This window comes from Myxine glutinosa, chromosome 9, assembly GCF_964187855.1.
Source record: "Myxine glutinosa chromosome 9, kmMyxGlut1.1, whole genome shotgun sequence".
Classification (NCBI taxonomy): Eukaryota; Metazoa; Chordata; class Myxini; order Myxiniformes; family Myxinidae; genus Myxine; species Myxine glutinosa.
The window spans coordinates 39,276,278-39,564,635 of record NC_136269.1 but is presented as its reverse complement, the minus strand read 5'-3'; the positions used below and the strand labels follow the sequence as shown (position 1 = coordinate 39,564,635).

Here is a 288,358-nt window from a genome sequence, read left to right as displayed (position 1 = left end):
ACACAAGTGCGAAAAGTGGTTTTTCAACACTATCACAAGTGCAAAAAGTGTTTTTTCCACACTAATACAAGTGCAAAAGTGGTTTCCTGTACCAACACAAGTGCGAAAAGTGGTTTTTCAACACTAACACAAGTGTGAAAAGTGGTTTTTCAACACTAACACAAGTGCAAAAGTGGTTTCCTTCACTAACACATGTGCGAAAAGTGGTTTTTCAACACTAACACAAGTGCGAAAAGTGGTTTTTCAACACTATCACAAGTGCAAAAAGTGTTTTTTCCACACTAGTACAAGTGCAAAAGTGGTTTCCTGCACCAACACAAGTGCGAAAAGTAGATTTTCTACACTAACACAAGTGCAAAAAGTGGGTTTTCAACACTAACACAAGTGCGAAACGTGGTTTTTCCACTCTAATACAAGTGCAAAAGTGGTTGCCTGCACCAACACAAGTGCGAAAAGTGGTTTTTCAACACTAACACAAGTGCAAAAAGTGGTTTTTCAACACTAATACAAGTGCGAAAAGTGGTTTTTCCACACTAATACAAGTGCAAAAGTGGTTTCCTGCACCAACACAAGTGCGAAAAGTCGTTTTTCAACACTAACACAAGTGCAAAAAGTGGTTTTTCAACACTAACACAAGTGCGAAGTGTTTTTTCCAGACTAATACAAGTGCAAAAGTGGTTTCCTGCACCAACACAAGTGCGAAAAGTGGTTTTTCAACACTAACACAAGTGCGAAAAGTGGTTTTTCAACACTAACACAAGTGCGAAAAGTGGTTTTTCAAAAACTAATACAAGTGCAAAAGTGGTTTCCTGCACCAACACAAGTGCGAAAAGTGGTTTTTCAACACTAACACAAGTGCGAAAAGTGTTTTTTCCAGACTAATACAAGTGCAAAAGTGGTTTCCTGCACCAACACAACTGCGAAAAGTGGTTTTTCAACACTAACACAAGTGTGAAAAGTGGTTTTTCAACACTAACACAAGTGCAAAAAGTGGTTTTTCAACACTAACACAAGTGCTAAAAGTGTTTTTTCCACACTAATACAAGTGCAAAAGTGGTTTCCTGCACCAACACAAGTGCGAAAAGTGGTTTTTCAACACTAACACGAGTGCAAAAAGTGTTTTTTCAACACTAACACAAGTGCGAAAAGTGGTTTTTCAACACTATCACAAGTGCAAAAAGTGTTTTTTCCACACTAATACAAGTGCAAAAGTGGTTTCCTGCACCAACGCAAGTGCGAAAAGTGGTTTTTCAACACTAACACAAGTCCGAAAAGTGGTTTTTCAACACTATCACAAGTGCAAAAAGTGTTTTTTCCACACTAATACAAGTGCAAAAGTGGTTTCCTGTACCAACACAAGTGCGAAAAGTGGTTTTTCAACACTAACACAAGTGCGAAAAGTGGTTTTTCAACACTAACACAAGTGCAAAAGTGGTTTCCTTCACTAACACATGTGCGAAAAGTGGTTTTTCAACACTAACACAAGTGCGAAAAGTGGTTTTTCAACACTGTCACAAGTGCAAAAAGTGTTTTTTCCACACTAGTACAAGTGCAAAAGTGGTTTCCTGCACCAACACAAGTGCGAAAAGTGGATTTTCTACACTAACACAAGTGCAAAAAGTGGGTTTTCAACACTAACACAAGTGCGAAAAGTGGTTTTTCCACTCTAATACAAGTGCAAAAGTGGTTTCCTGCACCAACACAAGTGCGAAAAGTGGTTTTTCAACACTAACACAAGTGCAAAAAGTGGTTTTTCAACACTAACACAAGTGCGAAAAGTGGTTTTTCCACACTAATACAAGTGCAAAAGTGGTTTTCCTGCACCAACACAAGTGCGAAAAGTGGTTTTTCAACACTAACACAAGTGCGAAAAGTGGTTTTTCCACACTAATACAAGTGACAAAAGTGGTTCTGCAACACAAGCTCTAGTCTGGAAAGTGGTTTTCAATGCCAGCACAAGTGCGGAAAGTAGTTCTGCAACACTAGCTCAAGTGTGGAAAGTGGTTTTAAACACCAGCACAAGTGCGATAAGAGGTTTTGCAACACTAACACAAGTGCGAAAAGTCGTTTTGCAACACTAACACAAGTGAGACAAATGGTTTTGCAACACTAACACAAGTGCAGAAAGTGGTTTTGAGCACTAACAGGAGCGCGAAAAGTGGTTTTCAACACTAGCAGGTGTGCAAAAAGTGGTTTTCAATGCCAGCACCAGTGCGAAAAGAGGTTCTGCAACACAAGCTCAAGTGTGGAAAGTGGTTTTAAACACCAGTACAAGTGCAGACAATGGTTTTGCAACACTAACACAAGTGCAAAAAGTGGTTTTGCAACACCAACACAAGTGGGACAAATGGTTTTGCAACACTATCACAAGTGCAAAACGTGGTTTTGCAACACTAACACAAGTGCGAAAAGTGGTTTTGCAACACAAACACAAGTGTGAAAAGTCGTTTTGCAACACTAACACAAGTGCAAAAAGTGGTTTTCAATGCCAGCACAAGTGACAAAGGTGGTTCTGCAACACAAGCTCAGGTGTGGAAAGTGGTTTTAAACAGCAGCACAAGTGTGGAAAATGGTTTTGCAACAGCAACTCAAGTGAGACAAATGGTTTTGCAACAATAAAACAAGTGCAAAAAGTGGTTTTCAACGCCAGCACAAGTGCAGAAAGTAGTTCTGCAACACTAGCTCAAGTGTGAAAAGTGGTTTTAAACACCAGCACAAGTGCGAAAAGTGTTTTTGCAACACAAACACAAGTGTAAAAGTGGTTTTGCAACACTAAAACAAGTAGGAAAAGTGGTTTTCAACGCCAGCACAAGTGCGAAAAGTGGTTCTGCAACACAAGCTCTAGTCTGGAAAGTGGTTTTCAATGCCAGCACAAGTGCGGAAAATGGTTTTGCAACACTAACACAAGTGCAAAAAGTGGTTTTGCAACATTAACACAAGTGCAAAAAGTGGTTTTCAATGCCAGCACAAGTGACGAAAGTGGTTCTGCAGCACAAGCTCGTCTGGAAAGTGGTTTTCAATGCCAGCACAAGTGTGGAAAGTGGTTTTGCAACATTAACACAAGTGCAAAAAGTGGTTATCAATGCCAGCACAAGCGACAAAAGTGGTTCTGCAACACAAGCTCTAGTCTGGAAAGTGGTTTTCAATGCCAGCACAAGTACGGAAAGTAGTTCTGCAACACTAGCTCAAGTGTGGAAAGTGGTTTTGCAACACTAACACAAGTACAAAAAGTGGTTTTCAACGCCAGCACAAGTGCGAAAACTGGTTCTGCAACACAAGCTCAAGTGTGGAAAGTGGTTTTAAACACCAGCACAAGTGCGGAAAATGGTTTTGCAACACTAACACAAGTGCGAAAAGTCATTTTGCAACACTAAGACAAATGCGAATTGTGGTTTTCAACAATAGCGCAAGTGTGAAAAGTGGATTTGCAACACTAACACAAGTGTGAAAAGTCGTTTTGCAACACTAACACAAGTGCAAAAAGTGGTTTTCAATGCCAGCACAAGTGACAAAAGTGGTTCTGCAACACAAGCTCTAGTCTGGAAAGTGGTTTTCAATGCCAGCACAAGTGCAGAAAGTAGTTCTGCAACACTAGCTCAAGTGTGGAAAGTGGTTTAAACACCAGCACAAGTGCGATAAGAGGTTTTGCAACACTAACACAAGTGCGAAAAGTCGTTTTGCAACACTAACACAAGTGCGAAAAGTCGTTTTGCAACAATAACACAAGTGAGACAAATGGTTTTGCAACAATAACACAAGTGCAAAAAGTGGTTTTCAACGCCAGCACAAGTGCGAAAAGTGGTTCTGCAACACAAGCTCAAGTGTGGAAAGTGGTTTTAAACACCAGCACAAGTGCAGAAAATGGTTTTGCAACACTAACACAAGTGCAAAAAGTGGTTTTTAACGCCAGCACAAGTGCGAAAACTGGTTCTGCAACACAAGCTCAAGTGTGGAAAGTGATTTTAAACACCAGCACAAGTGCGGAAAATGGTTTTGCAACACTAACACAAGTGCGAAAAGTCATTTTGCAACACTAAGACAAATGCGAATTGTGGTTTTCAACACTAGCGCAAGTGTGAAAAGTGGATTTGCAACACTAACACAAGTGTGAAAAGTCGTTTTGCAACACTAACACAAGTGCAAAAAGTGGTTTTCAATGCCAGCACAAGTGACAAAAGTGGTTCTGCAACACAAGCTCTAGTCTGGAAAGTGGTTTTCAATGCCAGCACAAGTGCGAAAATTTGTTTTGCAACAGCAACACAAGTGTGGAAAGTGGTTTTAAACACCAGCACAAGTGCGATAAGAGGTTTTGCAACACTAACACAAGTGCGAAAAGTCGTTTTGCAACACTAACACAAGTGAGACAAATGGTTTTGCAACACTAACACAAGTGCAGAAAGTGGTTTTGAGCACTAACAGGAGCGCGAAAAGTGGTTTTCAACACTAGCAGGTGTGCAAAAAGTGGTTTTCAATGCCAGCACCAGTGAGAAAAGTGGTTCTGCAACACAAGCTCTAGTCTTGAAAGTGGTTTTCAATGCCAGCACAAGTGCAAAAGGTTGTTTTGCAACAGCAACACAAGTGAGACAAATGGTTTTGCAACACTAACACAAGTGCAAAAAGTGGTTTTCAACGCCAGCACAAGTACGAAAGGTGGTTCTGCAACACAAGCTCAAGTGTAGAAAGTGGTTTTAAACACCAGCACAAGTGCGGAAAATGGTTTTTCGACACTAACACAAGTGCAAAAAGTGGTTTTGCAACACTAACAGAAGTGCAAAAAGTGGTTTTGCAACACAAACACAAGTGTAAAAGTGGTTTTGCAACCCCAACACAAGTGAGACAAATGGTTTTGCAACAATAACACAAGTGCAAAAAGTGGTTTTCGACGCCAGCACAAGTGCGAAAAGAGGTTCTGCAACACAAGCTCTAGTCTGGAAAGTGGTTTTCAATGCCAGCACAAGTGCGGAAAATGGTTTTGCAACACTAACACAAGTGCAAAAAGTTGTTTTGCAACAGCAACACAAGTGAGACAAATGGTTTTGCAACACTAACACAAGTGCAGAAAGTGGTTTTAAGCACTAACAGGAGCGCGAAAAGTGGTTTTCAACACTAGCAGATGTGTGAAGTGGTTTTCAATGCCAGCACAAGTGTGGAAAGTGGTTTTGCAACATTAACACAAGTGCAAAAAGTGGTTTTCAATGCCAGCACAAGTGACAAAAGTGGTTCTGCAACACAAGCTCTAGTCTGGAAAGTGGTTTTCAATGCCAGCACAAGTACGGAAAGTAGTTCTGCAACACTAGCTCAAGTGTGGAAAGTGGTTTTGCAACACTAACACAAGTGCAAAAAGTGGTTTTCAACGCCAGCACAAGTGCGAAAACTGGTTCTGCAACACAAGCTCAAGTGTGGAAAGTGGTTTTATACACCAGCACAAGTGCGGAAAATGGTTTTGCAACACTAACACAAGTGCGAAAAGTCATTTTGCAACACTAAGACAAATGCGAATTGTGGTTTTCAACACAAGCGCATGTGTGAAAAGTGGATTTGCAACACTAACACAAGTGTGAAAAGTCGTTTTGCAACACTAACACAAGTGCAAAAAGTGGTTTTCAATGCCAGCACAAGTGACAAAAGTGGTTCTGCAACACAAGCTCTAGTCTGGAAAGTGGTTTTCAATGCCAGCACAAGTGCAGAAAGTAGTTCTGCAACACTAGCTCAAGTGTGGAAAGTGGTTTTAAACACCAGTACAAGTGCGATAAGAGGTTTTGCAACACTAACACAAGTGCGAAAAGTCGTTTTGCAACACTAACACAAGTGCGAAAAGTCGTTTTGCAACACTAACACAAGTGAGACAAATGGTTTTGCAACACTAGCAGGTTTGCAAAAAGTGGTTTTCAATGCCAGCACCAGTGAGAAAAGTGGTTTTGCAACACAAGCTCTAGTCTTGAAAGTGGTTTTCAATGCCAGCACAAGTGCAAAAAGTTGTTTTGCAACAGCAACACAAGTGAGACAAATGGTTTTGCAACACTAACACAAGTGCAAAAAGTGGTTTTCAACGCCAGCACAAGTACAAAAAGTGGTTCTGCAACACAAGCTCAAGTGTGGAAAGTGGTTTTAAACACCAGCACAAGTGCGGAAAATGGTTTTTCAACACTAACACAAGTGCGAAAAGTCATTTTGCAACACTAAGACAAATGCGAATTGTGGTTTTCAACACTAGCGCAAGTGTGAAAAGTGGATTTGCAACACTAACACAAGTGCAAAAAGTGGTTTTGCAACACCAACACAAGTGGGACAAATGGTTTTGCAACACTATCACAAGTGCAAAAAGTGGTTTTGCAACACTAACACAAGTGCGAAAAGTGGTTTTGCAACACAAACACAAGTGTGAAAAGTCGTTTTGCAACACTAACACAAGTGCAAAAAGTGGTTTTCAATGCCAGCACAAGTGACAAAGGTGGTTCTGCAACACAAGCTCAGGTGTGGAAAGTGGTTTTAAACACCAGCACAAGTGCGGAAAATGGTTTTGCAACACTAACACAAGCGCGAAAAGTCATTTTGCAACACTAAGACAAATGCGAATTGTGGTTTTCAACAATAGCGCAAGTGTGAAAAGTGGATTTGCAACACTAACACAAGTGTGAAAAGTCGTTTTGCAACACTAACACAAGTGCAAAAAGTGGTTTTCAATGCCAGCACAAGTGACAAAAGTGGTTCTGCAACACAAGCTCTAGTCTGGAAAGTGGTTTTCAATGCCAGCACAAGTGCAGAAAGTAGTTCTTCAACACTAGCTCAAGTGTGGAAAGTGGTTTTAAACACCAGCACAAGAGCGATAAGAAGTTTTGCAACACTAACACAAGTGCGAAAAGTCGTTTTGCAACACTAACACAAGTGCGAAAAGTCGTTTTGCAACAATAACACAAGTGAGACAAATGGTTTTGCAACAATAACACAAGTGCAAAAAGTGGTTTTCAACACCAGCACAAGTGCGAAAAGTGGTTCTGCAACACAAGCTCAAGTGTGGAAAGTGGTTTTAAACACCAGCACAAGTGCAGAAAATGGTTTTGCAACACTAACACAAGTGCAAAAAGTGGTTTTTAACGCCAGCACAAGTGCGAAAACTGGTTCTGCAACACAAGCTCAAGTGTGGAAAGTGATTTTAAACACCAGCACAAGTGCGGAAAATGGTTTTGCAACACTAACACAAGTGCGAAAAGTCATTTTGCAACACTAAGACAAATGCGAATTGTGGTTTTCAACACTAGCGCAAGTGTGAAAAGTGGATTTGCAACACTAACACAAGTGTGAAAAGTCGTTTTGCAACACTAACACAAGTGCAAAAAGTGGTTTTCAATGCCAGCACAAGTGACAAAAGTGGTTCTGCAACACAAGCTCTAGTCTGGAAAGTGGTTTTCAATGCCAGCACAAGTGCGAAAATTTGTTTTGCAACAGCAACACAAGTGTGGAAAGTGGTTTTAAACACCAGCACAAGTGCGATAAGAGGTTTTGCAACACTAACACAAGTGCGAAAAGTCGTTTTGCAACACTAACACAAGTGAGACAAATGGTTTTGCAACACTAACACAAGTGCAGAAAGTGGTTTTGAGCACTAACAGGAGCGCGAAAAGTGGTTTTCAACACTAGCAGGTGTGCAAAAAGTGGTTTTCAATGCCAGCACCAGTGAGAAAAGTGGTTCTGCAACACAAGCTCTAGTCTTGAAAGTGGTTTTCAATGCCAGCACAAGTGCAAAAGGTTGTTTTGCAACAGCAACACAAGTGAGACAAATGGTTTTGCAACACTAACACAAGTGCAAAAAGTGGTTTTCAACGCCAGCACAAGTACGAAAGGTGGTTCTGCAACACAAGCTCAAGTGTAGAAAGTGGTTTTAAACACCAGCACAAGTGCGGAAAATGGTTTTTCAACACTAACACAAGTGCAAAAAGTGGTTTTGCAACACAAACACAAGTGTAAAAGTGGTTTTGCAACCCCAACACAAGTGAGACAAATGGTTTTGCAACAATAACACAAGTGCAAAAAGTGGTTTTCGACGCCAGCACAAGTGCGAAAAGAGGTTCTGCAACACAAGCTCAAGTGTGGAAAGTGGTTTTAAACACCAACACAAGTGCGAAAAATGGTTTTGCAACAGCAACTCAAGTGAGACAAATGGTTTTGCAACAATAAAACAAGTGCAAAAAGTGGTTTTCAACGCCAGCACAAGTGCAGAAAGTAGTTCTGCAACACTAGCTCAAGTGTGGAAAGTGGTTTGAAACACCAGCACAAGTGCGAAAAATGGTTTTGCAACACTAACACAAGTGCGAAAAGTGTTTTTGCAACACAAACACAAGTGCAAAAGTGGTTTTGCAACACTAAAACAAGTGAGAAAAGTGGTTTTCAACGCCAGCACAAGTGCGAAAAGTGGTTCTGCAACACAAGCTCTAGTCTGGAAAGTGGTTTTCAATGCCAGCACAAGTGCGGAAAATGGTTTTGCAACACTAACACAAGTGCAAAAAGTTGTTTTGCAACAGCAACACAAGTGAGACAAATGGTTTTGCAACACTAACACAAGTGCAGAAAGTGGTTTTAAGCACTAACAGGAGCGCGAAAAGTGGTTTTCAACACTAGCAGATGTGTGAAGTGGTTTTCAATGCCAGCACAAGTGTGGAAAGTGGTTTTGCAACATTAACACAAGTGCAAAAAGTGGTTTTCAATGCCAGCACAAGTGACGAAAGTGGTTCTGCAGCACAAGCTCGTCTGGAAAGTGGTTTTCAATGCCAGCACAAGTGTGTAAAGTGGTTTTGCAACATTAACACAAGTGCAAAAAGTGGTTTTCAATGCCAGCACAAGTGACAAAAGTGGTTCTGCAACACGAGCTCTAGTCTGGAAAGTGGTTTTCAATGCCAGCACAAGTACGGAAAGTAGTTCTGCAACACTAGCTCAAGTGTGGAAAGTGGTTTTGCAACACTAACACAAGTGCAAAAAGTGGTTTTCAACGCCAGCACAAGTGCGAAAACTGGTTCTGCAACACAAGCTCAAGTGTGGAAAGTGGTTTTATACACCAGCACAAGTGCGGAAAATGGTTTTGCAACACTAACACAAGTGCGAAAAGTCATTTTGCAACACTAAGACAAATGCGAATTGTGGTTTTCAACACAAGCGCATGTGTGAAAAGTGGATTTGCAACACTAACACAAGTGTGAAAAGTCGTTTTGCAACACTAACACAAGTGCAAAAAGTGGTTTTCAATGCCAGCACAAGTGACAAAAGTGGTTCTGCAACACAAGCTCTAGTCTGGAAAGTGGTTTTCAATGCCAGCACAAGTGCAGAAAGTAGTTCTGCAACACTAGCTCAAGTGTGGAAAGTGGTTTTAAACACCAGTACAAGTGCGATAAGAGGTTTTGCAACACTAACACAAGTGCGAAAAGTCGTTTTGCAACACTAACACAAGTGCGAAAAGTCGTTTTGCAACACTAACACAAGTGAGACAAATGGTTTTGCAACACTAGCAGGTTTGCAAAAAGTGGTTTTCAATGCCAGCACCAGTGAGAAAAGTGGTTTTGCAACACAAGCTCTAGTCTTGAAAGTGGTTTTCAATGCCAGCACAAGTGCAAAAAGTTGTTTTGCAACAGCAACACAAGTGAGACAAATGGTTTTGCAACACTAACACAAGTGCAAAAAGTGGTTTTCAACGCCAGCACAAGTACAAAAAGTGGTTCTGCAACACAAGCTCAAGTGTGGAAAGTGGTTTTAAACACCAGCACAAGTGCGGAAAATGGTTTTTCAACACTAACACAAGTGCGAAAAGTCATTTTGCAACACTAAGACAAATGCGAATTGTGGTTTTCAACACTAGCGCAAGTGTGAAAAGTGGATTTGCAACACTAACACAAGTGCAAAAAGTGGTTTTGCAACACCAACACAAGTGGGACAAATGGTTTTGCAACACTATCACAAGTGCAAAAAGTGGTTTTGCAACACTAACACAAGTGCGAAAAGTGGTTTTGCAACACAAACACAAGTGTGAAAAGTCGTTTTGCAACACTAACACAAGTGCAAAAAGTGGTTTTCAATGCCAGCACAAGTGACAAAGGTGGTTCTGCAACACAAGCTCAGGTGTGGAAAGTGGTTTTAAACACCAGCACAAGTGCGGAAAATGGTTTTGCAACACTAACACAAGCGCGAAAAGTCATTTTGCAACACTAAGACAAATGCGAATTGTGGTTTTCAACAATAGCGCAAGTGTGAAAAGTGGATTTGCAACACTAACACAAGTGTGAAAAGTCGTTTTGCAACACTAACACAAGTGCAAAAAGTGGTTTTCAATGCCAGCACAAGTGACAAAAGTGGTTCTGCAACACAAGCTCTAGTCTGGAAAGTGGTTTTCAATGCCAGCACAAGTGCAGAAAGTAGTTCTTCAACACTAGCTCAAGTGTGGAAAGTGGTTTTAAACACCAGCACAAGAGCGATAAGAAGTTTTGCAACACTAACACAAGTGCGAAAAGTCGTTTTGCAACACTAACACAAGTGCGAAAAGTCGTTTTGCAACAATAACACAAGTGAGACAAATGGTTTTGCAACAATAACACAAGTGCAAAAAGTGGTTTTCAACGCCAGCACAAGTGCGAAAAGTGGTTCTGCAACACAAGCTCAAGTGTGGAAAGTGGTTTTAAACACCAGCACAAGTGCAGAAAATGGTTTTGCAACACTAACACAAGTGCAAAAAGTGGTTTTTAACGCCAGCACAAGTGCGAAAACTGGTTCTGCAACACAAGCTCAAGTGTGGAAAGTGATTTTAAACACCAGCACAAGTGCGGAAAATGGTTTTGCAACACTAACACAAGTGCGAAAAGTCATTTTGCAACACTAAGACAAATGCGAATTGTGGTTTTCAACACTAGCGCAAGTGTGAAAAGTGGATTTGCAACACTAACACAAGTGTGAAAAGTCGTTTTGCAACACTAACACAAGTGCAAAAAGTGGTTTTCAATGCCAGCACAAGTGACAAAAGTGGTTCTGCAACACAAGCTCTAGTCTGGAAAGTGGTTTTCAATGCCAGCACAAGTGCGAAAATTTGTTTTGCAACAGCAACACAAGTGTGGAAAGTGGTTTTAAACACCAGCACAAGTGCGATAAGAGGTTTTGCAACACTAACACAAGTGCGAAAAGTCGTTTTGCAACACTAACACAAGTGAGACAAATGGTTTTGCAACACTAACACAAGTGCAGAAAGTGGTTTTGAGCACTAACAGGAGCGCGAAAAGTGGTTTTCAACACTAGCAGGTGTGCAAAAAGTGGTTTTCAATGCCAGCACCAGTGAGAAAAGTGGTTCTGCAACACAAGCTCTAGTCTTGAAAGTGGTTTTCAATGCCAGCACAAGTGCAAAAGGTTGTTTTGCAACAGCAACACAAGTGAGACAAATGGTTTTGCAACACTAACACAAGTGCAAAAAGTGGTTTTCAACGCCAGCACAAGTACGAAAGGTGGTTCTGCAACACAAGCTCAAGTGTAGAAAGTGGTTTTAAACACCAGCACAAGTGCGGAAAATGGTTTTTCGACACTAACACAAGTGCAAAAAGTGGTTTTGCAACACTAACAGAAGTGCAAAAAGTGGTTTTGCAACACAAACACAAGTGTAAAAGTGGTTTTGCAACCCCAACACAAGTGAGACAAATGGTTTTGCAACAATAACACAAGTGCAAAAAGTGGTTTTCGACGCCAGCACAAGTGCGAAAAGAGGTTCTGCAACACAAGCTCTAGTCTGGAAAGTGGTTTTCAATGCCAGCACAAGTGCGGAAAATGGTTTTGCAACACTAACACAAGTGCAAAAAGTTGTTTTGCAACAGCAACACAAGTGAGACAAATGGTTTTGCAACACTAACACAAGTGCAGAAAGTGGTTTTAAGCACTAACAGGAGCGCGAAAAGTGGTTTTCAACACTAGCAGATGTGTGAAGTGGTTTTCAATGCCAGCACAAGTGTGGAAAGTGGTTTTGCAACATTAACACAAGTGCAAAAAGTGGTTTTCAATGCCAGCACAAGTGACAAAAGTGGTTCTGCAACACAAGCTCTAGTCTGGAAAGTGGTTTTCAATGCCAGCACAAGTACGGAAAGTAGTTCTGCAACACTAGCTCAAGTGTGGAAAGTGGTTTTGCAACACTAACACAAGTGCAAAAAGTGGTTTTCAACGCCAGCACAAGTGCGAAAACTGGTTCTGCAACACAAGCTCAAGTGTGGAAAGTGGTTTTATACACCAGCACAAGTGCGGAAAATGGTTTTGCAACACTAACACAAGTGCGAAAAGTCATTTTGCAACACTAAGACAAATGCGAATTGTGGTTTTCAACACAAGCGCATGTGTGAAAAGTGGATTTGCAACACTAACACAAGTGTGAAAAGTCGTTTTGCAACACTAACACAAGTGCAAAAAGTGGTTTTCAATGCCAGCACAAGTGACAAAAGTGGTTCTGCAACACAAGCTCTAGTCTGGAAAGTGGTTTTCAATGCCAGCACAAGTGCAGAAAGTAGTTCTGCAACACTAGCTCAAGTGTGGAAAGTGGTTTTAAACACCAGTACAAGTGCGATAAGAGGTTTTGCAACACTAACACAAGTGCGAAAAGTCGTTTTGCAACACTAACACAAGTGCGAAAAGTCGTTTTGCAACACTAACACAAGTGAGACAAATGGTTTTGCAACACTAGCAGGTTTGCAAAAAGTGGTTTTCAATGCCAGCACCAGTGAGAAAAGTGGTTTTGCAACACAAGCTCTAGTCTTGAAAGTGGTTTTCAATGCCAGCACAAGTGCAAAAAGTTGTTTTGCAACAGCAACACAAGTGAGACAAATGGTTTTGCAACACTAACACAAGTGCAAAAAGTGGTTTTCAACGCCAGCACAAGTACAAAAAGTGGTTCTGCAACACAAGCTCAAGTGTGGAAAGTGGTTTTAAACACCAGCACAAGTGCGGAAAATGGTTTTTCAACACTAACACAAGTGCGAAAAGTCATTTTGCAACACTAAGACAAATGCGAATTGTGGTTTTCAACACTAGCGCAAGTGTGAAAAGTGGATTTGCAACACTAACACAAGTGCAAAAAGTGGTTTTGCAACACCAACACAAGTGGGACAAATGGTTTTGCAACACTATCACAAGTGCAAAAAGTGGTTTTGCAACACTAACACAAGTGCGAAAAGTGGTTTTGCAACACAAACACAAGTGTGAAAAGTCGTTTTGCAACACTAACACAAGTGCAAAAAGTGGTTTTCAATGCCAGCACAAGTGACAAAGGTGGTTCTGCAACACAAGCTCAGGTGTGGAAAGTGGTTTTAAACACCAGCACAAGTGCGGAAAATGGTTTTGCAACACTAACACAAGCGCGAAAAGTCATTTTGCAACACTAAGACAAATGCGAATTGTGGTTTTCAACAATAGCGCAAGTGTGAAAAGTGGATTTGCAACACTAACACAAGTGTGAAAAGTCGTTTTGCAACACTAACACAAGTGCAAAAAGTGGTTTTCAATGCCAGCACAAGTGACAAAAGTGGTTCTGCAACACAAGCTCTAGTCTGGAAAGTGGTTTTCAATGCCAGCACAAGTGCAGAAAGTAGTTCTTCAACACTAGCTCAAGTGTGGAAAGTGGTTTTAAACACCAGCACAAGAGCGATAAGAAGTTTTGCAACACTAACACAAGTGCGAAAAGTCGTTTTGCAACACTAACACAAGTGCGAAAAGTCGTTTTGCAACAATAACACAAGTGAGACAAATGGTTTTGCAACAATAACACAAGTGCAAAAAGTGGTTTTCAACACCAGCACAAGTGCGAAAAGTGGTTCTGCAACACAAGCTCAAGTGTGGAAAGTGGTTTTAAACACCAGCACAAGTGCAGAAAATGGTTTTGCAACACTAACACAAGTGCAAAAAGTGGTTTTTAACGCCAGCACAAGTGCGAAAACTGGTTCTGCAACACAAGCTCAAGTGTGGAAAGTGATTTTAAACACCAGCACAAGTGCGGAAAATGGTTTTGCAACACTAACACAAGTGCGAAAAGTCATTTTGCAACACTAAGACAAATGCGAATTGTGGTTTTCAACACTAGCGCAAGTGTGAAAAGTGGATTTGCAACACTAACACAAGTGTGAAAAGTCGTTTTGCAACACTAACACAAGTGCAAAAAGTGGTTTTCAATGCCAGCACAAGTGACAAAAGTGGTTCTGCAACACAAGCTCTAGTCTGGAAAGTGGTTTTCAATGCCAGCACAAGTGCGAAAATTTGTTTTGCAACAGCAACACAAGTGTGGAAAGTGGTTTTAAACACCAGCACAAGTGCGATAAGAGGTTTTGCAACACTAACACAAGTGCGAAAAGTCGTTTTGCAACACTAACACAAGTGAGACAAATGGTTTTGCAACACTAACACAAGTGCAGAAAGTGGTTTTGAGCACTAACAGGAGCGCGAAAAGTGGTTTTCAACACTAGCAGGTGTGCAAAAAGTGGTTTTCAATGCCAGCACCAGTGAGAAAAGTGGTTCTGCAACACAAGCTCTAGTCTTGAAAGTGGTTTTCAATGCCAGCACAAGTGCAAAAGGTTGTTTTGCAACAGCAACACAAGTGAGACAAATGGTTTTGCAACACTAACACAAGTGCAAAAAGTGGTTTTCAACGCCAGCACAAGTACGAAAGGTGGTTCTGCAACACAAGCTCAAGTGTAGAAAGTGGTTTTAAACACCAGCACAAGTGCGGAAAATGGTTTTTCAACACTAACACAAGTGCAAAAAGTGGTTTTGCAACACAAACACAAGTGTAAAAGTGGTTTTGCAACCCCAACACAAGTGAGACAAATGGTTTTGCAACAATAACACAAGTGCAAAAAGTGGTTTTCGACGCCAGCACAAGTGCGAAAAGAGGTTCTGCAACACAAGCTCAAGTGTGGAAAGTGGTTTTAAACACCAACACAAGTGCGAAAAATGGTTTTGCAACAGCAACTCAAGTGAGACAAATGGTTTTGCAACAATAAAACAAGTGCAAAAAGTGGTTTTCAACGCCAGCACAAGTGCAGAAAGTAGTTCTGCAACACTAGCTCAAGTGTGGAAAGTGGTTTGAAACACCAGCACAAGTGCGAAAAATGGTTTTGCAACACTAACACAAGTGCGAAAAGTGTTTTTGCAACACAAACACAAGTGCAAAAGTGGTTTTGCAACACTAAAACAAGTGAGAAAAGTGGTTTTCAACGCCAGCACAAGTGCGAAAAGTGGTTCTGCAACACAAGCTCTAGTCTGGAAAGTGGTTTTCAATGCCAGCACAAGTGCGGAAAATGGTTTTGCAACACTAACACAAGTGCAAAAAGTTGTTTTGCAACAGCAACACAAGTGAGACAAATGGTTTTGCAACACTAACACAAGTGCAGAAAGTGGTTTTAAGCACTAACAGGAGCGCGAAAAGTGGTTTTCAACACTAGCAGATGTGTGAAGTGGTTTTCAATGCCAGCACAAGTGTGGAAAGTGGTTTTGCAACATTAACACAAGTGCAAAAAGTGGTTTTCAATGCCAGCACAAGTGACGAAAGTGGTTCTGCAGCACAAGCTCGTCTGGAAAGTGGTTTTCAATGCCAGCACAAGTGTGTAAAGTGGTTTTGCAACATTAACACAAGTGCAAAAAGTGGTTTTCAATGCCAGCACAAGTGACAAAAGTGGTTCTGCAACACGAGCTCTAGTCTGGAAAGTGGTTTTCAATGCCAGCACAAGTACGGAAAGTAGTTCTGCAACACTAGCTCAAGTGTGGAAAGTGGTTTTGCAACACTAACACAAGTGCAAAAAGTGGTTTTCAACGCCAGCACAAGTGCGAAAACTGGTTCTGCAACACAAGCTCAAGTGTGGAAAGTGGTTTTATACACCAGCACAAGTGCGGAAAATGGTTTTGCAACACTAACACAAGTGCGAAAAGTCATTTTGCAACACTAAGACAAATGCGAATTGTGGTTTTCAACACAAGCGCATGTGTGAAAAGTGGATTTGCAACACTAACACAAGTGTGAAAAGTCGTTTTGCAACACTAACACAAGTGCAAAAAGTGGTTTTCAATGCCAGCACAAGTGACAAAAGTGGTTCTGCAACACAAGCTCTAGTCTGGAAAGTGGTTTTCAATGCCAGCACAAGTGCAGAAAGTAGTTCTGCAACACTAGCTCAAGTGTGGAAAGTGGTTTTAAACACCAGTACAAGTGCGATAAGAGGTTTTGCAACACTAACACAAGTGCGAAAAGTCGTTTTGCAACACTAACACAAGTGCGAAAAGTCGTTTTGCAACACTAACACAAGTGAGACAAATGGTTTTGCAACACTAGCAGGTTTGCAAAAAGTGGTTTTCCATGCCAGCACCAGTGAGAAAAGTGGTTTTGCAACACAAGCTCTAGTCTTGAAAGTGGTTTTCAATGCCAGCACAAGTGCAAAAAGTTGTTTTGCAACAGCAACACAAGTGAGACAAATGGTTTTGCAACACTAACACAAGTGCAAAAAGTGGTTTTCAACGCCAGCACAAGTACAAAAAGTGGTTCTGCAACACAAGCTCAAGTGTGGAAAGTGGTTTTAAACACCAGCACAAGTGCGGAAAATGGTTTTTCAACACTAACACAAGTGCGAAAAGTCATTTTGCAACACTAAGACAAATGCGAATTGTGGTTTTCAACACTAGCGCAAGTGTGAAAAGTGGATTTGCAACACTAACACAAGTGCAAAAAGTGGTTTTGCAACACCAACACAAGTGGGACAAATGGTTTTGCAACACTATCACAAGTGCAAAAAGTGGTTTTGCAACACTAACACAAGTGCGAAAAGTGGTTTTGCAACACAAACACAAGTGTGAAAAGTCGTTTTGCAACACTAACACAAGTGCAAAAAGTGGTTTTCAATGCCAGCACAAGTGACAAAGGTGGTTCTGCAACACAAGCTCAGGTGTGGAAAGTGGTTTTAAACACCAGCACAAGTGCGGAAAATGGTTTTGCAACACTAACACAAGCGCGAAAAGTCATTTTGCAACACTAAGACAAATGCGAATTGTGGTTTTCAACAATAGCGCAAGTGTGAAAAGTGGATTTGCAACACTAACACAAGTGTGAAAAGTCGTTTTGCAACACTAACACAAGTGCAAAAAGTGGTTTTCAATGCCAGCACAAGTGACAAAAGTGGTTCTGCAACACAAGCTCTAGTCTGGAAAGTGGTTTTCAATGCCAGCACAAGTGCAGAAAGTAGTTCTTCAACACTAGCTCAAGTGTGGAAAGTGGTTTTAAACACCAGCACAAGAGCGATAAGAAGTTTTGCAACACTAACACAAGTGCGAAAAGTCGTTTTGCAACACTAACACAAGTGCGAAAAGTCGTTTTGCAACAATAACACAAGTGAGACAAATGGTTTTGCAACAATAACACAAGTGCAAAAAGTGGTTTTCAACGCCAGCACAAGTGCGAAAAGTGGTTCTGCAACACAAGCTCAAGTGTGGAAAGTGGTTTTAAACACCAGCACAAGTGCAGAAAATGGTTTTGCAACACTAACACAAGTGCAAAAAGTGGTTTTTAACGCCAGCACAAGTGCGAAAACTGGTTCTGCAACACAAGCTCAAGTGTGGAAAGTGATTTTAAACACCAGCACAAGTGCGGAAAATGGTTTTGCAACACTAACACAAGTGCGAAAAGTCATTTTGCAACACTAAGACAAATGCGAATTGTGGTTTTCAACACTAGCGCAAGTGTGAAAAGTGGATTTGCAACACTAACACAAGTGTGAAAAGTCGTTTTGCAACACTAACACAAGTGCAAAAAGTGGTTTTCAATGCCAGCACAAGTGACAAAAGTGGTTCTGCAACACAAGCTCTAGTCTGGAAAGTGGTTTTCAATGCCAGCACAAGTGCGAAAATTGGTTTTGCAACAGCAACACAAGTGTGGAAAGTGGTTTTCAATGCCAGCACAAGTGCGGAAAGTAGTTCTGCAACACTAGCTCAAGTGTGGAAAGTGGTTTTAAACACCAGCACAAGTGCGATAAGAGGTTTTGCAACACTAACACAAGTGCGAAAAGTCGTTTTGCAACACTAACACAAGTGAGGCAAATGGTTTTGCAACACTAACACAAGCGCAGAAAGCGGTTTTGAGCACTAACAGGAGCGCGAAAAGTGGTTTTCAACACTAGCAGGTGTGCAAAAAGTGGTTTTCAATGCCAGCACCAGTGAGAAAAGTGGTTCTGCAACACAAGCTCTAGTCTTGAAAGTGGTTTTCAATGCCAGCACAAGTGCAAAAAGTTGTTTTGCAACAGCAACACAAGTGAGACAAATGGTTTTGCAACACTAACACAAGTGCAAAAAGTGGTTTTCAACGCCAGCACAAGTACGAAAGGTGGTTCTGCAACACAAGCTCAAGTGTAGAAAGTGGTTTTAAACACCAGCACAAGTGCGGAAAATGGTTTTTCAACACTAACACAAGTGCAAAAAGTGGTTTTGCAACACTAACAGAAGTGCAAAAAGTGGTTTTGCAACACAAACACAAGTGTAAAAGTGGTTTTGCAACACCAACACAAGTGAGACAAATGGTTTTGCAACAATAACACAAGTGCAAAAAGTGGTTTTCGACGCCAGCACAAGTGCGAAAAGAGGTTCTGCAGCACAAGCTCAAGTGTGGAAAGTGGTTTTAAACACCAGCACAAGTGCAGAAAATGGTTTTGCAACACTAACACAAGTGCAAAAAGTGGTTTTGCAACACCAACACAAGTGGGACAAATGGTTTTGCAATACTATCACAAGTGCAAAAAGTGGTTTTGCAACACTAACACAAGAGCGAAAAGTGGTTTTGCAACACAAACACAAGTGCGATAAGAGGTTTTGCAACACAAACCCAATTGCGATTTGTTGTTTTCAACACTGGCACAAGTGCGAAAAGTGGTATTGCAACACGAACACAAGTGTGAAAAGTGGTTTTGCAACACTAAGACAAATGCGAATTGTGGTTTTCAACACTAACACAAGTGTGAAAAGTGGATTTGCAACACTAACACAAATGTGAAAAGTCGTTTTGCAACACTAACACAAGTGCAAAAAGTGGTTTCCAACACCAGCACGAGTGCAGAAAGTGGTTTGCAACACTAACACAAGTGTCGAAAGTGGTTTTCAATGCCAGCACAAGTGTGGAAAGTGGTTTTGCAACACTAACACAAGTGCAAAAAGTGGTTTTCAATGCCAGCACAAGTGAGAAAAGTGGTTCTGCAACACAAGCTCTCGTCTGGAAAGTTGTTTTCAATGCCAGCACAAGTGCGAAAAGTGGTTTTGCAACAGCAACACAAGTGAGACAAATGGTTTTGCAACACTAACACAAGTGCGAAAAGTGTTTTTGCAACACAAACACAAGTGCAAAAGTGGTTTTGCAACACTAAAACAAGTGAGAAAAGTGGTTTTCAACGCCAGCACAAGTGCGAAAAGTGGTTCTGCAACACAAGCTCTAGTCTGGAAAGTGGTTTTCAATGCCAGCACAAGTGCGGAAAATGGTTTTGCAACACTAACACAAGTGCAAAAAGTTGTTTTGCAACAGCAACACAAGTGAGACAAATGGTTTTGCAACACTAACACAAGTGCAGAAAGTGGTTTTAAGCACTAACAGGAGCGCGAAAAGTGGTTTTCAACACTAGCAGATGTGTGAAGTGGTTTTCAATGCCAGCACAAGTGTGGAAAGTGGTTTTGCAACATTAACACAAGTGCAAAAAGTGGTTTTCAATGCCAGCACAAGTGACGAAAGTGGTTCTGCAGCACAAGCTCGTCTGGAAAGTGGTTTTCAATGCCAGCACAAGTGTGTAAAGTGGTTTTGCAACATTAACACAAGTGCAAAAAGTGGTTTTCAATGCCAGCACAAGTGACAAAAGTGGTTCTGCAACACAAGCTCTAGTCTGGAAAGTGGTTTTCAATGCCAGCACAAGTACGGAAAGTAGTTCTGCAACACTAGCTCAAGTGTGGAAAGTGGTTTTGCAACACTAACACAAGTGCAAAAAGTGGTTTTCAACGCCAGCACAAGTGCGAAAACTGGTTCTGCAACACAAGCTCAAGTGTGGAAAGTGGTTTTATACACCAGCACAAGTGCGGAAAATGGTTTTGCAACACTAACACAAGTGCGAAAAGTCATTTTGCAACACTAAGACAAATGCGAATTGTGGTTTTCAACACAAGCGCAAGTGTGAAAAGTGGATTTGCAACACTAACACAAGTGTGAAAAGTCGTTTTGCAACACTAACACAAGTGCAAAAAGTGGTTTTCAATGCCAGCACAAGTGACAAAAGTGGTTCTGCAACACAAGCTCTAGTCTGGAAAGTGGTTTTCAATGCCAGCACAAGTGCAGAAAGTAGTTCTGCAACACTAGCTCAAGTGTGGAAAGTGGTTTTAAACACCAGTACAAGTGCGATAAGAGGTTTTGCAACACTAACACAAGTGCGAAAAGTCGTTTTGCAACACTAACACAAGTGCGAAAAGTCGTTTTGCAACACTAACACAAGTGAGACAAATGGTTTTGCAACACTAACACAAGTGCAGAAAGTGGTTTTGAGCACTAACAGGAGCGCGAAAAGTGGTTTTCAACACTAGCAGGTGTGCAAAAAGTGGTTTTCAATGCCAGCACCAGTGAGAAAAGTGGTTTTGCAACACAAGCTCTAGTCTTGAAAGTGGTTTTCAATGCCAGCACAAGTGCAAAAAGTTGTTTTGCAACAGCAACACAAGTGAGACAAATGGTTTTGCAACACTAACACAAGTGCAAAAAGTGGTTTTCAACGCCAGCACAAGTACAAAAAGTGGTTCTGCAACACAAGCTCAAGTGTGGAAAGTGGTTTTAAACACCAGCACAAGTGCGGAAAATGGTTTTTCAACACTAACACAAGTGCGAAAAGTCATTTTGCAACACTAAGACAAATGCGAATTGTGGTTTTCAACACTAGCGCAAGTGTGAAAAGTGGATTTGCAACACTAACACAAGTGCAAAAAGTGGTTTTGCAACACCAACACAAGTGGGACAAATGGTTTTGCAACACTATCACAAGTGCAAAAAGTGGTTTTGCAACACTAACACAAGTGCGAAAAGTGGTTTTGCAACACAAACACAAGTGTGAAAAGTCGTTTTGCAACACTAACACAAGTGCAAAAAGTGGTTTTCAATGCCAGCACAAGTGACAAAGGTGGTTCTGCAACACAAGCTCAGGTGTGGAAAGTGGTTTTAAACACCAGCACAAGTGCGGAAAATGGTTTTGCAACACTAACACAAGTGCGAAAAGTCATTTTGCAACACTAAGACAAATGCGAATTGTGGTTTTCAACAATAGCGCAAGTGTGAAAAGTGGATTTGCAACACTAACACAAGTGTGAAAAGTCGTTTTGCAACACTAACACAAGTGCAAAAAGTGGTTTTCAATGCCAGCACAAGTGACAAAAGTGGTTCTGCAACACAAGCTCTCGTCTGGAAAGTGGTTTTCAATGCCAGCACAAGTGCAGAAAGTAGTTCTTCAACACTAGCTCAAGTGTGGAAAGTGGTTTTAAACACCAGCACAAGAGCGATAAGAGGTTTTGCAACACTAACACAAGTGCGAAAAGTCGTTTTGCAACACTAACACATGTGCGAAAAGTCGTTTTGCAACAATAACACAAGTGAGACAAATGGTTTTGCAACAATAACACAAGTGCAAAAAGTGGTTTTCAACGCCAGCACAAGTGCGAAAAGTGGTTCTGCAACACAAGCTCAAGTGTGGAAAGTGGTTTTAAACACCAGCACAAGTGCAGAAAATGGTTTTGCAACACTAACACAAGTGCAAAAAGTGGTTTTTAACGCCAGCACAAGTGCGAAAACTGGTTCTGCAACACAAGCTCAAGTGTGGAAAGTGATTTTAAACACCAGCACAAGTGCGGAAAATGGTTTTGCAACACTAACACAAGTGCGAAAAGTCATTTTGCAACACTAAGACAAATGCGAATTGTGGTTTTCAACACTAGCGCAAGTGTGAAAAGTGGATTTGCAACACTAACACAAGTGTGAAAAGTCGTTTTGCAACACTAACACAAGTGCAAAAAGTGGTTTTCAATGCCAGCACAAGTGACAAAAGTGGTTCTGCAACACAAGCTCTAGTCTGGAAAGTGGTTTTCAATGCCAGAACAAGTGCGAAAATTGGTTTTGCAACAGCAACACAAGTGTGGAAAGTGGTTTTCAATGCCAGCACAAGTGCGGAAAGTAGTTCTGCAACACTAGCTCAAGTGTGGAAAGTGGTTTTAAACACCAGCACAAGTGCGATAAGAGGTTTTGCAACACTAACACAAGTGCGAAAAGTCGTTTTGCAACACTAACACAAGTGAGACAAATGGTTTTGCAACACTAACACAAGTGCAGAAAGTGGTTTTGAGCACTAACAGGAGCGCGAAAAGTGGTTTTCAACACTAGCAGGTGTGCAAAAAGTGGTTTTCAATGCCAGCACCAGTGAGAAAAGTGGTTCTGCAACACAAGCTCTAGTCTTGAAAGTGGTTTTCAATGCCAGCACAAGTGCAAAAAGTTGTTTTGCAACAGCAACACAAGTGAGACAAATGGTTTTGCAACACTAACACAAGTGCAAAAAGTGGTTTTCAACGCCAGCACAAGTACGAAAGGTGGTTCTGCAACACAAGCTCAAGTGTAGAAAGTGGTTTTAAACACCAGCACAAGTGCGGAAAATGGTTTTTCAACACTAACACAAGTGCAAAAAGTGGTTTTGCAACACTAACAGAAGTGCAAAAAGTGGTTTTGCAACACAAACACAAGTGTAAAAGTGGTTTTGCAACACCAACACAAGTGAGACAAATGGTTTTGCAACAATAACACAAGTGCAAAAAGTGGTTTTCGACGCCAGCACAAGTGCGAAAAGAGGTTCTGCAACACAAGCTCAAGTGTGGAAAGTGGTTTTAAACACCAGCACAAGTGCAGAAAATGGTTTTGCAACACTAACACAAGTGCAAAAAGTGGTTTTGCAACACCAACACAAGTGGGACAAATGGTTTTGCAATACTATCACAAGTGCAAAAAGTGGTTTTGCAACACTAACACAAGTGCGAAAAGTGGTTTTGCAACACAAACACAAGTGCGATAAGAGGTTTTGCAACACAAACCCAATTGCGATTTGTTGTTTTCAACACTGGTACAAGTGCGAAAAGTGGTATTGCAACACGAACACAAGTGTGAAAAGTGGTTTTGCAACACTAAGACAAATGCGAATTGTGGTTTTCAACACTAACACAAGTGTGAAAAGTGGATTTGCAACACTAACACAAATGTGAAAAGTCGTTTTGCAACACTAACACAAGTGCAAAAAGTGGTTTCCAACACCAGCACGAGTGCAGAAAGTGGTTTGCAACACTAACACAAGTGTCGAAAGTGGTTTTCAATGCCAGCACAAGTGTGGAAAGTGGTTTTGCAACACTAACACAAGTGCAAAAAGTGGTTTTCAATGCCAGCACAAGTGAGAAAAGTGGTTCTGCAACACAAGCTCTCGTCTGGAAAGTTGTTTTCAATGCCAGCACAAGTGCGAAAAGTGGTTTTGCAACAGCAACACAAGTGAGACAAATGGTTTTGCAACACTAACACGAGTGCAAAAAGTGGTTTTGCAACACCAACGCAAGTGAGACAAATGGTTTTGCACCCAGCAGCTCTTCGGGAGCGTCGACTGTCAGCCGACCTGGGTTCTGGTCTCAATTCGACCTCCTTCTTGTGATCACCAGAGCGTGGATCGACTTTGGCCTGGTGCCGGGACAGTGACTTTGGGGGTGTTACATTTTGCTCACGTGGGAGTACCGTGAGTTATTGAGTTAAGAAACTGGTGTTACCATCATAGGAATTATATGGTATTTGTTGTGCAATTGAAGTTATATTGTACTCGCAATTTGTTATTATTGTGTGATCTTTATACAATACTTGGTTTTTAGTATCAACTGATTGGTGTGGTTTCACCATTGGTCATTGGCACACATAATAGCACATCTTTCTGCCGTGAATCCTTTCGGGGCTCGGAGGTACACCGTGACCGGGGTTTGGGGAGGAGCACGTTTCAGATATATCAAAATTAATTCTCTGACAGTCAGGGCTTACTTTCTTTTTCATTTATTGTTTTGGGGAGAGGGGATGTTAAACAAAACGTATTATTCCAACTAAACCCACGGCGGGAGTATGCGCTCTACTGAGTGGCGTTCTAGTTCAAATATGTTATTCCGCATGGAGAGTTCTTTGCAATGAGACCTGTCTGAATTATTTCTGTGCAGCGTTTTTTGAGATAGAGGTGCAAAGTTTTTTGGTTTTTCCAAGATGGCGCCTGTACCACGTGACCTGTGACGTCATAATATTCACTAAAATATTCTACAGGAGGAGTCCCTCCTATGGTGAAAATTTCATGTCAATCGAACCAACGGTTGCTGAGAAAATGATTTTTTAAAATGCAGACACGCACGTACGTACGTACGATGCACGGACGGACCCGAATGCATAACCCTGCCTTTCGCTTCGCGAGCGCAGGGTAAGAATGGCCTTTACACCCAAATCACTTGGTCATTGTCAAATCCAAATACCAGCTTCCTAACTCAAAAAGTGCCTGAGATAATTCCCAGAAGATAAAGGAAATAAATAAGTACTTAATTTATCGATAATAATTAAATAACTAATCAATTAATTGATTAATCAAAAAACAAAAAATTACTTTTTTGCCAAAGCACTTGCTCACTATTGTGCCGAAATGTCAGCTTCTGAGCTCAAAGGATTGCTGAGATATCACCCGGACAAAGAAACAAACAAGAAAGAAAGAAAACAAACAAGAAAACAAACAACCGGAGTGAAAACTGAGTACTCCCTTTCAGCGTGTGTCATTGCCAGGCCCCCTTTGGTGCCCTACAATGACGTTATGCAGCGCCTGGAGAGGACATAGGAAAGGAGCGGTGTACAACAACCTTTATAGCCACATCACTTGGTCACTGTCGTGTCCAAATATCAGCTTCCTCGCTCAAAAGGTACCTGAGATATTGCCCAGATCAGAAAGAAAATAAATAAATGATTAATTATGAAAATAAATAAATAAAAATCGTAAAATAATGAAATATTTCATCAATTGGCTAACAGAATACCTAAACCACCACCGTTTCATCCGAATATGTAACTTTAAAAAAATTGAGTCATTAATCGAATAATTAAATAATTAATCGATTAATTGATTTATCAATAATAAATCAAAAATAACTTTTACAGCCAAACCACTTGATCATTATCGTGTCAAATATCAGCGTCCGAGCTCAAAAGGTGCCTGAGATGTGGCCCAGATGACGACAACAACAACAACAACAACAACAACAACAACAACATGCATTTTAAAGGACATTTTCCCTGCTAGAGCGGGGGTTAGCCTTGTATTGCGGTCCCCATGACAATCTTCTACATTTGCCCTATTTTCTGCATCTCTCCTTGTTAACCCCCTTGCCCGCATTTCTTCTTCCACCATCTTTAGCCAAGTCTTTCTCGGTCTTCCCCGTCCTCTACTTCCTTCTACATTCATTTCCATCACTCTTCTCAACCAGTCACTTTCATCCTTCCTCAACACATGACCAAACCATCTCAACCTGTTCCTCTTCACAGCATCAATCACAGGCTCTATTCCCATCATCTTTCGCAATTCATCATTTGTCTTCCTCTCTCTCAACGATACTCCACACATCCATCGAAACATTCGCATTTCCACTCTTTCCAACCTTCGTTGCTGCTCTACGTTCATTACCCATGTCTCGTTCCCATAAATCATAACACTTCTCACACATGCAGCATACACCTTTCACTTCAGCTTCAACGACACTCCCCTCCTCAACAGCACGCCACTCAGTTCCCGAAACTTCTTCCATGCACATCTCACTCGAACAATCGTTGCCGAATCTGATCCACCTTCTCCATTCAGCATGTCTCCGAGGCAGCAAAATGTTTTCACACCTTCCAGCTTCATGCCGTCTCCACGATCCAACTCAACATTTCCTCCATCTGCAGCTCCCTCTGTGCACACCTTACATTTGAATGTAGCTGCCACACTGGTTAATGACCCTCTCAGACCATTACATTTTTGCTGAACCCACTCAGCGCACATTGTACATTGAATGGAGTTCACTCCGACACCCTTCCTACACACAGCACAGGGCCACTGTTTGCCATTTTGCCACTGCCACTGTTTGCCACTGTTTGCCACAAAACCATTTGCTTTACCACTTGCCATCACCCTCGTCTTTCCAATATTCACCTTCAGACCTTTTGTCTCCATACATTCCTTCCACTTGTTCATCTTTTCCTTCAGTCCATCCATACTTTCCGCAATCAACACCAGATCATCTGCATACAACAACTCCCACGGTAAACCCTCCTTTACGTTCTGAGCCAGCACCTCCATCACAGCTACAAATAGTAGTGGACTTAGTACCGACCACTGATGCACTCCCACCTTCACCTCAAACTCACCACTGTTCCCGTCCTTCGTCCTTAAAGCTGTGCGTGCTCTTTTGTACATTGCCATCACTACTCTGATGAACCATTCCTCCACTCCTAACTTCCTCAATGCCCATGTCAATACTTTGCGTGGAACCCTATCGAATGCTTTCTCCAGATCAACAAACCCAAGAAATAACTTCTTCCTCTTCTCCATGTACTTCTCCTGCAACTGCCTCACAATGAAAAGCGCGTCTGTCGTTCCTCTTCCTGGCATAAATCCAAACTGCATTTCGTCGATCTTCACTTTCTTCCTTATCCTCCTCTCCAACACCTTTTCCAATACCTTCATTCCATGCTCCAATAACTTTATCGCTCAGTACGAGCCACACTCCAGAGGGTCACCTTTCCCCTTGTATAGAGGGATGAGGGTACTCAATTCCCAATCCACTGGAATGCGGCCTTCTTTCACCACCAGATTACAGATCTCTGTCATTCTCTTCACACCCCAACTTCCTGCTGCCTTCAACATATCTCCCACAACTCCCGTCGGCCCTCACGCTTTTCTACTCTTCATTGCTTTTATCACTTCCTCAACTTCTTTCTAAGTTATTTTCTCTGCTGATCCTAAAACTGGGTTACTCTCTATGTTGTCATCCCATTCATTCTCTGTATTCAACAGCATTTCCATATATCTTTTCCATCTTCCTTTAATTCCATCTGGGTCGACAACGATTTGTCCCACTTCATCCTTCAAGCAACTCACCCCCATCACATCACACCTCTCTTTCGCTATCTGCTTTGCAATCCTGAATACTGCTCTCTGACCCTCTTCCGAATCCAAGCGTTCTCCGAACATTTTCCTACATGCCTCCTGCGTCTTTGCTACATCTTTCTTTGCAGCCTTCTTGGCTGCCTTATAACTTTCATGCTCTGCTGTTTCTGCTCCCGTACCCTTCGCCTTCGGCCACTCCTTGAACTTCTTCCTCTTCTCGTCAATCCTCTTTCCAACTTCATCATCCCACCACCATGTTTCCGAGTGCCTCGGTGGTCCTTTTGTCCATCCAAATACCTCACCAACGGCTCCCAACAGACTAGCTTTCATTGACATCCAACCACTTTCAAGCTCAACCACACCATCCTCTACCCTACTCAGCCTCTCTTTTAATGCCTCCCTTACTGTCACCTTTTTCAACCTCTACACCTTCATTCTCGGTTGGTACTTCACCCGCCGAGCTCTCTTCGCACCTTTCACCCTAATGTCGCAGACAACCAAGTGGTGCTGTGAAACAGCCTCCTCCCCCGGGATCACCTTTGTGTCCCGGAGGTGCCCCCTATCTCACCTACGCACCATCAGGTAGTCAACGGTGGTCGTCGACCCACCTGACGTGTATGTAACAAGCTTTTTATCCTCTTTCTGGAACTGAGTATTACAAATCAACAAATCAGCTCCATCAACAAACTCCAAAATCCTTTCACCTTCTCCATTTCTCACACCATATCCATAAACCCCATGAACTCCATCAAAACCATCCATACTCCTTCCCACATGTCCATTTAGGTCTCCTCCTACCACAACAACTTCATCTTTCACGTTTTCCATCAGCTTCTCTATCGCACACCAGAACTTGTCCTTCTCTTCATCGCTCCGATCAGCCTGCGGAACATATCCCGAGATGATGTTCACCAAGAGCTTTCCAATCATCATTTTCACCATCATCAACCTATCACTCACTCTCGTCACACTCACCACACTGTCTACAAACTCCTCAGAAAACAGGACACCAACACCACTCACACCCTCCAGGCACCCTTGCCACATAAACTTGTATATTTGTCCCTGCCTACCCTTCACCATTCTCACACCACTTCCCTTCCATCTCGTCTCTTGCACACAACATATGTCCACTCTTCTTCTGACCAATACTTCCACCACTTCTCCTGATCTCCCTGTCATTGTCCCTACATTCCATGTCCCAAACCTTAGAAACCGATCTCCACTTCTGGCTGTACCCTGCCCATATGTAGTTGTAATTGTCATGGTTCTCTTTTTTGAGGCAATGTTTTTTATGGCCGGATGCCCTTCCCGACGCCAACCCTCTTAGTCGTCTCTTACGACACGCAGGGATATGGTGTACCTATTCTAATCCAGGGTACACACTGGGAAACGTTTAAAATATGGAAATTCTGGGGGGGGGGGCGGGGAGTGGGTGGGGTGGAGGGGGGGAGGGCGGCGTCAGCATCACGGCTGCAGTTTAAACATATTTAAATAATATTTAAACAAAACCATGCAAAATAATCTGGGAAAAGTCTCTGAGGACGTGGATTTGAGAAAGAAGGAGCAGAGGTGGAAGAAAAACGAGATATAGGGGGCGGGGCACAAGTCGAGACGAGGAGGAGAGCGAACAAGCACGTGTCCGTGAGGAGAGAAAGAATTAATAAAGATTTTTTTGTTTGTTTATTTGTTCGTTTTGTTTTTAAAACGTTGGACAAAGGGTAACATGTTCGTGAGAGGTATGGGGGAGAAAAGAAAATCAAAGAAACAAGCAAATACTATGAAGGAAAGAACTTATATTCACAAAATACTGACGGGGAGGGCGGGGGGGGGGGGGGGCCTGGACAGACCAGGCCGCGCACGAGGTGCGAAAAAAAAACGACTTATTACACACAAATTTGCAATAATTACAAAACCAAAACTAAATAGAAACACACAATAACACATACACAACAAAATAACCAGTGGAAATTTGCCAAAGACACGAATGGGAAAATACTCAAACTTTGATGTCGTGGAGATATCGAAGTAAGCCTCCTCGCTCGAGGGAACGGAAGCGGAAGTCTCAATGGCCCAGATGCGAAAGAAAATAAATAATTACTAAATTAATCGATAATAATTAAATAACTAATCAATTAATTGATTAATAAAAAAACAAAAAATACCGTTTTTTCCAAAGCACTTGCTCAATATTGTGCCCAAATTATTCTTTCCTTCCTTCCTTCCTTCGGTGCCCGGCAATGACGTCATGCAGCGCCTGGAGATGGCATCAGAAAGGAGTGGGATACAATAATCTGCCTTTTTGTGCTGCGGCTTCGCAACTGAGACCTTTTACTTACCAATGTAGTGGCTTGGTCAGGTGTGGCGACTCCTAACTGAGAACCTGAGCGAGTCAGTGGTGACAAACTTTGTCCTCTGATCTATTTCGTGATTAAAAAATTGGAATGCCTCAAACTATCGTAAAAATATAACTCGTATTCATTTTGTGAAATTACTTTAAACTTGGAGAACAAAGGAAATTTCATTTTCCATCATCGTAAAAAAGTGTCTTCATCATCTGTGATGGACTAGTCACTAGTGAGTCAATTGTCCTTCGAAGGACAGAACGCGTGGACAAGCAACTCTGGGAAGGCAATGGCAAACCACCCAGTGTAAGTAACCCTTGCCAAGAAACTGTTTGGCAGCACCACTCTGTGAAGAGTATGGTTTCTTCTACAAGTATGTTGGACACAGGAAGAGGCCATTTTTCCCCATCCTGGCTGTACTTTATCAATACCACATCCACCATTCAGTCTACCAGTTTATTTACTCGATTTCATTGTGGAGAGAGATGGCATGAGGAGTGGGGTGAACAACACTGGACAAGATACAGAGACATCACTGGGTATTTTTTTGGTGGGGTATGTGGGTTTGGAGTGTGGGTGAGCAATGAACAGACAGTGACAGCACAATCACTTTTTGACGAGACCCTGTTACAGACCCAACAATGACGACACCTGTCTATTTGAGTAGGATAACCACCAAAAAGTCTTGCCATATCTGATAAGGGTTGCCATTTGCTTACGATCTTCACTTGATGAGGATCATCGCCTCATAGGGAACTTTGCTTTATCCAGGACACCAAGTGTTGCCAATAGGACTCATCCCAGCAGGTGGCAATCTGCCTTCCATGCGTCACACTTGCCAAAGCACCAGCACACCAGATTTTTATAAACGGTCATTTTCCATCCTGGTGACATTCAGCAATCGGTCTGGAAGGCAGGACACCAGGTTATGTATGATGGGTCCCTTCTTGGGATCATGTTCTCAGTCGAAATCCAATGCAGCGCTTCCATTTTGACGTCATGCTGGAGGTGATGTTGCACTTTAGTGATGAGAGCAGATTGCCAGGGGAAGAGTTTGTAGAGGAGAAATGACGTTTCGTGCTGTAATTATGCGGTATAATTAACTTACTTTGAGATCCATCATGGGTCGAATGACTGTTCTCCACCAGACTCATCCACCTGCACGTTCTTGAAAACACATGATCATTAGTATTCGTGGTTTGGTTAAGCTGAGGATGTGCAAGCGCAACTGGAGACGAACACAAAATAGACAAGGAAGTGTTCATCCATGATCAAATTGGAGCAAATCCGGCCTTGCTCCCCCAGCTCTCTCTGTGCTTTGTCCCCCCAATATTCCTTCAGGTCGCACAAGATCTGCCTGCAACCCTCTTATGGTTAAACTGCCAAAGTCTAGGCTCTCTGCTCACCTTCACTCTTTCATTCCCCTTTTCTCCCGCCTCTGGAACAAACTTCCCCACTCCCTTCAATCCCACTCCTCCCTCCAGGTCTTTAAAACAGCTGTTCACCACCATCTCTTATCTTCCCCCATCGAAAACCTTGATCTTTTCTACCCCCGGCAATTCACCCCAGAGTCCTTGCAGTGTTCATATGTTTTATTCCTCTCCCACCTCCCCCCAAGTCCTCCCGATGTCCCTGCTCTCAAATGTTGTGTTTGTGTCCTTCCCCCTCTTCCCCCTCTCTTTTGTGTCCTTCCCCCTCTCTCCCCATCTTGTCTGCCGCTCCCCTTGTTTTTTTGTGTTTTGTGTGTCGGTTTTGTGTGTCTGTTTGTCTTTTTGTGTGATTAATGTTAGCTCTTTCACGAGCCTCGATCTTGTATACAAAAAAAAAAAAAAAAAAAAAATATTCCCTCCCGCTTCTCACAAACACTTCAGAGATCTGACACTGTTTGACTGTTGTCATCCTCTAAATCCATTACAGGTGGAATTGCGTGGAAACCTAAGGTGTGCCCTTATGTCTGGCCGAAGTTGATAAAGCATAGTTAGCAGGATGCCAATGGATTTCTCAACTAAAATGGTCTCGTCCGTATTCGTAGGCTGTTCTGTGTCGAAACAGACATATCTCCCTTGTACTTTACGAAGTTATTGATCAGGTTCACAGCGACTTAAACTGGGTATTGAATTGTTTGTTTGGTCTGTTATCTCTCGGCAAAACGGTGATATGTTTATGTTTCAAGTATCCTGGGAGTGATGGGGGAGTCGGAGGGAGGTTCAATTCCCAGTATATCGATTTTTTGATATAACAGCAGTCCACAGAATGGATAAGTCCACTTTATCGATGCACGAAGTAGTAGATGATTAATGCATGAAGGAGTAGATGATTAATGCATGAAGTAGTAGAAGATGAACGCATGAAGTAGTAGATGATTAATGCATGAAGTGGTAGATGATTAATGCATGAAGTGGTAGATGATTAATGCATGAAGTGGTAGATGATTAATGCATGAAGTGGTAGATGATTAATGCATGAAGTAGTAGATGATTAATGCATGAAGTGGTAGATGATTAATGCATGAAGTAGTAGATGATTAATGCATGAAGTGGTAGATGATTAATGCATGAAGTAGTAGATGATTAATGCATGAAGTGGTAGATGATTAATGCATGAAGTAGTAGATGATTAATGCATGAAGTAGTAGATGATTAATGCATGAAGTGGTAGATGATTAATGCATGAAGTGGTAGATGATTAATGCATGAAGTGGTAGATGATTAATGCATGAAGTAGTAGATGATTAATGCATGAAGTGGTAGATGATTAATGCATGAAGTAGTAAATGATTAATGCATGAAGTGGTAGATGATGAATGCATGAAGTAGTAGATGATTAATGCATGAAGTGGTAGATGATTAATGCATGAAGTAGAAGATGATTAATGCATGAAGTGGTAGATGATTAATGCATGAAGTAGTAGATGATTAATGCATGAAGTAGTAGATGATTAATGCATGAAGTAGTAGATGATTAATGCATGAAGTGGTAGATGATTAACGCATGAAGTAGTAGATGATTAATGCATGAAGTGGTAGATGATTAATGCATGAAGTAGTAGATGATTAATGCATGAAGTGGTAGATGATTAATGCATGAAGTAGTAGAAGATGAACGCATGAAGTAGTAGATGATTAATGCATGAAGTGGTAGATGATTAATGCATGAAGTAGTAGATGATTAATGCATGAAGTAGTAGATGATTAATGCATGAAGTAGTAGAAGATGAACGCATGAAGTAGTAGATGATTAATGCATGAAGTAGTAGATGATTAATGCATGAAGTGGTAGATGATTAATGCATGAAGTAGTAGATGATTAATGTATGAAGTGGTAGATGATCAATGCATGAAGTAGTAGATGATTAATGTATGAAGTGGTAGATGATTAATGCATGAAGTAGTAGATGATGAATGTATGAAGTGGTAGATGATCAATGCATGAAGTAGTACATGATTAATGTATGAAGTGGTAGATGATCAATGCATGAAGTAGTAGATGATTAATGCATGAAATGGTAGATGATTAATGCATGAAGAAGGAGATGATTAATGCATGAAGTAGTAGATGATGAATGTATGAAGTGGTAGATGATCAATGCATGAAGTAGTACATGATTAATGTATGAAGTGGTAGATGATCAATGCATGAAGTAGTACATGATTAATGTATGAAGTGGTAGATGATGAATGCATGAAGTAGTAGATGATTAATGCATGAAGTGGTAGATGATTAATGCATGAAGTAGAAGATGATTAATGCATGAAGTAGTAGATGATTAATGCATGAAGTGGTAGATGATTAATGCATGAAGTAGTAGATGATTAATGCATGAAGAAGTAGATGATTAATGCATGAAGAAGTAGATGATTAATGCATGAGGTAGTAGATGATTAATGCAAGAAGTGGTAGATGATTAATGCATGAAATAGTAGTTGATTAATGCATGAAGAAGTAGATGATTAATGCATGAAGAAGTAGATGATTAATGCATGAAGAAGTAGATGATGAATGCATGAGGTAGTAGATGATTAATGCAAGAAGTGGTAGATGATTAATGCATGAAATAGTAGATGATTAATGCATGAAGAAGTAGATGATGAATGCATGAGGTAGTAGATGATTAATGCAAGAAGTGGTAGATGATTAATGCATGAAATAGTAGATGATTAATGCATGAAGAAGTAGATGATTAATGCATGAAGAAGTAGATGATTAATGCATGAAGTGGGAGATGATTAATGTATGAAGTGGTAGATTATTAATGCATGAAATAGTAGATGATTAATGCATGAAGTAGTAGATGATGAATGCATGAAGTAGTAGATGATGAATGCATGAAGTAGTAGATGATGAATGCATGAAGTAGTAGATGATGAATGCATGAAGTGGTAGATGATTAATGCATGAAGTAGTAGATGATGAATGTATGAAGTGGTAGATGATCAATGCATGAAGTAGTAGATGATGAATGCATGAAGTAGTAGATGATGAATGTATGAAGTGGTAGATGATCAATGCATGAAGTAGTACATGATTAATGTATGAAGTGGTAGATGATGAATGCATGAAGTAGTAGATGATTAATGCATGAAGTGGTAGATGATTAATGCATGAAGAAGTAGATGATTAATGCATGAAGTAGTAGATGATTAATGCATGAAGTGGTAGATGATTAATGCATGAAGTAGTAGATGATTAATGCATGAAGTGGTAGATGATTAATGCATGAAGTAGTAAATGATGAATGCATGAAGTAGTAGATGATTAATGCATGAAATGGTAGATGATTAATGCATGAAGTAGTAGATGATTCATGCATGAAGAAGTAGATGATTAATGCATGAAGAAGTAGATGATTAATGCATGAAGTGGGAGATGATTAATGTATGAAGTGGTAGATGATTAATGCATGAAATAGTAGATGATTAATGCATGAATAAGTAGATGATGAATGCATGAAGTGGTAGATGATTAATGCAAGAAGTGGTAGCTGATGAATGCATGAAATAGTAGATGATTAATGCATGAAGTAGTAGATGATGAATGCATGAAGTAGTAGATGATGAATGCATGAAGTAGTAGATGATGAATGCATGAAGTGGTAGATGATGAATGCATGAAGTAGTAGATGACTCAAAAAAAACTCCAAAAAAAATTCCACTTACATTATGTGGTACGAGCGAGATACCCGTGCTACGCACGGGTGGGGAGCCAAAAGCAAACAAACAATGCGGAAACGGTGAATTCTAAACCATGGAACCAATAAATTCCCCATTCATGTGACACCTTCAGTCGCACGTCAGACATGGACAGCAGGTTCATGAAAGACTTAGGTAAACAAGACCGAAAGTTTAACAGCGGGGTAGCCGGGCTTGTTTGACACTTTAGTGGAAGAGGACAGTATGACCTGGGTGGGGATTCTATGTTTACATAAACATATAGATATAGCATTTTACATAAAGGATCATATTACATATAGCATATACATATTACATATAGCATATACAGTGCATTCAGAAAGTATTCAGACCCCTTCACTTTTTTCACATTTTGTTATGTTGCAGCCTTGTGCTGAAATCGTTTAAATTCATTTTTTCCCTCATCAATCTACACTCAATACCCCATAATGACAAAGAGAAAACCGGATTTTAGAAAGTTTTGCAAATTTATTAAAAAGAAAAAACTGAAATATCACATTGACATAAGTATTCAGACCCTTTGCTCTGACACTTTAAATTTAGCTCAGGTGCCTCCCATTTCTCTTGATCATCTTTGAGATGTTTCTACACCTTGAATGGAGTCCACCTGTGGTAAATTCAATTGATTGGACATGATTTGGAAAGGCACACACCTGTCTATATAAGGTCTCACAGCTGACAATGCATATCAGAACAAAAACCAAGCCATGAGGTCGAAGGAACTGCCTGCAGAGCTCAGAGATGGGATTTTGTCGAGGCACAGATCTGGGGAAGCCTACAAAAAATTTCTGCTGCATTGAAGGTTCGCAAGAGCACAGTGGCCTCCATAATTCTTAAATGGAAGAAGGTTGGAACAACCAGGATTCTTCCCAGAGCTGGCCGCCCGGCCAAACTGTACAATCGGGGGAGAAGGGCCTTGGTAAGAGTGGTGACCAAGAACCCGATGGTCACTCTGGTCTCTGGCTGAGCTCCAGAAATCCTGTGTGGAGATGGGAGAAACTTCCAGAAGGACAACCATCACTGCAACACTCCACCGATCTGGGCTTTATCGCAGAGTGGCCAGACGGAAGCCTCTCCTCAGTGAAAGACACATGAAAGCCTTCTTGGAGTTTGCAAAAAAGCACCTAACGGACTCTCAGACTGTGAGAAACAAGATTCTGTGTTCTGATGAAACCAAAATGGAGCTGTTTGGCTTCCGTCTGGCCACTCTGCCATAAAGCCCAGATCGGTGGAGTGTTGCAGTGATGGTTGTCCTTCTGGAAGTTTCTCCCATCTCCACACAGGAACTCTGGAGCTCAGCCAGAGTGACCATCTGGTTCTTGGTCACCTCTCTTACCAAGGCACTTCTCCCCCGATTGCTCAGTTTGGCCGGGCGGCCAGCTCTGGGAAGCATCCTGGTTGTTCCAACCTTCTTCCATTTAAGAATTATGGAGGCCACTGTGCTCTTGCGAACCTTCAATACCGCAATTTTTTGTAGGCTTCCCCAGATCTGTGCCTCGACACAATCCTGTCTCTGAGCTCTGCAGGCAGTTCCTTCGACCTCATGGCTTGGTTTTTGCTCTGATATGCATTGTCAGCTGTGAGATCTTATATAGACAGGTGTGTGCCTTTCCAAATCATGTCCAATCAATTGAATTTACCACAGGTGGACTCCATTCAAGGTGTAGAAACATCTCAAAGATGATCAAGAGAAATGGGAGGCACCTGAGCTAAATTTAAAGTGTTTTGTTTTTGTTTTTTTTGTATACAGGATCGAGGCTCGTGAAATAGCTAACATTTATCACATGCACAAAAAAATCAAACAGATACACAAAGTATATAATAAGGGGAGTGAAAGACTAGATGGGGAGAGAAGGGGAAGCACACAAACACAACATTTGAGAGCAGGGACATCAGGAGATCTGTAGGAGGACTTGGGGGGAGGAGGCGTGGGAAGGGGAGGAGGGGTGGGAGAAGTATAAAACACAAGGACACTGTAAGGACTTCCAGGAAAGAAGTTGGTATTTCCAAAAAGTGAATCTGGGGTGAAATTAGTGGGGGTAGAAAAGATCAAAGTTTTGGATGGGGGAAAATAAGAGATGGTGGTAAACAGCTGTTTTAAAGACCTGGAGGGAGGACTGGGATTGAAGAGAGTGAGGGAGTTTGTTCCAGAGGTGGGAGAAAAGAGGAATGAAGGACTGAAGGTGAGCAGACAGTCTTGATTTTGGCAGTTTAACCATTAGAGGGTTGCAGGCAGATATTGTGTGACCTGCAGGAATATTTGGGGGACAGAGCCCAGAGAGAGCTGGGGGAGCAAGGCCGGAGAGGAGTCGGTAGAAGACAGAAAGACCACCAACCTGCCTGCGGTGAGTAAGAGAAAGGCCCTCGGAGTTAGCTTCATCGCGGGAGATTCCAATGATTCTGAAAGCTTTGGTTTCAACAGCGTGAAGCCGAGCTAGGTGTGAGGCAAGAGCACCGGCCCAGAGGGGAGAACAGTATTCCCTTGAGCTGCGGATGAAAGCCTTGTATGTGGTGAGGAGCTCAGGTGTGCCAAGGAAGGACTTCGCACGACGGAGGATGCCCAGTCGGCGACTGGCTTTGGAGGCCAGCTTGGAAATATGGTTTTCCCAGGAAAGATCATGGCAGATAGTGAGACCCAAAAGCTTGAGTGACAGAACTTCTTGGAGAGGATTGTACAGAAAGTAGATGGGAGGGATGCCCAATCGGTCTTTACGGAGAGACATAGTAAGAGTGTAAGATTTGTCAGGGTTGAAAGACATGTTCCACTTGTTTGACCAGTCTGTGATTTTGTCCAGGTCTGCCGAGAGTGAGGAAGCTGCAGACTGCCGATCTGAGGGATGAGGAATGGAGCGGCAGAGAGTGGAGTCATCAGCAAAGAGTTCGAGAGGATTTTCAAGAGAGTCAGAGAGATCATTGATGAAGACTAGAAAAAGCACAGGGCCCAGAACACTGCCTTTGGGACCTCCAGCCTGAACAGGAAGGGGAGATGAGAGAAACCCATTCAGGGCCACACGTTGACTACAACCAGAGAGGAAGTCCGCAAGCCATGCGTGGAGATTTCCATGGATACCATAGCAGGAGAATTTGGTGAGCAGAGCGGGGTGCCAGACCATATCGAAGGCACATGATATGTCAAGGGAGACTGCTCTAATTTCCTGTTTGGCATTGAGGACCTCCATCCATTGTTGAGACAGCAGAAGCAGCATGTCCAGAGTCGAGTGACCTGGTCTGAATCCAAATTGATGATCAGAGATCAAGCCATTGGAGAACAGGTAAGATTTGATATCCAAAGCAATGATGGATTCCATGACTTTGCTGTTAATTGGGAGAAGGCGAATTACTCTGTCGTTGCAAGGATCTGTTTTTGCACCTTTTTGTGTTAAGCGATAATGTTCGCTGATTTCCAAGCTGATGGCAGATGGCCTTGAACAAAAGACAGGGTGAAGAGCACAGAGTGAGGGAGTGAAAGAGCGGCAGAGCAGGATTTTAGGACCCGTGGGCTGATGCCGTCTGGTCCAGTTGCAGAATCATAGTCGAGGATTGACAGAAACTTCTCCACCTTGTCAGGAGAGAAGGACACAGAGTCAAGGAGCAGCTGGATATGACTGGGTATGGTGGGTACACAGAGGGATGGGTTTGGGATGCAAGATTTTGAGGCAAACACAGAGTTGAGGCATTCAGCTTTTTCATGTGCGGAGTCAGCTCTGTAGCAGTTTGAGGTAAGGGAGGGGATGGAAGGGGAACAAACACCAGAAACATATTTCACCAGATGCCACCAAGATTTGGAAGAGGGAGACAGGTTTGAGAGTTCAGTCTTGAGAGTGGAGAGATATTGCTTCCTGGCTCTTCTGAGGGTGGACCCACACTTGTTCTGGGCTTTGTGAAAGGAAATGAGATTGCCTTCCGTTGGATTTGCTTTCCAGGAGGCGAAGGCAAGTTGTTTCTAGGCAACAGCCTCACCACAAGATTCTGTGTACCACGGACAGGAGGAAGGGTTTGACAACTGAAGACGAGATGGGATAAATCTGTGCATGAGAGAGAGCAATTTACTTTGGAAGAATTCCAAGGATGAGTTGATGTCAGAGGCAGTAGAGACGGGAGACCAGTCCAGATGATTGATGGCTGCTTGAAGACTGTGCCAGTTGGCCTGAGTGAAATGCCAGACTCATCAACGCTGAGGAGGCTCCCTGAGAATGCCCAGAGAGATGTCCACTTTAACAAGCTGTATGGACAGATCAGTCAAGTTTGAGCAAAGGTCCCAGATGTTTGAGGTCCACACCGTTAATGAAGAGGAAGGGGGAGCATCGGATACAGACCAGGGGGGGGGGAGGGGAAGGGTAAGATGTGGAAGAGGAGGAGGTAGGGAGAGCTGTTGATAGTGTGGCAGGGATTTCAGAATTGCTAGGAGAAAGGGAAGGATGAGGCGGACAAAAGGTTTGATGGTGATTGGGTGAGGCACAGTGAGGTGTTGTTTGAGGGGGGGGGGCAGAGTGAGGAAGAAGGTTGGCGGAGATGGAGGTGAGAGTTGGAAGGGAGAAGAAGCAGGGAGGACGCTTTGAGGAGTGAGAGGGGAGAATTGGAGAAAACAAGCGTTACGCCTCGGTCCCCCGTCGGTGAAGTGATGTGAGTTGACAAAGTGGAAGACGCAGAAAACATGCTGTGATATTGTAGCGGTTACCGCTGGATGTACATAATCGCCTTGCACCGGCCAGAACACGGCCAGACGCGCCTCTCCCGGGCATGCCCGGACTCACTGTTCCCGGGCACGCCCGAACCTCCCGGGCACGCCCGGTCTCGTCTTTCCCGGGCATGCCCGCTCTCGCCTTTCCAGGGCTTGCCCAGAGCGTCCGGGCATGCCCGCTATCGCCTTTCCAGGGCTCGCCCAGAGCGTCCGGGCATGCCCGCTATCGCCTTTCCAGGGCACGCCCAGAGCGTCCGGGCATGCCCGCTATCGCCTTTCCAGGGCTCGCCCAGAGCGTCCGGGCATGCCCGCTATCACCTTTCCAGTGCTCGCCCAGAGCGCCCGGGCACGCCCAGCCTCGACTTGCCAGGCCGCAGCCAAACACGCCCGGGCAGGTCCAGACTCGCCTTTCCAAGGCTCGCCCTTGATACCCGGGCATGCCCGGTATAGCTTTTGCCGGGCAAACTTCCCGACATAAATGTGTATATATATTGCTGCCCGATAAACGGGCTTGTGAGAATACCTGAGCTGTTTGGTTTCAATAAAGCAACTCGGACGAATTCCGTCTTTGGTCGCGTCAATTCTTTCGACTCGCGTTGGAGCGCAGTTCCTTCAATATGATATTTCGCTCACAAGGTTCAGACATACATGGAGGCGGCCATCTTGGATTTTGACGTGGTGACCCAATTTTCAACAGCGTTCTTCCTTATGCCGAGATACACCCACACACCAGAATAGAAGTTGGTACTTCGCTTATTTTTCAAGATATTCCACTCACAAGGTTCAGACATACATGGCGGCGGCCATCTTGGATTTTGACGTGGCGACCCAATTTTCAATGGCGTTCTTCCTTGTGCCTAGATACACCCAAACACCAGATTAGAAGTTGGTACTTTGCGTATTTTTCAAGATATTTCGCTCACAAGGTTGACATATATATGGTGGCGGCCATCTTGGATTTTGACGTGGCGCCCCAATTTTAAACAGCGTTCTTCCTTGTGCCTAGATACACCTACACACCAGATTAGAAGTTGGTACTTCGCTTATTTTTCGAAATATTTCGTTCACAATTTTCAGACATATATATGGTGTTGGCCATCTTGGATTTTGACGTGGTGACCCAATTTTCAATAGCGTTCTTCCTTATGCCGAGATACACCCACACACCAAATTAGAAGTTGGTACTTCGCTTATTTTTCAAGATATTCATCTCACAAGGTTCAGACATACATGGCGGCGGCCATCTTGGATTTTGACGTGGCGACCCAATTTTCAATAGCGTTATTCCTTATGCCGAGATACACCCACACACTGGATTAGAAGTTGGTACTTCGCTTATTTTTCAAGATGTTCATCTCACAAAGTTCAGACATACATGGCATCAGACATACATGGCGGCGGCCATCTTGGATTTTGACGTGGGTTGCACCCACACACCAAATTCGAATGCGGTCCTTCGCTTATGCACGCACGCCTGCACGCAAACACGCACGCACGCACGGATGGACGGACGGACGGACGGACACACGGACGGACACACGGACGGAGGGGAAAACCATAGTCCCCCCTTTCGCTCCGCTGTGCAACGGGGGACAAAAAGGAGGGTGGGGAGATTTGAAGGGGAGGGGTGATCAGGGAGTTTGGGAGGGGAGGGTGGGGGGGGGGGGGAGTTTCGGAGTGGAGGGGCAAGGGGAGAGTTTAGGAGGGGAAGGGTGAGGGGGGAGATTAGGAGGGGAGTGTAGAGGGAGGAGTTTAGGAGGAGGGGGTGAGGAGGGAGTTTAGGTGGGGAGGGGTGAGGGGGGAGTTTAGGAGGGGAGGGGTGAGGTGGGAGTTTAGGAGGGGAGGGGCGAGGGGGGAGTTTAGGAAGGAAGGGGCAAGGGGGGAGATTTGAAAGGGATGGGTGATGGGGGAGTTTAGGAGGGAAGGGGCAAGTGGGGAGTTTAGGATGGGGGGGGAGGGTGAGGGGGGAGAGTAGGAGGGGAGGGGTGAGTTTGGATTTTAGAAAGTGTTGTCCGATTAATGGAAAACGAACATTTATTGCAAAATGAGTTTCTTGTGATTTTCGAGTCAGAGATCCGTTTGAAAACATTGGAGGAGGGGTGAATGCAGGTGAGTTTAGGGAATGTAGGAAGGAAGAACTGTAAGAGATGGAATTATTTTTGAAATGAGAAATTTCAGTCCATTTAAAGTTTGTTTAGTCCATTAACAAAACATTTTAAAGCAACATTTTCTTGGGAGCGATTAACCCTCCAAGTTTCACTCTCGATCTGCTCCTGAGTTTATATGATCTTACTATAAACTAGAACCGCACTCAGTAGAGACCATACCTCCGCCTGGTTGGCATATCACTCAATGGTGAAGAATCACTGTAAAAATTCTACTTGCTGGATCCAGATCCGGATCTTCACCAAAATTGAATCGATTCTTCCTTGTGACACACACAACCTGTCCAAAAAGTTTCGTCCAAATCCGTCCATAACTTTTTGAGATATCCTGCTATGTATCGTTTTTGGTCCTATCTCCCAATGGTGAAGAATCATTTATAGATTAAATAATTCTCATATCCGAATCCATATTCAGATATTCACCAAAATCGAAGCATCCTTGTCAGACACCCAACCTGTCTACCAAGTTTCGTCGAAATCCATCAATAACTTTTTGAGATATCCTGCTATGTATCGTTTTCGGTCATATGTCCCAATGGGGAAGAATCGCTAAAGAAAATTATAGTAGCCGGTTTTGGATCTTCACCAAAATCTAATAATTTCGTCCTTGTCACATACGCTACATCTCTGCCAAATTTCATCCGAATCCGTCCATAAGATTGACATATTTTGTTCACAAACGGACAGACAAACAGACAGACAGGGCTGAAAACATAACCTCCATCCAGCTTTGGTCGCGGAGGTAACAACGTTGCGGGTTAGTCAGCCTGCAGCATGTGCAGTTCTTCTCCTTATTTGGAATTCACTCTGGTTGGCAAAGATGTGCAGATCGAGTGGGTCTCTTACTCTACTCGCTGCAACGTACAGCTGTCCATATGTAAAAACACATACATGACAGGTTTGACCGCTTCGACGACAGGTTCGGCCTGTATGGCCTATAAATTAAAACGTCGGTTGGTGAAGTCAGCCGTCGTACGCCGTCGTACGGCATAATGACATCATAGACGTAATGATGTGGCGTGACAGACGGATGGACACAAAACTGCCGCTACTTTAATATATAGAAGATGATATATTTTAACCTCCAGTAACTTTGAACTCACTACGAAGGGATTAGTGTTAAAATTAGATTTACTATAATATTAACTTTACGTTGTCATTATTACGAAAATGATATTACTATTTTAAAAAACCGAGGCTACTTCCTTACTTCTGCGGTTGTTAGTACCGTACACCGCTTATCATCGATTCATGAACCATACACCGCTTCAATCCATTAACTTTGCATTCACGACATTGGGATTAAAGTGTTATGGTGATATTTACTATATTATTATTATTATTACAAAAACAATACTACTAAAACGATACACCACTGTATTAAGAAACCTGGGCTTAATTTGTCCGAAGCGGCCTGAAGGTGAGGCATGAAGCCTAAGGCATATATATGTACCATGTTGTTGGCAGACCCGTAACGTCTATGCTTTCGATATTTGATGATCATTTTAACAATCGGTTTGTTTGTCTTTCACACTGAATGAAAAACGTAAAGGTAGAGAATGGCAATTTTTATTTATTTATTTTTTTGTATACAAGATCGAGGCTCGTGAAAGAGCGAACATTAATCACACAGAAAGACAAACCGACACATAAAACATATAACATCGGGAGCGGTAGACAAGATGGGGAGAGAGGGGGAAGGATACAAACACAACATTTGAGAGCAGGGACCGAGAGACATGGAGACATCGAGAGATCTGAGAGAGGGCGAGGGCTTTGGGGGGGGGCATGGGAAGGGGGCGGTGGGAGAGGTATAAAACATATGGACACTGCCAGGACTTCCAGGAAAGAAGTTGGAATTTCAAACAAGGTGGATCTGGGGTGAATTAGCGGGGGTAGAAAAGATCAAGGTTTTGGATGGGGGAAGATAAGAGATGGTGGTGAACAGCTGTTTTAAAGACCTGGAGGGAGGAGTGGGATTGAAGGGAGTGTGGGAGTTTGTTCCAGAGGCGGGAGAAAAGAGGAATGAAGGAGTAAAGGTGAGCAGAGAGTCGAGATTTTGGCAGTTTAACCATCAGAGGCTTGCTGGCAGATCTTGTGCGACCTGTAGGAATATTTGGGGGACAGAGCACAGAGAGAGCTGGGGGAGCAAGGCCGGAGAGGAGTCGGTAGAAGACAGAAAGACCACCTACCTGCCTGCGGTGAGTGAGTGAAAGGCCCTCAGAGATAGATTGTGATACATGACAGGTTCAACGATATGTTCGGCCTGAACGGCATAGGAATAAAAATGCTGGTGTGTGCAGTCAGCCGCTGTACCGCCGTAGACATCACATCACCCCTGTCATGTGACCAGATCCTCAGCTTTGATTGGTGTACGTTTGAGGGGACATACATACATACATACATACATACATACATAGTACATACGGACAGACAAACAATGTTCTAGATAGACGGCTTTGCCTTATGGGCTACGCCGTAAAAAACGGCGAATGGGAAACCATGAACCAATAAATTCCACATTCCTGTACCTGTAGTCTAACATCAAGCACGGACAGCAGGTTCGTGAAGATATTTCACAAACGTACCCGTTTGAATGGTTCCATACCCTGTCAATGGCGAATCTGCATATGGCGATCTGCGAATGTCACTCTAGGAAAATGTATAAACCCTCACGGCATTTCGTCATTCACTTGAACTCAATATCTCTATTTTCATTCCAAACAGCATAACTCCAATCAGAAATTAAATAGCATTAATATAAACAAGACCAAAGTCTAACAGCGGCGTAGCCAGGCTTGTTTGATACTTTAGTTGAAGCGGATAGTATGACCTGGGTGGAGATACCAGTTAGAAAATAATGTAAGTATTAATTTTTTTTTTGCATTAAGACACTGGTTTATTCTATGTTACGAGTCAACAATGAACCAACCATACACCGCTTCAATCTCAAAACTTTACAATAACGACAAAGGGATTGCAGTGTTACGATTATATTTATTATATTATTAGTATTAACGCTATTATTATTATTATTATTATTATGACTAAAACAATACTGCTGTATTATAATAATAATAATAATAATAATAATAACAATAATAATAATAATAATATAATAATAATCGGTTTATTCCAAAAAGACTTTCGTAGCCATAGGCTGAATTAGTCAATTTACAAATATTGCATTTTGATTACAATAATAAGTTACAATAATAATATAAGATGCAGCAAGATGCAAGTTATAAAATGCATAAACCAATATCAAGTTATTTCAACACAAAAAATGCCCGAAGGAAAATATGAAAGGCAATGTAAAGTATTGCAATTTAAAATATCAAAATAATGAAGTATTTTTGATACTTGTATTTTTTCAATACATTGAAGTATGTATTTACAATACATTGTAGATCAAAACAATCCATTGTGGTAGAGTAGACCCAGAGTGGTGCAAAACAAAGGCACCGTGAAGTGTAGTGAGAAAAAATAAATAAATAAAGCGGTACCAAGCCTCCCCATGAAGTTTAAACAGACCGAAGAAGCCATGGAGGCTGCGACATTGACCGTCACCTCCAGCCCACAACTTCGGCGATATCCACAGCGTTTGTGCAGAAAAACTCGGAGAAGTCCCAAGAACACCAGCAGAGAATGAAAAACATTAAGGAGCATGGCGATTGTGATATACGACAGGTTCGACGATATGTTCGGCCTGTACAATTGGTAATGACATCAGACGTAATCACATCACCCAGTCATGTGATCTAGACGGCGTTTCCGTAAAAATATACTTTTGCCAACACTTGTGACATAAACAAATATTTAAATCCGTGCTGACGCTACATTCGGATATGGAGCAGTTCTGTGCGGTTGGAAATTCAAAATCATAATTGTATTCACTCAAATCCAAATGTCATTCCAATCATAAATTGATACGTTAACAAAATACTGTGTTAAACGACGATTATATTGAGATATTATCAAACCAGCTCATTGTCGTCATGTTTCCTTCCAGATTCGGGAGCAGGTTCATATAGAGTCAATTTGAAAATCATAATTTTATTGAGGAATTTATGAAACCTCCTCCCTACCTTACAACATCTGCTGGGACCCCAAAACATTCCACAGAAGGCTTGGCGGGGCTCGCCCCAAAACTGAAGGAGTTCTTTGGGGATGGACAGACACTCCTGTTATTATAATATAGATCACAGTGCCTTCAGAAAGTATTCACAACCCTCGACTTTTTAAAACATTTTGTTGGTTACAGCTTGAATTTAAAGTGGATTAAATTGAGATATTTTGTCACTTATCTACACATAATTCCCCAGCATGTCAAAGTGGAATTTTTTTTTTTGAATTTTTTTTTACAAAATAATTAAAAATGAAGAGCTATGACACTCCAAATTGAGCTCAGTTTAATCCAATTTCCTTTGGTAAACCTTGAGATGTCTCTACAACTTAAATGGCGTCCACCTGTGGTCAATTCAATTGATTGGACATGATTTGAAAAGAAATCTATACAAGGTCCCACAGTCGACACGGTGTCAGAGCAGAAACTCCAAGGAACTGTCCATATAGAACTGTTCGGGGGGTCTCAGGGTTAGGAATGACCTGAGTGGTGGTGGAGAACTGAGCAACTCCTCATCCATAAAATATTCCATATGGTCTACATCTCAGATGGCCTCTCCGAATCAAACTCCTATCGCATGGCTTCTCGTGCCGACCCCTGTTTTTAATTAAATGCGGAGGTGTGAAAGGCGGGTGTCTGGCACCTTAAAACCAGGCTTGCTCTCTGGGTAGTTGGAACTCGTTAGCCTTGGCCGGCAGTCTGCCTTGGAGAAGGACAACTCTGATCCAAAACCCGGGTGGGTGGTACTCGTTAGCCTTGGCCGGCAGTCTGCCTTGGAGAAGGACAACTCTGATCCCAAACCTGGGTGGGTGGAACTCGTTAGCCTTGGCCAGCAATCTGCCTTGGAGAAGGACAGCTCTGATCTCAAACCCGGGAAGGTGGAACTCGTTAGCCTTGGTCGGCAATCTGCCTTGGAGAAGGACAACTCTGATCCCAAACCCAGGTGGGTGGTACTCGTTTAGCCTTGGCCGGCAGTCTGCCTTGGAGAAGGACAACTCTGATCCCAAACCTGGGTGGGTGGAACTCGTTAGCCTTGGCCAGCAATCTGCCTTGGAGAAGGACAACTCTGATCCCAAACCCGGGTGGGTGGTACTCGTTAGCCTTGGCCAGCAATCTGCCTTGGAGAAGGAAAGCTCTGATCCCAAACCCGGGTGGGTGGTACTCGTTAGCCTTGGCCGGCAGTCTGCCTTGGAGGACAACTCTGATCCCAAACCCGGATGGGTGGTACTTGTTAGCCTTGGCCGGCAGTCTGCCTTGGAGAAGGACAGCTCTGATCTCAAACCCAGGTAGGTGGAACTCGTTAGCCTTGGCCGGCAATCTGCCTTGGAGATGGACAACTCTGATCTCAAACCTGGATGGTTTGAGCTCATTAGCCTTGGTCGGCAGTCTACCAAAAATGGGGGTAGAGACGCTGTTGTATCAAAGCAGACTAATTAACCCCTCCCATCCCTTTTTGTTCTGTGAAGAGACAACTTTTTACATTTGTCTTATTTCAATCCAAGGGGCAGGTTGTTCTGCTTTTGTTTTCTTTGTTTAGCCCCCACCTCGAGTGTCCTTCTGGCTTTGTGGCAGGCAATATCCCATCAAAAAAATACCCCCCCACCTCGAGTGGCCTTCTGGCTTTGTGGTAGGCAATATCCCATAAAAAAATACCCCCCACCTCGAGTGGCCTTCTGGTTTTGTGGCGGGTAATGCCCCATAATTTTTTTTAAAAATATATATTGTTACGGCCCAGGGTGCGGGTTTACTACAAGGGGGTTTAGCCTCCGTTCCCTCCCGAACTTACCAGACCTGCGGCAGCCACGCACGAATAACTTCGTACCTCGGCAGGTTGTGAACCAGCAACTATGAACGGCAATTGGTCCGTCGCACGATAGCTTACCTGTACCAGGTGATGGTCTCAAGCGGGGACGTACCGTACGTACCCTCCGGTGTACCAAATTTAGACGGCTGAGCAAAACCGTTGGTAACCGCCGGGATAATGCTAATTCTGTTACGGCCGATTGTTAACCTGGGTGAGAGCAATGGCGGATCAATGGAGGAAAAGACTTTCACGGACAGAGAGAAAGGAAATGTTTAACAATTTGATTTATTGCAGATATTTACCCTGCGCTCGCGAAGCAATCGGGTATGTACGTGTGCCGTCTGTGTGCCGTACCTTAGGTGTGCCGTGTCTGCATTTTAAAAATTCATTTTCTGGGCAACCGTTGGTCCAATTGACACGAAATTTTACCATAGGAGCGCCTCCGCCTGTATAATTTTTTTATTCATAATTATGTCATAGGTCACGTGGTATGGACGCCGTCTTGGAAAAACTTTGCACCTCTATATCTCTGAAACCACTCCATGGAAAAAATTGAGACCTGGCTCATTGTCAACTACTCCCCATGGGGAATAAGATATGTTAATGATGACGTCATAGTCCTTATGACATCATAATTCGACAAATACAACACAACCAATTATTATGAAAAAAAATTTCTCAGAAACTGTTGGTCTGATGAACACGAAATTTTCACCATATGATAATTTTTACCATATGATAATAATGATAATCATGACGTGATAGGTCATGTGGTACAGACACAATCTTGGAAAAACCGAAAAAAAAGTTGCACCTCTATATCTCCAAAACCGCTCTATGGAAAAAAAATTGAAACTTAGGTAATTGTAAAGAACTCCATATGGGGAATAAGTGTTGACGACAATGACGTCATTGGTGCCATAATTATGATGTCATAATTCGACAGGGACAACGTTTAGTCTGATCAGTTTGAAATTTATTGAGCGTGAGCTATGCAACAATTATATTAGAGAATACAGTGAAACCTTGACTTACGAGTTTAATTCGTTCTGTGACCGAGCTCGTAACTCAATTTGCTCGTTTCTCAAATTAAATTTCCCCATTAAAATGCATTGAAATGCTATTAATCCGTTCCAGCCCCCCAAAAACCACACCAATTTTTTTTTAAATATACAGTATATATAAAAATATCTCGCGCTTTATATTTCACCTGTATGCAGCATACAAGTTGGCAGGATGGCCTGGACTGGAGGTACGCACACTTGACTCTAAACTGTCCAGCCTGGGTTTGAATCCCGACCCAGCTATAACCTGTCATGGGTGAATCACAGGCAGGGTGATTCATCAATGTGTGTACCGCTAAACTGGGCGCCCCGTTTGCATCCCATTAGTTGTTGGATGTTAAGGATCTCACCGTGTTTTCCACAAAGAGAAGGCGAGCTATCGCCGGCACTCTGAACAAGTTGTGGCCTGGCATGCTCTTCTCCTCTGCCGTTATATACGTCCTCCTCGGCATCTTTTTCCAGAAGAGCCCTGTCTCGTCACAGTTGAAGATTTGCTGGGGGATGTATCGTTCGGCTTCTATCAGTTCGGCAAAAGTTATAATAAAATCTTCAGTCCCTGAAGATTTTCCTCATCCTCATCTCACACATGATGTTCTCGGTCACGGTATCTCCTGTGAGCTGCTTCTCCGTCAACCACACAAACAACAACTTCTCCATCTCTTCATGGATAGAGGTTCGGAGCTTTGAAATAATCGTAACGCCCTTGGCTGGCGTTATAGCCTTTATCGACTCCTTCTGCTTCAAAATCGTACATATCGTAGAAGTACTACGATCGTACTGCCTCGCCAAGTCGACAACACGCACACCTCGCTCATGTTTTTCGACGATTGCGTGTTTTATATCCAAGCACATCATCCTCTTCTTCTTCTCAGTACTGACCTTGGCACTCAATTTCTTAGGACCCATGGTTAAAACTAAGAAATTTTCCAAAATAACCAAAATGCGAAAACAAAGCAGCAGCTATATACGGCAGAGATGCTTGCACGGCAAGATAACCACGTGACCGGAACCCACCTAGTGGCGGGTGGCGTAAGCTCCAAAATAACCAAAATGCGAAAACAAAGCAGCAGCGATATACGGCAGAGATGCTTGCACGGCAAGATAACCACGTGACCGGAACCCACCTGGTGGCGGGTGGCGTAAGCTCCAAAATAACCAAAATGCGAAAACAAAGCAGCAGCGATATACGGCAGAGATGCTTGCACGGCAAGATAACCACGTGACCGGAACCCACCTGGTGGCGGGTGGCGTAGCTCCAAAATAACCAAAATGCGAAAACAAAGCAGCAGCGATATACGGCAGAGATGCTTGCACGGCAAGATAACCACGTGACCGGAACCCACCTGGTGGCGGGTGGCGTAAGCTCCAAAATAACCAAAATGCGAAAACAAAGCAGCAGCGATATACGGCAGAGATGCTTGCACGGCAAGATAACCACGTGACCGGAACCCACTTGGTGGCGGGTGGCGTAAGCTCGTAACTCAGATCTCGGCTCGCATTTCAAAGCAATAAACCGCCCGAGCGACGGCTCGTATCTCAGAAAACTCGTAAGTTGGTGCACTCGTAAGTCAAGGTTTCACTGTAATATGAAAATACGCATTGCGTAGAGTGAGAGCTTCGTAGACAACGGTCAGTCGATCGAGCAATAGCGATAATAACGATAATATCGAGCGATAGCCGTTGTGGAAAGTTGAAGTCGGTGTAGCTGGCGGAAAACTGAAGCCGGTGTAGCTGGTGGAAAAAAGAAGTTGGTGAAGCTGGCGTAAATGATGAGCAGTTTCGAATTCAAATCCGTTCTGTACAGTACTGTATTGTACTTTATTGATTTTAATCACCAGGTGAAAATAATTTATCGGTCGCGCCAGACCAAAGCAAGATCACGTCAGCAAGATGGCGGATCATGGAAGGGACAAGATGGCGGATCATGGAAGGGACATTTGAAATGACAACATGAAATTTTGTTCCCAAGGGAATGGGGAATGACAGTGAAATTTTGAATGGATTTACATATGCATGCAATTGCCATAGAGGTTCGCTTACGAAGCTCTCTATAAATTTATGATTTCATCGCTCACGTGATCTGGCAGCCATATTGGATCAAAGAAGAAAAAAAAAACGTTCAAAAACAGAAGAGTTGGCTCGCACCAAGTTGAGTGTGCAGGGTAAGTATTCTATGAATACCATCTAGTTCCCAAAGTAATTGGCTCTTATCCAAGGCCGGTGCGCAATGAGCTGTTGCTCGGGCCACCCCAATTAAGATCTAATTCAGACAAGTTTAGTACACATCGAGGGCACGAGGTTCGCCCTGGGTTATCGCTCTGCCTACATCCTTTCAGATGGATGAACCAGCTGTAGACGACAAAGCTCAGAGTTGTTGTATTTCGGAAACCAAAGTGAAGATCTGATTGGCTTTCCTGGCGGATGGCCTCTGAGGACCATACGTCGCTAAACACACACACACAAACACACACACACACACACACACACACACACACACAACACACACACACACACACACACACACACACACACACACACACACACACACACACACACATACACACACACACACACACTTCTGCAAAATAAATATTTAATTCAATGTTAAGCAGTCTGATTTCCAATACATTGTTCTTTTTGGATTACTTTGTGACAACTATGGAATCACCCTTTATTTATTTATTTATTGCTGTTCGTTAATCCTCTATTTAGTGTTCGCACCAAGAAATTAAAAATCCAATTCAACGCGATGATTTTTCTGTGAAACAACCACAATACTACTTGCAGTCTTTTTCGCTAATGGCAGCAAACGTTTAATTGCGACAATACAAATATTGATGGTCAGACGAGTCATAAAAAATAAAATCACCATAAATGTTTCCATGGTTCTTAACTCCTTGGCTCCTCGCTTCCAAAATTGCAGAGTTTCCTCCCTTTCAGGTGCTCCAGAGTCCTGTTGTAGTGGTTTGGACAAGAATTGTAATTTAAACAGGATTTTCTTTGGGGGGGGGGGGTGTAGGGGAGAGAGGAGGGGTCTCCACAGTCCTTGCAATACATCAACATCAAAACCTGCAGGGATAAAAGTGGCCTACTCACTCCCAGACGTACAACCAGACAGTATTCAAGTTGGCACTTATTTCAGGTTCACTCGTATCCATCATCCAAATGATACGGAAAATACGTGATTAAGTGCATCACGTGGGATATCCTCAAATCAATGCCAATCGTGTCCAATTGCAATTGCAAGCCAAGCACAGCAGCATGAGACTCCAACTTGCTGACAATTATTTCAGTGCAAAAATAAAGAAAATTATAAAATCTTCAGTTTAGGCAAACCCAGAAAATGTCAGTTCATCTACATTTCGCAATTTTTTATTTATTTAAAATAACCTTGCTCAATCAAACTGAGACTGAAAGCTGCACCTGCATCCAACATTTTTAAAAACCTGATTGTTTTGCTATCGATGCCCTTAAGACAAGGCACGACGAAATGTGGATGATTTACCTTGAAAACCCCAAATGGAGCGACAAAAGCTTTAAATAACGAAAAAAACAAAAAGCAAATATCCTTAAAATAAAATGGTTGCTTCTGATCTTGTAGAAAAATAACTTTTATACAGATTTAATTTCTGTATAAACAAAATAACTTAAGCACAGCTAATTATCCAGGCTGACTGCATGCCTCAATTCCTCTTTTCATCATTCGCCCCCCCGCCCCCCCCCCCCAATCTATGGAATCACTTTCCAGAGGCTATTCGCCCTCACTCTTCCCTCCAGAGCAAAAAAAAAAATCTTGCAGTGTTCCACCACCTCAAGACCCAACCTGACCCCATGATCTTCACTAGCCACATTGACCTTTCCGAACCCAACCGTCAACTTCCTGATTGCAGTTTCATCCCTGTTTGTTTATCCCCCTTGCCAGTGAGGCCCAATCACTGCCCCCTCTACCCTTCAATGCAACGACATTATTCGCCATGTACCATGTGCCCATTTCATAGAACAAATAAATTTCTTAAATTCAACAATCATAAAAATAAGTTGCTTTGCAATTTGCTTATTTGTGATCAAGTGTACAGAGTGCCAATTTATTCCACATTAGTGCCAGTAACAAGCTGAGATGTCATTATTCCAAAGTCTTCTGTTGTAGTGGTTTGGACAAGGATTGTAATTGAAACATTTTTTTTTTTTTTTGAGAGTGCAGAGGGGGTGGGGGGGGGGGGGGGAGGGGAGTAATCAAATGAAGTTGGCATTTTCACACTTTGGCCAGCATTTGAGACAATACAATTAAAGTAAAAACGAGGAGAACAAGACTGAGTCATAAGGCTGCACTTGTATATATATGTATATATATATATATATATATATATATATATATATATATGAATATATATATGAATATATATATATGAATATATATATATATATATATATATATGAAATATATATGAATATATATAATATATATATATGAAATATATATATATATGAATATATATAATATATATATATGAAATATATATATATATGAATATATATATGAAATATATATATGAAATATATATATGAAATATATATATGAAATATATATATGAAATATATATATGAAATATATATATGAAATATATATATATATATATATATATATATATATATATATATATATATATATATATATATATATATATATATATATATATATATATATATATATATATATATATATATATATATATCGGAAGAACAACTTGAACCACCTTGGCCAAAACTGGAACCCAAGAGTCACCAACGTTTGTAGCTCAACAAAAAGGTGACGAGACCTGAGTTTTGCTCATTTTGTCGGTCCTGCACAGATTGAGTGCAGCAACTGTGCTTCAGACCAGTAACTCAGTCAAAGACCAGCAAGCAGGTGCTCAGGTACAAGTCTACGTAGAAGTTTGTTGAGAGCAGACACCTTTTCCTCGAGCAGGACATTTTTGCGCTCTACTGTATGATGCCGATGTTCCGACTGTTGCAGGGCCCGGAGGAGGCGTGCATTCTCCAGGTACAGGTCCTTGATGTGTAGATCGGCCTGCCCGTTACACGTCAGGTGCGAAGAGTTCATTTTTTGAATAAGGAGAGAAAAAGGAGAGAAGGGATGTGAGATAAAGGAGAAGGTCCATGTCTGTTTAAAATATAAGATGAATAGAGCAGTACGTAAAGCAAACAGAACATGTGAAAGATAAATGTCAATAAAGGTGGCAAAGCATATTCGAGAGCTGGAAGCAGAGGCAAAAGAGGAATTATGTATTTGAGATACCAAATTGGCCAAAAACAAGGTCTTCATGAAAATACATCATTAATTTGGACCCATGGTCTTCACGTTGTAGTTATGCCAACATTTTCTGGAACCCTTTAAAAGCTTGTTAAAAGGAATATTAAAATTGAAATACGAAAAAATAAAAATAAATGAACTAACGTTTTGCCTCAATTCCCATTGCCTTCCACCATATTCCTTTGTGAAGATGTCCACCCTCGTCAATCCGACCGTCGTCTCTTCATCGATCGGTTTCCTTTCCTCCCCGTGCTCTCGTTCTCCTGTGTGCTGGTAAACAAACAATACAAGTCATGTGGCTACACCAAAAGTCTTCTATTTCCACTTTGTGCAAAGCCAAAATTGAATCTATAGCTGGATCTATCGATTATAAAAGCACAATCGTTTTGTTCACTTTCATCAAAGGCTCATGGGGGAGATTCTACACACAACTGATGCAGGAAAAAAGGCACCGATAGATATCCGTGTACTTTTGGATGAATTACAAGGACATTAATACACAATGCGCTTGTGGGCTACCAGTTTCACTCGGCAATTAATGGGGTTTCTGAAGCTAAAACAAGCAAGCAGGAAGATCTCTTGACATTCGGTGGAACAGACTCTCACCTGACGAGCTTTCTGAGTGTGGGAAAAGGTTCCACTTTTAGTTACGGTTGTGCGACATCCTCTAATCACGAATAGAGGATTTATATACACAATATAGCACAAGAACAAGGGTACAATCTATCACATTCCCTTATATCATGCCATTTGGTCATGGATCCAATCAATAAGGTTTTCACGCTTCTATGTCACATCCTCTTTACTGATATGTACGATAGTTCTAGGGAAGTGGTGGTCCGATGATTGGATTATCGACTCCACCAACAGGATGTGTAGTTACATCTGTGAACTCATTCATTGGCATGTCCCCAAAGCTATCTGAAGCAGATCCAGCGTCACAAAGTCTGCTTCATTTTGGCCCTTCCCTCCTCCATTTTATTTGAAAGGTTGTACTGTGGCACGAGATGGTGAGATGAGTGATTCCATCAAATCTTTGAAAGATGATGTTAATTTTTATATTGGTGGTTGTGGGACATGTTCGTACAGTGGATGTTCATGTTCAGAGAGTTGAAAATAATAATTAAAACTGCAGGCAGTGATGCTGGGGACCAAACGCTCCACTCTGATTGGACAAGTGAGCGATGACATAATTGGCAACGACATCCCAGACCTAATTATGCAAAGTTTGAACTCAATTGATCGAAAAATGAAGATGTTGGCATTGAAAGATGTGTTTCAAAGGTTGTTCTTGAAATCCAATATGGCCGCAATATCAAGTGGCATGTGACGTCATCTTTGGGATAAACATCAATTCAAGTGGCATACTACAGTGGCATACTATCGTCTTGAGATGGATTATATGTGTGCCAAGTTTCAACTCAAATCAATCAAAAAATGGAGGAGGAGATGCATTTTAAAGCAAGAAATCCAAAATGGCCACCACCGGGTCACGTGACCAATGACTACATCCTTAATGAATGAATGAATGAATGATCGTTTTACGGCCATTTTCCCCGCTAGAGCGGGGGTTAGCCTTGCGGGCCCCATGACAATCATGGTTCCCTGTTTGAGGCAATGCTTTTATGGCCGGATGCCCTTCCTGGCACCAACCCTTGGTCGCCTCTTACGATGCGCAGGGATACGGTGTACCTATTCTAACCGGGGTACACACCGTGATCATTCATCCCAGCAAGCTGGTACTCAATTTGACGACCTCGGAAGGATGACAGGCTGAGTCAAACCCCCCTGGCGTTAATTCAGTGATCGACCGGGATTCGAACCCAGGATCCTAGGATCCCAAGCCAGCACCCTAACCGCTAAGCCAACACCAGGCATCCTTAGGACACGCATAAATTCAAGTGGTATACTATAGGTGATCAAAGTTTCAAGTTCCTATGATGAACGGTTTGACATGGAGGTCACCAACAAATTTCATGGAATCAAAATAATAATAATAATGTGAATGATTTAGAAAGGGTACCATTAGTCCCTTAATAACGACCATTGCTTTCAGTTTGTCAGGTTCATAGGGCTGCCAAGGCCGTTTCCTTGACTAGAGTGGACAATCCTGGATGAGTCGGCACATATTCATTCGCATGCAGCACATGGTCATTGGCTGAAAGTGCAGCTGTGCCGCTGATGCAATGCCCTCTGCTGATTAAGGCAGGAATTTGTAACTTTTCATGGTGCTGGCACCGACTCTTTCCGAAGGACAGCATGGGATCTTTAACATCCACCAAAGAATACTGGCAAATGGGACACCCATTTAACATCCATTCGAGGGACAGCACACACGATGAATCACCCTAGGGTAGGCACTATGACACAGGGTACTCAAATGGCTCATTTTTTCCAGAGCTAATACTCCTTTTGCAGACCTCAGAAGGATGACAGGCTGAGTCAATGCACCTGGTGTTATTTATGGCATGACCAGGGCAAGAACTCAGGACCTCAATATCAATTAAGCCAACCACCTTAACTGTTAAGCCACAACCAGACTTGAGAGTCGATTGTGGCACTCTCAATTAAAGATAGGCTGGAGGTAATAGTTGCAGTTAGTGTATTTAGGTTGTAGCTGTTGGACAAAGACACTTCATGGATGACCATAACAACTAGTTGTTCACAAAAAGACTGCACCCGCAATGGTCCATCTGCTGATAGAAAATTCTGACATCAGAAGCTTTCATTCATGGCGAGATGTGTTTAAATGCCCGAAAGTTGTTTACAAAACGCAAATGGGAAAATAATAATAAAAACATTCCTGATGTGCATCTGCCTTTCCTTTTGTCATAATAACTCTCATTATTGAAAAAAAATCAAGAAAAAAAGAAAGAACATCACTCCCTTATATTCATCAACAATCTGAGGTTGATAGAAACATATACATGGAGATGATGACCTTATCTGGCTGGATACTTGTCGCAAATCGCATGCTCTTTGACTCAATATAATTTTTCACTGAATTCAGAAACTAGTGAAATTTGAAATATGTGGCAAAATTACATGCCCATACCAGGCATCGAACCCATGCCATCTGGTAAACCATACCAGTGCTCTGCCATCTGAGCTATCTGGGCGACCATGACCAAGCATGCAATTTTCCCATACATATGATCGCCACTATCTTTCTGTCAATCCGGGGCACTCGCTGCCAACCATAGGAACACCCGTGGCCTGAACACAAAGAAGGTCTTTTTTAAAATATAGAATCAAGGCTCGTGTAAGAGCTAACAAATTGAACATGAAACCATGCACAGATACATAAAACATACAATGAAGGGAGCGAGAGACAATAGGGGGAGGGAGAGGGAAGCACACAAGCACAACAACAGTAGAGAACAAGGACGTCGGTAGATCTTTGGAAGGGTGACGGCTGGTGAGGAGGAAAGGGAAGTGGTGGGGGGGGGGGGGGGTGGATAGTATTGTATAGCCCACTTGGAGTTTGCAAAAAAGCACCTAAAGGACTCTCAGACTGTGAGAAACAAGATTCTGTGGGCTTTCATGTCTTTCACTGAGGAGAGGCTTCCGTCTGGCCACTCTGCCATAAAGCCCAGATCGGTGGAGTGTTGCAGTGATGGTTGTCCTTCTGGAAGTTTCTCCCATCTCCACACAGGATCTCTGGAGCCCAGCCAGTGACCATCGGATTCTTGGCCACCTCTCCGACCAAGGCCCTTCTCCCCCGATTGCTCAGTTTGGCCGGGCGGCCAGCTCTAGGAAGAGTCCTGGTTCTTCCAAACTTCTTCCATTTAAGAATTATGGAGGCCACTGTGCTCTTGGGAACCTTCAATGCAGCAGATTTTTTTTTAGTAGGCTTCCCCAGATCTGTGCCTCGACACAATCCTGTGTCTGAGCTCTGCAGGCAGTTCCTTCGACCTCATGGCTTGGTTTTTGCTCTGATATGCATTGTCAGCTGTGAGACCTTGTATAGACAGGTGTGTGCATTTCCAAATGATGTTCAATCAAATGAATTTACCACAGGTGGACTCCAATCAAGGTGTAGAAACATCTCAAAGATGATCAAGAGAAATAGGAGGCACCTGAGCTAAATTTCAAAGGTCACAGCAAAGGGTATGAATACTTATGTAAATGTGATATTTCAGTTTTTTCTTTTTAATAAATTTGCAAAACATTCTAAAATCCTGTTTTCTCCTTGTCATTATGGGGTATTGAGTGTAGATTGATGAGGGAAAAAGTGAATATAAACGATTTCAGCATAAGGTTGCAACATAACAAAATGTGAAAAAAGTGAAGGGGTCTGAATACACTGTACATCTTACTATAATTCACCAAATGTCCGTCCATCTGTCTGTCTGTCCATTCAAATGTACGGCAAAATCGGCTGAACAGATCGCAACGATATTTTGGGTGGGTAATCCTGGGATCTCCAGGAGTAAAATACAGTCACGTGAAAAAGTAAGTACACCCCATGTAAAGTTTTGACTTTTTCAACATATTTCAACATACAGCTATTTGATCTTCATTTCAACAATATTGATAGATAAAGGTGATATAATATAACAAATATCATGAAACATTTACATTTTGTAGTCCATTGTATAATTTAAATAAACATAAATGCAAATTTCACATGTGGAAAAAGTAAGTACACCCCTACATTTATCACTACTTCAAATACCTAAAATTAGAATCAGGTGCACCAGCTCAGGTGCAAATGATTAGAACATCGTTAGATAGGATCTTGGAGGAACCTCTCTTATTTAAACCCCAGACATTTAGTTTGGTTGGCTCTGTTGTTGAAGTGTGCGGCGTCACTATGCCTAGATAAAAAGAGCTCTCTGAGGCCTTCAGAAAGAAGGTTATAGATGCCTACGAGTCTGGGAAGGGATTTAAAAAGATCTCCAAACAATTTGAAATCAATCAATCAATCGACTGTCTGGAAGATCATGTACAAGTGGAGAAGATTCCAAACAACTGCCAACTTGTTCAGGCCAGGCCGCCCCAGCAAGTTCAGCCCGAGAGCAGACCGCAAGATGCTGAAAGAAGTCTCGAAGAACCCCAGAATATCATCACGGTACCTACAGGTAGCTCTTGCCACTGTTGATGTCAAGGTGCACAAGTCTACCATTAGAAAGAGGCTGCACAAATTTGATCTACATGGGAGGTGTGCCAGGAGGAAACCTTTGCTGTCCAGAAAGAACATCAGGGCAAGACTAAAGTTTGCCAATGAACACATAGGCAAAGACCAGCAATTCTGGAACGATGTGCTCTGGACAGATGAGTCAAAGGTAGAGCTATTTGGCCAAAGTACCAGAAGACATGTTTGGCGAAAACCAAAGACAGCATTTGACCACAAGAACCTGATACCAACTGTAAAGCATGGTGGTGGAAATATTATGGTTTGGGGCAACATTGCTGCATCAGGGCCTGGGCAGCTCACCATCATAGAATCCACTATGAATTCTTCATTATACCAGAGCGTGCTTGAGGATAATGTGAGGCCATTTGTCGGAAAGTTGAAGCTCAACCGAAGGTGGACCTTGCAACATGACAATGACCCTAAACATACCAGTAAATCCAACAAGGAATGGATGAAAAGAAAGAAATAGAGGGTTCTGGAATGTCCAAGTCAAAGCCCGGATCTAAATCCCATCGAGAGGTTGTGGGGGGATTTGAAACGAGCTGTGCATGCAAGAAACCCCTCAAACATCGCACAGCTGAAAGCATTCTGCATGGAGGAGGGGGCAAAAATTTCTCCCAGTCGATGTCAGAGACTGGTAGACAGTTATAAGAAACGCCTACTTGAGGTGGTTTCTGCCAAAGGGGGCAATACCACCTATTAGAGCCAAGGGTGTACTTACTTTTTCCACATGCAAAATTTGCATTTATGTTTATTTAAATTATACAATGGACTACAAAATGTAAATGTTTCATGATGTTTGTTATATTATATCACCTTTATCTATCAATATTGTTGAAAGGAAGATCAAATAGCTGTATGTTGAAATATGTTGAAAAAGTCAAAACTTTACATGGGGTGTACTTACTTTTTCACGTGACTGTAGGCTATTTAATTTTTCCAATTTCAGCTTTGGTCTCCAGCATTCTCAAGTTTGGACTCCCACATAACATTCGCGTTCGCATGACGTTCATTGTGACGATGTTTCCATTGTGACGATGTTGTTTTCCCGGGTGCCGCACAAACGGCTGCACCGATCGAACTCGGTGACCTCGGACAAAGACCTTTTATAAGGACACGGGTTGAATCCCTGCTTGAGAGAATTCCAACCCCCTCCTCGCCATCACGGCCGTCTCTCCAACTCACAATCCCACGAGATATGCGGAAAGGACGACCCAAAACCAATATAAACATCATTAAACATCATTCGTATAATAAACATCATTAAAAGTAGATAATGACCTCAGCCAAAGTTCAAACGATGTTTAATCTCTACATGAGAGAATTCCACATAGCTATTTGGGCGGTGTATACGCTAACAGATCGCTGTCTCCATCGATCTTGCCAAGGCCGTAACACCTATCGGCTCAAAATCCTTTTAACTGTTGATTTGGAAGTTTTTACAATGAAGGAAACACGTATCGGGGGTACATACGACATCGGGAGTACTAACTGCATGGTGGATCTGAAGAGTGAAATGCTTGGAGAAGTGGTGAGCTACTTCGGCATGAAGGAGGATCAGAAACGTGGACTCCCACACTGCCACATCCTGCTGATACTTGCTCCCGCATGACGTTATTTTCCCGGGTGCCGCACAAACGGCTGCACCTATCGAGATTTAATGGATGTTTATATAAATCGTTTAAAAGAAAAAAAGCCTTCTGATGTTTAGCCTTTTCATTTGAGCCTCCCAATTGAAGCCCCGCCCGTAGGGCGGGTACCGTTGCTAGTCTGATTAATACAGCTTAACTGTTGTACTAATAACCAAACATTTTTTGGGGTATACAGTAAATAAATCCTGTAATAACATACAGTACAAACATTATAGCCTGTCTTACAGGACAGAATTTAAGATTTATCGATCGTTGCTTAATATTTACTTGCTGAATGCACCCGGCGTTGCCCGGGTTCTTTTTGAATGAATTTAATCTTCTGTACATAGGTCTGACGTGAGCCCAGTATCAGTTAGGGCTCAAGGATTCCTTGTTCTTTCTTCTGTCGGGCCCCACGAGAGAGAATTTTGAAAGCATGTGTTGCAGTCAGTCAGATATTCCGATTAAGTGCATAAGTTGTACTTCAAGAGCATTTTTAAAAAGAAGAAGAAGATTGATTGCGAAATGGGTCCAGCCCGGCCGAGGGGCCTCGACCGGCCTCGACCAGCCATTATCGTTGCATTTTTCCAAGGCCACTTCTCATAACAAAAGCATAATATCAATGTTATGACAAAACAAAATTAATACTAATAAAATCCCATCTCCTCAAGGGGTGTTTCCTCTTTGGATAAATGCCACGTTAATGTTTATAAATAGCATATCGCGCCTTTTTGGTGGGAGCACCCTCCCAGAAGTAAAAAAATATTTTAATCCACAAACACGTATGATTACTTTTTGAAACAGTCGCTAATGCTGTTTAACACGAAACTGAAAGGGAGAAAACCCGGGGTGTGCTCAGTTACCAAGCAGCTAGCTAGTGCTTGCCAAGCCAGCCGTTCCTTATCAATGGTTTTGAATTGAGAGTTTGCTCAAATGATTAAGCCACTTGGAAAGCTCTCTTGTAGAAACTTGGTAAAATGAACACCCTCCCCCTCCCCCTACCCCCACCCCCCAATGTTATTGAGGTCTGACAGTAAATCTACTGTAATCTATATATACCAGAGAAGAACCTTCTTGCCACCCCCATAGGGAACGGGTGCACCAGTATGAAAAATGGCAATTTCTATCAATTCACCCCCAAAATGCATATCTAAGGTTCTTTTGGTAAAGACGTTAATTTGCTCTGGATGGATTATATATCCAGCTGAAACATGTCAGCATTAACCAGCCCTTAAGAGCAATTCTTAATTTTAGCATTATATCATGTTCTAATATGGAATCACCCCTAAACAGTGTAGTGTATTGTGAACTTCCTACATTGTTGATTATTATCACAATTATCAGTATCATGTTGTGTTTGTATTCCTTTTCATTTCTTACTCCATCAGCTTGGATAGTTGCTGACTACATTTGCCTCTTTTCCTCAATATTGCAAGTCTGCACCACTGGATTCCATCCATTCTTGCACCACACCTCCCCTTACACCCCTCCTATGGCTCTGGCTCTTCACTATACACTATTTCAGATGGATACCCAACAATACATCTGACAAAGCTATGCAGATGGCACCATACCTGTTCATTCAGAAAAGCTGTCTTCTCCTGCAGGGCAGCACGCATACCTTTCAGATTGCCCTCTACCTCACCCATCCGCACCACAGTTCTCTTCCACAGGCTCTCGTGATAGGCCTGCATCACCATTTACATAGATGAACAATAATTAACAATCTCAATTTGAAAAGGTGAATTGAATACAAAACAAACTCGAAAGCATCTGAAAATGCAAAGCCCATCCACGCCTGCTTTGTATTCGGACTTCTTCTTCCATTTGCTAAACATGACAAAAACAGCTAAATTCAAAATAAAAAAACATTGACTTTGAAAATAAATTTAATTGAATGAATTTGTTGAAAAAAAAATCCATCGATGAAAAAAACATGGAAAATAAACTGACGATTTTAGGCGACCATGACGTTTTGACCTCAACAGCAAAAGGATTCAATGATCGAATATGCAAACCCTGCTCACTCAAATTTCAAGTCAATGAGATGGGAAATTGACTTTTGTGACCTTTGCATCTAAAAAAAAATCCTAAAAACCATCGACTTCTAGCTTTTGATTTGTTCAGTGATCAATTCAGTGATCCAATATGTAAAATTCTTAAATTTTCAGGTCAATCAGATAAAAATTGATGATTACGTCCACCACCAAGGTGGATGGAGGTTATGTTTTCCACCCCTGTTTGTTTGTTTGTCTGTCTGTCTGTGAACAAAATCTCTCAAAAAGTTGTCATGGATTTGGTCGAAATTTGGTGGGCAGGTTGGGTAAGTGACACAGATGAAATGATTACATTTTGGTGAAGATCGGGATCCAGATCTGGATTTGACAATTTTTAAAGTAATTTTTCACCATTGAGAGATAGGGTAAAAAACGATACGCAGCACGATAGTCGTGGACGAATTCGGACAAAACTTGGTGGACTGGTTGGGTGTGTGACAAGGACAAATCGATTCGATTTTGGTGAAGATCCGAATACGGATCCACATCCGAGAATTATATAATTTTCTAAAAGTGATTTTTCACCATTGAGTGATATAGTCCGTGGGCTGAGTAGGGTTTACATGCACCCCCCCCACAACTTAACTTCCCGGGTATGTCCATGTACCCCCCACCATAGGGGTTAGGAAAAACCATGTTAACAGAAAAAAAACTCATTCCCAAGGTACCTCCTACGCATATTTTGATGTTACCCCCCCTGTGTCAGTGATTTCCGAAAATTAGGGGTAGGCGAAATTCAAATGGCCGTAACGTTTTTACCTAGTCATCCTATGGTTGCATATGACCCCTCAAAATGTTTGTCCTGGGACACTCTTTACAATTATATGTGTTATATGTAAATGAGGTCACTAATGAGGTCACCAGAGGTCAAACTATGAGGGAATGAGTTTTTTTTCTGTTAACATGGTTTTTCCTAACCCCTAGGGTGGGGGGTACATGGACATACCCGGGAAGTTAAGTTGTGGGGGGGGGTGGATGTAAACCCTACTCAGCCCACGGACTAATAGGGCCAAGAACGATACACCACATTATATTTGAAAAAGTTGTGAATGGCTTTTGACAAAACTTGGTGGTTCAGTTGGGTGAGTGACAAGAACAAGCCGATTTAATTTTACTTCATGTCAGATCCAGATCTGACCTATCAGTGCGATACAAAACATAAACTGTTCAGCCTGGTGGAAGTATGCTCTACCGAGTGCCATTCTCGTTTTATCTGACGTTGACCTTTGACCTTTTGACCAGATTATTAATTTTTCTTCCCCATATTCTCATAATAAAGCTTTGTTGAAAATTTGATGCTAAAAGCTTAAATGGTAAAAAAAAAAAGTTAAGGTCTGGAAAGACACAGACAAACAGGCACACATAAGTGATTGCAAAACCCCACCTTTAAAATTATTTCTTTTTATTTAAAATCTGGCATAACAACATGTATTCATGGATGCATCATTCAATAGGCACATAGCTTTCTTACAAGGGGGACACAAAGCAAGGAACACAACTTGAAGAATGGGGAAGTGAATGAGAAAATGTGGTATGGATTCTGTGCAATATAAAGCTCTCAGCATCATCATCTTCTGTGATGAGGGTGAAGCACAAGATTTGTTGCTCTCAAATCACAGCCATGTTATGTTGGGCGCTCTTCTTTTTAAACATCGCCTGTCCACTATCCACCTCAACAGCCAGATCGTCCGCATTCAACATCCTCCCCCACAGTACCCTTCATATTCACCTTCCGCTGACCAGCTCCAACACCATGATAAACATGAATGGATTAAGAGAGCTTCCCTGCCTCAAACCAATGTTCCCACTAAACTCCTCAAACATCCCAGGACCAACCATTGAAACTCTTCCCTTTGTTCCCTTGTACATCCATTCCACCAACCTAACTTCTGCTTCCGGCACTCCCATCCGTCTCAGTGTCGCCATCACCATCTCTCTCGGGACAGTGTCATAAGCTTTCTCCAGGTCCACAAATCCCAATGCCATTTCACCCTGCACCTCCAAACCTCTTCTCCACCAGCTGTCTCAGCACAAACATCACATCTGTCATCCCCCTACCCTTTTTAAACCCCTGTTGCTCTTCTCCGATTTCCATATCCACACTCTTTATTATCCTCCCATCCAGAGTCCTACCTTCATGACATGACTAACGTAATGCCCTTATGCAAGTAAACTACCTCTGAGCTCTCCTACCACCACATATGGTGAACTACAATGGCACTAAGTAGAGCACATACCTCTGCCAAGCTGATCGGTTTATGTTTTGTTGCCCACCAACAGGCCGGATCTTCATCCACCAAGTTTTATCCAAATCCGTCCATAACTTTTTGAGACATCGTGCTATATCGTTTTTGGTCCCATCTTTCAATGGTGAAGAATCACTTTTAAAATTCTAGTATCTGGATCTGGATCTTCACCAAATTCAAATCAATTTGTCTTTTGTCCATACACCCGAATTTCATCCGAATCCGTCCATAACTGTTTAAGATATCCTGCTGACAGACAAACACACAGACAGAGGTGAAAACATTACCTCCGTCCACTTTCGGTGGCAGCGATAATTCAACAACAAAGAATAACTAAATTAAACAACAAATGAAGGCACAATAAAGAGAGGTGTGATGCCGCAAAATTTACTCCCCAGGGTTTTCATAAACGTGAGTTCATACGAAGAGGTTGCTCACATGATGCCCCTTTTTATTAGTGACACCAGAAACTCCACCAATACATAATTACTATATTGCCATATCAAGGCAGTTTATAAAATAATGGAATCTTTGCTCACCTTCAGCTGTACATTCTGATCGTCTCTGTTTTTTATCTCTTTCTCCAGTTGGCTGATAGTGTGCTGAGCCTTGGCCAGATCTGCCTCATACCCCTGCAACTGACGCGCCATAAGACATTGTATTCCAATTAGTACAGTCGTGTGACTGCTACAACTTGGTGTGTGTGTGTGTGTGTGTGTGTGTGTGTGTGTGTGTGTGTGTGTGTGTGTGTGTGTGTGTGTGTGCACGCGTTTAACTTACCTGCGTAACCAGGACTTAAACAACGATTGCCCCAAGTTTATCGATTTCATTTTTACGTCCTGTGATTCCATGCATTGGAATGCACCTTTATGTAATACCTTGTTTAATAATAGCCTTCAATAAATAAAAAGTTTGTTTTCCAAGGATTCAGATCAAGGAAATCAAATGCAGCTCTCACAGCAGTGGAGTAAGTGCGTATCACACATACCGGCTGTGAATGAAGTGTAAAGCGGAAAAAGACCAAATAATTCTTACAAAATGTGTACACGTAACCGAAAAATGATCTAAATAAAAATAATTCAAAAACAATTTAAACAAGTCAGGAGATGACGATGGTTCACGAGCGAGCGGTATTCAATGACAAAGGTCAAAACCGACATTGCAAATATATAAATAGGAATGTATTATCTGTGATGACTAGTTAGCTACACAATACCGAAAATTTGGTTCGATTCCGACAACTTTGAAAATTTGACCTTTGTGACCTTGAAATGTCAAAACGAAGGTTACTGGCCTTGACATGAGATAGAAAATAATGTATCATCAGTTATGAGGTTAGTTAGCTACACAATACCGAAAATTCGGTTCGATTCCGACAACTTTGAAACTTTGACCTTTGTGACCTTCAACGGTCAAAGGTCGAGAGTACTGAAATTTGTTGTAAAACTTGTATTTCATTATGTATGTGATAATATAAGATCATGTACGACATTTCACCCTATCAGGAAGCGAACAATGTAATAAAACCATCAAAAATCGACTTTTCTAAATTTCGTGACCTTGTGACCTTGACCTTGGGGCGAAAATGAAAAATCGAGCTCCGTGGGGCTAGACACATGACATTGGCTGAACCAAATATCGAAACCCCTGTCAGATTCCACCAAACCCCTCGGAGAAGATGTAGCTTGAAATCGATTACCCCCTAAAAAGACATCTTTTTCGGGCGTGGCTCCGCCCACAATGGGCGCAATACGCCCACTCCACGCAGGACACAACTAGATCATGATATCAACCTCCCACCCAAGTTTCACCAAGATCAGATGATATCATCGGGTAGTTATGCTGCGGACAGACACACACACACACAGACAGACGCACACACATGACGAATATAGTGGTCACTTGATAACTCGTGAACCAAAAATATCTTATTTGACAATTCATACAAAACAACTCACAAACAGCCCTGGTACAATCGTCATGGTTGTCAAGTAGGCAGTGATTTCCAAAAGCATAAATTGAATGAAAATATCAACAAATTTGGTGACAAATAAGGAGAAATCTATGGAATTGTGAACGTCCAACATGTTTTCAATAAGCAAAGAAATAAATAGCTCTGGAAACTACAGGAAAAAAGGGAAGATAAAGCAATCACGGGTCATGCACTTTAATGCACACAGAGAATCATGCACACAGAGCAAGTTTAACGAACTGATAAACAAGTTAAATGAAATTGAAAAAAAATTCTCAACTCCTTGACGATAATCATCAAATAAACTGTACTTGTCTGACTTTTGTAACTATGTTTCACGCCATCTTGTACAATTTAAAAGTTGTACATCACAATAATACTCTTTGAATTGCTTTTTCCTTTTTTAATTCCATTGCAACAAAAAGGCCGTTGTTTTTTTGTAAACATAGTAATCTACTACGTATGTGCCACGACTAAATCATTATGTTTACTGGAACCGTACCTGGGCCTGTTCTTGGGCCATTCTTGAGAGTTCTTCATGCAAGGACGCGTTTTCATTTCGTGCCTGCTCCAACTTGCTCTGGACATCCTCGAGACTGAATACCTGACGGCACCCCACGTATGTCAAACTAACAACACATGTTCACACTTGCATCAATTCACAGAATTATTTTGTGTTTATAAAGGAAACCATACCTCCTTTTTTTTAAAGTGGAATTTTGTCAAAAAATCCCAAATCAATATATAGTATGATGTAAAATATATAACACCATGTATTAAAAAAAAAAAAAAAAAAATTTGAATGACACTGACGTCACAACGTTAACCGATTTGCCTCTGCCCACATTATTGCATCATTATACATATTTGTACCAAGTTTGATTTAAATCCATTCAGCTGTCCTCAAGTTATCACATTTTTACCTGACATGACCTCTGACCTCACCAAAATCACAGTGTCACCTCATTCTTCACCTTTGATGCCAAAATATAATCAGTTCATCTTTACATCATCATATATACTTATACCAAGTTTGGTCAAAACCCATCATGAGTTCACAAGTTAGAATATTAACAGAATTTTTAGTTCACGGAACCTCTGACCTTTGCCCGAGTGACCCCATAATCTAATCAGTTCATCTTTGCATCATATATACTTATACCAAGTTTGTTCAAAATCCCATCACTGGTTCACCAGTTGGCATGGCAACATATTTTTTTTACTCAACATGACCTGACATTTGACCTCATGACCCCAAAATGGAATAAGATCATCTTTACATCATTATACATACCTGTACCAACCATGACTTGGATCTCTTCAGCTGTTCTTAAGTTATAGCGGTAACAAAAACCTAACGCGGCAGCACGGATGGACAGGTGGAATGACAACCCAAAAACATAATGCCTCCAGTGACTTTGCTTGTGGAAACATAAAAATATCTGGAAACATTAAAGAACAATATTTGAAAATAAACCAACAGGTACAAAACAATGATGGGGGGGGAGGGGGCAAAGAACACGAGGCAAGATGTATAGAGGAGGGACAAGAAAGTGAGATCGAGATGTTTGATCCAGTGGGGAGAGGAGTTTGAAAATAAACTTTTCCATTCCAATATAAATGGGGCTTAGAACAGTACATTATTGGGGAAAATGCCAGGGGCATACAAAAGGCCCCTTTATTTTGGGCCCCCAAAAGGCCCCAAAAGGCCCCCAAACAAAAGGACTCTCTTAATCTTTATCTTGGAGAAAGGAGTTGAGAAACACTGCTGTGGTATACTGTGGTATAGTGTGGTTGTGGTCCCCAATTTGAGGTTAAGATAAGTGGCCTAAAGCCGCCACCTCCACGTGACGAGAGTCGGGGTAGCTCCTTCGGGGGCTGTGCTAAGTAGCGGCTGGGCACTAAGGAGATCTGGGGAAGCACCCCCCTTTTCCCCGGAGTTACCCTCCAAATTTCGATAAAAAGAATTATGGCGGAAAGTTTGGGTGCTGCCTCTGAAGTTACCCCGGAGGGTATCGCGCCAGAGCCAGGTGGGGCTCGGGGGCATGCGGTGTTTGCGTGTGGGGACTGTGGAAGGGAATTTGGGACGAAGATTGGGCTTGGAGTGCACTATCGTGCTAAACACCCTCGGGAGTTCCACGAGCCGCATCTTCCCGTAAGGGGGAAGGCACGGTGGGACCCCGAGGAAGAACACATGATGGCTCTCAAGGAGGTCCAGTTAATTCAGCAGGGTTGTAGGTTTTTCAACCAAGGACTGGTTGATAAGGTCCCTGGCCGATCCCTCGAGGCCATCATGGGGAAGCGGAGGGCGAAGGCCTACAAGGAGCTGGTGCAGCGGCTCCTTGTAGAGTCTACACAACAATCACGCCCTCGGCCGAGACATGCACGTCCACCACGTGGCTGTATGTCAGTGGAGGAAAGGGCGGACTCCCCTCCGGAGGCCGGGCCTGGTGACTTGTCGCCTGGCCCGGCCCCTGGAGAGGGGTCGCCTGGCCCGGCCCCTGGAGAGGGGTCGCCTGCCCCGGCCCCTGGAGAGGGGTCGCCTGCCCCGGGGGTTGGGGTCGAAGCGTTGGATTGGGTGGAAGGAATGCGATGGAGGGAGGAGATGAGAGTCTTCCTCCAGAGACTGCCCCCAGGAGGTCGTGATTGGGACGAGCAGTGCTTGGACCAACTCATTGGCCACTTGGGGGGAGATATCTGGCGGGGACCTTGAAGCGGAGCTTGAGGCCTTCGCCGACCGTATGTTGTCGAGCGTACTCACTGGTGGCGTCGGACATCATGGTGGCATACCCGGTATGCAAAGCATACCGGATGTGCCAACGTGAAGCGTGGAGCTCACGGGGATGGCCGAGGAAGGGGGCTTGAAAGGCGTTCCGGTACAGCTCGGGCTGAGAGGTTGAGGCAGAAGGGTTCTCCCAAAGCAGCTCGACAAACACATTATGCCGCTGTGCAACGGCTTCACAGTTTGAATCCAGGTCGCTGTGTGAAACGGTGCATTGCAGGCACGTGGGCCAGAAGGGGTGACGGTGACCTTGATGGTGGTCAGATGCCTGCTTTCTGGAGTGCGGTCTTTGGGGGGGGATCGTACCCGGATCGCAGGCGAGTCAGCTCGTACGACCCACTGACACAGCAGTGGGATCTGGTTCGTCCAATCAGTCTGGAGGAGGTATGATGGGGGCAAGGACTCCCTTAGACACGGGGCCCCGGGGGTGGACGGGATCTCCAGCAGACTGGTGAAGGCGATTCCGGATGCCTGCTTGTGTAAGATGTTCAACCTTTGGGTGTTTTGTGGGTTTCTGCCTCGCTGTCTGAGAAGGCATAAGACGGTGCTGATCCCCAAGACATCCAGCCCCGAACATCCTTCCCAATTCCGGCCGATAACAATAAGCAGCTACCTCGTGTGCCTGGATCATAAGATACTCGCCAGGCGGTTGTCGGGGGCCTTTGACCTCCATCCGGCACAGCGTGCGTTCAGGCGGGGGATGGTTGCGTGGAAAATATCAACATTCTGGATGGCATCCTCTGGGATGCCACGCGCAACCTCTCTCCCCTGTGCCTCGCTGTGCTGGATGTGTCGAACGCTTTCGACTCCGTCAACCATGGAGCGATCCTACGGGCAGCAAGTGCAATGGGGGCTCCGCCCCCGTTGCTCTCGTATCTTAGTGGGTCGTACGAGGACTGCTCGACCATAATCGATTGTTACGGTGCTGAGCAAATTCAAATGACACGTGGTGTGAAGCAGGGTGACCCGCTCTCTCCGTTTTTTGTTCAACAGTGTCCTCGACGAGGTTCTGAGGAACTTACCGGAGGGAGAGGGTGTAAGGCTAGGAGATAAGAACATCCAGGCCTTGGCCTTTGCCGACGACATGATCCTGTGTGCCAGAACACCGGCCGGGATCCAGTCATCAATGACTGCTGCGCATGCACTGTTAGCGCAGGCAGGCCTGGAAATAAACTGTGAGAAGTCGCTCACCCTGAACATCGTAATCGACGGCACAAACAAGCGTTATCTTGTCGATGCGGTGCAAAAGTTTACCATGGGTGATAGAGAGATTCGGCCGTGCACAGCGACTGATGATTTAAAATACCTTGGGATCAAGTTCCTCCCCAGGGGAATCGCCCCGACATATGGGGCGTCTCTTGAGTAGGGGCTTGTGAACTTGAGACGAGCGCCTTTGAAGCCGCAGTAGCGGCTGGCAATGCTGAGGGAGAATCTGCTGCCCAAGCTCCAGCACGAGCTGGTGCTGGGTATAGCCCGGACACGTACGCTCCACAGGTTGGACCGGCAAGTGCGCCACCATGTGCGGCTCTGGCTAAGACTTCCGAAGGACACTTCGGTGCCCTTTTTTCATGCCAGGGCCGCGGATGGTGGGGTGGGTCTGACCCAGTTTCGCACGTCGATCCCAATTCTGCGTGAGCATAGGCTGCGAGGGCTGGAGCGCTCGGATAGTCCTTATCTAAAAGCGATCTTCCGGTCAAGCGTGGGGGACTGGATAAGACTCCGGAGCACATGCAGCCTGCATTACAGGGGGGGGGGGGGAGTATCCAAGGTCTGTCAAACAGGCGGATGCTCTCACAGCCCGGCTGTTGCATGCGACAGTCGATGGCCGTGGCCTGGCTGAGGCGAGTCGAGTTCCCCAGCCTCAGGGCTGGGTGCTCAGCCAGACTCGTCTCCAGTCAGGCAGAGCATATATCGAGTCGGTGAAGGTGCGGGGCAATTTGCTCCCCACTGGATCTAGCTCGACCGTGGCAGGCCTTTGGATGCTCCAAGTAGGTGGTGTGATGTGGGTTGCCATGCGAAGGAGACACTGGCTCATGTCTCCCAGGCGCGCATCCGTACTCAGGCTGTTAGAGTGCGGCGGCACGACGACGTATGTCGTTTCGTGTGCGGTCGGCTCCGGCAGCATGGGTACGAGGTTCTGGCTGAACCCGGCATTCCCACTGCAGCGGGTCTGAGGAAGCCAGACCTTGTAGCTGCGAAAGGTGGGCTTGCTGTGGTGCTGGACGCACAAATCATGAGCGGCACCCCGTGCGTTGACATCCAAGCACTTCCGGAAGAGACGCTACTATAATGTGGCCGATGTTCATCAGTGGGTTAGTGGCAAGCTCGGTACTCACAACCCGTCACGCGTTTCGACCATCACTCTCAACTGGCGGGGAGTTTGGGCGCTGGAATCGGCGTCCATTCTCCGTGACCTAGGCCTTACCTTTGGGGACCTCCGGCTGATCACGGTCAAGGTGGTGGAGAGCACCATGCAAGCGTTCCGTGCCTTTAAACAGTCTCCACTACGCTGCCCGCGGCGTCGGGTGGGCGGGTGCCCTTAGGGCGCTGCACTGACGGATTTGGATTTGGAAAGTGGTGGGACAGTTTATAATTTTGAGTTTGATTAAAGTTTCTTTTTCCATTTTCATTCTCTTTTTATTTTGTCCTGGATCCCTTAGATATTATCAGGGATGCGCTGCCCTCGAGGTACCAGGGGGCCCCATGAGCTGCCTACCCCTGATGATATTTCTCTTTTGGAGGGGCTTTATAATTAGGGTTATTGGTTAAGGTTATTTTCGTCATTCTCAGGATTATTTTATTGTGCCCCGGAACCCTTACAGATGATGGGCAGCCTGGACAGGGATCACCGACGTCGGATCACCGACGCCAGCTAGTGTGATCCGACGCATCGTTTCCAAAACAAAGGACTTGTTTTCGTCAATCGTCGACACAGCAGCTCCAGCTATGTTGGACTTCAAGCCATGGAAAGCGGCCTTAGCAGCGTGAGCCATGGGAAACTCTTTGCAATCTACAAGTGGACGCAGCTTCTCAGAGAAAGTTTGTACACACTTAGTGTAATGAGCAAAAAGCCTGAGAGCATGCTTCAAAGAAGCACGATCGAGGGGCGGCGCCATGTCGAGCAAGAGTCGCAGTCGCTCCTTGTCCGGAGTGATAACGCCGTGGGTCACAGTGTACCCCAGGAGATCTATCGTTCGAGCGGAATAGCGACACTTATCCTCTTCATAGTCAGTCGATACTCGTGCGCAACCTCGAGGAAGCGCTTCAGATTAGCATCATGATGTGCTTTGTCGTACCCGCAAACCGTGAGATTATCGAGATAAACGAAGACATCGGTTAAGTTCTCCTTAGCAATGAGGTCGTCCATGGCCTTTTGGAAGCAGGTACCCCATTTGTGACCCCGAAAGGCAGGCGAGTGAACTGGTACAACCTTTGTCCGGATTCAAACCCGGTGTAGATGCGATCGGCCTCGGAGATTGGAATCTGATGATACGCGCTACGAAGATCTAAAGTACTGTAGACCGAGTACTGTGCCACCTGTCGTACCAGAGAATCCATTCCCGGGAGTGGGTAAGCGTCCAATTGTGTAAACCCATTTATCGTCTGCGAGTAGTCGATTACCATGCGTTTACGATGGTCTGCACGACCAAAACTTGGGCCCTCCAAGGCGATCGACTAGGTTCGATTATACCCTCCTTTAGTAGTTGCGCCGTGTCCTTAGCAATGAATTGCGTGTCAGCCCGGGAATAGCGTCGCGATTTAATGGCAACCGGTGTACAGTCAGCAGTCATATTGGGGAACAGCGACAGCGGTTCAATTTCCATCCCTGCAAGAGCACACACAGCAAGAGTATCAGCACCACCAAATTCCATTTCCAATCGCCCATGACGTCGGAGAAAATCATGTCCCAGCAACACCTCCACACATAACGCTGGTAAGACCATTAAATGCACATCCGGAAACATACAACCATTAATCACAAGCTTTAGTCGGCATTTTCCTCGAGTGCGGAGCCATAGCCCTTGGGATGTCATGAAGATTCGACCTGTTGTCCCGAGAATCGGCCACCCATGCTTTTGAGCGAGTCGTAAATCAACATATCTATCCGTCGATCCCGTGTCGATTAAGGCATTTGCATGTTGCCCCGCAATCATGAGTGGAATAACGGCGCTGGACAAGCCAGTGGTCCTGCAGTCATCGAGTCGTCGAGCTAGCGTCTTTCGTGAAGTCAAAGCCGAACGTGTGTCAGTCGAGCCGTCGATAGGTGGTGCTCGAGCCACGCGTGTGGAGCCGACGCCAGTTAGCATCCTCCGTGAGGGCAAAGCCGAACGTGGGTCGGTCGAGCCGTCGGTAGGTGGCGCCGCTGTGTCGACGATTGACGAAAACAAGTCCTTTGTTTTGGAAAGCGATGTGTCGGATCACGCGATAGCTGCTACACTCTCTCAAGGGGAGCGACCTGTAGCCTTCTTTTCAAGGACTCTCCTCGACGGAACGCCGACACTCGTCTGTCGAAAAGGAGGCGTACGCCATCATCAAGTTGATCAGGCGCTGGCGGCCGTATTTGCTTGGCAAATGTTTTCAGATCATCACGGATCAACAGAGTGTTGCCTTTATGTATGACACGCGCCATGCTCAACGCATTAAGAATGAGAAAATCACTCGCTGGAGGATTGAGTTGGCCGATTTTTGTTACACTATCAAGTATCGCCCGGGGCGGGATAACCTCGTAGCGGATGCATTATCGTGGCCACCGGTGTGTGCGAGTCTCACCTCTTTTGAGGATCTGCGTGTCCTTCATGACACATTGTGTCATCCCGGCGTGACGCGTTTAGCTCATTATGTGCGCAGTCATAATTTACCCTATTTGATTGAGGATATTCGTAAGCTATGTCGCTCTTGTTCCTTTTGCGCTGAACTCAAACCTCGTTTCTACAAACCTCGGATGGGTACGCTGGTCCAGGCCACTCGGCCGTGGGAGCGTTTGGCTATGGACTTCAAAGGGCCCCTGCCGCCTTCGTGTCTACAGTCTTGTCCGGGCATACCGGCTTCGAGCAGTTCTCGTTATCTTCTCACGATAGTTGATGAGTTCTCCAGATTTCCCTTTGCTTTCCCGTGCGGTGATATGACCGCTGCCACAGTTATCTGGTGTCTGCGGGAGTTGTTTTCTATGTTTGGGAACCAGGCCTATGTCCATACTGATCGTGGAGCGGTGTTCTTGTCTCAGGATGTGAGAGCATTCTTGCTCCAGCGGCATATCGCTTCTAGCTATACTACTCCTTATAGGCCCCAGGCGAACGGACAGGTGGAACGCTTTAATGGCATTATTTGGAAAGCCATTGCTCTATCCCTTAGGTCTAACGGACTAGGGTTGGACCGATGGACCTGGGTGGTGGTACCCACCATGCTTAGCTCGATCAGGACATTATTGTGCACCGCTACTAACCAAACTCCCCACGACCGCATGTATCGTTTTTCGCGTCGTTCTGGAGGTGGCCGTCCTTTCCCGGGCTGGCTGGCTGAGCCCGGACCGGCTTTCCTCAAACGCGCGGTTCGCTCGAGTAAGTACGAACCCCTCGTCGACAAGGTTCGTATTCTCCAAGCCAACCCCGAGCACGCTCGAGTGCTGATGCCGAATGAACGTGTCTACCGTCTCGGTACGTCATCTTGCCCCATGCGGGGATACTGTTGAGCCGGACTACGGAACGGTTAATCCGACAATGGAGAATCTACCGGCTATCCCACCGCCACATGCGCCGGATCCGGATGGCTTTGTGGGGCCACCGCAGTCACCCGAGTTAGGTGATCACTCCGATGCGGAGGATTTCGATCTCGTGGATGTGGCACCTGGTGCCTATCGGACACGCGCCGGAAGAGAAATTCGCTTCCCCGACCGCTATGGCTGGACTGACTGACATGGACTGCTGCTACCTCATATTACTCTGCTGCTAACTAATGTTTCTATGCTGCTATGACTTGCTAGCTTGACTTCTGCCACTGGGGGTAGTGTATTTTTAACGGCAGGGAGAATGTAATGAAATTGTGTCTAAGTTGAACCCAGGTGTTATGCCGACTCTGTCCACTGAGAGGCTCCTATAAGAATTCGGACTGGACAGCGCTCCGATGATTCCTGTGACATTTATTCTGTGTGATGCAGTGCATACTCAGATGGTGCGTGTTACTCTTGGTTCTAAGCTTGCTTGTACTAATTGCAAATCCATTACTTACTTCTGTGATTACTGTATACTGATATATGGCTTGTTGGTTTCTTACAGGTATTGCTGGAGATCGATTCTGAATTAAACTCACTCTTGGGACAATGTTGTAAATCTGATTCTTACAACAATGGTATGTGACGTGTGTATTGGTATTTTCTACTTTCGAAAATGCCAAACAATACAAAATAAGGGACATTCAAAAAATCTCGTGCATATGCTAGGCTACCCTTGTGTTCTTAGGAGGAACCAAGTAATGCTCCAGAAAAGTTCATATAAAGGGGCACCAAACAGTTTTTAAAAAACTTTAAAAAACTACTTACTGATGGGTTTTAACCTATATATGTAAGGCACCCCTTGGCACACAGAAACACACACAGGCAAACAGAAACACACACAGGCACACAGAAACACACAGAAGTGATTGCAAAACACTATGTCCCGCTGCATGGGGGATGGGTTTACAAGAGTGAGAAATGCTTTGCAATACATGACCCCTACCGATATGCCCTTTTTGGAGAAAATGTCACAACTCTGACAACTTGATGAAATGTCCTGAACCTTGAACTTGTTCTGTAACTTATCATAATAAAGCCATGCACCAAGTTTCAGTTGAATATGTTTATGTTAAAAGGTATGGGGAAAAAAAAGCATGAAAAACCACAGGTGGGACGAATGGACGGACAGACAGACTCAGAGAAAACCCTCTCTTTTGAAACTGGGAGGGGGCTAACAAGAGAAAGATGCATATTGCAGCATTCAAGCATTTTGGATGCGTATCCATTACCAAGATATAGCAGTACTACGTCATCACCTGTAGGGAATGCAAAGAGACTCATACTTGAAAATTTGAACGAAAAAACCTTTCCATTCATCATTATGAACACACCTTGTCCTGCAATGCTTTTAGGATCTTGCGCAGGCTTGAAACCTCTTTCTGGAATGATTCTTTATCTTGCTCGATAAGCAGTATATCTGAACACAGCTTGTCCCTTTGTGAAGATACCTCTCCCAAGTTACCATTTAAGATACAGACCTAGAAAAGAAGAATACAAATTTTGATTTTGATGGTGGATAAGATCGTTTGTTTTTGTAATAACAAGAAATGGTACCCGCCCTATGGGCGGAGCTCCAATTGGGAAGCCCAAATGAAAAGGCAAAATATCAGAAATTGAAGGTTTTTTTAAATTTTAAACGATTCATATAAACATCCGTTGAATCATATCACACGCAAATCATCAAAATCTAAACAGTATCTTTAGAATTTTAATAAAAGCCACATCACTGTTCATATCGGTAAATATTATTCCATCGTGTTTCAAATCGTGATCGATACACTATGATCGTGATGATCGTGATCGTGAATCGTGATCGATAATAGTGTTCACAATCGCTATGTCGTATGTACTCCCGATACGTGTACCAAATTCCCGATACGTGTAACTGTACCAAATCAACAGTTAAAAGGATTTTGAGCCGATAGCTGTTACGGCCTTGGCAAGATCGATGGAGACAGCGATCTGTTAGCGTATTCACCGCCCAAATAGCTATGTGGAATTCTCTCATGTAGAGATTAAACATTACGGCTGTTACAGCCTTGGCAAGATCGATGGAGACAGCGTTTACTATACTTTTAATGAAGGACACTGTCTCAAGCCCCAGTCCCCATCACGGATGGGGCTCAGCGGTTTACCCGAGCCTGATGGCGAAGGGCAAGGTACACGCTGGCCCGTCCAGTGTAGCGCGCGTGCGGCCCCGGACATCGAAGGGCATTGAACGTTCATTAAACATTAAACATTCATTAAACATTCAACGTTCATTAAAGGATTACGAAACGAAAAGTATCTGAAAAATCTGTAATCTGGTGGTGAAAGAAGGCCGCATTCCAGTGGATTGGGAACTGAGTACCCTCGTCCCTCTATACAAGGGGAAAGGTGACCCTCTGGAGTGTGGCTCGTACCGAGCGATAAAGTTATTGGAGTATGGAATGAAGGTATTGGAAAGGGTGTTGGAGAGGAGGCTAAGGAAGAAGGTGAAGATCGACGAAATGCAGTTTGGATTTATGCCAGGAAGAGGAACGACAGACGCGCTCTTTATTGTGAGGCAGTTGCAGGAGAAGTACACGGAGAAGAGGAAGAAGTTGTTTCTTGGGTTTGTTGATCTGGAGAAAGCATTCGATAGGGTTCCACGCAAAGTATTGACATGGGCATTGAGGAAGTTAGAAGTGGAGGAATGGTTGATCAGAGTATTGATGGCAATGTACTAAAGAGCGCGCATAGCTGTAAGGACGAAGGACGGGAACAGTGGTGAGTTTGAGGTGAAGGTGGGAGTGCATCAGGGGTCGGTACTAAGTCCACTACTATTTGTAGCTGTGATGGAGGTGCTGGCTCAGAACATAAAGGAGGGTTTACCGTGGGAGTTGTTGTATGCAGATGATCTGGTGTTGATTGCGGAAAGTATGGATGGACTGAAGGAAAAGATGAACAAGTGGAAAGAATGTATGGAGACAAAAGGTCTGAAGGTGAATGTAGGAAAGACGAAGGTGAGGGCAAGTGGTAAAGCATGTGGTGAGGTGGAAAGAACTGGGAAGTGGCCATGTGCTGTGTGCAGGAAGGGTGTCGGAGTGAACTCCATTCAATGTACAATGTGCGCTGAGTGGGTTTATCAAAAATGTAGTGGTCTGAGAGGGTCATTAACCAGTGTGGCAGCTACATTCAAATGTAAGGTGTGCACAGAGGGAGCTGCAGATGGAGGAAATGTTGAGTTGGATCTTGGAGATGGCGTGAAGCTGGAAGGTGTGAAAACATTTTGCTACCTCGGAGACATGCTGAATGGAGAAGGTGGATCAGACTCGGCAACGGTTGCTAGAGTGAGATGTGCATGGAAGAAGTTTCGGGAACTGAGTGGCATGCTGATGAGGAGGGGAGTGTCGTTGAAGCTGAAGGGAAAGGTGTATGCTGCATGTGTGAGAAGTGTTATGATTTATGGGAGCGAGACAAGGGTCATGAACGTAGAGCAGCAACGAAGGCTGGAAAGGGTGGAAATGCGAATGGTTCGGTGGATGTGCGGAGTATCGTTGAGAGAGAGGAAGACAAATGATGAATTGCGAAAGATGATGGGAATAGAGCCTGTGATTGATGCTGTGAAGAGGAACAGGTTGAGATGGTTTGGTCATGTGTTGAGGAAGGATGAAAGCGATTGGTTGAGAAGAGTGATGGAAATGAATGTAGAAGGAAGTAGAGGATGGGGAAGACCGAGAAAGACTTGGCTAAAGATGGTGGAAGAAGAAATGCGGGCAAGGGGGGTTAACAAGGAGAGATGCAGAAAATAGGGCAAAATTGAGAAGATTGTCATGGGGACCGCAAGGCTAACCCCCACTCTAGTAGGGAAAATGGCCTTAAAATGCATGTTGTGTTGTTGTTGAAACGAAAAACATTACGAAATTACGTTCACACTTCACACCGTCACGTCAAACACTACCGTGAACACATACATCGTCACAATGAGAACATCGTCACAATGGACGTTATGCGAGCTTGAATGTTATGCGGGAGTCCAAACCTGAGAATACTGGAGACCAAAGCTGAAATTGGGAAAACTAAATAGCCTATATTACTCCTGGAGATCCCAGAATTACCCACACAAAATATTGTTTCGATCGGTTGAGCCGTTTTTGCGGTACCTTCGAACAGACGGACAGACATTTGGTGAATTATAGTAAGATGCAATATCGCAAAAACAAACACCGGGCCTAAATACTATTACCTCTTAAATTGATATATGTGGGAAAATTACATGCCCAGACCAGGATCGAACCCAGGTCCTCAAGAAAACTGTACCAGTGCCCTGCCATCTGAGGTATCTGGGCAACCCTGATTGAGCATGCAATTTTCCCACATATGATTGCCACTCTCTTTCCGTCAATGCTTCCAGGGCATTGAGGGGAAACACCTGAAAAATGAATTAAATAATTTCAAAGCAGAAAAAATACTTTGGATGAAATATTTAGTTTTGAAAAACTTACTTTTGGTTTCAAGTAGCAACGCCTTCTTTGTTACAAACACGATGCTCCAGTTTCAGTACCTGTGCTAGAATTCTTACTGTGCATTCAGAAAGTATTCAGACCCCTTAACTTTTTAAGTTTGACGGAAGCCAAACAGTTCAATCTTGGTTTCATCAGACCACAGAATCTTGTTTCTCACAGTCTGAGAGTCCTTTCGGTGCTTTTTTGCAAACTCCAAGCGGGCTTTCATGTGTCTTTCACTGAGGAGAGGCTTCCGTCTGGCCACTCTGCCATAAAGCACAGATTGGTGGGGTGTCGCAATGATGGTTGTCCTTCTGGAAGTTTCTCCCATCTCCACACAGGATCTCTGGAGCTCAACCAGAGTGACCATCGGGTTCTTGGTCACCTCTCTTACCAAGGCCCTTCTCCCCCGATTGCTCAGTTTGGCTGGGCGGTCAGCTCTAGGAAGAGTCCTGGTTGTTCCAAACTTCTTCCATTTAAGAATTATGGAGGCCCCTGTGCTCTTGGGAACCTTCAATGCAGCAGAACTTTTTTTGTAGGCTTCCCCAGATCTGTGCCTCGACACAATCCTGTCTCTGAGCTCTGCAGGCAGTTCCTTCGACCTCATGGCTTGGTTTTTGCTCCGATATGCATTTTCAGCTGTAAGACCTTATATAGACAGGTGTGTGCCTTTCCAAATCATGTCCAATCAATTGAATTTACCACAAGTGGACTCCAATCAAGGTGTAGAAACATCTCAAAGATGATCAATAGAAATGGGAGGCACCTGAGCTAAATTTCAAGCGTCATCGCAAAGGGTATGAATACTTATGTCGATGTGATATTTCAGGTTTTTCTTTTTAATAAATTTGCAAAACTTCTAAAACCCTGTTTTCTCTTTGTCATTATGGGGTATTGAGTGTAGATTGATGAGGGAAAAAATGAATTTAAACGATTTCAGCATAAGGCTGCAACATAACAAAATGTGAAAAAAGCGAAAGGGGTCTGAATACTTTCTGAATGCACTGTACAATGTAACTGCGTCAGCTCGCAGATTAATTATTCTTTGCAAATCATCGACTTTTAAACATCATGTAACATTTGGCACTTTGTTCAAGGTTGAACCCTTAATGGGTTAACAAACATTCGCATGCGTGAGCAAACCTCGTGCAACAATGTCTGCAATCTCTTTTCAATCTCATTCTTTTCCTCCCGACACAGGACATGCTCCCTCTCCAGCTCTAACAGTCCGTCATTCTGAAAAAAATAAAAATGGTTGCACATCCATTTTAAAGACATTATTGTCTTACACTGCAAACATGATTTAATGCTTCACATAAGGAGTCAAATACTGTATATAAAATTGCCGGTTTATATTTTCATTTTTTGGCCGAAATGCAATTAATCTTTGTGAACCCGAAAATTATTGCTTATATCCATAGCTTGTCATGTTCTCCATCTAATAAGATATTATTTTCAATATTTGTTTGAAATATTATTTTTAATACTTGTTTGAAATATTATTTTTAATACTTATTACTCTGCCACCAAAGGTGGATGGAGGTTATGTTTTGACCCCAGTCTGTCTGTTTGTCTGTCCGTTTGTGAACAAGATATCTCAAAAAGTTGTGGACGGATTTGGACGAAATTTGGCAGAGAGGTAAGTGACAAGGACGAAATGTTTAGATTTGGGTGAAGATCCGGATTCGGCAACTATAATTTTTTAAGTGATTCTTCACCATTGGGGGACAAGGCCAAAAACGATACATAGCAGGATATCTCAAAAAGTTGTGGACGGATTTGGACGAAACTTGGTGGTCAGGTTGTGTGTGTGTGACAAGGAAGAATCCATTCGATTTTGGTGAAGATCTGAATGTGCATTCGGATATGATTTTTTTTTTTTTTTTTAAGTGATTCTTCACCATTGAGTGATCAGGCTAAAGCCAATATATAACAGGATATCTCAAAAAGTTATGGACGGATTTGGAGAAACTTGGTGGACAGGCTGTGTGTGTGACAAGGAGGTATCGATTCAATTTTGGTGAAGATCCGGATCAGGCTAGTATTTATTTATTTATTTTTTCAATATGATTTTAATACTCGTATGAAATATTGTTATTTTTAATCCTTGTTTGACAAGATCTGCTTTCGTCACATAAGATGATACCCTTCCATTTGTACAATGATTTTGGTTTTATAAAAGTTTATGCATCATGGACAACTCCCTGATTGTATCTAAGACTACCACGTGGTCAGGCACCCATATATTTTCTGACATGTGATTGGTTCAATCATTTAGACAGGATTGTATCAACACTGTTTATTTCACAACTCAAAATTTAAAATCTGGATCATGGAAAGCCATGCTTCATTACTCTGATTTAATGAATTATAATTTTGAATTTGAGGCAGATTTGATTTATTACTCTTGGTATTGATGAAGAGAGCTTTGTGGTATCACACTTGTCTTTTTAAGCTGTTTAATCTGGGTTTGATTCCCAAACCAGCTATAAACTGTCACCCAGGTGTTTTGATGCAGAGTGGGCTATCCCTTAGATGGTCAAAAGCTGGGGACCAGTCCACTAGCACAAGTTGCTGGACATTACATCCCGTGGTGTCTTTGGTAAATGGAGATGATTGTCCTCATCACCCTGGCCAAACTTCAAGTTTCTACCCTACCTCATAGGGTTGCATCAGTGGCACAGACCACAGACACACCTACTTACCTCCCCCAGAATGATGCAACCAGCAGCCACATATGCTCGGATCAGGGATTCATGATCAGGGAATAAATCTCCAATTGCATCATGTACAAGAAAAGTACATTTGCTTTTTTTATTTGCAGTTACAAATGTGATGCTCATGAAAGAACAAGCCTCAGATTTGAAGATGTATCTATATAATAATAGTGTGCAAAAAGTGTGGGGTTAACTAAAATGAACTCCCTCCCGCTGCCTTTTCCTGCCGAAACCCGTCCCGATGGACTGAGGGCCCCACTCGCTACGGAGCTCGAAATTTCGATTTTCATGTTGCGGTCATCGTAGTCGGTGAATGACTGAAATCCGTTTGCGATCTACTCTGATACTGATACAGTGATACAGTGATCTACTCTGATACACATGGACTGAAATCTGCTGTGCTTATCTACTACAATCTACGAGAAACACCCGCTCCTTAAGGGAGCGACAAGGGTGTGTCTCCTGGACAAGTTGTAAAACTTCCGGGAATTTGATTTATGATTTAGGACCATTGATTTTTGAATGGGTGACTGCTAGTATGACATAATCATGGAAAACATGGATTAAACTTTAAATAGCAACACCAACAGCTGATGTGATCATTTGCTTGTTAAAGTGGACATCTCTGGCCATCCTCAAAGATCCTCCTCAACGCCTACGAGTCTGGCAATTCACTCAAGCCAACCGGCATGGTCTTCATGCAGCCATCAAACTTCTGGACTGGTCTCCCATCTCAACTGTCTCTGACATCATCCTGGGAATTCTTCCAAAGTAAACCTAGTTCTTTCTTTCTTTCTCTTTCTTTTTCTTTCCCCTCTCCCCCCCCCCCCCCCCCCCCCCACCCCTCTATCATGCACAGATTTATCCCATCTCGCCTTCAGTTGTCATACCCTTCCTCCCATCCATGGTACACTGAATCTTGTGGTGAGGCAGTTGCCCTGAAACAACTTGCCTTCGCCTAATGGAAGACCAGTCCAACTGAAGGCAATCTCAGTTCCTTCCACAAAGCTCAGAACAAATGTGTGTCTACCCTCAGGAGAGTCAGGAAACAATATTTCCCCACTTTCAAGACTGAACTTTCAAACCATTTTTCTTTAATACAAAGTCAAGGCTCATGTAAGAGCTAACACATGAAACAAACAAAACACACATTAAACATATAATAAAGGGAGTGGGAGACAAGAGAGGGAGAGAGAGGAAAGCACAACACCAGTGGGGAAGAGGGACATCGGGAATCTGTGTATGGGAAAGGGCTGGGGCGGGCTACACAGTATATAAAACAAATGGATACTACTAGCATTTTCAGGAAAGAAAACAGAATTTGAAAAAGGTGGATTTGGGTGTATTAACAGGAGTAGAAAAGATCAAGGTTTTGGATGGGGAAAGATAAGAGATTATGGTGAACACCTGTTTTGAAGACCTTTAGGGAGGAGTGGGATTGATAGTTAGGCAGCTTAGCAATTTTTGGGGGAACGACTTTACAAAAGTACCATTTTTATTTTAGTGGTTCATTGGACCATATGCAATAGAATTAGGACCGGAGGCGAGACATATACAGTGTTTGACTTTTGCCCAAATACGACTCGCACAGCATAATATCGAGCAATACATTTATGCAAATAAATCATCAGCTATTGGAGTTAGACTAAAATCGTAAATACATAAATTGCTGGACAAATTACCTTGAACAACATGTTGTCTGTTCTAAAGCTATATTGTCATTACATCCTTGTAGTTGCGTACATGTTAGATATATGAGAGGTGCGCGAGTCACAAGTATAACACATTTGTATAAACACTCGGTATTATATTACTAATTATTATTACATGGAAGCGTAAGATTTATTACACAGGCATGCATAAGTTTTACACCTACCTAAGTCCATCCTATGTGGATGGACAAAAGGACCACCGAGGCACTCGGAAACATGGTGGTGGGATGTTGAAGTTGGAAAGAGGATTGACGAGAAGAGGAAGAAGTTCAAAGAGTGGCAGAAGGCGAAGGGTACGGGAGCAGAAACAGCAGAGCATGAAAGTTATAAGGCAGCCAGGAAGGCTGCAAAGAAAGAGGTAGGAAAGGCGCAGGAGGCATGTAGGAAAATGTTCGGAGAACGCTTGGATTCGGAAGAGGGTCAGAAAGCAGTATTCAGGATTGCAAAGCACATAGCGAAAGAGAGGTGTGATGTGATGGGGGTGAGTTGCTTGAAGGATGAAGTGGGACAAATCGTTGTCGACCCAGATGGAATTAAAGGAAGATGGAAAAGATATATGGAAATGCTGTTGAATACAGAGAATAAATGGGATGGCAACATAGAGAGTAACCCAGTTTTAGGACCGGCATAGAAGATAACTGAGAAGGAAGTTGAGGAAGCGATAAAAGCAATGAAGAGTGGAAAAGCGGGAGGGCCGACGGGAGTTGTGGGAGATATGTTGAAGGCAGCAGGAAGTTGGGGTGTGAAGAGAATGACAGAGATCTGTAATCTGGTGGTGAAAGAAGGCCGCATTCCAGTGGTTTGGGAACCGAGTACCCTCGTCCCTCTATACAAGGGGAAAGGTGACCCTCTGGAGTGTGGCTCGTACCGAGCGATAAAGTTATTGGAGCATGGAATGAAGGTATTGGAAAGGGTGTTGGAAAGGAGGATAAGGAAGAAAGTGAAGATCGACGAAATGCAGTTTGGATTTATGCCAGGAAGAGGAACGACAGATGCGCTTTTCATTGTGAGGCAGTTGCAGGAGAAGTACATGGATAAGAGGAAGAAGTTGTTTTTTGGGTTTGTTGATCTGGAGAAAGCATTCGATAGGGTTCCACGCAAAGTATTGACATGGGCATTGAGGAAGTTAGGAGTGGAGGAATGGTTGATCAGAGTAGTGATGGCAATGTACAAAAGAGCACGCACAGCTGTAAGGACGAAGGACGGGAACAGTGGTGAGTTTAAGGTGAAGGTGGGAGTGCATCAGGGGTCGGTACTAAGTCCACTACTATTTGTAGCTGTGATGGAGGTGCTGGCTCAGAACGTAAAGGAGGGTTTACCGTGGGAGTTGTTGTATGCAGATGATCTGGTGTTGATTGCGGAAAGTATGGATGGACTGAAGGAAAAGATGAACAAGTGGAAGGAATGTATGGAGACAAAAGGTCTGAAGGTGACTATCGGAAAGACAAAGGTGATGGCAAGTGGTAAAGCATGTGGTGAGGTGGAAAGAACTGGGAAGTGGCCGTGTGCTGTGTGCAGGAAGGGTGTCGGAGTGAACTCCATTCAGTGTACAATGTGCGCTGAGTGGGTTCATCAAAAATGTAGTGGTCTGAGAGGGTCATTAACCAGTGTGGCAGCTACATTCAAATGTAAGGTGTGCGCAGAGGGAGCTGCAGATGGAGGAAATGTTGAGTTGGATCTTGGAGATGGCGTGAAGCTGGAAGGGGTGAAAACATTTTGCTACCTCGGAGACATGCTGAATGGAGAAGGTGGATCAGACTCGGCAACGGTTGCTCGAGTGAGATGTGCATGGAAGAAGTTTCGGGAACTGAGTGGCGTGCTGATGAGGAGAGTGTCGCTGAAGCTGAAGGGAAAGGTGTATGCTGCATGTGTGAGAAGTGTTATGATTTATGGGAGCGAGACATGGGTAATGAACGTAGAGCAGCAACGAAGGCTGGAAAGGGTGGAAATGCGAATGGTTCGATGGATGTGCGGAGTATCGTTGAGAGAGAGGAGGACAAATGATGAATTGCGAAAGATGATGGGAATATTGCCTGTGTTGATGCTGTGAAGAGGAACAGGTTGAGATGGTTTGGTCATGTATTGAGGAAGGATGAAAGTGACTGGTTGAGAAGAGTGATGGAAGTTAATGTAGAAGGAAGTAGAGGACGGGGAAGACCGAGAAAGACTTGGCTAAAGATGGTGGAAGAAGAAATGCGGGCAAGGGGGTTAACAAGGAGAGATGCAGAAAATAGGGCAAAATGGAGAAGATTGTCATGGGGACCGCAAGGCTAACCCCCGCTCTAGCAGGGAAAATTGCCGTAAAATGCATGTTGTTGTTGTTGTTGCATAAGTTTTACAAATAACACTGCATGTAATGAAATAAAAGTTAGCCTCCTTGTTGAAAATATATACATAATTAGTTTTTGTCCTTGGTTTTTGTCCAATAAAAAGGTGAAGAACACTGTATATTTCTTGCCTCCAGTCCTAAATCTATTGTATATGGTCTAATGGACCACCAAATAAAAAATGGCGCTTTTGTCAAGCCGTTCCCCATTTTCGATAAATATGCTGCTAAGCTTCCTGACTAAGGAGAATGTTGGAGTTTGTTCCAGGGGTGGAAAATAAAGGAATGAAAGCGTGAAGGTGAGCAGAGAGTCTTGATTTTGGCAGTATCACCAGAAAAGGGTTGCTGACAGATCTTGTGCATCCTGAAGGAATATTTGGGGGACAGAGTACAGACAGAGCAGGTGGAGCTAGACTGGAGAGGAGTCGGAAGAAGACAAAGTCCACCAACCTGCCTGCGGTGAAGGAGTGAAAGGCCCTCATATTCAGCTTCATCGTGGGAGATACCTATGATTCTGAATGTTTTGGTGTCCTGCAGTGTGAAGCCGTGCTAGGTGTGTGGCAGGAGCACCAGCCCATAGGGGAAAGCAGCACTCCATCAAGCTGCAGATGAAAGCTTTGTATGTGGTGAGACGCTCAGTAGTGCCAAAAAGGATTTTGCACAACAGAGGACGCCCAGTCGGCGATTGGCTTTGGAGGCCAGCTTGGAAATGTGCTTTTCCCAGGAAAGATCATGCCAAGTTTGAACAAAATCGTACCATGCATGTTTAAAAAATGGTTGGGGACACGTTTAAGTAACAAAATGGCCACCAGTCGGCCACCTATGATCGGATCGTGAATCAAAATGATGTGCATATGTATATCATCATGTATCGTCTTTGTGCCAAGTATGAATAAAATCAGTCAATACATCTAAGAGATATGGTTGTGGACGCATGGACGGACACATGGACGGACCGACGAGACCCAATCCATAAGCCCCCGTTTCGGACTAAGTACAAACAGGGGCTAATAAACATCCAACCTGTGATTGTAGATCCTTGAGCTCATTAAGAGAGGCAATTCTTTCAGCAGCCATTTCACGCACACTCTGTTCAGCCGCAGAAACATCCACTTCAAGTCGGATGATCCTGGCGGCAGCCTGGAGGAAACACCACAATGCACCACACATCACCAGAGGATTCGACTGCACATGTATCACTCTAATGGACCGTTTTAACAACTTTCACAAAATATCCCAATCTTGTCTATTCACCAAATGATGTGCAGTATATTTAAAGGAAATGAGAAACCAACCTCCTGATGGGCAGCGATTGTTTCCAAGCGAATATAATTCTTCGCTTTCTCATATTGCCTGGAAACAGAGGCCTGTACCTCAGCTAGCCTCTCATACAGTTCTTCTTCTTTGGCCTGTTGTCGAGCAGCCTCGTCCTGAAGGGTTTTCACTTTAACTTGCAAATGTTCATTCTGACGGAAAATAAAAGGAGAATAGCGTGCAAAGAAAAGGAAAAGACAATGAACAAATTAAGAGTGGAGAATATATGAGTAGGGCTGACAAGGTAGCCTGGAAGTAGGTGCTCTGAGCTGTATTTTCTGGGTTTGAATCTACACACAGCTATAAACTACCATCCTGGTGTTTTGTAGGCTGTGTGAGGAACCAATGCGCGAGTCGTCCCTATGGATGGACATTAAACCGGGTGTCCCGTCTGTCAGCATTAGTTGGTGGACGCTGATCAAATCAGCAGGTACAATCAGTTTAAACGAATCCAATATGTATTTGTTTGATAAACTATGTATTAACAGTGCACGCGTTGCACACCGCGAGTGCCAGATCAAAATGTTTAAAGAAGCACACAGCAGAAAACCAATGGCATCACAATGCTGAGTGTGGAGTACCAGTGGTGAGAGTAGAGCATCAGATCATGACGATGAAATCCCAGGTTGGAAGCCAATCATGTGTTTATTCGTCCATCGTCTACCAATATCCCTGTTATATACAACGGCGCTCGCACAACACATTGTCTAGCCTGGGAGTGGGAGGTTTTTGCCACATCACCCCGTTTTATTGTATCGTAGGCCTTGTCACTTGCATTTATCATCGCCACCAAAAGCACAATTGATGTGCTGAGAACACTTTTGGGAGGGAGACTCTTGTTGGCGTCGACGGTACAGTAAAAGTGGAGTCGTCAATATTTTCACCTCTAATTGTGGAAAATGGTTAAACCAATATTATTCGCTTGTATCGAATTTTCTATGTTCTGTACAAGACTGTCCTTTCTACATCCCAACGTTGTGTAGGATTACGTTCTACATTTAACAATTCACATTATTTATTGTAGAATTGGCACTTGAAGCAGTTATGCAAGTCACAACCCAGGGCTAGTGTACAAAACGTGGAAATCACCGCAGAGGTGATCTCCCACATTGATGTACACTACCGGTCAAAAGTTTTAGAACACCTCAATTTTTCAAGTTTTTATTTAAATTTACGCAGTTTAATGTCCAGTGAATAACCTGAAATGGTACAAAGGTAAGCAGTAAACTGCTCGAGGTTAAAAAAAAGTTTAGGGTAGCAAAGATGGGAAAATAACGTAAATTGCACAGTTATATTGTAAAAAAAAAGGCCTTCTTCAGGGAACAAGTAATGGGTTAACAACTTACAGCTGTTCTGTAGCAATGTAAGTAAATTAAGCCTTGAAAGTTGATGCAAACAATTCCTGCAGGTGTCCCAACCTCTGCTGATTACTTGATTACAAACCCCCTGTCTGTATAAAAGCAGTATTGGAACAGACTGTTATTACACCCTCTGAAGCATTATTTGGACAATATTGCACTGCAGGAAGTAGTATATTGGAAACTGGAGGAAACTCTGACAGGAAGAGGTCTGGCAGACCCAAAGCCACAACAGAATCAGAACACAAGTTTCTGAGAGTCAACAGCTTGCGTGATAGGCGGCTCACAGGACAACAGCTTCAAGCACAGCTTAACACTGGTCGAAGTAAGCAAGTCTCAGTTTCAACTGTGAAGAGAAGACTTTGAGCTGCGGGTTTGACAGGTCGAGTGGCAGTAAGAAAGCCATTGCTAAGATGGCAAAATAAGAAAAAGAGGCTTGCCATGAAGCGCCAACAGTGGACTACTGAAGACTGGAAAGAAGGTCTTATGGACCGATAAATCAAAATTTAAAATATTTGGTCCATCACGCAGGGTTTTTGTACACAGTCGAGGAGGCGAAAAAATGGTTCCTCAGTGTGTGACGCCAACTGTCAAACATGGAGGAGGAAGCGTGATGGTCTGGGGCTCTTTTGCTGGATCCAGAGTCGGCGACTTGCACAGAGTGACTGGCACCCTGAACCAAAAGGGTTACCACAGCATTTTGCAGCACCATGCAATACCCTCTGGTATATGCCTATTTGGTCAGGGGTTCATCCTACAGAAAGCTAATGACCCTAAACACACCTCCAGGCTTTGTCAACACTACCTTTGAGGAAAAGAACAAGACGGTAGGCTTCCAATCATGGAATGGCCAGCACAGTCTCCAGACTTAAACCATATCGAGCTGGTTTGGGATGAACTGCACAGAAGGGTGAAAGCAAAGCAACCTACAAGTGCAACACATTTGTGGGAACTTCTGCAACAGTGTTGGGAAAAACTTCCCGAACAATATTTGATTTCCATTGTAGAAAGAATGTCACGAGTGTGTTCGGCGGTTATATCTGCAAAAGGGGCGACTTTGCCGAGTCAAAAATTTAAATAAAATTTTGTTAAACAAAATGATTCTATGATTTCTTTTTTATCTCCAATTGTTTATTTGTTCTATGCTTAATTTCAGAGTACATTGAAACATGAAACTGTGTAAATTTCAATAAAAACTGGAAAAATTGAGGTGTTCTAAAACTTTTGACCGGTCGTGTAAATGTTGATTTCCCTACACCCACCCCAACCCCCACCCCCTTTAAAATGACGTTTATGATTGGAAAGGTAATTTAAGCAAAGGTTGTTGTTTGTTTGCGAGAAAAGAAGGCTACCTGCTTGTCCAACTCCGCAGCCCGTTTCTCTGCCAAATCCTTGTAAACTGCTGAATCTTCAAGTTTTTCCCTGAGAATAATGTTCCAATCAGGCATTGAAAATGCAAACAATTCAATTCCCCTCCCCCCCACCCCCCTCCCCCTTTTTTAACCTATACCCCTTTTCCCAAAAATGTCACATTACATGTCTGGTGAAACAAAAATAATGCTTCAGACAGAAAATGCATTCTTGCATATGTAGTATGTCAATAGAAGCTATGATTTTTACTTCTGTGTCAATGTAATTAAGTTTACAGAACAAAGGATTGTACATAAACACCCCCAAATGAACATCGGCACAAAAGGTAAGTGGTTACCTATTTTAGCTTTACTTACACAACAGATGTAGGATTTACATTAAACTTTTGGTTGGGAAAGACTTAGAAACATAAAAACACTTCTCAAAGTTTTGGCATTTAAAAATTAGTTCGGTCCGGGGAAATGGATGACGGTGAAATTACCAAGCAAGGCAATATTTCACCTTACACCTTACAAGGTGACGTCAACAAGATGGAGGACAGGTTCATCGCCAGCACGTGCAACAAGCAAGCTGACTCGAAAGAAAGCGTTCAACAAAATGAGCCGCGTTAGTTCTGTAAGCACGAGCAGCACTACGGTGTTATCTGTGAGGCGAGTAAGCTTGGTGGACTCCAGCACACGTCTGGATACTCGAGAGTGTTATTGCAAATGAGCGCAAGGATAGTGGAAGCAGGCAGCCAGGCAGATAGTGGTGGGGCCTTTTGTAGCCCACCCGTCCCAGACAAACCTGCATGAAACTCCATCTTTCTGTAACTCCACGGCCAGTTGGACAAGTCTGGAGGTATTTGCCCGTCGTTCCGATCTGTCCAGCAGGGACAATCTCTGCCCAGTCCTCGGAGGTACCGACACGACTTGTGAAAACAAACTGCGCTTAACACTCCCTTTCCCACGAGGACATAACCGTTTGGATCTTCTGTCATTTCTGTACAATGCAGGGCAATGAGACAAAGTTGCCCCCGCATCAATGACCTGACACTTTCGGGTGGCTCTGTTGGGCAACATTATCATCAGACATCATCTCGAAACTGAGTAGCTAACTGTATAGGTAATTACTGTGGAAGAGGGCAGGTCCACTGGTCCATTAAGATGTTCCAACAAAAAAATCTCATTATGTACACTTCATCTCCATAGCCCCAGTTATGACATCAACTGCAGATTCATTTCTGATGGTCTTGTATAAAATCAACACCTTCTGTAGCTGCCAAGCTTTCTGTCTGCAAAATCACCGAGTAAATTGGTATGGGAAGAAACAAAGATGGAGGCCGATTTGTATTGGGAGGGATGTTATAGTGGAAAAGACCAGCAATATATATATGAATAATTGTGGAGAAATAGTTCAAACCTCAGCAGGGTCAGGAAGGAATGATGAAAGGAAGGAAAGATGCATGGCATCTGAAGGAGCATGAAAATGGTGAATAACTAGAAATAAAACATAATTATTAGTTATCAAGTTATATAACAACTTAACGACGGCACATTACACCCCTCATCCATGGAAACAATACAGTCTAGCAGCACCACACCAACCCACTACGGAAACAATACATTCTCACAGCACCACCCCACTGCGGAAACAATGCAATCTCACAGCACCACCCCACTGCGGAAACAATGCAATCTCACAGCACCACCCCACTGCGGAAACAATGCAATCTCACAGCACCACCCCACTGCGGAAACAATGCAATCTCACAGCACCACCCCACTGCGGAAACAATGCAATCTCACAGCACCACACCACCCCACTACGGAAACAAAGCAATCTCACAGCACCACACCACCCCACTGCGGAAACAATGCAATCTCACAGCACCACCCCACTGCGGAAACAATGCAATCTCACAGCACCACACCACCCCACTACGGAAACAAAGCAATCTCACAGCACCACACCACCCCACTGCGGAAACAATGCAATCTCAAAGCACCACACCACCCCACTACGGAAACAAAGCAATCTCACAGCACCACACCACCCCACTGCGGAAACAATGCAATCTCACAGCACCACACCACCCCACTGCGGAAACAATGCAATCTCACAGCACCACACCACCCCACTACGGAAACGAAGCAATCTCACAGCACCACACCACCCCACTACGGAAACAAAGCAATCTCACAGCACCACACCACCCCACTACGGAAACAATGCAATCTCACAGCACCACACCACTCCCCTACGGAAACAATGCAATCTCACAGCACCACACCACCCCACTACCCCACTGCGGAAACAATGCAATCTCACAGCACCACACCACCCCACTACAGAAACAAAGCAATCTCACAGCACCACACCACCCCACTACGGAAACAAAGCAATCTCACAGCACCACCCCACCCCACTGCGGAAACAATGCAATCTCACAGCACCACACCACCCCACTACGGAAACAATGCAATCTCACAGCACCACACCACTCACCTACGGAAACATTACAGTCTCGCAGCACCACACCACTCCCCTACGGAAACAAAACAGTCTAGCAGCACCACACCACTCCCCTACGGAAACAATACAATCTCACAGCACCACACCACTCCCCTACGGAAACAATACAATCTCACAGCACCACACCACTCCCCTACGGAAACATTACAGTCTCACAGCACCACCCCACTCCCCTACGGAAACAATACAATCTCACAGCACCACACCACTCCCCTACGGAAACATTACAGTCTCGCAGCACCACACCACTCCCCTACAGAAACAAAACAGTCTAACAGCACCACACCACTCCCCTACGGAAACAATACAATCTCACAGCACCACACCACTCCCCTACGGAAACAATACAATCTCACAGCACCACACCACCCCACTACGGAAACAAAGCAATCTCACAGCACCACACCACTCCCCTACGGAAACAAAGCAATCTCACAGCAACACACCACTCCCCTACGGAAACAAAGCAATCTCACAGCACCACACCACTCCTCTATGGAAACAAAGCAATCTCACAGCACCACATCACTCCTCTATGGAAACAAAGCAATCTCACAGCACCACACCACTCCTCTATGGAAACAAAGCAATCTCACAGCACCACACCACTCCTCTATGGAAACAAAGCAATCTCACAGCACCACACCACTCCTCTATGGAAACAAAGCAATCTCACAGCACCACACCACTCCTCTATGGAAACAAAGCAATCTCACAGAACCACACCACTCCCCTACGGAAACAAAGCAATCTCACAGCACCACACCACTCCCCTAAGGAAACAAAGCAATCTCACAGCACCACACCACTCCCCTACGGAAACAAAGCAATCTCACAGCACCACACCACTCCCCTACGGAAAGAAAGCAATCTCACAGCACCACACCACTCCCCTACGGAAACAAAGCAATCTCACAGCACCACACCACTCCCCTACGGAAACAAAGCAATATCACAGCACCACACCACTCCCCTACGGAAACAAAGCAATCTCACAGCACCACACCACTCCCCTACGGAAACAAAGCAATCTCACAGCACCACACCACCCCACTACGGAAAACAAAGCAATCTCACAGCACCACACCACTCCCCTACGGAAACAAAGCAATCTCACAGAACCACACCACTCCCCTACGGAAACAAAGCAATCTCACAGCACCACACCACTCCCCTAAGGAAACAAAGCAATCTCACAGCACCACACCACTCCTCTATGGAAACAAAGCAATCTCACAGAACCACACCACTCCCCTACGGAAACAAAGCAATCTCACAGAACCACACCACTCCCCTACGGAAACAAAGCAATCTCACAGCACCACACCACTCCCCTAAGGAAACAAAGCAATCTCACAGCACCACACCACTCCTCTATGGAAACAAAGCAATCTCACAGAACCACACCACTCCCCTACGGAAACAAAGCAATCTCACAGCACCACACCACTCCCCTAAGGAAACAAAGCAATCTCACAGCACCACACCACTCCTCTATGGAAACAAAGCAATCTCACAGCACCACACCACTCCCCTACGGAAACAAAGCAATCTCACAGCACCACACCACTCCTCTATGGAAACAAAGCAATCTCACAGCACCACACCACCCCACTACGGAAACAAAGCAATCTCACAGCACCACACCACTCCCCTACGGAAACAAAGCAATCTCACAGCACCACACCACTCCCCTACGGAAACAAAGCAATCTCACAGCACCACACCACTCTTCTATGGAAACAAAGCAATCTCACAGCACCACACCACCCCACTACGGAAACAAAGCAATCTCACAGCACCACACCACTCCCCTACGGAAACAAAGCAATCTCACAGCACCACACCACTCCTCTATGGAAACAAAGCAATCTCACAGCACCACACCACTCCCCTACGGAAACAAAGCAATCTCACAGCACCACACCACTCCCCTACGGAAACAAAGCAATCTCACAGCACCACACCACTCCTCTATGGAAACAAAGCAATCTCACAGCACCACACCACTCCCCTACGGAAACAAAGCAATCTCACAGCACCACACCACTCCCCTACGGAAACAAAGCAATCTCACAGCACCACACCACTCCTCTATGGAAACAAAGCAATCTCACAGCACCACACCACTCCCCTACGGAAACAAAGCAATCTCACAGCACCACACCACTCCCCTACGGAAACAAAGCAATCTCACAGCACCACACCACTCCCCTACGGAAACAAAGCAATCTCACAGCACCACACCACCCCACTACGGAAACAAAGCAATCTCACAGCACCACACCACTCCCCTACGGAAACAAAGCAATCTCACAGCACCACACCACTCCCCTACGGAAACAAAGCAATCTCACAGCACCACACCACTCCTCTATGGAAACAAAGCAATCTCACAGCACCACACCACTCCCCTAAGGAAACAAAGCAATCTCACAGCACCACACCACTCCCCTACGGAAACAAAGCAATCTCACAGCACCACACCACTCCCCTAAGGAAACAAAGCAATCTCACAGCACCACACCACTCCCCTACGGAAACAAAGCAATCTCACAGCACCACACCACTCCTCTATGGAAACAAAGCAATCTCACAGCACCACACCACTCCCCTACGGAAACAAAGCAATCTCACAGCACCACACCACTCCCCTACGGAAACAAAGCAATCTCACAGCACCACACCACTCCCCTACGGAAACAAAGCAATCTCACAGCACCACACCACTCCCCTACGGAAACAAAGCAATCTCACAGCACCACACCACTCCTCTATGGAAACAAAGCAATCTCACAGCACCACACCACCCCAATACGGAAACAAAGCAATCTCACAGCACCACACCACTCCCCTACGGAAACAAAGCAATCTCACAGCACCACACCACTCCCCTACGGAAACAAAGCAATCTCACAGCACCACACCACTCCCCTACGGAAACAAAGCAATCTCACAGCACCACACCACTCCCCTACGGAAACAAAGCAATCTCACAGCACCACACCACTCCCCTAAGGAAACAAAACCGTACCAAACAATTCAAATTAAATACTGTGTAATCGAGTTCCACTTTCATGACACCTGTTTTTTCAACCACCTTGGAAATATTTTCTACGAAATATTTTTTACCCTTGGAATAAATATACCTGTACCTGAATTTAAGCCATTTTGTAGATTAGCTGCACCACATCCCTCCCACTACGGAAACAAAGCATAATTATTATATATATCAGATTTATTGGAAAGGGTACGAGGAGAGAGTTGGGTGATGTGGATTGAGAGAAGCTAACAAGAGGACAATTGGCATCAGATAAATGGAAACCTTCACGGAGTAAATGTGTGTAGAATGCAGAGTGAAATACATTCCAATGAGGTGTAAAACTAGAGACAGAACGTGGCCAGGGTGGCTGAGTAGTGAGATTTAAAAAATGCTATTAAGGAGAAGCAGAAAGTATTTATTAGGGAATAAAATAACAGGACAGAACTGAGACTTGCAACAGTAAAGGAGTAAACAATGGCTAACTAAGAAAATAAGTCGGCAAGCCAAAAGAGAATGTGAGAAGGATATCGCAAAGAACATTAAACATAACAACAAGGCATTGTTTAAGTAAAAGGGGTTTACAAGGGGTAAAGAAGAGGTTTTAAGACATGTGTGGGCCTATTGAGGAATAACATGGGGAGATTGGTTAGTGAGGAAAGGGAGATGGCAGGCATATTAAACAGGTATTTTGCTTCAACATTTACACAAGAACAGTGAGGGGATTTATCAGTACCTGAGAGAATATATCAGAGGTGAAGAAGAGACTTTAGAAGAGTTGTGAGGAAGGACATACCTGACATAGAAAGGGTTCAGCAGAGAGAGACCAGATTTATTGGAAAGGAAGCGATTACAATGGGATCAGATAGAGATGTTTGCGATAACGAGGGGTAAACAAACAAGACAGGTAGTCTAACAAAGGCGTAGCCGGGCTTGGATCCGCTGAGTGGAGGATCTGCCGTCCCCCTGTCACGTGACCAGATCCTCAGCTCTGATCGGTGGACGTTTGTGAGGGGAATACACTGGGTGGACAGCCAAACGCTGTTCAAGAACTTCAAACACTCCAAATATTACGACTGTACACCTTTTCTTAAACAATGCAGGCCCATGGAAGAGCAAGACAAAGGAGAAAAAGACAAAGGAGAAAAAGACAAAGCACCAATAGTGGGAGCAGCGAAGGCAACCAGCAGAGTAATGAACGAAAGGGAAAATAAAACACCACTCAGCAACAGACTCAAAAAGGCCTAAACATGAAGGCAGACCGGACTAGGGGAAATAACCCGGCACAAAAACAAACAAACACGTGAAGGCACTCAAGATGCGCAAATAAATTACATCAACAATTGTCGAAAAAAAAGACAATTTCGGAACAGGTATCCTCAACTTTTGCTGATTGCCTCCCAAAACAGAGAAGAAGATGGGTGTTTCTTTGCTGAATACAACACCAATGTATAAACCTTGACCCCTCACAAAAGTTGGAGGCCTGCTCACCTGCAATACCATTTCAGCTGTTGCACTCTTCCCTGCTCTTCTTCATGTTGAGGCACCATGTCTGAAACCTTTTGGGCACAGCGCTCCTCCAATTTCACAACTTGGACAAAGTTTTCTTCTCCCTCTGTATTCATGTCATCTGATGCATCCTGCAAATCATTTGTCGACTCTTCTTCCATTCTCACTCTCTCCACACTTCCCAACCGTTCCGTATCTCCCGGCACATGCACCACCGGCTTGTTTCCGATCATTCTCTGCATTTCCTTCAATGCGGCTTGGAGGTTTTGAGTCTCCTGCTGGCTCAACGAAAGTACACATTTGGTTTCATGAAGTTCTTCACAAGTAGCCTTATTGGAATCTTGCAGCAGCTGCAGCAACTCCTGCGTTCCCTTCAAATCATTCCGAGTCTCGCTCAGTTCCTCCTGGTGGGCCAAATGGCCCACTTCACTTGCTTCGTTCATCTTTTCTTCCATTTCATGTTTTACTTGCTGCAATTCTTCAGTGGTTTTGACCAGTTCCGTTTCCACCTCGACCTGAAGCCTCTTTGATAACTTCAACTCCTCCAGTTGAGTTTCCAGAGCCTTGTGAATTTTTGATTCCCTCGTGGCCATGAGCTGCTCAAACTCCTCTTTGGAAACTTGCAGCTGTAATGGAAAAAAAAAAAGCAACCAAGAGGATGAAGAAGACGTTGCAACAAAGAAACAATATGACAATGCAAAGGCGATTCATAATTGTGGGGAAATTAAAATAACTTCCGGCACAACACTCATTTTGCCAATTTGAGTCAACCAGCTTGGTGTTAATTCAACAGCTTGACAGGGGCTTGTACTCAAGACCCTAGGATGTTAAGCCAGCCACCTTAACCGTAAAGCCAATACCAGGCTATTTTGTTGGTTGTTGGTCTGAGGCCCCCCAAAAAATAGCAGTTGGAGGGGATCGGGAGGGAGAGATGACACAAATTCCCCATGTGAATATGTAGTGTGTAGCGCCACCCAGTGGCGTTGGTAGAGGTTATTTGAATTCATTTGAAGAAACGACTTGCAATTTCACACTGTAAACATGGCACGGTGCAAGTGCTTTACTGACACCTGCCAGAAGTAGGGGGACATAACTCTCCCATCGGGAGCGGGCATTCCTAGAATTATATGATGAATGATAGACCAATTACAAATTTGTTGGGCTATTAGGCACATCCTTGCTGAGGAGAGGCTTCCTCCTGATGGAGTGCACCAATACATGAGCACAGGAACTTTGTCAGGATGTCAGTACCCAAAAACAGGTTTGTATTCTTCGAAGAATACAAATCTCCCACGATGGAGCTGATTCTGAGGGCCTTTCACTCTCTCACCGCAGGCAGGTTGGCTGTCTTCCTGTCTTCTACCGACTCCTCCCCAGCCTAACACCCGCTGCTCTCTCTGTCTGTGCTCTGCCACCCCCCCCCCCCCCCCAAATATTCCTGCAGGACGCACACGATGTGCCAGCAACCCTCTTCTGGTGAAATTGGCCAAAATCAAGACTCTCTGCTCACCTTCACTCTTTCATTCCCCTTTTCTTCCGCCTCTGGAACAAACTCCCTCACTCTCTTCAATCCCTTTCCTCCCTCCAGGTCTTTAAAACAGCTGTTCACCACCATCTCTTATCTTCCCCCATCCAAAACCTTGATCTTTTCTACCCACGTTAATCCACCCCAAATCCACCTTCTTCAAATTCCGTTTTTCTTACCTGAAAGTCTTAGTAGTGTCCATTTATTTTATACTTTAACCCCTCCACCTTCCCCTCGCCCAACCCCCCCCCCCCCCCCCACCTCCCCACAACCCTCCCTCAAACCTTCTCCCGTCCACAGATCCTTGACCACTGTCCCTGTTCTCTACTGTTGATGTGCTTCCTTCTCTCTCCCCCTCTTGTCTCCCGCTCCCCTTGTTATACGTTTTATGTGTTTTCTGTTTGTGTCTGCGTTTACGTGTTGATCTTACACGAGCCTCGACTTTGTACATAAAAAAAGAGGACCATGGGATATTTAACATCTATATTTAGCCCTGGTGTTGGGCTAGCGGCTAGGGTGCCGGCTTAGGATCCTAGGATCCTGGGTTCGAATCCCGGTCGATCGCTGAATTAACGCCAGGGGGGTTGACTCAGCCTGTCATCCTTCAGAGGTCGGCTAATTGAGTACCAGTTCATTGGTAATTCCCCGTTTGTTGTTAAAGGCGGCAAAAAGGGTTGGCGTCAGGAAGGGCATCCGGCCGTAAAACATTGCTTCAAAAAGGGGACCAAAAAACAACAACAACCACAGTTCCCGAAAAAGGCCAACCCCCGCTTTGCGGGGAAAAATGGCCTCTAAAGGTGGGTTTTTTTTTTTTTGATAAACCACAGACTGGACAGTTGGTTTATAGATTTTGAGGAGATTAAATCCAGACTCGACAGCTCTAAAGCGAGAATGCTACTTCGGAGCTATCCTGCCAGTCAAATAAACTGGGGAAGTACAGTGCATGTATGGCATATCGCACTGCGATTAAAAGCACTAGCAACGGTACCCGCCCTATGGGCGGGGCTTCAATTGGGAGGCCCAAATGAAAAGACTAAATATCAGAAATTGAAGGCTATTTTTCTTTTAAACGATTTATATAAACATCCGTTAAATCTCGATCGGTGCAGCCGTTGGGGGCACCCGGGAAAATAACGTCATGCGGGAGCAAGTATCAGCAGGATGTGGCAGTGTGGAAGTCCACGTTTCTGATCCTCCTTCATGCCGAAGTAGCCCACCACTTCTCCAAGCATTCCGCTCTTCAGATCCGCCATGAGAGATTTAAGCTTGATACTGAAGACACGTACAGTTAGTCCTCCCGATGTCGTATGTACTCCCGATACGTGTTTCCTTCATTGTAAAAACTTCCAAATCAGCAGTTAAAAGGATTTTGAGCCGATAGGTGTTACGGCCTTGGCAAGATCGATGGAGACAGCGATCTGTTAGCATATACACCGCCCAAATAGCTATGTGGAATTCTCTCATGTAGAGATTAAACTCACGTCATTTGAACTTTGGCCAAGGTCATTATTTACTTTTAGTGATGTTTATATAGGAATGATGTTTATATTGGTTTTGGGTCGTCCTTTCCGCAAATCTCGTGGGATTGCAAGTTGGAGAGACGGCCGTGATGTCGGGGAGGGGCTTGGAATTCTCTCAAGCAGGGATTCAACCCGTGTCCTTATAAAAGGTCTTTGTCGAGGTCACCGAGTCCGATCGGTGCAGCCGATCGGTGCTGCTCTGCAATAATCGGTGCAGCCATTTGTGCGGCACCGGGAGAACATCGTCACATGAACGTTATGCGAACGTGAATGTTATGTGGGAGTCCAAACCTGAGAATGCTGAGGACCAAAGCTGAAATTGGAAAAACTAAATAGCCTATTTTACTCCTGGAGATCCCAGGATTACCCACCCAAAATATCGTTGCGATCGGTTCAGCAGTTTTTACGGTACCTTCGAATGGACAGACAGACAGACAGAGATGGACATTTGGTGAATTATAGCAAGATTACATGTTGCATGCATGCATACCTACAGTAATTTATTGGGAAATTCAGGTGAGGACATGATGGTAAAACATTTGCGTGTGGGAATCACAAGCCACTGAGATGTAAATCAGCCAGATATACAGAACGACCAGCTACAAGTATTCTGCAAATCGCTTTCAAAGTTCAAATTAAACAATAATCAGAATATGGTACATTAAAAAAAATTATATAACCAAAGAACCTTACCTCCCTCTCTCGCTTTTCCCACAGGCCCTGTAGCTCTAGCTTGTGGACCTCCTTCAACTGTTCCAGCTCCAGCTCCATGCCAAAGGAAGCAGATTGATGCCCTACTAAAAGAGGAAAAGGTAAGGTGAGCATCAAAATATTTCAAATCTTTAGAATCCTGTGACAACCCTTTAATATTGCAGCATAAATAGAATGCTGTGACCATTACAATCTCCCCACACGTGGCGACATCTCTTGGAACGTGCAATTTAAGCAGGAATTAAAAGGCCACATCTGGAGCAAAGCAGCACAAACAAAGCAAAGCATTTTCACTCCACAGCTGTGATGCGAAACCTGAACAAAAAATTCATTCATGAAACTAGGTCATGTCTTCACCAGGCAGCCTAGGGGTGTGGATGGGGGAGGGAGGGACCGTGGGGAAGGTGGGCAAATATATTTTGTGCCGTGGGTAATAATCCCCCACGTTTGCAGCAGGGGTGGGTAAACCACCGTCACTGTGGCACAAGTACAGGCGAAAATCGTAAATTGGGTCCCCACACAACCAATCGCAGAGGATGGGGTGCCCATGACCTGACCCTGGGTACTACCAACACATCTGCAAAATCTGGTGGAGATCGGCCCAGCCCTTTTTTTTTTTTTAATGATTTTCAGATACACACGACATAGACCCACGACATAGAATTGCCTCATTTAATGTAGTAGGTTAAAGTACAAACAACCAAATAAATATCTTTTAACGTTAATTGGAACCTTCTTTTGTCAAACATGGAAATTACCACGCTACATGTCAGGATCAAGCTTCTCATTCACAAGCTTCCTTTCTGGTTGTTTGAAAATCCACACAAATTTTACTCTCTAAACCAATTTCTCCTTCGTAAGGTCTCCTCAAGGTTTCAACCATAATTATATCATCCACAACAACATCAAACCATCTTCAAGAACCATCACCATACAAACAACGCCTCAACACTCTCCTCTTCAGAAATTATTCAAGTTCTTTCTTTACCATAGTGGCCTTCATACATCTCGAGTGTATAGAGAGGGTAAGGTACACGTATTTATGACGTTTGCCAAAACAACAGAAGTGTCACAATATTTTCACATCAGAGATGCACAAAGACAAGATGTGGCTGCCTCCATAGAAAATACAGGCCAACTCAGTTATTTCTTATTTTTGTTTTAACATATTCCGAGGTCTATGGAGGAGTACAAGACCGGACTTCACTTCAAACAGCCATTAACTTTCGGGGAAGTGAGACAACCTACCGCTGCACTCTGGGTGCCAGCGACTCCATCTTGTGACGTCACCATTTTCTTAAACTCCTGTTTCAGCATCGCCTAGCTCAAACGGACAAAGCATCAACTAGCTAAGCATTAAAACATTACTTTGGCTTGGGGTGGCAGCACCGGAAACGTACAAAACTAAGGTACACTCCAATTCTTCTTCTCATGAGTCTGCTTCCTTCAATCCTGAAGATTCTTGCAGAACAGCTGATGGGTGTTTGTCCATGCTCTACCTCTTTAAACGCTAAGTGACCAGTGAGGAAGCAGCACGTACCATCTTTAAAGTCTTTGGTATGACTCGGCTAAGGTTCAAACCACCGACCTCCCAGACTCGGGCGCTCTAACAATTACGCCACCAAGTCTGGTACAATGGCAGATTTAATTAAAGGACACAAATCCACAAGGAGCCCATAATGTGGTTAAAGAACACTGCTGTTTAAAAAATGGAACAGGAACGTTAAATGGAATCGCTACAACAATCATGATGAGCAACATGGAATTGGCAGGACTCGACAACTCAGCTTTAAACAACAAGCTGATATGTGAAGAATGAGTTTTAACTCGAGAGCATTATCAACTGCACACCTTCTCCAATTCCATTCGGCAGGTTGACGTCCACATTGGTTTCTGGAGAATATCCCTCTGGGATGCCACTCGCACATCCATGAACAATTCCAGAATTTTGTCCGTCTCCCTCTGGCCTCAGCCTTTTCTCATGCCACCTCACAGCTCGACTACCATCGTGCACCTGCAGCTCCTCATTCTCGGCTTGGAGTTCATCGTTCCTGTCCTGAAGTTCCTGCGTAAGGACGAGCACAGTACACGGTGAAGGCAATTTTACCGAATCTTTGGAAATAAACGTTCTGGACGTTCATTGTTGTTACAACAAACAAACAAGCAGAGAGAGTAGGAGCATTCATTGTTTGTAAAGGGGAACCCAAACGCTCAGATCACCTCAACGCTAATCTATCCCTTGATAACCTACAAAATAGATATGATGGTCTTTTTCCGATTTGCGATTTATAAAGTCGGTAATTTTGCAATTAAAAGTCGAAATCTTCTTCTTCACTATTAGCCATGACGTCACATCATGAAGTCGACCGCCACTTTTTAATTTTCTAATTTCTACAAATATGTCGGGTCGATGCGTCTTTGGTGGTTGTAGTAATACAAACAAAGATTGTTTCATGCTACACCAATGGTAAAAAGATCTGAGGGTTGTCAGAAATTTGGACAAGGTTTTTCCGAAATGCACGTGTGGATGATGCCTACAAAATGTTCGCCTTTGTGGTCAGACCATTATACAGAGCACTGTTGTGAAACAACAGACAAGGCTATACATCTTGTGGTTATCCGCCACGATTGAGAGAGAATGCCACCCCCACGATTAAGTGGAAGAAACAGCTGTTGCTCAAAACTAAGACAATCCAGCACCACACCCCCCTCAACCGTCACCCTAGCTAACAATACCATGACCACCCCCACACCTTGATGATGACCCCACACGTGCCCTCCACCATTCTTCCACAATCCCCCTCCACTTGGGCGGGACATCAACACGGCGAGAAACAGCACGGAGACGACACAGACAAGAGACAGCACGACACACACGGTATGACCACAGACACAAATGGCGTCCCAGGAAGGTACGAAACTGGATGATCCTGTAACATACAGGACACCGGTTCAGCCTGCGGAGGTGGGACAAAGCATTCATCACCCATTTGGTCGGCAGTGTCCAAGTGTGTCTTGCCGTGTCCGTGCTGTGTTGTTCTGTGCCGCATCTTTCCGTGTCTTGCTATGGCCATCTGTATTGTGCCATATTTCTTCTGGAGTAATATAACTGACTAGCAGAGCCTACCCGTCACTTCGCTGATGGACCAATTAGTCGTCATGTTTGTGAAAATAAATTTACCCGTGCAAAGAGTGCTTTAACCTCCCTCCGCGTTGCCCAGGTAAAAAGGAAATTGCAATAATACCCTCTGCCACCACCACAAGGTGGTACGAAACGGCACACGTTTACATAGAGAATTTATGCCCTCTCCTGCCATCCCCTTCCCTGCTACTCTCCCCCACCCTCCCCCCCCCCCCCCCCCCCCCCCCACTGTGTGTGAGGCCACAGTTGCATAACCTATGTTACACCCCCACTCCCCCAACCCCCCCTCCACAGCTCCACAAAGCTGTAAGCACTGCTAACTTAAAAAAAACCCTAGTTGGGAGTTTGTAACTTACAATATGTGGCCATGCATTGAACACATACAAAGAGAGAGGGAAAGAGAGTTATTTTTGCCTTTTATAGGTATAGATTTATCAATCAATACAAAATCCCTGATAAACCATCAAGTGAATGGAAAAAAACAAAACCTACCAATCTGTGGTGAACATGTGACCGGCCTTTTCATCCGTACTACTAACACAACCATCTTTATGAACACAATCTTCATCTGAATCACTCGCACACGGCTCGAAACGATAAGGCTCCACAATTCCCCCGAAAGTGATTCCATCATTAATTATGCGTCCAATAGTTTTTTCACAATCCCACTGATCAGTTTCAACATGCTGCGAACCTTTAGAATTGCCAATTGATGGTAGAATGAGTATCGGAATCCGAACTGGATATGCACGATTCTCTCTGTAAAACTGCCATTTGGATCAAGGGGAGTTAATAGTGTGACATCACAGACAAAATCGAAAATCGACACTCTCGGAGTCTAGGGCTTTTTTTGACACTTTGGAGAGTCAAAGCAATTGGGAGAAAAATTCTAAAAATTATTACATTCGAATTGAACTGTGATGAATGATTTTCAATGGTTTTCAGAAAAAAACGAAAAAAAAAAAACTCATGCACACAAAAAGTACATTTGCGTTTGGGTGCCCCTTTAAAGACGAAACTCGTGTATCTAACGTACAGGTTTTTGGGCCATGCTTACGAAGCATTTACACAAACATGTCCGCACTACTCGCTGCAAATAATTCATGGCCTTTTTACTTCGAGGAAGGCCGAAACAACGTTTGCAAGTCGGATGTTTCAGCATTTTTCATCAATCAGTGCTCAGACATTACATTGAAATGTGCAGAGGTATTGGCCACCATCTTTCCATCATCACCATGTCTAATGGTGTTCCATACCAGCAGGAGACATTTCCAACCAAATTAACAGAGGGGCGAGATGGATTGAAGATGATCATGTTGATATTATGGAGAGGTGTTGCTGAAATGTCACAAACCATCACGACAAACACATCGAATAATCATCATCAAAATCAATAATAATGACTCACCCTGATCTGTTGCTTGTAATTTTTTATAATCAAGGCAAAGTTCTCCTCCCCAGAGAAACTATCTCTGCAAAACGGATGCACTTCATCCAGTTCCTGCAATCCAAGAGAGATTAAACGAATGTTTGTTTTCTCCATTTCTCCCTTTTCAGGTGTGTGATTTGTCACCCTTGTGTGTGTGCCCCTCCCCTCACTACCTCCCCACACCTCTTCCCTGCTCCCTCCTCCCCCCATTTGTATGATGCAACTTTGGTTGTGTTCTGCCACTTTTCAAGTCATATTCTCACGACCACATCCCCTGCAACAAGTACACGTGTCCCTTACATTCTTCCTTCAGTTCCCCCTTTCCTTCTCCAGGTTTTCTTAATCTCCCTCCATCAAATTTAATTGATGAAATCTGAGAACCGTAAGCCATGTGTTCAGATGGGAACAGCAAAAACTTGAAAAAATTGGCATGAAAATGGGAATTAACTATATTTGTACAAAAGGAGTCACAATGTGCCGGTGCACCTCACCCGATGTTGCTTACGACATTCCTGCAGTTCATTCACATGCCTCTTGGCCTTCGCAAGGCTCCCCGCCATCTCGAGAAGTTCCCCCTCCAGTCGAGTGTTCTCCTGTTGGAATCACAAGCACCCATTCACTTTCATCAATGAATGACAAAGCTCGGGTAGAAAAAAACCACAACAAACATTTAAGATGCACGAGCCTACAAATTTTCAATCTTTACTTTTGGCTTATCATGTCAAGCTCTAAACTTAATGATGCCTGATACCTGCTAAACAGCAATAACACCTGTAGGCAAGAGAGAAGTTGCAGTTGGGAATATGATGTTAAAACTATCAGTGCTTCAGCTCCAACTCATTGCAGCCCTTCAGGGTAGTTTTCATTGACAAAATATAATTTGACACCAAGGCGTCGAAGAATATGACAATGCCCGTATGAGAGGTTAACCCGACGTTAGGTTTCATCTCAAAGCTCACATGACGAATAAAAAGTCACATGAGAGAGCGCGGGAGAGAAAAGAGATACGTATAGGAGAGAAATCATCAGATGCTTCTAACTTTGAGTGCGATGAGCAAAATTATTTCCAAAAGGACACATGACCTTTGACTTGTTGAACCCAAAATTGATTCAGTTCATCTTTGTATCAAGTCAAGTCACTTTATTGTCGTGTTTAAAAACCAGGGTTAAGAAACAACGAAATTCTTATTCACAAACAACCATCTCGCTTTATGCACACATCTATACAACAATAGTTAAAGCAAACAACAATATTGACAAATTTACCAAGAAAAATTCAATTCTACAATTTACATGACACAATTACATGCAACACAAAACATCAGCAACAAAAGCATAGTCCAATTCAGTGGCGGTTCAAAATGCGGGGAGCATCCATACTTGTGCCAAGTTTAGTTGAAATCCCTTCTGTGGTCACAAATTAATCGTGGTAACAAAGACTTTCAATTAAGGGTCACATGACCACAGATTTTTGACATTTTGACCCTAAAATCAAAACAGAACATATTTACACCATAATGCATACTTGCATACAATTTGGTAAAAATCACTTCAGTGGTTCACAAGTTATGGCGATTACGAAAATCTCGTACGCATTCACGCACAGCCGGACAGACACCTTAACTCTCTTACAAAGCCGAATGCCTCAACTCTGTTTGCCTCAAAATCTTGTGTCCCAAACCCGTACCTCTCTGTACCCACCGTACCCAGTCGTACGCAACTGCTATTGGACTCCGTGTCCTTCTCTCCTGACAAGGTGGAGAAGTTTCTGTCAACCCTCGACTCTGATTCCACAACTGGACCAGACGGCATCAGCCCACGGGTCCTAAAATCCTGATCTGCCGCTCTTTCACAACCTCTCTCTATTCTCTTCACCCTCTCTTTTGCTCAAGGCCATCTGCCATGAGTTTGGAAATCGGCCAACATTACCGCTTTACACAAAAAATGTGCAAAAACAGATCCTTGCAACTACAGACCAATCAGCCTGCTCCCAATTATCAGCAAAGTCATGGAATCCATCATTGCTTTGTCAAATCCATCATCAAATCCTTCCTCTTCTCCAATGGCTTGATCTGTGATCATCAATTTGGTTTCAGACCAGGTCATTCTACTCTGGACATGCTGCTTCTGCTGTCTCAACAATTGATGGAGATCCTCAATGCCAAACAGGAAATCAGAGCTGTGTCCCTTGACATATCTCCTGCATTCGATACGGTCTGGCACCCCGCTCTGCTCACCAAGCTCTCCTCCTATGGTATCCATGGAAATCTCCATGCATGACTTGCGGACTTCCTCTCTGGTCGTCGGCAACGTGTGGCCCTGAATGGATTTCTCTCATCTCCCCTTCCTGTTCTGGCTGGAGTTCCCCAAGGCAGTGTTCTGGGCCCTGTGCTTTTTCTGGTCTTCATCAATGATCTCTCCGACTCTCTGGAAAATCCTCCCTATCTCTTTGCTGATGACTCCAATCTCTGCTGCTCCATTCCTCATCTCTCAGATCAGCAGTCTGCAGCCTCCTAATTCTCTGCAGACCTGGACAAAATCACAGACTGGTCAAACAAGTGCAATATGTCTTTCAATCCTGACAAATCTCACACTCTTACTATGTCTCTCCGAAAAGACCGACTGGACAACCCTCCAATCTACATTCTCACATCTTTGCCGAGGAGAAGCTTCCTCCTGATGGAGTGCCCCAATACATGAGCACAGGAACTTTGCAAAGATATCAGTACCCATAAACAGGTTTGTATTCTTAGAAGAATACAACTTTCCCACTATGGAGCTGATTCTGAGGGCCTTTCACTCACTCACCGCAGGCAGGTAGGTAGGTAGGTAGGTGGTCTTTCTGTCTTCTACCTACTCCTATCCGGCATAGCTCCCACAGCTCTATCTGTGCTCTGTCCCCAAAATATTCCTGCAGGTCACACAAGATCTGCCAGCAACCCTCTTCTGGTGAAATTGCCAAAATCAAGACTCTCTGCTCAACTTCACCCTTTCATTCCTCTCTTCTCCCACCTCTGGAACAAACTCTCTCACTTTCTTCAATCCAACTCCTCCCTCCAGGTCTTTAAAACAGCAGTTCACCACCATCTCTTATCTTCCCCCATCCAAAACCTTGATCTTTTCTACCTCCGTTAATTCACCCCAGATCCACTTTCTTGAAATACCAACTTCCTTCCTGGAAGTCCTAGCAGTGTCCATGTGTTATATACCTCTCCCACCCCCACCCCCATTTCCCATGCCATTTCTGTGCTGCCTCTGTCACTGGGTGCCTTGAATGTGTGCATGGCATCATGAAATCAGGAGATTACCAAGGTGTTTTGGAGCACAATGTTCAACCTAGTGTCAGAAAGCTGGGTCTCCGTCGAAGGTCATGGGTCTTGCAGCAGGACAATAACTTCAAGCACACTTCAAAGAGCACCCAGGAATGGTTGAAGACAAAAGGCTGGACTGTTCTGAAGTGGCCAGCAATGAGTCCAGATCGAAATCCCATTGAACATATGTGGGGAGATCTGAAAACAGCAGTTGGGAGAAGGCACCCTTCAAATCTGGGAGAACTGGAGCAGTTTGCACAAGTAGAGGGTCAAACTGCCAGTAGAGGTATAGGAAGCTCATTCATGGCTATAGGAAGCACTTGACTGCAGTTATTTTGTCCAAAGGCTGTGCTACCAAATATTTAGTCTTGGGTGTCAATAATTTTGTCAATGCCATTTCTTTTTATTTTCTGATTTAAAAGGATATATTAAGTTCTGAATCAAAAACGAAGGTTCTGTAATATTAACAGTGAAATAAAGAATTGTTGAGACCAAATACTTTTGTCAATTTAAACTTATTTTTAGAGAAAATTGTGAGTTATTTGAAAAAAGTGCAAGGCTGCCAATATTTTTGGCCACGACTCTATGCCTAGATACTTTATGCATGTCTGGTGAAAGATGGGTGTTATAAATGTGTCAAGCCAGCAGCTCATGAATTTTTTTTTTTTTCGCTCCTGAAAAACCGCGAATTTGCAGAACACGGCCGCAAATAGGAAAAAAACGAACAGCAGGGTTCGACTGCACACACATATTATATATAAATAACATTTTATTTAAAAAAACAACAACACACACACACACACACACACACACACACACACACACACACACACACACACACACACACACACACACCCGTACCAGATCAATACCAGGTTCGTAAACCAACTGGACCAGGTTCGTAAACAAACCGGACCAGGTTCGTAAACCAACCGGACCAGGTTCGTAAACCAACCGGACCAGGTTCGTAAACCAACCGGACCAGGTTCGTAAACCAACCGGACCAGGTTCGTAAACCAACCGGACCAGGTTCGTAAACCAACCGGACGGACCAGGTTCGTAAACCAACCGGACGGACCAGGTTCGTAAACCAACCGGACCAGGTTCGTAAACCAACCGGACCAGGTTCGTAAACCAACCAGGTTCGTAAACCAACCGGACCAGGTTCGTAAACCAACCGGACCAGGTTCGTAAAACAGCCGGACCAGGTTCGTAAACCAGATCAATAAATCCCATTTAAGTACATGTAATAAGGGACTAATTGGTTCCCGAACAAAAAAATACACATAAAATTAGACGGACAGGCGAAAAGTAACATTCAAGAAGAAAAAAATAGCATGATTTTTGGTTTCTAAATCGGTCCGATTTTGAAATGGTACCCTATTAGCTTGCATAATTATTTTATATGCCCAAGACATGCACAATAATCAAATTGCAATTGGGTTTTGCTTCCCACAAAGTCTAAAAAAAGGAAAGGAACTGCCTTTTGAGGCCATTTTTCCCCGCAGAACAGGGGTTGGCCTTTTTCGGGCACCGTGGTCCCCTTTTCGAAAGAATGTTTTATGGCCATTGCCCTTCCTGCCGCCAACCCTGTTAGTCGCCTCTTGCGACACACAGGGAATTACCAGTGAACTGGCACTCTAAGAAGAAATAAAAACTTACCAGAAGACCAAGTATGAAATAATTATAGTATCAATTAAGGAGCAGTTTAGAATGACCCAAAGTTTGTGCTTGAGCGTGGCCACAAATTGGCCACTTCGACGAAAGTCACGTTTTGGTCAAATTATATGTGTTCACAGGCTCAAAATTCTCTACACCGTCCTAATTCATGTGTAGGAAGGATATATCCTGCAAATAAAACCAAGAAACTAAGGGGAGGCCGACTTGTAGGGTAAAACCTTATTTGGCCACTTAGACGAGTTTGGCTCCCAGACTAATGCGGGTGAATGCACCCCAAAGGTCTTAAATGTTTTCTTTTCCATTGGGTCAAGATGGCAGTTATCTTTATTGTGCTTTTATAACCTTTTACATCTTCAAAAAGCTCCTTCAACAGAGGTGATGGCCAAATGGTCTCCAAAAAGAAAACGCTTTATGGTATGACCATGCATTCTGGTCCTGTGCGCCTTCAATTCCGCCACCTTTTTCCTGGTTGTAATTTAGAGATCTTATTACCCATGTAATAGTTACCCAGGCAGCGTAGATGTGTGACAGGCATCTCTTGTTGGTGAAGACCCTTGCAGCAAGCGCTGGTGTGGCATCGGGATTCATGGTGACCATTTCATTAAAGAGTTGCAAGTTGTGTGTACACATACAGGGATGGACATTACCATCAACAAATCAGTCAATAGACAAAAAGAATCTTCAAATATCCCATTAATTTGATGTCCATTTCAATAAGATAACCATACGATGCAAGTCATTAATTGATTCAAAATTAAAATATCCCAGGTCAGTTTTGAGAAAATGTGAGGGGTTCTTTGCATTTATCAATATGTAGGTCAATTTCTTTTTTCATTACAGGAGCGAGGCTCATCAAAGAGCAAAGTAGAACTGACAGTGGGAGGTGACTGGCTTTCAGAGGATTACCAAGCCAGGTGTGCTGAAGCTGATTATCCATTTGAAGCTGATTAATTATCCATACATCTAGTAACATACACATCACACCCTGGATACCTGCTGTGCCTATGGAAGTTTGAGCATACATCTCATACCATAAACATCCTGTCATGAATACCTGCTGTGCCTATGGAAATTTGAGCATACATCTCGTACCATAAACATCACACCCTGGATACCTGCTGTGCCTATGGAAGTTTGAGCATACATCTAGTACCATACACATCACACCCTCGATACCTGCTGTGCCTATGAAAGTTTGAGCATGCATCTCGTACCATAAACATCCTGCCATGAATACCTGCTGTGCCTATGGAAGTTTCAGCATACATCTAGTACCATACACATCACACCCTGGATACCTGTTGTGCCTATGAAAGTTAACCTGTAGCTCAGAAAGTGGACATACTTTATGAATGGTTCTATCTCTCCTCAGACTATTCGATCATCTTAACCCACTGCTGTTGATTTATCTTTTTCCTTCATCCTTCATTATGTTGTTCTGCAAGTTGCAGTTTTCAAACTTACCTTTCCCAAATGGTTCAGGTTTTGCTTCATCTGGGAGCAGCTGTAGGTCCAGGAGATATTTGTGCACATCACTGCTGTCTTGTTTTGCTCATTAGTCGTTGCAATTATGCCTTTGTACGATTACATGCGTGATCTTTCTCTAAAGACGAAATGTGTTGCAACTGCTGTAGCCTTATTATCACTACTGCACAAAGTGGTCAAACTCCTCTTGCAAAATATCGTCTCACCCGGAGCAAGACAGACACGTGCTGCTGAAGAAGGGCCTGCTCCACACGTAGAGAGCTAGCCTCCTCCTCCTGCCGATCGTGCTCTACACTCATCTGATGCGTCGCCTGCTCCCGCTCACGTGCAAAATCCGCTCGTAATGAGCTAATTTGATCCTGGTGCTCATTCGCAAGTTCACTAGAGAGTTCACAAGAAAATGAGAGAAAGGAAAAATAGGAATAATAAAAAAGATTTGCATACACATCGACGAATGTACTTCATTTTCGTCGTCATCGTCATGTTTATGAAGGTTTTAATGAGTAAACAACAACAACAACAACAATCATGACCAATGGAAGCAAATTGCAAGCTACCCAAGGCGACTTGAATTGAGGTTTTCAATCAGCTCCTGTTGTTCATCCATCTCGAAAGCCAGCTGAGAGCAGCGCCGTTCAGCTTTGTCCAAGTCGTCTTTCAGCTTGTCCCTCTCCTGACCCAGCTGTATCAGGTCACATCTGAGGACGTTCCAAAACAAAAGCAGCCAGATTGCATCTCAAGCACTTACATGGCTGCGAAATGGTGTCATTGCATACGTGAGAATTGCCACAGGATTCGCAAGAAGTTTCGAAGATTAGGTGTGCAGGTGTGCCAAATAGTACATCCTCAATAATATATTGAGGATGTACTATTTTAAGATGCCAATTACATTTTTGCTCACAAAGACTTTTCCACTGAGATTGCTAAATAACCGTGTGGTCTCTTCAGCTAAACCGCTTCACAAAATAAAGCACACCAGGCTATTCGGACGGCCATGGCAAGCCATCCGTCAGAGTGGGACGACAATTGGCAAAATAAATCCTTACAAGTGGCACAACCCAAACGGGACAGCAGAAGCAATAGGTGGAACAGGAAGAGCAGCTGCGGGCGGGTAAGGAATGCAATTATCCAGGCACGTGCGGTTTGCAATGCACGGCCATTTAATGCTAGGTGCAGCGAGCGTCTCTGTTGCACGTGCATTTATTCATGGCCTCTTGTCCGACGCATTCAACGGATCAGGTGTTTTAATCGAGTGCTTGCCAAGGTCATTTTGAATTGCTCAGGATGATATACAATTGTGGGAAGAGATTGAAATTGGCTTTTTTAAACACGTAAACATAATACTGAAGTAAAATGCTGAAATTTTTTTGCAATCATTGTCCACCCTCAAAAAGTTGTACAGAAAGCGATATCTACACTAGTCAGAGAATTATAGTTAAAATCAAAATGGAGATGGACATTGCCATATTGTGTTCCTCAGAACAGAGGTGTAAAGTACTTTGTGAACGAGAACATCAAACAAACAAATTCACCTGACAAGACAAAAAATTTGGAATGATCTCAGTCTCGCCCATTCTTCCTCAACTATCAGGAAGGTCAGGGTGGGAGGTGCAACCACCCTGACAGAACTGAGGGACATCAAGGTAATTTAAATAAATAAATCAGTAATTAGCTCGTTCTTGCACAGTGGGAGACAGAGTTTTGCAATCATTTCCGTGTGCGTTTGTGTGTCTGTCCGGGCCATAACTTTTTTTTTAATCATTTGAGCTTTTTCATCAAACTTAGCAGTCCTAGCAGTGTCCTGGAAGTCCTAGCAGTGTCCATGTGTTTTATACACCTCTCCCACCCGCCCCTCCCCACTTCCCATGCCTCCTCCCCCCAATCTCCCGATGTCCCTGTTCTCTGCTGTTGTACTTGTGTGCTTCCCTCTCACTCCCCATCTTGTCTCCCACTCCCTTTATTGTATGTTTTGTGTCCGTTTTTTTTGGGGGGGGGGGGAGGAGGGGGGGGGGATTAATATTAGCTCTTACACGAGCCTAAATCTTGTATGCAAAAAAAAAGACCAAAAAAAAAACCTTTACTTTGCGAATATGGAGAAGATAACTTAATAATTTGGTTAAAAGGGCAAAGTCACACAGAATCATTACTTTTCATCCAATTAACCTGACTTTTTAAAAAAGATTTTGCAGATTGGATCACTGAATTCACTTTTGATCACTGAATCAAAAGTTAGAAGGCGATTGGTGTTTTAGATCAAATGGTCCAAGGTTGCACAAAAGTCAATTTTCATTTGATCGACTTGAAATTTTAACAAAAATTACATATTGCATTAATGAATTGGTTAACCAAAAATCAGAACGATCAATTTTTGCCATTTTGCCAGGTCAACAGTTTCCATGACAACAGCCCCGTTCGGGTTTGCACGTAGCACAAGATGCGCAGCTGCTGGTTTATTAACACTTCCACGTTTTTTTTTTGTTTTTTTTTTCAGACCATCAAACCAAGAAAGGGAGAGTTTAAACAAGATAATGCCCTTCTAGATCTGACGACGCAAACACTTTGACAGCCCCTGCAAGCTCACCTCATGCCTTGAAGCTCTGCCCTATGGGAGGCGATGGCTGCAAATGGAACAGAATTTCTCTGCGCCTGCAGCTCACATTCCAACGCAAGTTCAAGATCACTCCGGCTCAGCATAACCTCTCCCGCTAAACCCAAAGCCTACAGGAGGAATAGGAAATGAGTATGGTGAATATAGTGGAACTAAATGTGTGCACGAACTAGTTGTTTACCGCAAGCAAACACACCTTCAAAACCTCCTCTCCATTCAAGACTCCATGTTTGGCCCAGAGGTCCAGCACATCCTGGGCCCGAACACAATCAGAACCGTCATCCAGCGCCGAAAAAAGAGGTTCGGGTGAGGTGGAGAAGAGTTGGTACGGAGTGGCATTCCTCCGGGCTGGATCTTCCTATATCAAAAATAAGGTGCCATGTGACGTCGTCCATACATCTGCCCGTTTGATCCTCCCATCTGAGCACTTAGCTGATGATGGCAACCCAGATTCAAATCCAAAGTACTGCATGGATTTATCCATAATCTATGAATGTCCATGTCTGAGAAAATTCATGTGCAGCTCATCAATGAGCCAAGTAGCTCACAGTTTTAAAAAAGCAAAGTTTAAATGCAGCTGAAGAGGCAAAGGGGAAGCGGGCAAAGGGTTGGTACCATGTTTGGATATGTAAATGGGGAATACTAAAGGAATGTCATCATTGAAAATGTGTACATTCAACTGAAAAATACAACTGGTACAATAAACATGAACATCTGACTTTGCATCAAACACAACATTACTTTGTTACTATGGTTGTCCTTCATCCAGCTCCATTGGCTTTACTCACAGAGGAAGTTTCAATTCAAAAATGTTCATATTAATAGCCAGGAAGGTGGCTCTTAGAGGTTTCTTTTGGACATGGAGAAACGATCGAAGAATCCTGAGACTTTTGGTTTTTTTTGTATACATAGTCGAGGCTCGTGGAAGAGCTAGCAGAGTGAACGGACCAGAACATGAGACAAAAACAGGATGCAAATCACAAATGCATGGGGTAGACAAAATTGCTGCAGAAGGAAACTCCAAAATAATTAATCGATTACTTGATTAATCAATAAATAAAATACCCTTTACAGCCAAATCACTTGGACATCATGTCAAAATATCAGCTTCCAAGCTCAAAAGGTGCCTCAAATATTTCCCAAATGAGAAAGGAAATAAATAAGTACTTAATAATGAAAATAAATAAATAATAATGGTAAAATAATTAAATAATGAATCGATTACTTGATTAATCAATCATACTAAAATATGCAATTTGGTGTCTGTCTGATGATTTTTTGACCACGATATATTCCGTCGTTACTTATCCAATCTCAACCAAACTTTACAGGAGGACTGAGCGTCACGCAATGAAGGTTGTAGCGCATTGATTTGACCCCTCCCCATGGTGGTTTTCTCCCCCGAGCAGGTTTTCCCCGCCATTGCCGACAATGGGGTTGCGTGTTGAGGTGCATATCCATGTTAAGTTAGCTTTATCATGGCGTTTTTCCAGGAACGCTTCCAATACCAAAACGAATCATAATAGCATAATATTAATGTTATTACAAAACAATATTAATACCAATAATAACCCACCTCCCCAAGGGGTTTTTCCTCCTTGAGCAAATGTCATGTCAACGTCTATAAATAGCTTATCATGGCGTTTTCGTGTGAGCAACGGCCCAACAATTTCGACCAGAAGTAAAAATATTATAAACCACAAATACGTGTGATTACACATTTTAAACAGTCGCTAATGCTGTTTATAATAATAAACAAAGAAAGTTGGAGGAATCTGGACATCACTCAATGCTTATCATGTCGCTGAACGCACCTCATTGTAGATCTACTGTAGTCTATATACACCACAAGGATTAATAACACGATCCTTCCTGCCGCTAACGTGGAGTTCTTCCAATGTGTTTTTTTGTGGTGTTTTTCCAAAGCCGCTTCTCATTGCAAAGGTAACAAGAAAGAGCAATCAGAGATTGCAGACCCTCGCCAGTTTGTGTCTTCAGTAGTTTTTAAGGCTTTTGTGTTTAAACAAATATGGCAGCCGAAGCACATGATGGATGATGTCATCATTTTTTTCTCTCTACCAATTTATCCCGAGATTATGCTCAATAAATTTCATCTTGATCGGATGAAGTTTTGTACTTGTCGAATGACGTCATAATGGAGGCACCTATGACATCATCATTAACAGATGTTATTCTCTAAACAGAATTCTGCTGAATTCTAAACAGATGTTGGCCTCTAAACGGTGGTATTCCACATGGAGTTCATTACAATGAGCCATGTCTCAATTTTTTCTATTCAGCACTTTTGGAGATTAGAGGTGCAAAGTTTTTCGGTTTTTCCAAGATGGCGGCCGAACCACGTGACCTATGACGTCATAATTATCATTTAAAAATTCTACAGGTGGAGTTGCACCTATGGTGAAAATTTCCTGTCAATCATACTAATGGTTGCAGAGAAAAATCATATTTATTCTGTGCTGACAAACAGACAGACAGACAGACAAACAGACTAGAAATCGGTCAGAGACCGAGGACTTGCCGGAATATACTTTTTTTTTCAGGGGTGTTGGTTAAAAGGGAATCGGTAATATTTGACAGTTATTAGTAAAAAAAACAACTATTTTTGACCTTGTTTGACCTTAAAAGGTCACTCAAGGTCAAAGGTCATGGTGCCAAATGAAATGTCGTATGTGACTTCCTATATGTCAGTAACAGTAAGTGTATGCATATCTCTTGTACTTTTACAGTTATAGTGGTTTGAAATATATTTTAAATGAAAACCCGACCCCCCTGATTTCACGTTTTGGGTGACCTTGAGCTTGACCTTGGACCTAGAGAGTAAAAAATTGGGCACAGTCTATTCCAGGGCAAGGCAAATATGTGTGTAAAGTATGACGATGCTATGTGCAACGATGTAGACGTAGTACTGCGCACAAATAGACAGACAAACAGATGAAAAATCACTCAGAATTACACTTGGCAAAACAGAACAAAGTAGCATGGCACTCAGTGGAGCATCCTTTTGACCTCAAAAATAATTTGTGGTTGAATTCAGTGACCTGATATGCAAATTGTCTTCAAAGTTTAAGTTAATCAAATCAAAATTGACAATTTTAGAAATTCGGCCTATGTTGACCTTTTGGCTATGTTGACCTTTTGGTCAACCCCTCCCCATGGTGGTTTTTGTTGTTGTTGACCCTATGTTGATCTTTTGGCCCATGTTGACCTCAAAAATAGTTGGTGGTTGGTTTCAGTAAGCTGATATGAAAATCCTTTACAAATTTCAAGCCAATTCGATTAAAGTTGAGGATTTTAGGAATTCGAAAAAGTGGTTGAACTTTGGCCTATGTTGACCGTATGACCGATTATCTTAAAAACAGTTGGTGGTTGAATTCAGTTCGCTGACATGAAAATCCTATTCAAATTTCAAGTCAATAGGATGAAAATTGAGGATTTTAGAAATTTGAAAAAAAGTGGTTGAACTTTGGCCTATGTTGACCTTGTGACCTATGTTGACCTCGAAAATAGTTGTTGGTTGAATTTAGTTCACATACACTACCGGTCAAGAGTTTTAGAACACCTAAATCTTTCCGGTTTTTATTGAAATTTACGCCGTTTAATGTCTCAATGTACTCTGAAATTAAGCAGAGAACAAATAAACAACAACAACAACATGCATTTTAAGGCCATTTTCCCTGCTAGAGCAGGGGTTAGCCTTGCGGTTCCCATGACAATCTTCTCCATTTTGCCCTATTTTCTGCATCTCTCCTTGTTAACCCCCTTGCCCGCATCTAGCCAAGTCTTTCTCGGTCTTCCCTGTCCTCCACTTCCTCCTATATTCATTTCCATCATAAACAATTGGAGATTAATAAAGAAATCATAGAATCATTTTGTTCAACAAAATTTAATTTAAACGTTTGACTCAGCAAAGTAGCCATCTTTTGCAGATATAACCGCCGAAGACACTCGTGGCATTCTTCATACAATGGAAATCTAATATTGTTCATGAAGTTCTACCCAACACTGTTGCAGAAATTCCGACAAATGTGTTGCAGTTGTAGGTTGCTTTGCTTTCACCCTTCTGTCCAGTTCATCCCAAACCAGCTCGATACGGTTTAAGTCTGGAGACTGTGCTGGCCATTCCATGATTTGAAGCCTACCATCTTGTTCTTTTCCTCGAAGGTAGTTTTGACATAGCCTGGAGGTGTGTTTTGGGTCATTATCTTGCTGTAGGATGAACCCCTGACCAACCAGGCATATACCAGAGGGTATTGCATGGCGCTGCAAAATGCTGTGGTAGCCCTCTTGATTCAGGGTGCCAGTCACTCTGTGCAAGTCGCCGACTCTGGGTCCAGCAAAAGAGCCCCAGACCATCACGCTTCCTCCTCCATGTTTGACAGTGGGTGTCACACACTGAGGAACCATCCTTTCGCCTACTCGACGGTGTACAAAAACCCTGTGTGATGAACCAAAGATTTAAAATTTTGATTAATCGGTCCATAAGACCTTCTTCATAAGGTCCATAAGACCGACCTTCATCGGTCCATAAGACCTGCATCCGGCCGTAAAACATTGCTTCAAAAAGGGGACCAAAAAAACAACAACAACCACGGTCCCCGAAAAAGGCCAACCCCCACTTGCGGGGAAAAATGGCCTCTAAAGGTCCATAAGACCTTCTTCCAGTCTTCAGTAGTCCACTGGCGGTGCTTCATGACCCAGGCAAGCCTCTTTTTCTTATTTTGCCATCTTAGCAATGGCTTTCTTACTGCCACGACCTGTCAAACCTGCAGCTCGAAGTCTTCTCTTCACAGTTGAAACTGAGACTTGCTTACTTCGACCAGTGTTAAGCTGTGCTTGAAGCAGTTGTCCTGTGAACCGCCTACCACGCAAGCTGTTGACTCTCAGAAACTTGTGTTCTGATTCTGTTGTGGCTTTGGGTCTGCCAGACCTCTTCATGTCAGAGTTTCCTCCAGTTTTAAATGTACTACTTCCTGCAGTGCAATATTGTCCAAATAATGCTTCAGAGGGTGTAATAACAGTCTGTTCCAATACTGCTTTTATACAGACAGGGGGTTTGTAATCAAGTAATCAGCAGAGGTTGGGACACCTGTAGGAATTGTTTGCATCAACTTTCAAGGCTTAATTTACTTACATTGCTGCAGAACAGCTGTAAGTTGTTACCCCATTACTTGTTTCCTGAAGGCCTTTTTTTACAATACAACTGTGCAATTTACATTATTTTCCCGTTTTTGCGAACCTTTTTTTTTTTTTTTACCTCGGGCAGTTTACTGTACTATTTCATGTTATTCACTGAACATTAAACTGCGTAAATTTCAATAAAAACTGGAAAAATTGGTGTTCTAAAACTTTTGACTGGTAGTGTGTGTAAATCCCATTCAAATTTCAAGTGAATGGGATGAAAATTGAGGATTTTGGAAATTTGAAATTGTTGTTGACCTTTCACCTATGTTGACCTTTTGGCCTATGCTGATCTCAAAAATAGTTGGTGGTTAAATTCAGTTAGCTGCTATGAAAGTCCTATTCAAATTTCAAGTCAATTGGATGAAAATTGAGGATTTTATAGATTTGAAAAAAGTGGTTGACCTTTCGAATATGTTGACCTTTTGGCCTAAGCTGATTTTAAAAATAGTTGTTGGTTGAATTCAGTTGGCCGATATGTAAATCCTATTCAAATTTCAAGTCAATCGGATGAAAATTGAGGATTTTAGAAATTTTAAATGTTTGTTGACCTTTGGCCTATGTTGACCTTTTGGCCTATGCTGATCTCAAAAATAGTGGGTGGTTGAACTCAGTTTGCCGATATGTATATCCTATTCAAATTTCAAGTCAATCGGATGAAAATCGAGGATTTTAGAAATATGAAGTAAGTGGTTGACCTTAGGCCTATGTTGACCATCTGACCTTTTAACCTCAAAAATATATGGGATTTTGTCGGACCACGAACTCTACCATTTGGTGAAGTTTTGTAAAGATCGGTTTAAAATTCTGACCTGTAGGTAAGTATAAGTGAGCTGGCAGACACACAAACAGACACACAAACACACAAACAAACACACAAACAAACAAATACACAAACAAACAAATACACAAACAAACACACAAACAAACACACAAACAAACAAACAAACACACACACACACACACACACACACACACACACACACACACACACACACGATCAACATACTTGCAAGTAACAACATACAGATCAGCAAGTAACAAACAAACGGACTCAAATGCAATACCCTCTCCTCAGGCGAGGGCAATAAAGCTGAATTGAATTGAATTGAATATGCTTTTCAGTTTCAGATCAGTAACAATGTGCAGTCTTCAGAAGCATTCGTGTCAAATTTCGAGGGCAAGTATGGATATAGAGTGGGTGTGGGGGGTGCATTTTGTTCATAACCCCATTTATAATATACCACATGAATACTGCAATATTACTTCAATGATTATCCTCACAGATGACGTGCACATGGCAAACAAGAAAAGTGCTGTGGAATCGAACCTGGCATGAGCGGGAACTGTGCTGAATATAGGGGGTACTGGAAGCCAGAAATGGCGGCCGGGGAAATGCAAGGGTCTTCACCAGCAACGAAAGGTCCAAGGTTCCATCATCCGCAGAGCTTGGCAAAATATCTTCAATTGGCTTAAAACGCAATAAAAATTTTAAAACGTTAGTTAATTACCACATCCAATGAAATGTGCTCAACACCTTCAGAAAAGATAACAAGTAATGCACTAAAACTTTGTGCAAGTGTGACAGACACCTGATGTACACTTCCCAACTCTCTATGATGACATTAGGCAGTGGTGGAAATGGCAATCAAAACAGAACTCACTTGCTGCACTCCCAGGGTGATACAAAGGTCGGCAGCATCATCTCGGCCCAACCGTGCGGGATCCAGCCCAAGTCCCCGACACACGAGTCTTACTCGCTCCTCTGTGAGCACTGGCAGTTCGTGATCATGATCATCATGAAACGTGTGGTAAGAAAGGCCAGGGGAACTCCAGCTCTGCCCTAAATGGTAATAGCAAAATGAATGCCAGCAAGTGGGGAAAAGTACAATTACGGCTTGAGTGGAAAACTGCAAACTTGAGGATAAATCTTGCAAACACAGCAAACTAATGAGCTCGTTTCAATTTTCTGACCACAAGTACGGCATTATACGTACACCTTTCCTTGATGCAAACTCATCACTAGTCACTGAGGCAAGCTCACGACTGGTGACCCGAATCAAAATCATACCATTCCGAGTATTAATTGCCTGGAAAGCACAGATTTAAAAGATGCTGAGATCATAACACTTACCACATGCTTCAAATGTGCCTCCATTTGTCCTAACAAACACTGCCTCCTCCTACAGAGTGAGAGGGGGGAGGGGGGAGGGGGGAAGAGGGGGGGGGGGAAATAAAAATCAGATACAGACAGAAAACTAGAACGACACTGGGTGGAGCGCATCCCTACCCCAGGCTGAACGATTTCCATTTTGTATGCCACTGATAGGCTGAATCTGAATCCGCACCTGAACCAAAACCTAATTGGTTTGTTCTCGTCACCTAACCAACTCGTCAACTAAATTTTGCCATGGGGGGAGAGAGAGGGGGAGAGAGAGGGGGAGAGAGAGGGGGAGAGAGAGGGGGAGAGAGAGGGGGAGAGAGTAGGGGAGAGAGTAGGGGAGAGAGGCTATGGACGGGTGAGGGAGGAGTATGATTAGGGGGTGGAGAAGGGGGAGGAGGAGTGGGAGAAGGAGGATAAGGGGGAGTCAGAGGAAGAAAGGGAAGAGGAGAAGGAGGAGGAGGAGGAGGAAGACAGTAAGCTGGAAGTAAGAAGGGTGAGTTAGGTAGGATTAATGGTGCAATAAAAGATCACAGATATGTGGAATGATACAGCATGGTGGTGCACTGCCTAGCTGAAGCCATGGAAGTGAAAAGTGCAACTGAAGTCTCCCGAAGGAAGTTCCACAAATGGCAGAAAAGAGAAACAAAGAACAATCACAGTAAATATGTGGAACATCTAGATTTAGGGATTTTAACATGAATGGAGAATGTGTGCATCGTGGAGGGGATGGGGAGGTTCAGAAGGCTTAGAGCACAGAGGGAGCAAGACCAGAGTGGAGGCGTTAAAAAAAAGGGCGGTAGAGGAGAGGCGGTAAAAAAACAAACAAACAGGGTAGAGGCCGATGGCTCGGTCATCAACGTGATTTCAATAAGGATCATGGAAGGGAAAAGCGTCTTCCGCTCCCTCTTTTTGTATATTTGATTTGTTTGTGAAATAAATGTTAGCTCTTTCACGAGCCTCGATTGAGAATACAAAAAAAAAAGAAAAAAAAAGAAGCATTGAATGTCAGAAAAACGAACACACCAAGTGGCCAATAAACAACTGGTACATAATGACTGAAGATTGTGCAAGTGCTCGCTTGCCTGACGGCTTCTCATATCCATCTGCATCGAGTCAATTGTCAGTCCACTTCGACAAATTGTTGTGCATTCTTAACCATCTGTGCCTGCTCTCCCTCCCCCTCGCACATGGCCTTGCTGACACCCTGCAATTCCCTGTGTATGCATTTCCCCACCTTCGCAACCCACCAACCACACTGCCTTAAAACATAAACAAAGCAATAAATACGTAAATATATTAATTAACCTTTTGAAACCCCCTTACTCTCCCCATTCCACTGCTCCACTCTTTAAAAACAATGATGGAACAAATATTACAAGTCGACTTGTAACTCTGATGACTTTCAGGACATTGACCAGGCAAGACCCAGGCTTCACTCTCAAATAAAGTTTTAAAGGAGGCACTGAGCCGACACTGCCCGATAGGTTCAACGTCCAATCATGCTCTGCCTTTTATGATGTGCTGAAATTATTTTATTGCAGAACTGTTTCTGATGGGCTGGGAATGTGGAATTGCTGCGGAAATGGTAGTTCTCCAAAATCAAGACCACTTATAATTCAGAATAAGGAAGTCATAAAAACTATGTTGTATTTTTGCCAGACAACCATCACCAACAACACATTTTCATGCAGTGGGTCCCCGCTATCCTTCGTTTGACAAATAAGTCCATAAGTTTAACAAATAAATCCATAAGGAACATTTTCATTACACATCCAGCAATTCCCCGCACTAACGTCCATTGGACGGAAGACCAGTCACGAGGTGTCCTACCCCACAATGCACCGCTTCCTCTATCTAAAGCTGTGCATTATTGGACTTAACACCGCCACATACTGTACAGTACTGTATTTTTTATCTTTGTGTTCCTTACCGTGGTAATCATTGAACAATGAGTGGCAAACAAAGTGGTAACGAACAGAGTTAACTTGCAAGTAAACAGCAACGCAGTTGTGTAATTCTGGATGTCAAATTAGACAGAGTGAAACGAAATAAGAATGGTGAATGAACCAAAAAAAAAATCGCTCACTGTCTTGGTTCGCTGCCACAGACTCCTCAAACTATCTTAAAGAATGCTGACGAGGGCCATGCAGACAACAAGGTGTGACACGCAGCACACAATATGTGCTGTTTGGGCAAAGCGGCCCTTGCTGCCATCACAGCCAAAGTGGGCATGACGGCCATAGTGGGCATGGCGACCGCAGGAGCTCTTCATGAGGTCCCATGTGGACAACGCATCATGAGTGTCGGGGTTCCCGGCACGAGTGTGTGTGCTGGCACAAAGGCTTGAGCCTGGGTCTGTGTGGGAAACCTCATGGCTTAGATGGAAGGATAATTTAGAGGGCGACAGGCAGCTTGACAGATGATAGGGGATTTTCAAGGTGTAAGACCGCTACATCATCATTATAAAATAGCTTTTAAAATATGGTAGAATAAAAAGGTGTTTATGTTTTTAATTTGTTTAATGTTTTGTATTTTTTTGAACATTTTGCGTGTTTCATATGTATTTTTTGATTGCTAGGCTTGTTAAGTGGTGTTGTATTTTTTTTATGTTGAAGGCTCCAGTCACAGACTATATAGTCCTCATCGAGGCCAGGATTGAAAAAAAAAAAAATCTGCATTGATAGTAAAGAGAGAATAGTCTAAGACTTTTTGAGGAAGTAAAAAAAAAAAATCTGCTTTTTGAAAAGGGGATCATCATAAGTGTTTGGAAAGACATGAGAAGGTAAAGAGTTCCCGAGTTTGGCAGTGGAGGTGAAGTAACAAACATCATACGACCCACCCTTGAGTTGCCAATGGCCACACAATAATCACGAGATGTAATGGCTTGTCGAGTATTCTGTGGTCTCGCTAATGGAGGAGGTACACAAGCCGCAAGTTCTTGGGAGCAGAAACCAAAGTAATATCTGTAGAAAGGAGAAAAAGAGCCAACTTTGCGGCGTAATTTGAGGGGGTCGAGTTTTGAGGTCAGATTGGGAGAGTTGACGAGTCAGATTACTTTGGGTTCAATTCTGTCCAGCAAGTATGTGGAGCTAGAACCGCCCCAGATATGAGAGCAGTATTTCATACAAGGACGAATCAATCCTTTATATCGTTGAAGCATCTGTTGAGAGGAGAAGAATCTTTAACATCTGAACAGGACTCCTAGTTTATTCTCAACAGACTTAGTTGTTTGTGTAATGTGCGGATGCCAAGATAAATTTGATGTTAGGGTAATACCTAGTAGGTTTATTGTATCACACTAGCGCCATGGTTCTTAACCTGGGTTCGACCGAACCCCAGGGGTTCAGTGAGCCAGTCTCAGGGGTTCGGCGGAGGTCCTCCAAAACGCATTGCAATTTGTTTTTTTTGTTTTGTATCAATTTTGAATATGTATGTTATGAACGAATGGAAATGTTATTTGTAATTGTATTCCCATCCCATTTATGGTTTTTCTGGTCTGTGTTTAAGATAAGTTGTTTCACACTGACTGTAGTAAGTTGAATCAATGAGCAACTTGCTAATTATTCTGTTGATGGTGCTTACTTGCTTACTTACTTACTGGATTTTGGACTTTGCAGGTGTTCGGAAATTCCAGTGAATAGCCTCGATTAGCTTGCCGTGTGCCGTGCGTCAGTGGTCGCGCCTTACTTTGGAGTTACTGATTAATTGAAAAGTAAGTTGGAAATCCGGTCTTGCTGGCGAGGGTTCGTTTATTCGCAGCTCTACACGCTCTCCATCGAAATCGAAGTTAAGTAATTGTTCCCATTTGTATTTTCGTTATAACTGTATTTATTTTATGGTGTATGTACGTATATTGTCCCGACGAAGATTTTCGGTGCAAATCTTTCATACCTGTATTGAAAATCGTGTTAATTCGTGTCGTGTCTTGAGGCCTTGTACAGTGAACACTGTACAACCTTGAGGCTTTGTTTTTCTCTCAGCGGTCCGTCGTTTGTGAAACCAATAACTTTCGTTCTCTGTTTTCGCAGTCTTTTCACCCCATAGCCTACTTCCTTATGTAAATCTCAACTCAAAAAAACAAAAAAAATAAGACATTACCTTCTCTGTGCTCATTCGTTTATTCATTCTTATTCGTTCGTTCGTTCTTCGACCACGTGTTTCTCCCCCATTTCCCCAGATAGATTGTCAAATTTCAACTCGTTATTTTATCGTCCATGCGATATTGTTTGATTATAGTTAGTTTTGGTTTGAATTTCCTGTAACTCGTAATTAATTAATCGTGTTCTGCTCCTCGTGTGTGGCCTTGTAGTTGTACCCCCGTCGGTGTTTTGTTAGGCTCTTAGTTTTTTCCCTTCTACCCCGAACATAATACTCTGTCTAACGTTCTAAATCCCCAACCCCCCCAAAAAACAAACAAACAAAAAAAAAAAAAAAAAAAAAAAAAAAAACATTTATTTTCCTTTCTCCACGTGTACTGTTGTCTCATCCTGTATTTTCTGTCCAGGTGTGCTGTTCGCCCCGCCCCCATTATCTCCTTGCCATCCACCGTTTGCCCTGTTCACGTGACTCGTGGTGGTCCCTCTCGGCTCTCCCCCCCTTGGTATTTTGTGCATAGAAGATTGTTCACAGTTCTGTTTAAATATTATTTAAATATGTTTAACCTTTCCCCTTCTGTGTTTATTTCAGTGGTATATTACAACACGCTGTTTTTCTTCCTATTTAAAAGGCTTTTCTCAATTTCCTCTCCAACGCATTCCACTTCAAAAAAAAGAAATTCAATATCTTATACGTCTCCCTCACTACATGGTCTAAATTCACATTCATTCCATCCCTCCTCCATCGTTCTGAATCGGATTGCTAACTTGAAAATCACAACAAACCCAATTTGTTATCAATGTTCGTCTTTCATTAATCATCCACTTTCTAAACTCCCCTCTTGCCCCTCCCATCCAAATCCCCCCCCTTGCACCTCCCATCCAAATCCCCCCCCTTGCACCTACACTCCTAAACTACCCCCTTGCCCCTCCACTCCTGAACTCCCCCCTTGCCCTTCCCCTCCTAAACTCCCCCCTTGCCCCTCCCCTCCAAATCCCCCCCTTGCCCCTCCACTCCTGAACTCCCCCCTTGCCCTTCCCCTCCTAAACTCCCCCCTTGCCCCTCCCCTCCAAATCCCCCCCCCCCTTGCCCCTACACTCCTAAACTCCCCCCTTGTCCCTCCACTTCTAAACTTCCCCCTTGCCCCTTCCCTCCAAAACTCCCCCCTTGCACCTCCCCTCCTAAACTCCCCCCTCACTCCTCCCCTTCAAAACTCCCCCCTAACCCCTCCCATTCAATTCTCCCCCCATACCATTCCTCTCCAATTCTCCCTCCTCCCCCCTCCCCCTCCAAGCTGCCTCCTCCCCACTTCGTCTCCCTTCTATCTCATACCTCCACCCCCCCAAACCTTCTACTTTCCTCTGCCCCCCCTCAAACAACCCCTCACTGTGCCTCATCCCTTCACCATCAAACCTTTCATCCTCCTCATCCTTCCCTTTCTTGGAACTCTTCTGCAATATCTGACACACTATCAACTGCTCTCCCTACCTCCCCCTCTCATCCTTCATCTTACCCTACTCCTCCCCTCCCCTCCCCTGTACCTGATGCTCCCCCTCTCTCTTCATTAACGGTATGGACCTCAAACATCCGGGGCCTTCGCTCAAACCTGACTGATCTCTCCATACAGGTTGCTTCTGACAATCCAGACTTGATCTGCTTAACAGAGACTTTCCTCCCTCAAGATGTCTCTGATTCATATCTCTTCCTGGTTACTCCCTCCTCCGGTATGATAGACCTGAGCCTCGGCCTGGTGGTGGGGAGGCTATCTTTATCAAAAACTCTCTTCCTCACTCTCCTTGCACTGCCCTCTTTCCTCCTCACCCCCAGGAGTACCTCTGGCTACGGCTCCCTCTCCGCTCCCACCTTTTGTTCATATGTGTTCTGTACCGTCCCCCAAACAGTGATGACTCCATCTACATTTCACTGTCTGACAACATGGACCAACTTCTATCCACTCATCCCAACTCTCTCTTCCTCATATGTGGTGACTTCAACTGTCATCATGCCACCTGGTTGGGTGTGGGTTCCTCTCTCACCAGTCATGGCACCTCAGCAAAGGACTTCTGTGACTCACTGGGATTGACACAATCTGTCAATTTCCCGACCCGGATCTCAGCCAATGGAGTATCTTCTCTTCTAGACTTGGTTATGACAAACTTCCCTGCTAATGTCTGCTGCTCTTCGTCTGCTCCAATCGGTTCTTCTGATCATGTGCTTGTCAAAGTGGACATCTCTCTGGCCATTCTCAGAGAGCCTCCTCAGCGTCGACGAGTCTGGCATTTCACTCAGGCCGACTGGGACGGTCTTCAAGCAGCCATCAATCGTCTGGATTGGTCTCCCATCTCCACTGCCTCTGACATCAATTCTTCCTGGGAATTCTTCCAAAGCAAACTGATCTCTCTCATGCACAGATTTATCCCATCTAGCCTTCAGTTGTCTTACCCTTCCTCCCGTCCATGGTACACTGAATCTTGTGGGGAGGCAGTTGCCCTGAAACAACTTGCCTTTGCCTCTTGGAAGGCTAATCCAACTGAAGGCAATCTCAGTTCCTTCCACCAAGCTCGGAACAAGTGTGTGTCTACCCTCAGGAGTGCCAGGAAGCACTATCTCTCCTCACTCAAGAATGAACTCTCAAACCTGTCTCCTTCCTCCAAATCCTGGTGGCGTCTGGTCAAATCCGTTTCTGGTGTTTGTTCCCCCTCCATCCCCTCCCTTACCTCAAATGGCCACACAGTTGACATCGCACGTGACAAAGCCGAATGCCTCAACTCTGTGTTTGCCTCAAAATCCTTAGTCCCAAACCCATCTCTCTCTGTTCCCACCTTTCCCAGTCGAACCCAACTGCTCCTGAACTCTGTGTCCTTCTCTCCTGACAAGGTGGAGGAGTTTTTGTCAAACCTCGACTCTGATTCTGCAACTGGACCAGACGGCATCAGCCCACGGGTCCTAAAATCCTGCTCTGCCGCTCTATCTCACCCTCTCTCTGTTCTTTTCACCCTATCGTTTGCTCAAGGTCATCTGCCAGCATCCTGGAAATCAGCTAACATTACCGCTTTACACAAAAAAGGTGCAAAAACAGATCCTTGCAACTACAGACCAATCAGCCTGCTCCCAATTATCAGCAAAGTCATGGAATCCATCATTGCTTTGGATATGAAATCTTTCCTCTTCTCCAATGGCTTGATCTCTGATCATCAATTTGGTTTCAGACCAGGTCACTCTACTCTGGACATGCTGCTTCTGCTGTCTCAACAATGGATGGAGGTCCTCAATGCCAAACAGGAAATCAGAGCTGTCTCCCTTGACATATCACGTGCCTTTGATACGGTCTGGCACCCAGCTCTGCTCACCAAACTCTCCTCCTATGGTATCCATGGAAATCTCCATGCATGGCTTGCGGACTTCCTCTCTGGTCGTAGTCAACGTGTGGCCCTAAATGGATTTCTCTCATCTCCCCTTCCTGTTCAGGTTGGAGTTCCCCAAGGCAGTGTGCTGGGCCCTGTGCTTTTTCTGGTCTTTATCAATGATCTCTCCGACTCTCTGGAAAATCCTCTCTATCTCTTTGCTGATGACTCCACTCTCTGCCGCTCCATTCCTCTTCCCTCAGATCGGCAGTCTGCAGCCTCCTCACTCTCTGAAGACCTGGACAAAATCACAGACTGGTCAAACAAGTGGAACATGTCTTTCAATCCTGACAAATCTCACTCTCTTACTATGTCTCTCCGAAAAGATCGACTGGACAACCCTCCCATCTACTTTCTCAACAATCCTCTCCAAGAAGTTCTGTCGCTCAAGCTTTTGGGTCTCACTATCTGCCATGATCTTTCTTGGGAAAACCACATTTCCAAGCTGGCCTCCAAAGCCAGTCGCCGACTGGGCATCCTCCGTCGTGCGAAGTCCTTCCTCGGCACGCCTGAGCTCCTCACCACATACAAGGCTTTCATCCGCAGCTCAATGGAATACTGTTCTCCCCTATGGGCTGGTGCTCCTGCCTCTCACCTGGCCCGGCTTCACGCTGTTGAATCCAAAGCTTTCAAAATCATTGGAATCTCCCGCGATGAAGCTACCTCTGAGGGCCTTTCACTCACTCACCGCAGGCAGGTAGGTGGTCTTTCTGTCTTCTACCGACTCCTCTCCGGCCTTGCTCCCCCAGCTCTCTCTGTGCTCTGTCCCCCAAATATTCCTACAGGTCGCACAAGATCTGCCAGCAACCCTCTGATGGTTAAACTGCCGAAATCTCGGCTTTCTGCTCACCTTCACTCTTTCATTCCTCTTTTCTCCCGCCTCTGGAACAAACTCCCACACTCCCTTCAATCCCACTCCTCCCTCCAGGTCTTTAAAACAGCTGTTCACCACCATCTCTTATCTTCCCCCATCCAAAACCTTGATCTTTTCTACCCCCACTAATTCACCCCAGATCCACCTTGTTTGAAATTCCAACTTCTTTCCTGGAAGTCCTGGCAGTGTCCATATGTTTATACCTCTCCCACCCCCCCACCCCCCCCCCCCCCCTTCACATGCCTCCCCCCCAAAGCCCTCTCCCTCCCACAGATCTCTCGATGTCTCCATGTCTCTCGGTCCCTGCTCTCAAATGTTGTGTTTGTGTCCTGCCCCCTCTCTCCCCATCTTGTCTACCGCTCCCGATGTTATTTGTTTTATGTGTCTGTTTGTCTTTCTGTGCGATTAATGTTCGCTCTTTCACGAGCCTCGATCTTGTATACAAAAAAAAAAAAAAAAAAAATAAAAATAATGTTTGTGGATATGCAGGGTGGGTTCAGTTATATTAAAGTCAAAAGTGGATGGTGATTATAAAATATGATTGAATTATTCAGAAAATTAGGTGGAGGAGATATAACTCCTTTGGTCGCAATTCAAAACGAACAATTCACAGTTTTCTATGTAATATTATAATGGGATTTGAGGTGACATAGAGTTGAGTCGATAATAAATCCCATCATCGTAACTATAAGTTATGTTTTCTTTGTTAAAATTTCTCAGTTTTCAGAGGGGTACTGATAATATTTAAGCATGTTCCTTTTTTAATTTTTGTCATATAATTATTTGCCCGAACTCAATTAAGATCAGTTTGTTTCTTTTTTTCTTTTTTTGCAGTATGTCGAGCAAAAAATGGAAGTGGTCGGAGGATTACGTGCAGTACGGGTTCACATGTTTGACGGAACAGGATGGAAGTCAGCGTCCTCAATGCATGCTTTGCAATGTCAAGTTGAGCAACTCCAGCCCAGCACCAGCAAAACTACGGGAACACTTCAAAAAACTGCACGGCGAGGGGCAGTACAAAGACGCAACGCTGGATGAATTCAAATTGAAGAGTCTGATTCGACGCAAGTGCTACCTTGCCCACTCTCGGCTTCATTCCAATTGACAAACTGATCCTCACCGCGTCGTATGAAGTTGCGTACCTGATCGCAGAGCAGGGCAAACCGCACACCGTTGGCGAGACACTCATCAAACCGGCCACGTTGAAGATGGCCAACATCATGCTGGGAAAAGCTGCTGAAAACAAGTTGTCTCTCGTTCCACTCTCAAATGACACCATCAGATGCAGAATCGACGACATGAGCGACGACATCCTCGCCCAGGTAGTTGCAGATTTAGTCGCGAGCCCGACGAAATTAAGCCTTCAAGTCGACGAGACCACCGACGTTTCAAATTTGAGCCAGCTCATCTTATTTGTGCGTTATGTCAAAGGAGACGAGATCAAGGAAGTCTTTCTGTTCTGCAAGCCTCTCACAACAACGATGAAGGCAACCGACGTGAAGAAGCTTGTGGATGACTTCCTCAGAAGCAACGGCCTCTCGTGGAACATGGTGTCTGCAGTTTGCTCGGACGGAGCTCCAGCCATGCTGGGATGCAACTCCGGTTTTGGAGCGCTGGTGAAGGCCGGCACACCACACATCATCGTCACACACTGCGTCCTGCACAGACACGAGCTGGCATAAAAAACCCTGCCTCCAAAACTGGCCAATGTTCTGCAAATCGTCGTTGAAACTGTGAATTACGTGAGAAGCCATGCTCTGAATCTTCGCATCTTCAAAGAGCTGTGCAATGAAATCGGCTCTGAATTCAAAGTCCTTCTCTACCACTCTAACGTTCGATGGTTATCACGAGGGAAGGTAGTGAGTTTTTGCCTTGCGAGTAGAATTAGCCCTGTTTTTGGGAGAACACCAGCATTGCCATGCAACGCACTTCCAAGAGTCAGAGTTCATCCTCGCCTTGGCGTACATGGCTGACATCTTCGACGCACTCAATCATCTCAATTGCCAGATGCAGGGCGGTGGAGTGAATGTCATCGAATCTGAAGAAAAGCTGAGTGCTTACCGAAAGAAGTTACCGTTGTGGAGGCGGCGAACAGAGAACGACAACTTCGCGAACTTTTCGCTACTGGACGAGTGCGTGAGCGGGATCGAAGATGAGTCTGAAGTTGGAGGCACTGCTGTACCGGGGGAGCTGAAGCAAGCAATTGCCACGCACTTGGATGAGCTGGGAAAGTCATTCGACGGTTACTTCCCCAACCAAGAGCAATACCCAGCATGGGTGCGGCAACCGTTTACTTTCGACGTTGCAACGGCAGATGTCAACAACCAATACCTCGACTACCTCATTGAACTTCAGCAGAGCCAGACTCAACAACAACTCTTCGGCACAACAACGCTCTCAACATTTTGGTGCCGCCAAATGGAAGGGTATCCTCACATCGCTAAAATTGCCCTTGAGATCCTCACGCCGTTCGTTACAACGTATCTCTGCGAGCATGTGTTTTTGAAACTGGTGGACATTAAAACAAAGAAAAAGAGCATGCTTGCATGCGAAAATGATTTGAGGGTGGCCCTTGCCAAAACAAAACCACGCATTTCCCAGATCACCTCCTGAAAAGTAGAACAGAAAACGCATTAAGATGCAATTCTTCTTAATTTTTTTGGAAAATTTGAGGGGTTCCGTGAGTGTTCGGTGGGTTTTGTTAGGGTTCGGCAACTTTAAAAAGGTTAAGAACCACTGCACTAGCGTGACTCAGCATGCTCCGCACGCCTCACCACACGTCGTTTCAGAGGGGTAGGCATCTTTGACCATTTCGGTGTCTTTTGGGTCTTCATGGTGTTTTGGGTCTTCAGGGCCATTTGGGTCTTCAGGGCCTTTTGGATCCTCTGGGCCTTTAAGGGTATTTTGGGTCTTTCGTGTCTTCAGAGGCTTTTGGGTCTTCGGTGTCTTTTGGGTCTTCAAGGTCTTCAGGATCTTTTGGTTCTTCTTGGTCTTCGGGGTGTTTTGGGTCTTCGGGGTGTGTTGGGTCTTCGGGGTGTTTTGGGTATTCAGGGGTCTTGGTGGTCTGAAGGGTCTTGGGGGAATTAAAGGGTCGTCAAAGGTCTGAGGGGTCTCAGCAGTCTTAATGCAATTAAGAGGGTTAATTAAGCAAACGGGTGGTAATTAAGAGGGTGGTAATTTTATTTGAAGAAGAAGAAGAAGAAGAGGTTTTCGTCGCATATAAACATAGCGACATACATAGCGATATAGCGGCATAACCATATACGTTTGCTCTATTATAATAAGATGTTGTAATTGTGGAGCTTTCAACGGAGATTGGAGATTTGACAGGAGTTTTATAAAGAGAGATGGGAAGAAATTGAGTTTTAGAAGCATTAAACGTAACTTGATTATATTTGCCCCACTGGGAAATCTTGTCCAAATCCGAATTTAAAGAGGTGGCTGTGATGAAACGAGATGTATATCGAGTGAAGGAAGATGGGGAAAATGCGGAAACCATGGAGGAATGTAATGTCGAGTCATCAGCATACGAGTGCATTTGGTTATTTGTGGAAGAAGGTCATTAATAAAAGAAGGAAGAGTGTTGGAGACAGGACAGAACCCTGAGGAACACCGCTGTTGATCGGGAAGTAGGGAGATGTTGAGCCATGGACAATTACAGAGATAGAGCGGTTGGAGAGAAAGCCCGATATGAGAGAGCAGAGTGAAGGAGGAAAGCTGAAAGAGGGAAGCTTGGATATCAGACCCCGATGCCAAACTCTGTCAAAGGCTTTTGAGAAATCAAGGCCTACACCAAAGGATTCCCCAAAATCTCTCGGAGAAGAGGCCCAGACATTCGTAATGTAAGAAAGGATATAACCGGTAGATCTTGCCTTGCGAAAGCCATATTGATGGTCAGATAGAAGACTGAGATTCAAGATGCTTGAGGAAATAGTTATTGAGAAGACATTCAAAGACTTTGGAAATAGTAGAAGTCAGAGCAATAGGACGGTAGTTGGAAGGGTTGAACAATCACCCTTTTTTAAATAGGCTGTGCTAAGGCATGTTTCCAGGAAAGAGGAAAAGTTTCCATTTTTAAACAAAAAATGGAACAAAAGTGCAAACACGGATGCGAGTTTGGAAACCCACTCCTGCAAGACACTAGGAGGAATGCCATCTTGTCCGTATGCCTTTGTGTCCAGAGAGAGGAGTACTTTTTTGACTGCATGAAAAGAGATAATAGGGAGGAGCACGGGATTGGAAAGGGGTGCATCAGAGGGAGATGAAATGTTAGTCATCCAGTGTGGAATTAGAGGAGAAAAGAGAACCAAAAAGAGTTGCTTCATCAGTCGGGGAGACAGCGATGGTATCATTGGAACAGAAAAACCAAGGAAAAGTAGAGCGACAGAAGTTGTTGGTGACACTTTAGCCAAGGACCAGAAAGATATATTAGTGGAAGAAGATGAGAGGTTGTTTCATTTGTTTTGGATAAAGGAATGCTTCACCTCACAAATAACATGTTTGCAATGATTTCTGGCAGTTATGAAAGCTGAATGTGAGTCGGAGGAAGAAGAGTTTTTCCATGTCTGATATGCCGCATACCTTGCACGAATGGCCGCAGAGCAGGAATTATTGAACCAAGAGTTGGTAGGATAGATAGACGGAGAGAAAGGGATGTAAGCCTCCTTTACTGCAACAATAACTGCAGCTATACGTTCAGCAGAGATAAAGACATCCCCTGAGGAGAGGCAGTAGTCTTTCCAGGGAAAGTCAAAAAAGAAGTTTCGTAAACCAGTCCATTCAGCACTTTTGAAATGCCAATACTGGCGTTTAATCGGAGCAGTCAGAGGAGAAGGAGTGGTAGTAAGTAAAGTGATGTTCACAAGATTGTGGTCAGAATAACCAATTGGAGGTGACTGTGTAGCTGTAACGCAACGGATTAGAGGTGAAGAACAAATCCAACGTATTGGAAGAGTCTATAGGATGTAAACCAAGTGTTGGAATGCAACCCCCCTTAATTACACCAATTCTTACAGGGAAAATTCCCCACTATCCATCATTTCGTTACAAGTCTAACTTTTTGGAACACATTTTGTTCATTAGTGAGAACCCATTGAATGTGGTTTTCGGAGAATAAAGAGTTTGTGTTGAAGAGGAGGAATAAAGGCAGAAGGAGAAGATTTTAACTAGAGAGTTCGTAGAACACCTTACCCTGCCCAATCTTGAGGAAAAGGTCATGGAAAGGGTTTTTAAACCCTTGCTTTGCGTTTCAGAGCACAATCTATATTAGCTTTGTTCGTGAACTTTGAATTAAAGGTGTGATAGCAACCATACAAAGCCATTCAGACAAATGGAAGCGTCCAGAGATGAAGCTTCTGTCAACTCCACCCAGAGAGCGGGGCATTGAGAAGGCCAAGACAGCATAACATTATGGCCAAGGCCTTGATTGGCCAAGACAGCATAACATTATGGCCAAGGCTGCTAACCTGGAGGTTTTTGTCAGTGCACACAAAGCGATTTATGTTCTAGTGTTCACGTATCCTTACTATAATTCACGGACCGGCGTGTGTGTGTTTGTCGCCCTACTCCTCCGACAGTTCTGGGCCGATTACACCCAGACTTGCTACATAGGATCAGCATGACCCCAATTAATGGGTAGGGGTGATTTTAACTTTGCCAGTGGTCTCAGGGAGGGATTGGGGCGAGGAGAGCAGGGACACCAATTCTCTACGTAAATGTGCGCCGTGTAACGCAGCTCCATTTTTAGGTGACGCTGACCTTTTGACAAAATCGTTAATTTGTCTTCAGCATATTCTCAAAATAAAGCTTTGTTGAAAATTTGATGACAATATCTCAAATGGTAAAAAAGTTACGTGCCGGAGAGACAGACACACACAGACAGAAGACGGACACACAGAAGTCGGAAGTCATTGCAAAACCCCATCTTCCCCTTCACAGGGGGGCGGGCTAAACAAAAAAAAGTATGCAGTCACGTGAAAAAGGAAGTACACCCCATGTAAAGTTTCGACTTTTTCAACATATTTCAACATACAGCTATTTGATCTTCATTTCAACAATATTGATAGATAAAGGTGATATAATACAACAAATATCATGAAACATTTACATTTTGTAGTCCATTGTATAATTTAAATAAACATAAATGCAAATTATGCATGTGGAAAAACTAAGTACACCCCTACATTTATCACTACTTCAAATACCTAAAATTAGAATCAGGTGCACCAGCTCAGGTGCAAATGATTAGAACATCGTTAGAGAGGATCTTGGAGGAACCTGTCTTATTTAAACCTCAGACATTTAGTTTGGTTTGCTCTTTGTTGTTGAAGTGTGCGGCGTCACCATGCCGAGATCAAAAGAGCTCTCTGAGGCCTTCAGAAAGAAGGTTATAGATGCCTACGAGTCTGGGAAGGGATTTAAAAAGATCTCCAAACAATTTGAAATCAATCATTCGACTGTCCGGAAGATCATCGACAAGTGGAGAAGATTCCAAACAACTGCCAACTTGTTCAGGCCAGGCCGCCCCAGCAAGTTCAGCCCGAGAGCAGACCGCAAGATGCTGAAAGAAGTATCTAAGAACCCCAGAATGTCATCACGGGGCCTACAGGGAGCTCTTGCCACTGTTGATGTCAAAGTGCACGAGTCTACCATTAGAAAGAGGCTGCAGAAATTTGATCTACATGGGAGGTGTGCCAGGAGACAACCTTTGCTGTCCAGAAAGAACATCAGGGCAAGACTAAAGTTTGCCAATGGACACCGAGGCAAAGACCAGCACTTCTGGAACACTGTGCTCTGGACAGATGAGTCAAAGGTAGAGCTATTTGGCCACAGTACCAGAAGACATGTTTGGCGAAAACCAAAGACAGCAATTGACCACAATAACCTGATACAAACTGTAAAGCATGGTGGTGGAAATATTATAGTTTGGGGCAGCTTTGCTGCATCAGGGCCTGGGCAGCTCACCATCATATAATCCACTATGAATTCTTCATTGTATCAGAGTGCTTGAGGATAATGTGAGGCCATCTGTCGGCAAGTTGAAGCTCAACCGAAGGTGGACCTTGCAACATGACAATGACCCTAAACATACCAGTAAATCCACCAAGGAATGACTGAAAAGAAAGAAATGGAGGGTTCTGGAATGGCCAAGTCAAAGCCCGGATCTAAATCCCATCGAGATGTTGTAGGGGGATTTGAAACGAGCTGTGCATGCAATTGTGCATGCTGTGCAACAATTTTTTGTTGAGTAAATTATAGCAAAGTCAATTTCTCATTGTTTTTTGTTAAATTAGATCACCTTTATCTATAGATACTGTTTAAATGAAGATCAAATATTGATACGTCCACATATGTTAAAAAGATTTTAAACGCCACATATGTTAAAAAGATTTTAAAAACATTTCATGGGGTGTACTTACTTTTTCCACATGCGAAATTTGCATTTATGTTTATTTAAATTATACAATGGACTACAAAATGTAAATGTTTCATGATATTTGTTATATTATATCACCTTTATCTATCAATATTGTTGAAATGAAGATCAAATAGCTGTATGTTGAAATATGTTGAAAAAGTCAAAACTTTACATGGGGTGTACTTACTTTTTCACGTGACTGTAAGTGCCTTATCTCATCTTCTATCTTCTATGCTAGGCCCAAAATATGCATCACTTCACTTGGCCAATCAAAAATAAATAGCTGCCACTCCATGACCGGCACTTTCCCCAAACACATCATTCAATACCTAAAGTTACTTGTTCTTGCAATTTTTGCAAAATAATTTTTTGGCTGCCCAGCCGCAAGAACCATCCATGACAGAACGTCAGGAAAAATGGTGGATCCTGCTTCAACAGCACAATTTGAAGTTTTAAAGTTCACAACAGAAAAATGTCAGATTTGTACTTAAATATTTGCAAAACCAGCTTGTATCTGGCAAAACCAGATACCTTGTTTTGCAAAAAAAAACCTTGTTTTGCAAAACCCAAAAAAAAAATTTTTTACATTTAATATTCTGCATGCCTTTTGGCTGGCGGGATGGCCCAGAGGTACGCACACTCGCCTCTAAGCTGTCTAGCCTGGGTTCAAATCCCGACCCAGCGATAAACTGTCAGTTCGGTGTTTCACAGGCAGGGTGATTCACGAATGTGTGTGCCGTCCCTCGGATGGACGTTAACATGGGGGTCCGATCTAACTGCATGGGTTGGTGGACGTTAAAGATCCCACGGTGTCCTTCGCAAAGAGTAGGTGAGTATCGCTGGCATCCTGGCCAAATTCCATATTCCTGCCCTAATCAGGTTCGTGAAAAGCTTCCCCCGGCCGACCCCACAAGGTGGGATAATAGTGGCCGTTAAAGAGCAACAGCATGCCTGTTATAATAACCGTGAAGGGAAAATTGCATTTCTCCAGACAATTTCTCCTGATCAATATCCTGCATGCCTTTAATACTTGGTGTAGTTGACAAACTATAGGTAAAAGATAAAACTGGCATAAATTCGAGTCTTCCACCTCCACCTAATCTCATTTCACCTCTTTTAAGACCAAGTTTGTTATTCACCATCTTCCCTCATTCAGCAGTAGATTTAATAGCAAAACAAGCCCAGGCCTCAACCACGGTAAGTGCATCTTGATGACAGACACAGACAGAGAGAGACAGAGACAGACAGAATTATATCCATGTTACCTGAAATTCACCACAAGGTGTGAAAGCAACGTTTGTTGCTTCCTCGTGGCTCTCATGGTCAACGACAAATGATTCGGGGCGCGAGCGCCGTCCATATCGCTTCCCCCCCTTAATGTATTTGGGCTCTACCTCCACCTCGTCGTCCTTCGCCTCCACTCCAGACTCGTGTACGTTTGCTGTGGAAGAAAATCTCAATAAGAATTTTCCACCTTTGGAACAACAAACACACAACAACGTCCAAAGGCAATGCATTTACAAGTACCAGCAAACCTTCCAGAGCACGTGATGGGAAAATTGGGAAGCACATTACACGTCATGAAAGAAAAAAAATTCATCACCCACTGGTTATTTCGTAGACTTCACATGAGGAGCATGCTTTGGTGCATCAATAGTAACGGCATGTATATACTCAGCTAAATTCCTGCTCTACAACTTGTCGGTTCCAAAAGCCGTTCGAAGAGAGGCAAAACAGTCAGCACTGATCCGATCTGCATTTGGAGACTCAGCATCCATGTGACATACATCCATGTGTGGAGTTACTGGAACAGTTGGAGATTTAAAGAGTCCAAATTAAGTGATACACCCTACACGTGGCCCAGACAGAAAATGTAGAATTTTACCTGTGGTTCTGAACCGAAGTACGACTCCTTGATAAATATATCATGGGATAATTTGACAAAGCAAAGGGAGGGACAACTGGGTAGAAAATATGCGAGGAAGGGGAGAGGAACTCGAGTGGAGATGGGAGTACAGAGTACAAAGGGAAGGGGAAGGGTGGGGAGGTATAAATAGTACATTCAGGGAAGGGGAGGGGGCAGACGTCCACCATTTGGTTCATGTCCTGCTTTGACCAAATGTTTTACCACATTGCACGGCACACTGACCCTGAGTTCCGGATTGAAGTACAAATCAAAAGCCCACCTTGATCAGCAGGTTCATCCTCATCACAGGCGTCAGCTCGACTGGATGTCAGAAACATCACCAAAGTTTCCTTGAACTGTTCAAACGTTGTCTGAAGGAATAACACAAAACAAGCTGAGGCAGGATTTGGTCCTTAGAGTGACATTTCCACTCAATCTTCATATCCCATGAATGTGGCCAAAAATAGCTCAGGAAAGAGGGCACTTTACCAGTTGCCATAGGCAATGTTCAGGAGAGCACACAACAATGCTGCAGACACGCGAGTAAGACACAGGGAAACAGCAGCTGTCATGGGGCACTGCGCAGAACTGCTCGTGGCCATCCATCTCACAAAAGAAGTGTGGACAGACTGCACAAAAAAAAGCTCAAAGGCTTGCGTCAAGCTCTACCCTGCACCCCCTATAATTACAACCTTCTGCTGCAACATGAGCAATAAAAAGACGATTTAAAAAACACTAACCACACTTATGGATTAAGGAGGAGCACAACTTCAAATACGTGTAAATTCAGAAACAACGCACTCCTCTTTCAGCAGTGTCGTCTCAGGTTTGATTTTCATTGCAATTACAAACAGTCGCATGGTGTTTCACAAGCAGGGAATTGGCATCAAATGAATTCGCTGTTCAGCAGATGGACCTTAAGGCAAGGATCAATCTACTAGCATTAGATGGGGGATGTTCAAGATCCCTGATCTTTTGGTGAAGAATTGGCAAATTATCATGGACATCCTGAACACAAGTTCGGTCGTGAGTTAAGAGCTAGGAAAAAGAAAAAAGGGGTTAAGAGTTAAAAACCACGACTGACCGAGATGAAAAATGACCTCGGAAGGACTTGTTTTGACATTGCCTTGTGATGTTGGGGTCCCAGGTTCAAATATATATATAATATATACTAGCTTGGCTCGGCTCGCGTCGTTACTGAGGAACGGGCTTGTTTTAGCTGAGGATAATGACTGCACCTGAGTTGCTGTGTTGTCATGATTTACACCAATCATAATAGAAACAACTGAAAACACCTCACAGCCATAAAACACGTAATAAAAACACCTCACAGCCACGAAATTAAAAACACCTCACCACCACGTCATTTAAAAACACCTCACCACCAAGTAATTCAAAACAGCACGTAATTCAAAACATCTCATCACCAACTAATTCAAAACACCTCACCACCACATAATTAAAAACACCTCATCACCACGTAATTATAAATACCTCACCACCACGTAATTATAAATACCTCACCACCACGTAATTCAAAACACCTCACCACCACGTAATTCAAAACACCTCACCACCACGTGATTATAAATACCTCACCACCACGTAATTATAAATACCTCACCACCACGTAATTCAAAACACCTCACCACCACGTAATTCAAAACACCTCACCACCACGTAATTCAAAACACCTCACCACCACGTGATTCAAAACCACCACAACGTTATTAAAAACACTTCACAACCACGGAAACAAAAGTTTGAGGGAGTCGTTACGTGACAACACAGACACTGCCCAGATGTGTAGATCTGTAGATAAATGACTGTACCCGAGTTGCCGTTTTGTCATGGTTTACACCAATCATAATTCAAACAATTATTTTGCACAAATGTATTTGTATACGTGATATCACATTTTATGAACAATTGAAGTAGAAAAAAAAAAATTCCAAAAAAAATTCCAAACAAAATTTGGAAATTTTTTTAAAGAAAATACCCTGAGGATATACCGACGGGAGAGATATGTGCATACCAGAAGTTTGGTACGATTTCACAAAAGTTTGAGAAAGTAGTTCAGTGACGACAAGACAACACAACACAAGACAAGACAGACACTGCACAGATATATACTATACAGACTTGGCATTTAATAATAAAATTTAAAAACCACCTTCAGAGGCCATTTTTCCCCGCAAAGCAGGGGTTGGCCTTTTTCGGGGACCGTGGTTGTTGGTGTTTTTTGGTCCCCTTTTTGAAGCAATGTTTTACGGCCGGATGCCCTTCCTGCCGCCAACCCTTTTTGTCGCCTTTTTACGACAAGCAGGGAATTACCAGTGAACTGGTACTCAAATTAGCCGACCTCGGAAGGATGACAGGCTGAGTCAACCCCCCTGGCGTTAATTCAGCAATCGACCGGGATTCGAACCCAGGATCCTTGGATCCAAAGCTGGCACCCAAGCCGCTAGCCCAACACGCATTTAATATGGAATATTTTTTTTGTGGGGGTGAACTTACTTTTTAAGATGACTTAGAACCAAAAGTTCATTGGAATTATGTTGAAATTATTCTAGATTTTGTTAATGTGACCTTTAAAAGAAACAAAAACCACATTTGACATTTCGAAACAAATAAATTGATCCTTGAAAGTGATGTAAACTGATATCGAACTCAATTCATGGACAGTACTGTGTTAAACTTCTGTGCGTTTTCCAGAAGTATCTCTTTATTTTGCACATTAGCCAAAAAATTTTAACTAAAACAAAAGTTAAATTACGACTGGGATTACGGACAGTAAAATTACAGTTCAGTACTTCGTGTAACCCCCAGGAGCATTCAGGAGAGCACGTACACGTTGAGGTATGCTGTTCACGAGATTTGCCAAGGTTTGGACAAGAATCGCTTGCCATGCAGTGACAATAGCCTGCTGCAATTCACGCACAGAGGTTGGCTGCTGGTCCAAGTGGTCGATTTGACGTGTTAATTCTGCCCACAAGTTCTCTATCGGATTCATATCCGGGGACATGGCAGGCCACTCCATATGCTCTACACCACGGTCAGCAAGAAAGTGTTGGATCATGCGAGCACGATGAGGCCGTGCATTGTCATCTTGGAAGACAAAGTTTCCTCGAAAGGCTGCACGAGCAAATGGAAGCAATGTTTCTTCTAGAATGGCCCTGTACTTGAACTGGTTCAGGTTTCCATTCAGAACAACCAGGTCAGTTTTGCCCCCTGCATGAAAAGCAGCCCAAATGGTCACCCCACCACCTCCAGCTTGGACTCTTGGCACTATACAATCTTTGTTGTAGGCTTCATGCACTTGTCTGCGCACTCGGATGTGGCCATCTTGACGATAGACCAGAAATATAGACTCGTCACTGAAGATCACGTGATTCCAGTGTCCTGGCTGCAATTGACGGTGCTCTCTGGCCCACTGCAATCGGCACTGGCGGTGTTGTCTGGTCAGGCGTGGCTTTCTCAGGGGACGCCTGGCACGATAGCCTGCTTGAACCAGTCGTTGGTTCACTAGCCTTCTGGATACAGGCACATTTGTCAGTTGCTGCCACTCAGCCGTAAGCCGATTAGCTGACTTGGTACGGCCATTGCGGACTAACCGGTGCAGCTGGCGATCATCCCTCCTTGTGGTTCTGCGGGGACGTCCTGGCCTCCATATTGGAGTAGGGACACCCCTCTGAGCATTTCGTTTCAGGATCTTTGACACCTGACCTTGAGTGATGCCATACTGCCGAGCAATAGCACGCTGTTTCATGCCGTAATTTCGTAAAGCCACCACTCCATGATAAACAGCATTGTCGAGTTGACGGACCATCTCCAGAGGAAGCGGCAATAACTTTTGGAAACGTGCAGCAGTTGTTTTCCACTAATACAGAACGCAACAACCCTTGTATACCCGACTGTGAAGCCAATCATCAAATGCACCTGTCCATACATTTTGCCACGCCACCTGTGATATAATCCTGTTGTTGACTTCTTGCTGCGACAGACAATCAGTGACATGGTTCTTTCAACAAATAAATCACCAAAGTGTAAAAGAAACTCACCAGATTGATATGCTGAGTTAAGAAAGTAAACCCAAGTCAAGAAGAAAAAAAATATTCCATATTAAATGCCAAGTCTGTGTGTGTGTGTGTGTGTGTGTATATATATATATATATATATATATATATATATATATATATATATTGACACACACACACACACACACACACACACACACACACACACACACACACACACACACACACACACACACACACACACACACACACACACACACACACACACACACACACACACACACACACACACACACACACACACGGCAATGGATCAACAGACAAAATGAGGCAAAGGGAAGATAGCAGGATGCCAACAGACAGATGCACCACAGCACAGCAAGTGGAAATTTGCAGGAGGAGATGATAATAGGGTCTCAATAGTAAAGCCCACTAGTGGAAATGGCAGAGAACATGAGATTTATGGGGACAGCATATTTGAAATCTTGTAAGGAAGAGCTTACAGCAACGGACTCAGGAAGACAGTTCCACAGGGGATGAAAGAGGGGTATGAACGAATAGCTACATGAGTGTTGAGTTTCGACTTGGGGAGAGTAACAAGGGCCTCTGCCAAAAAGATTGGAATGTCCGGGGTTGAAGGGGAAGGGAGATGGTAGGAAAAGCAAGACCAGAATGGAGCCAGTAAAAAAAAAAAAAAAAAAAAAAAAAAAGGAACTGCAAACCCACCAACTTGACGATGGCGAGCAAGAAACAGACCCTGAGACTCCATTTCCTGATATTGTCTTGCAATTTAAAATTAATTTAAAGTGATTGTCCTGCATGAGAAATGCAAGATCGTCTTTCAGCATCAGACACTGCACACTATTAATCAAAGAAATAAAATAAAATAAATTAAAATCAGTATAATTAAAAACAAAAATGAATACAACAGTAATTGAAATAAACCATATACTGTATAAACAAAACATATAACAAGTACAGATACATTCAAAGTACACCGCCCCCATGCCAAATAATTAAATATCCTACAGCGCGGCATTGCCGGGGCGCCTGGCAATACCGCAGTGCAACTCATAGAGACTGCATTGGGAGGGAGAGGTGTACAATAATCGCTTGATTAATTGTATAATTAAAATCAACAAAAGATTATCACAAAATATTTTCTTGATCAATTGGCTAATAGCATAACTAAACCACAAGTGCTTCATCCGAAGATGTACCTTTTAGAAAGTTAATTAAATAAGTCATTAATAAAAAATTAAATAATTAATTGCTTAATAAATAAATAATTAATCGATTAAATGATTAATCAATAAATCAAAAATATCCTTGATAGCCACATCACTTGGTCACTGTCATGTCCAAATATTAGCTTCCTAGCTCAAAAGGTGCCTGAGATATTGGCCAAATGAGAAAGAAAATAAATAAATGATTAATAATGAAAATAAATAAATAATAATCATTAAAAAATTTAACTATTAATCAATTCGGTCATAGAACACATAAACCACCACCATTTCATCAGAATCTGTAACTTAAAAAAAAAAAAATTAGTCATTAATTGAATAATTAAATAATTAATCGATTAATTGATTAATTAATAAATCAAAAACAGCCTTTGCAGCCAAATCACCTGGTCATTGGCATGTCCAAATATCAGCTTCCTAACTCAAAAGGTGCCTGAGTTAATGGTCAGAAGAGAAAGGAAATTTAATTAATGAAATAAGTTCTTAATTTAAAAAAAATAATAATAACCACCTTTAGAGGCCATTTTTCCCCGCAAAGTGGGGGTTGGCCTTTTTCGGGAACCGTGGTTGTTGTTGTTTTTCGGTCCCCTTTTTGAAGCAATGTTTCTTAATTAATGGCTAATAATTAAATAACTCCTCAATTAATTGATTAATAAAAAAACAAAAAATACAGTTTTTGGCAAAGGTCTTGCTCACTATTGTGCCGAAATTTCAGTTTCCTAGCTCAAAGGATGGCTGAGATATCGCCCGGACAAACAAGAAAGCAAGAAAACAAACAAACAAACAAACAACCAGAGTGAAAACCGAGTACTCCCTTTCAGCGTGCGTCATTGCCGAGCCCCCTTCGGTGCCCGGCAATGACGATATGCAGCGCCTGGAGATGGCATAGGAAAGGTGCGGTGTACAACAAACAAACAACCAGAGTGAAAACTGAGTACTCCCTTTGAGCGTGCGTCATTGCCGAGCCCCCTTCGGTGCCCGGCAATGATGATATGCAGCGCCTGGAGATGGCATAAGACAGGTGCGGTGTACAACAACAATAACGGCACTGGGTAGAGCACCTACCTGTGCCAGGCTGAACAGTTTACGTTTGGACCTGGATCCACATCTGAACCAAAATTTAATCAGCTTGTTCTTATAATGTAACCAACTTATCCACCAAGTTTTATAACAACTCGTGCATACTGTTTTGAAATATTGTGCTATATATCGTTTTTGGCCCCATCTCTCAATGCTGAAGAATCGCCTGAACTAGAACGGCACTCTTTGATGTTGCGATGTTGAACAATACGATATGCCTCTGCCCACATTATTACATTGTTAAACATACTTGTGCCAAGTCTGATTTAAATCCCTTCAGCTGTTCTCAAGTACCACATATATACCTGATATCACCTCTGACCTTTGATGACAAAATCTAATCAGTTAATCATAATACATAATTATACCAAGTTTGGTCAAAATCCCATCACTGGTTCACAAGTTAGCTCAGTAACAGAATTTTTACCTAACGGGAGCTCTGACCTTTGACCTCTGGACCCCATAATCGAATCCGTTAATCTGTGTTATTATACATACTTGTACCAAGGTTGACTTTGTTCTCTTGATAAGTTCCTTAAGTTATCGCGGTAACAATAATCTATTACCGACTTTGACCTTTTACCTGTGAAGTAGTCACCAAAAAAATCATATCAGTTCATCTTTGCATCATAATACATACGTCATACATGTACCAACTTTGGTCAACATCCCATCACTGGTTCACAAGTTATCGCAATAACAAGATTTTTACCAAACATAAGCTGTGATCTTTGACCTTTGACAGCGTGGTCCCAAAATATAACCAGTTCTCTCTACACCATTATACATACTTGTACCAAGTTTCATTCAGATCCCTTCAGCCGCTCTCAAGTTATCACGATAACAAAAAAAAACTATCACGGACGGACGCACGGACAAATGGACAGCCGGAGAACAACCCGAAAAAATAATGCCTCCGGTGACTTCATTCGCGGAGGCATAAAAATTCTAGTACCCAGATCCATATATTCACCAAAGTCTAATCATTTCGTCCTTGTCCCACACCCAACCTTTCCACCAAAATTTCGTCTGAACCATCCACAACTTTTTCAGATATCTCGCTCACAGACAAACAAACAAAGACCGACAGACAGACAGGACAAACAGACCGACAGGGGTGAAAACAATCTCCATCCACTTTCATTGGCGGACGTAAAAAGAAATAAATCAAATAAACAAACAAACATTGGAATAATAATTCAAATGCTATGGGTTTTATTTAAACGAGCATCTTGGGGGTTCAGTGTCATGTTCGGTTATGTGGCACAAAGGATTAATTTCATGTTGTACTCCTTATTGAAAAAAGCATGTTACCCAGGAAAAAAAGAAAAAAGGAAAAAAGGTAATATGATAATAATACTGATTAATATAATGACATGTGTGAGCAGTATAGAATTTTCATTTAACACCGAAATAACTGAATAATAATTTACAAACATAATCAAAAGGAATAGTTCATGCAACATGCCACTCAAGCTGTTATCAAAATCTCTCAATAATGACGTTAAAACTTGTATCGTGTCCTGGCACCATGACAGGTGCCTCCTATCAAAGGCTCAAAGACAGAAGCAGGCATGCACCAGGCTATTAGAATTTTAAATGTCCCTTTAATAAATGCAAATAGGACACGCTCTGCCTCCATGGACAAAGGTCCGCACCGGAGCGGAGACTACGAGGAGGGAATCCGTGCCAGCTGGAAGCTCTGCAAGCTAAGCAGCTTATTGAGTGGCAGGCCCGGAACAACGGCCCTCCACGCCCTGCCTTCACGGGCAGCAGGCGACGGACACAGCTGCCAAGTCAGGTAGCAGCTGTGCTGAGCTTTTGTACAAGAAAGAATGAGTGCAGTAGTGAAAGATCATAAAAAGTAGGTAATGCTTCTGAAAAAAGGAGATAATGTGTTTGGATGAGAAAGCAATTTATGCACTTACCCGAAGAAGGAAAGCACAATTACCAAGGTAAAATATGTAAGATTTAGAGCTGATCTGTGACAGAGTGACGCACAATACTTTAACAGTGGGAAATAGAGAGGACAAATATATTAAGAGTTCAATTAGATGTGCACGTACAACAAAAAACATTTCTGCATTAAAACCATCATGGAATAACAACAAGGTGCTTAGAAACAGGTACAGAGACAGACCTAAATAATTCCTTCACCTGATACTACACTGAAATGAAGAAAAATAGAAAATAGAATTTGACGTGCATATGTCGATGACTATGCCACCAAACCAAAAGTCTGTACCCAACCTGCCCCCCCCCCCCCCCACGTCAGATTTTTAAAACCTAATGTTACGTTTCATATATCACACACACACACACACACACACACACACACACACACACACACACACACACACACACACACACACACACACACACACACACACACACACACACACACACACACACACACACACACACACACACACACACACACACACACACCGTGGTGCATGCCCGAGCGTTCGTCTGTCTGTATCCCGCTTACGGCGGCCACTTCCTGCACTGCGTTTGAAAAGCTCAACATTCGCTTTTGAAATGACGTGAGAACAGGCATGAATAATGTAGACGCCAAATTTTATTCAGCAAGCACGATATTTTGCCTTCTTTTTAGACAAAATGAACCTCTGCCACCTGATGTTGCACCACCATTTTGCGATGGACGATACAAGTAGCTCAGAGCATTGCCTCTGAATGAAACCAAGAGTGCAACAAAATTAACCTTTCTCAAGTAATTAATAATTATTAATAAATAATACTTAAACAAATAATGAAATAATTTAAATTGATAAATTAACTTAAACTTCTCTCGTCATGGGCCAGGTAAATGACAAAGGTCAAAAAATAAAAAAGTCAGATGAGCAAAAACGAGAAAGAAAAGCGAGAAAAATGGAAGAGCGGCAACACCACATGCTTCTAACTTGAGTTATGGTCTGCAAAATGATTTTCAACTTAAAGATGCATGTCTTTTGACCTTTTGTAAACCACAACTGAATCAGTTCCACCTTTGTATTAAAATATATAATTGTGCCAAGTTTGCATGAAATCCTTTGAGTGGTTCACAAGTTATCGTGGTAACAAAAATAACGATCACCGACAACGAGAAAACATGAATCCACCTGCCTTCAGCTGTAGAGGCCGAATAATTGCGTGTGTGTATGTGTGTGTGTGTGTGTATGTACAATGCAAGATAAGTACAAGTATAAAAGAGGCAACATGAGCTTTTCTTCGAACCTAAGTTAGGGTCCACGAAAATACTTTCAATTAAAGGTGATGATCTTTGACCTTTTGAACCCAAAATCGAACCAGATCACCTTTGTTCTACAGTCCAAACAAAATCCCATAAGTGGTACTCAAGTTGTCACAGTAACCATTTTTTCCACTAAAGGCCATGACCTTGGACCTTTTGAACCCAAAATAGAAGCAGTTCATCTTTGTATGAAAGTGCACACTTGCGCCAAGCTTGGTTTAGGTCTCTTCAGTGATTCTCAAGTTCTCGTGATAACAAAAAACAGACTGATGGGCAACCCAAAAAAATAATGCCTCCGGCCTACAACTGCGGAGGCGGAGGCACAATAATGTCCGGATAACCCTATATACTCTCATAGCACACTTGAATATAAACCGATAATCCAATCTCATGACATTGAAACTGGTTAACTGTCTGACTGACTGACTGACTGACTTAATCACCATACAGATAGCAGTCTGGCTCCATTTGCTGGAGGCTTCACCCTTTAAAGCCATGACCTCCCCAAACTGTGGGTACACACAAGTGGAAGTTTCCAAATGTAACTCATTCAGGAAGTGCAGTGAAACTTTACAACTGTTCTTTCGCTGTTGGTTGGTAATTAATCTATCTTTTGAGGTTATCCCAGATTACAAGACATTCATTACCATGATGAAGCATAAATCGGACATGACGTTCAAAACGAGGCAATAAAAATCTGGACAATGAATCACTCGAGATACAGGGGAGCATGGGCAGATGGATAGAGATTAAAAACGAGTAAACCAACACCCAAGTACTACCTGCACCCAAATAAATGAGAAAAGACCTCTTGGGAGTGAATATTCCTGCCCCCATCAAACTCAAAAATGGATTCCAATCCAACAGCCCATGAAAAGCATATATGTAAGTATGGACTTAGCAGAATAAAGTAGAGTGACACTCGGTAGAGCGCACACCTCAGACAGGCTGAACAGTTTACATTTTGTATCCCACTGATAGGCCGGATGTGGATCCGGAGCTCCAAGATATAATGAGCTTGTTCTTGGAGCTTACCCAACTCATCCACCAAGTTACGTCCTAATCCGTCCACAACTTTCTGAAATATCATGCTATGTATAGTTTTTGGCCCCATCACTCAATGGTGAAGAATCACTTGAAAAAAAAAAAAAATTTATCGTATCCGGATCCACATTTGCATCTTCAACAAAATCGAAATGATTCGTCCTTGTCACACACCCAATCTGTCCACCAAGTTGCATCCGAATCCGTCCACAACTTTTTGAGACATCGTACTCTCAGACAAACAAGCAGACAGACATGGGTGAAAATATAACCTCTGTCCATCTTTGGTGGCGGCGTTAACAAAGGTAAACAGGAAGCCGAATGAAGGAAGGAGGAATGGACAAATGGTCAGGCTGGAATGACTTTTATGTCGTTAGTTTTTACGGTGTAGCCCATAGGGCAAAGCCATCTAGAACAGCGTTTGTCCGTCTGTATGTATGTATGTATGTATGTATGTATGTATGTATGTATGTATGTATCTATGTATGTATACTGAAACGCAAAAGAAACTTACCACCTTTGAAACCTTTAAATATCAACAATAACACTGCGTGTAGTAAATGTGTGAACTTATTTGTGGACAATAGTGTCCTCGCTGTCAGACAAAACGGTCACGGATGGTCACTTGAACCTTCAATGGTCACTTCATAGCACAGCTGTTGAACAGCCGTTTTGACTGTCAGTGATTAGCCAAGGGGTACGGGATGATTTTAATGAGCTGCACGTGATGTCTTGATATTGGCTTTAAAAAGGCCAGTGCAAAATGGGCATTTTGACCGAAAAATTTGACCATTTGGACCAACTTCAAAAAGACCGAAAACACAAAAGAAACTTACCACCTTTGAAACCTTTAAATATCAACAATAACACTGCGGATAGTAAATGTGTGAACTTATTTGTGGACAATAGTGTCCTCACTGTCAGACAAAACGGTCACGGATGGTCACTTGAACCTTCAATGGTCACTTCATAGCACAGCTGTTGAACAGCCGTTTTGACTGTCAGTGATTAGCCAAGGGGTATGGGATGATTTTAATGAGCTGCACGTGATGTCTTGATATTGGCTTTAAAAAGGCCAGTGCAAAATGGGCATTTTGACCGAAAAATTTGACCATTTTGACCATTTTGACAAACTTCAAAAAGACCGAAAACGCAAAAGAAATTTACCACTTGTTTGAAATGTAATAAAATTGTAACAGTTCAAAATAAAACAAACCAACAATTGCTAATTGAAACATTGGCATTTTATTGATGACATGTCAAGTTTTTGACCAAGATACACCATCTCATCAGTTTGTTCTACAGTACAGAACAGCACAGTGTGCAATGTCAGTCCCCTTTCAATAGCGTGTATGGCCACCATTGTTTTGGATACAGGCAGTGCATCGTCGGCGTATACTGCCTACCAGTCTTTGGATGAATTGCTGCTGGATTCTGTCCCACTCAGTCCTCAATGTCTGAAGCAGCTCTGCCCGTGTCCTGGCCCTGCCAACTACGCGTCTCCCAAGCTCATCCCACAGGTGCTCTATGGGATTCAGGTCAGGGGAGAGCGCAGGCCACTGCATGGTGTTGATGTTCTCGCCTTGGAGAAATGCAGTGGTAAAGCGAGCAGCATGGGGACGAGCGTTGTCATGCTGAAAGGTTCTCAGTTCTGGGTGGTCTAGCAGGAATGGCAGCAGATGAGGTCGCAGGATGTTATCCACATACCGCTGGGCGTTAAGATTCCCATCCACAACCACCAGTGGCGTCCTGTACTGGCCTGATATGGCTGCCCACACCATCACACTTGGGCCACCCCACCTGTTGGCTTGACGCACGCAACAATCGGCATATCGCTCACCAGTTCTTCTCCAGACACACTCACGGCTCACGCCTATCAGGACTGTCCACACAGAACCTGGACTCATCGCTGAAAGCGACCTCGTTCCACTGCGCCAAGGTCCACCGCTGATGCTGCTGGCACCATCTCCGACGGTTGCGGCGATGGGCAACCGTCATCACGGGGCCTCTGTATGGTCTTCTGGCAGTCAGACCATAGTCATGCAGTCGTCTTCGTGCAGTATCATTGGAGATCCGTGGGTTTGCACGCCCCGGAGTTTCTGCCGCAGTGCGGGATGCTGGACAGAATCGATCCCGCAGGTGACTTCAGACCATCTGCTTGTCCTGCCTTGCAGTGGTGACTCTTGGCCTCCCTGATCGAGGTCTGTCATCTGCAGAGTTGTGGAGGGTGTCTCTGTCCACCAGGGCCGATATCGTCTGGTGTGAACAGCCAAGGCGACGTGCCACCTCACGGTAGCTCAGTCCACCTTGCAGCATGCCCAGGGCACGCTGCCGTTGATCCCTTGACAATCGTGGCATGTTGATTGAAATGCCCATTTTGCACTGGCCTTTTTAAAGCCAATATCAAGACATCACGTGCAGCTCATTAAAATCATCCCGTACCCCTTGGCTAATCACTGACAGTCAAAACGGCTGTTCAACTGCTGTGCTATGAAGTGACCATTGAAGGTTCAAGTGACCATCCGTGACCGTTTTGTCTGACAGTGAGGACACTATTGTCCACAAATAAGTTCACACATTTACTACACGCAGTGTTATTGTTGATATTTAAAGGTTTCAAAGGTGGTAAGTTTCTTTTGCGTTTCAGTATATGTATGTATGTATATATATATATATATATATATATATGTGTGTGTCCCCTCAAACGTATACCAATCAGAGCTGAGGATCTGGTCACATGACAGGGTAATGTGATTATGTCTGATGTCATTACGGCGGTATGGCAGCTGACTCTCCACACTCCGCCATTTTGATTAATATGCCGTTAATGCCGAACAAATCGTTTAACCCGTCATATCTCAGAATCACCATGCTCTACCTTTACGTTTTTCATTCAGTGTGAAACACAAACAAACCGATTGTTAAAATGACCATCAAATATCGAAAGATCAGCGTTACGTCTCTTCCAACAAAACGGTACGTACCCAACCCTTTTGGGGTATAATCTAGATTACACTAGATCTTCCCTCAGTTCTGTAAGTAAAACTTACCTCACGGATGTTTGGATTCCTCCAAATTTCTTTCTTTAATGTTATAAGCAGCATTAGCGACTGTTTAACAAGCTAATCAAGTGTTTGTGGTTTATGAAATTTTACAAGCCGGGCTAAGCCGCTGTTAGATTTTCCGTCTTGTTTCTTGACAAAGGTGGTTGGATTAGGCAAATAAAAATTATCGATTGAAGTAAAGTTAAATGGAGAAATTATTTGTTTCTTATTGATATCGACTTGACAATGGTCCTTATATTCCTGAATAATAATTTAATTAATAAGTGGCTTTCAGTACAGTACTCACTTCACCCTCAATAGACATGGAGGCAAATGCAAACAATTTCAAAAGCTCAATACCTCTCCTCTCACTCCCACCCTTCCGAACAAAAATGACGGCACTGTGGTCACAGCCTGTGACACAAAAGACATACATTTTTGCCTCTGTCCACTCAACTCCCTCATCCTTGCTGTTGAAGGTATTATCCAATTAATCTCTGAGGGTATTCACGGTTTGATGATCTGGTGTTGATTACGGAAAGTATGGATGGACTGAAGGAGAAGATGAACAAGTAGAAGGAATGTATGGAGACAAAAGGTCTGAAGGTGAATATCGGGAAAAACGAAGGTGATGGCAGATGGTAAAGCATGTGTTGAGGTGGAAAGAACTGGGAAGTGGCCGTGTGCTGTGTGCAGGAAGGGTGTTGGAGTGAAGTCCATTCAATGTACAATGTGCGCTGAGTGGGATCATCAAAAATGTAGTGGTCCGAGAGCGTCATTAACCAGTGTGGCAGCTACATTCAAGTGTAAGGTGTGCACAGAGGGAGCTTCAGATGGAGGAAATGTTGAGTTGGATCTTGGAGACGGCGTGAAGCTGGAAGGTGTGAAAACATTTTGCTACCTAGGATAAATGCTGAATGGAGAAGGTGGATCAGACTCGGCAATGGTTGCTAGAGTGAGATGTGCATGGAAGAAGTTTCGGGAACTTCGTGGCGTGCTGACGAGGAGGGGAGTGTCGTTGAAGCTGAAGGGAAATGTGTATGCATTGCCGGGCGGGGAGGGGAGGGGAGGGGGGAGGCGAGGGAAGGGGAGGAGAGGGGGGGAGGGGAGAAGAGGGGGAGGGGGAGGGGGAGAGGTGGAGAAGAGGGGGAGGGAGAGAGGGGAGAAGACCAGAAGAGGGAATGGAGAAGGTGGATCAGACTCGGCAACGGTTGCTAGAGTGAGATGTGCATGGAAGAAGTTTCGGGAACCTTGTGGCGTGCTGACGAGGAGGGGAGTGTCGTTGAAGCTGAAGGGAAAGGTGTATGCTGCATGTGTGAGAAGTGTTATGATTTATGGGAGCGAGACATGGGTAATGAACGGAGAGCAGCAAAGAAGGCTGGAAAGGCGAATGGTTCGGTGGATGTGTGGAGTATCGTTGAGAGAGACTAAGACAAATGATGAATTGTGAAAGATGATGGGAATACAGCCTGTGATGGATGCTGTGAAGAGAAACAGGTTGAGATGGTTTGGTCATGTGTTGAGGAAGGATGAAAGTGACTGGTTGAGAAGAATGATGGAAATGAAGGTTGAAGGAAGTAGACGGGGAAGACCGAGAAAGACTTGGCTAAAGGTGGTGGAAGAAGAAATGCGGGCAAGGGGGTTAACAAGGGGAGTTGCAGAAAATAGGGCAAAATGGAGAAGATCGTCATGGGGGCTGCAAAGCTAACCCCCGCTATAGCAGGGAAAATGGCCTTAAAATGCATGTTGTTGTGTTGTTGGTCTTCATAGTTTGATTCAATATAAATTATGAATCTGATTTCAGGCTGGTGCACTCACTCCGTACAGGAGCAGCAAGAAGGGTTATGTTATTATTCCCTGTGTGGTAAATAGATTACAGTAGATCTAGGCTCGGGCCTAAAGAACGTCAGGGAGGGGACGTATACAGTTACCAAGTTTATGCCTTTCCGCTCTCTCTGTGGACCTTTTGTTCAAAAAAAACCTGCACGTGGTCATTCGAGGTACAGGACTTTGCCACCAAGTGTGGCCGAATTGACTAAAAATTTGATAACGAGCCGATTGGGAAACATGCAGTTAACACAAACAACAACAACAACATGCATTTTAAAGGCCATTTTCCCTGCTAGAGCGGGGGTTAGCCTTGCGGTCCCCATGACAATCTTCTCCATTTTGCCCTATTTTCTGCATCTCTCCTTGTTAACCCCCTTTCCCGCATTTCTTCTTCCACCATCTTTAGCCAAGTCTTTCTCGGTCTTCCCCGTCCTCTGCTTCCTTCTACATTCATTTCCACCACTCTTCTCAACCAGTCACTTTCATCCTTCCTCAACACATGACCAAACCATCTCAACCTGTTCCTCTTCACAGCATCAATCACAGGCTCTATTCCCATCATCTTTCGCAATTCATCATTTGTCTTCCTCTCTCTCAACGATACTCCGCACATCCGTCGAACCATTCGCATTTCTAACCTTTCCAACCTTCGTTGCTGCTCTACGTTCATTACCCATGTCTCGCTCCCATAAATCACAACACTTCACACATGCAGCATACACCTTTCCCTTCAGCTTCAACGACACTCCCCTCATCATCAGCACGCCACTCAGTTCCCGAAACTTCTTCCATGCACATCTCACTCGAGCAACCGTTGCCGAGTCTGATCCACCTTCTCCATTCAGCATGTCTCCGAGGTAGCAAAATGTTTTCACACCTTCCAGCTTCACGCCGTCTCCAAGATCCAACTCAACATTTCCTCCATCTGCAGCTCCCTCTGTGCACACCTTACATTTGAATGTAGCTGCCACACTGGTTAATGACCCTCTCAGACCACTACATTTTTGATGAACCCACTTAGCGCACATTGTACATTGAATGGAGTTCACTCCGACACCCTTCCTGCACACAGCACATGGCCACTTCCCAGTTCTTTCCACCTCACCACATGCTTTACCACTTGCCATCACCTCCGTCTTTCCGATATTCACCTTCAGACCTTTTGTCTCCATACATTCCTTCCACGTGTTCATCTTTTCCTTCACTCCATCCATACTTTCCGCAATCAACACCAGATCATCTGCATACAACAACTCCCACGGCAAACCCTCCTTTACGTTCTGAGCCAGCACCTCCATCACAGCTACAAATAGTAGCGGACTTAGTACCGACCCCTGATGCACTCCCACCTTCACCTCAAACTCACCACTGTTCCCGTCCTTCTTCCTTACAGCTGTGCGCGCTCTTTTGTACATTGCCATCACTACTCTGATCAACCATTCCTCCACTCCTAACTTCCTCAATGCCCATGTCAATACTTTGCGTGGTACCCTATCGAATGCTTTCTCCAGATCAACAAACCCAAGAAACAACTTCTTCTTCTTCTCCATGTACTTCTCCTGCAACTGCCTCACAATGAAAAGCGTGTCTGTCGTTCCTCTTCCTGGCATGAATCCAAACTGCATTTCGTCGATCTTCACTTTCTTCCTTATCCTCCTCTCCAACACCCTTTCCAATACCTTCATTCCATGCTCCAATAACTTTATCGCTCGGTACGAGCCACACTCCAGAGGGTCACCTTTCCCCTTGTATAGAGGGACGAGGGTACTCAGTTCACAATCCACTGGAATGCGGCCTTCTTTCACCACCAGATTACAGATCTCTGTCATTCTCTTCACACCCCAACTTCCTGCTGCCTTCAACATATCTCCCACAACTCCCGTCGGCCCTCCCGCCTTTCTACCCTTCATTGCTTTTATCGCTTCCTCAACTTCCTTCTCAGTAATCTTCTCTGCCGGTCCTAAAACTGGGTTACTCTCTATGTTGCCATCCCATTCATTCTCTGTATTCAACAGCATTTCCATATATCTTTTCCATCTTCCTTTAATTCCATCTGGGTCGACAACGATTTGTCCCACTTCATCCTTCAAGCAACTCACCCCCATCACATCACACCTCTCTTTCGCTATCTGCTTTGCATTCCTGAATACTGCTTTCTGACCCTCTTCCGAATCCAAGCGTTCTCCGAACATTTTCCTACATGTCTCCTGCGCCTTTGCTACCTCTTTCTTTGCAGCCTTCTCGGCTGCCTTATAACTTTCATGCTCTGCTGTTTCTGCTCCCGTACCCTTCGCCTTCTGCCACTCCTTGAACTTCTTCCTCTTCTCGTCAATCCTCTTTCCAACTTCATCATCCCACTACCATGTTTCCGAGTGCCTCGGTGGTCCTTTTGTCCATCCACATACCTCACCAACGGCTCCCAACAGACTAGCTTTCATCGACATCCAACCACTTTCAAGCTCAACCACATCATCCTCGACCCTACTCAGCCTCTCTTTTAATGCCTCCCTTACTGTCACCTCTTTCAACCTCCACACCTTCATTCTCGGTTGGTACTTCACCCGCCGAGCTCTCCTCGCACCTTTCACCCTTACGTCGCAGACAACCAAGTGGTGCTGTGAGACAGCCTCCTCCCCCGGGATCACCTTTGTGTCCCGGAGGTGCCCCCTATCTCGCCTATGCACCTTCAGGTAGTCAACGGTTGTCGTCGACCCACCTGACGTGTATGTAACAAGCTTATTATCCTCTTTCTGGAACAGAGTATTATAAATCAACAAATCAGCTCCATCAGCAAACTCCAAAATCCTTTCACCTTCTCCATTTCTCACACCATATCCGTAACCCCCATGAACTCAGTCAAAACCATCCATACTCCTTCCCACGTGTCCATTTAGGTCTCCTCCTACCACAACAACTTCCTCATCTTTCACGTTTTCCATCAGCTTCTCTATCGCACACCAGAACTTGTCCTTTTCTTCATCGCTTCGACCAACCTGCGGAGCATATCCCGAGATGACGTTCACCAAGAGCTTTCCAATCATCATTTTCACCATCATCAACGTATCACTCACTCTCGTCACACTCACCACACTGTCTACAAACTCCTCAGAAAACAGGACACCAACACCATTCACGCCCTCCAGGCACCCTTGCCACACAAACTTGTATTTCTGTCCCTGCCTACCCTTCACCATTCTCACACCACTTCCCTTCCATCTCGTCTCTTGCACACAACATCTGTCCACTCTTCTTCTGACCAATACTTCCACCACTTCTCCTGATCTCCCTGTCATTGTCCCTACATTCCATGTCCCAAACCTCAGAAACCGATCTACACTTCGGGCTGTACCCTGCCCATATGTAGTTGTAATTGTCATGGTTCCTTTTTTGAGGCAATGTTTTTATGGCCGGATGCCCTTCCTGATGCCAACCCTCTTAGTCGTCTTTTACGACACGCAGGGATACAGTGTACCTATTCTTATCCAGGGTACACACCGGGAAACGTTTAAAACATGGAAATTCTGGGAGGGTGGGGGGGGGGGGGTGGTGTCAAGGGAAAGATAAAATGAAAATAAACCCCTTCAGCCGGCACTTAGCTTGGCGTCCCAAAGAGTACTTTCAGGAGCTTGGCGGCTGTTGAAACTGGGGTAGCCACTCATGCGGGAAGTGGTCCAAAATGGCGGTGTCGAACACCGCGCGTCGAAGACACAACAAGCGTGAGGCGAGCAGATTAGACGGCCTCCATTCGATTCTCTACCGTCAAGTCCAATGCGGCCTTCAGCTTCCAAGAGCCCAGCAGTTGTCCAAAACCTCGTGTGGGGAAATGTGGTATCTGTCCGTCGTCTTGTCCACCGTCCACACGCGGCTCCAAGCTCCGGCGCGAGGAAGCCCTCCGTCCGCCTGTTCGCTTCAGAGCTGAGTTGGTGAAAAAGTCTCCGAAATCCGTGTTGATGATCAAAGCTGCCCAAACACGGTGATCGTCCAGATCCCTTCTGACGTCCATGCAGTTAACACAGATGGCGCTATTCAAAAATTATATAATGCTATTTTGATGGGCACGTATGGGCTTGATTAAACCTGACAATCAACCCAAACAAAGCCAATGGAAATCTGACGCAACAAAGCTGGACAGTGTATGATCAGTAGAGACCTATACAGCAGAATGCGTTCGGCCCACCAGGAAACAAGATCAGATGGCGGCCATATCATTTCGGCTCGGCACAAAGGTGGGTGGAGTCAAGCGACAGATGAGGGTCCAGAGGCAGGTAAAGTTGGTCCGGCAGTTGGCCGACTAATGGGTGCACATTTCAAAAGTCGACACACAAAAAGAACGCCAAAACAGCAACGCAAAGCTCTTGTGTAGACTTGCAACAGGTCGCAGGTAAAAATACGTTTACAATTTCAAACATTAAAATTTTCACATTGTTAGTTTGCTGCTAGCCCTGTTTGGACATTCTTCTGTGAGCATGCAACTCAAGATGTTGGAATCCTAGGTTCAAATCCCATATACTGTGTTGATTTGTTGATACCCTCCGAACTTCCTTGTAATTTGTGTAAAGGTATGACATGCCATAATGATTTTGGCCTGCACGTGAGACTATTTAACTGACTGACCAATTTAATGACCATCCAGATATCGATGGGGCTGCATTTGTCACCGAGGTTTCGACCCTTTAAGTCCAGCATCTCTCCAAACAGCGGCTATACATAATCAGTAAACTGAGCTATCTAACATTATACTAGCTCTGAGAAAAAGGGATTCAAAGTTCAGGTGCCAATTAAAGAATATGATTCAAGGAAACCTGGTGTTGGCTTAGCGGTTAGTGTGCCGGCTTGGGATCCTAGGATCCTGGGTTCGAATCCCGGTCGATCGCTGAATTAACGCCAGGGGGGTTGACTCAGCCTGTCATCCTTCCGAGGTCGGCAAATTGAGTACCAGCTTGCTGGGATGAATGATCCCGGTGTGTACCCCGGTTTAGAATAGGTACTCCGTATCCCTGCGCATCGTAAGAGGCGACCAAGGGTTGGCGTCAGGAAGGGCATCCGGCCATAAAAACATTGCCTCAAACAGGGAACCATGATTGTCATGGGGCTCGCAAAGCTAACCCCCGCTCTAGCGGGGAAAATGGCCTTAAAACGATCATTCATATTCATATTCAAGGAACCCAGGGTCAATATAACCTTTAACAATGTGGGAAACTGCCATCAACACCAAAGGTCTACCAGACCTTGAAAGATTACTGTCATGAATTCAAATCAATTTGGATCCGGACATAGGATAGCCCGGTTTAATTCCCAGTGATTCATTATATACGTACAGACCTCTCAACAAAACATAAATTACCGTTTTTTTTTTTTTAATGTAGACTTGCACTTTAATGTAGACTATTTGTCCATTTCACACTTCTGGAATAGGCCAAACTCATCAAAATAAGGATCTGGTAATTTATTGGAAGCAAATTGCTCAACACCTTCTCTTTATATATTTACATTCTAAATTCCCAGTGGTCTGTTGCCCCGGATACATTGTTAACACTCGTAAAAAAAAAAAATTCCAAGAGCACCTGAAATTCTCCAAGATTTTCCAAACTTATGTAGATCATTACACAACATGACCAAAAGTATGTAGACACCCAAACATCACACATCTCATTCCAAATTCATGGGCATTAATATGGAGTTGTTCCTCCCCCCTTGACTGCTATAACAGCCTCCACTCTTCTGGGAAGGCTTTCCACTAGATATTAGAACATTGCTGCGGGGATTTGCTTCCATTCAGCCACAAGAACATTAGTGAGGTCGGGCACTGATGTTGGGCAATTAGGCATGTCGGCGTTCCAATTAAACCCAAAGGTGTTCGATGGGGTTGAGGTCAGGGCTCTGTGCAAGCCAGTCAATTTCTTCCACACCGATCTCGACAAACCATTTCTGTATGGACCTCGCTTTGTGCACGGGGGCACTGTCATGCTGAAATAGGAAAGGGCCTTCCCCAAACTGTTGCCACAAAGTTGGAAGCACACAATTGTCTAGAATGTCATTGTATGTTGTAGCGTTAAGATTTCCCTTCCCTGGAACCAAGTGGTCTAGCTTAAACAAATTTCTAGCAGGGCAGAAATTTGACGAACTGACTTGTTGGAAAGGTGGAATCCTATGACGGTGCCACGTTGAAAGTCACTGAGCTCTTCAGTACGTCCCATTCTACTGCCAATGTTTGTCTGTGTAGATTGCATGGCTGTGTGCTTGATTATATATACACCTGTCAGCAATGGGTGTGGCTGAAACAGCCAAATGCATCAATTAGAAGGGGTGTCCACATACTTTTGGTCATTTAGTGTACGTCCCTTCTTTACTCGATGACTTGCATCAAGTTATCAAGAAATCCAGTTATCTTGGTAAAGGGGGCCCAATTTTCCAAGATTTTGGTTAATTTCCCAACAAGTGATCCCATGGCCAGGATCTAGCAAGTATTCCATTGGTCCTGTAACTTTGGTTTTGTAGTACTGTACCCCATCACTTAGTGATTTTATTAAAGCAACTACGATTACTATTATTATCTACGAGCTGATTGGCTGTGCTACAATACACAACTACACACCAATTGCGTCTACTTTGTACTTATGCTTGCTGGAATGATGCTTTTCATCCCCACGACGTCATGTTAAGCATGACACTTGATCGCAACTTAGACAATTCTTTTAACGGACCAGTAAGAGGTATGCCGGCCCAGTAAAACTATTGGGTCACAAGGCCTCCGGTTTACGACATTATCTTACTATAATTCACCAAATGTCCGTCCGTCTGTCTGTCTGTTCGTTCGTTCGTTCGAAGGTACCGCAAAAACGGCTGAACCGATCGCAACGATATTTTGGGTGGGTAATCCTAGGACCCCCTGGAGTAAAATAGGCTATATTGTTTTACCAAGTTTTCCAATTTCCCAGTTTTTCCAAACACGATGGAATAATATTTACCGATATGAACAGTGATGTGGCTTTTGTTGAAATTCTACGTACCAGGAGAGAGTAGATCGACTCCTGACGAACTCTTCCGATATAAACGTGCGGCTCCGAAGTAACACGGCAGCGTGTGCAAAGCGACTGAGAAACAGGTGTAGCACCCGCTTCCGTGTTACAGATTCGGCGAGTACTCTTCACACAAACGTGCGACTGAGAAAGACGTGTAGCGGCCGCTTCCGTTTTGCAGAATTCAATCTTTTTTCAAAATGGGCGCCATGTACTGTTTAGATTTTGATGATTTGCATGTGATATGATTCAACGGATGTTTATATGAATCGTTCAAAAAAAAAAGCCTTCGATTTCTGATATTTTTCCTTTTCATTTGGGCTTCCCAATTGAAGCCCCGCCCATAGGGCGGGTACCATTGCTAGTATGACAAATTTACCAAATCCAATCTGTGCTGTGCATTGAGCCAGTACATCAGTCATAAAGAAAGAAAATTGGGGTTGAGAAGTGGACGAAGTGATGACGTGTGGGCATGCCCTCAATGTTGCTTAATATTATCACCGAGGAAATATAGAAATCACATCGAATAGGTCAGAAAAAACAAACCACTTTTCCAGTTTGAATAAAGAGGCCAAAACTTACTGTGGCTGTGACGTCATCACCCAGAAGCAAATGGAGGAGTTGAGGAAGACGAGAACCAAGCTGCAGCTGCTTGCCAAGTTCTGCCAAGCCACTGTGTCCTAGTCGACCTTGCCGAGAATCGTCACAATTCTCAAACAAGACCTTCAGCTGTGCCTCATAGCAACCGCTGTCCAAAACATCCTCAAAGCCTTCCACCCGATTCTCCTCCATGTTACAACAGTGTCCTTCCTCCCGATCTCCAACACCATCCCGATTCTCGTAATCCCACTGCACGACTCCTCCATGACCCGTTCCGTCGTAATGGGGATGCACACCGAAGGCGTCTTCCACGCCAATCATATCGCTAGAATGTCCACAGTGTACGAGGACATCTGACATCCCATAATTCTGGAGAAATGCAAACAATTAACAGACAGTCAAACTTTGTACACAGGTATGCGTGTGCTGTCCCCAAATGCACGAACCTGGCGTCAGGTGACCCCTATGTACATGAACCAGGTGTCAAGTGACCCCCCACGAATGCACGTCTCTAGGCCAGGTATCATTGTATATTCAAGTATCAAGGTGGTATAATGGTTAGAAAATCCGCTGAGTCCGAGAGTGGGTGGTGCATACCAGATACCGACCGCGTCATACCAAAGACGTGCAAAATGGTACTTGTTGCTTCTTTGCTTGCCGTTCAGCATTTTAAAAGGGTAGTGGAACACTACAAGATGACAACTGGGCTGGTAGGATGACCTTGAGGTACGCACACTCACCTCTTAGTTGTCTAGCCTGGGTTTGAATCCCGACTCATTTATAACCTGTCATCCCGGGGTTTCATCTCGGTGTCCGTCCCTCGGATGGACGTTAAACAGGCGTCCAATCTGCGGGCGTTCGTTGGTGGATGTTAAAGACCCTATGGTGTCCTTGGTGAAGAGTAGGCGAGCTATCGCCGGCACCTTGAACAAATTGCAAATTCCTGCCCAAAGTACTGCTGCTTATAACCACCCAGTATAACCCTTACTTTGCCCAAGCACCCAGTTTGGCACCCAGTATAACCCTTGTTCAGGAAGCTGCTTCCACACTCTGCGGAGAGTATCAGAAAGAGAGAGAGAGAGAGTGAGAGTGCGAGAGAGATTGCGAGATTGCGAGAGAGAGAGTGAGTGCGAGAGAGAGAGTGAGTGCGAGAGAGAGAGTGAGTGCGAGAGAGAGAGAGAGTGAGTGCGAGAGAGAGAGAGAGTGCGAGAGAGAGAGAGAGTGCGAGAGAGAGAGAGTGCGAGAGAGAGAGTGCGAGAGAGAGTGCGAGAGAGTGTGCGAGAGAGTGTGAGAGAGAGTGTGAGAGAGTGCGAGAGAGAGTGAGAGAGAGTGTGAGAGAGTGTGAGAGAGTGTGAGAGAGAGTGTGAGAGAGAGTGTGAGAGAGTGTGAGAGAGAGAGTGCGAGAGAGAGAGTGCGAGAGAGAGAGTGCGAGAGAGGGAGAGTGTGAGAGAGGGAGTGTGAGAGAGAGAGTGTGAGAGTGAGAGTGTGAGAGAGAGAGTGCGAGAGAGTGTGAGAGAGAGTGCGAAAGAGTGTGAGAGAGAGAGTGCGAGAGAGGGAGAGTGTGAGAGAGAGAGTGCGAGAGAGAGAGTGCGAGAGAGAGAGTGCGAGAGAGAGAGTGCGAGAGAGAGAGTGCGAGAGAGAGAGAGCGAGAGAGAGAGTGCGAGAGAGAGAGAGCGAGAGAGAGAGTGCGAGAGAGAGAGTGCGAGAGAGAGAGTGCGAGAGAGAGAGTGCGAGAGAGAGAGTGCGAGAGAGAGAGTGCGAGAGAGAGAGTGCGAGAGAGAGTGCGAGAGAGAGAGAGAGTGCGAGAGAGTGCGAGAGAGAGAGAGTGCGAGAGAGAGAGTGCGAGAGAGTGCGAGAGAGAGAGAGTGCGAGAGAGAGAGTGCGAGAGAGAGAGTGCGAGAGAGTGTGAGAGTGAGAGAGAGAGTGCGAGAGAGAGAGAGTGCGAGAGAGAGAGTGCGAGAGAGAGAGTGCGAGAGAGAGAGTGCGAGAGAGAGAGTGCGAGAGAGAGAGTGCGAGAGAGAGTGCGAGAGAGAGAGTGCGAGAGAGAGAGTGCGAGAGAGAGAGTGCGAGAGAGTGCGAGAGAGAGAGAGTGCGAGAGAGAGAGTGCGAGAGAGAGAGTGCGAGAGAGTGTGAGAGTGAGAGAGAGAGTGCGAGAGAGAGAGAGTGCGAGAGAGAGAGTGCGAGAGAGTGCGAGAGAGAGAGAGTGCGAGAGAGAGAGTGCGAGAGAGAGAGTGCGAGAGAGTGTGAGAGAGACAACCAACCATCGTTCAGGCTTTATGGGTCTAATGAGTAATGGCGTTCTCCTGCGTTGAAGTTCATTTTAACTTAAAGGGACTCGTATTATATATTTATATTACATGGTATGAAGAACTTTGAACCGATCAGGCCGCACATGGCCTCTCCCTCCTATAAATCAACAAGGGCGACACAAGACACCAATAATAACATTTCCAGCTAATAATCATAATGCCTTTCAATGGGCATGGAAAAGTAAATAAATACCAAGGCCTTTATTTATTTATAAAATCAAAATCCTGGCACAATGAGAATGAAAAGCGAAACTTCGTCGCCACACCGATCCCGCATTCCCAACATCCCTCCGAGAGCTTGTCCCACAATGACTCCGGAACTTCCCGACTTGCCTGTCCCACAATGACTCCGGAACTTCCCGACTTGCCTGTCCGCTTCAATGACATCGACCCGTGAACACCCCCATGGCCAGGCCTTGACGCTCCTTGGAGTTGTAGACCACGCATCCGCCCGCTAAAACCGCATAGAGTTCGCTGGCTGTCTGTGCACACTGCACAGCCTTTTCAAACGAACCAACCCGGAAAGGCCGCCCCATCCACGACGCTGACGTTTCATGAGGGCTGATAGTAAGGCCAGCCAGCCTGGAAAAACTTAACTCCGCCCCCTGGAAATCCAACACCGCCCACTGGAATCAAAACACCGCCCACTGGAATCAAAACACCGCCCACTGGAATCAAAACACCGCCCACTGGAATCAAAACACAGCCCACTGGAATCAAAACACCGCCCACTGGAATCAAAACACCGCCCACTGGAATCAAAACACCGCCCACTGGAATCAAAACACCGCCCACTGGAATCAAAACACCGCCCACTGGAATCAAAACACCGTCCACTGGAATCAAAACACCGCCCACTGGAACAAAACACCGCCCACTGGAATCAAAACACCGCCTACTGGAATCAAATCACCGCCCACTGGTATCAAAACACCGCCCACTGGAATCAAAACACCAACCACTGGAAATCCAACACCGCCCACTGGAATAAAAACACCAACCACTGGAATCAAAACACCAACCACTGGAATCAAAACACCACCCACTGGAATCAAAACATCGTCCACTGGAATCAAAACACCGCCCACTGGAATCAAAACACCGCCCACTGGAATCAAAACACCGCCCACTGGAATCAAAACACCGCCCACTGGAATCAAAACACCGCCCACTGGAATCAAAACGCCTCCCACTGGAATCAAAACACCACCCACTGGAATCAAAACACCGCCCACTGGAATCAAAACACCGCCCACTGGAATCAAAACACCGCCCACTGGAATAAAAACACCGCCCACTGGAATAAAAACACCGCCCACTGGAATCAAAACACCGCCCACTGGAATAAAAACACCGCCCACTGGAATCAAAACACCCCCCACTGGAATCAAAACACCACCCACTGGAATCAAAACACCGCCCACTGGAATCAAAACACCAACCACTGGAATCAAAACACCAACCACTGGAATCAAAACACCAACCACTGGAATCAAAACACCAACCACTGGAATCAAAACACCAACCACTGGAATCAAAACACCGCCCACTGGAATCAAAACACCGCCCACTGGAATCAAAACACCGCCCACTGGAATCAAAACACCGCCCACTGGAATCAAAACACCGCCCACTGGAATCAAAACACCGCCCACTGGAATCAAAACACCGCCCACTGGAATCAAAACACCGCCCACTGGAATCAAAACACCGCCCACTGGAATCAAAACACCGCCCACTGGAATCAAAACACCGCCCACTGGAATGAAAACACCGCCCACTGGTATCAAAACACCGCCCACTGGAATCAAAACACGAACCACTGGAAATCCAACACCGCCCACTGGAATTAAAACACCGCCCACTGGAATCAAAACACCGCCCACTGGATTCAAAACACCAACCACTGGAATCAAAACACCACCCCCTGGAATCAAAACACCACCCCCTGGAAATCCAACACCACCCACTGGAATCAAAACACCGCCCACTGGAATCAAAACACCGCCCACTGGAATCAAAACACCGCCCACTGGAATCAAAACACCGCCCACTGGAATCAAAACACCGCCCACTGGAATCAAAACACCGCCCAATGGAAATCCAACACCGCCCACTGGAATCAAAACACCAACCACTGGAATCAAAACACCACCCACTGGAATCAAAACACCAACCTCTGGAATCAAAACATCACCCACTGGAATCAAAACACCAACCACTGGAATCAAAACACCAACCACTGGAATCAAAACACCGCCCACTGTAATCAAAACACCGCCGACTGGATTCAAAACACCGCCCCCTGGAAATACAACACCGTCCACTGGAATCAAAACACCGCCCACTGGAATCAAAACACCACCCACTGGAATCAAAACACCGCCCACTGGAATCAAAACACCACCCACTGGAATCAAAACACCGCCCACTGGCATCAAAACACCGCCCACTGGCATCAAAACACCGCCCACTGGAATCAAAACACCGCCCACTGGAATCAAAACACCACCCACTGGAATCAAAACACCGCCGACTGGAATCAAAACACCGCCCACTGGAATCAAAACACTGCCAACAGGAATCAAAACACCGCCCACTGTAATCAAAACACCGCCCACTGGAATCAAAACACCACCCACTCGAATCAAAACACCGCCCACTAGAATCAAAACACCGCCCACTGCAATCAAAACACCGCCCACTGCAAACAAAACACCGCCCACTGGAATCAAAACACCGCCCACTGGAATCAAAACACCGCCCACTGGAATCAAAACACCGCCCACTGGAATCAAAACACCGCCCACTGGAATCAAAACACCGCCCACTGGAATCAAAACACCGCCCACTGGAATCAAAACACCGCCCACTGGAATCAAAACACCGCCCACTGGAATCAAAACACCGCCCACTGGAATCAAAACACCGCCCACTGGAATCAAAACACCGCCCACTGGAATCAAAACACCGCCCACTGGAATCAAAACACCAACCACTGGAATCAAAACACCGCCCACTGGAATCAAAACACCACCCACTGGAATCAAAACACCGCCCACTGGAATCAAAACACCGCCCACTGGAATCAAAACACCGCCGACTGGAATCAAAACACCGCTGACTGGAATCAAAACATCGCCCACTGGAATCAAAACACCGCCCACTGGAATCAAAACACCGCCCACTGGAATCAAAACACCACCCACTGGTATCAAAACCCCGCCCACTGGAATCAAAACACCAACCACTAGAAATCCAACACTGCCCACTGGAATCAAAACACCGCCCACTGGAATCAAAACACCGCCCACTGGAATCAAAACACCGCCCACTGGAATCAAAACACCGCCCCCTGGAAATCCAACACCGCCCACTGGAATCAAAACACCGCCCACTGGAATCAAAACACCACCCACTGGAATCAAAACACCGCCCACTGGAATCAAAACATCGCCCACTGGAATCAAAACACCGCCCACTGGAAATCCAACACCGCCCACTGGAAATCCAACACCGCCCACTGGAAATCCAACACCGCCCACTGGAATCAAAACACCAACCACTGGAATCAAAACACTGCCCACTGGAATCAAAACACCAACCTCTGGAATTAAAACTTCGCCCACTGGAATCAAAACACCAACCACTGGAATCAAAACACCAACCACTGGAATCAAAACTACCATCTTCTACCGACTCCTCTCTGGCCTTGCCCCCCCAGCTCTCTCTGGGCTCTGTCCAGCAAATATTCCTTCAGGTCGCACAAGATCTGCCTGCAACCCTCTTATGGTTAAACTGCCAAAATCAAGACTCTCTGCTCACCTTCACTCCTTCATTCCTCTTTTCTCCCGCCTCTGGAACAAACTCCCTCACTCCCTTCAATCCCACTCCACCCTCCAGGTCTTTAAAACAGCTGTTCACCACCATCTCTTATCTTTCCCCATCCAAAACATTGATCTTTTCTATCCCCGCTAATTTCACCCAAATTCCACTTTTTTGAAATACCAACTTCTGTCCTGGAAGTCCTTGGTGTCCTTGTGTTTGATACTTCTGCCACCCCCCTCCCCCCAAGCCCTCTCCCTCCCACACATCTCCCTGCTCTTAAATGTTGTGTGCCCTCAAGTGTTTGTGTGCTTCCCCTTCTCTTGTCTTCCGCTCCCTCTTTTTATATATTTTGTTTGTCTGGTTGATTTGTTTGTGAAATAAATGTCAGCTCTTTCACGAGCCTCGATTCAGTATGCAAAAAAAACAAACAAAAAAAAAAAACCGCCCACTGGAATCAAAACACCAACCCCTGGAATCAAAACACCGCCCACTGGAATCAAAACACCGCCCACTGGAATCAAAACACCGCCCACTGGAATCAAAACACCAACCCCTGGAATCAAAACACCGCCCACTGGAATCAAAACACCGCCTATTGGAATCAAAACACTCCCCCCTGCAATGCAAGAACAAGTTAATAAAGAGTAAATAAAACATTATATTCTTCTTTTTTCCGCGCAACATTATTCAAACATTCTTGTGGCTTGTTGGGTTGGTCTTAGGAAGCTTTTGGCCCAAGTCTTTCACGGACCGGCTGGCCAGGTCAGGTTCGTTTCATTAAGTAGCTAGGCCAGCCAGTTGTAATTCGGCCAGGGTGCCGAGGATATAGTTAGTCTATTGGCGAAATCGCAAAAAGTGGCCTAGAAATGATTTTCGGGAATACCGCATGTTTGAAGCTGCCAACAGGTATTTTTGGAAAGCTTACATCCTGAGTTTTATGAAAATGCTTGTTGGCAGTTTTGAAAATGTCCTATGGAGGAGATATCTGGTTGCCAGGATAACCACCTCAAAAATTATTTTCATGAATTATTCATAACAATTATTTGGAGCACCTAATGACCAATTCAAATGCTCAAATATGTTTTCTGATAGCATGTACCAGCTGGTTTCAGGGGGAAAAAAATGTGGTCAAGGTCAAAGGTTAAGGTCAAAGGTCATGACATTTAGTTTAAAAAATGAACAAAAATAATGTCAAAAATTGCTTTATCTGGAGAAGTTTGTATAGCTTTGCCAAATTTTATTCTATGGATTCACTTTTACTTTCAGAATGAACCTTAAGGTCTAATGATCAAATACTGATCAGCAAAAACAATTGAATGTTTCCATGGCAACGATTAGAACAAAGCAGTCCTCAAATATGCACATAGGACGATGTAAAATGTATACATGAATATGTACAGTTTGGACAATGCCCTTCATTAAAAAAAATGAGCGTTGAACTTCGCATTGCATATGATGCATCTAATGATTGGAAACTTCACTCGGTATCATTATTCACACTGCATTGTGTAAATGGTTGCTATGGAAATCGCGTTGACAATGTACATTAATTAATCTTACTATAATTCACCAAATATCCGTCTGTCTGTTCGAAGGTACCGTAAAAACTGCTGAACCGATCGCAAAGATATTTTGGGTGGGTAATCCTGGGATCTCCAGGAGTAAAATAGGCTATTTAGTTTTCCCAATTTCAGCTTTGGTCTCCAGAATTCTCAGGTTTGGACTCCCGCATAACATTCGCGTTCGCATAACGCTCATTGTGACAATGTTCTCATTGTGACGATCTTACTATAATTCACCAAATGTCCGTCTGTCTGTCTGTTCGAAGGTACCATAAAAACTGCTGAACCGATCGCAAAGATATTTTGGGTGGGTCATCCTGGGATCTCCAGAAGTAAAATAGGCTATTTAGTTTTCCCAATTTCAGCTTTGGTCTCCAGAATTCTCAGGTTTGGACTCCCACATAACATTCGCGTTCGCATAACGTTCATTGTGACGATGTTCTCATTGTGACGATGTTGTGACGATGTATGTGTTCACGGTAGTGTTTGATGTGACGGTGTGAACGTAATTTCGTTATGTTTTTCGTTTCGTAATCCTTTAATGAACGTTTAATGTTCAATCAACGTTTAATGCCCTTCGATGTCCGGGGCCGCATGCGCGCTACACTGGATGGGCCAGTGTGTACCTTGCCCTTCGCTGTCAGGCTCGGGTAAACCGCTGAGCCCCATCCGTGATGGGGACTTTGGCTTGAGACAGTGTCCCACGAACGAGGAATTCCCGCGAGTCATCAGCTCGCGTTGATTAAGTCCCTGCCCTTTGTACACACCACCCGTCTCATGGCGGATCTAAAGAGCGGAATGCTTGGAGAAGTGGTGGGCTACTTCGGCATGAAGGGGGATCAGAAACGTAGACTCCCACACTGCCACATCCTGCTGATACTTGCTGATGAAGACAAACCACGTGAGCCCAAGGACACTGATCGCATCGTGTCAGCCGAGATTCCTGATCCTCATATCAACCCAAAACTACATGATATAATCACATGCAACAACATCCATGGGCCGTGCAGTGCTCTAAACCAAAGTTCACCATGCATGTCTCCACAACGGGAATGCAAGAAAAACTTCCCAAAACGCTCTGTAGAGCATACCATGGTGACGGACTCTACGTACCCAATCTATCGGCGCCCTTCACCAGCCCAAGGTGGTCAGACACACAAGAAGAAGGTGCGAGGACAGGATGTCGAGATCAACAACCAATGGATTGTGCCCTTCAACCCGCTGCTGTCTTTGAAATACAACGCCCACATAAACGTCGAGGTTGTGAACTCAGTATCCAGTGTCAAATACATATATAAATATGTGACCAAGGGCAGCGACCGTGTTACCATAAAGCTGGCCAATGGAGAAGAAAGAGATATCACCAATGACGAAATACAGTGCTTTGTGGATGCGAGATACTTCAGTGCCTCTGCAGCTTACTGGCGCCTGTACGAGTTCCCTATCCAGCAGATGAAGCCTCCCGTGCAGAAGCTTCCAATCCACTTGGAAGATCAGCAACTCATGCTGTTCCAACCAGAAGATCTGCATGACATCGTCAACAATGGTCCACCGAAAACAAAGCTCACAGAATTCTTCAAGCTGAACCAGAATACTGAAGTGAAGATCACCTACCCTGATGTATCTAAGCACTTCAGGTGGGTGCAGAATACCTGGAAGAAGCGGGCTCATGTGACGAAACTGAATCGCAGTGATGAGGATGCCAACCAAGCCTGCTCAGACATGATTGGAAGGATTCCAGTCATAAACCTGACTGCAAGGCAGAGCGAGCTTTTCTACATGCGGATGTTGCTTCACACGGTGGCCGGACCAAAGTCCTACAGAGACCTGAGAGCCTACAATGGAGTGGAGCATCCCACCTACCAAGCTGCCTGCCTTGCCATGGGCCTCCTCGATGATGACTCCGAAATCGACCGAGCGATGGAAGAAGCTGCCTCCATCAGATGTGGATCCACACTGCGTGAGGTCTTCACTCACATCCTGATCTTCGTGCGACCTGCGAATCCGTTAGATTTCTGGAACCGCCACAAGGGGATACTGATGGAAGATCTCCTTCACAAGCTAGAGCTGCTGGAACCAACAGAAGCTGCAGTGCATACCACCCTGCTGCAGATTCAAATGATTGTTCAGCGACATGGTCTTGATCTGGAGAAAGACTTCCAGCTTCCTAAGCCGAACAGGGCTCTTGCGGAGCTACTTGAGCAGGCGAGAATCATCGAAGAAGAGACCAACTACAATGTGCAAGAACTGGAAGGGTACGTCACTGAGAATCAGCCAAAGCTGAATGAGGAGCAGCAACTGTTCTATGAAGCAGTCATCAACTCGGTGAGGAATGAGAAGGGTCAGTTGTTCAGCTTGGATGCTCCTGGACGTACTGGAAAAACCTTTCTCATCTGTATACTGCTGGCTCAAGATCGCTCTGAGAAGAAATTTGCATTCGCCACAGCTATGAGTGCAATTGCAGCAACCCTTCTTCCAAATGGTCGTATGCTTCACTCTCGCTGCAAAGTACCACTATCAATCAAGGAGGACTCTGTGTGCAACATCACCAAGAGAGACAGTACAGGGCAATTGATCAAGCAATGTCATCTCTTGGTCATTGACGAAATCTCCATGTATGACAGGCGTATCATCGAAGCGTTGGACCGGACATTCCGTGATATCCGTGAGACAGATCGGTCTTTTGGAGGTATCACCATCATCTTCTCTGGAGACAGATCCTGCCTGTCATCCGAAGAGGAGGCCGTGCTGACACGGTTGCTGCAACCCTGAAGCAGTCCCCCCCTCTGGAGTCAAGTCCAGGTGCATCGGCTGACAAAGAACATGCGGGTGCATAACATGGGAAGTGGAGATGAAGAGTTTGCCAATGAAATTTGCGATTTGGAGAGGGAAGGCTACCCATCGATGCAGAAATCGGCGAGTTTAAAGTTCAAGTCAAGGACGACTACCTGACCCAAGGAGAAAACGTCAAGAGCCTCACTGACATCATATTCAGCAACCTGAGCACCTTGCATGCTGACAGGAACTGGCTTTGCAGCCGAACCATCCTCTGTCCTACGAATGAGGCGGTTGATGAACTGAATGCGATCGTACTGCGGCAATACCCTGGGAAGGAATCTGTCTACTTGAGCAGCGACAACATAATGGAAGTAGAGAACAGACACCAATATCCAGTAGAATTCCTTAACTCGATATGCGCATCAGGAATGCCTCCTCACAAACTCTACCTCAAGAAGGCAGCTCCGATCATGCTGCTGCGAAACTTTGACCCGAGAAATGGCCACTGCAATGCGAGTCGTTACATCGTAGACAACCTGATGCCGAATCTCATCGATGCGACACTAGCTACTGGGCCTCATGCTGGAAACAAGATCTTCATACCGAGGATTCCAATCATTCCATCCGAAAACCTGTTCCCCTTCCAGATGCAGCGAAAACAATTCCCTGTCCGACTCTGCTTTGCAAAGACCAGTAACAAGGCTCAAGGTCAGACATTAGAAAAGGTAGGCATCTACCTAAAGACAGATTTCTTCAGCCATGGACAGCTTTATGTCGCCCTGGGTCGCGTTGGCAGCAGTGACAATATAAAAATATTTGCCAAGAACTTCAAAGAGAGAAAAGGAACTTTTATCAGCAATGTCGTCTATCCTGAAGTTCTAAGCTGCAGAAGAGGTACAAAATCATTCAACTCTTTTCCCTAAAGAAACACGTACAGTTGATATCACGATTTGAAACACGATGGAATAATATTTACCGATATGAACAGCGATGTGGCTTTTATTGAAATTCTAAAGATACTGTTTTGATTTTGATGATTTACGTGTGATATGATTTGACGGATGTTCATATGAATCGTTTAAAATAAAAAATTTCTGCCTTCAATTTCTGATATTTTGCCTTTTAATTTCGGCTTCCCAATTGAAGCCCCGCCCATAGGGCGGGTACCGTTGCTAGTTATCACAATTCAGTTTTAACAGAAACTTCAGTCAATGGAAGAAGTTTAATAGCTTCAGAAAATTGTGTGTAATAGACTTAATTTTACTTTGAGAATGAGCCTTAAGGTCTAATAAATCAATAACTGATCGTCAACATAAAGAATGTATTGTTTCCATGGCAACCATTATAACTAAGAAATGAGGTCCCATACACCTAAAATATGCAAATTTAAACATGTAAAATGCATACATGCACAGGTCCGACAATTTGATCGATGAGCGTTGGACTTTGCCTGGGATATGACACATCTAATGATGATAAAACTTTGCTTATTATCATCATTATTCAGCCGTTTAAAGTGCAAAATGGTTGCCATGGAAACCGCATTGAAAATGTGCCTGCAGTTATCACTTATACAAATAAGATTCTAAATATAATTGAAATTTTTACAAAAACATCAATTAAATCGCAAATGTATGACAGTTGAAGACTACTTCCGCAAGTTAGGTAAAGCCAACAAACCACTGTTTCATTAATCTATCTATAATTCCAGTAATCTCTGTGTGTATGTTTGTTTGTACATTTGTTTGTTTGTTTGTATGTCTGTGACCGCTGTTTCTCGACAACTACCGGTCCGATATACTTGAAACTTGCCAGGTATATTGCTGGGGACCCGAGGATGTGCCTTTTCAAGGTTTCATATTAATCGGACAATTACTTACCGAGCTATGTCCAAAAAACGATTCAACCAATCAGAGAGCAGCGAGCTATCGCGTGTGCCGAACGTGGCGGACACACTCTGCCTCGGATGGCACATTTGAGAGCGTATTCATTTATTTCACGTTTGCAAACTATGTTGCCGTTAAACTATGTTTTAAAACTAATAAAAACTAATTTGCGATTCATCGTAACTGCGATATACGACCTTCCGGACAGTGAGGACTGCACTTCCGGCATCCAATCACAGAACGCGTTATTGCGTAGGCGTGGCCGATGTGAGAGCGAGGTCAGCGAGCTGATGCTGAGCCCAGCGCGTGCGCCATTACGGTACGTAATTCGATTTCTTCCGGAGAAAATAATAATTTCTCGATTTCTTATGCGCATTATTTCTCCCAATTCAGTCAGAGCGAAGGGCGGAAGCGAAGAGCGTTGTTTTTTTTGTTTACGGGCGTACGGGCGGGGTAGAGCGTACGGGTAGCGTTTTTTTTTTTTTTTGGCACATTTGAGAGCGTATTCATTTATTTCACGTTGGCAAACTATGTTGCCGCTATGTTGGCGTTAAACTATGTTTTACAACTAATTAAAACTAATTTGCGATTCTTTCGCTTTCCTGCGCATTTGTGCACGCTATGGCGATTTCTTTACCAAACTCCGCTAGCCGTTAGCTTTGGACCAAACCATTTCATGTAAATAGAGGGGGGGGATTGTCACCGTACTCGCAAGCCGTTAGCTTTGGACCAAACCATTGCATGTAAATAGAGGGGGGGGGGATATACTTTTAGATATATATATAGTACGGGCATGCCCTAGTCGTAATAAATTTATACACACCTTTTTAGAAAACAACAGGTTTAGATATGAATATACCCTTGATAAACTGTTCACATCTCTTAAGTCTCATCACTCACCCTTGTACACAACTACTGTTGATCATGAAATCTGCTCTTTCTCCTGACTATGCTCTTGTTTGTATGTCAATCTTGAAATAAATATCTGGTGTTGAATAGTTTATTTGTGAACACAAATCGTTACCGTAAGATTACTTCTCCCTCCCCCCCCACCCCCTTCCCACGCCTCCTCCCCCCAAGCCCTCTCCCTTCCACACATCTCCCTGCTCTCAAATGTTGTGTTTGTGTGCTTCCCCTTCTCTCCCCATCTTGTTTTCCACTCCCTCTTTTTATATATTTTGTTTGTCTGGTTGATTTGTTTGTGAAGTAAATGTTAGCTCTTTCACGAGCCTCGATTCAGTATACAAAAAAAAAAAAGAAAAAAAAAAAAGAGTTCGCTCTATTCATCATCTTCAGCATGTAGGCAAAAAGAGTTGTGACATACTTTGTCAATGCAAGAACAAGCAGCGCCCATGCATTTCAGTCCCCGCGTATACCGACCGTGAGGTTGAACAGTTATTGCATTAGCAAAAGAGCAGGGGTGGATACTCTACTGGAACAGGTTGTCCGGTTGTAAGCACCAGCTTCACCTCATTGTCCTTCATGCACCATCCGCTGTCCATAGCAAGAGGTAGTTTCGGAGACGGGACACTTGCTGTTTGCCAGACCATTGCCTGGTGGTGTTCTCTCATGATGTGTTGCTGTCGGTGTTGGGCATCATGCGTAGATGGCAGCATTGACAGTTCCTTCACCCCTTTCTGAAATAGACTTCTCCTTGACTCGTTGACATCCCGTACTTTAGAATTAGGCATGTACAGGTTTCATACGAAGGCTTCAGCTTCAGCTGCTGTGTGTGCAGTAAGATCCGCAATTCCAAGATTGTTCAGGAGTTTGGGATTAGAAAGAAATGTGTTCCATGCTCGCTTCTTTGCAACGCCATACATGCTGCTGACTGCATCACCGCCTGTCACTGCATGGAAAGCAGGGATAGGCATACGCAGGTAAATCTCATGTACCTTGACAAAATGGTGCTGCTTCCCTATTCCAGATTGAAACCAAACTTCCTTGCTGAGCTGGCTGAAAAAGTGTACAAGCAGCAGCAGGACATCTGTGTCGCTCACGTCCATTCCGATAAGCATCGATCCCACGAAGAATTAATCTTGTATCTGCTTATTCATGAGTTGATCGCAAGGAGGTAACATCCCGTCCAGACGATGCTTGCACAGGTTCCTCGTCTGGAAGTTCTCCACCTACCACTATTTCATGATTGGTTATGTTAAATGACCACTTATGAGGTGAGGAGATTCCACTCCAGAATCTCCTCACCTCATAAGATACACATCTTCGTCGACTGCTTTGTTGGTCTCTTCTGATATCGGCATTTGCTGAGCAATAGCGTATTGCTGAACTTTTGGTCACATGATTCTAAAGAGTGCCTCATAAGTCAGCTTGTGTGCTCGACTTGATCGGTTGTATGACTCAGCTCTAATTATGTTATCTGCAGTGGTCTCACCAATGACATCATTCTCTCTCCAAACATCAGCCAGACCGGGGTCTTTCAAGTGTTGTCCAATCACTGACAGGAAGTTGTGGGCTAAGTGAAAGTCCCCAAGCTTGATGACAAGATTCTTAAGCAGTTCTGGATTTGCCCATTGCAGTTCTTTCGCTGTGCAGTACAACTGCTGGTCGAGAGATAGTGTTGGAACCCATCTGTGGATCGGTCCCATCGGCCGATGGGTCTGACCCATCTGTGGATGCACGAGAAATGACAATGCAGACCCATCGGCCGATGGGTCTGCGCCATCTGCGGATGTGTTGTTCACCTTGAAGGTGAACCCATCTGTGTTTCCTATGCATCAATGGTGGATGAGTATGTTTATTTGAACCTAAAAATAAGCAATTGATGTCATAAATGTTTATAAAGCAGTCCGTGACATGTGGTTTAATCTGTTAAACATTTAAAAATCATCTCTGTTAAATTCCTACCACATGTAATTCCAATGACTGTGTACCTGATTGAAGAGCACCATTCTGTCAACACATTCCTTCAAGGTGAACAACACATCCGCAGATGGCGCAGACCCATCGGCCGATGGGTCTGCATTGTCATTTCTCGTGCATCCACAGATGGCGCAGACCCATCGGCCGATGGGACCGATCCACAGATGGGTTCCAACAATAGTACTGTATCTTGCCCAGTGCATACTTTATCCGAAACTTTGATTTAGCAGAGTTTAATGTCTGCAGTTTAATGTCCTTCTGAGGGACGTCACACACATTGACAAAACATGCACCCTGCCTGTGAAACACCGGGATCAGAGTTTATAACTGGGTCGGGATTCGAACCCAGACTAGACAGAATAAATTGGCGACTTCACGTACCTCTAGGTCGGGGGTCTGCAATCTGCGGCTCTCGACCCTGATCGGTCAAATGCCGTTTTACTCAATTTATCAATTATTCTTATAACATCTAGAACGACACTCTTCGACGTCACGAAGTCAACCGATATGAATCCGCCCACATTATTACATCATTATAATACGTGCACCAAGTTCGATTTAAATCCATTCAGCTGTTCTCAAGATATCGCATATTTACCTGACATGGCCTCTGACCTTTGACCTGTTGACCCCAAAATGTAATCAGTTCATGTTTACATCATTATACATACCTGTACCAAGTTGTAATTTAAATCCCTTCAGCTGTTCACAAGTTATCACAATTTTACCTGACATAACCTGTGACATTTGACCTCTTGACTCCAAAATCTAATCACTTAATCTTTACAACATTATACATACCTGTACCAAGTTTGAATTAGATCACTTTCAGCTGTTCTCAAGTTATAGACCTATTACAGACTTTGACCTGTATGGTCAAACTTCCTACAAACAACAAGGTAGACATTTCATTAAATGGAGGCTTGACTTCGACTTATGAGAGAGGGATTTAGAATTGAGATTCTCACTGGAGTTCAGGAAACGGCAAAATTGTCTTTTCTTTTATTTCTCAATATCGAATTAAGTAAACCAAAAAAGGTGTGTGTGTGTGTGTGTGTGTGTGTGTGTGTGTGTGTGTGTGTGTGTGTGTGTGTGTGTGTGTGTGTGTGTGTGTGTGTGTGTGTGTGTGTGTGTGTGTTTGTGTGTGTGTGTGTGTGTGTGTGTGTGTGTGTGTGTGTCCGGGTCGTAACGTTTTTACCATTTGAGCTTTTGTCCTCAAATTGTCAACAAAGCTTTATAATGAGAATATGAAGAAGACAAATTAATAATTTGGTCAAAATGTCAAAAGGTCAGCGTCACACAATATCATCACTTTTCATCAAGTTGACTTGAAATTTTAAGAATTAGCATATTGGGTCAATGAATTGGTTCACCAATCAAAAGCTAGAAGCCGATCCAAAAGCTAGAATTTTATTTTAGATCAAAAGGTCAAAGGTCAAGGTTGCATAAACTCGCCAATTTCCATCCAATTGGCTTGAAATTTGAGCAGGGTTTGTATATTGGGTCACTGAAGCCTATTGCTTTTGAGGTCAAAAGGTCAAGGTCATCTAAAATCGTCAAACTTTTTTGTATTATAGTTTACTTGTTTTCGTCATGTCGAGCATGCGGAAGATGAAGAAGTCTGAATATATAGCGGAGGCAGACAGGTTTTGCATTTTCAGATGCTTTCTAGTTTTTCATTTGGGTTGTCGACTCAGCTGCTCCAGGTCATTCTGCCATCGTTAAATAAACCAGTATGATTCAATCAAAGCAAAAGAACAAACCTTTTGCCATTCTCATGCTTAATATCAGCCTGAACTTAGTGAGCCACTTAAAATTACTAGAATGGGCTTTAACCTGGACACAGAGTTCAAGATGTGCATTGTGCTCGGAAACAAAGGCAAATTTGTACAGGCCATGTGACTTAGAGGCGAGTGTGTGCACCTGTGGGCCATCCTGCTAGCCAAATCATTTGTCAGAGTAATACGAGGCATATCCCTGAACATTATAAAAAATAAACAAATGTTTTATCCGAGTCATGTCTCATGTGTTTATTCCTGACTGTCATTACCCAGCTCGAGCATTTGGTCACGTGACGTCAAACCGTGTTGCGTCAGGAATCGCAGTCGTCGTCACGTATGAGCTGATTTACGGTGAGATCTTTGAGGAAGGAACAATGGAGATGAACCCAAAACCTGCAAACAATTCTGGAGCCATATGTCGGCACAGATGGCAGGCCAGGCAGGGTGTGGATGTTTGATAAAAGTAGACATTTGCTTGCACGCAGACAGGCAGATGAATCAAAGATTTATATTTCTTAGTGTCGTCTGAATTACGAACTTAGAGTTAGAACAAAGGCAAAATGCACCGAAAAAAAGTGACTCCGAACCTCTCACAGCCACAAAGCGATCTGCGGGGATGACCATTGAATTGCTCCAAATCATCAAAGACAACACGTTTATGTAACTATGATAACACGCAAAGAACGAAGAGACCCAACTATTAATATAGCTCCATTGGAGTAAACCTAAACTAGGTGTTTAAACTTTGAGGCCATTCACCATGATGACGGAGATACCTTCCAACGAGTTGGTGGCAGGTGGAAGTACCTGCTACCAAGTAGTTGGTGGACAATTAAAGTGGATGTCCCAATGTCCCATCCACCAGAGGGGTGAGACACGAAACATCCACCAATAACCTTTATGTAAAAAAAACCCAAAAAACAACCAAGCCTGTGCGGTCCTGGCTTCACGAAGGCAAGAGCACAACATCTTGGATGTGAGGGATCTCTGGGTCGCTCCTGTGAGATGGATCGGCTATATCCGTGCCACAGGTCTGTTTAACCAGAACTGACTGGGGCAACACAACAACAACCTTTATGTAATATTTGTGAAAACAAAAATATATCACAGACCAGATATAGCCATTGGATCCTGATGAGTTCAGAGACAGATGTGCAGACAAAGACAATTTCCTTTATCCCAGTGCCTATTCAGGCATATCTTTGAGCGAGCACCACCTCGTGGAAATGGGAAGTTATGTAGAACCATATGCAGCATCAAAGTTCCCAGATTTTTCCATGTGTAGGAAATAGATAGCTCATAGAGAAAACTTACATGCTGTGCACATATCTAGGGGGCCAGAGATGTAGTTTTAGCTGTGATGAAACAGTTGGATGGCAGATAGCCTGTAGGTGTGCGTCACCTCAAAGCTGTCCAGCCTTAGTTTAAAGCTCGACCCAGTTATAAACTGTGATCCCGGTGCTCCACATTCAGGGTGGGGCATCAATGCGTGTGCCGTCCCTTGGATGGACATTAAGTCAGGTGACTGGGTGTCCCGTCTGCCACAACACGGCACTTTCGAAATGACGTAATCCGCCCCAGAATGTTCAGCACACATACAGAGAAACCCCTAGTAACGAAATAAATCGGGGTGGCCTAGACATATTTCATGCCTGCCAAACAAGGATTTTACAATGAAATGACAACAAAACCATTCATAAAGCCAAAAGGACTTGCATAGACAACGAAGCCGGTACACCGGGAAAATCCCAGAACCATTGGAAAGCGTCCGTAAATGAAAATTTACGTACATAACCATAAACGTGGATATATATATATATTGTTACGGTCCGCGGATAAGATGTTGTTTGCCAAGCGGAGGCGCCGCGGCCGAACAGTTTTTCCCGACTCACCCGATCCCCTGAACGTTGGCCAGATCGCGCCACAGCTATTCAATGAGGGAAAAGACAAAGACGACACAGATGTGAAGAAGAGGAAGACGAAGGCAAAAACGTTTGAAATACGATTACTATTTATTACTATTTACAGGCTCAAAGAAACCAAGGAGAAGGAAAGATGAGAAAATAATATAGACAGAGGGACGGACCAGAAGGACACAGTGAAAATCGCTAGCTTATCTATGCAGTCTTAATTAATTACCCAGGGACAAAACAAACAGAACAAACTCACGTACACCAAAAGGATGGAAAGGCAGGACTGGCGGGAGGTGGATGGCTGGAGGGAGAGGAAGGTCCGGAGCTGGCTGGAGCTTGATCCCGCATGGGACGTCGGGCTGGACCTCGACGGCCGCCGAGGCCACCGATCCTGTCGTGTGCGCGGGGTAACGGGTCGGAGCTGCTTGGTGGAGCCAAGCCAACGCTGCTGGTAGGGGGTCTGGCGTGACGGGTTCTCTCTCCCTCTCTCACTAACTCCAGGACTCTTTCTCTCTTGCTTAGTCCAACTCTTCCTCTCTTGCTTGGTCCAATCACTCCTCACCACCGACAACTCAACGCAACCACTGACCACCACTGACGACCAACCCCCGCTCTGACCAAAACCACACAACTCAGCTCTCTCCAACTTCTTGCGCGCGCGCCTTTATAGCGCCTCCGGCGATTAAGCCGCCGGCCTTCAGGACACGCCCATCGGTGTGCTCACCTCGGCCCTGGTTGGTCGCGCGACCCTTTGGCTCCGCCCTTGATGACGACGGGCGGGCACGCCTTTCTTCCCCGACCCGAGCACATGTTCAATGGTGGTTTTGGAGCGAAAACAACCCACAGCTGTAACAAACTGGCAAACTGCCCAGTGCAGTTGGCAATGGAGACTTGGAGGGGATGTAGCTGAAAATTGAGGCTTGGCAATGGAAGTTTTGGGAGTGGGAATGGGGAATGAAAGGAATCTATCTATTTCACTTGGTGCAATGGAGTGTCATTTTAATGGAAGACAAGGCCTTACCCTGATACACATAATAAGGAAATAAACTACTGAACAAGGGTATTATAGTGTCCTTCAATGTATGCTTTATAGAATTAACTACCGGAATGCCCTTTGACCTTTATACACACTGGAGCAAGGAGGGCTAGAATCAAGCAATATTACACAACAATTTACCATACAATACAACACAATCAAAAAAACACAATCCTCATTTCCGCAACACTGCACCCTCCTCCTCTTAGGCACGTCCCGGGCCTATTACTTTAATTTAGTGTGACACGTAGGTGTAGTTCCCTCTACTTTTAACCTGACCCTGAGTGCGACAGTTTTAAAACATAAATAAATATGTCCCGCTGCTCCATTGCACCCTACCTAACAGACTCATGCCCACAGCTAACCGAATTGCGGAATGGTCTTCAAACTATACACTGACGGTGGGGAGCATTATTTACAATTGACGCTACTTTTATTTACAAAACACAACCCAGGACCTGTGATTGTTCTTTCTGGGGGGGAGACAGTCTGCTCTGCATCGACGCACCATGAAAGCACCCAAAATGCACCAACACACCCTCAAGCACCAATCGGTGCACAGTCATCACTGTTCATCAATAAAAATAAATCAACAACCCCTAACCCTGCAGGTGGTCTCTTGCTCTTCGGCTCCCTCTGCTGGCTTTTACTATTTTCCAGTTGTTGTCACCTTCCTTTGCTGGCGGCCTATTTGCTATAAAATGCACCTAACGTGTCCGTTTTTATTTTATTTATGGCCCACAGGGGGCCGACTAGTGTGGTTCACCTGTGGGGCATCGGTGCCCTGTGATCAAGGCCCGCCAGCAAGATTTCGGGCCTTCATGGCCGGTTTCAGCAGAGGGGCCATGCCCCAACCCATGGGGTCCATCACTGGTGCTCGGCCACAGACATGTGGTCCATAATGTGGTGCATCGATGCAGACAGCTGGTTCTGGGAGTTCCGGGCGCACAATGGCGGCCTCACGCACGCTCCCCTCGGCGCCCAGTGGCGCACAGGTCCTCATGTGGGAGACAAAGGGGGGGAGAGACAGATGAGCGAGGGGTAAGGTCACAAGGGTACACATCAAACAAGGCAATGCAAGGCGAAGTGCGTACGGAGAGCGAAGTGAGAAAGCTCGTCCCTACCGTACGTCACCCCCCCTGTCACCTACACTACCCTTGCCCTTACCCCATATTTACAAAAATCTACACATTTACAAATTCGTCACTACCGTCACGTCTTCCCCATATTTCCCCTACACCAAATTCGTCTCCACAATCCCTCTAACCAAAATTTGCCATCACCCAATTCATCATCAATCCTCATAAGGAGGAAGAGATGGAACACAAAGCACAATGTCACACCCACGTCATGATGCGTCTCACATTCCAAACATTTGCATCAAAAATAATAAAAACAACTTGGCATGGTGTGGAGGTACATCATCTCAGGTGAGTGGATGCAGATGGTGTGAGGAGACTTCAATCCTAACTATCCTCTAAATGACTTTAACACACTTTACACTACCTGGGGTCTTTCCCTGCCAATCCATTGGCCATCTTACACTATGGGTTCTAAAAACCAATTCCCATTGACCAAACTGTGGTGCTTCTCAATTTGGGGTCTCACTCCCCCGATTCAACTCCCTGTGCCCTTGCACAATTTCAGGACTGGGGCGTGTAGCTCTCCCAGCAGGTCTACCCACCTGCACACCTCCACCACTGCAGTTGCCACCCGAGCTAACCTAGCTCCTCACCTAACCTAACTAACTGGGGAAGGCCCCTCCTGGCTCTGTCACCCCTCGGTGCCCTCTGGCACTGGGCTACCCGGGTCCGTCCTCCGGATCCTCGGGCCCCATCCACAACAACTCTACCGGCTCCCAGAGCCCACCTGCGGCCTCACCTGGCCGACATCCTCACAGTGGTGGAGTGCCCAAACCAACAACACACACTAACAGGCTACACGCCCAGCCATTTCCACAACACTAATGCACCCATCCAAATACCATTCTCTCACCCGCACCACAGATGCCAATATCCAACCACAATTTACCTATACCCTCGACCTAACACTTACACTACCTGCCCCGGGTATTCGTTATAGGGGTCCATCCTTCCCCCATTCACACCTTCGCACCATCCACTCCACTCCATAGTTTCCACCATACCCACTCCACGACCATCCATTCCCATACTCCATATATTCCACACTACCATGTGTTCCACACTCCATGTATTTCACACTCCATGTATTTCACACAACCATTCTCCATACCCCTGTTGTTGCACACCTGTGCAATCACACCTGGTGCCACCTGCACCCTCCTTCCTTCCTGGACCATTCGGTCAATACAACACTCATCACCATCACTCACTCATACACTGCTCCATACACCTGTTCAGTTGCACACCTGTGCAATCACACCTGTTCACCATACACACGGCATCATCTAATCTACCTGGTGCCCTGCTAACTTAGTGCTCCCCGTCTTCCCTTTAAACTAAGCACATACCACGTCATTATCATCCACTCTAATCTACCTGCATCCCCACTACCGGTATCATTGTCACTAACTAACCTTACCATTACCTAATGTCAATCTCTAGGGCCCTACACATTATCCAAACCCTCCCGGGCTAGTTTTCACTGCCAAACCCCATAGGTCTAGTGCTCCTTTGCCCCCGCTGTGAGGGATGACAGAGTTGCCATCCCACCACATCGGGCATCTCTCACTATAAATTTTGCACACCAAATTTCAGGCAATCAAAAAATTTGCCAATCACTACCAATCCTCTGCCAATCATCACTCTGCGAATCCTTTGCCAATCATCAAATTTTGCTTTGCAATTTTGGGGCCAAAACACTATCCTCCCCATCACGTCTACTCACTAGTGCCTCTCGGTGCGCCAATTCACTTCTAAAGCTCGGCTTCGTAAAGCCGAGCAATGAATGTGGGTTGTTTGGTGCCAGCGGCTGGATGCGTCTGGCATTCGGTGCAAGGAAGGATGCTTACCCGGGCCGAGATCCCACGCACCATCCCGGCACAGAGCCGTCCAATGGCCCAATCTCGACCTGCCGGAACGCCTCAACAAAAAGGGGTCGCCATGACGACCCTTCCTATCGGGCTGCCCGCTCCGCCTAGTGGAGCACGGACGCGGCCGTTCCAAGCGAGGCCCAGCGTGGATCGCGTACGGCGGTTCTTTCGAAACCGCCGTGGTTCGGATCCCCGCTGGTCCTCACGGCACGCGAAGCTGCCCGGCGTGCACCGAGGGCCCGATTCGGCTAAATGTCGTTCTAACCGCTAACCCGGGTACCGTCGATGCTTCACCTGCATGCTCACACGCATAAGCTACCCCTTTCACCCTCACCAAGCTCGGTGTTCCAACGCCGCCCGTACACCCCGCATACTTCGTCATTGCACTCGTTCTTTCGCTCACAGACTTGGTCACACACCTGACCACCGCACACCTTTGCACACTCTCGTCATTCGCACACCTCACCAACACACCTCTTCGCGCCCCCTTCTCGGTCACCTCCTCTGTGACAATCACAGGTGTGCTCTCACTTGCACACCCAACCACGTGCCTCACTATCAATTCCAGCGTGCATTCCCACACACGCTCTACCATTCCAGGTGTGCATCCCTCCATTCCAGGTGTACATCCTCTCTCACCTGCCACAACCAACTCACGCTCCGTGTCACTCTCACTACTTTCACCACCACTCTTGACAGCGCACTCACCCTTACTCTCGACAGCGCACTCTTTCCTCATGCACCTGTCCGTTACACACCTTTCTCGTGCACACTCTTGCGCACACTCTCCCGTTACTTCCTCCGTAACACTCACCACAGGTGTGCATTCTCCCTTACTCTTGACAGCGCACTCTTTCCCCATGCACCTGTCCGTCACACACCTTTCTCGCGCATCCTCTTGCGCACACTCTCCCGTTACTTCCTCCGTAACACTCACCACAGGCGTGCATTCTCCCTTACTCTTGACAGCGCACTCTTTCCCCATGCACCCGTCCGTCACACACCTTTCTCGCGCATCCTCTTGTGCGCACTCTCCCGTTACTTCTTCCGTAACACTCACCACAGGTGTACACTTCCTTGTTACATCCTCTGTAACACTCCTCACTACGCGCTTCCATGTGCTCCCTCGCACACGCGCTACGACCGACTCACTCTCGACAGCACACTCACTCCTCGGCGCGCACTTTTTCCTCACACACCCCAGAGTCGGACATTCTCGCACACCCCCTCCTTCGCACACCGTACCTGTCGCACACTTCACCAACGGCCTCTCACGAACACCCGGATCCAAATCACCCACAAGCCGACTGAAGCTCCCCTCACATCATACACATTCCCACGTATATCGCCACTCACCTTGGCACCACGTCTCCACACCTCCTTCACCACCTGCAAACTCTTTATTTGGTTAGTGAGCACATAATCACGATTTGAGCACCGACCTTGCACATATTCCATCACCTCCTCCTGTATTTCTCTCTTAGTTTCTGTCCGTCTCTTTTTAATTTCACTCACCCCTCTTCCACCTCCTTTGACTTTTGCTTCACCTATTTTATCTCCCGGTGCGTCTCCTCAATCTCGTCCTCTAATGCTACCTTGACCGTCTCTATGTGCGTCCTCACCTCCCGGTCCTTCATCTCCATTACTTCTGTCACCTCGTCCAACCTCGTTGTCAGTCCCTCACGTACCATCTGACATTGCCTCTGTGTCGCTATCAAGTCATTTTTAACGTCATTTTGTGTCGCTTTTAACCCTCCTAGTACTGCAGTGTTCCTTTGAACCTGCTCCACTAACTCCGTCTGTCCCACCGTCAGCTGTTCCACCTCCTGTGTCAGGTCCTCTATGCCCCCTTGTAGCCTTGCCGTATTATTCCTCACCTCTTTCTCTATATGCTTTTCACCTCGCTTTACCTCCTCGCGTACCCCCGAGACCTCCTCACTTACACCTCGTCGTATCTCCTCTTTCATCTCCTCCATCTATTTTGTAGATGCCACCCTCATCTGTCCCAATTCATCCCTCTGAGCATCCAATTTACTTTCTAACCCGATTTTCACCTCCTCTATCTGGTTCCCCATCTGTTCGATTTCCCGGGCGGATTGCTCCCCCATTGCCCGCAATTTGTCTTCCATCCTATTTTCTAGCCCCCTTAACCCATTTTTCACCCCCTCTATCTGATTCTCCTGGGCAGCCATTCTATTTTCCACCCCCGTTAACCCATGTTTCACCCCTTCTATCCCATTGTCTAACCCCTCAAATTTCTTGTCTAATTCCTCAAATTTCTTGTCTAATCCCTCAAATTTCTTGTCTAATCCCTCGCCGGTACCCCTCGCTTCATCCCTCATTGCCCCCATTTGGCCCTCTAATCGCTCACTATCAGCCCTCGCTCCATCCCTCATTGCCCCCATTTGGCCCTCTAATCGCTCACCCTGAGCCTCCATCTGGTTCCTGTAGCGGAAGTGGTGAGTGAGACTCAAGACGCCAATGGTCGGAAACAGGTTTTACAAAAGGTCATGACTTTATTATTAACTGGTTATTCACTTCATTCCATTACCAAATAATATCGTTTAACTCAATGGACCAGGTTAACTCTATCCGCATAGTCCTTCTTGTTCGGCTGCAGCGCCGAACTCGTGGTACGCGTTCATTCCGTCGTGCAGGGCTTCTGAGGATGAGTGCTCTCTCTCAGCGCTGTTCACAGGGTTCCGTTCTGTTCTGTAGGTCAGAGCTTCTGGTGACAAGTCCCTTGACTCATAGTTTGCTCTAGTTTTTATGGGCCTTGTCGCGCTAATCCCTTCTCCGCTAATGCACCGAGTCCTGGCACCAGCTCGCTCCCCTCCTGCTGCGAGTTCCATTTACCAAACGATAGGGGGGTGCTCCAGCCTGGGGCTGTGACCAGGTGGACAAGAGATTACCATGTTCGTGCACATTCTTGGCATTCATTTACGAAATCGTCTATCTGCTTCGTTACCAGTCTTAATCAATGAGTTACCAGTGCCAATCAATAAGTTACACTGAGTTACACTTCCACAATTCCCTCATCTTTTTGTTTTTGTTTATATTAACCATTAATCTAAACATCAATATAAGTAAACAATCAATCACTACAAGTAAACATCATTACAAGTATAAGTAAATAAATCAATCACTGCAAGTAAACATCATTACAAGTATAAGTAAATAATCAATCACTGCAAGTAAACATCATTACAAGTATAAGTAAATAATCATAACTTTGGTAATCAAATTCCCTTAGGCATACACCGTCATCCTGCAAGAATCACAAAACATTTCGTTGGTCATTGACTCCTTCCATATTGTTCAATCTATTGCATTTGCATCACAAATATATTTTCAAAACAACACTTCACCATCACCAAGATACAACAATTTCACTTCATTTTCAAGTTTTGTAAAGCATCTGCACCATCTGGCAAAAACGTTTGCCTCCACACAAATGTTGACTTTGTTTGAAAGGAAGGGCTGATCACTTGTGTTTGAATCCAGGTATGAAACATTTTCTCCTAATGTCTTCATAGCTCCTGCACTACTTCGTGTAGGATTTCGCTGTTGTGGTAACATTGCGGAGTCATAGACTGACCCTGCTCTCCTTGTAGCATTCTTGCCACTTTTTGCTGTAAACCATTGTAATTCCTGAACAAGGCCTTCACCCAGTTGTAGTCGACTTGCCTCCTCCCTCATTGTGAGTGGGCAGCAAGTATTGGTGTGACGTTGATTGGCCAGCAAGATGTGGAACAGGGATGCCGGATGCATCCACAATGATGTTGGGACCATGGTGTTCAGGTCATCCATGGTCCATACCAGGAGTGGCCCGCAGAATCGCGCACAGCTGTTGTGAAAAGGCACAGCCATTGGTTTGCAGCTCCATGCTGGCTCCCCGGAAGTTGGTGATGTAATAACATATGTCCCCGCATTTCACAGAGGTTGCGGGTAAAATGTCGTTGTCCTGCAACTTCTGATGTGATGAATGTTCGAAGCCTTCGAACAAGAGTAAGTGATCGCCTTTCTTTCATATGTTGCAGTGTGATCCAGGCAAATGGTCACATAAATTTCCTTGGTGAAGGTAAGCATTCATCTCTAAGTTACACGGGAGAATGTCTTCATCATTCTTTGAGAAAGAGGGTGTATGCCATGATTAACTTCATTTTTAGCCACAAATTTTCTTTCTCGAACTTCTTCCCAATTCCGTTAGCACTCCCTTCAAAATGTGATCTCGTCTTATCCTTATGCTCAGTCACATCTGAATCTGCTTTCCGCACACACTGAATCAGATAGGGTACATCTTACCATGAAATCAGCATAATCATGTATATCTTCCGACAGTTTCACATTCAACAATTTGTTGTTTTTCCTTAACACAAAAAGTTATATTCATTTATATGCGTCACACAAATAATATTCAATCAGGTATGTATTTTATTACTAAACTAAGAATAGCATCCACAATTGTTTTCAGGTTAATATAGTTCAAAATTAACTCATGCAGGTATTTTAGCACTACTCTAAGAAAATAAATTGTATATGATTACAATCACAAACGGGAATACCTAATTCCCAACAACAATTTTCCCAAACCAACAAATTAAGCATAATGTATTATTACCATAATTCCTCTCCACTTTTTTCTTTTCCCTCTTTTTTTTTTTTCTAACAGTGTGTCACTCGTGGTGATATGAGTTCACTGATATTGTAATTGACACAACTCATAACATTGTCGTTATGCCATTATCTTAATTCTACTGTATTCATTTGCAACATCACTTGATTTAATCTTTTAATCTCAGTAATTATGTCGCCATAAAAGTCTTCCTTTTCTGGTTCCACATTTCTTTCCTCATTTGTCACTTCATGCGTTATCATCGTGTTGTTGGTTACCTTATTCAAACACACCATCACTAAGGCTTTCAAGCAAGCCACCACTAAAACAATTGCCAATATAACTACTAACCCAACAAACAAGTTTGCTACTCCTTGTATATATTCATACCTATGACATAATTATATGTCGATGACATTCAACATTATATACCAAACTAACAAGCTTCCTAAAAGGTAAATAAAGAAAATCCCTTAATATGTAACATAAATCAGATTATTTGTCTTACCCTTATCCCCCTATCTCCCGGGGTTGAACTCAATCCCCTGATCATGAGTGTAGTTGTGATACATTTTTCACTCATGTTGTATTAATATCAGCAGGTAATTGTATGTCATGTAGGCAAATAAATGTCACTATCCCAAGTAGGAATATCACATGTTGAAAATGTAATGTTTATCAATGCAAGGGGTGTTAAAATGTAATTCAAATGACTGTAAATCACGACTATCATTTATCTGCCACTGAATGTTCTGCTGGGCTGCTAGGTGCAGCCTCATTTTCTGTGGGATCGTCCACCTTAGCCCCATGTGCTTGCTTGCAATGAGAGGCATGAATCCAACTTTCTATTTTGGGTCCATATTTGTTTCTATTCTTATCAATCTCCTATGGTTTATCATTTCGTTCCAAGATACCGCAACCAAAGGTTTTAACCAAAGCTCTACCAAACTATTTCCAATTTGAACAAAAAATGCCAGTGAAACAATGATTCGAAGAATTAACTTCAAGGGGTCAATAAATTTATTCTATAGCCAGATCTAATTTTCCCATCCAATAGTTTGCCTTGCCACATGTCATATTATAACACTTTAATAAACCTTCGAAAAATGTTTCCCATCTCAACAAATTTCCTTTTTACAAATAGCCATGTGTAACTTACGTATTTAACTACAATTTCCTCTCAATTTGTTTGGCCTAGCTGGCCGCAAAAGTGGCTGCCAGCATGCAGTACCGTTCTTTATCTACCAAGGAAGTGCTCGTCCACACAAGACCTCTACCAAAATGTTGTTTGTAAAAACAAATCTGGGATTTCTGATTACATGGATGCACACTCTCAGGACATTTTCAGGCTGCTGTTAACAATCCACTACGATAAATTAATTCCTTTACCCACAATCAAATAATTAGTACAAATTGAGGATATTATCCCTATCACATTCTTTTATAGATTCATTATGTTGGATCTAATTTTTCCCAATAATTTTCCACTGCTGTAAGGAAGAACAATAGCTCTCATAAGTCTTAGTAATATCGTACTTAATTTGCCCAGCATCGAATAATTTATTTACTATCCTTTCTCATCTGTTAACCAGTGACTTTGTTTGAACTCCAGAACTGAAAACCCACAATAGTTCAAACCAGCAAAATTTTCTTTACTATTTTCCCATATCATCTATGCCTAAACCACATCCATACATACAGCACAATTTATATGCTGATAAAATTCAAGTTTATATATATAAAAATCCATGAGCAGAGTACTCTGGGAAGTCAGTGTAAGACCTCTCCAAAATTTTGCTAATTTTGTACTCCCACATTTTTATGAAGCTCATATCCATAAATAGCTTTGATTCTCATATAAATTCGATCACAATGGAATCCCAAGATTACTTCCAATTTTTTACTATTAATGAATAGCTGCTCATAACTCAGCAAATCAAATCTTTATTCTCCATCTCCCTTGACAAAAGTGATAATTTTCATAATCAAATTATATTTCTATTTTTTATTTTTATTTTTATGAATTCTCTCGATATGCGATCCCTTCCCCATGGAACTATCTATTTTTCAGACAAGGCACACTGTCGGTGTCAACAATCTTGTGAGATTGATACACAAAAACAAAAACAACAAACACAAACATTGATACACAAAACACACACACACGCATGCATTATGCATATTTGTTTGCGTTGGAACCATTATTTACAGATCACGTTGGGTGTCAGTTTTATTTCATTTTCATAAAATTTGTCCTTCAATTTTATAAATGCTAATACGCAAATGGACCAAAAAGTTTATTTTTTAGAAAACCCCTATGATGTCACATTGAAATTACCCTTTCAGTTCCCACCATAATTTATCCAAATTTGACTACACACCCATTTGCATGTCAGTCGACCACTGACCTATCAATCATGCGGAACACTAGTCCGAAATTCCCACCTGATCATCATGTGACTCTTGTCACTTGGTTTCAAAAATTTGCAAAGCAATTGTTCCAACTTTGTAAATTTAAAATTTTGTGCCCAACATAAAAGATCCAATTTCGGCATTTGATCAATTAATTACTAATTTGCTTACAAGCAAAAGAAAAAATGAATAATTCTTGCTCCGAAAACCTTTTCAGACACAAGAATCATCGACAGTTATTCATGTTTGTCCAGTAATCTAATCTGTTGAGGTCAATCGTCATTTGGGACCTGCCGCAGTGAAGGCCTAATCATTGTCTGAGGTATCGATCAGCACTGGTACCCTTGATCTTAGTTTACCCTATGAACTTGTCTTCCTTTTGGTATACGGACATCCTCTTTTCCAATGACCCATCCGTCCACACTTGAAACACCGGTTTCTGTCGTTGCCTGGTCTGTGCACCTGTGCACTTGTATTGCTGGGCTGCGTCTCTACATCCCTGAGTTGCCACTGCAATCTCTCGTTATCTCCCGAAACACGAAAAAATTCTCTGTACCGTCCTTTTTGGGGAGACAACTGGAAATCAGATGGGACAACTGTCCCTTTCATTCCTAATTTCGAGGGCAGTTGTGCATTTGTCTCCTCCACTGTATCCTGTATCCTTTTTATTTTAAGTTCTAGATCCGTTATCCGTTCTTGCTGTTCCCGTTGTCTGGATTCACCATCCCAAAGATGGAATGCAAGCCAGTCTACCGTTAGATTCTGTCTCTTCCTGGCTTTCAATCTTTGTTCCAATCTTTCCAATCGACTTCGCTCAAATGTACCATCTCTTGGAAACTCCTCATCATGTCCCTTTGTCCACAAATACCAATTCTCGACCTGCCTTATAGCTTCGGCACCATAACGGTCGTACATATGATGTGTACAAGTACCTTTTTGTGGAATCTCTGGTTGTCCTTGTGTATTCTTGCAGGCTCCATTTCCCATTCTGCCTTTTATCAAAGTAGCGTTGGATGTGTTGTAGTTTGTTCCTCTAAAGCTTCACTCGTACCTCCAGGAAGGATCTCTCCCCCTGTTCAAACGGTGATTTCCAGAGAATCTCTCTCACCTGTGGCTTTTGCACAATCCAATCTCATAGATCAGTATTTGCAGATGAGCCAGAGGGTCAGTATGAAATGGGTGAATCCTCAGGTGTCCGCTCTGTTGAAGGGGAAATCACACAATGGTAACCGCACATATATATCTATATATATAAACTCACCACCTTGCTCAATTTTCCAAGGTTGTCTTCACATTGATAATATCTCACAAAGATATCAAAGCTTCTTTCTTGAGACCGCATTTTCATCAATCAAACAATCAATATATTCAATTCAATTTATTCAGTTCAATTTATTCAGTTAAATTTATTCAATTAAATTTATTCAATTAGATTCAATCAATCAACAATTCAATCAATTATTCAATTTCAATTAATTCATCAATATTCATCAATAAATCAAATTAATCATTTTGGATGACTCCTTGCATAAGCCCTTTCCCCAATGATGTCAGGACAGGTCCATCCATTGACTGAGATCGAATCTCATCGGTCGTCACCTCTGGTTCATACCTCATGTCAATTGATGAATTACCGTCCTGTCCTAGGGTCATATCTGACATATTTCCCCATTTTGCCTGGTCTCCACAAATTTTCTTTGCAACCACTAAAGGCAACTCATCCTTCATTCGTGAGACAGCCAAAATGGATGGCAGATATTAAAGTTCATTGGGAAAAATATCTCATCATTTTTCTTTTAATAGTACCCAAAATCTCTTGGCAATATAAATTTCGTAAAACTCCTGAAATAAGACTGTCAAATTCCTTCAATCATGCTAAATTTTGAAACTCCATCGCTTGTAACACCCAATTTATCCCATAGGGCTTGAAAGTTCTTTCCCAAGTTCATGCAATCATTCTGCATTTGAACCCTATGATATCATTCATAATAATCATCATGATTTTATAGTCATGGTCCTATCACCATCATCTATTTAAAACGAACATTTCCTTTATCACCACAGCTATGTGGTATAATCAACAATAGAATAAGACTGTACATAGCAACAGGCTACCTCATGGCCACTTAGTATACCTATTGACAATAAGTCATAACAATATCGAATAATCATTGAACAATTCAAAAATCGCTTCCACTGCTCCAGCCGCAGCATTCGTCATTTTGTCTGCTCATCCACGTGACCAAAACGAAATAAAGGGAGCTCAACCATTACACAGCGCTTTTAATGGCGCATGCCATAGGAACTCAACGCAATTTCGACTCGGCCAGAAAATGAGCAAATTTTGCAGGATGTTAACTGGAATTAGTCGTGAAAATATATCCAAAATACACAAAAATACACACCCACAAAAATAAACAACAAAACCCAAACAAACCCAAGGTCGACCATATTACACAATTAAATTACACCTTAAATTATTCATTAAATTACTCATTAAATTACTCATTAAATTACTCATTCAATTACTCATTAAATTACATCATTTCAGCATCGTATTGATTGCTGAAATGTTCATGGGTTTGAACACACCTTAAAAGAGGTATGCTTTGCGGTGTTGCCCACCTACCACGTTGAATTAAATTACATCATTTCAGCATCGTATTGATTGCTGAAATGTTCATGGGTTTGAACACACCTTAAAAGAGGTATGCTTTGCGGTGTTGCCCACCTACCATGTTGAATTAAATTACATCATTTCAGCATCGTATTGATTGCTGAAATGTTCATGGGTTTGAACACACCTTAAAAGAGGTATGCTTTGCGGTGTTGCCCACCTACCACGTTGAATTAAATTACATCATTTCAGCATCGTATTGATTTCTGAAATGTTCATGGGTTTGAACACACCTTAAAAGAGGTATGCTTTGCGGTGTTGCCCACCTACCACGTTGAATTAAATTACATCATTTCAGCATCGTATTGATTGCTGAAATGTTCATGGGTTTGAACACACCTTAAAAGAGGTATGCTTTGCGGTGTTGCCACCTACCACGTTTAATTAAATTACATCATTTCAATTAAAAAACATCGCTTCTACTGCTCCAGCCGCAGCATTCGTCACTTTGTCTGCTCATCCGCATGACCAAAACGAAATAAAGGGAGCTCAACCATTACACAGCGCTTTTAATGGCGCATGCCATAGGAACTCAACGCAATTTCGACTCGGCCAGAAAACGAGCAAATTTTGCAGGATGTTAACTGGAATTAGTCGTGAAAATATATCCAAAATACACAAAAAATACACACCCACACAAATAAACAACATTTATTCCGTTCAACAGAACAAACATTTCCTATATCATGACATGCATGTCTTCAAAATTATATGACCAAGAGAAAAAGTAAAACTAATTGAAACTGCGGGCAGTGATAATCCGGGGACCATACCGCTCCATCCTGATTGGACGGGTGCATGCTAGAGTCGTTAATAACGACAGTCCAGATCCGATTGTTCGAAATTTCAACTCAATCGATCGAAAAATGAACGCAGGGATGCATTTTAAAGGTGCAGTGGCACTAACTGAGTTGCCACGAATATGGCCACGAAATTGCCAATATGGCCATCATAAAATATTTTCCTTAATCAATTGGCTCATAGCATAACCAATCTGCAAGTATTTCATCCGAAGATGTATCTCTGAGGACTTTTAATTAAATAAGTCATTTATAAATCAACGAGTTAATTTATTAAATGATTAATCAATAAATCAAAATTTCCCTTGACAGCCACATCACTTGGTCAGTGTCATGTCCAAATATCAGCTTTCTTACTCAAAAGGTGCCTGAGTTAATGTAATGTAATTACTGTAATAAGATTACTGCAATTACTGTAATGATTACTGTAATTACTGTAATTACCGGAACTGTAATTACTGTAATTACCTCAGGTAATTACTGTAATGTAATTACTGTAATTTAATAAGAAATGTAATTAATTAAATAAGTACTTCATTAATCGCTAATAATTAAATAACTCGTGAATTCTTATCCGATTTACTTAACATTTGAGTGTCCCCAAAACGTTGGAGCAAAACGTTGCAACAACGAAAGTGAAACGTTGTAGCGACGTTGTGGAAACGTCAGCAAAACACAACATTTGAATGTTCCCAAAACGTTGGAGCAAAACGTTGCAACAACGAAAGTGAAACGTTGTAGCGACGTTGTGGAAACGTCAGCAAAACACAACATTTGAATGTTCCCAAAACGTTGGAGCAAAACGTTGCAACAACGAAAGTGAAACGTTGTAGCGACGTTGTGGAAACGTCAGCAAAACACAACATTTGAATGTTCCCAAAACGTTGGAGCAAAACGTTGCAACAACGAAAGTGAAACGTTGTAGCGACGTTGTGGAAACGTCAGCAAAACACAACATTTGAATGTTCCCAAAATGTTGGAGCACAACGTTGCAACAACGAACAAAAATCCTTAATTTTCATTCGATTTACTTGAAATTTGAAATTGGATTTACATATCAGTCAATTAGTTCAATTGAATTCCCAATGATCATGTCCGGCCTTGTACATTCCACGAATCCCGCACCAAATTTTCTCATACTCACTCAAATTACATCCATTTCACATATCTGTTCATGAAATTTCACAAATGATCACAAGTAATTATCACATTGCAATGACCTCTAAACATTCCTAAACCAATAAGCTAGTCTGGCGATGCCAAATACCTCACACGTCTGTCATCTTAGAAGTCGCTGTTTGCTTTAGACAAATACTTATCAAAGCCTTCAGACAAACTATTAGCAATATTATTCCTAGGATTAAAATTATTAGGATTATTATCAAATATTTATCAAAATATTAGGATTATCATCAAACCAATGAATGACTCAATTTTTTTAATGACTACATCCAAACCTAGATATTTTGAGTTCCGTAACTTTAATACTTCAAATTTTCCATTCCTTCCCTTCCTGGTCCTTAGATGTAGGGATGGGTTCTTTTTAGGATCATGTTGCATCGAGCATTATTTTCGAAAACAGTGTGAACATTAAACTACACCATTACCTCTGACATCCCACAATTAACATTAGCTTTCCCATGATGTCGCGATATGACCTTATAATCCCATAAAACTCTTCGTTGCTTTAACATCCAATATGAAAATTCTCATTTAATAGCAATTCTAATAATTCCGACCATAATTGAAATAAACAACGTCAGAACATCAACAAAGATATGCAACATCTTGGTTGGTCAACGTCTTTATACTCATTTTGCTTGTCTGTCTACTTTTGTTTCCTGGTAACACCTGAATACTTTTGTTTCCTAGTAACACCTAGTTTCCTTGTTACCTCTACCTATGATTTAATAACACTTTCCACAGTTAGACCCATCAAAATTTTTCTAATAATCCTAAATTATTCACCTTCATCCGTTTTTCAACAAAACTACATGTGAAAAATGGAGATTTCATCAGTACTTGAAGGTGTAAAAATTTGACTTTGAAATTTTAAATCAACAAGCATTCTGATATGTGCCTAAACTATCAACAACTATTCTGCCATATTTTGCCTAAATTATGTCCGTAAGTCTTCAGATATATTTTTCTAGGTAATTAGTATCACACCAACACCGAAAATATAATTTCATCTCATAGCAATTTTATATTAAAATAAATAGTATGTCATTTCTCTTGAAACAATCCAGCCATAAATATTATTTGGAAGTCTTCTGCTGTCAGAACACAATTTCTCTGCCGTCAAAGGTTAAAGTTTGGCCTCGGTGACTCCTCAGCTAATTGTCACTTTTTCTTGACAAAAACAAATATCTTTTATATTTATCCCATTAAAATCCCATTACAATCCCATATCTTGTCACCCTTTGCATTGTTGAAAGCAATTCATTCCATAACTCAATTTTACCTTACATCCTTACATTACATTACACCCTTACATCCTTACACCCACTTTTGTCCAAATTTTTTTTAGAAGTGAAACAAAATTTGTCTGTACTTTGTCTCATATAATCCACAGTACCAGCATCGCAACCTCCCATCTGTCTACACCTTGTCACAACTCCAATTCATTCTTCAAGGCACAACCCAGAGTGATTTGAGAACTATACCCAGAGTTCTATACAATACCCAGTTTCAGAGAGTAAACAATTATATACTTTTTCATTATTTTTTCCATTTAACTTGTTCAAAGAACGTTCATTTCGCAAAATCGAACCAACCACAACCTTCGCCATTAATATCTATTGTAAGCGTGCCGAATCAGTAAGTATCACTTTTCCTATGAGCCTCGACCAGAGGGTGGTTGTTACTCACAAACACTCGTCGCTAGCTGTTCCATTGTCTGTTGATTTTCATTCTGCTGCCGATTTCCATTGAGCCATCAGAGTGGAATTTGGACTTTTATTATTTCTCTGAGCTCATGAAAGTGGTGACATTGGTGGTTTGCCATTGCTTTTCCACAAAAGCACTTAATTATTGTCTTTCATTCAACCGCGAAGCATGTCTCAAAGGCTTAGTGATGGACCTGGACAAAATTTGATGCAATTTTCATCCAATCGCCATCTTTCATAATAATTCTGGACCGGTATGAGATGGAGTTGTCTGTCATGAATTTATTTGTTGATCGAACGAGTTTTAGACATGGCGGGAAAACTGAAAAAAAATTATTTATTTAAAACGGGTGTACACGATTGTACACGTGTACGGACCTTACCGAACCTTACCGAACCGGCAAACAAATCGCCTCATGGTGCACTTCATGAGCCGATTTGCCCGCAGACCAGAGTAAGGCTTTTAATACCCAGCGTATAATGTACATATCCTCGCAAGCTCACGAATAATAGAATCATTTAAAACGTTCCATCCTGATTTTGGCCGCTTATTCACTATTCCTGATTTGCCATCAAAGACCTCGATCATTCCCCGGCGTACTAACTTCCGCTTTTGTAAATGAGATTTCAACAGGATTACGACTCAAAGGAAAAAGAACGAGCAGACATTTTGTAGGACGTTACCTCGGACGATCGTTAAAATCGTTACATCTTAATCATACAAAAAATGGTTCTTTGGGTAGTAGCCACAGCACCCGGGAGTACCAGCTCAGCAATGGTTCTTTGTGATCCACTACCCAGCACCCTAGACCAACTCAAATGGATCTCTGTGTCGCGAGCACATCACCGGAGCCAAAAGGTCTCATCTATATCTTCCTTCTGAGGGCTCTCCTGCACCAATTGTGCGTGGAGAAGCCCACACACCAAATCCTCCATGTATATACAACATAACTATTCCCAAGTTCGTAAATCATACTGGACAAAAACAAGACACACTCACCTTTAAAGGTCTTGTATGTGTCCAATTGATCTCAGCGGTGCCTCCATATTGTAGCGGAAGTGGTGAGTGAGACTCAAGACGCCAATGGTCGGAAACAGGTTTTACAAAAGGTCATGACTTTATTATTAACTGGTTATTCACTTCATTCCATTACCAAATAATATCGTTTAACTCAATGGACCAGGTTAACTCTATCCGCATAGTCCTTCTTGTTCGGCTGCAGCGCCGAACTCGTGGTACGCGTTCATTCCGTCATGCAGGGCTTCTGAGGATGAGTGCTCTCTCTCAGCGCTGTTCACAGGGTTCCGTTCCGTTCCGTAGGTCAGAGCTTCTGGTGACAAGTCCCTTGACTCATAGTTTGCTCTGGTTTTTATGGGCCTTGTCGCGCTAATCCCTTCTCCGCTAATGCCCCGAGGTCATGCATGCACCGAGTCCTGGCACCAGCTCGCTCCCCTCCTGCTGCGAGTTCCATTTACCAAACGATAGGGGGGTGCTCCAGCCTGGGGCTGTGACCAGGTGGACAAGAGATTACCATGTTCGTGCACATTCTTGGCATTCATTTACGAAATCGTCTATCTGCTTCGTTACCAGTCTTAATCAATGAGTTACCAGTGCCAATCAATAAGTTACACTGAGTTACACTTCCACATTCCCCATTTGTCCCATTTGGTTCCCCATTTGTCCCATTTTTGCTTCTAGCCTGTCCATAAGGGCCCCCATTTGTAACAAAAAAAGGTTCGAATCCACCGGCGGCGCTGCTACGGTCGCGGCCGCCGTACCCATGTGTGAGGCGCCATTTTGCGCGCCTGAAACCTCGTGCGCGAGAGCGCCATTTTGCGCGCCTGACACCTCCTCAACCACATTGCCAATGTTCTCCTCCTCTCTTTCCTCCACATACATTTCCCCGAGGTCCTGGGTCGATTCTACCCCGTCTATCTCTCCCACCGGCATCCCGTCGCCTTGACCAGCCATGGCGCAATTTCAAAATTCGGGTTTTGTAAAACAAAAGCAATTTCGGTAGTTTGTAATTTTGAGCGCGTTAAGCGCTTCAGGTCCGAATCCGACACTTCTGACACCAATTGTTACCCACTCCTGACACCAATTGTTACCCACTCCTGACACCAATTGTTACGGTCCGCGGATAAGATGTTGTTTGCCGAGCGGAGGCGCCGCGGCCGAACAGTTTTTCCCGACTCACCCGATCCCCTGAACGTTGGCCAGATCGCGCCACAGCTATTCAATGAGGGAAAAGACAAAGATGACACGGATGTGAAGAAGAGGAAGACGAAGGCAAAAAGGTTTGAAATACGATTACTATTTATTACTATTTACAGGCTCAAAGAAACCAAGGAGAAGGAAAGATAAGAAAATAATATAGACAGAGGGACGGACCAGAAGGACACAGTGAAAATCGCTAGCTTATCTATGCAGTCTTAATTAATTACCCAGGGACAAAACAAACAGAACAAACTCACGTACACCAAAAGGATGGAAAGGCAGGACTGGCGGGAGGTGGATGGCTGGAGGGAGAGGAAGGTCCGGAGCTGGCTGGAGCTTGATCCCGCACGGGACGTCGGGCTGGACCTCGACGGCCGCTGAGGCCACCGATCCTGTCGTGTGCGCGGGGTAACGGGTCGGAGCTGCTTGGTGGAGCCAAGCCAACGCTGCTGGTGGGGGGTCTGGCGTGACGGGTTCTCTCTCCCTCTCTCACTAACTCCAGGACTCTTTCTCTCTTGCTTAGTCCAACTCTTCCTCTCTTGCTTGGTCCAATCACTCCTCACCACCGACAACTCAACGCAACCACTGACCACCACTGACGACCAACCCCCGCTCTGACCAAAACCACACAACTCAGCTCTCTCCAACTTCTTGCGCGCGCGCCTTTATAGCGCCTCCGGCGATTAAGCCGCCGGCCTTCAGGACACGCCCATCGGTGTGCTCACCTCGGCCCTGGTTGGTCGCGCGACCCTCTGGCTCCGCCCTTGATGACGACGGGCGGGCACGCCTTTCTTCCCCGACCCGAGCACATGTTCAATGGTGGTTTTGGAGCGAAAACAACCCACAGCTGTAACAAACTGGCAAACTGCCCAGTGCAGTTGGCAATGGAGACTTGGAGGGGATGTAGCTGGAAATTGAGGCTTGGCAATGGAAGTTTTGGGAGTGGGAATGGGGAATGAAAGGAATCTATCTATTTCACTTGGTGCAATGGAGTGTCATTTTAATGGAAGACAAGGCCTTACCCTGATACACATAATAAGGAAATAAACTACTGAACAAGGGTATTATAGTGTCCTTCAATGTATGCTTTATGGAATTAACTACCAGAACGCCCTTTGACCTTTATACACACTGGAGCAAGGAGGGCTAGAATCAAGCAATATTACACAACAATTTACCATACAATACAACACAATCAAAAAATCACAATCCTCATTTCCGCAACACTATATTGTTGTGGATTTGGGAATTGTTGTGGTTTTGTATTGTTGTAAGTGTAATGAATTCTTGTAAATATCTCCGTTTTGTGTGTAAAGGTCAAAGGTCGTCCTCCTAGTTAAGCCATATACATACACGTAGCAAATCATATATCTCTCTCTTATAGTTATCTCCTTATTCTATGTAGTTTAAGGCTGTGTTTCCCAATAGTCGACTCTGCATGGCATCAAATGAAATAAGATTAGGTCCCTCCGAAGCCCCCATGCAATCTTCGAAGCGCCAGTAACTTTGGGTGGGGTTAATGGCATCACCATCGCAATTCGCATTGCCAACTGCATTCGCCGTCCATTACGCACGAGGTCATCTCGGAGCAGAAGGTGGGAGGAGTCAGCCCAGCGCCAGGAACAAGGCGTGGCCTTGCCAACGCCTCCTCTAGGGGCGGGATCGGTGAGCCCTCGCGACCAATCAAGGCCGAGGCGAGCTCACCGATGGGCGTGTCCTGGAGGCCGGCGGCTTGATCGCCCCAGGGCGCAATATAAGCGCACGTGCAAGATCTTTGAAAAAGAGAGACAGCAAGCCATTTGTGAAAGAGAGAGAGAGGCGTCAGAGTTAGCAGTCCACCGAAAGTGCGTAAGAGTTCAGCAGAGGATTGAGGGAGTCAAAGGAGCGAGGGAGCAGGAAGGCAGTTGCTGTAAGGAAGGTGCTTGAGTTGGTGAAGAGAGACGTGCAACCTGCGGGAGTACGAGTGAGGGAGACGCTGTTGCCAACCAGCCTTGCCACAACGGGCTCTAACGCGTTGCTGGGAGCATCCCGGCGGTGTGGACCAGAGGGCGGAGAGCCGGCGGCTGCTCGCTCCCGGTCCGGTCGTCCTACCATCCCACCTGAACCTTCCTCTCCTTCCAGCCATTCATCCCTATCATCATCCCCCATGTAAGTCTGATTGTTCGTCCGTCTTCTGTGTTGTCCTGGGGTTTAAGTAAGACTGTTTATAGGTAAGCTAGTATTTGCACTGTGTCTTCTTACTCCTTCTGTCTTTATTTTCTTATTCTTCCTCCTTCCTTGGTTCCTTTGATTTGTGTAAATATTAGTAAGAAATTCCATTTGTATTTCCTACCTTCGTTCTTCTTCTTCATGCTAGTCCGGTCGTTTTTGTGATTTCCCTCATTGAAAACCTGTGGCACGATTTCGGCCAACGTTCCAGGATCGGGTTTAGTCTCTGGTAAGGGCTCGAACGTCGTGTTGCTAACACCGCTCGGCAATCATAACATCTGAAAACGGGGTTCGAGCGGGAATCCCTCCTTTGTCAGGAGTGGCACTCAGGACCTTGGGACTTTTTGTAGACCAAATACCCTGGCTGCTCCCGACCGGAAGGAGCGTTGGGACCCCCAGGACTCACGTCAGTCAGTCGCGGACAAGGGGACTAATCCCCCCTTCTTAAGGGGAAAAGGGGCCGACGTTGAGATCCGCAACAATATATTGTTACTGATCGCGGTTTAGATGTTACTTTGCCGAGCGAGGGCTCCGCGACCGAACAGTTACTCCCCGATTAGAACCCGATTTCACCCAAACGTTGGCCGGATCGCACCGCAGCTAGTCAATAGGGAAAAGACAAAGGCGACACGGATGTGAAGAAGAAGAAGAAGAAGACAAAAAGGTTGGAAATACCACTAAATTTATTCCTACTATTTACATGCTCAAAGTAACCAAGGAGAAGGAAAGATAATAAAATAATATACAGAAGGATCAGAGACACAGTGCAATTATTAGCTTATACAGACTTAATTAACCCAGGACAGAACAAACAGAACAAACTCACGTACACAAGAAGGATGGAATGGCAGGAGGTGGATGGCTGGAGGGAGAGGGAGGTCCAAGGGGGTCCTGCAGCACAACCGGCGCGTTGAGCAGCCGCCGTTCCTTCACGGCCCTGCTCCAAACCGCCGTTCAGGCCCCCAAGCTGCTGTTGTGGCTGCTGTGTACGTCGCGTGCTTTGCCAGGCCTTGTCCGACTCGTCTGGTCCAAACCCTCAACTCGTTCTTGGTCCACTCACTCTTTACCACCGACTCCTCACCGCAACCAACGCAACCAACTGACCACCACCACCGACTCCTCACCGCAACCAACGCAACCAACTTACCACCGACTCCACTGACTGACTCCTCCACTGACGACCAACTCACGACTCTCTCTCGTGCGCGCCTTTTATAGCGCCTCCGGCGATTAAGCCGCCGGCCTTTTGGACACGCCCATCGGGGTGCTCACCTCGGCCCTGGTTGGTCGCGCGACCCTCTGGCTCCGCCCTTGATGACGACGGGCGGGCACGCCTTTCTTCTCCGATTCGAGCACATGTTCAATGGCGGTTATTGGAGGGGAGGTAATTGGGAATCGAGGCCCGGCAATGACGGAAGGGGATGTAAAAGGAATGGCGATTTTGGGGATGGGAAGGAAAGGGGATCTATTCTCTTTCACTGGTGCAATGGAGTACTTCAATTAATGGGAGACACAGCCTTACTCTAAAACACAGAATAAGAGATAACTATCAAACAGGGGTATTCTATGATTTGGCTGATGTGTATGCTTGTGGACTAATTATGGGATGCCCTTTCACCTTTACACAGCTCCGGAGGTAGGGGGGCGCAGAATAAACAATAATAATAATAATACAGCACACAATCAAAAAAATACAGTCCTCATCTCCGCAACAATATATATATATATATTGTTGTCTTCTGTTGAACTTGGGGCCGACTCAGAAGAAGACCTTTGTTGGTCGAAAGCTTGTCGACAATTAAAGATCGACGTCCTGAAGCTACGTCCACGTCTTATTTAATCTAACGATTATTTATTCAATGCAAATGAGACGCCCTGCTCGTACTGTGGAGTTTCTACTATTTCTTACAGTTATATATATATATTACTGTAGAAACTCAGAATTCCAACAGAACTCCAAGCCCTGTTGGGATCCGTGTAGGGTTGGACGGCTTCAGGATTTCTACATTACCATCACAGCAGACATGTCACGAAATGGCGATCGCGCTCACAACAACAACAACAACAACAACAACAACAACAACAACAACAACAACGATGTATACCTGACCACCACGATCAATGAACTTCAACGATTGATGCAAAAAAGACAAAGACATGAACTACACTTCACTTACCTAAACGAATATAAACAACGAGGGATCGTACCTAAAGGTCTCCTCATTAAAAAACGATCTTGCTTCGCAACTCAAACCAATGATGACGTCATCACTGCACGTTGGAATCTACTGCTATGGAACACTGCTCAACAACTACTGGAGATTGTAATAACACAAGTAAAAATAAAATTAATCAAATTGAATGAGAACATCAGCCAAAAGAAGGAGAAGATGTGGAAGAATGTGAATCATTGGACAATACCACCACATAATGTGCTCATCAATGATAAGCTAATGGCTGCTAAACACGACATTGTTAAAGTTAAGGAAAGGAAACTTAAACGTGATGAAATGTTATGCAAGCATATAAAACCATCTCAAGAGAATACACCCATTGCAAACAATAACCAGGTAACTCCAACCACCACTCCCAACCACTTCTCTCCAACCACTTCTGACCAACCACTACAACCACTTCTCCAACCCCTTCCAACCACTTCTCCACCACTTCAACCACTCCATCTTCAACCACCCCAACCACTCCAACCACTTCCAACCACTTCTCAAACCACTTCTGACCAACTTAAGCATAAACACAAAAATAGACATTATCGTAAAAAACAATACACAAACCGCAGACATCATTACATACAGAACCGTTCCTCCATGGAAATGAACACAGCTGAGGTTGAAAATAGTCAAACCAACAACAATAGAACTTCTACTGCAACCAAACTTGTAGATCTACCTAAACTCGGGATCATCAATCTTTCCAATCATTCCCTCAGTGAGGCGGAAATAAACCTGCTCTCTAAGGGTTTAAAATTTTGCCCAATCGCTCCACAAATAGACCAATTACAATTGAAAGAGGATTTAAAAGATTTCTGTAGGCGAATGACATTAAAGGCACACTTTGCTAAAGTACACCCAGCACCATCAACGCCACAACAAACAACACCAACAACCACGCATACAATCACATACACCGATACTAATACACCACAACCCACTTTACCTAAACCAAAAAGCACCTGGACACCACGTGTTCACAATCCATATCTACATGTCTATATGGAACAAGTGAGCAATGAAATTGAAAAGGTGGCACAAAAATATAATTGTTCCAGACATAAGCACAATCTTACAAAGGCAGAGCGACGAGCACTTCACAATCTCCAAAATAATGAAAAGATAGTCATAAAGCCAGCAGATAAAGGTACTGCCATTGTCATTATGTCGACTACCGATTACGTTGCAGAAGGTAATCGTCAACTACATAGTGATACTTACAAAGAGCTCCCATCCGACCCTACCCTTTTACATCTTGAAGAGGATGTAAAAGGACTACCTCTTGAAGAGGACTACCTTTTTAATCCTTTTAATCCTTTAATAAAAAATCTACTACCTTTTTATTCGATTCTATTCGGGTGGATAAAACCATCAAATCTCGCTTGGTTCCGAAAGATCCTCATTGCCCTAACCTTTATTTTCTTCCTAAAATACACAAGGTAAACAATCCAGGTAGACCAATCGTATCTGGCTGCACATGTCCAACTGTTCTCATATCAAAATTTGTTGACTGTCATTTACGTCCTCTCGTGTTGAATCTCTCCTCATACTGTTACGTGGTCCCCTCGGTGACTACCTGGTCTCGGTGACCCCCGGACCGTGAGAGGACCTTCGCCAGCAAGTAGTATTATATATATGCGCTTTCGCAACGCAATCCCTATGAATTCCACCCAAGAGAAACTGATGTGCAATGATATATTTCCAGGGTAAGGATAGCATACGATTTCAATGATACAATCACGGAAATTCCCCGAGCAATCAACAACAAACAACCATCAACAATTCCCCAATCCACAATCAATTCCCTATATGCTTAAGATGGCCATCTTATATAGGTGTGTCCACTTCTGTACTCACGACCCCCTTTTGGTCTCTGCCCCTCACAATGTCTCTGGGCCCCTCCTGACCGAGATGCTGGTCGGCGTCGCCGCTCTCGGGCGGTTGAACGAACCCCGGGTGGACGTGTTTCCACCGGGCAGGTATCGTACCAGGCACCGCGGCTGCAGCCCCTCGTGGCCACGCGAAGCGGGTACGGTAAATCAAGCCAAAAGCCCCACGCCGCTTGCAAGGCGTGTTAGGCCCCACGTGCGACCCGTACGCGTCTGTTTAGATGGTGCCGCGAACGGTGCCAGACGCGGGGTCGATGCACGGCCCCACGTCAACTTGACGTCTCCACCGGGTAGGTACACGTCCCGGTAACTCCTCTCGCCAGACGGGCTTCGGAACGCCGCTTTTCCACGCAGCGCAAGGTCGATCCCACCTTTCGTCGGAGCGGGGCGAGGAAGAAGAATACTCGTCGCTTTTCTTCCTCGTGTCTTTTTGTCTTCCGTTTCCGGTCACTTCCGTTTCCGGACACTTTTTCAGAAGGGCTCCTGACCCTCCAACCACAACAACCCTTAATCTACTACGCATGGATAAGCAAAGACCTGAATGGTAATTCACATACATTCACATAAATATGTAACAATACCTCAAGGACACAACCAGTTTTCTGACCCACATCCAAGGATTGAACAGAATATACTCACCTTTCAACTCCCAAACCATTTTAGTCACAGCAGATGTTACATCCCTCCACACTAATATTCCACATTCAGAAGGCCTGTCTTCATGCCGCAAAGCCCTCGATACACGACAAGTCCCAATGCCACCTACTCAAGACCTTATGCGCCTATTAGAACTGACACTCAAACTGAATAATTTCCAATTCAATGGACGACATTACATTCAAACTCAAGGTACCGCTATGGGTACCCCTGTTGCACCATCATACGCTAACATCTTCATGGGAATGATAGAGGCCAATATCAATGCACAACCTCATCACGGCATCTTGGAAAAATCCTGGGTACATTATATTGATGACATCCAGTTCATCTGGTCAAAATCCCCCCGTAGTCTCGCACAATTCCAAAATGAATTAAATTTGATTCATCCGACCATCAAGTTTACATTCAACAGCTCACAGTCCGAAGTTCACTTTCTAGACACATCACTCACGCTTCAAAATAAATAAAAGACTTCCATTGAACTTGGGGCCGACTCAGAAGAAGACCTTTGTTGGTCGAAAGCTTGTCGACAATTAAAGATCGACGTCCTGAAGCTACGTCCACGTCTTATTTAATCTAACGATTATATATATATATATATATATATATATATATATATATATATATATATATATATATATATATATATATATATATATATATATATATATATATTGTTACGGACACGGTTAAAGGATGTTATTTTACCGAGCGGTGGTATTACCGCGACCGAACAGTTATTCCCCGACTAGAACCCGATTCCACCCAAACGTTGGCCGTATCGCACCGCGGCTGCTCAATATGGAAAACTCTAAAGCGACCGAATACAAAGAGGAAGAAGTCGTACAGAAGAGTAATGGGATTTATTATTTACACATATAAGCAGGAAGAAAGCAATCACGTTTATTTACAGAAGATATTAGATACACAGTGCAACGCTAGCTTACCTACAGTCTTAATTAACCCAGGGACAGAACAAACAAGGACAGACTCACGCGGGGAATGATGATAGGACTGGCGGGAGATGGATGGCTGGCGGGATAGGGAGGTCCAACTGGTCCTGCAGCCGATCGACTCGTTGGGCAGCCGCCGCGCCTTTGCGGCCCTGCTCCAAACTGCCGTCCAGGCCTCACGCTGCTGTGGCTGCAGTTTCGGTGGCTCCAGCTGCAGTAAGTGCAGTTTCGGTGGCTCGAGCTGCAGTAAATGCAGTTTCGGTGGCTCGAGCTGCAGTAAGTGCAGTTTCGGTGGCTCGAGCTGCAGCTCAACTCTGGACTTCTCTCGGACTCAACTCAAAGCGCCTCTCTTGGACACAACCGCTTGGACTCCCTCTCGTCTCTCTGTCAAAAGCTCATCTCTTTGGGAAACGCCCTAGCTGCGGGTTATATAGGCCCCGCCCCTCAACCTTCGCGAACCTCCTCGATGTTTCTCTCCACACCCTCTCCAAGTCCAACCCCTTGTTCGTGGTTGGTTGAGTGGGGCTGACTCACTCCTCCCCTCTATGACGAGGTGGGGACCCACCTTTCTTCCCCAACCCTGCCTCGTGGCCAATGGCGGCAATTGTTGGTTGGCAATGCAAATGGCAATTGACGAAAAGGGGGGGGGATGGAAGTTTTGGGAGTGGGAATGAAGGGAATCTATCTCTTTCACTGGTGCAATGGAGTATTTCAATTAATGGGAGACACAGCCTTACCCTAAAACACATAATAAGATATAACTATTGAACAGGGGTATTCTATGATTGGCTGTAGTGTGGATGCTTTATGGACTAATTATGGGACGCCCTTTGACCTTTACACAGCTCTAGAGGCAGGAGGCGCAGAATGAACACTAATAATAATACACACAATCAAAAAAAAATACAGTCCTCATATCCGCAACACTGCACCCTCCTCCTCTTAGGCACGTACCGGGCCTACAACTTTTATTTAGTGTGACACGTAGGTGTAGTTCCCTCTACTTTTAACCTGACCCTGAGTGCGACAGTTTTAAAACATAAATAAATGTGTCCCGCTGCTCCATTGCACCCTGCCTAACAGACTTACGCCCCCAGTTAACCGAATTGCGGAATGGTCTTCAAACTACACACTGACGGTGGGGAGCATTATTTACAATGACTCTACTTTTATTTACAAGACTAACCCAGGACCTGTGATTGTTCTTTCTGGGGGGAGACAGTCTGCTCTGCATCAATGCACAATGAAAGCACCTATAACGCACCAACACACCCTCAAGCACCAATCGGTGCAGTCACCACAGTTCATCAGTGTTAAATGCATGTTCAATAATAAAAATAAACCAACAACCCCGAACCCTGGAGGTGGTCTCTTGCTCTTCGGCTCCCTCTGCTGGCTATTATTATTTGTTCTTCCAGATGTTGTCTTTTTCTTTTGCTTTTCTTACTGGCGGCCTATTTGCAATAAAGCTTGCCCAAACGTGTCCATTTTATTTATTTTATTTATGGCCCACAGGACCGACTAGTGTGGTTCACCTGTGGGGCATCGGTGCCCTGTGGCCAAGGTCCGCCAGCAAGATTTCGGGCCCTCATGGCCGGTTCCAGCAGAGGGGCCATGCCCCAACCCATGGGGTCCATAAGTGGTGCTCGGCCACAGACATGTGGTCCATAATGTGGTGCATCGATGCAGACAGCTGGTTCTGGGAATTTCGGGCGCACAATGGCCGACTCACGCACGCTCCCCTCGGCGCCCAATGGCGCACAGGTCATGTGGGAGACAAAAGGGGAAAGACAAATGAGCGAGGGGTAAGGTCACAAGGGTACACATCAATAAGGCAATGCAAGGCGAAATGCGTACGGAGGGCGAAGTGAGAAAGCTCGTCCCTACCGTACGTCACCCCCCTGTCACCTACACTACCCTTGCCCTTACCCCATATGTACAAAATCTACACATTACAAATTCGTCGCGACTGTCACGTCTTCCCCTTATTTCTCTTATACCAATTTCGTCTCCACAATCCCTCAATCCAAAATTTGCCATCACCCAATTTGTCATCAATTCTCATAAGGAGGAAGAGATGGAACATCAAGCACAATGTCACACCCACGTCATGATGCGTCTCACAATCCAAACATCTGCATCATAAAAAATAATCAAAACATGGCATGGTGTGGAGTACCTGTCACCTCAGGTGAGTGGATGTAGATGGTGCAAGGAGATTCTTCATAATCCTAACTATCCTCTAAATGACTTTAACACACTTTACACTACCCGGGGTCTCTCCCTGCCAATCCATTGGCCAACTTACACTATGGGTTCTAAAAACCAATTCCCATTGACCAAACTGTGGTGCTGCTCAATTTGGGGTCTCACTCCCCCGATTCATCTCCCGGTGCCCTTGCACAATTTCTGGGCTGTGACGTGCAGCTCTCCCAGCAGGTCTACCCACCTGCACACCTCCACCACTGCAGTTGCCACCCGAGCTTACCTGGCTCCTCACCCTAACCTAACTAACTGGGGAAGGCCCCTCCTGGCTCTGTCACCCCTCTGGCACTGGGCTACCCGGGTCCGTCCTCCGGATCCTCGGGCCCCATCCACAACAACTCTACCGGCTCCCAGAGCCCACCTGCGGCCTCACCTGGCCGACATCCTCACAGTGGTGGAGTGCTCAAACCAACTACACACACTAACAGGCTACACGCCCAGCCATTTCCACAACACTAATGCACCCATCCAAATACCATTCTTTCACCTCGCACCACAGATGCCAATATCCAACCACAATTTACCTGAACCCTCTACCTAACACTTACACTTCCCGCCCCGGGTATTCGTGATGGGGGTCCATTCTTCCCCCATTCACACCTTCGCACCATCCACTCCACTCCACAATTTTCCACCATACTCACTCCACGACCATCCATTCCAAGACTCCATATATTCCACACTCCATGTCTTCCATACACCTGTTCCTCATACCTGTTGTTGCACACCTGTGCACTCACACCTGGTGCCACCTGCACCCTCCTCCTCTTCCTGGACCAGTTGGTCAACACAACACACATCACCATTACTCACTCTTACTCATACACTGCTCCACACACCTGTTCAGTTGCACACCTGTGCAATCACACCTGTTCAATCCTCACACACTGCTCAATACACTTGAATACACCTCCAACACTCACACGGCATCATCTGAACTACCTGTTGCCCTGCTAACTTAGTGCTCCCCGTCTTCCCTTTAAACTAAGCACATACCACGTCATTATCATCCACACTAATCTACCTGCGTCCCCACTACAGGTATCCTTGTCACTAACTAATCTTAACGTTACCTAATGTCATCTTCGCTAGATCCCTACACACGATATATCCTAACCCACCCGGGCTAGTTTTCACCGCCATCAACCCCATAAACTAGTGCTCCTTTGCCCCCCCGCTGTGAGGGATGGTGGATTGCCCATCCCACCACATCGGGGAGGTCCCACTATCAATTTTGCTCACCAAATTTCAACCAATCAAAAATTTTGCCAATCATCTGCCAATCACTGTACCATTACCAATCATCAAATTTTGCTTTTTTTGCTAATTTCGGGGCCAAAACACTATTCTCGTCACACAGTCTACTCACTAATGCCTCTCGGTGCGCCAATTCCTGTCCAAAGCCCGGCTTTGTAAAGCCACGCAATGAATGCGGGTTGTTTGGTGCCGGCGGCTGGATGCGTCCGACATTCGGTGCAGGGAAGGAGGTTTATCCGGGACGAGATCCCACGCACCACCTCGGCGCGGAGCCATCCAATTGCCCGATCTCGACCTGCCGGAACGCCTTAACAAAAAGGGGTCGCCATGACGACCCTTCCTATCGGGCTGCCCGTTCCGCCTAGCGGAGCACGGACACGGCCGTTCCCAGCGCGGCCCAGCGTGGATCATGTACGGCGGTCCTTTCGAACCCGCCGTGCTTCGGATCCCCGCTGGTTCTCGCGGCACGCGAAGCCCGGCACGCACCGAGGGCCCGATTCGGCTATAAGTCGCTCTAACCGCTAACCCGGTTACCGTCGATGCCTCACCTGCATGCTTACACGCATACGCTACCCCTTCCTTGCTCATACATCCAGCTGTTTCCCTGCTCTTGGTCATTGCACCTTCTCTTACACACCCAGGTACACTCATTCCACTCACAGACTTGGTCACACACCTGACCACCGAACACCTTTGCACACACTCGTCGCTCGCACACCTCACCAACACACCTCTTCGCGCCCCCTTCTCGGTCACCTCCTCTGTGACAATCACAGGTGTGCTCTCACTCGCACACCCAACCACGTGCCTCACGACCAACTCAAGTGTGCATTCCCACACACGCTCTACCATTCCATGTGTGCATCCTTCCATTCCAGGTGTATATCCTCGCTCACCTGTCACAACCAACTCACGCTCCGTGTCACTCTCACTACTTTCACCTCCATTCTTGACAGCGCACTCACCCTTACTCTCGACAGCGCACTCTTTCCCCATGCACCTGTCCATTACACACCTTTCTCGCGCATCCTCTTGCGCACACTCTTTCGTTACATCCTCTGTAACTCTCACCACAGGCGTGCATTCTCCTTCACTCTTGACAGCGCACTCTTTCCCCATGCACCTGTCCGTTACACACCTTTCTCGCGCATCCTCTTGCGCACACTCTTTCGTTACTTCCTCCGTAACACTCCCCTCTCCGCGCTTCCATGTGCCCCCTCGCACACGCGCTACGACCGACTCACTCTCGACAGCACACTCACTCCTTGGCGCGCACTTTTTCCTCACACACCCCAGAGTCGGACATTCTCGCACACCTCCTCTTTCGCACACCAGACCTGTCGCACACTTCACCAATGGCCTCTCACGAACACCCGGGTCCACATCAACCCCCAAGCCGACTGAAGCTCCCCTCACATCATATACATTGCCGAATATTTCGCCACTCACCTTGGCACCTCGTCTTCGCACCTCCTTTGCCACCTGCAAACTTTTATTTGGTTAGTGAGTAGACACATCATGAGTTGAGCACCGACCTTGTACATATTCCATCACCTCCTCCTGTATTTCTCTCTTAGTTTCTGTCCGTCTCTTCTTAATTTCACTCACCCCCTCTAACACCTCCTTTAACTTTTGCTTCACCTCTTTTATTTCCCGGTGCGTCTCCTCAATTTCGTCCTCTAAGGCTACCATGACCGTCTCTATGTGCGTCCTTACCTGCCGGTCCTTCGTCTCCATTATCTCTGTCACCTCGTCCAACCTCATTGTCAGTCCCTCACGTACCATCTGACATTGCCTCTGTGTCGCTATTAAGTCATTTTTTATTTCTTTTTGTGTCGCCTTTAACCCTCCTAGTACCGCAGTGTTCTTTTGTACCTGCTCCACGAGTTCTTTTTGTCCCTCCGTCAGCTGTTCCACCTCCTCCGTCAGATCTTCTATTCCCCCTTGTAACTTTGCCGTATTATTCCTCACCTCTTTCTCTATACGCTTTTCACCTCACTTTACCTACTCGCGTACCCCCGAGACCTCCTCACTTACACCTCGTCGTATCTCCTCTTTCATCTCCTCCCTCTCTTTTGTAGATGCCACCCTCATCTGTCCCAATTCATCCCTCTGAGCATCCAGTTTGGTTTCTACCCCGATTCTCACCTCCTCTATCTGGTTCCCCATCTGTTCGATTTACCGGGCGGATTGCTCCCCTATTTCCCGCAATTTGTCTTCCATCCTATTTTCTAGCCCCATTAACCCATTTTTCACCCCCTCTAACTGATTCTCCTGGGCAGCCATTCTATTTTCCACCCCCGTTAACCCATGTTTCACCTCTTTTATCCCGTTGTCTAACCCCTCAAATTTATCGTCTAACTTCCCAAATTTCTTGTCTAATCCCTCACCGGTACCCCTCGCTTCGTCCCTCATTACCCCCCAATTGCTCACTCTGAGCCTCCATCCGGTTCCCCATTTGTCCCATTTGGCCCCCTATCCTGTTTTCCATCCCTTTGAAATTATCGTCTGTTTTTACCATAAAGGCCATCATCTGTTTCATAAACAGGTCCAAATTCATTGGCATCTCTGGCTCGGCTGCCGCGACCACGGGCGCGGCTAAATTTGGTGCCGCTACACCCACGTGTGCGAGGACGCCATTTTGTGCATCTGATACCCCCTCAACCACATCCTCCATATACATTTCCCCGAGGTCCTGGGTCGATTCCACCCCGTCTATCTCTAGCTCACCCACCGGCATCCGATCGCCTTGACCAGCCATGGCGCGATTTCAAAATTTGGGTTTTTCTTTAAAACAAAACAATTTCCAACTGCTTGTAATTTTGAGCGCGTTAAGCACGCTTCGGGCCTCGTATCCCACTCCTCGACACCAATTGTTACGGACGCGGTTAAAGGATGTCATTTTACCGAGCGGTGGTATTACCGCGACCGAACAGTTATTCCCCGACTAGAACCCGATTCCACCCAAACGTTGGCCGTATCGCACCGCGGCTGCTCAATATGGAAAACTCTAAAGCGACCGAATACAAAGAGGAAGAAGACGTACAGAAGAGTAATGGGATTTATTATTTACACATATAAGCAGGAAGAAAGCAATCACGTTTATTTACAGAAGATATTAGATACACAGTGCAACGCTAGCTTACCTACAGTCTTAATTAACCCAGGGACAGAACAAACAAAGACAGACTCACGTGGGGAATGATGATAGGACTGGCGGGAGATGGATGGCTGGCGGGATAGGGAGGTCCAACTGGTCCTGCAGCCGATCGACTCGTTGGGCAGCCGCCGCGCCTTCGCGGCCCTGCTCCAAACTGCCGTCCAGGCCTCACGCTGCTGTGGCTGCAGTTTCGGTGGCTCCAGCTGCAGTAAGTGCAGTTTCGGTGGCTCGAGCTGCAGTAAATGCAGTTTCGGTGGCTCGAGCTGCAGTAATTGCAGTTTCGGTGGCTCGAGCTGCAGCTCAACTCTGGACTTCTCTCGGACTCAACTCAAAGCGCCTCTCTTGGACTCAACCGCTTGGACTCCCTCTCGTCTCTCTGTCAAAAGCTCATCTCTTTGGGAAACGCCCTAGCTGCGGGTTATATAGGCCCCGCCCCTCAACCTTCGCGAACCTCCTCGATGTTTCTCTCCACACCCTCTCCAAGTCCAACCCATTGTTCGTGGTTGGTTGAGTGGGGCTGCCTCACTCCTCCCCTCTATGACGAGGTGGGGACCCGCCTTTCTTCCCCAACCCTGCCTCGTGGCCAATGGCGGCAATTGTTGGTTGGCAATGCGAATGGCAATTGACGAAAAGGGGGGGGGGGATGGAAGTTTTGGGAGTGGGAATGAAGGGAATCTATCTCTTTCACTGGTGCAATGGAGTATTTCAATTCATGGGAGACACAGCCTTACCCTAAAACACATAATAAGATATAACTATTGAACAGGGGTATTCTATGATTGGCTGTAGTGTGGATGCTTTATGGACTAATTATGGGACGCCCTTTGACCTTTACACAGCTCCGGAGGCAGGAGGCGCAGAATGAACACTAATAATAATACACACAATCAAAAAAAAATACAGTCCTCATATCCGCAACAATATCTTTAAATAAATGAGTCCCCGCAATTTACTAATGGAATTTACTTATGAGTGTAGTTACCTCCACCACCTCAGGTGCATGGAGGTTATGTTTTCACCCATCTGATTGTTAGGGTTAGGGTTATAACGGTAACTGTGACTAACGCGAAAGGTAACTGGAAGCTGCGCTTCACTTCCGCTGAACTTGGGGCCGACTAAGAAGAAGACCTTTGTTGGTCTAAAGCTTGCCGGAAATTAAAGATCAACCGTCCTGAAGCTACGTCCGCGTCTGATTTAATCTCCCGATTATATATATATATATATATATATATACGGTTTTGAGAGTGTACATATGACATCATTAAAGGTTAAAGGTTTGCCCCCCATAGTTAGTCCACAAGCAACGCGTCGGCCCACTTAGAATTAGTTATGTCATAGTATGTGTAAGAGTAGGCCATTTCCCTAGTGACACCTGCGTTGTGTAAAGAAATGAGCTTAGGTCCCTTTCATTTTGTGGCCACCCTCCAATTACATCATTGGGCATAATCGATCCCGCGCCCCATTTGGCATCCCTCAAGTTTGTTACACTTTGGCTACCAGCAGCGTTTGCTGCCCTTGGTTTGCTCGAAACTAGTCGGGTACCACAAGGTAAGCCTAAGAAGAGGGAGGAGTGCGCGGGTCGAGGTGTGGCCGCATCAAGCAGCGCGTCAGAGGCGATGACGGTAAGGGCTACCAGCCAACCAGGGCTGAGAGGGCATGGCATGATAGGACGTGGCAAGACGCGTCTAGCAAGTGCTGGAAGGTTCGCTGGGCAAGGCTATATAAGCGTGTGCACAAAGCCCTTGAAAGGACTGAAAGGAATCGCGCATTGTAGAGGACTGACTCAGATGAGAAGGGATGCGCGGTGATGAACCTCAGTTGAGAAGGGAGAGGCACTTGTGAGAACTGTATTGAGAGGACCGGCGTGCACACGACAGTGTCGAGAGCCATTGATGGAGAAGCGCATTGTTCATGTTTATTGAACTATTCAATTATTACGTACGCGGCTGCAGCAGCAAGTGTAACCGCCAAAGCCAGCCCTACCGTTCGCCCCGTAATAATCCTGTGCGCGCCATGACATGTGGAGAGCTCCTGCCATCTTTATCCATCTTCTTCACGGTGCGAGTTGTGGACCGGAGGAAGGGCTGCCCGGACGCCATCCCTGGACCATCAACCTGTTCGTCTGCAAGCCCGTGTGAGTGTGTCTGAGAGTGAACGGGCCCGTTTGTCCAGGGAATAAGTTAAGACTGTGATTAAGGCTGCACTGTGTATTCTTCTTCTGATTATTGTACAAAGTGTAAATAAACCTTGTTATTCCTTTTCTTCCAAATTCGACCGTTTCCGTGATTTCCCCCATTGGGTAAGCGTGGCACGATTAAGAATCGCTTGGATCGGGATCTAGTCCTTGATAACGCCTCGGGTCACGGGTTCGCTACCGCTCGGCGTATCCACCAACACCCGTGATTCGGGCAGGGCGTATTTCCTCGTTTCTGGGCAGCGTTAGTACATGGGTAATAGCGAATTCTTAGTCCTAAAACCCTATTTAACGCTGTCCGGGAAGGACGTCATAGGTCCCGGGTCCCGTCGGCTAGTCAAAGACAAGGGGACTAATCCCCCCTTGGTAAGGGGAAAAGGCCAGCGCTGAGATCCGCAGCAATATATATATATATATATATATATATATATATATATATATATATATATATATGTATATATATATATGTATATATGTATATGTATATATATATATATATATATATATATATGTATATATATATATATATGTATATATATATATATATATGTATATATATATATATATATATATATATATATATATATATATAATATAATATATATATATATATATATACATATACATATATATATATATATATATATATATATATATATATATATATATATATATATATATATATATATATATATATATATAGTATGGGGGGGGGGGGGGGAGAGGTTAGAGTCCCTGTATAGAGAGAGTTACGACAACCCGGAATTAGAAGCCATTTTGTTTCCATTGGTTGCGCCACGCACTAGTGCACTGCCCGCTAATGTGTATACATTGTGCGTAGCTCATACAAAATTTGAGTGCCTACACTGTGTAATTTGTGATTTGCACCGTGCCCTTCGCTTTTGATATGATTTTCTCTTAGTCCAAGATAAGAATCGGATTTTGTTTATTGCAATAATCTTTGTTCAGAAATGTAGTTTTATGTGGGGAGGAGAGGGAGGAGAGGGGGAAAAGGAATAAAAGGGAAAGAGGGGACAGGAAGTGCCTATCTTTTTCTGGACAACCTTGCTCTCTTGTGTCTTACTTTCTTGACTAGCATGCACGCAAACAAAGCCGACAATGTGAACATTTTCAAATCTCTGTTCAAGACTCATTTATTTGAAAACGCCTACATCTGATGATATCTTAGGTTTTCTTCTTGTATAATTTGTATTTGTATATTCATCTCGTTGGCTTTCTTCTCTTTTCTAAGTGCTTAGAGGCTCCTGCAATTTACGCTATATAAATTCCTATTATTATAACAAGATTGCCTTAAAACCATCTTGACAAATGACAGAAATGTTGATTTTAAATATAAAAATTAAAAAGTAATTGAACTTTTCATGTAGGCGCACCGGGAGAAATACATATGCACAATTCAATTGTAGTTATATAAAAGGCCCAGAAATTGTAATCCAGACTTGCAATGGAAGAGTATGCATGTAAAACATACCCGTTTTTCATAGCAATGTACAATTAGTTGTATGGTGTACATCTAAACTATTCAAAATTACATACATGTACATAATAATAATAACAATAATAACAGTATTTATAAAGCGCCTTAGCATGAAATGAACAAAGCGCTTCACAACATATCTTGAAGACTACAACTTACATGACGCAATCTTAGAACAATACGACTTAAAGCTACTTTTCAAAAAATACAATTAAGTTACCTTGGAAATAAATGTGTTTTGAGTTTTGCTTTGAAAGTTTTTATGTTGTGTGAGGTCCGAATAGTTATAGGTAGTTTGTTCCAGAGGGCAGGTACTGAGTTGCAAAAGGCTTTGTCCCCGTATGGCATATGAGATCTATTACAGACAAGGAGAGTCTTATCAGCGTGTGATCGATCTTAAGTATTTGGCGTCATTAGAATGAGTGTGAGTGTAGCGGTTACCGCTGGATGCACACAATCGCCTTGCACCGGCCAGAACACGGCCAGACGCGCCTCTCCCGGGCATGCCCGGACTCACTGTTCCCGGGCACGCCCGGTCTCGTCTTTCCCGGGCATGCCCGCTCTCGCCTTTCCAGGGCTCGCCCAGAGCGTCCGGGCATGCCCGCTATCGCCTTTCCAGGGCTCGCCCAGAGCGTCCGGGCATGCCCGCTATCGCCTTTCCAGGGCTCGCCCAGAGCGTCCGGGCATGCCCGCTATCGCCTTTCCAGGGCTCGCCCAGAGCGTCCGGGCATGCCCGCTCTCGCCTTTCCAGTGCTCGTCCAGAGCGCCCGGGCACGCCCAGCCTCGACTTGCCAGGCCGCAGCCAAACACGCCCGGGCAGGTCCAGACTCGCCTTTCCAAGGCTCGCCCTTGACACCCGGGCATGCCCGGTATAGCTTTTGCCGGGCAAACTTCCCGACATAAATGTGTATATATATTGCTGCCCGATAAACGGGCTTGAGTCAGAATACCTGAGCTGTTTTGTTTCAATAAAGCAACTCGGACGAATTCCGTCTTTGGTCGCGTCAATTCTTTCGACTCGCGTTGGAGCGCAGTTCCTTCACTGGTGACCTACCGACATGCACACGGCAGTGACTCTTAAACTGCCTACCTTCTGGGAGGCTCACGCGGCTGTTTGGTTCGCCCAGGCGGACTCCCAGTTCGCCCTGCAAGGCATCACCGCGGACGACACCTGCTTCCACCACGTCGTGGCAGCGCTCGGTTCCGCCACTGCGGCCCGCGCCCTGAGCCTCCTCGAGCACCCGCCGGCTGCCGACAAGTATGACGCGCTGAAGACGCTCCTCCTCGACGCTTTCGCCCTCTCACCGGCGGCACGCGCACGGCGCCTGCTTGACCTGCCCGAGCTCGGTGACACGCGCCCGTCCGAGCGCATGGACTATATGCTCTCGTTGCTCGGTGAGCACTCTCCGGATTTTCTGTTCCGCGAGTTGTTCCTTCGCCAGCTGCCTCACCCGGTACGCCTCGCCCTGGCTGGCACGTCGATCACCGATCCCCGCGCCCTCGCCAGGGAAGCCGATAAGATCTCCTCGGCGGGCCAACACATCGGCGCGGCTACCTGGAGCCTGCCGCCGTCCGAGGCGACGCCCACGACGCCCGAGCGCCCTGCGCGGTTGGAGGCCGAACTGCCGGTGAAACTGGCGGCCGCCACGCCGCACCGACCGCTTCCGACACGACGGCCGGGGCCTCCACCTGACCAGGCGTGGTGTTATTACCACGCCAGGTTCGGACACAAGGCTCGGACGTGCCAACCCCCGTGCACTTTCGGCAAGTCGGGAAACGGCCAGGCCGGCGTTCATTCCCAGCCATGAGCGCTGGCCACTCGGGCAACTTGCTTTTTATTCTGGACAAAGCGTCCGGGCGGCGTTTCCTTTGTGACACCGGGGCCCAACTGAGCGTCATACCCGCCTCCGAGCAGGACAGGCGGGACGCCGTTTGCGGCCCCTCTTTGGTCGCTGCTAATGGCTCGGCCATACGCACTTTCGGCCCGCGCAACGTCACCCTCTGCTTCGGCAGCCAGCGCTTTCAGTGGACCTTTGTGACCGCCTGCGTCCCCATGGCTTTGCTGGGCGCCGACTTCCTCTGCGCGCACGGGCTGCTGGTCGACGTCAAACGTCGTCGCCTTGTCAACGCTGAGACCTTCAGCTCCCTGGCGTGCACGATGAGCAGCTCCGCGCCGACCGAACTGGCGTGCGCCCTCCCGACGGCGAACGAGTTCGCTCGCCTGCTCGCGGAATTCCCGGCCCTCACACGGCCGACGTTTTCGGCCGTCGCAGTGCGGCATGGGATTGAGCACCACATACCCACTACGGGCCCGCCGGTCTACGCCAGGGCCCGCCGCCTCGACCCGGCCAAGCTCGCCGTGGCAAAGGCCGAGTTTGACGCGTTGGAGCACCTCGGCATCGTGCAGCGCTCCAATAGCACGTGGGCCTCACCACTGCACATCGTGCCAAAGCCGGGGGGCGGATGGCGCCCGTGTGGCGACTACCGCCGCCTCAACGACGCTCCCACCCCCGACAGGTACCCGATCCCGCACATCCAGGACTTTTCCGCCCGTTTGGCGGGATGGGTCATATTTTCCAAAATTGACCTGATACGGGGATACCACCAGGTACCTGTCCGGGCGGCCGACGTCCCGAAGACGGCCGTCATCACGCCGTTCGGCCTGTTCGAATTTTTGAGGATGCCGTTTGGCCTCAAGAACGCGGCCCAGGCGTTCCAGCACTTAATGGACGGCATGCTGCGCAACCTGCCATTTCTTTTCGTCTATCTGGACGACATCCTCGTCGCCAGCACGTCCCGCGCCGAGCACCTCCTCCACCCCCGAACACTGTACGGTCGCCTCAGCGAGCACGGCTTAATTGTCAACCCGGCCAAATGCCACTTCGGCACGACGACCGTTGACTTTTTGGGCCACCGCATCACCAAGACCGGGGCCGTGCCGCTGCCGACCAAGGTTGAGGCCATCACCACGTTCCCGCATCCCCGTTCCATCAAGGCCCTACAAGAGTTCCTCGGCATGGTGAGTTTTTATCATCGATTCGTGCCCCGCGCTGCTCAGCTCATGCGGCCCCTTTACGAGGCCCTCCGGGGCAAGCCGGCCAAGCATGACATCGTTTGGTCCGCGGCCATGGACGCGGCCTTCGCGAGCGCAAAACGGGCCCTCGCCGACGCAACGCTGCTGGCTCACCCGGTGCTCAACGCGCCCATCGCCCTCACTACGGACGCCTCCAACTACGCGGTGGGCGCCGTCCATGAACAATGGGTGGACGGGGTTTGGCAGCCACTCACTTTTTTCAGCCGGCAGCTCCGGCCGAACGAGTTAAAATACAGCACGTTCGAGCGCGAGCTGCTCGGTCTATTCCTGGCCGTTCGCCATTTCCGACACCTCCTGGAGGGCCGCCCATTCACGGCTTTCGTCGACCACAAGCCGTTGGTCTACGCAATGGCCAAAGTCACGGAGCCGTGGTCGGCCCGCCAGCAGCGCCACCTCTCCGCCGTGTCGGAATTCACCACGGACATCCGGCACGTCACCGGCAAAGACAACGCTGTGGCCGACTGTTTTTCTCGGGCCAGCGCGAACGCGGTCCACCTCGGCGTGGACTTCGCGCTCATGGCGGCCGACCAGACCACCGACACCTCGGTGCAGGCCCTCCGGGCGGCGGACACGGGCCTCCGCCTGGCCGACATACCCTTCGCGGGCCCCGTCCTGCTCTGCGACGTCTCCCAGGGCCAGTCTCGCCCCATCGTGCCCGTTTCCTGGCAGCGCCGCATCTTCGCCTCCATCCACGGCCTTTCTCACCCGGGCCGGAAAGCTTCTCAGAAGCTGGTGTCGGCGCGTTTCGTCTGGCATGGCCTTCGACGGAACGTCCGCGACTGGGCCAACGCCTGCACGGCCTGCCAGCGGGCCAAGGTCCACCGCCACACCCAGGCCCCGCTGGCACCTTTCACCGTGCCTGCACGGCGTTTCGACCACGTCCACGTGGATCTGGTGGGTCCCCTGCCCCCATCGCGGGGGTTCACCCACCTGCTCAACATGGTGGACAGGACCACCAGGTGGCCGGAGGCCGTGCCCCTCACCTCCACCACCACCGCCGACGTGGCGCAGGCGTTCATCGCCACCTGGGTCGCGCGCTTCGGCACACCGGGGGACATCTCGTCCGACCGCGGCCCTCAGTTCACGTCCGAACTTTGGGGCGCGGTCGCCCGCTCGTTGAGGGTCACGCTGCACCGCACCACGGCCTACCACCCCCAAGCCAACGGGTTTTGCGAGCGGTTTCACCGCTCCATGAAGGCCGCACTCATGGCCGACCTTCAGGACGACGGTTGGACCGACTGGCTGCCGTGGGTCCTTTTGGGCCTCCGCACGGCCCCCAAGGAGGACCTCCGGGCGTCCGCCGCTGAGCTCGTCTACGGCCAGCCGCTCCGCGTCCCGGGTGAGTTCGTGCCCGACGCTACCAGTCCCTGGTCCGCCGCACACCAGCGCTCGGACCTCCAGGAGGCCGCCCGCCGATTTGCCCCCGTGCCAACGTCCCGCCACGGTGGCCCCCAGTCCTACGTCCCCCCGGCGCTTCGCACAGCGGAGTACGTCTTTGTGCGTCATGACGCGCACCGGGGGCCACTCCGGCCGCCGTACGACGGGCCCTTCCGGGTCCTGCGACGGGGCGACAAGTCCTTTGTCGTCGACGTTGGCGGCCGGTCGGACCGGATCTCTGTGGACCGCCTCAAACCGGCGCACATGGACGTCGACCGACCACCACGGTTGGCCCTTCCTCCGCGGCGAGGCCGCCCCCCGTCCACAGTTCCCCCCGCTCAACCACCCACCACCACGTCGGACCCCTCCCCACGACCCTCCAGGGGTCGCTTCGGCCGGGTCATCCGGACCCCCCCTTAAATTGACCCTGCCGGTGCAGGTCGATTCTGGAGGGGCGTGTGTCGCGGTTACCGCTGGATGCACACAATCACCTTGCACCGGCCAGAACACGGCCAGACGCGCCTCTCCCGGGCATGCCCGGACTCACTGTTCCTGGGCACGCCCGGTCTCGTCTTTCCCGGGCATGCCCGCTCTCGCCTTTCCAGGGCTCGCCCAGAGCGTCCGGGCATGCCCGCTATCGCCTTTCCAGGGCTCGCCCAGAGCGTCCGGGCATGCCCGCTCTCGCCTTTCCAGTGCTCGTCCAGAGCGCCCGGGCACGCCCAGCCTCGACTTGCCAGGCCGCAGCCAAACACGCCCGGGCAGGTCCAGACTCGCCTTTCCAAGGCTCGCCCTTGACACCCGGGCATGCCCGGTATAGCTTTTGCCGGGCAAACTTCCCGACATAAATGTGTATATATATTGCTGCCCGATAAACGGGCTTGAGTCAGAATACCTGAGCTGTTTTGTTTCAAGAAAGCAACTCGGACGAATTCCGTCTTTGGTCGCGTCAATTCTTTCGACTCGCGTTGGAGCGCAGTTCCTTCATGAGTATAATTAAAGACAATACTCACATTATTAAGTATTATTAAAGCCAACAAACAAAGCCAGACAATAAAATAGAGCATTCCTCGTATGTATTCAATGCAAGGCCAGAAATACACGAAGATCGGACAGGAAACAACATGGCGTCCACAGACCACGTGACCAATTTTTTTCGGACTCTTCATGTCGCAACTCTCTCTCCATAGGTATACAGGGACTCTAGGAGAGGTTAGAGAATACCATACCGTAGGAAAGGTAGGATTGCATCGGAATAGTATGGACCGTGTGATGTGTGTGATAGATCGGGACCGAGCGAGGTGAAGTAATAACCACTGGAACTGGAAGAGCACGTACCGTATGTACACAAATAACCACGAGCCAGGTAGCTCCAGTTGCTTGCAAGAGGAGGTGTATTGAACAGTGCACCGGAAGAGGAAGTACCCCAAAAATCATGTGTATAACAAACTCAACAAAATCACAGAATTATATGAGTAAATAATATACAAGTTATTGTAGCACAGACTTATTGGTAATGGCAAAGAGCCATTAATAATTCAATGGTTGACAACGTGTAGTAGCATCTCGATGTTCATAAAGCGGGAAAATGTCGCTTAATGTTGTGTTTAAATGTGCACGACAGAGAGGGATTAAAGTAAGGAAATATGTGTAAACTTCCGCCGGGCGTGCTGGGTAATATTGTCAGGCAAAAGGAGAGGGGGCGGAGCTATAAACGTTCCCTGGACAGGGGTGGTGCTCAACGCCTGGAGGAGGGGCAAGCGTCGTCAAGGGAGACGAGGGAGGAGCCCCGTGAATTTGGCGGGTTGAGTACGTTGAGGGGCTCGCTGTTTTGTTAGGAAAACTTGGATAGTTCTGAAGAGAATTGGAAGTGAGAAGAGCTGACAGGAGGTCGTCCTGCCTGCCTGCCTTGGCCTGTGTTAGTATGCCTGCTGCCTGATCATCATCCTGCTCATCTCCTCATCGTCTTTGTCGTCCAGCTGTCACCTCACCTTGCCCATCGTCCTGCCCATCTCTTCAACACCAGCTCCGTGCCCCCATCTTCCCGCTCCCCCGCTGCCACACCAGAGATAAGTCGCCCAGTTCGGGTCCCTTTTCCCCGTCTGTGACTGAGAGTGAGGCGCCTTAGTTTTAATAGGATATATTTTACCTTATTATAATATATATAATGATTATTGATTTTATTTTCCCTTTGTTCTGGAATAAACGCGTTCGGTTTTATAAAAGTCTTCAGGTCGTCGTGATTCTCTTCAGACGCTCGCGCGAGCTTTTACCGCCATAATTCGGAACACCTCGGACATAATAAAGCCTGTTTCAGGCCAAACGTTCATGGGTCTCGGTGTTGACCGACTGTGCACACAACAACATAAATATATACAGTATATATATAGGTTTATTATATATATATATATTATATACAGGGTCCGTCAGGGAGGTGTGACGATTTTCAGAAAACTCGTACACAGTTATTTTTAGTCGAATTTCAATTTTTATTTTTTTTAAAGACTACATATATAATGCCATGTAATACACTGTAACAAAGACATTTTAAAAATGTAATTCATGTTTGAAAAATGACATCATCTAAATGGCGGCCGTTCTTGTCCAAGCATTCTGGCAGACGCGCGGAAAAGTTGTCCATAGACCTTTCAACCATGGCAAGTGGAATAGCTCGAATTTCTCTGGTGATGGCATCTGAAAGGGTCTCAAGAGTGCGTGGTTTTTCAATGTAAACCTTAGCTTTCAGGTCACCCCATAAAAAATAGTCACAGGGTGAAAGATCGGGCGATCGAGGGGGCCACTCCACATCCCCACAGATTGAAATGAGGTGCCCTGGAAAATGTGCTCTTAATAAGGCCATTGATTCTCTTGAGGTATGGCAAGTAGCCCCATCTTGCTGAAACCAAACTGTAGGGAGGTCAATGCGACGTCGTCTCAATTCAGGCGGTAAGAACTCGCGCAACATCGTAACATAACGTTGTGAGTTGACTGTCACAGTGCGCGACTGACATCCGTAGAGCGTGAGCGTGCCGTACCACTGACCGACGAGGGCTGGGCCTCCACAGCCTGTCGAACCCTTTCGATGTTTTCCGGGGTCCTAACGGTTCGATCACCTCCTTGAGCTGCTCCCGGCCTCACAGATCCAGTTGTCCTGAAGTTTTTTTTACCCACTTCAACATTGTGTTTCGAGACAGAACGGCGCCACGTCGACCAACATTGAAGTGAGTACGAAATCTGCGCTGTGTAAGCACCACCGAACTACCCGTTTGAATAAACGTCTCAACAACAAAGACGCGATGTTCAATCGTCCACAGCTCCATGGCTACTGAAATGGCGCCCAGCCCAACAACGAGTAACCAACAACCATCACGCATGCGCTAGACCCCCCACTTGCATTGTTATACCCAATTCAAACATGAATTACATTTTTTAAATGTCTTTGTTACAGTGTATTAAATGGCATTATATATGTAGTCTCTAATAAAAATTGAAATTCGACTAAAAATAACTGTGTACGAGTTTTCTGAAAATCGTCACACCTCCCAGCCGGACCCTGTATATATATATATATATATGTATATATATATATATATATATATATATATATATATATATATATATATTGTCGTGTGGATGGCTCTGTGAAGACAGAGTGTCCGCGGATGGATTCGAGCTTACTTGGAGGCGTTTCCAATTGATGGCAGATCATACGCGAGACGGAATGAAGAATGCCGACTTACATTCACGCAGGCGTCTTCACCCCTGCAATCAATTAAATCACACAAAAACGGAGTTTGTGTACAAAAAGTAAATGTGGCTTTATTGCCGGACTCCGAGAACAAAAGAACCGTGCCGATAAATAACTAAACCCCTATATAGGGACGTCCCCGCACAGATTTCAAATACACACAGATGGGGAGGACAAATAAAGAAACCGTTGTGTGGTGAATGCGCATCATATCTTTGTGGTTCAGTCAGGAACCGTCAGGTTGTGCAGCTCCGTCGTCCAACGTGCTCCGGTTGGCGTGAAGCGCACGGTCCGTCTGCTGGCGCGAACACCGGCCCCGTGGCTCGGTCCGTCCCACGCCACACAGCACTCGCACACAGGCACCAGGAGAGGAAACTCAACGGCGCCCCAACGCCTCTCCAACATCAGTCACACAGCAGCGGTGTTCGCTGACCGCGAGGGAAGTTTAGGGCAGGCAGGAGATCCACGCGCACAAAGGGGTCCAAGCGCATGAAGGCAGGGGGGCAGAAGAAGATCCAGACAGGGAGGAAGCCAGAATGAGAGAGAGAGAAAATGTCTGCCAGCGAGTCGTTTTACTGGCCGTCCCATCCTCTCTACCAATCCCCACATAGCTTTCTGGCAGTCCTCGCGCCCTCCGCACTGATTGGCCGAGCATCTTGTGCCTTTGGTGTCATTGGTCGGTGACCAATCACGCGCTCTTCCTTACCCTGCCAATCGGCGCTCTGCTCTTTGTTCGCCCCTCCCCCCTGTCAATCAAGAGTCCTCCTGAGCGTGGTTATTGCCTGCCTTGCACGATGTTTGTCTTCCATGGCACCGTTGTACGCGGCCGCTTCCTGCTTGTTTCTAACGGTCGGTTTTATCGTCAGTCATTGTAAGGGGGGATTTAATTTATGTGTGCAGCTAAGGGCCTAGCTAAGTATCGATGGTGCGGTGCCAAAAGGGACAACGGGATAGCGACGGGGGTTGACATACAAGGGAATTTTACCCATAATCCCTGAACTAATTAGCATGCCCCGCCCCCTCGTAACAGGGACAAATATCCAACTCATCCGACATCCGGGCTACAGGTCCCTGACTTTCTGTACATCGAGATGGTTCTTCTATCACGATCATTGGAGCACCTACCTATGCAGATCTACCTGGATCTATATATTCTCCCTACCCTAAATTCATAACAATATATATGTATATATATATATATATTGTCAGGGAATTTACTGGGGGACTCACAGGACTCCAATGACCGGAAACAGGTTTACAAAAGATCAAGACTTTATTAACTACTAGTTCACTTGTTTCAATATAATAAGGAACTACAATACCATAACGAATTTAGTAATTCAAGTCGTTGGTTCTTCCTCATTGGCCGGTGCTCTCCTGGCGCTGCTTTCCCGTTGCATACTCGTTCGTCCGTCCGGCAGATGTTCTCGTGGCAAGTCCTCCTGAATCAAAGTCTGTTCTGGTTTATATCGGCACGCTTGAGTTAATCCTCTGTCCGCTGAAATCGTAATCCCTTCTCCGCTGCTTCTAATCCGTTACTCGATCGCCTTACTGGAGCCGGTTCGCCCCCCCCCTGCTGGGAGTTGCATTTGCCTCACAATAGGAGGGTGTTCTAGCCTGGGGCTGTGACCAGGTGAACAAGAGATTACCACGTTCGTGCAAATTCCTGACATTCATTTACGAAATCGTCTATCTGCTTCGGTTTCCAATTCCAACGATCAATATGATGTCAAGATCTCTACTTCCATATTGGTTTTGATTAATGCCATACAGTACATTTAATACCATGCCATACAGTACATTAATGCAGTACAGTACTTCCACAATTCCCTCATTTTTTTGTTTTTGTTTATATTAACCATTAATCTAAACATCAATATAAGTAAACAATCAATCACTACAAGTAAACATCAATATAAGTATACGTAAATAATCAATCACTGCAAGTAAACATCATTACAAGTATAAGTAAATAATCATAACTTTGGTAATCAAATTCCCTTGGGCATACACCGTCATCCTGCAAGAATCAAAAAAACATTTCGTTGGTCATTGACTCCTTCCATATTGTTCAATCTATTGCATTTGCATCACAAATATATTTTCAAAACAACACTTCACCATCACCAAGATACAACAATTTCACTTCATTTTCAAGTTTTATAAAGCATCTGCACCATCTGGCAAAAACGTTTGCCTCCACACAAATGTTGACTTTGTTTGAAAGGAAGGGCTGATCACTTGTGTTTGAATCCAGGTATGAAACATTTTCTCCTAATGTCTTCATAGCTCCTGCACTACTTCGTGTAGGATTTCGCTGTTGTGGTAACATTTCGGAGTCATAGACTGACCCTGCTCTCCTTGTAGCATTCTTGCCACTTTTTGCTGTAAACCATAGTAATTCCTGAACAAGGCCTTCACCCAGTTGTAGTCGACTTGCCTCCTCCCTCATTATGAGTGGGCAGCAAGTATTGGTGTGACGTTGATTGGCCAGCAGGATGTGGAACAGGGATGCCGGATGCATCCACAATGATGTTGGGACCATGGTGTTCAGGTCATTCATGGTCCTTACCAGGAGCAACCAGCAGAATCGTGCACAGCTGTTGTGACAAGGGCACAGCCGTTTTTTGCAGCTCCATGCTGGTTCCCCGGACGTTGGTGAAGTAATAACATATGTCCCCGCATTTCACCGAGGTTGCAGGTAAAATGTCGTTGTCCTGCAACTTCTGATGTGGTGAATGTTCGAAGTCTTCGAACAAGAGTAAGTGATCGCCTTTCTTTCATATGTTGCAGTGTGATCCAGGCAAATGGTCACATAAATTTCCTTGGTGAAGGTAAGCATCCATCTCCAAGTTACACGGGAGAATGTCTTCATCATTCTTTGAGAAAGAGGGTGTATGCCACGATTAACTTCATTTTTTAGCCACAAATTTTCTTTCTTTCTTCTTCCCAATTCCGTTAGCAATCCCTCCAAAATGTGATCTCGTCTTATCCTTATGCTCAGTCATATCTGAATCTGCTTTCCGCACACACTGAATCAGATAGGGTACATCTTACCATGAAATCAGCATAATCATGTATATCTTCCGACAGTTTCACATTCAACAATTTGTTGTTTTTCCTTAACACAAAAAGTTATATTCATTTATATGCGTCACACAAATAATATTCAATCAGGTATGTATTTTATTACTAAACTAAGAATAGCATTGTATATGATTACAATCACAAACGGGAATACCTAATTCCCAACAACAATTTTCCCAAACCAACAAATTAAGCATAATGTATTATTACCATAATTCCTCTCCACTTTTTCTTTTCCCTCTTTTTCCTAACAGTGTGTCACTCGTGGTGATATGAGTTCATTGATATTGTAATTGACACAACTCATAACATTGTCGTTATGCCATTATCTTAATTCTACTGTTTATGTCGCCATAAAAGTCTTCCTTTTCTGGTTCCACATTTCTTTCCTCATTTGTCACTTCATGTGTTATCATCGTGTTGTTGGTTACCTTATTCAAACACACCGTCACTAAGGCTTTCAAGCAAGCCACCACTAAAACAATTGCCAATATAACTACTAAACCAACAAACAAGTCTGCTACTCCTTGTATATATTCATATCTATGACATAGTTATATGTCGATGACATTTAACATTATATACCAAACTAACAAGCTTCCTAAAAGGTAAATAAAGAAAATCCCTTAATATGTAACATAATCAGATTCTTTGTCTTACCCTGATCCCCCTATCTCGCGGGGTTGAACTCAATCCCCTGATCATGAGTGTAGTTGTGATACATTTTTTCACTCATGTTGTATTAATATCAGCAGGTAATTGTATGTCATGTAGGCAAATAAATGTCACTATTCCAAGTAGGAATATCACATGTTGAAAATGTAATGTTTATCAATGCAAGGGGTGTTAAAATGTAATTCAAATGACTGTAAATCACGACTATCATTTTTCTACCACTGAATGTTCTGCTGGGCTGCTAGGTGCAGCCTCATTTTCTGTGGGATCGTCCACCTTAGCCCCATGTGCTTGCTTGCAATGAGAGGCATGAATCCAACTTTCTATTTTGGGTCCATATTTGTTTCTATTCTTATCAATCTCCTATGGTTTATCAATTCGTTCCAAGATACCGCAACCAAAGGTTTTAACCAAAGCTCTACCAAACTATTTCCAATTTGAACAAAAATGCCAGTGAAACAATGATTCGAAGGATTAACTTCAAGGGGTCAATAAATTTATTCTATAGCCAGATCTAATTTTCCCATCCAATAGTTTGCCTTGCCACATGTCATATTATAACACCTTAATAAACCTTCGAAAAAATGTTTCCCATCTCAACAAATTTCCTTTTTTACAAATAGCCATGTGTAACTTACGTATTTAACTACAATTTCCTCTCAATTTGTTTGGCCTAACTGGCCGCAAAAGTGGCTGCCAGCATGCAGTACCGTTTTTATCTACCAAGGAAGTGTTCCACACAAGACCTCTACCAAAATGTTGTTTGTAAAAAACAAATCTGGGATTTCTGATTACATGGATGCACACTCTCAGGACATTTTCAGGCTGCTGTTAACAATCCACTACGATGACTTAATTCCTTTACCCACAATCAAATAATTAGTACAAATTGAGGATATTATCCCTATCACATTCTTTTATAGATTCATTATGTTGGATCTAATTTTTTCCAATAATTTTCCACTGCTGTAAGGCGGAACAATAGCTCTCATAAGTCTTAGTAATATCGTACTTAATTTGCCCAGCAGAGAATAATTTATTTACTATCCTTTCTCATCTGTTAACCAGTGACTTTGTTTGAACTCCAGAACTGAAAAACCCACAATAGTTCAAACCAGCAAAATTTTCTTTACTATTTTCCCATATCATCTATGCCTAAAACACATCCATACATACAGCACAATTTATATGCTGATAAAATTCAAGTTTATATATATAAAATCCATGAGCAGAGTATTCTGGGAAGTCAGTGTAAGACCTCTCCCAAATTTGGATGATTTTGTACTTCCTCATTTCCTTTTATGAAGCTCATGTATTTCAATTTCATAAAATTTGTCAATCAAATTCAAAATGCTTATAGACAAATAAACCAAAAGTCCATTCTTAGAAAACCCTTATGATGTCAAATTGAAATTACCCTTTCTGCCTTCACAATAATCTATCCAAATTTTGACTACACACCCATTTGCATGTCAGTCGACCATTGACCTATCAATCGTGCGGAACAATAGTCCGAAATTCCCACCTGATCATCATGTGACTCTTGTTACTTGGTTTGCCAAAAATTGCAACGCAATTGTTCCAAACTTTGTAAATTTAAAATTGCTGTGCCCAAAATAGAAGATCCAATTTTGGCATTTGATCAATTAATTATTAATTTGTTAACAAGCAAAAAGAAAAAATGAATCATTCTTGCTCTGAAAACTTTTCAGACACAAGAATCATCGACAGTTATTCATGTTTGTCCAGTAATCGAATCTGTTGAGGCCAATCATCATTTGGGATTTGCAGCAATGAAGGCCTAATCATTGTCTGAGGTACCGGTAAGCACTGGTACCCTTGATCTTGGTTTGCCCCATGACCTTGTCTTCCTGTTGACATACGGACATCTTCTTCTCCAATGTCCCATCTTTCCACACTCGAAACACCGGTTTCTGTCGTTGTCTGATCTGTGCGCCTGTGCACTTGTATTGCTGGGCTGCATCTCTACATCCCTGAGTTGCCACTGCAATCTCTCGTTATCTCCTGAAACACGAAAAAATTCTCTGTACCGTCCTTTTGGGGGAGACAACTGGAAATCAGATGGGACAACTGTGACTTTCATTCCTAATTTCGAGGGCAGTTGTGCATTTGTCTCCTCCACTGTATCCTGTATCCTTTTTATTTTAAGTTCTAGTTCCGTTATCCGTTCTTGCTGTTCCCGTTGTCTGGATTCACCATCCCAAAGATGGAATGCAAGCCAGTCTACCGTTAGATTCTGTCTCTTCCTGGCTTTCAATCTTTGTTCCAATCTTTCCAATCGACTTCGCTCAAATGTACCATCTCTTGGAAACTCCTCATCATGTCCCTTTGTCCACAAATACCAATTCTCGACCTGCCTTATAGCTTCGGCACCATAACGGTCGTACATATGATGTGTACAAGTACCTTTTTGTGGAATCTCTGGTTGTCCTTGTGTGTTCTTGCAGGCTCCATTTCCCATTCTGCCTTTTATCAAAGTAGCGTTGGATGTGTTGTAGCTTGTTCCAGGTTCCTCTAAAGCTTCACTCGTACCTCCAGGAAGGATCTCTCCACCTGTTCGCACGGTGATTTCCAGAGAATCTCCCTCAGCTGTGGCTTTTGCACAATCCAATCTCACAGATCAGTATTTGCAGATGAGCCGGAGGGTCAGTATGAAGTGGGTGAATCCTCAGGTGTCCGCTCTGTTTGACGGGGAAATCACACAATGGTAACCGCACATATATATCTGTATATAAACTCACCACCTTGCTCAATTTTCCCAGGTTGTCTCCACATTGATAATATCTCGCAAAGATATCAAAGCTTCTTTCTTGAGACCGCATTTTCATCAATCAAACAATCAATATATTCAATTCAATTTATTCAGTTCAATTTATGCAATTAAATTCAATCAATTAGATTCAATCAATTAACAATTCAATCAATTATTCAATTTCAATTAATTCATCAATATTCATCAATAAATCAAATTAATCATTTTGAATGACTCCTTGCATAAGCCCTTTCCCCAATGATGTCAGGACAGGTCCATCCATTGACTGAGATCGAATTTCATCGGTCGTCACCTCGGATTCGTACCTCATGTCAATTGATGAATCGCCGTCCTGTCCTAGGGTCATATCTGACATATTTTCCCATTTTGCCTGGTCTCCACAAATTTTTCTTTGCAACCACTAAAGGCAACTCATCCTTCATTCGTGAGACAGCCAAAATGGATGCCAGATATTAAAGTTCTTTGGGAAAAATATCTCATCATTTTCCTTTTAATAGTACCCAAAATCTCTTGGCAATATAAATTTCGTAAAACTCCTGAAATGGGACTGTAAAATTCCTTTAATCATGCTAAATTTTGAAACTCCATCGCTTGTACCACCCAATTTATCCCATAGGGCTTGAAAGTTCTTTCCCAAGTTCATGCAATCATTCTGCATTTGAACCCTATGATATCATTCATAATAATCATCATGATTTTATCGTCATGGTCCTATCATAATCATCTATTTAAAACGAACATTTCCTTTATCACCACAGCTATGTGGTATAATCAACAATAGAATAAAACTGTACATAGCAACAGGCTACCTCATGGCCACTTAGTATACCTATTTACAAAAAGTCATAACAATATCGAATAATCATTGAACAATTCAAAAATCGCTTCCACTGCTCTAGCCGCAGCATCCGTGATATTTGTTTGCTCATTCCCTATTCCTGATTCGTCATCAAGGATCTCCATCATCACACAGCGTACTTAATTCCGCATTTTAATGAGAATTCAACAGGAATTTACGACTCAAAGGAAAAAGAACGAGCAGACCTTTTGCAGGATGATCGTTACAAAATCGTTACATATATTAAAGTATTTCTAATGTCGACAAATCATATCTTAATTCTTGCAAGATTTGGTTCTTTGAATAAATCACAGCACCGGGAGAACCAGCTCCAAAAATGGATCTTTGTGTTTATTCAGCACCCTAGTAATTGGTTCTTTGTGTACTAATTACACAGCACCCAGGCCCCGCTCATATGGATCTTTGTGCAGCGCTACACAGCACCTGAGCAAAAGGGGTTTCATCTACATTTTCCCTATCTGGTGTACCATCCGTGATATTTGTCTGCTCATTCACTATTCCTGATTCGTCATCAAGGATCTCCATCATCACACAGCGTACTTAATTCCGCTTTTTAATGAGAGTTCAACAGGAATTTACGACTCAAAGGAAAAGAACGAGCAGACCTTTTGCAGGACGATAACTGGAATTAGTCGTGAAAATATATCCAAATACACAAAAATACACACCCACACAAATAAACAACATTTATTCCGTTTAACAGAACAAACATTTCCTCTATCATGACATGCATGTCTTCAAAATTATATGCCCAAGAGAAAAAGTAAAATTAATTAAAACTGCGGGCAGTGATGATCCGGGGACCATACCGCTCCATCCTGATTGGACGAGTGCGTGCTAGAGTCGTTAACAACGACAGTCCAGATCCGATTGTTCAAAATTTCAACTCAATCGATCGAAAAATGAACGCAGGGATGCATTTTAAAGGTGCAGTGGCACTAACTGAGTTGCCACGAATATGGCCATGAAATTGCCAATATGGCCATCACAAAATATTTTCCTTAATCAATTGGCTCATAGCATAACCAATCTGCAAGTATTTCATCCGAAGATGTGTCTCTGAGGACTTTTAATTAAATAAGTCATTTATAAATCAACGAGTTAATTTATTAAATGATTAATCAATAAATCAAAATTTTCCTTGACAGCCATATCACTCGGTCAGTGTCATGTCCATATATCAGCTTCCTTACTCAAAAGGTGCCTGAGTTAATGTAATGTAATTACTGTAATAAGATTACTGCAATTACTGTAATGATTACTGTAATTACTGTAATTACCGGAACTGTAATTACTGTAATGTAATTACTGTAATTTAATAAGCAATGTAATTAATTAAATAAGTACTTCATTAATCGCTAATAATGAAATAATTCCTGAATTCTTATCCGATTCACTTAACATTTTGAGTGTCCCCAAAACGTTGGAGCAAAACGTTGCAACAACGAAAGTGAAACGTTGTAGCGACGTTGTGGAAACGTCAGCAAAACCCAACAAACAAGAACAGTACACATTTCCTGTAATTATCTCCCATAATCACAACAAGAACAGTACACATTTCCTGTAATTATCTCTCATAATCACAACAAGAACAGTACACATTTCCTGTAATTATCTCTCATACTCACCAAACAGTACACATTTCCTGTAATTATCTCTCATACTCACAACAAGAACAGTACACATTTCCTGTAATTATCTCTCATACTCACAACAAGAACAGTACACATTTCCTGTAATTATCTCTCATAACCACAACAAGAACAGTACACATTTCCTGTAATTATCTCTCATACTCACAACAAGAACAGTACACATTTCCTGTAATTATCTCTCATAATCACAACAAGAACAGTACACATTTCCTGTAATTATCTCTCATAACCACAACAAGAACAGTACACATTTCCTGTAATTATCTCTCATACTCACAACAAGAACAGTACACATTTCCTGTAATTATCTCTCATACTCACAACAAGAACAGTACACATTTCCTGTAATTATCTCTCATAACCACAACAAGAACAGTACACATTTCCTGTAATTATCTCTCATACTCACAACAAGAACAGTACACATTTCCTGTAATTATCTCTCATAATCACAACAAGAACAGTACACATTTCCTGTAATTATCTCTCATAACCACAACAAGAACAGTACACATTTCCTGTAATTATCTCTCATACTCACAACAAGAACAGTACACATTTCCTGTAATTATCTCTCATAATCACAACAAGAACAGTACACATTTCCTGTAATTATCTCTCATAATTACAACAAGAACAGTACACATTTCCTGTAATTATCTCTCATAATCACAACAAGAACAGTACACATTTCCTGTAATTATCTCTCATAATCACAACAAGAACAGTACACATTTCCTGTAATTATCTCTCATAATTACAACAAGAACAGTACACATTTCCTGTAATTATCTCTCATAATCACAACAAGAACAGTACACATTTCCTGTAATTATCTCTCATAATTACAACAAGAACAGTACACATTTCCTGTAATTATCTCTCATACTCACAACAAGAACAGTACACATTTCCTGTAATTATCTCTCATACTCACAACAAGAACAGTACACATTTCCTGTAATTATCTCTCATAATCACAACAAGAACAGTACACATTTCCTGTAATTATCTCTCATAACCACAACAAGAACAGTACACATTTCCTGTAATTATCTCTCATAACCACAACAAGAACAGTACACCTTTCCTGTAATTATCTCTCATACTCACAACAAGAACAGTACACATTTCCTGTAATTATCTCTCATAACCACAACAAGAACAGTACACATTTCCTGTAATTATCTCTCATACTCACAACAAGAACAGTACACATTTCCTGTAATTATCTCTCATAATCACAACAAGAACAGTACACATTTCCTGTAATTATCTCTCATAATCACAACAAGAACAGTACACATTTCCTGTAATTATCTCTCATACTCACAACAAGAACAGTACACATTTCCTGTAATTATCTCTCATAACCACAACAAGAACAGTACACATTTCCTGTAATTATCTCTCATACTCACAACAAGAACAGTACACATTTCCTGTAATTATCTCTCATAATCACAACAAGAACAGTACACATTTCCTGTAATTATCTCTCATAACCACAACAAGAACAGTACACATTTCCTGTAATTATCTCTCATACTCACAACAAGAACAGTACACATTTCCTGTAATTATCTCTCATAACCACAACAAGAACAGTACACATTTCCTGTAATTATCTCTCATACTCACAACAAGAACAGTACACATTTCCTGTAATTATCTCTCATACTCACAACAAGAACAGTACACATTTCCTGTAATTATCTCTCATAACCACAACAAGAACAGTACACATTTCCTGTAATTATCTCTCATACTCACAACAAGAACAGTACACATTTCCTGTAATTATCTCTCATAACCACAACAAGAACAGTACACATTTCCTGTAATTATCTCTCATAACCACAACAAGAACAGTACACATTTCCTGTAATTATCTCTCATAATCACAACAAGAACAGTACACATTTCCTGTAATTATCTCTCATAATTACAACAAGAACAGTACACATTTCCTGTAATTATCTCTCATAATCACAACGTTTCTTTGGTCCATTCGCAAAGCCAAAACGAACGACCACAGAACCCTCGCCATTAATATCTATTGTAAGCGTGCCAAATCAATAAGTATCAATTTTTTCTATGAGCCTCGACCAGAGGGTGGTTGTTACTCACAAACACCCGTCGCTAGCTGTTCCATTGTCTGCCGATTCCCATTCTGCTGTTTTTGTCTCATAATCAAGATAAATTTGGACCAGCCCTTAAACTAACACCAAGCAGATCAATTTTTATATTTAACTATAAAATCATTTTCTCATTAATTCATAATCATAAAATCATTTAATCCGTGTCACCCATGCTATTTATCTAGCAAATTTCGTCAAAAAAAAACAAAACAAAAAAAAAACACAACAGGTTTTAGTTATGGCGGGAAAACTGAAAAAATTCTCTATTTAAAACGGGTGTACACGATTGTACACGTGTACGGACCTTATCGACCCGGCAAACAAATCGCTTCATGCACATCAGTGGTGCGTTTCTTCGTGGTGCGTGTCAGAAGAATTACACAGCGCAGGAAAAATACGTATTTACAGAAATCGTTAAAAAAAAAACTCGGATAATCGCTAAAATCGTTGTGGCCGGTGTACCATATTGGAAATATATATATATATAAATATAATTCCGTTTCCCGAGCAAGTCAAGTGCTTCGAACAAGTGCAAAAAAAAAGTAGTACTTTATCCGTGTGCGGGTGTGTAAACGAGTGTACCGGCCTTACACGTCCTGGAAGCAGATCGTCCCATGGTGCACTCATGGCACGATCTTGCTCCCAGTTCATGGTAAGGCTTCTAATAACCAGCGTCGAACTGGCGCATCTATTTACACAGCGCCAAAATACGTATTTACAGAAATCATTTAGAAAAAAACGAATAAAGCTACAGTCGTTTATCGAAATCCCATTCGTGATGGCTCACGCCACCTATATCGCGGCATCGGTGCGCAAAGGAGCCCCAGATCACCTGCTCCCCCATGTATGTACCCATAACTTCCAAGTTCGTAAATCATATTGGGCAAGACAAGACACACTCACCTTTTAAAGAAGACTTGCTTGTACAATTGATCGCAGCGGTGCCTCCAAGATTGTCAGGGAATTTACTGGGGGACTCACAGGACTCCAATGACCGGAAACAGGTTTACAAAAGATCAAGACTTTATTAACTACTAGTTCACTTGTTTCAATATAATAAGGAACTACAATACCATAACGAATTTAGTAATTCAAGTCGTTGGTTCTTCCTCATTGGCCGGTGCTCTCCTGGCGCTGCTTTCCCGTTGCATACTCGTTCGTCCGTCCGGCAGATGTTCTCGTGGCAAGTCCTCCTGAATCAAAGTCTGTTCTGGTTTATATCGGCACGCTTGAGTTAATCCTCTGTCCGCTGAAATCGTAATCCCTTCTCCGCTGCTTCTAATCCGTTACTCGATCGCCTTACTGGAGCCGGTTCGCCCCCCCCCTGCTGGGAGTTGCATTTGCCTCACAATAGGAGGGTGTTCTAGCCTGGGGCTGTGACCAGGTGAACAAGAGATTACCACGTTCGTGCAAATTCCTGACATTCATTTACGAAATCGTCTATCTGCTTCGGTTTCCAATTCCAACGATCAATATGATGTCAAGATCTCTACTTCCATATTGGTTTTGATTAATGCCATACAGTACATTTAATACCATGCCATACAGTACATTAATGCAGTACAGTACTTCCACAATATATATATATATATATATATATATATATATATATATATATATATATATATATATATATATATATATATATATATATATATATATATATATATATATAAATATATATATAAATATATATATAAATATATATATATATATATATATATATACATATATACATACATACATACATACATACACACACACACACAGCGCTGTATATCTACCACACAAAACACAATGTCAGTTTGTGTGTCCCCCTTCACAAGGGTAGGTTATAAAGGCCAATCTTTTAACACGAATGTGCGTTCACTACGTTTTATTCTTTAGGAAAGAACAAACTCGAAAAACATTTTCCATAAAGAGTAATTATGTCTTTTCTATTGGAATTGTAGATTGTGGCTTGCAAACCGAGCCTCAAGGGCGGTGTACAGAAGCGTTTTTAGCCGCGTCGCAGACGCTGCTCATAGAGTGCACGCTGCTGTTGTTGTTGTTACCACCTCTTCTTCTTCTTCTTCTTCTTCTTGTTCTTGCGGAGAAGACAAAACCTCAAAGCTCCACCCATTCTGGGAACCATAGCTCCACCCATTCTGGGAACCATAGCTCCACCCATTCTGGGAGAGCCTTCATATAAACAAATATCCACCATTTTATTAACTCGCATAGCTTTGAGGCCTGTTTTGTAGGCCCGTGGTGTCTTCCTCTCACACAGTTTTCTTTCAAATCAAATTCGATATATCATTTCATTTTTCACAGTCGCTAACATAGTTTTAGACTCGGTTGAAAAAAAACGGGAAGAAAATCCGATGAAAGTTGCCCTTTATAGAACGAAATGAATTCTCAAAGGCCTGTAACTTCAAGTCCATTGACATATATTTTTTTTAAATCGCGGCATGCTCAGTCATACACCGCCCGAAATAAGAGACGGGAAAATGCCGAGATATATATATTTTGTTTAAATCGCGGCATGCTCATTGCTCAGTCATACACCGCCCGAAATAACAGACGGGAAAATGCCGAGATATATTAAAAATTCGTCCATTTGATGACAATCGTCACGATGAAATATTTAATTTAATCGTCGTCACAATAATGTGGAGAGAGGAGCATAGCTTCGTTCACGTGTCGCCACATACGGGAAATTGCCGAGATATATATTTTTTTTACATCGCGGCATGGTCAGTCATACACCGCCTGAAATAACAGACGGGAAAATGCCGAGATATATTAAAAATTCGTCCATTTGATGACAATCGTCACGATGAAATATTTAATTTATACGTCGTCACAATAATGTGGAGAGAGGAGCATAGCTTCGTTCACGTGTCGCCACACATGGGAAATTGTCGAGATTTTTTTTTTTTCAATCGCGGCATGGTCAGTCATACACCGCCTGAAATAACAGACGGGAAAATGCCGAGATATATTAAAAATTCGTCGCCACACACGGGCAATTGCCGAGATATATTTTCACTTTGCACAAAAATAACATCAAGTAATCGAATCAATAGGAATGTCCTGTGTGTAACGTTTGGTTATTCAGACACAAACAAGTCAACAAGATGGCGGGCCAACGGACTGCCGTTTATTCGGCATGGTGTCGTGAACATGCCGTAAACCATGACGTGAACATAACGTCATGATGTAATGCGTTATGTTACAACCATGTCGTAAACCATGACGTGAACATAACGTTATGATATAATGCGTTATGTCGCATCTCCCTTTGACAAACAACAAACGGAAAATTAAGTGAAGCATGGCACAGCAAGTAATAAAAGATGTAGCTGATGCATGAACGAACATGAACAAAATAAGTGTAAACATTTAGAACATACTGTCACAACAGTAAAACAGGGGTAGACTACCCTGAGTTACAAGGTGCTAGAAGAAGGGTTAGTCTGCCCTCAGTTTGTCACATAATCCTCTAGATGTTTGGGTCTGTTGATGACGCGGCCTGACTTCGTGGTGAGAGGATTCTGACCCTGTTCAGGCGGCAGAGAGGATGGCGTGTGTGTGACTGGCGAGGGTTGCCCTGTACGGGCTGTAGAGTGCAGGCTGCTGCTGCACGGGCAGTGCTGTGTGGTCTGAGCTGAGCTGGGAGCTGGCAGACCAGCTGGAGCAGTAGCACAGTGTGGGGTCGGTCTGGTCGGTTGCCGGGTTGCATACGTCAGTGCTGTGGAGCTTGGCTGATGAGCACCGTATGTTGAGAGGCGGAGGTGTTTCCTGTTTCGGCGATACTTCCTGCCATTACTTTCAACGATATATGATCTGGGCACACTGTGATGGGCTATAACTGTTGCAGGCAGCCAGTTGTTTGTACCTGGGAGTGGAGTCATCCTTACTGGGTCTCCTGGGAGGAGGGCGGGCAGGTCTCTTTGGACATGTTTGTCGTGGTGGACCCGTTGCTTCTCCTTGCTCTGATCGAGCTTCTTCCTGACCTCATCACAGTTCAGAGTAATTGGACGCAACAACTCACGAGAGGTTGGCAGCAGGTTGCGGGGTCTGCGAGACATGCAAAGCGTGGCAGGTGACATGTTGCAACTTTCCAGCGGCGTGGTCCTGTAGTCAAGGAGGGCCAGATGTTTATCACTGCACTTAGACCAGAGTCGCTTTACCGTCTGTATGGCTCTCTCAGCTGCACCATTTGACTGAGGGTATCGGGGCGAAGACGTCTGGTGATTGATGTGATAGTCAGCACAAAACTGGGAAAATTCTTGCGAGCTGAACTGAGGTCCGTTATCTGTTCTGAGTGTCTCTGCGATGCCGTGTCGACACATTTGTGATTTGAGGGCGTTGACAGTGACTGCTGTGCTGAGGTTTGTCAGAGCATCCACCTCGATGAATTTGGAGAAACAGTCGGTTGTGAGTAAGTATTGATTCCCTTCATATTCGAAGATATCAGCAGCCACCTCAATCCAAGGTAACAGAGGTGTTTTCAGGGGCATCAGAGTTTCTGCGTGCTGCTGACTTTGGTACAAACTGCACTGTGGGCAATCACTGACGACGTCTTCAATTTGTGCAGTCATGCCTGGCCAGAACAGAGCTTCTCGGGCTCTCTGTTTGCATTTGCTGATTCCCATGTGTGAGCCATGTATTTGTCGCATCATGTCTGGCCGCATTGTTGTGGGTACAACGATTCTCATGCCTTTGTAAACAATTCCATCCATCACCGACAGCTCGTCACGGTACTGCCAGTATGCACGGATGCTGTGAGATGTTTCAGCTTTGGTGTCTGGCCATCCTTTCAGAACCATGGTGTGCAGTTCATTCAACTCTTCAGCAGTTCTCTGCTGGAACTGCGCGTAGCGAGACGGCACCACTGATATGAAGTCTACCATATTGATTAGCTCAATGTCCATCTCTGGTGTAGTATCTGGGAGGTTAGCCCGGCTCAGGGTGTCGCCCAGTGGAATGTCCTTCCCTGGTTTGTACGTGATTGTCAAGTCATACGGCTGCAACTTCAGGAGCATTGATTGTAGCCTCATAGGTGCTGCTAGTAGGGGCTTGGTGTGAATTGACTGCAACGGCTTGTGGTCGGACTCGACGGTGATGTTTGATGTCCCAAATATGTAGTAATGGAACTTCTTGCAGGCATGTACAATGGCCAACATTTCCTTCTCCAATTGCGAGTATCTCTGCTCAGTCGGTGTGAGCGCACGGGATGTATATGCTACAGGGTGGTCATCTTGCAGAAGCACTCCTCCGAGAGCGTAACTGCTGGCATCACATTGAATGGTACAGCCTTTCTTGGCGTCGTAATAGGCCAGCACCGGTGCATTGCAGCACAACTGTTTCATCTTTTCAAAGCTCTCGGCTTGAGGTTTGTCCCAATGGAAGAGGACATCTTTGGGCAATAGGGCACGAAGTGGTGCATCCACTGTACTTAATTCTGGTAGAAATTTTGCCAAATACTGGATGAAGCCAAGTATTCTTCGGACATCTTCTTTGTTCTTGAGCTCTGGCATTGCTTTCACGGCCCTCACTTTGTCATCATCAGGTTTCAGACCACTCCCTGTCAAAATATGCCCTGCATATTTCACGGATGATTGTTTCACATGACATTTGTCAAAGTTGAGTTTGAGGTTGAAAGCTGTAGCTCTGTTGACAACTTGTCGCATGATGGAGTCATGTTCCTCTGGGGTCCTACCCGCCACCAAAATGTCGTCCATTATGGCACGAGCGCCTTCGATGCCCTCCAGCATGTTGTCCATGATACGCTGGTAGATTTCAGGAGCGGATCGGACCCCGAAAGGGAGCCTCAGCCAACGGAAACGGCCAATTGGGGTGTTGAAGGTGGTGAGAAGACTGGACTCATATGTGAGCGGGATCTGTAAGAATCCGGATTTGGCGTAAAGTACAGAGAAATACTTTGAACCTGGTATCATTGATGCAACCACTTCTTCAACTGTTGGAATGTAATAGTGTTCTCTCCTAATTGCCTTGTTTAGGTCTTTTGGGTCAATGCAGATTCTGATTTTGTCTTTCTTAACTACGGTGACCATGGAGCTCACCCAGTCTGTCGGTTCAGTGACACGAGCAATGTGCCCATCTTTTTGCATTTCTATTAGCTTGGCTTTAACCTTGTCGTACAGAGCTTTTGGTTGCCGACGTGGTCCATGGACAGCAGGGGGCACAGTGGGGTCGATTTTCAGAGAATACTTGCCTGGCAGTACACCTGTTGTGTGGAGAAGATCAGGATAATCACTAAGGTCACTGACCTTGTGAATTCTCTCAATCAACCCGAGTGCTGTGCTGGCTTGGCCGGAGAGAAGTGGTCGTTGCTTTACTCTGACGCCATAAAACTTGACGTCAACAGTGTTTTGTTTGTGCGTCACAGGCAATGTGATGCATCCCTCAACAGCAAGGTCATGCTCTGAATAACTCTTTAACTTGCTATCGGTGGCAGACAATGACATGTGGGTCTTTAGACTGTGAAACAGCTCAAGCGGCATTATGGATACTGTTGCACCTGTGTCAATCTGTGTCTTCACGACCTTTGTTCCAATCTTGACATCAGTCCACCATTCTGTTGCTGCATTTGTTCCATGAATGTTGTTGACACTGTGCGTCAGGGTCGTGTCATCAGACTCGTAGTCACAATCAACAGCATGCGCAGCAGATCTTGACTGCTCTTTCAACTTCTGTCTACACACACGGGCGAAATGGCCTACCTTCTTACAGAATTTGCAGGGGGCCTCCCTGGCGGGACACTTGTAGTGTGATGATGAGTATCCGCAGTACCAGCAGTTTTGGTTGTCTGTCCACTGTTTTCTGGTGGGTGTCTTGTGACGGGGTGGCAGCTGTTTGTTAATGGCATACACCTTACTGTCTTCGTCCGCAGCAATAACTCGCAAGCTCTCCTGTGAGGTCTCGTAGTTCTGACCGATGCTGGTGGCCTTGTTCAGTGTGAGCTCGTCTCCTTCCTGAAGGCAACGTTCAGTCACCGCTGGATTAGCGGATCGCAGGACAATGGCATCCCGCAGCATGCGGTCCGTGTTGACGCCATATCCACAGTCTGTCACCAGCAGCCGCAGGTCAGTTACAAAGTTGTCAAAGCGTTCACCGGGCAGCTGTTTACGCCTGTTGAAGTTTACTGTTGCTCTGATTTCATTTTTCTTGGGAGCCACGTATGCAGTGTACTTGTCAAGTACTCCAGTTAAGGTTTCATTTTCTGCAGGCACACCTTCGGTTGCAGGAGTCCATGTGAATGTGTTGTAAATTTCTCTGCCTTTGTCGCCTATGTATGTCATGAGATAGTTTACTTTGACAATTTCCGTGGCCGTGGATAACGGTCCGTTGAACGTAAACACACAATGTTGTTTAAAACGTCTGAACTCCTTTTCAAGATCTGACGCTTGCCAGTTCATACGTGGCTTTTCTGAAGCATCCGCCATGGCGACAAAATAGTGCAACTCACTTGCGTTGACAACGGCGTGGACGGTTGACGCAGCCGGATCCCGTGTTTGTAGGATTCGCGGGGCGCATGCGAACTTCAACGAGCAAAAGGAGGACCAATAATGCACAAATGACTTTCTTGTCTACGTAGATATAAGAATGATATTTTCATCACTCGTTCGCTTCATTTTCGGCGTGGAACGTCGATGAAAACCACTTCTGACACCATGTAACTTTTATGGCCGAGGCCTTTTTTATTATAAAAAAAGGTAAAAAAAACACGCTCAAAAGACAATCAATAAAACCATCACCATCACCACCACACAAGAACCCAGAAAAATCAAACCATTAATAAACCCATCACCATCACCACCACACAAGAACCCAGAAAAATCAAAAACCAAGAAATCAAAAGCCAGGAAACCAGATATCAAACAATAAATAAAGAGAGAAAGCAAACCAAAAGATCAAGACAACACAAGAAAACAAGGTTCAAAGACCAAAATGAAAATCAAATCAAATTCAATAAACCATAAATCATAAAAACCAAAGTCCATCATCCCTATCCCAAACCCCCAAAACCCCTCTCCCACCCCAGGCAGCAGACACCTAACTCTAACTAACCAAAGGGGAGGGAGAAAGGAAAGAAGACCCTATCCCCCCTCCCACCCCCCCGAAAACAACCAAAGAAGGGACACCTTAAAACAATAAGGGTCAAGGGGCCTTTTTTCCTTTGCATACCGAAATCAACAACCGGCTGCTAACCGCAGCCGGGAACATGCAGCCACAAACACGTTGAGGGCTCGACCCACCGCTGGAAATAATAATGAAAGAAAATAAAAATCAAACCAAGGCAAAATCAAGATCAAACAAAAGGAAACCCAACTGCCCCCACCCTCCCCAGGCCGCGCCCGGGAGGGCCCACCCGGAAGATGCCCCACAAGGAAGGCCCCGGCTCCCTGAGCTGCCCACGAGGCGCGAGTGTCCCAATGAGAATCACCGCCCGACAGGGCCCGCAAGCACACCTGCCGGAGCACCCCCAACCTTTCCAAGCCCGGGCGGCAAGCTCGGTCAGGGACTACGGCTGCACATGACTGTCGCCCGCACATTTGGAAGTAACCTCCCGCGGGACCCCCCCCCTTCACCACGGAAAAGCCCGGCCGTATTCTCCGCTCCAGGGAGGGCTTTACGACACACCTGACGCATCGTTGCGGCCAGCACCCCGCCCCGCCCCGTCGCCCGCAGGCTGTCGCCAAGCCTGTACCTTTGGAGGCAGGATTGGGCTCTGCCCCATATCTGCCCAGGATCCAACCATACCCTGGTATAGAAACCTCTGGTTCTCGCTCGCCACAAGACGGTCTTGATTATACAGACCGTTCTCCAGGCCTGCCTCCATTTGCGGACAGGCACTGGTTGTGGTAGGAGCCCGCTAAACGCAAAGACGTCCCGTCTGACCATCACCAGCCAAGGCACATAGCATTCGAGGAGGCCAGCCGCAAGCGACCAGACCCCCTCGGCGACAGGGCAGTCCCAAAGGACATGCCTGACGGTTTCGTCCCCTGTGCATCGGGGTCGGGGACACTGAACCGACACGTTCAGGCCCCTCTGGAACTGAAACACCCGGACCGGAAGACACTCATGGGCGGCTTGCCACGCGACGTCCTTCTGGTCGTTGGCGAGACAGCGAGCCGAAACGTTCTCCCAACCCTTTCTCGCCGTACGTTCTGCGAGAGGCCTTCCGCGAAGGATACGCACCTCCCGCAGCACCTCCCTTGGGCGCAAGTGATCCAGGACCCGCGACAACTGCCAACCGATGGGCCGACAGGTCAACAGGCCCTGCTCCCGGGCGAACCCCTCAAACATCCGGAAATGCCCCGGACACGACCCGGAAAAAGGCCGAGACAGCGGGAGGGACCGCCCTTCCAACCGCGCGACGGACGGCCCCAGAAAGAAAAACAGAAAGTCCCGCGCCAGCCGGCGACCCGGGTCCTCAGACACGAATAACTCCATGAGAGTACACGCAAACGCAGACATACATACAAACACCGGGCAGGGGACACCCTTCCCACCCAAGGACGGGCTCATCTTCACAACCCTCCTACTCCTGCGCTCTGCTCGGGTACCCCAGAAGAAAGTGAAAATTATTCCCTCTAGAGCCCGTCCCACCGCAGGAGGAGGTGGGGAGATTCTCGCCAAATACAACAACTTACCGATCAAAACATTCTTGATAACTAAATTTCGCCCCTCCATGGTTAGGCGACGAGACCGCCAAGAAGCGACCTCCAATTCCCATCCCCCAATGACCGTTCGCCAGTTCTCAGCGGCCACGCCGCCTGGGTCAAAGCAGACACCGAGGATCTTTAATCGATCTCTCCGCTCCGTGTACGGGCAAGGGGGGCCGGAGCCCGTCCTGTGCCGACCAAAGTGCATGACCTCACTCTTCTGGGGATTGATTTTAGAAGAGGAGGCCACCCCAAAACGCTCGCAGAGGCCCACCAGTCTGCACATGGCGACTGCATCGGTGACGAACACCGACATGTCGTCCATGTACAGACTCACCTTTAGGCGCTCCCCATGGGTTCCGGGAATCCACAACCCAGGGAAGGATGGGTCCGCTCGCAGTGCACAAGCAAACGGTTCAATACAAAGGACAAAAAGGACTGGTGACATTGGGCAGCCCTGCCTGACCCCAGAAGCGACTGGGAAGGCTCCCGAGAGGTGTCCGTTGACCAAAACACGGGCTTCAACGTCCCTATACATCAGGTCCACCCAATGCATCAAATTTGGCCCAAAGCCAAAACGGTCCAAAACGGCCATCATGTATTCATGTGACACTCTGTCGAAAGCCTTCTCCTGGTCCAAACTGACTATGCTCAGTGGGAGGCCTCTCTCCTCCGCTAGCTGGATCGCCTCTCGAACCAGGCCCAGGCTGTCGGACACTCTGCGTCCCGGAACAGCACAAGTCTGGTCCGGGTGCACGAGGTCCACCATGACACCGTGCACCCTCTTAGACAGCACCTTTGTTAGTATCTTGTAGTCGACATTCAACAAAGTGATCGGGCGCCAGTTGGACAGATCCTCCCGATCACCCTTCTTGTGCACGAGGTTTACGACGCCCCGGCGCATCGAATCTGGAAGCCTCGCAGAGGTGGCTAGCTCCCTCACTACCTGCAGATAGTCCTCGCCAAGGACGTGCCAAAAGCGGCGATAAAACTCCACGGGCAGGCCGTCGTCACCCGGGGTTTTATTCGCGGCCAAATCCCTAACAGCGGAGGTCAATTCCTCCAGGCTCACCGGTTCCTCCAACCGCTCCCGCTGTTCGGGGCTCAAAGGATTCCTCAGATGGCCGAGAACGTCGGCCATCTGGATTTGGTCAACCGGTCGTTTTTCAAAAAGCCTGGAGTAATAGTCCTCCACTGCTTCAGTAATTTGGTCCGGATCCGAAACACGGCCTCCCCCCACATTAACCTGGGCCAAACCGCCCCTCCGCCTGGCACATCGTTGGAAGAAGAATCTGGTACACCTTTTGTTCCACTCCAATGCCTGCACCTTGCTCCGGAAGATGACGGCCCTCGCCCTGGCTTCGAGGAGGCTAAAAATCCTCCCCTTCACCCGGCGGATTTTCTCCGACACGTCCCTCCCTTCGCAAAGTTTCTTATGCAGGCGCTGGAGGTACGCCTGCATGCGCTTCAAACGCTCTCGTTTCCCCGCGGCCCTCATTCGCCCGGCCGTTCGGAAAAACCCTATGGTCCTACGTTTCACCTCCTCCCACCAGGCTGCCGAGGTAGGGAAGAGGCACCTGACCGTTTCCCACTCCCTATACTTCCGAACGTAGGCACGCACTAAACTGTCATCCTGCAAAAGGTGACAGTTAAGCTTCCAGAGTCCAAAACACCGGGGACGCACCCCATTTAATTCAATACCCAGAGACAAACGACAGTGATCTGAAAATGCCACCGCGTGAAGTACCAGGTCCGGGTCGCCAAAATTTGGTGTCAAAAGAATGTAATCAATCCTAGCCCGACTGGTACCAGCCGCATCGGTCCGGGTGACCTCATTCCTTTCCGCACCCGTGTCCCTCAACCTAAAATCCTGAACAAGCCCTTTAAGGGCCCGCGCCGATGACTCCAGGGGCAACCTGTCCAAACTTATATTAAAATCTCCCCCGACGATCACGGGGCCAGAGGTGGAGAGGAGGGGCCCCAACTGGCGCAGGAGCTCCACTCTTTCTCCCACCGTCGTTGGAGCGTACACATTGACCAAGGTCAGTGGGGTCGAGGAAACCACCACCCTGAGCACGGCCAATCGCCCCGGGATAATTTCTTCTAAACTAAGGACCTCGACATTCGGGCTCTTAATAAGGAACCCTAATCCTGCCGCCCTGTTAGTGTAGCTGCCGGACCAATACGACTCTCCGTACCGCCAATTTGCACGGAGGTATCCATACTCACCGTGCGGAATATGGCATTCCTGCAACAGGCAGACATCCCATTCAAAATTGCGCAGTTCTTCAAAAATAGCGATCCTCCGGACCGTGGTACGGACTCCCCGTACATTTAAACTCGTTAGTTTAAAGCTCATAGGTGTTAGTGTATTAATCACCAACCCTAGTGCAAACCACGAAAGGGGAGTCATAGGACTTATGAAGCTCCTCCCTCCTTGCCAAGACGCGACGAGCTACCATTCTTCCTCCCCCTGCGGTTCTTCCCGCAGCCGGGAGCCACGAGGGTGCCCGGGAGCCAGTCCCCATCTATGCAGACATTCTCCCCGGGTAGCAGGGAGAGGTCCTCCTGCTCGGGGGTCAAATAAATTACCCCCCCTCGCCCGGCACCCGGGGAAGAAAGCCACCAGTCCTCCGCGAGCAAACCCTCCTCGAGGCCCATGGCCACAGCTGCCCCCGGAGGAGGGGTAAGGTCAACGGGTGGGGAACGACTCACGGGGGAACGGGAACGTGAGCGTTCCGGGGAAGACGGCATTCGGGCCCTCCCCCGGAGACCTGCTGCGGCCAACCCCGACTGCGCCCCACCCCTACCACGAGCAGGCGATCCCCCAGGCCTGGATGGGTCGCTTGATGCACGGGGGGCTCTGCGCCCCACAGGGGTTTTCTTCGTTGACGTTCTTGTGTTCTTTCCCTGTGGGGCTTTGCCCAGAGGAGCTTTTCCTTTGTCCTGGCCCCTCCTCCGACGCTTCTTCTCGGTCCATTGTCCCGGGTCACTTTGCTCGTAGCCGGAGGAGGAGCCATCACTTCCAGCCTCCGGCAGCGGGGTTTCTGGCACCGAGGATGTTTCTTCTGGCACCGAGGATGTTTCTTCTGGCACCGAGGATGTTTCTTCTGACCCCGCCACCGGAGCCACCATTTCTCGTGCATCCTCCCCTCCCACCGCAGTGGGCCCGACACCCGGCGAAGCCACATCCAGGTCCTGATCTAACCCTCCCTCCTCCATGTTCTCCTTTCCCTCCACCTCCCTCCCTTTACTTTCTACGGGGCGGGGGGCTGACACACACACAAACACATTAGTCCACCCCCCCCCCGACCCCAGATGCAATACCCTCCCCTGTCCCTTGGGCAAACCCCTCCCCCACCCCTTGGGCAACCCCCTCCCCAGCCCCTTGGACAACCCCCTCCCCAGCCCCTTGGACAACCCCCTCCCCAGCCCCTTGGACAACCCCCTCCCCAGCCCCTTGGACAACCCCCTCCCCAGCCCCTTGGACAACCCCCCCCCCAGCCCCTTGGACAACCCCCTCCCCCTCCCCAGCCCCTTGGACAACCCCCTCCCCAGCCCCTTGGGCAACCCCCTCCCCCACCCCTTGGGCAACCCCTTCCCCCATCCCTTGGGCAACCCCCTCCCCAGCCCCTTGGGCAACCCCCTCCCCAGCCCCTGGGGCAAACCCCTCCCCCACCCCTTGGGCAACCCCCTCCCCCACCCCTTGAGCAACCCCCTCCCCCACCCCTTGGGCAACACCCCCCCCCCCAGTCCCTGGAGGCACACCGTCCCCTTTTCCTGTCCCTGGGGGCACACCATCCCCTGTCCCTTGGGCAACACCCCCACTCCCGCCCGCAGCAGCACGCATCTTGCTCGCGTAACTCTGCGGGCAGGAGCGGAAAGTGTGCCCCGGCGCACCACAGAGGTTGCACCGCACCGCTTGGGTGCAGCGCTCCCTCAAATGTCCCAACTCGCCACACTGGGTGCAGATACTCGCTGTACACCCAGTAATCAAGTGGCCAAGTTGACCGCATCGGCGGCACAATTTCGGCTGTCCCGCGTAAAAGACTTGGCCTCGGTCCATCCCAACCATTATTCCATTAGGGATATGGGTGGCCGTGCCGTCCTGCCTCGTCCGCAGCTTTACCCGGAACTGCCGAGAACCGGTCCAAATACCGAGGCTGTTCCGGACGAGCCGTACTGGGCCTCGGATGTCCGCGTATCGACTGAGCCAAACCTTGACATCATAGTCACTCACGCCTTCGTTGTACAGGTGGACGGTCACGACTCTCTCCTGTGTTTCTGAGAGAGCCTCGACCGCCCAGTCTGCCAGTTTCCCAGCAGACCGAGCGGTAGCCCACCGGCGCCAGAACTCGGCAAGTCCCTGCCCTGTTTGGAAGGACACGTCGAAGCCACGGGCGAGGGAGATCAGGCAGAAAAAGTCAACAGCCTTGAACCCCAGCACACCCAACAGTACATCTTTACCGAATTTATCTCCAGCCGGCACACTGCAGGCCACATCAACCAACCGAAACCGGACACAATTATGGCGCCTGCTCGCCATGCCGGGGTTCTAGGAGGGGCGGAGGACAACACTCGGGGTGGGGGGGGGGGGGAGGGAGGGACGGGAGACGAAGGGGGGGCACAAGACTCCCCCCTGTCTGGTGGGCAACGCCCCCCAAACAGGAGGAAGATGGGGGAAAGCAGGGAGGGAAAAACGAACGAAAATGCAGGACAAACAGGCAATAATCAAAGCAATAAGTAAATAATAAGAAATGCAAACACAGCAAAACACAGGAAACGAAAACACCGGCAAAGGAGAACAGAACTGGTTCACTCTAGCCGACGTATCCGGGTCCACAGCACCAAACGAACACGCCTGTACCGTTTGGTTGTTCAGACACAAACAAGTCAACAAGATGGCGGGCCAACGGACTGCCGTTTATTCGTCATGGTGTCGTGAACATGCCGTAAACCATGACGTGAACATAACGTCATGATGTAATGCGTTATGTTACAACCATGTCGTAAACCATGACGTGAACATAACGTTATGATATAATGCGTTATGTCACACTGTGCTTATAACATCGACGTTATAGGCACAGCTGCATCTAGGCATTGTGTAACATCGACGCGGCTTTTGTTTTAATTAAAACTTTTTGTACTTGTTTAAATAACAAAAATACAAGGTGCAGGATGTGAAATTCGCTGCACGTGATGTGCAACGTGTGCAGAGTAAACCGAGTGTTCATTTACATCCCTATGATGCCGAATAAATAAAGAATATATTTAGCACATCTGACACTGAGCCTGACACTGAGCTTTGGCATGCTCACAATGCTGCATGGTAAACTAACTGTCCCAAACCATCATTTTTGACGGGCTTTTTAATCGTGTGTGTGTGTGTGAGAGATCTCCGACCAAGCACAACATTTCTGCACATATAAAATTGCCACTCTCTTTCTGTCACGGCTTCCGGGGCTTGTTCACCCCCTTTATCCAGCTCGTTCACCCCTTTATCTAGCTTGTTTACCCCCTTTATCCTCCTTGTTCACTCCTTTTCCAGCTTGTTTACCTCCTTTATCCAGCTTGTTTACCTCCTTAATCCAGCTTTACACCCCCTTATCCAGCTTGTTCACCCCTTTATCCAGCTTGATCACCAATTTATCCAGCTTGTTTACCTCTTTTATCCAACTTGTTTTCCTCCTTTATCCAGTTTGTTCACCCCTTTATCCAGTTTGTTCACCCATTTATCCAGTTTGTTCACCCATTTATCCAGTTTGTTCACCCCTTTATCCAGTTTGTTCACCCCTTTATCCAGTTTGTTCACCCATTTATCCAGTTTGTTCACCCCTTTATCCAGCTTGTTCACCCCTTTATCCAGCTTGTTTACCCCCTTTATCCTGCTTGTTCACTCCTTTTCCAGCTTGTTTACCTCCTTTATCCAGCTTGTTTACCTCCTTAATCCAGCTTTACACCCCTTTATCCAGCTTGTTCACCCCTTTATCCAGCTTGTTCACCCCTTTATCCAGCTTGTGTACCTCTTTTATCCAACTTGTTTTCCTCCTTTATCCAGCTTTACACCCCTTTATCCAGCTTGTTCACCCCCTTTATCCAACTTGTTCACCTCTTTATCCAGCTTGTTCACCCCTTTATCCAGCTTGTTCACCCCTTTATCCAGCTTGTTCACCCCGTTATCCAGCTTGTTCACCCCCTTTATCCAGCTTGTTCACCCCTTTATCCAGCTTGTTCATCATTTTATCCAACTTGTTCACCCCTTTATTCAGCTTATTTACCTCCTTTATCCAGCTTGTTTACCTCCGTTATCCAGCTTGTTTACCTCCTTTATCCAGCTTGTTTACCTCCTTTATCCAGCTTGTTTACCTCCTTTATCCAGCTTTTCACCCCTTTATCCAGCTTGTTCACCCCTTTATCCAGTTTGTTCACCTCTTTATCCAGCTTGTTCACTCCTTTATTCAGCTTGTTCACCTCTTTATCCAGCTTGTTCACCCATTTATCCAGCTTGTTCACCCCTTTATCCAGCTCGTTCACCTCTTTATCCAGCTTGTTTACCTCCTTTATCGAGCTTGTTTACCTCCTTTATCCAGCATGTTCACCCCTTTATCCAGCTCGTTTACCTCCTTTATCCAGCTGGTTTACCTCCTTTATCCAGCTTGTTTACCTCCTTTATCCAGCTTGTTCACCCCTTTATCCAGCTTGTTTACCCCCTTTATCCTGCTTGTTCACTCCTTTTCCAGCTTGTTTACCTCCTTTATCCAGCTTGTTTACCTCCTTAATCCAGCTTTACACCCCTTTATCCAGCTTGTTCACCCCTTTATCCAGCTTGTTCACCCCTTTATCCAGCTTGTGTACCTCTTTTATCCAACTTGTTTTTCCTCCTTTATCCAGCTTTACACCCCTGTATCCAGCTTGTTCACCCCTTTATCCAGCTTGATCACCAATTTATCCAGCTTGTTTACCTCTTTTATCCAACTTGTTTTCCTCCTTCATCCAGTTTGTTCACCCCTTTATCCAGTTTGTTCACCCATTTATCCAGTTTGTTCACCCCTTTATCCAGTTTGTTCACCCCTTTATCCAGTTTGTTCACCCATTTATCCAGTTTGTTCACCCCTTTATCCAGCTTGTTCACCCCTTTATCCAGCTTGTTTACCCCCTTTATCCTGCTTGTTCACTCCTTTTCCAGCTTGTTTACCTCCTTAATCCAGCTTTACACCCCTTTATCCAGCTTGTTCACCCCTTTATCCAGCTTGTTCACCCCTTTATCCAGCTTGTTTACCTCTTTTATCCAGCTTGTTTACCTCCTTTATCCAGCTTGTTCACCCATTTATCCAGCTTGTTTACCTCCTTTATCCTGCTTGTTTACCCATTTATCCAGTTTGTTCACCCCTTTATCCAGTTTGTTCACCCCTTTATCCAGCTTGTTCACCACTGTATCCAGCTTGTTCACCCCTTTATCCAGATTGATCACCAATTTATCCAGCTTGTTTACCTCTTTTATCCAACTTGTTTTCCTCCTTTATCCAGTTTGTTCACCCCTTTATCCAGTTTGTTCACCCATTTATCCAGTTTTTTCACCCATTTATCCAGCTTGTTCACCCCTTTATCCAGTTTGTTCACCCCTTTATCCAGTTTGTTCACCCATTTATCCAGTTTGTTGACCCCTTTATCCTGTTTGTTCACCCCTTTATCCAGCTCGTTCACCTCTTTATCCAGCTTGTTCACCCCTTTATCCAGCTTGTTTACCTCTTTTATCCAGCTTGTTCACCCGTTTGTCCAGCTTGTTCACCCCTTTATCCTGTTTGTTCACCCCTTTATCCAGCTTGTTCACCTCTTTATCCAGCTTGTTCACCCCTTTATCCAGCTTGTTTACCTCTTTTATCCAGCTTGTTCACCTCTTTATCCAGCTTGTTCACCCCTTTATCCAGCGTGTTTACCTCTTTTATCCAGCTTGTTCACCTCTTTATCCAGCTTGTTCACCCCTTTATCCAGCTTGTTTACCTCTTTTATCCTGTTTGTTCACCCCTTTATCCAGCTTGTTCACCTCTTTATCCAGCTTGTTCACCCCTTTATCCAGCTTGTTCACCCCTTTATCCAGCTTGTTCACCTCTTTATCCAGCTTGTTCACCCCTTTATCCAGCTTGTTTACCTCTTTTATCCAGCTTGTTCACCCCTTTGTCCAGCTTGTTCACCCCTTTGTCCAGCTTGTTCACCCCTTTATCCAGCTTGTTCACCTCTTTATCCAGCTTGTTCACCCCTTTATCCAGCTTGTTTACCTCTTTTATCCAGCTTGTTCACCCCTTTGTCCAGCTTGTTCACCTCCCTTCTGCCCCAAAAACTCCCTGTTTTTGATTTCATTCTCCCAAAAGCCAATTCTTCCTCCAAGGGTCACTCTGTTGTGTGACTCACTCTACCTTAGACTGTTTGCATGTTTTTCCCACCTGTCCACTATATTCTCCTTGTTACCCTGCGCTCGCGAAGCGAAAAGCGGAGTTAAACATTCAGGTGCGTACGTGTGCCATGTGCCGTATGTGTCTGCATTTGAAAAATTCATTTTCTCGGCAACCGTTTGGTCCGATTGACACGAAAGTTTACCATAGAAGCGCCTCCGCCTGTAGAATTTTTATATTCATAATTATGACGTCATAGGTCACGTGGTACGGACGCCATCTTGGAAAAACTTTACACCTCAATATCTCCCAAACCTCGCAATGGAAAAAAATTAAGCATGGCTCATTGTCAAGTACTCACCTTGGGGAATAAGATATGTTGATGGTGATGTCATCGGGGCCTTAATTATGACGTCATAAATCGACAAGTACAACGCTTGATTTGATCAGTATGAATAAAACAAAAATTCCTCTGCAACTGCTAGACCGATGGACACAAATTTTTCAGAATATGTGCGGTTCCTGTAGAATTTTTAAATGATAATTATAACGTCATTGGTCACGTGGTATAGACTCAATCTTGGAAAAAGTCGAAAAAAGTTGCACCTCTATATCTCCGAAACTGCTCCATGGAAAAAATTGAAACATGGCTCATTGTCAAGTACTCCCCTTGGGGTATAAGATATGTTAATGATGTCACCGGTGCCTTCCTTATGACGTCATAATTCGACAAGTACAACACTTATCCGATCATTATGAAAAAAAAATTCTCAGCAACTGTTGGTCTGATGGACACGAAATTTTCACCATAGGAACACCTCCTCATGAAGAATATTTTAATGATAATCATGATGTCATAGCTCATGTGTTACAGGCGCCATCTTGGAAAAACCGAAAAATGTTGCACCTCTATATCTCCAAAACCGCTGCATGGAAAAAATTGAAACATGGCTCATTGTAAAGAACTCCAAATGGGGAATAGTGGTGTTAACGATGACGTCATTGGCCATAATTACGACGTCATAATTCAACAGGGACAACACTTAGTCTGATCAGTTTTAAATGGTCTGGCAGCCATATTGGATCAAAGAGAAAAAAAATGTTCAAAAACAGAAGAGTTGGCTCGCAACAAGTTGACTGCGCTGGGTAAGTATTCCATGAATACCATCTAGTTCTGTTATGTTATGATCTATTCTGTGTTCTATTCTATTCTAGCTCTTCCACGAGCCTCGACTTCGGATACAAAAATAGTTTGCCAATTTTTGACTGCTGCTGGTATCCATATTGAGTTGTTTTACGGGCTTCATATTTCTCCACTCTTTACTTCACTCACACTTCTAAATATTCAATGATTCTGAGACGAAACAATAATAACCATACATGTTCTCAATTATATTAAGTTCGATAACCACAATGATTACATTATCAATCTTTCCAATCAATGAAAGCAAAATATCCCAATAAAATACAGAAATTTGCATTTATAATAGCATTTTCAATGCTATTTTATTGAGATATTTTGCCTTCTCTAGATCGCAGCTAGATATTTAACTCTAAAATCTCATCAGAATGATTGCCATCTCGTGGAAGAAGAGTTATAACACAAGGAGGACCCCCACACATGCCCCACCCCATCCCACACCAAACCCATGCCCCATCCCATGCCCCACGCCCCATCCCATGACCCACCCCCTGCCCCATCCCACGTCTCACCACACACTACACCCATGCCTCAACCCACACCCCATCCCATACCACGCCCCACCCCATGCCCCAATCCCATCCCATGACCCACCCCATGCCCCATCCCACACCACACCCCATGCCCCACCCAACCTCCATGACCTACCCCATATCCCATGCCACACCCCACATCCCATGCTTCACCTCACGCCCCACCCCCATCCCACACCATGCCCCACCCCACTCCCATGACCCACGCCCATCCCATGCCCAACCCCATCCCACGCCCCACCCACACCCATGCTTCAACCCACACCCATGCTCCACCCCACCCCCATCCCCATCCCATCCCACACCCTACCCACCCCCATAACCCACCCCACATTCCATGCCCCACCCCATCCCACATCCCATCCCATGCCCTACTCCTATGACCCAAACCCATCCCATGCCCCAATCCACGCCCCACCTCATGCCCCATCCCATGCCCCACCCCATGCTCCATCCCCATCCCATTTCATGCCCCCACCCAACCCCCATGCTCCACCCCATGCCACATCCTATCCCACACCCCACCCCACCCCACTCACATGACCCACCCCCATCCCACACCCCAATTTGTGCCCGACCCCATGTCCCATCCCCATCCAACTCCCCACCTAACCTCCACGCCCCACCCCACATCCCACGCCCCACGCCCCACCCCCATGACCCACCTCTATGACAAACCCCGACTTCTCACCCCCAATCCCCTGACAATATAAACTCCAACCGGCAGAAACACAAACATCGGCGCCTGATTTTTCAAACTAAATAATTCGCTGAGCTGAACACATTGAAAAAGCTCTGGTAGAAATGTTTTTTCCCTTTGAGCAACCCCATTTCTTAGATTTGGTGAAACTTCTTCCTTCTCTTCCTCCCATCATTCTTCTTTTTCATATTGCATGCATTACTATACCGGAGTAACTTAATGGCTGTTGGCGATCCGGTCAAAATACAGTTCTGCTTGATGGAAAGAAAAGTTCCAGGTTAAAGTGTGGTTATTTATGACCATTGTTCGAGATTTGCTGCACCTCGTCCATCTATCCAGAAGCCAATGTCACAGGCTAACATCCCCGAGAGAGGCATTTATAATGCTGTTGTTGCGCAATTGCTGCGCAATTATAATTGTATCGCACACTCCGTACTGGGGTTTGCAAACAGTCTGCATGCAATTTGAGGACAAAACCATCCAGCACTAGATGATTGATGATCCAGGCACAAGTAGGTCGGACCTCCTGCCTGAGGACAAAATCATCCAGCAATAAATGATGGCCCAGGCACGAGTACGACGCCCAGCCGCCCATCCTGCCTGAGGACAAAATCATCCAGCACTAGATGATGGTCCCCACCACACAAGATACGAGTAGGTCGGACCTCCTGCCTGAGGACAAAATCATCCAGCACTAGATGATGGTCCCCACCACACAAGATACGAGTAAGTCGGACCTCCTGCTTGAGGACAAAATCATCCAGCACTAGATGATGGTCCCCACCACACTAGACACGAGTAGGTCGGACCTCCTGCCTTCGGACAAAATCATCCGGCACTAAATGATGAATCCAGGCACGAGTATGCAGGACCATCTGCCTGAGGAGGAGAGCATTAAATAGCGAGATGATGGTCCTGCCAGGTACGAGTAGGTCGGACCATCTTTCTTTTTTTCTTTTTTTTGTATACTGAATCGAGGCTCGTGAAAGAGCTAACATTAACTTCACAAACAAATCGACCAGACAAACAAAATACACAAAAAGAGGGAGCGGAAGACAAGATGGGGAGAAAAGGGGAAGCACACACACACAACATCCGCCTGAGAAGGAGAGCATCAAATAGCGAGATGATGGTCCTGCCAGGTACGAGTAGGTCGGACCATCTGCCTGAGGAGGAGAGCATCAAATAGCGAGATGATGGTCCTGCCATGCACGAGTAGGTCGGACCATCTGCCTGAGGAGGACAGCATCAAATAGCGAGATGATGGTCCTGCCAGGTACGAGTAGGTCGGACCATCTGCCTGAGGAGAAGAGCATCAAATAGCGAGATGATGGTCCTGCCAGGTACGAGTAGGTCAGACCATCTGCCTGAGGAGGAGAGCATCAAATAGCGAGATGATGGTCCTGCCAGGTACGAGTAGGTCGGACCATTTTCCTGAGGAGGAGTGCATCAAATAGCGAGATGATGGTCTTGCCAGGTACGAGTAGGTCAGACCATCTGCCTGAGGAGGAGAGCATCAAATAGCGAGATGATGGTCCTGCCAGGCACGAGTAGGTCGGACCATCTACATGAAGAGGAGAGCATCAAATAGCGAGATGATGGTCCTGCCAGGTACGCGTAGGTCGGATCATCTGCCTGAGGAGGAGAGCATCAAATAGCGAGATGATCGTCCTGCCAGGTACGAGTAGGTCGGAACATCTGCCAGAGGAGGAGAGCATCAAATAGCGAGATGATGGTCCTGCCAAGCACGAGTAGGTCGGACCATCTGCCTGAGGAGGAGAGCATCAAATGGCGAGATGATGGTCCTGCCAGGAACAAGTAGGTCGGAACATCTGCCTGAGGAGTAGGTCGGACCTTCTGCGTTTGGTCGGACCAAATGCACTCCTCCTCAGGAAAATGGTCCGACCTACTCGTACCTGGCAGGACCATCATCTCGACCTGAGGAGGAGAGCATTAAATAGCGAGATGATGGTCCTGCCAGGCACGGGTAGGTCGGAACATCTGCCTGAGGAGGAGAGCATCAAATATCGAGATGATGGTCCTGCCAGGCACGAGTAGGTCGGAAAATCTGCCTGAGGAGGAGAACATCAAATAGTGAGATGATGGTCCTGCCATGCACGAGTAGGTCGGAACATCTGCCTGAGGAGGAGAGCATCAAGTAGCGAGATGATGGTCCTGCCAAGCATGAGTAAGTCGGACCATCTGCCTGAGGAGGAGAGCATCAAATGGCGAGATGATGGTCCTGCCAGGAACAAGTAGGTCAGAACATCTGCCTGAGGAGGAGAGCATCAAATAGCGAGATGATGGTCCTGCCAGGCACGAGTAGGTCGGAACATCTGCCTGAGGAGGAGAGCATCAAATATCGAGATGATGGTCCTGCCAGGCACGAGTAGGTCGGAAAATCTGCCTGAGGAGGAGAGCATCAAATAGTGAGATGATGGTCCTGCCATGCACGAGTAGGTCGGAACATCTGCCTGAGGAGGAGAGCATCAAATAGCGAGATGATGGTCCTGCCAGGAACAAGTAGGTCGGACCATCTACATGAGGAGGAGAGCATCAAATAGCGAGATGATGGTCCTGCCAGGCACGAGTAGGTCGGACCATCTACATGAGGTGGAGAGCATCAAATAGCGAGATGATGGTCCTGCCAGGAACAAGTAGGTCGGACCATTCTACATGAGGAGGAGAGCATCAAATAGCGAGATGATGGTCCTGCCAGGCACGAGTAGGTCGGACCATCTACATGAGGTGGAGAGCATCAAATAGCGAGATGATGGTCCTGCCAGGAACAAGTAGGTCGGACCATTCTACATGAGGAGGAGAGCATCAAATAGCGAGATGATGGTCCTGCCAGGCACGAGTAGGTCGGACCTCGTGTCCCATTTTTGACGCTGGGAATCGATGGAAGGCGGGTTAGGACTGCGTAGGCGTGGAGACGCAGTGGAGAACGAGATCGAAACGGCGCAGGATTATAGCATAGGCTCGAAGAGGGAGGGACAGGCAGGGGAGATCCTTCAGTGCGAAACGGAGTACGCAGGCCCGCCATGCCGTTATATATAATCCGTGACCTTCCCGCTTCGGCCGATGAGGGCTCGGGCCACCTGCAGTCCGGGGGTCGCCGCGCGAGCGCCATCAGGAGCCGCGCCTCGTGCGTGCAGGAATCCCCAGGTGCGCGACCCTTCGATCAGCTGCGCCGTGCGTGCACCTCCCGCGGGACTCTATTCGAGGACCCGGACTTTCCGGCAGGGGACGTGGCGCTTGGACCTTCGTACCAACGGCAGCGCTGCCAGTGGAAGCGCCCCCAGGTGACCGACTCCCCCTTGTAGGTATCCCAGACGTCCCTCTGCATCGTAGTGACATTCCGTGGGGTATGCTCGAGGGACATCGTCCGGCTTCCCCAGCTCTCCTTATCGATTAATATGAATCCATACGAGCGCGATCACAGGTTCCAATGGGACGTATTGATCCGATCCGAGACGGATTTGTCATCCCATGTCGGATCATCCTCGATCCAGCCCGAGCCCGATGATCGACGTGAAGTAAGCACTCTGCAGCGTGTGATGCGCAGTTTACAACGCGGCTAACATATTAATCATATAGGTAGCTCCCTGCACGTACACCTGCAGCTTGGAATGTCTTAAACAACCGAGAACCCGTGACGTCACTGCACGATAAAACATCAGTACCCAATGTACAAGAAAGCACGTTTAAAGTATCTGGGAGACCCAACGTGCACGCACGTGCTTCCTCGTACACAGTATACATGCACCGCACACCTTGCACATATTCGTATCACATGTCTCGTCTCTGTGGTAATCACTAATTATATCAGCATTTGTCACGCGTTTGCGATCGAATGGCGATTCATTGACCGGTGTCCATGGTAGTTACAAAACAGTTATGTTAATAGACCCGGGTACTCGCGGCTGGAGTTATTTACATCACAAGGTCCAACACAGCATGTCTGTCACCTGGTACCGATACATTATAGTGTTAGTGTACATCGAACTCACTTCATTGATTTTTACCTCCACCACCGAATATGAATGAATGGACGGTATGTTTTAACCCCTGTCTGTCTGTTTGTGAACAGGATATCTCAAAAAGTTGTGGACGGAGTCGGTCGAAATTTGGTGGAGATGTTGGGAGTGTGACGATGACGAAATGATTCGATTTTGGTGAAGATTCGTATCCGGATGTGAGAATTTTTCAAAGTGATTCTTCACCATTGACAGATGTGACAAAAAACAATATAACATGATATCTCAAAAAGTTTTGGACGGATTCGGTCAAAATTTGGTGGAGATGTTGGGAGTGTGACAATGACGAAATGATTCGATTTTGGTGAAGATTCGTATCCGGATGTGAGAATTTTTCAAAGTCATTCTTCACCATTGACAGATGTGACAAAAAACAATATATAACATGATATCTCAAAAAGTTTTGGACGGATTCGGTCAAAATTTGGTGGAGATGTTGGGAGTGTGACAATGACGAAATGATTCGATTTTGGTGAAGATTCGTATCCGGATGTGAGAATTTTTCAAAGTGATTCTTCACCATTGACAGATGTGACAAAAAACAATATATAACATGATATCTGAAAAAGTTTTGGACGGATTCGGTCGAGATTTGGTGGAGATGTTGGGAGTGTGACAATGATGAAATGATTCGATTTTGGTGAAGATTCGTATCCGGATGTGAGAATTTTTCAAAGTGATTCTTCACCATTGAGAGATGTGACAAAAAACATGTAACATGATATCTCAAAAAGTTTTGGACGGATTCGGTCAAAATTTGGTGGAGATGTTGGGAGTGTGACAATGACGAAATGATTCGATTTTGGTGAAGATTCGTATCCAGATGTGAGAATTTTTCAAAGTGATTCTTCACCATTGAGAGATGTGACAAAAAACAATATATAACATGATATCTCAAAAAGTTTTGGACGGATTCGGTCGAAATTTGGTGGAGATGTTGGGAGTGTGACAATGATGAAATGATTTGATTTTGGTGAAGATTCGTATCCGGATGTGAGAATTTTTCAAAGTGATTCTTCACCATTGAGAGATGTGACAAAAAACATAAAACATGATATCTCAAAAAGTTTTGGACGGATATGAACGAAACTTGGTGGACAGGTTGGGTATGTGATGAGGACGAAATTGTTAGATTTTGGTGAAGATCCGAATACGGATCCGGATACAGGAATTTTTAAAAATTTCAAAAGTGAATCTTCACCCATTGAGTGATCGGGCCAAAAACGATATATAGCATGACATTTCAAAAAGTTGTGGACGGATTCAGACCAAACTTGGTGGACTGGTTGGGTGTGTGACAAGGACGAATCATTTCGATTTTGGTGAAGATCCGAATACGGATCCAGAAAGGAGAATTAAAAAATATATATTTTAAGTGATTCTTCACCATTGAGTGATAGGGCCAAAAACGATATATCGACTATATAAGAGAGCTGTTGGTATGTGTCGCCATTCTTCTCAGAGATGGCGGAACGGATCTTCGTCAAACTTTCAGAGGTTCATCAGTGAGTGCCAGGGAGTGTTTTAGGCAAAACAAAAAAATTTGGAAAAAAAAAAAGTTTTTTTTTTTTTGATTAAAAAAAAAGATCGCTCTATAGTTAAGTACCCCGTGGGGAATCCCACTCCCTCTCGTCAAAACTCAAGGTGGGAAACCCGATCGAAGCAAGGGTGGAAATCACTCCATTTATGAAGACGAAATGTCTGATGCCCCACGTGGAGATCGGTTTCTGAGGTTTGGGACATGGAATGTAGGGACAATGACTGGGAGATCAGGAGAAGTGGTGGAAGTATTGGTCAGAAGAAGAGTGGACATATGTTGTGTGCAGGAGACGAGATGGAAGGGAAGTGGTGTGAGAATGGTGAAGGGTCGGCACGGACAGAAATACACGTTTGTGTGGCAAGGGTGCCCAGAAGGTGTGAATGGTGTTGGTGTCCTGTTTTCTGAGGAGTTTGTAGACAGTGTGGTGAGTGTGACTAGAGTGAGTGAAAGGTTGATGATGGTGAAAATGATGATTGGAAAGCTCTTGGTGAACGTCATCTCGGGATATGCTCCGCAGGTTGGTCGGAGCGATGAAGAGAAGGACAAGTTCTGGTGTGCTATAGAGAAGCTGATGGAAAACGTGAAAGATGAGGAAGTTGTTGTGGTAGGAGGAGACCTAAATGGGCATGTGGGAAGGAGTATGGACGGTTTTGAGGGAGTTCATAGGGGTTACGGATATGGTGTGAGAAATGGAGAAGGTGAAAGGATTTTGGAGTTTGCTGATGGAGCTGATTTGTTGATTTGTAATACTCACTTCCAGAAAGAGGATAATAAGCTTGTTATATACACGTCAGGTGGGTCGACGACAACCGTTGACTACCTGCTGGTGCGTAGGTGAGATAGGGGGCACCTCCGGGACACAAAGGTGATCCCGGGGGAGGAGGCTGTTTCACAGCACCACTTGGTTGTCTGCGACATAAGGGTGAAAGGTGCGAGGAGAGCTCGGCGGGTGAAGTACCAACCGAGAATGAAGGTGTGGAGGTTGAAAGAGGTGACAGTGAGGGAGGCATTAAAAGAGAGGCTGAGTTGGCTAGAGGATGATGTGGTTGAGCTTGAAAGTGGTTGGATGTCTATGAAAGATAGTCTGTTGGGAGCCGTTGGTGAGGTATGTGGATGGACAAAAGGACCACCGAGGCACTCGGAAACATGGTGGTGGGATGATGAAGTTGGAAAGAAGATTGACGAGAAGAGGAAGAAGTTCAAGGACTGGCAGAAGGCGAAGGGTATGGGGGCCGAAAAGGCAGAGCATGAAAGTTATAAGGCAGCCAAGAAGGCTGGAAAGAAAGAGGTAGCAAAGGCGCAGGAGGCATGCAGGAAAATGTTTGGAGAACGCTTGGATTTGGAAGAAGGTCAGAGAGTGGTATTCATGATTGCAAAGCAGATAGCGAAAGAGAGGTTTGATGTGATGGGGGTGAGTTGCTTGAAGGATGAAGTGGGACAAATCGTTGTGGGCCCAGATGGAATTAAAGGAAGATGGAAGAGATATATGGAAATACTGTTGAATGCAAAGAATGAATGGGATGGCAACGTAGAGAGTAACCCAATTTTCGGACCGGCAGAGAAGTTAACAGAGAAGGAAGTTGAGGAAGCGATAAAAGCAATGAAGAGTAGAAAAGCGGGAGGGCCGACGGGAGTTGTGGGAGATATGTTGAATGCAGCGGGAAATTGGGGTGTGAAGAGAATGACAGAGATCTGTAATCTGGTGGTGAAAGAAGGCCGCATTCCAGTGGATTGGGAACTGAGTACCCTCGTCCCTCTATACAAGGGGAAAGGTGACCCACTGGACTGTGGTCGTACTGAGCGAAAAAGTTATTGGAGCATGGAATGAAGGTATTGGAAAGGGTAATGGAGAGGAGGGTAAGGAAGAAAGTGAAGATCGACGAAATGCAGTTTGGATTTATGCCAGCAAGAGGAACGACAGACGTGCTTTTTATCGTGAAGCAGTTGCAGGAGAAGTATATGGAGAAGAGCAAGAAGTTGTTTCTTGGGTTTGTTGATCTGTAGAAAGCATTCAATAGGGTTCCACGCGAAGTATTGACATGGGCATTGAGGAAGTTAGGAGTGGTGGAATGGTTGATCAGAGTCGTGATGGCAATGTACAAAAGAGCACGCACAGCTGTAAGGCCGAAGGACGGGAACAGTGGTGAGTTTGAGGTGAAGGTGGGAGTGCATCAGGGTCGGTACTAAGTCCACTACTATTTCTAGCTGTGATGGAGGTGCTGGCTCGGAACGTAAAGGAGGGTTTACCGTGGGAGTTGTTGCATGCAGATGATCTGGTGTTGATTGCAGAAAGTATGGATGGACTGAAGGAGAAGACGAACAAGTGGAAGGAATGTATGGAGACAAAAAGTCTGAAGGTGAATATTGGAAAAACGAAGGGTGATGGCAAGTGGTAAAGCATGTGGTGAGGTGGAAAGAACTGGGAAGTGGCCGTGTGCTGTATGCAGGAAGGGTGTCGGAGTGAATTCCATTCAATGTACAATGTGCGCTGAGTGGGTTCATCAAAAATGTAGTGGTTTTAGAGGGTCATTAACCAGTGTGGCAGCTACATTCAAGTGTAAGGTGTGCACAGAGAGGGCTGCAGATGGAGGAAATGTTGAGTTGGATCTTGGAGACGGCGTGAATCTGGAAGGCGTGAAAACATTTTGTTACCTCGGAGACATGCTGAATGGAGAAGGTGAATCAGACTCGGCAACGGTTGCTGGAGTGAGATGTGCATGGAAGAAGTTTCGGGAACTGAGTGACGTGCTGACGAGGAGGGGAGTGTCGTTGAAGCTGAAGGGAAAGCTGTATGTTGCATTTGTGAGAAGTGTTATGATTTATGGGAGCGAGACATGGGTAATGAACGTAGAGCAGCAACGAAGGGTGGAAAGGGTAGATGTGCAAATGGTTCGGTGGATGTGTGGAGTATCGTTGAGAGAGAGGAAGACAAATGATGAATTGCGAAAGATGATGGGAATGGAGCCTGTGATTGATGCTGTGAAGAGGAACAGGTTGAGATGGTTTGGTCATGTGTTGAGGAAGGATGAAAGTGACTGGTTGAGAAGAATGATGGAAATGAATGTAGAAGGAAGTAGAGGACGGGGAAGACCGAGAAAGACTTGGCTAAAGATGGTGAAAGAAGAAATGCGGGCAAGGGGGTTAACAAGGGGAGATGCAGAAAATAGGGCAAAATGGAGGAGATTGTCATGGGGACCGCAAGGCTAACCCCTGCTCTTGCATGGAAAATGGCCTTAAAATGCCTGTTGTTGTTGTTGTTGTTGTATAGTGCCTAAACCTTTTTGATTATTGACAGTTATATACAAGTACACATTCGCATAAATAAATACAAAACAATTACCAGACATTTGAACACAAATAAATCAAACAATACCGGCAGCGGTCGAAATTGGTGGTAAGGCTACTTGTTCCTGAAAGTCATCAAACTCAACCCAGAAACGTCATCGACGGTACATTCAGCAGCATATATTCAACGAAAAGGTACAATGATGATTTGACATTTGTGATGGATTCTGATTTGGATGTAATTGCTTTCCCTTTATATTTTCCCTCATTTCAAATATGTTAATGTTTCAAATATGTTGCGCAACGCCGGGTACTCCAGCTATAAACACTTATACTTTACTCGGGGTACAAATACACCTTTGTCTGATGGGGTAACAAAGGCTATGTGGTCATGGCCTCATTGGGAGGGGGGGGGCGGGGGGAGGCATTTGGAAGGGCCTACATTCTCTATGTAAATGTGTACTGTGTAGCACCACCTGGTGATGGTGGCAGAGATACTATTGAGAAAAACTGATTCTGTAATGCAGATTCTGGTGATGGTAGCAGATTCTGTACAATTTCCTTTTTTACCTGGGCAACACTGAGGTTAAAGCACTCTTTGCACGGATACATTTTTCCTTTTTCCCTTCCCCCCTCCTCCCCCCAAACGGAGGGGCCTGTCAAAGCCACCCCTCCCCCCCAAAAGATGTATATGTAGTATACCTTTGCTGTCCCTCTCCCCTAACCCCCCTCCCCCTCCCCCCGGGTTGTGGATGACTTTTGACAAAACTTGGTGGATGAGTTGGTTTGGTGACAAGAACAAGCCGATTAGATTTTGGTTCAGGTCCGAATCCAGATCCGGCCTATCGGTGGGATACAAAACATAAACTGCTCAGCCTGGTGGAGGTATGCACTCTCCCGAGTGCCGTTGGAGTTTGAATGAGCCATTTGAAGGTAAAACCAGCTCGGTGTTCTTCATGGACAGCGTGATGTAGCAGTCTCAAATGACGTCACCGTTCGCTTTCGTGAACGATTGATTGTTTTTTTTTCTGTCCGGAAATCATTTCGATTAAAATGCGGATTCTAAACGGTGGCGGCTTTTCATGTGGTGTGGTTAATGTGGGTTTAGCTAATAAGTAACGAGTCACATAAAACCCACGCACCGAGTCCCTTTGAAAGCGCACTGTGGGGGAATCCCGTGACGTGGGAATCCCGTGATGCGTTCAAGCTTTGACGCCCAATGTGGGGTGCATCTCGGATGCTCTAATGACCGGTTTGCAAACCTTTGTTTCTGCCTCGTGGATCGGCAGGAAGGGCTTTTCACAACTTCCCGCCATTGGTCAGGTGCCTATCTTGGCCTATTGCACCTGACGCGGGTTTCATCGCACTGTCTGTTTTGTTCCTGAAAGTTCCGCGAGCCTCCTTGGCAGGTTGTATTTCACCTTCACCGACTTTACTCAACAGATCTAATGAATGCGACAATCCATGCAATTGGCTTGGACAGATACATTGTCATCTGGTGAATTTGCAACAATTAAAGCACGTTGTAATGGGGGTAACAGTTATCAGTGTCTTAATGTGCGAGGAGACCATGGAAGAGGTGCATGAAAGCAGGTGAACATGGAGGAGGTACCAGTGAGTGACTGGAGGTAGAGAGGGGTTGGTGAGTATATTGACAGCTATTTGAGGTGGGGTCTAGCTCTAGAGGATATGTCCGGAAACTCCTTCTATGCATTCTGGTTCGACTTGGAGTGTGTGGGAGGGTATAAGGAGGAACATGTTTGAGAAAGTGGCTCAGGTAGCGGTGAAAGGTTCATTCTGGATTCTGGATCAAGTTCACGGAGACAGGTTGGATGAGTGGTATAGGTTGTGAGGTTGGTTGATTTCTCAAGCATCTGTTTCTAGTGTTGTGGATGTCGAGAGCAAAATATGTTGTTTTTGGTTGTTGTGCTTTGTGTTCTCGGTGGCTGAGGGTGATGCTGCTATATCCACACATATGTGCTGTGTGTGGATGTGTGAATTACCCTGCTGGCCCACCTTTGTATGGCATATTAGGGCTGAAGGGCCAAATCAGGTATGGATAGTGTTAGATTGGTGATGAGCTGCTCCATGCGCTCACGCTTTCGAAGCTAAGTGATATTTCTCAATCGTGTTTTTGTCGAGACTGTATCTATCTTTCGGTGTATGTACCTATAGCGTATCTTTTGGAAAATTTTCGGTGCAAATTTTTCGTACATGTATACACAATCGTCGGTTAATGGTATCGAGTATTCTGCGGCCTAGTACTCGTAGGCTTGGACTACCGTACCGTCTCCGACCTTGTGGTTTGTTTTTCTCTCAGCGATTCGTCGAATGCGCTGAAATTATTTTCGTTCACTGTTTCGTCCCAGTCGTTCACCCCGTACCTCATTGTTTAATATCTGTACTCACAAAAAAAAAAAAAAAACCCCAAAAAATATTTCCTTCCCAGGTCTTATTCGTTTATTTGTTCTTTTTGTTCGTTCGTTCTTCGTTCTTCGTTCGCGATCACGCGGTTAGAAATGTATAATCTCTCCCCTGAACAACTATTTTCTCTCATATATTATAACACCCTTTTCTTCTTTTCCTACAAAAGGATGCTTTCGTCTTGCTCACCAAATCTATTCATTCCAAAAAATATATATAATACCATCTCTTACAGTTCCTCCTTTCTACATTCCCTAAACTATCCAGAACTCCACCCCTCCTCCAGTGTCCTCAAACGTATTTTTGACTCGAAGGTCTCAAACTCATTTTGCAAAAAATGTTTGTTTCCCATGAATCGTACACTTTTCAAAATCCAATCTCACCCCTCCCCTCCAAATCCTCCCCATCACCCATCCCTTTCAAATCTCCCCCCTTGCCCCTTCCCTCCCCTCCCTCCTAAACTCCCCCCACACCCCTCCCCTCCGAGACTCTCCCTCGCTCCTCCCCTCCGAGACTCCCCTCTCACCCCTCCTCCTCAAAGCATCCTTCCTGCTTCTTCCTCCTTCCAACTTTCACCTTCATCTCCCCAAACCTTCTGCCTTGCTCTTCCCCCTCCTCAAATAACACCTCACTGTGCCTCACCCAATCTCCATCAAACCTTTTGTCCGCACCATTCTTCCCTTTCTCCAAGCTATTCTGAAATCTCTGACACACCTTCAACAGCTCTCCCTACATCTTCCTCCTCTTCCACATCTTACCCTACCCCTCCCCCCCCCCCCCTGTTCTGGACCCGATGCTCCCCCTTCCTCTTCATTAACGGTATGGACCTCAAACATCCGGGGCCTTCGCTCAAACTTGACTGACCTCTCCATACAGGTTGCTTCTGACAAACCAGATGTGATCTGCTTAACAGAAACTTTCCTCCTTCATGATGTCTCTGATGCCTTGGTATCTCTCCCAGGTTACTCCCTCCTCTGGTATGATAGACCTGAGCCTCGTCCTGGAGGTGGGGTTGCTATCTTTATAAAAAACTCTCTTCCTCACTCGCCCTCCACTGCCCTCTCTCCACCTCACCCCCAGGAATACCTTTGGCTACGGCTTCCCCTTCGCTCCCACCTTTTGTTCATATGTGTGTTGTACCGTCCACCAATCAGCGATGACTCCATCTACATCTCACTGTCTGATAATATGGACCAACTTCTATCTACCCATCCCAACTCTCTCTTCCTCATATGTGGTGATTTCAATTGTCACCATGCCAGTTGGCTGGGTGTGGGTACCTCTCTCACCAGCCATGGCTCTTCAGCAAAGGACTTCTGCGACTCACTGGGACTGACACAATCTGTCAATTTCCCGACCCGGATCTCAGTCAAGGGAGCATCTTCTCTTCTGGATTTGGTTATGACAAACTTCCCTGAAAATGTCTGCTGCTCTTCTTCTGCTCCAATCGGCTCATCTGATCATGTGCTTGTCAAAGTGGACATCTCTCTGACCATTCTCAGAGAGCCTCCTCAGCGTCGACAAGTCTGGCATTTCACTCAGGCCAACTGGCACGGTCTTCAAGCAGCCATCAATCATCTGGACTGGTCTCCCATCTCTACCGCCTCTGACATCAACTCATCCTGGGAATTCTTTCAAAGTAAATTGCTCTCTCTCATGCACAGATTTATACCATCTCGTCTTCAGTTGTCATACCCTTCCTCCCGTCCATGGTACACGGAATCTTGTGGTGAGGCTGTTGCCCTGAAACAACTTGCTTTCGTCTCCTGGAAAGCAAATCCAACGGAAGGAAATCTCATTTCCTTTCACAAAGCCCGAAACAACTGTGTGTCCACCCTCAGGAGAGCCAGGAAACAATATCTCACCATTCTCAAGACCGAACTCTCTTATCTGTCTCCCTCTTCCAAATCCTGGTGGCGTCTCGTCAAATCTGTTTCTGGTGTTTGTTCCCCCTCCATCCCCTCCCTCACCTCAAACGGCTTAACGGCTGACTCCGCACGTGAAAAAGCTGAATGCCTCAACTCTGTCTTTGCCTCTAAATCTTGTGTCCCAAACCCATCCCTCTCTGTACCCACCGTACCCAGTCATACCCAGCTGCTCCTGGACTCTGTGTCCTTTCCTCCTGACAAGGTGGAAAAGTTTCTGTCAACCCTCGACTCTGATTCTGCAACTGGTCCTGACGGCATCAGCCCACGGGTCCTAAAATCATGTTCTTCTGCTCTTTCACTCCCTCTTTCTGTTCTCTTCACCCTCTCTTTTGCTCAAGGTCATCTGCCATCTGCTTGGAAATCAGCCAACATCACCGCTTTGCACAAAAAAGGTGCAAAAACAGATCCCAGCAACTACAGACCAATCAGCCTTCTCCCAATTATCAGCAAAGTCATGGAATCCATCATTGCTTCAGATATTAAATCTTTCCTCTTCTCCAATGGCTTGATCTCTGATCATCAATTTGGTTTCAGACCTGGTCACTCTACTCTGGACATGCTGCTTCTGCTTTCTCAACAATGGATGGAGGTCCTCAACGCCAAACAGGAAATTAGAGCTGTCTCCCTTGACATTTCACGTGCCTTCGATACGGTCTGGCACCCTGCTCTGCTCTCCAAACTCTCCTCCTTTGGTATCCATGGAAATCTCCACGCATGGCTGGCGGACTTCCTCTCTGGTCGTAGTCAACGTGTGGCCCTGAATGGGTTTCTCTCATCTCCTCTTCCTGTTCAGGCTGGAGTTCCCCAAGGTAGTGTTCTGGGCCCTGTGCTTTTCCTGGTCTTCATCAATGATCTCTCTGACTCTCTTGAAAATCCTCTCTATCTCTTTGCTGACGACTCTACTCTCTGTCGCTCCATTCCTCATCCCTCAGATCGGCAGTCTGCAGCCTCCTCACTCTCTGCAGACCTGGACAAAATCACAGACTGGTCAAACAAGTGGAACATGTCTTTCAATCCTGACAAATCTCACACTCTTACAATGTCTCTCCGAAAGGACCGACTGGACAACCCTCCCATCTACTTTCTCAACAATCCTCTCCAAGAAGTTCTGTCGCTCAAGCTTTTGGGTCTCACTATCTGCCATGATCTTTCTTGGGAAAACCACATTTCCAAGCTGGCCTCCAAAGCCAGTCGCCGACTGGGCATCCTCCGTCGTGCGAAGTCCTTCCTTGGCACACCTGAGCTCCTCACCACATACAAGGCTTTCATCCGCAGCTCAATGGAATACTGTTCCCCCCTCTGGGCTGGTGCTCCTGCCTCACACCTTGCTCGGCTTCACGCTGTTGAGGCCAAAGCTTTCAGAATCATTGGAATCTCCTGCGATGTAGTCAACGCCGAGGGCCTTTCACTCACTCACCGCAGGCAGGTTGGTGGTCTGTCTGTCTTCTACCGACTCCTCTCCGGCCTTGCTCCCCCAGCTCTCTCTGTGCTCTGTCCCCCCAATATTCCTTCAGGTCGCACAAGATCTGCCTGCAACCCTCTTCTGGTTAAACTGCCAAAGTCTAGGCTCTCTGCTCACCTTCACTCTTTCATTCCCCTTTTCTCCCGCCTCTGGAACAAACTCCCCCACTCCCTTCAATCCCACTCCTCCCTCCAGGTCTTTAAAACAGCTGTTCACCACCATCTCTTATCTTCCCCCATCGAAAACCTTGATCTTTTCTACCCCCGGTAATTCACCCCAGAGTCCTTGCAGTGTTCATATGTTATAATCCTCTCCCACCTCCCCCCAAGTCCTCCCGATGTCCCTGCTCTCAAATGTTGTGTTTGTGTCCTTCCCCCTCTCTTTTGTGTCCTCCCCCTCTCTCCCCATCTTGTCTACCGCTCCCCTTGTTTTTTGTGTTTTGTGTGTCTGTTTGTCTTTTTGTGTGATTAATGTTAGCTCTTTCACGAGCCTCGATCTTGTATACAAAAAAAAAAAAAAAAAAAAAAAAAAGCTGTGCTCGGTTTTCGCCAGATGTAGCGTTTTGCATTCAGACCAAAGAGTGTTCAATTTTTGTCTCATCAGCCACATAATCTTTTGCCTCATGCTCTGAGCCTTTCACGTAGCTTTTTGCAAACTCCAGGTGTGCTGTCATGTGTCATTTTCTCAAGACTAACTTCTGTCTGTCCACTTTTCAGTGGTTCCCAAACCCATGGTCGCGACCCAAATGAGGGTTGCAAGGATGTTCCTGAGGGTCACGGGACGGTCTCAAAAAAAGAAATATTACAGTGTTATAAGGGGATTACTTCACTAGCACAATATGAAGAATTATTGAAATATATATATATAAAACACAGTTTGTGTGTGTGTGTGTGTGTGTGTGTGTGTGTGTGTGTGTGTGTGTGTGTGTGTGTGTGTGTAATGTTACCGATAGACTCCTAAACGGAGAGGCTCACGTGCTTGATATTTGGCATAGACATGGCCATTGAGCCTGGGAAGAACATGGCCGACCTAAAAAAAAATATTTCATAATATTTTTTTACAATATTTTTACCTCAGCGCATTTCAGCGAGGAATATTATGCATGGAATCTGAGGCGGTGGCAGAGCAGCGCGCTGATTCGCTCAGAGCGATCACGTCATGTTCCTTGCCGCCATAAACTCGCAGCAAGTTGCATAGATTTTAGCATGATTAGCATTTAGCATGATTTAGCATAGATAGTAGCATGTTTCACATAGATTTTTTTTTCAGCGAGGAATATTATACACGGAATCTGAGCCGGTGGCAGAGCAGCGCGCTGATTCGCTCAGAGCGATCACGTGATGTTCCATCCCCGCCGCCAGACCATTGAACATAAAACACAGTTTGTGTGTGTGTAATGTAATGTTACCTCCGCTCCCCCCTCCGTCCTCCCCTCCCCCCTCCATCCTCCCCTCCCCCTTCCCCACTTACCTCCCCCACCTCCCCCTCCCCTCCCACTCCTCCCCCTCCCCCTCCCTCTCCTCCCCCTCCCCTCCCCTCCCCTCCCCCTCCACTCCCTCCCCTCCCCTCCCCCTCCCCCTCCCGACCCCCTCCCCTCCCCTCCCCCTCCCTCCCCCTCCTCTCCCCTCCCTCCTCTTCCTCCCCCTCCCCTCCCCCTCCTCCGCCCCCTCCCCCTCCCCCTCCCTCCCCTTCCCCCTCCCCCCTCTCCCTCCCTCTCCCCTCCCCCCTCCCTCCCCCTCCCCACCCCCCTCTCCCCCCTCCGTCCTCCCCCATCCATCCTCCCCTTCTCCCCCTTCCCTGCCCCCCTTCCCCCTCTCCCTCCCCTCCCCCCTCCGCCCTCCCCTCCCCCCTCCATCCTCACCTTCCCCCATTCCCCTTCCCCCTCCCTTCCCCCTCCACCCTACCCCCTCCCTTCCCCCTACACCCTACCCCCTCCCCTTCCCCCTCCCCTTTCCCCCTTACCCTCCCCCTTCCCCCCTCCCCTCCCCCTCCTCCCCCCTCCCCTCACCCTCCTCCCCCCTCCCCTCACCCTCCTCCCCCCTCCCCTCACCCTCCTCCCCCCTCCCCTCACCCTCCTCCCCCCTCCCCTCACCCTCCTCCCCCTCCACTCCCCCTCCTCCCCCTCCCCTCCCCCTCCCTCCCCTCCTCTCCCATCCCCCTCTCCTCTGTTACGAATTCCGGGTTTATGGGGGTTACAATTCAGGTCATTTCTTATTAATGTATATTCTATTAAAGGTTGTTGTGATTAAAGGGTCAGGAGACCTTCTGGGAAAAACGAGACCGGAAACGGGATCGTAAAGAGGAGGAGGAGGAAAAGAAAGAGGGCGGCCATCTTAAGCTTCGAGAGCTCCGACGCGAGCGGAGGCGATCGTTACCTACTTTGGAACGGAGTTGGAAAAGCCCGTCTGGCGAGAGGAGTTACCTGCGCGGGGTGATTGATTGCCGGGTCCGTGTCAAGGAGCCGTGTGGTCCTGGAAGGAACCAAGCGCCCGGCGCGGTTCGAGAGATTGGAAGGAGACGGTTGAGAGTTGAGACTGTAGCTCGAGACCGAGCCGCCGAACGTGAAGGACAAGGGAACCGTGCCTCTGTGAACCGAAGTCCGCGCGTCAGGAGAGCGCCGGATTACTGCGGAACCTGCGAAGTCGGGTAGCCTCGCTGAGGTTGTCGAGTACCCTCACTCCCAGTCCCGGATTGGAATCGGACCTAGATTCCCCGATCGCTGGATCAACTCGACGTCACCTGGGAGGCGTGCAGGAATCGGACATTGGTTCCCCGATCGCTGGATCGACTCGACGTCACCTGGGAGGCGTGCAGAGACATTGGGGGCAAGGGCCGTGAGTGTTGCCAACACTGTTGTGGGTTAAGGTGGCGCCACCTATACTATAGATAAGGATTGTATGGAAGTGCTGTAAACGCATTGTGATTCCTGTGCGGGATTTGGGAATATATTGGGGTTTGTTCGTAACCCTTGGTGTGGACTCGGTATTGATTGACTTATTTTCACCCAAGGACCACACATCTTTCTGCCGGGGCTCCCCTCGAGGTTGACCCCGTAACAGAATTGGGGGCTCGTCCAAATTACAATTTGCGGATTCGCAATTGGGTCTATGTCCGGGATCTATAAAATTTTCTAAATTTTAGTCCGGGAAAGAATTCCCAAGAGTGGGAACTTTTCCAACGTTCCCAAAAGTGTTTTGCTCTGCCGACAAAACAACAACAACAAAAAACAAAACAAAAAAACAATAGCAATAATAGTAATACTGTTGCTTTTCTTTGTTGGAAATTTTTGGGGTGAAGGTTAACAGGTGTTACCAGTAGTCACCATGGCGTTTGTGGCACAGAACTTTGCGGTAACCCCTAGCGAGGCACAGTTCCGAGCATTACTAAAATCGGACCTCTTGAAATTGGCCAAACATTTTAACTTGGAGGTCCGAACTAATTTGAGGAAGGCAGAGTTGCAGACCACGGTGATACAGTCTATGGTGGGATTAGGAACATGGGACGAGTTAGCCTGGGAGTGGCTACCCGAAGAACCAGAAGACGTTGAGCTCCGGAAACTGGAGTTGCAATTACGGAGCCAGGAACGGATCAAAGAAGAAGAAAGGAAAGCAGAAAAGGAAAGAGCAGAAGAAGAAAGGAAAGCAGAAAAGGAAAGAGCAGAAGAAGAAAGGAGAGTGGAACGAGAACTCCAGGAAAGGTTAGAAAGGATGAAAACAGAGGAAAGGAAAGCAGAAGCAGAGGAGAGGAGAGCTGCAAGGGAACTCGAAGCAGAGGAGAGAAAAGCGGAAAGGGAATTAAAGGAACGTGACATGGCGCTTCAGCAAGAAATTAAATTCAAGGAGCTGGAGTTAATGAGAGAACGGAGAGAGGTACCACCCTTGCTGACTGGGCCGACACCTAGCCAGAACACCTGGGATGTGGGCAGACATGTGAGGCTGGTTCCACCCTTCAGTGAAAAGGAAGTCGCTAAATTTTTTCCACACTTTGAGAAAGTGGCTCGACAGTTAAACTGGCTGGAGGAGGCCTGGACCATACTAGTGCAAAGTGTGCTGGTGGGTAAAGCTCAAGAGATTTATTCGGCGCTACCAATGGACCAATGTGCAGATTATGAGGTATGGAAGAAGCACATTCTCAAAGCGTATGAGTTGGTTCCTGAAGCTTACCGGCAAAAATTCAGGAATGCCAGGAAGAGGGAGAGTGAGACCCATGTGGAGTTTGCCAGAGTGAAAGAAAACATGTTTGATCGGTGGTGTGAGTCAAAAGGAGTCGGGAACGACTTCGAAGCATTGCGTGACTTGATCCTGGTGGAGGAATTTCAACAGTGTGTCCACGAGGACATCAAAGTGTACCTGCAGGAAAAGAAAGTACCGAAGTTGTGGGACGCAGCCACCATGGCAGATGATTATGCCTTAACACACCGGATAGGGGTCCACGAACCTAACTCCTCGCCTAGATTTCCGCAGGGGAGTTGTGGAACAGCAGGTGCGGAGAACGACAATACATGGCGGCGGCCTCGAGATGATTATGGGGACAACGCTGATACCTGAACTGTTCGAAATCATAGGGCGACGGGCCCAAGACAAACTTATTTTCCGGGGGGCCCGAGGCAGACCCCGAGTTTTTCCTCCGGGCCTGTTTGCGCTTTTTGCAAGAAACCTGGACACTTGATGTCCAGTTGTTACCTCATGAAAAGGGAAAACCCAGAGCGGAGTCCGACTATTACAACTCCGAATGCGATGGCAAGCGTAAGAAATCGCCCACAGAAGAGTTACCAACCATTTATTTATGAGGGGTTTGTCTCACTCGAGGGAGACTTGACTAACCCAAGACCTGTTAGGGTATTGAGGGACACAGGAGCCCATCAATCCTTAATGCTTGAAGGCATTTTGCCATTGTCAAAGAGTACCGCAACTGGTGATAGTGTTCGGTTACAAGGGATCGGTGGCTGTGTTAGGGCCCCACTTCATGTCATCCATTTGGAATCCGATTTGGTGTCAGGACCGGTCACCGTCGGTTTAAAAGCCATGCTTCCTGTAGAGGGAGTATCTATGGTTATCGGGAATGATTTGTCCGGGGGGCAAATTTATGGTAACCCGAGGGTTGGTAAAGAGCACAGCAGGGAAAATAACACCACACCAGCTCGGGATGGTGACAAAAGTACCAAGTTATTTGTAGGGGGACTGAACTTCAAAACAGAGGAAGAAGTTCTGACCTCTGTCTTCAACAGATATGGGCCGCTGGTGGAAGTGCGGTTGGTAAAAGACAGGGAAACGCAACGGTCAAGAGGGTTCGGCTTTGTCACGTTTGCAAGCACAAAAGACGCCAGGGAGGCAGAGAAGAATTTGAATGGTAAGGAGTTGGAGGGTCGGACCATAACAGTAGGGAAGGCATTTCGTAGGCGTCGAGAGGTCTACAGAAGAGGACAACTTGGCGGTAGAGTTGGTGTTGGCAGCGGCCGATATTACTATGGAGGCTCCCAGAGTTGCGGCATCTCCCGAAAGAATGATTGTCAGAGCACTGGCCGAGACGGAGACCGCCAGTCAGGTGACTGCTGGGACAAGGGGTCCCACCGTAACTGTTAGGAGTCCGGAGAAGTTGAAGCACTCTATATACGGCTGAGCCACCGAGCCTGGGCTCCTACACGGACTAACCGTGAACGCCACATTCTTAAAGGCGTCCATGTAATGAACTCTCCTCCCCGGACTAACCGTGAACTCCACATTCCTTAAGGCATCCATGTAGTGAGTACTCAGCTGGGCCTCCCGAAAAAGTGCTATCGAGTTGTGTAACTTTGGGGCTTTGGTCACCACCCCTTAACCGTCATCCAAGAGAAACGAGAAGTTGTTGACGCTTGGTCCAGAGGGAATTACCTTTGGAATCTCTGGGGGTTTGTTGCTTTATTTTTGAGATGTGATAATTGTGCCCGGGGGGAACTGATGATTTGGGGTGTGAGTTATTTTGGTTTGTTTATCAAAGTTGGCCTGCAAAGAAAGTTTTCGTGGTGTTCAAACTTTCTTTCTTGAAGGGGGGGAGTGTTACGAATTCCGGGTTTATGGGGGTTACAATTCAGGTCATTTCTTATTAATGTATATTCTATTAAAGGTTGTTGTGATTAAAGGGTCAGGAGCCCTTCTGGGAAAAACGAGACTGGAAACGGGATCGTAAAGAGGAGGAGGAGGAAAAGAAAGAGGGCGGCCATCTTAAGCTTCGAGAGCTCCGACGCGAGCGGAGGCGATCGTTACCTACTTTGGAACGGAGTTGGAAAAGCCCGTCTGGCGAGAGGAGTTACCTGCGCGGGGTGATTGATTGCCGGTTCCGTGTCAAGGTGCCGTGTGGTCCTGGAAGGAACCAAGCGCCCGGCGCGGTTCGAGAGATTGGAAGGAGACGGTTGAGAGTTGAGACTGCAGCTCGAGACCGAGCCGCCGAACGTGAAGGACAAGGGAACCGTGCCTCTGTGAACCGAAGTCCGCGTGTCAGGAGAGCGCCGGATTACTGCGGAACCTGCGAAGTCGGGTATCCTCGCTGAGGTTGTCGAGTACCCTCACTCCCAGCCCCGGATTGGAATCGGACCTAGATTCCCCGATCACTGGATCGACTCGACGTCACCTGGGAGGCGTGCAGGAATCGGACATTGCTTCCCCGATCGCTGGATCGACTCGACGTCACCTGGGAGGCATGCAGAGACATTGCGGGCAAGGGCCGTGAGTGTTGCCAACACTGTTGTGGGTTAAGGTGGCGCCACCTATACTATAGATAAGGATTGTATGGAAGTGCTGTAAACGCATTGTGATTCCTGTGCGGGATTTGGGAATATATTGGGGTTTGTTCGTAACCCTTGGTGTGGACTCGGTATTGATTGACTTATTTTCACCCAAGGACCATACATCTTTCTGCCAGGGCTCCCCTCGAGGTTGACCCCGTAACACCTCCCCTCCCCTCCCCACCCCTCCCCTTTCCTCCCCCCTCCTCTCCCCTCCCCTCCCCCTCCCCTCCCCCTCCTCCCTCCCCTCCTCCCTCCCCTCCCCCCTCCCCCCCCTCTCCTCCCCTCCCCCCCATTCCCCTCCCTTCCCCTTCCCCCTTCCCTCCCCCGCCCGGCAATGCCGGGTACTTATAGTACTAGTATAAAGCCCGTCAAAAATGACGGGTTGGAACAGTTTATTTGACGGTGCAGCCGCGTGAGCGTGCCAAAGTCTGAAGCCTGGGCCTAGTGTCAGGTGTGCTTATACCTTCTTTATTTATTAGATATCCTACAGACGTAAATTAACACTTGGTTTACTCTGCGCACTTTGCACGTCACATTCAGCGAATGTCACTTCCCTGTGCCTTGTATTTATTGTGATTTTTAAAAAAACGCTTCCGTACACCAACCTTGAGGCTCAATTTGCAAACCACCGTCTACAATTCCAATGTAAGAGACATAATTACTCTTATTTTGGGTCTTCGGAGTCTTCAGGGTCTTTTGGGGTCCTCTGCTTCATTTGGGACTTTTGGGTGTTCAAGCTGGGTTCCAAGGTGTTCAAGTTCAAGCTTTGCATCATTGGGATATTTTGGGTCTTTTGTGTCCTCTGTGTCATTTGGGTCCTCAGGGTCTTTTGGGTCATTTTGAGTCTTTTGGGTCCTCTGGATCTTTGGGGTCCTCAGGTCTTTTCGGTCATCTGGGTCTTTGGGGTACACTGGGTCCTCAGGGTCATTGGGGTCTTTTGATGTTTTGGATTGTTTGGTTCTGTGGGGTCGTTAAGGGTCTTTGGGATATTTTGGGTCTCTGGGGTATTTAAGGGTGTTTTGGGTCTTCAGGGTGTGTTGGGTCTTTGGCATCTTTTTGGCCTTCTGGGTCTTTAAGGGTCTTTGGGATATTTTGGGTCCTTGGGGTATTTAAGGGTCTTCTGGGTATTTTGGGTCTTCAGGGTATTTTTAGTCTTCAGGGTCCTTTAGGTATTTAAGGGTCTTTGGGGTCTTTGGATCTTCAGGGTATTTTGGGTCTTCGGGGTCTTTTGGGTCTTCATGGTCTTTAAGGGTCTTGGGTTATTTTCAGTGGTTTGGGTCTTCAGTGTCTTTATGGGTCTTTGGGGAATTTTGGGTCTACAGGGCCTTTTGTGTTTTTGTTGTCTTTTGGGTCTTTAAGGGTCTTGTGGTATTTGGGGTGTTTTGGGTGTTCTGGATATTAAGGGTCTTTGGGGTATTTTGGGTCTTGTGGATATTTAAGGGTCTTTGGGGTTTCTTGGGTCTTCATGGTCTTTTGGGTCTTTAAGGGTATTTGGTGTATTTTGGGTCTTTTGAGTCTTTAAGGGTCTTTGTGTCTTTTCAGTCTTTTGGATCTTTATGGGTCTTTGAGGAATTTGGGGTCTTCAGTGTATTTTGGGTTTTTGTGGTATTTTGGGTATTTAAGAGTCTTCTGGGTCTTTTGGGTCTTCGGGGTATTTTGGGTGTTTGTGGTCCATTGGTTCTTCAAGCACCTTTCTGTCTTTTGGGTCTTTTAGGTCTTGAGAGTCTTTGGGGTCTTCTGTGTCTTCGGGCTATTTTGGGTCTTCAGGATATTTAGGGTCTTCAGAGTCCTTGGGATTTTCTGGGTCCTTGGGGACTTCTGGGTCTTCATGGTCTTTTGTGTCTTTAACAGTCTACAGGGTATTTTGGGTCTATTGGGTCTTCTGGATCCTTGAGGTCTTTTGGGTCCTCAGAGTCTTTTGGGTCTTTGAGTCTTACCAAATTTTGGATCTTCAAATTCCTTGGGGGGTCTTCTAAGTCCTTGGGGTCTTTTGGGTCCTCTTTGTCACTTGGGTCCTTGGGGTTGTTTGGGTCTTTTGGATCCTCAGGGTCTTTTGGATCCTCAGGGTCTTTGGGATCCATTGGGTCTTTGGGATATATTGGGTCTTCAGGGTATTTTGGGTCTTCAGAGTTCTTTGGGTCTTCTTGGTCCTTGGGGTCTTCTGGGTCTTCATTATCTTTTGTGTCTTTAACAGTCTACAGGGTATTTTGCATCTTTGGGTATTTTGGGTTTGGGGTCTTTTGGGTCCTTGGGCTCTTTTGGGTCCTCAGAATATTTTAGGTCTTTCAACCGGTGGACACACAGTCGTGTTCAAAGATTTCCCCTTTAATCCTACCCCCCCCCTCCCCCCCGCTCCCACCCCTCAAATCCCACCTTAAGCACTACTCAAAGCCTTTAAAACGTACTTTTATGAAGGGGGACAGACACACACACACACACACAAACACACACACGCACACACACAAACACACACACACACACACACATTGTGTTTTATATGGTAGGTTAATTAAAATAGAATAGTTGAGGATAATATAGCATCCATATACATTTAATATAATAATGTTTGAGTCCGTTCACGTCCAATTATCCTGCGTCAAGCAGACCAACAAAGAGCTTGTTTTTAAGTGGGACTCTTATCTGAATACGATATTATAGATGGCGCTGTAATTTTAACGTTTTCCGCTTAATTATTGAATGCACTGTTTTTATTTGTTAAGCGTTTTTATTTAAATTAAAAATGTTTCATTTTTATACATTAATAACTGTTCCAGATGAGTTTTATCATTGGAGTTTATGTTTTCACTCCTGTCTGTCTGTTTGTTTGTCAGTTTGTTTGTGAACAAGATATCTCAAAAAGTTGTGGACGGATTATTTTGATTAAATATGATTCTGTATTTCTTGTCTCCTCTGGGATACAAAACATAAACTACTCAAACTACTACATCTGTAGGTTTTCTGGTCTACTCTGGGATACAAAACATAAAGTGTTCACCAAGCGGAGGTAAATATAAAACTACTCAAACTACAACATCTCTAGATATTCTGGGCTACTCTTGGATACAAAACATAAACTGTTCACCTGGCGGAGGTGTGCTCTCTACTGAGTGCCGTTCTAGTTTATTCTGAATCATTTAAGAATGTACTAGAAAACCAATTTTTCGCATATAAGAAATTCGATTTTCGCATGTGTCGACAGTTCACAATCTGACAGTCGTGCTTTCACTTGTTTACTAGAGGCTGTGATCTAGTTACTACAAACAAAGTAAGTATTGCCCCTCATCTTACTTGTCTTTATTTACGTGTGGTTTTTGATGAATGTTACTGTGTGGAGTCTAATAATATAATAATTAATAATAATTGACTTTACAATTGGTTATTTTTTTTTAAACTTTTTGAACAATTTCCGATGTTTTCTAAAAATGTAATAATTTATAACTCTTTTCATTCCAGGTCTGGTCTTTAACTGGAAAAATGGCCCAATGCAAAACACAACAGCTGTATGAATCTATGAAGGAAAACAAATTGAAGCGTCATTTGCATTCCGTTCATCCAAACTTTGTCGAAAAGCCACTGAGTTACTGGGCAGACAAAGAAGAACAGGTAAAACGAAGTCAGATTGATGCTCCCTTGAGTTCAGCCTTTTCTCTGGAGAAAGCTTCCTTGGCGTCCTTTGAAGCGGCATGGTATATTACTATATTGCAAGATGCAAAAAGCCCCAAAATATTGGAGAGGAGCTGGTGAAGCCAGCAGCAGTGGCAATGGTGAAAACCGTTTGCGGAGCAGATATTGTCAACAAGATTGAATCGGTACCACTTTCTGACAATAGCAACAAACATCGAATTGATCTCATTTCAGATGATATTTTGGCTCAACTGATTGTAGCACTGAAAAAAGTAGGAACATTTTTGTTGCAGACAGATGAATCAGTTGACATTGCAGGTGACGCTCAACTTATGGTTTTTATAAGGTACAGAGGAGAAGACGACATTCTGGAAGAATTTCTTTTCTGCAATGCCCTGTTTTTTCAATGTACCACCACTGGAGAAGACATCTTTAATATGATGAACAATTTTTTCAATGGTTGAATTGTTTGGCTGTGTGCACTGATGGAGATCCATCTATGATGGGACGTCATTTCGGTTTTGTTACTCGTGTTAAAGCAGAAAACCCTGATATCATAATAATTCACTGTTTCTCACATCGGGAAAACCTTGGCACTCAACGTTTGCAACCGGGCCTCCATGTACAGTGCATTCAGAAAGTATTCAGACCCCTTCACTTTTTTCACATTTTGTTATGTTGCAGCCTTATGCTGACATCGTTTAAATTCATTTTTTCCCTCATCAATCTACACACAATATCCCACAATGACAAAGAGAAAATAGGATTTTAGAAAGTTTTGGAAATTTATTAAAAAGAAAAAACTGAAATATCACATTTACATAAGTATTCAGACCCTTTGCTATGACACTTGAAATTTAGCTCAGGTCCCTCCCATTTCTCTTGATCATCTTTGAGATGTTTCTACACCTTGATTGGAGTCCACCTGTGGTAAATTCAATTGATTGGACATGATTTGGAAAGGCACACACCTGTCTATATAAGATCTCACAGCTGACAATGCATATCAGACCAAAAACCAAGCCATGAGGTCGAAGGAACTGCCTGCAGAGCTCAGAGACAGGATTGTGTCGAGGCACTGATCTGGGGAAGCCTACAAAAAAAATATCTGCTGCATTGAAGGTTCCCAAGAGCACAGTGGCCTCCATAATTCTTAAATGGAAGAAGTTTGGAACAACCAGGACTCTTCCTAGGGTTGGTCGCCCGGCCAAACTGAGCAATCGGGGGAGAAGGGCCTTGGTAAGAGAGGTGACCACGAACCCGATGGTCACTCTGGGTGAGCTCCAGAGATCCTGTGTGGAGATGGGAGAAACTTCCAGAAGGACAACCATCACTGCAACACTCCACCGATCTGGGCTTTATGGCAGCGTGGCCAGACAGAAGCCAAACAGTTCAATATTGGTTTCATCAGACCACAGAATCTTGTTTCTCACAGTCTGAGAGTCCTTTAGGTGCTTTTTTTGAAAACTCCAAGCGGCTTTCATGTGTCTTTCACTGAGGAGAGGCTTCCGAATTTCGTTAAGGCCAGGGCTTTAAACTCACGCATTTTCCATAAAATGTGTGAAGAGATTGGATCACATCACCAGGTCTTGCTGTTCCACTCTGGTGTTCGTTGGCTCTCTCGAGGGAAGATTCTCGTAAGAGTTATTGAACTAAAAACGGAAATTGAATTTTTTTTTTACGTGTGAAGAGACATGCACTGGCAGACTGCTTTAAAGATGCTGCTTGGCTTGAAAAGCTTGCCTATTTGGGTGACATATTCATGCACCTGAATTAACTGGATTCAGACATGCAGGGCTGTAATCATACCATGGTAGACATTGGTGAAAAAATTGCCTCATTCAAGAAAAAGCATCCTCTTTGGAGAGAAAAACTGGCTAAAGGAAAAACGGCTGCCTTTCCAGAACTGAGTGCTTTGCTGGAAGATGCGTCGGAAATATCCCTCGTTGACGTCAAAAATATTTTCGAAGATCATCTGAAGAACCTTCAGGAAGAAATGGACAGGTATTTTCCAGAAAACGTCGACCTCAAGAAGCATAGTTGGATCAGAAATATGTTCAATGTGGACGTCGGTGAAGTCGGAGAAGATATTCCCGGATTTCAAGAAGAGCTTATAGAACTCGAGGAAAATCAAGTGCAGAAGCAATGCTTTGAAAAGCTCCCGTATTCGAAATTTTGGACCCAACTTGAGGATAACCCCATTCTGACTCGGGAGGCTGAAAAAGCTCTTCTCCCTTTTCCAACAATATATCTCTGTGAACAAGGATTTCAGGTCTTGTTGCAAAAAGATTAAATATCTGTGTGTTTGTAATTAATCCAATAAAACGATATGAATTAACACAATGTATCAAAATGATAGGTTTATTAACTCTGCATGTGCAGCGTTTAGGGTCGCCAGGGCAGGGCAATATTATATTCAGGGTCACCACCAAAAACGTTTGGGAACCTCTGCTGAATAAAGCCTAGATTATGTGATTATGGGGTATTATGTGTAGAGCAGAGACTGTTGGTCTTCCGGCAAGTTTTCCCATCTCAGCAAAAGGAACTCTAGTTCTGTCAGAGTGGTCAGAGTGGTCATTGGGTTATTGTTCACCTTCCTGACCAAGGTCCTTCTTGCCCGGTTGCTCAATTTGGTCGAATGGCCAGTTCTAGGAAAAGTCTGGGAAGTTCCATATTATTTCAATTTCCTAATGATGGAGCTCGCTGTGATCTTGGGAACTTTCATCACTAGAATTTTTTTTATGCCCTTCACTGGATCTATGCCTCCTCACAATTCTATATCGAAGTTCAACAGACAGTTCCTTGGACTTCATGGTAGAGTTTCTGCTCTGACATGCACTCTCAACTGTGGGACCTTATATAGAAAAGTGTGTTTCTTTCTAAATAATGTCCAATCAATTGAATTGGCCACAGGAGGACTCCAATCAAATTGTAGAGACATCACAAGGATGATAAAAGGAAATTGGATGCACCTGAGCTCAATTTGGAGTGTCATATTTCA

At 44.9% G+C, this 288,358-nt stretch overlaps 2 protein-coding genes across 9 annotated transcripts in view; one reads left to right on the top strand and one right to left on the bottom strand.

Moving 5' to 3' along the window:
• Nucleotides 1-53,337: 53,337 nt before the first annotated feature.
• Nucleotides 53,338-166,361, bottom strand: LOC137435470 (uncharacterized). 8 transcript variants are annotated; one of them, XM_068129268.2, is made up of 27 exons: nucleotides 166,095-166,361; nucleotides 163,435-163,821; nucleotides 140,579-140,669; nucleotides 139,658-139,833; nucleotides 122,573-122,621; nucleotides 122,103-122,281; nucleotides 121,769-121,909; nucleotides 115,436-115,597; nucleotides 115,213-115,349; nucleotides 113,189-113,329; nucleotides 112,838-113,012; nucleotides 106,647-106,748; nucleotides 106,135-106,227; nucleotides 103,436-103,649; nucleotides 101,567-101,670; nucleotides 97,811-98,454; nucleotides 91,552-91,812; nucleotides 90,747-90,816; nucleotides 88,018-88,188; nucleotides 87,746-87,862; nucleotides 81,111-81,203; nucleotides 76,833-76,979; nucleotides 67,452-67,553; nucleotides 65,517-65,615; nucleotides 62,249-62,362; nucleotides 54,048-54,173; nucleotides 53,338-53,660 (listed from the first exon to the last, which is right to left on the bottom strand). In XM_068129268.2, the coding sequence occupies exons 1-27, from the start codon at nucleotides 166,206-166,208 to the stop codon at nucleotides 53,481-53,483; spliced, it is 4,389 nt and encodes a 1,462-aa protein (XP_067985369.2). In that variant the 5' UTR covers nucleotides 166,209-166,361; the 3' UTR covers nucleotides 53,338-53,480. The 8 variants fall into 8 exon arrangements, with proteins under 8 accessions (XP_067985369.2, XP_067985370.2, XP_078640401.1 ...); XM_068129269.2 differs by having other exon boundaries at nucleotides 101,567-101,667; nucleotides 166,095-166,334; XM_078784275.1 differs by having other exon boundaries at nucleotides 166,130-166,334.
• Nucleotides 166,362-263,335: 96,974 nt separating this feature from the next.
• Nucleotides 263,336-288,358, top strand: part of LOC137435775 (calpain-9-like) — a 129,463-nt gene continuing 104,440 nt past the window's right edge. The window contains exon 1 of the mRNA XM_068129721.2: nucleotides 263,336-263,596. Within this exon, the coding sequence (XP_067985822.2) occupies nucleotides 263,336-263,596 (261 nt within the window). The remainder of the gene's footprint in view (nucleotides 263,597-288,358) is intronic.

What these genes read in the sequence shown, in the direction of transcription:
- LOC137435470 (XM_068129268.2), bottom strand. Translation starts at nt 166,208, where the DNA reads ATGCGTGGTCTACAACTCCAAGGAGCGTCAAGGCCTGGCCATGGGGGT. An exon ending in CAATCGCTGCCCATCAGGAG is followed by an intron (nt 87,863 to 88,017) that starts GTTGGTTTCTCA and finishes TGTTTCCTCCAG; the next exon opens with GCTGCCGCCAGGATCATCCG. An exon ending in TAAAAGCATTGCAGGACAAG is followed by an intron (nt 67,554 to 76,832) that starts GTGTGTTCATAA and finishes GGGTGCCGTCAG; the next exon opens with GTATTCAGTCTCGAGGATGT.